We start from the raw sequence: 288,358 nt of genomic DNA, 5'->3' as shown, positions 1-288,358 counted from the left end.
AGGAACCACCAAAGCAGGGAGATTACTATGTTACAAGGCCTGTAGTTTTCCCCCCTATCTGACTCTTATAGTCTCCATTCCTTGACTATCAGAGTACATAAAATTCCAAAGTAAAAAATAGTGAACATTCAATTGCCAAAATATTGAAGATATTCCATTGTCACTGTCTGGTCCACATTGGGTAGACATCAATAGGAAATTACTATGAAGTAATAGACTAAAAACTAAGTAATATTTTATGACTTGATTATTTTTAATTCCTTAGTCATCTCGTGTCTGCTCAGGCAGTAGCATCCAGCCAGTCAGATAATGTTATCTCTGCTCCCTATACTGTACTGTCTTTAGTCATCCTATTTAGCTAGCTTGCCTAAGCATGCTGCAGCGCTGACAATTTGACTAGTTTTCAAATTAGATTTGCATGACACAGACATAATTTTCCTTTCACTGTCAGGCCCCTGGAAGTGACTAAGCATTTTCTTAGAATATTACCTAATCAGTTTTGTTACATGGGTTTGGTCAATCACAACATTGGCGCCTCAGAGGGGTTCTTGATCAATGTTTCTGATATTAGCTAGAAGCAATGTTGTGTGCTCCCCTCTGGGCTATTTCCTAGAGCTGGTTTACTGGTAAATATACAGTGCCTTCAGAAAGTATTAAAACCCATTGATGTTTTCCACATTTTGTTGTTGCAAAGTGGGATTAAAATGGGTAGAATTGTCATTTTTTTGTAAACGATCTACACAAAATACTCTGTCAAAATGTAACATTTGTATAAAAAAATATATATTTATTTATTTATTTATTACACACACACAGTTGAAGTCATAAGTTTACATACACTTAGCTTTGGAGTCATTGAAACTCGTTTTTCAACCACTCCACAAATTTCTTGTTAATTAACAAACTATAGTTTTGGCAAGTCGGTTAGGACATCTACTTTGTGCATGACACAAGTCATTGTTTACAGACAGATTTTTTCACTTATAATTCACTGTATCACAATTCCAGTGGGTCAGAAGTTTATGTACACTAAGTTGACTGTGCCTTTAAACAGCTTGGAAAATTCCATAAAATGATGTAATGGCTTTAGAAGCTTCTGATGTGTACCTGTGGATGTATTTCAAGACCTACCTTCAAACTCAGTGCCTCTTTGCCTGACACCATGGAAAAATACAAATTAAATCAGCCAAGACCTACATACGTGTGAGTGCATATATATATATATATATATATAAAGCATATATTTGTGCAAGCATATATATATATATAACACCATGTTTTCAGGACAAAAAGTGAATTGCTTTGCCACATGTTTTTGCAGTATTACTTTAGTGCCTTGATGCAAACAGAATGCATGTTTTTGAATATCTCTATTCTGTACAGGCTTCCTTCTTCACTTTGTCAATTAGATTAGTATTGTGGAGTAACTACAATGTTGTTGATCGATCCTCAGTTTTCTCCTATCACAGCCATTAAACTGTTTTAAAGTCACCATTGCCCTCATGGTGAAATCCGTGAGTGGTTTCCTTCCTCTCCGGCTACGGAGTTAGGAAGGACGCCTGTATCTTTATAGTGCCTGAGTGTATTGGTACACCATCCAAAGTGTAATTAATAACTTCATCATTCTCAAAGGGATATCCATGTCTGCTTTTTTTTTTTACCTATCTACCAATCGGTTCCCTTCTTTGTGATGAATTGTAAAACTTCCCTTGTCTTTGTTTGAAATTATTATTATTTTTTTACATAATTCCACTTTGATATTGGGGTATTGTGTTTATTCCAGTGATGACAAAAATATTTATTTATTCCATTTTAAATTCAGACTGCAACACAAACAAATTGGAGAAGGGGTGTGAATACTTTCTGAAACCACTGTATGTATGTATGTGTGTGTGTGTGTGTGTGTGTGTGTGTGAGAAGGGGAGTGCGTGACTAAGAATGAAAATGTATGCACTCACTACTGTAAGTCGCTCTGGATAAGAGTGTCTGCTAAATGACTAAAATGTAGATGTAAAAGAGCGGTGTCATGGAATGCTTGTGCTGTCCGCAAAGCCACTATTCAGTCCCAGACAGTTCCTAACTGAGCTGATGGATTGATTGTCTACACTACATTCTTGTTGATTCAGACATGCAGAGAGGTGAGTTCAGACAGCCCATGGATCAAGCTTACAGGAATTGCTGCTGGGTTGTGTATCTACCTTGTCAGCAAGCAATTATTATTGTCGGAACAGTCTAAATAGCTTGTGTCAGATAAGGATTGTCATCTGTTATGATCAAATTGTATTTGTCACATGCTTCGTTTACAGCAGGTGTAGACTAAGTGAAATGCTTACTTACGGGTCCTTTTCCAACAATGCAGAGTAGAAAATAACATGGTTATGTATATGAATATCAGTACCGAGTCGATTCTAGTGGTATGAGGTAATTGAAATAGCTATGTACTGGACAGGTAGGGGAATGTTGTGAAGCCAGATGCCAATGAATGTTACCCATCTGGGTCGAGTCCCCAATGGTCAAGCCAGTGTGCAGAAACCGTATCGGGATGCAGGGGACTACGTCCCAAATGGCACCCTATTCTCCTTTTAGTGCACTACTTTTGACCAGGGCCCAGAGGGTTGTGTTCAAAAGTAGTACACTCTCTAGGAAATGGGGTGCCATTTGGGAGACATGCAGGCTTTGGCACCAAGGGGAAATGGGACAGTCAGGTGTTACATAATTCTACGGTTATTCAATGTGGCCTGAAAAGATGGAGTGGTGGGGTGGCGTGGCCCCAGATGCTGTAGTGATGTGATCTGCCCCTCTGCTTTCCCTTGCTTATCCGATTGAGTGTGAGAGAGACAGGATTAGTGTGTGTGTGTGGACTTGACTGTACAAGCCAAGGGGAACTTGTTGTGCAGAAGCTACCGTCTAGGGATACAAAAGGCTAAGTTACACAACCAGAAGTGTCTCCACAAATCACTCGATAAACCTGCCATACAGTTGTATGCATTTTTTAAAAATGTGGTTGGCTCTGACCACCTGCATTTTAAATGTGTATTAAAGGAGGACAATAGAATGGAGCGAGCTTGAGATGGCTGAGGGACCCTGTAGAGTGAAGGAAGGGGGCATTGGGGTCAAACACAAGGCCCCCTGGACACATTTCTACCGAGGGCCCGTGCAATTATTTGTGTTGTCAATTCATTTTTTCCGCTTCCATATAGCCTGTGCTGCACTACAAGTCACAGCAATGCACTGCCAACGTGCTGTACACCAAACGGCAGTGCATTGCCACACACACACCCTTTCTCAGACCCAGCCACACCCACACACGAGCCAGCCAGTGTGCAGTATCATATCATCACTAATGGCACTGACTGAATCTTCTACAGAACCAAAAGTTTAAACTCGTAGGCATCGTGAATTCAATCTCAATTGCTCCGTTATCATGTGTCTCGTTTACCTTCCACAGCAGATGGAAAGTGTACAGACACATGTCATAGCTAGGCTAATAAATGTTGTAGTCTAGCTTCAGTTTTTAAAGCTTGACAATGAATAACCAAAAAACTAAACTTGCAATAAAACACCATGCAAAGGACAAACATGTCGGCCTATTACAGCAACATTTGAGCAGTATCCTAAGTTGGCTAATAAACTGCAATACATTTTGAGAACGCCATACAGCAATACTGCATTCAACCGCACTGGTGATCCATGCAGTGCAAAAAAATGAAAAACATTTTTTAAGTTTAAATGTTTAACAACCTATAGCTTCATTTTGTTGTTTATTAAATGCTTTTTGATTAGGGTGACAGCATATTATTCACATCTGAAAGCATAGCAGCAAAGGCTGAACAGATATTATTTATTATTTTTGTTTTAATATGTTAATGCTGTATTCAGCATCCCATGTACGTAGGTGGAATTATAAAGGGCCATCTTTTTTTCAAATAAAACCAGTTATAGGCATGGGTTTTTGTGTGTAAAAACTGTCTGGCCTGTGAATTCCTTGTTGTTTTTTCAATATGGCCCTTGTGCTGATTGAGTTTCACACCCCTGTAGTAAGGCAAGTGTTTCAAGGGTGAGTCCCTTTTTTCCTAGATAGTGATTAGGGTGCAATTTGGCACTCAGACCAGGTCTCCTACTAAAGCGAAGCAGATTAATAATGCATTTAATTACCAACACACCTCCTGCCTGGGTCCGTGGTGACGCTGTGCTCTGGTGCAGGAAAGCTTTTAGGGGAAAGGACTACCGTTTCCTGGAAAGTCTGAAGGACTGTGTGGATGGTCCGTCTTTCCTCATCTAGGTATTTTTGTGAAACACGTCAGGTCCTATTCAGTCAACTGGTAACTGGGTCTTCAAGATGTCTGCAAAACAAGCTTTATAGGCTAACATGCAGTGTAACTTTTCTTTTTGTTTTGCCCCATAGCCTAAACACTGTTTGGTTAAATAGCATACTGGCTGGTGCTGAGGTGGAGGCTGGTAGGAGGATGGGCTCATTGGAATGGAATACATGGAATGGTATCAAACAGATCATACATATGGAAACCACATGTTTGACTCCGCTCCATGAATTCCATTCCAGCCATTACAATGATCCTGTCCTCCTCTAGTTCTGCCCACCAGCCTCCACTGTAGTCCAGTTTGACCTGGTGGTGGTGTAACAATGCAGTGGATGAAAAGCACAACAAAACATCATGACAGTGACAGGTCACAAAGTGTTCTCTCCAGTGAGAGTATATTATTTGGATTAGGCCTAGATGTGGACAGTGGTCTGTCATTCTACATCCTTCCATTTCAGTTTACCGAGAACCCTATTGTCAGGACAAGTGGATCCTAAGCTAACGTTCCAGAATCACCTAGCCTATTCAAGAACAGCCAGTCATTGGACAGTGTTTAATGTGGCTTGATTCAACTCATGTCATCAATGCCTCCTCTCTCGCCCTGCCTCCTGTACATTGCATAGAGCAGACTGACTGAGCAGCTTAGCAGTGTTGATGGAGGGTATGTGACTCTGTGTGTGAACTGTCTGAGTGTTCTCAGGAAGAATCACTGGGCTGCTGCCTGGGCCTTTTGTCTGCCAGCTTCCTCAGTGTTCTCATCAGCTTTGTAATCAGGCAGATTCAGTGTTTGAATCTTAGCACAGTCTTTGCCAGTGTGGCCAAGACCGTGCTATCATTACCTTTTCCGGCGCCTCCTTTTAGAGGGAGGGGGTAAAACAAGCAAGGTGAAGAAAAATACTTCATATTATTGACCCAAGATGTGTCTGTTGAACTTTAATGCTGAAGCTGTCAAACATAATTAGTCTATGTTTACTATGTTTCACCATTTCCCTTCTCCTGCCTCACTTTCCAGAAAACTCCAGCTTGTCATGTTATCTCAAATGCAAAGTCCCACTCAACAGTGGTCTGTTCCTGTGAATGCCATACAGGTTTCTTTTCATGTTGCCTTGTTCCTCAGGCCACCAGTGAGAGAAACAGACCATGTCTCAGGACAAGAACAGCTACCCCGGGGTTATGGGGGAGAACAACCCCCTTCACAACAACGTCTACGGACCGCCCCAGCCCGGGTTCGGGATAGCCCCTCCCAACTACACCCCGGCTCCAGTGCAAGCTCCATACCCTGGCCAGCCTGCAGCCTATGGCCAGCCTGCAGCCTATGGCCAGCCTACACCATATGATCAACCTGCACCCTATGGTCAACCTGCACCCTATGGTCAGCCCGGGTTTCCCCAGGGAGGCCCCGGGTTTGGACAGGGACCCTACCCTCAGATGCCCTATCCCCAGGGCCCCTACCCCACAGTGCCCTACCAGCAACCTGCACAGCCAGGGTTCCCTGGTGACCCCAACAGTGAGTAGACAGTAGTGGACATGTAGCTGTGCTTGAGACATTTCACATGATTTATGTTTAGAAGAGCAGTCATATGGTGTCATGGAGAATCTAGGAAAAGGTTGATCTCTAGACACTCTTTCTGGTTCTTCTGGGTTTACCTCCATTCTATGCTTAAATGGCTATAAGATTGCAAAACTGTCCCAAGACCTGGGCTAACATTGCACATTATTTCTACACTTAAATGTTTTGTAACACTCATGCCCATGTCATACATCATTAATCCAAGTGGGCCAAACGCAATGTGCTCTGGTACAGTTAAATTAATTCTGTTACCAGTCTTCACTTCTGCTTATGTCAGTTTTCCATTTGAAAGGCAGTTTTGGAAATTATTAAGATCACTGTTTGGTTTTCCACTTAGATGGATGTATAATTACCCTGAGAATTTGCTGCCTGTATCTTTCACTGTCAATCAACCGAGTGTGCTGAAGAAGCACACATATCCTCCTCCTGAGGTTAAACTGTCTTACTGACTGACTGTCTCACTGACTGACTGTCTCACTGACTGACTGTCTCACTGACTGACTGTCTCACTGACTGACTGTCTCACTGACTGACTGTCTCACTGACTGACTGTCTCACTGACTGACTGATCAACAACTATATAGAACTAACCCTGTTAATGACCCGTGTCAAAACAACACATTCAATAGTCTCACAATCTACAAGCATTTGATTGCAAATAGACTCCTCACCCCTGTAGTGATTAAACCCATGGTTGCTATTTGGTCCTTATTGTTGTTATTGTCTGGGGTTTTCAGCTTCCGCGGGTGACGGTTACCATGGGGACGTGCCGCCGTCTTACTACGACAACGAGGAGTTTACCAACTCTGGCTTTGAGGACAAGAGCATCCGACAGGCGTTCATCAGAAAGGTGAGACATGAGAGGGGACGGGACCGCATGATTGAGAACAGAATAACATGCTGTCAGTTGAGTGAATGGAGATAGAAACCAAACCATTCTATCAGCTCCTAGTTATTCAGATATAAATGAGCTTTTAGCTAAATCTGGTGCAAAATGTAAATAAATAAATGGTGCAACGCATCACTTCTCACTTTTGAGATGTACTGTATGTTTTTGAGGTACATTGTACATGTCCAAATAAACTTCATGAATAAAACAATGATCTGCAATTATTTTCATGTTTTTGACTATTATTCAAAATTAAGAAATTCCCTCTCAAATCTAACCAGGAATGTTTCAACTTTAATTTCAATAGCCAATGTTGACTGACACTTTGTGATAGTTATTGAATATCTTTCTTGAGACAGTCCTATAACATCTGTCTGTCCAACCTTCTCCACCTCCTCCTAGGTGTTCCTGGTGCTGACCGTTCAGCTGATGGTCACCTTCTCCTTCGTGGCCGTCTTTACCTTTGTGGACGATGCCAAGTTGTTTGTGCGGCGTAACCCCTGGACGTACTACGTGTCCTACGCCATCTTCTTCGTGTCTCTCATCACCCTCAGCTGCTGTGGAGAGTTCCGTCGCAAACACCCCTGGAACCTGATGGCATTGGTACACCCCCAATCTGACTCTGGCTGCATGCTAAATGGCACCCTATTCCCTATGTAGTGTTCTATTTTAAAAGTAGTGCACTATGTAGGGAATAGGGTGCCAGTAGTGCACTACGTAGGGAATAGCGTGTCATTTGGGATGTAGACTCTTGTCTTTTAACCTCTAATAGATACATAGGGTTGATACATTAGACAATGCATCTGTTAATGTTTCAGGTCTTGGTTTGGGACCGTGTTGCTGGAATTGGGTAGATATTGATATTAGACTAGAGTTAAAAATATAAGATAGATATTGTCAAGATGGATATTGTTGTGTTTTATAAAACCGTGAAATCAACGAAGCGATGAAACACAGATTAGATTGATTAAAAGTGCACTATGCAAAAAGCACTCTGCCATTTCCTGGTTGCTAAAATTCTAAAATTTTGCCTAATTTCCGTTTCTATATGGAAAACAACAAGCAAATATAGTGTAGAGATTCATTTTCATAACCCAAAATATTGTATTTTCAGCGGTTTGAAGCTGGTGTACAAAACCGAAAACTAAACTTGAAAACTGGAATCATAGAAAGTGTACATAGAACAGATCTACCACTTCATAGACTTACTTTCAATGATAATTACACATCTATAACTCACATCTGGAAGTGAATTTTGTCTGGTCGCCCAAAAGGTTACATATTGTGGCTTTAAATACAATTGATGACCTGATTTGTCTCTATATATTAGTTATATAACATTATGAGAGGGATGTGTTGTGGTTGTAATACTGACGTTGTTATCTGCCCTCAGTCCATCCTGACCCTGAGTCTGTCCTACATGGTGGGGATGATCGCCAGCTTCTACGACACGGAGACTGTCATCATGGCTGTGGGCATCACCGCTGTGGTCTGCTTCACCGTGGTCCTCTTCTCACTACAGGTCAGTAGTACACACATGCACACAGGCATGAACGTGTATACACACACACACACACTCCATCCTGACTTCCACCTTGCTGTCAGTATCACACTTACGGTTTTGCAAACCATGATATTATGGAGTCTTTTTCTGCCTCCATGGCCTTAGTAATAGTGAAAATGAAACAATCACATACTGTCACTCTTACATACTGTCACTATTTCTATCACGTACTATTATTGTCACTATCACTTACAATTGCTATCACTATTACATACTGTCACTATTACTATCACATACTATGGCATAGCCTTGAGAATTGAGGAATGTTCGGGGGCTTTAACCTCAACTCCCTCTTGGGACAATAACAATCCTTGACAATCCCTAATTTCCCGGTTTTCTCCCCTAATCCAGAGCAAGTATGACTTCACTTCCTGCCGCGGCGTTCTGTTTGTGTGTTTGATCGTCCTGCTGCTCTTCTCCATCCTCTGCATCTTCATCCGCCACAGGATCCTCCACATCGTCTACGCCTCCCTGGGAGCCCTGCTCTTCACCTGCGTAAGTAGAGGAACTCACCTGAATTTTAATGATGTATTGCATTTATATGGCACTTTTCAGGGCTTCATGTTTTAAGGGGGGCTCTCGCCTCATCCACACCACTGTGTGACCTGTGAAAGTGTAATAAGTAAATGTGGCATGGTTGACTATCAGGACAAATTTTATAGGGTGTAAAGGGTGTGTTGTTTACTAGGGATGTCTGTCATTATAATCAATGTTATGGTGCATATGGGATGATTGCTAAATGACAGGGTTGTGACAGGGCTATACCAAGGATGTGTATATAAACCCTGTCTTCAACACAGCGCTGCCCTTCTTGTGTGTGTATATGTAAGTCATAGAGCTCAATGGGTATAGCTCAAACAGAATCCAAGCTCAGCGGGACAGGGATTGACTGAGTCCAACTGTTTGGCTATGTGACCGGATTATCACGCAGCTGCTGGTGGCCTCAGGTTTACCACCTCTGTCTGAGCCCAGTCTGCTCTCCCTGCAAACTGGGATAATTTCATATTTTTGTGTGGAAAAGTGAGAACAAAACTTTTTTTTAATTTTTTTTTTTAACATTGTTACATTTTGGAAACTCTAAAGGTGGAAAACGACCTTGCTGTTCCGATCAGTCAGTTATGGGCACTAGTCAGACTCACCAAAAGTGTTGTGCCCAAAGCTCTCATTCACCTTTAAACAAGGCAGTAAAAAGAGAGGGAAGCGTGTTAGTGAGGATGGGGGGAGGACAGCGTGTTAGTGAGGATGGGGGAGGGCGGCGTGTTAGTGAGGATGGGGGAGGGCGGGCGTGTTAGTGAGGATGGGGGAGGGCGGCGTGTTAGTGAGGATGGGGGAGGGCGGCGGGTTAGTGAGGATGGGGGGAGGGCGGCGTGTTAGTGAGGATGGGGGAGGGCGGCGTGTTAGTGAGGATGGGGGGAGGGCGGCGTGTTAGTGAGGATGGGGGGAGGGCGGCGTGTTAGTGAGGATGGGGGAGGGCGGCGTGTTAGTGAGGATGGGGGAGGGCGGCGTGTTAGTGAGGATGGGGGAGGGCGGCGTGTTAGTGAGGATGGGGGGAGGGCGGCGTGTTAGTGAGGATGGGGGGAGGGCGGCGTGTTAGTGAGGATGGGGGAGGGCGGCGTGTTAGTGAGGATGGGGGAGGGCGGCGTGTTAGTGAGGATGGGGGAGGGCGGCGTGTTAGTGAGGATGGGGGAGGGCGGCGTGTTAGTGAGGATGGGGGGAGGGCGTGTTAGTGAGGATGGGGGGAGGGCGGCGTGTTAGTGAGGATGGGGGAGGGCGGCGTGTTAGTGAGGATGGGGGGGGGCGGCGTGTTAGTGAGGATGGGGGAGGGCGGCGTGTTAGTGAGGATGGGGGAGGGCGGCGTGTTAGTGAGGATGGGGGAGGGGCGGCGTGTTAGTGAGGATGGGGGAGGGCGGCGTGTTAGTGAGGATGGGGGGAGGGCGGCGTGTTAGTGAGGATGGGGGGAGGGCGGCGTGTTAGTGAGGATGGGGGGAGGGCGGCGTGTTAGTGAGGATGGGGGGAGGGCGGCGTGTTAGTGAGGATGGGGGGAGGGCGGCGTGTTAGTGAGGATGGGGGGAGGGCGGCGTGTTAGTGAGGATGGGGGGAGGGCGGCGTGTTAGTGAGGATGGGGGGAGGGCGGCGTGTTAGTGAGGATGGGGGAGGGCGGCGTGTTAGTGAGGATGGGGGGAGGGCGGCGTGTTAGTGAGGATGGGGGGGCGGCGTGTTAGTGAGGATGGGGGAGGGCGGCGTGTTAGTGAGGATGGGGGGAGGGCGGCGTGTTCGTGAGGATGGGTGGCGGGGCAGGGTGGCATGTTTGTGAGTGGGGTCAGGGCAGGGTGTTAGTGAGGATGGGTGGAGGGGCAAGGCGGCGTGTTAGTGAGGATGGGTGGCGGGGCAGGGTGGCATGTTTGTGAGTGGGGTCAGGGCAGCGTGTTAGTGAGGATGGGTGGAGGGGCAAGGCGGCGTGTTAGTGAGGATGGGTGGCGGGGCAGGGTGGCATGTTTGTGAGTGGGGTCAGGGCAGCGTGTTCGTGAGGATGGGTGGCGGGGCAGGGCAGGGCAGCGTGTTAGTGAGGATGGGTGGAGGGGCAGGGCAGCGTGTTAGTGAGGATGGGGGAGGGCAGTGTGTTAGTGAGGATGGGGGGAGGGCGGCGTGTTAGTGAGGATGGGGGAGGGCGGCGTGTTAGTGAGGATGGGGGGAGGGCGGCGTGTTAGTGAGGATGGGGGGAGGGCGGCGTGTTAGTGAGGATGGGGGAGGGCGGCGTGTTAGTGAGGATGGGGGAGGGCGGCGTGTTAGTGAGGATGGGGGAGGGCGGCGTGTTAGTGAGGATGGGGGAGGGCGGCGTGTTAGTGAGGATGGGGGAGGGCGGCGTGTTAGTGAGGATGGGGGGAGGGCGGCGTGTTAGTGAGGATGGGTGGCGGGGCAGGGCAGGGCAGCGTGTTAGTGAGGATGGGTGGAGGGGCAGGGCAGCGTGTTCGTGAGTATGGGTGGCGGGGCAGGGCAGGGCAGCGTGTTAGTGAGGATGGGGGAGGGGCAGGGCAGCGTGTTAGTGAGGATGGGTGGAGGGGCAGGGCAGCGTGTTAGTGAGGATGGGTGGAGGGGGAGGGCGGCGTGTTCGTGAGTATGGGTGGCGGGGCAGGGCGGCGTGTTCGTGAGTATGGGTGGCGGGGCAGGGCAGGGCAGCGTGTTAGTGAGGATGGGGGAGGGGCAGGGCAGCGTGTTAGTGAGGATGGGTGGCGGGGCAGGGCAGGGCAGCGTGTTAGTGAGGATGGGGGGAGGGCAGCGTTTTAGTGAGGATGGGGGAGGGCAGCGTGTTAGTGAGGATGGGGGAGGGCAGCGTGTTAGTGAGGATGGGGGAGGGCAGCGTGTTAGTGAGGATGGGTGGAGGGGCAGGGCGGCGTGTTCGTAAGGATGGGTGGAGGGGCAGGGTGGCATGTTTGTGAGTGGGGGCAGGGCAGGGTGTTAGTGAGGATGGGTGGAGGGGCAGGGCGGCGTGTTCGTAAGGATGGGTGGAGGGGCAGGGTGGCATGTTTGTGAGTGGGGGCAGGGCAGGGTGTTAGTGAGGATGGGTGGAGGGGGAGGGCAGCGTGTTAGTGAGGATGGGGGAGGGCAGCGTGTTAGTGAGGATGGGGGAGGGCAGCGTGTTAGTGAGGATGGGGGGAGGGCAGCGTGTTAATGAGGATGGGGGAGGGCAGCGTGTTAGTGAGGATGGGGAGGGAAGCGTGTTAGTGAGGATGGGGGGAGGGCAGCGTGTTAGTGAGGATGGGGGGAGGGCAGCGTGTTAGTGAGGATGGGGGAGGGCAGCGTGTTAGTGAGGATGGGTGGAGGGGCAGGGCAGCGTGTTAGTGAGGATGGGTGGCGGGGCAGGGCAGGGCAGCGTGTTAGTGAGGAGGGGCAGGGCAGCATGTTAGGGAGTATGGGTGGAGGGGCAGGGCAGCGTGTTAGTGAGGATGGGTGGCGGGGCAGGGCAGGGCAGCATGTTAGTGAGGATGGGTGGAGGGGCAGGACAGGGCAGCGTGTTCGTGAGGATGGGTGGCGGGGCAGGGCAGCGTGTTAGTGAGGATGGGGGAGGGGCAGGGCAGCGTGTTAGTGAGGATGGGGGAGGGGGAGGGCGGCGTGTTAGTGAGGATGGGTGGAGGGGCAGGGCAGCGTGTTCGTGAGGATGGGTGGCGGTGCAGGGCAGGGCAGCGTGATGGTGAGTATGGGTGGAGGGGCAGGGCAGCGTGTTAGTGAGGATGGGGGGAGGGGGAGGGCGGCGTGTTAGTGAGGATGGGTGGAGGGGGAGGGCGACGTGTTAGTGAGGATGGGTGGAGGGGCAAGGCGGCGTGTTCGTGAGGATGGGTGGCGGGGCAGGGTGGCATGTTTGTGAGTGGGGTCAGGGCAGGGTGTTAGTGAGGATGGGTGGAGGGGCAAGGCGGCGTGTTAGTGAGGATGGGTGGCGGGGCAGGGTGGCATGTTTGTGAGTGGGGTCAGGGCAGCGTGTTCGTGAGGATGGGTGGCGGGGCAGGGCAGGGCAGCGTGTTAGTGAGGATGGGTGGAGGGGCAGGGCAGCGTGTTAGTGAGGATGGGGGGAGGGCAGTGTGTTAGTGAGGATGGGGGGAGGGCGGTGTGTTAGTGAGGATGGGGGGAGGGCGGCGTGTTAGTGAGGATGGGGGAGGGCGGCGTGTTAGTGAGGATGGGGGGAGGGCGGCGTGTTAGTGAGGATGGGGGGAGGGCGGCGTGTTAGTGAGGATGGGGTGAGGGCGGCGGGTTAGTGAGGAGTGGGGGAGGGCAGCGGGTTAGTGAGGATGGGGGAGGGCAGCGGGTTAGTGAGGATGGGGGGAGGGCAGCGGGTTAGTGAGGATGGGGGGAGGGCAGCGGGTTAGTGAGGATGGGGGAGGGCAGCGGGTTAGTGAGGATGGGGGGAGGGCAGCGGGTTAGTGAGGATGGGGGGAGGGCAGCGGGTTAGTGAGGATGGGGGGAGGGCAGCGGGTTAGTGAGGATGGGTGGAGGGGCAGGACAGGGCAGCGTGTTAGTGAGGATGGGGGAGGGGCAGGGCAGCGTGTTAGTGAGGATGGGGGGAGGGCAGCGGGTTAGTGAGGATGGGGGGAGGGCAGCGGGTTAGTGAGGATGGGGGGAGGGCAGCGGGTTAGTGAGGATGGGGGGAGGGCAGCGGGTTAGTGAGGATGGGTGGAGGGGCAGGACAGGGCAGCGTGTTAGTGAGGATGGGGGAGGGGCAGGGCAGCGTGTTAGTGAGGATGGGCGGGGCAGGGCAGGGCAGCGTGTTAGTGAGGATGGGGGAGGGGCAGGGCAGCGTGTTAGTGAGGATGGGGGGAGGGCAGCGTGTTAGTGAGGATGGGGGGAGGGCGGCGTGTTAGTGAGGATGGGGGGTGGGAGGCGTGTTAGTGAGGATGGAGGTGGGAGGCGTGTTAGTGAGGATGGGGGGTGGGAGGCGTGTTAGTGAGGATGGAGGTGGGAGGCGTGTTAGTGAGGATGGGGGTGGGAGGCGTGTTAGTGAGGATGGGGGGAGGGAGGCGTGTTAGTGAGGATGGGGGAGGGCGGCGTGTTAGTGAGGATGGGGGAGGGAGGCTTATTAGTGAGGATGGGGGGAGGGAGGCGTGTTAGTGAGGATGGGGGGAGGGAGGCGTGTTAGTGAGGATGGGGGAGGGAGGCGTGTTAGTGAGGATGGGGGAGGGAGGCGTGTTAGTGACGATGGGGGAGGGAGGCGTGTTAGTGAGGATGGGGGAGGGAGGCGTGTTAATGAGGATGGGGGAGGGCGGCGTGTTAGTGAGGATGGGGGGGGGGAGGGCGGCGTGTTAGTGAGGATGGGGGAGGGCGGCGTGTTAGTGAGGATGGGGGAGGGCGGCGTGTTAGTGAGGATGGGGGAGGCGGGCGTGTTAGTGAGGATGGGGGGAGGGCGGCGTGTTAGTGAGGATGGGGGGAGGGAGGCTTATTAGTGAGGATGGGGGGAGGGAGGCGTGTTAGTGAGGATGGGGGAGGGAGGCGTGTTAGTGAGGATGGGGGAGGGAGGCGTGTTAGTGAGGATGGGGGGAGGGAGGCGTGTTAGTGAGGATGGGGGGAGGGAGGCGTGTTAGTGACGATGGGGGAGGGAGGCGTGTTAGTGAGGATGGGGGAAGGAGGCGTGTTAATGAGGATGGGGGAGGGCGGCGTGTTAGTGAGGATGGGGGAGGGGGAGGGCGGCGTGTTAGTGAGGATGGGGGGAGGGCGGCGTGTTAGTGAGGATGGGGGAGGCGGGCGTGTTAGTGAGGATGGGGGGAGGGAGGCGTGTTAGTGAGGATGGGGGGAGGGAGGCGTGTTAGTGAGGATGGGGGAGGGCGGCGTGTTAGTGAGGATGGGGGAGGGCGGCGTGTTAGTGAGGATGGGGGAGGGCGGCGTGTTTGGGGGGAGGGCGGCGTGTTAGTGAGGATGGGGGGAGGGAGGCGTGTTAGTGAGGATGGGGGAGGGCGGCGTGTTAGTGAGGATGGGGGAGGGCAGCGTTTTAGTGAGGATGGGGAGGGCAGCGTGTTAGTGAGGATGGGGGGAGGGCAGCGTTTTAGTGAGGATGGGGGAGGGCAGCGTTTTAGTGAGGATGGGGAGGGCAGCGTTTTAGTGAGGATGGGGAGGGCAGCGTGTTAGTGAGGATGGGGGGAGGGCGGCGTGTTAGTGAGGATGGGGGAGGGCGGCGTGTTAGTGAGGATGGGGGAGGGCGGCGTGTTTGGGGGAGGGCGGCGTGTTAGTGAGGATGGGGGGAGGGAGGCGTGTTAGTGAGGATGGGGGAGGGCGGCGTGTTAGTGAGGATGGGGGAGGGCAGCGTTTTAGTGAGGATGGGGGAGGGCAGCGTGTTAGTGAGGATGGGGGGAGGGCAGCGTTTTAGTGAGGATGGGGGAGGGCAGCGTTTTAGTGAGGATGGGGGAGGGCAGCGTGTTAGTGAGGATGGGTGGAGGGGCAGGGCGGCGTGTTCGTAAGGATGGGTGGAGGGGCAGGGTGGCATGTTTGTGAGTGGGGGCAGGGCAGGGTGTTAGTGAGGATGGGTGGAGGGGCAGGGCGGCGTGTTCGTAAGGATGGGTGGAGGGGCAGGGTGGCATGTTTGTGAGTGGGGGCAGGGCAGGGTGTTAGTGAGGATGGGTGGAGGGGGAGGGCAGCGTGTTAGTGAGGATGGGGGAGGGCAGCGTGTTAGTGAGGATGGGGGGAGGGCAGCGTGTTAGTGAGGATGGGGGGAGGGCAGCGTGTTAGTGAGGATGGGGGGAGGGAAGCGTGTTAGTGAGGATGGGGGAGGGAAGCGTGTTAGTGAGGATGGGGGGAGGGCAGCGTGTTAGTGAGGATGGGGGAGGGAAGCGTGTTAGTGAGGATGGGGGGAGGGCAGTGTGTTAGTGAGGATGGGTGGAGGGGCAGGGCAGCGTGTTAGTGAGGATGGGTGGCGGGGCAGGGCAGGGCAGCGTGTTAGTGAGGAGGGGCAGGGCAGCATGTTAGGGAGGATGGGTGGAGGGGCAGGGCAGCGTGTTAGTGAGGATGGGTGGCGGGGCAGGGCAGGGCAGCATGTTAGTGAGGATGGGTGGAGGGGCAGGACAGGGCAGCGTGTTCGTGAGGATGGGTGGCGGGGCAGGGCAGCGTGTTAGTGAGGATGGGGGAGGGGCAGGGCAGGGCAGCGTGTTAGTGAGGATGGGGGAGGGGGAGGGCGGCGTGTTAGTGAGGATGGGTGGAGGGGCAGGGCAGCGTGTTCGTGAGGATGGGTGGCGGTGCAGGGCAGGGCAGCGTGATGGTGAGTATGGGTGGAGGGGCAGGGCAGCGTGTTAGTGAGGATGGGGGAGGGGGAGGGCGGTGTGTTAGTGAGGATGGGTGGAGGGGGAGTGCGACGTGTTAGTGAGGATGGGTGGAGGGGCAAGGCGGCGTGTTAGTGAGGATGGGTGGCGGGGCAGGGTGGCATGTTTGTGAGTGGGGTCAGGGCAGGGTGTTAGTGAGGATGGGTGGAGGGGCCGGGCAGCGTGTTCGTGAGGATGGGTGGCGGGGCAGGGCAGGGCAGCGTGATGGTGAGGATGGGTGGAGGGGCAGGGCAGCGTGTTAGTGAGGATGGGGGGAGGGCAGTGTGTTAGTGAGGATGGGGGAGGGCGGCGTGTTAGTGAGGATGGGGGGAGGGCAGCGTTTTAGTGAGGATGGGGGAGGGCAGCGTTTTAGTGAGGATGGGGGAGGGCAGCGTGTTAGTGAGGATGGGGGAGGGCAGCGTGTTAGTGAGGATGGGGGAGGGCAGCGTGTTAGTGAGGATGGGGGAGGGCAGCGTGTTAGTGAGGATGGGTGGAGGGGCAGGGCGGCGTGTTCGTAAGGATGGGTGGAGGGGCAGGGTGGCATGTTTGTGAGTGGGGGCAGGGCAGGGTGTTAGTGAGGATGGGTGGAGGGGCAGGGCGGCGTGTTCGTAAGGATGGGTGGAGGGGCAGGGTGGCATGTTTGTGAGTGGGGGCAGGGCAGGGTGTTAGTGAGGATGGGTGGAGGGGGAGGGCAGCGTGTTAGTCAGGATGGGGGAGGGCAGCGTGTTAGTGAGGATGGGGGAGGGCAGCGTGTTAGTGAGGATGGGGGGAGGGCAGCGTGTTAATGAGGATGGGGGGAGGGCAGCGTGTTAGTGAGGATGGGGGAGGGAAGCGTGTTAGTGAGGATGGGGGAGGGCAGCGTGTTAGTGAGGATGGGGGAGGGAAGCGTGTTAGTGAGGATGGGGGAGGGCAGCGTGTTAGTGAGGATGGGTGGAGGGGCAGGGCAGCGTGTTAGTGAGGATGGGTGGCGGGGCAGGGCAGGGCAGCGTGTTAGTGAGGAGGGGCAGGGCAGCATGTTAGGGAGTATGGGTGGAGGGGCAGGGCAGCGTGTTAGTGAGGATGGGTGGCGGGGCAGGGCAGGGCAGCATGTTAGTGAGGATGGGTGGAGGGGCAGGACAGGGCAGCGTGTTCGTGAGGATGGGTGGCGGGGCAGGGCAGCGTGTTAGTGAGGATGGGGGAGGGGCAGGGCAGCGTGTTAGTGAGGATGGGGGAGGGGGAGGGCGGCGTGTTAGTGAGGATGGGTGGAGGGGCAGGGCAGCGTGTTCGTGAGGATGGGTGGCGGTGCAGGGCAGGGCAGCGTGATGGTGAGTATGGGTGGAGGGGCAGGGCAGCGTGTTAGTGAGGATGGGGGGAGGGGGAGGGCGGCGTGTTAGTGAGGATGGGTGGAGGGGGAGGGCGACGTGTTCGTGAGGATGGGTGGAGGGGCAAGGCGGCGTGTTCGTGAGGATGGGTGGCGGGGCAGGGTGGCATGTTTGTGAGTGGGGTCAGGGCAGGGTGTTAGTGAGGATGGGTGGAGGGGCAAGGCGGCGTGTTAGTGAGGATGGGTGGCGGGGCAGGGTGGCATGTTTGTGAGTGGGGTCAGGGCAGCGTGTTCGTGAGGATGGGTGGCGGGGCAGGCTAGGGCAGCGTGTTAGTGAGGATGGGTGGAGGGGCAGGGCAGCGTGTTAGTGAGGATGGGGGAGGGCAGTGTGTTAGTGAGGATGGGGGGAGGGCGGCGTGTTAGTGAGGATGGGGGAGGGCGGCGTGTTAGTGAGGATGGGGGAGGGCGGCGTGTTAGTGAGGATGGGGGGGAGGGCGGCGTGTTAGTGAGGATGGGGGGAGGGCGGCGTGTTAGTGAGGATGGGGGAGGGCGGCGTGTTAGTGAGGATGGGGTGAGGGCGGCGGGTTAGTGAGGATGGGGGGAGGGAAGCGTGTTAGTGAGGATGGGGGGAGGGCAGCGTGTTAGTGAGGATGGGTGGAGGGGCAGGGCAGCGTGTTAGTGAGGATGGGTGGCGGGGCAGGGCAGGGCAGCGTGTTAGTGAGGAGGGGCAGGGCAGCATGTTAGGGAGTATGGGTGGAGGGGCAGGGCAGCGTGTTAGTGAGGATGGGTGGCGGGGCAGGGCAGGGCAGCATGTTAGTGAGGATGGGTGGAGGGGCAGGACAGGGCAGCGTGTTCGTGAGGATGGGTGGCGGGGCAGGGCAGCGTGTTAGTGAGGATGGGGGAGGGGCAGGGCAGGGCAGCGTGTTAGTGAGGATGGGGGAGGGGGAGGGCGGCGTGTTAGTGAGGATGGGTGGAGGGGCAGGGCAGCGTGTTCGTGAGGATGGGTGGCGGTGCAGGGCAGGGCAGCGTGATGGTGAGTATGGGTGGAGGGGCAGGGCAGCGTGTTAGTGAGGATGGGGGGAGGGGGAGGGCGGTGTGTTAGTGAGGATGGGTGGAGGGGGAGTGCGACGTGTTAGTGAGGATGGGTGGAGGGGCAAGGCGGCGTGTTAGTGAGGATGGGTGGCGGGGCAGGGTGGCATGTTTGTGAGTGGGGTCAGGGCAGGGTGTTAGTGAGGATGGGTGGAGGGGCCGGGCAGCGTGTTCGTGAGGATGGGTGGCGGGGCAGGGCAGGGCAGCGTGATGGTGAGGATGGGTGGAGGGGCAGGGCAGCGTGTTAGTGAGGATGGGGGGGAGGGCAGTGTGTTAGTGAGGATGGGGGAGGGCGGCGTGTTAGTGAGGATGGGGGGTGGGCAGCGTTTTAGTGAGGATGGGGGAGGGCAGCGTTTTAGTGAGGATGGGGGAGGGCAGCGTGTTAGTGAGGATGGGGGAGGGCAGCGTGTTAGTGAGGATGGGGAGGGCAGCGTGTTAGTGAGGATGGGGGAGGGCAGCGTGTTAGTGAGGATGGGTGGAGGGGCAGGGCGGCGTGTTCGTAAGGATGGGTGGAGGGGCAGGGTGGCATGTTTGTGAGTGGGGGCAGGGCAGGGTGTTAGTGAGGATGGGTGGAGGGGCAGGGCGGCGTGTTCGTAAGGATGGGTGGAGGGGCAGGGTGGCATGTTTGTGAGTGGGGGCAGGGCAGGGTGTTAGTGAGGATGGGTGGAGGGGGAGGGCAGCGTGTTAGTCAGGATGGGGGAGGGCAGCGTGTTAGTGAGGATGGGGGAGGGCAGCGTGTTAGTGAGGATGGGGGGAGGGCAGCGTGTTAATGAGGATGGGGGAGGGCAGCGTGTTAGTGAGGATGGGGGAGGGAAGCGTGTTAGTGAGGATGGGGGGAGGGCAGCGTGTTAGTGAGGATGGGGGAGGGAAGCGTGTTAGTGAGGATGGGGGGAGGGCAGCGTGTTAGTGAGGATGGGTGGAGGGGCAGGGCAGCGTGTTAGTGAGGATGGGTGGCGGGGCAGGGCAGGGCAGCGTGTTAGTGAGGAGGGGCAGGGCAGCATGTTAGGGAGTATGGGTGGAGGGGCAGGGCAGCGTGTTAGTGAGGATGGGTGGCGGGGCAGGGCAGGGCAGCATGTTAGTGAGGATGGGTGGAGGGGCAGGACAGGGCAGCGTGTTCGTGAGGATGGGTGGCGGGGCAGGGCAGCGTGTTAGTGAGGATGGGGGAGGGGCAGGGCAGCGTGTTAGTGAGGATGGGGGAGGGGGAGGGCGGCGTGTTAGTGAGGATGGGTGGAGGGGCAGGGCAGCGTGTTCGTGAGGATGGGTGGCGGTGCAGGGCAGGGCAGCGTGATGGTGAGTATGGGTGGAGGGGCAGGGCAGCGTGTTAGTGAGGATGGGGGGAGGGGGAGGGCGGCGTGTTAGTGAGGATGGGTGGAGGGGGAGGGCGACGTGTTCGTGAGGATGGGTGGAGGGGCAAGGCGGCGTGTTCGTGAGGATGGGTGGCGGGGCAGGGTGGCATGTTTGTGAGTGGGGTCAGGGCAGGGTGTTAGTGAGGATGGGTGGAGGGGCAAGGCGGCGTGTTAGTGAGGATGGGTGGCGGGGCAGGGTGGCATGTTTGTGAGTGGGGTCAGGGCAGCGTGTTCGTGAGGATGGGTGGCGGGGCAGGCTAGGGCAGCGTGTTAGTGAGGATGGGTGGAGGGGCAGGGCAGCGTGTTAGTGAGGATGGGGGGAGGGCAGTGTGTTAGTGAGGATGGGGGGAGGGCGGCGTGTTAGTGAGGATGGGGGAGGGCGGCGTGTTAGTGAGGATGGGGGAGGGCGGCGTGTTAGTGAGGATGGGGGGAGGGCGGCGTGTTAGTGAGGATGGGGGGAGGGCGGCGTGTTAGTGAGGATGGGGGGAGGGCGGCGTGTTAGTGAGGATGGGGTGAGGGCGGCGGGTTAGTGAGGATGGGGGGAGGGAAGCGTGTTAGTGAGGATGGGGGGAGGGCAGCGTGTTAGTGAGGATGGGTGGAGGGGCAGGGCAGCGTGTTAGTGAGGATGGGTGGCGGGGCAGGGCAGGGCAGCGTGTTAGTGAGGAGGGGCAGGGCAGCATGTTAGGGAGTATGGGTGGAAGGGCAGGGCAGCGTGTTAGTGAGGATGGGTGGCGGGGCAGGGCAGGGCAGCATGTTAGTGAGGATGGGTGGAGGGGCAGGACAGGGCAGCGTGTTCGTGAGGATGGGTGGCGGGGCAGGGCAGCGTGTTAGTGAGGATGGGGGAGGGGCAGGGCAGCGTGTTAGTGAGGATGGGGGAGGGGGAGGGCGGCGTGTTAGTGAGGATGGGTGGAGGGGCAGGGCAGCGTGTTCGTGAGGATGGGTGGCGGTGCAGGGCAGGGCAGCGTGATGGTGAGTATGGGTGGAGGGGCAGGGCAGCGTGTTAGTGAGGATGGGGGGGGGGAGGGCGGCGTGTTAGTGAGGATGGGTGGAGGGGGAGGGCGACGTGTTAGTGAGGATGGGTGGAGGGGCAAGGCGGCGTGTTCGTGAGGATGGGTGGCGGGGCAGGGTGGCATGTTTGTGAGTGGGGTCAGGGCAGGGTGTTAGTGAGGATGGGTGGAGGGGCAAGGCGGCGTGTTAGTGAGGATGGGTGGCGGGGCAGGGTGGCATGTTTGTGAGTGGGGTCAGGGCAGCGTGTTCGTGAGGATGGGTGGCGGGGCAGGCTAGGGCAGCGTGTTAGTGAGGATGGGTGGAGGGGCAGGGCAGCGTGTTAGTGAGGATGGGGGGAGGGCAGTGTATTAGTGAGGATGGGGGAGGGCGGCGTGTTAGTGAGGATGGGGGAGGGCGGCGTGTTAGTGAGGATGGGGGGAGGGCGGCGTGTTAGTGAGGATGGGGGAGGGCGGCGTGTTAGTGAGGATGGGGGAGGGCGGCGTGTTAGTGAGGATGGGGGAGGGCGGCGTGTTAGTGAGGATGGGGTGAGGGCGGCGGGTTAGTGAGGATGGGGGGAGGGCGGCGGGTTAGTGAGGATGGGGGGAGGGCAGCGGGTTAGTGAGGATGGGGGAGGGCAGCGGGTTAGTGAGGATGGGGGGAGGGCAGCGGGTTAGTGAGGATGGGGGAGGGCAGCGGGTTAGTGAGGATGGGGGGAGGGCAGCGGGTTAGTGAGGATGGGGGAGGGCAGCGGGTTAGTGAGGATGGGGGAGGGCAGCGGGTTAGTGAGGATGGGGGAGGGCAGCGGGTTAGTGAGGATGGGGGAGGGCAGCGGGTTAGTGAGGATGGGGGAGGGGCAGGGCAGCGTGTTAGTGAGGATGGGGGAGGGCAGCGGGTTAGTGAGGATGGGGGAGGGCAGCGGGTTAGTGAGGATGGGGGAGGGCAGCGGGTTAGTGAGGATGGGGGAGGGCAGCGGGTTAGTGAGGATGGGTGGAGGGGCAGGACAGGGCAGCGTGTTAGTGAGGATGGGGGAGGGGCAGGGCAGCGTGTTAGTGAGGATGGGCGGGGCAGGGCAGGGCAGCGTGTTAGTGAGGATGGGGGAGGGGCAGGGCAGCGTGTTAGTGAGGATGGGGGAGGGCAGCGTGTTAGTGAGGATGGGGGGAGGGCGGCGTGTTAGTGAGGATGGGGGGTGGGAGGCGTGTTAGTGAGGATGGAGGTGGGAGGCGTGTTAGTGAGGATGGGGGTGGGAGGCGTGTTAGTGAGGATGGAGGTGGGAGGCGTGTTAGTGAGGATGGGGGTGGGAGGCGTGTTAGTGAGGATGGGGGAGGGAGGCGTGTTAGTGAGGATGGGGGAGGGCGGCGTGTTAGTGAGGATGGGGGGAGGGAGGCTTATTAGTGAGGATGGGGGGAGGGAGGCGTGTTAGTGAGGATGGGGGGAGGGAGGCGTGTTAGTGAGGATGGGGGAGGGAGGCGTGTTAGTGAGGATGGGGGGAGGGAGGCGTGTTAGTGACGATGGGGGGAGGGAGGCGTGTTAGTGAGGATGGGGGGAGGGAGGCGTGTTAATGAGGATGGGGGGAGGGCGGCGTGTTAGTGAGGATGGGGGGAGGGGGAGGGCGGCGTGTTAGTGAGGATGGGGGGAGGGCGGCGTGTTAGTGAGGATGGGGGAGGGCGGCGTGTTAGTGAGGATGGGGGAGGCGGGCGTGTTAGTGAGGATGGGGGAGGGCGGCGTGTTAGTGAGGATGGGGGAGGGAGGCTTATTAGTGAGGATGGGGGGAGGGAGGCGTGTTAGTGAGGATGGGGGAGGGAGGCGTGTTAGTGAGGATGGGGGGAGGGAGGCGTGTTAGTGACGATGGGGGGAGGGAGGCGTGTTAGTGAGGATGGGGGGAGGGAGGCGTGTTAATGAGGATGGGGGAGGGCGGCGTGTTAGTGAGGATGGGGGGAGGGGGAGGGCGGCGTGTTAGTGAGGATGGGGGAGGGCGGCGTGTTAGTGACGATGGGGGAGGCGGGCGTGTTAGTGAGGATGGGGGAGGGAGGCGTGTTAGTGAGGATGGGGGAGGGAGGCGTGTTAGTGAGGATGGGGGAGGGCGGCGTGTTAGTGAGGATGGGGGAGGGCGGCGTGTTAGTGAGGATGGGGGGAGGGCGGCGTGTTTGGGGGAGGGCGGCGTGTTAGTGAGGATGGGGGAGGGAGGCGTGTTAGTGAGGATGGGGGAGGGCGGCGTGTTAGTGAGGATGGGGGAGGGCAGCGTTTTAGTGAGGATGGGGGAGGGCAGCGTGTTAGTGAGGATGGGGGAGGGCAGCGTTTTAGTGAGGATGGGGGAGGGCAGCGTTTTAGTGAGGATGGGGGAGGGCAGCGTTTTAGTGTGGATGGGGGAGGGCAGCGTGTTAGTGAGGATGGGGGGAGGGCGGCGTGTTAGTGAGGATGGGGGGAGGGCGGCGTGTTAGTGAGGATGGGGGGAGGGCGGCGTGTTTGGGGGGAGGGCGGCGTGTTAGTGAGGATGGGGGGAGGGAGGCGTGTTAGTGAGGATGGGGGGAGGGCGGCGTGTTAGTGAGGATGGGGGAGGGCAGCGTTTTAGTGAGGATGGGGGAGGGCAGCGTGTTAGTGAGGATGGGGGAGGGCAGCGTTTTAGTGAGGATGGGGAGGGCAGCGTTTTAGTGAGGATGGGGGAGGGCAGCGTTTTAGTGAGGATGGGGGAGGGCAGCGTGTTAGTGAGGATGGGGGAGGGCAGCGTGTTAGTGAGGATGGGTGGAGGGGCAGGGCGGCGTGTTCGTAAGGATGGGTGGAGGGGCTGGGTGGCATGTTTGTGTGTGGGGGCAGGGCAGGGTGTTAGTGAGGATGGGTGGAGGGGCAGGGCGGCGTGTTCGTAAGGATGGGTGGAGGGGCAGGGTGGCATGTTTGTGAGTGGGGGCAGGGCAGGGTGTTAGTGAGGATGGGTGGAGGGGGAGGGCAGCGTGTTAGTGAGGATGGGGGAGGGCAGCGTGTTAGTGAGGATGGGGGGAGGGCAGCGTGTTAGTGAGGATGGGGGGAGGGCAGCGTGTTAGTGAGGATGGGGGAGGGAAGCGTGTTAGTGAGGATGGGGGAGGGAAGCGTGTTAGTGAGGATGGGGGAGGGCAGCGTGTTAGTGAGGATGGGGGAGGGAAGCGTGTTAGTGAGGATGGGGGAGGGCAGTGTGTTAGTGAGGATGGGTGGAGGGGCAGGGCAGCGTGTTAGTGAGGATGGGTGGCGGGGCAGGGCAGGGCAGCGTGTTAGTGAGGAGGGGCAGGGCAGCATGTTAGGGAGGATGGGTGGAGGGGCAGGGCAGCGTGTTAGTGAGGATGGGTGGCGGGGCAGGGCAGGGCAGCATGTTAGTGAGGATGGGTGGAGGGGCAGGACAGGGCAGCGTGTTCGTGAGGATGGGTGGCGGGGCAGGGCAGCGTGTTAGTGAGGATGGGGGAGGGGCAGGGCAGGGCAGCGTGTTAGTGAGGATGGGGGAGGGGAGGGCGGCGTGTTAGTGAGGATGGGTGGAGGGGCAGGGCAGCGTGTTCGTGAGGATGGGTGGCGGTGCAGGGCAGGGCAGCGTGATGGTGAGTATGGGTGGAGGGGCAGGGCAGCGTGTTAGTGAGGATGGGGGGAGGGGGAGGGCGGTGTGTTAGTGAGGATGGGTGGAGGGGGAGTGCGACGTGTTAGTGAGGATGGGTGGAGGGGCAAGGCGGCGTGTTAGTGAGGATGGGTGGCGGGGCAGGGTGGCATGTTTGTGAGTGGGGTCAGGGCAGGGTGTTAGTGAGGATGGGTGGAGGGGCCGGGCAGCGTGTTCGTGAGGATGGGTGGCGGGGCAGGGCAGGGCAGCGTGATGGTGAGGATGGGTGGAGGGGCAGGGCAGCGTGTTAGTGAGGATGGGGGAGGGCAGTGTGTTAGTGAGGATGGGGGAGGGCGGCGTGTTAGTGAGGATGGGGGAGGGCGGCGTGTTAGTGAGGATGGGGGAGGGCGGCGTGTTAGTGAGGATGGGGGAGGGCGGCGTGTTAGTGAGGATGGGTGGAGGGGCAGGGCAGCGTGTTAGTGAGGATGGGGGAGGGCAGTGTGTTAGTGAGGATGGGGGGAGGGCGGCGTGTTAGTGAGGATGGGGGAGGGCGGCGTGTTAGTGAGGATGGGGGAGGGCGGCGTGTTAGTGAGGATGGGGGAGGGCGGCGTGTTAGTGAGGATGGGGGGAGGGCGGCGTGTTAGTGAGGATGGGGGAGGGGCAGGGCAGTGTGTTAGTGAGGATGGGGGAGGGCAGTGTGTTAGTGAGGATGGGGGAGGGCGGCGTGTTAGTGAGGATGGGTGGAGGGGCAGGGCAGCGTGTTAGTGAGGATGGGGGAGGGCAGCGTGTTAGTGAGGATGAGGGGGAGGGCGGCGTGTTAGTGAGGATGGGGGAGGGCGGCGTGTTAGTGAGGATGGGGGGGAGGGCGGCGTGTTAGTGAGGATGGGGGGGGCGGCGTGTTAGTGAGGATGGGGGGAGGGGGCGTGTTAATGAGGATGGGGGGAGGGGCGGCGTGTTAGTGAGGATGGGGGAGGGCGGCGTGTTAGTGAGGATGGGGGAGGGCGGCGTGTTAGTGAGGATGGGGTGAGGGCGGCAGGTTAGTGAGGATGGGGTGAGGGCGGCAGGTTAGTGAGGATGGGGGGAGGGCGGCAGGTTAGTGAGGATGGGGGGAGGGCGGCGTGTTAGTGAGGATGGGGTGAGGGCGGCAGGTTAGTGAGGATGGGGGAGGGCAGCGGGTTAGTGAGGATGGGGGAGGGAAGCGTGTTAGTGAGGATGTGGGAGGGAAGCGTGTTAGTGAGGATGGGGGGAGGGCAGCGGGTTAGTGAGGATGGGGGGAGGGCAGCGGGTTAGTGAGGATGGGGGGTGGGCAGCGGGTTAGTGAGGATGGGGGGAGTGCAGCGTGTTAGTGAGGATGGGGGAGGGAAGCGTGTTAGTGAGGATGGGGGGAGGGCAGCGTGTTAGTGAGGATGGGTGGAGGGGCAGGGCAGCGTGTTAGTGAGGATGGGTGGCGGGGCAGGGCAGGGCAGCGTGTTAGTGAGGAGGGGCATGGCAGCATGTTAGGGAGGATGGGTGGAGGGGCAGGGCAGCGTGTTAGTGAGGATGGGTGGCGGGGCAGGGCAGGGCAGCATGTTAGTGAGGATGGGTGGAGGGGCAGGACAGGGCAGCGTGTTCGTGAGGATGGGTGGCGGGCAGGGCAGCGTGTTAGTGAGGATGGGGGAGAAACAGGGCAGCGTGTTAGTGAGGATGGTGGAGGGGGAGGGCGGCGTGTTAGTGAGGATGGGTGGAGGGGCAGGGCAGCGTGTTCGTGAGGATGGGTGGCAGGGCAGGGCAGCGTGATGGTGAGTATGGGTGGAGGGGCAGGGCAGCGTGTTAGTGAGGATGGGGGGAGGGGGAGGGCGGCGTGTTAGTGAGGATGGGTGGAGGGGGAGGGCGACGTGTTTGTGAGGATGGGTGGAGGGGCAAGGCGGCGTGTTAGTGAGGATGGGTGGCGGGGCAGGGTGGCATGTTTGTGAGTGGGGTCAGGGCAGGGTGTTAGTGAGGATGGGTGGAGGGGCAGGGCAGCGTGTTCGTGAGGATGGGTGGCGGGGCAGGGCAGGGCAGCGTGTTAGTGAGGATGGGTGGAGGGGCAGGGCAGCGTGTTAGTGAGGATGGGGGAGGGCAGTGTGTTAGTGAGGATGGGGGAGGGCGGCGTGTTAGTGAGGATGGGGGGAGGGCGGCGTGTTAGTGAGGATGGGGGAGGGCGGCGTGTTAGTGAGGATGGGGGGAGGGCGGCGTGTTAGTGAGGATGGGGGAGGGCGGCGTGTTAGTGAGGATGGGGGAGGGGCAGGGCAGCGTGTTAGTGAGGATGGGGGGAGGGCAGTGTGTTAGTGAGGATGGGGGAGGGCGGCGTGTTAGTGAGGATGGGGGGAGGGCGGCGGGTTAGTGAGGATGGGGGAGGGCGGCGTGTTAGTGAGGATGGGGAGGGCGGCGTGTTAGTGAGGATGGGGAGGGGCAGGGCAGCGTGTTAGTGAGGATGGGGGGAGGGCAGTGTGTTAGTGAGGATGGGGGAGGGCGGCGTGTTAGTGAGGATGGGTGGAGGGGCAGGGCAGCGTGTTAGTGAGGATGGGGGGAGGGCAGTGTGTTAGTGAGGATGGGGGAGGGCGGCGTGTTAGTGAGGATGGGGGGAGGGCGGCGTGTTAGTGAGGATGGGGGTAGGGCGGCGTGTTAGTGAGGATGGGGGGAGGGCGGCGTGTTAGTGAGGATGGGTGGAGGGGCAGGGCAGCGTGTTAGTGAGGATGGGGGAGGGCAGTGTGTTAGTGAGGATGGGGGAGGGGCGGCGTGTTAGTGAGGATGGGGGAGGGCGGCGTGTTAGTGAGGATGGGGGGAGGGCGGCGTGTTAGTGAGGATGGGGGAGGGGCAGGGCAGCGTGTTAGTGAGGATGGGGGAGGGCAGTGTGTTAGTGAGGATGGGGGAGGGCGGCGTGTTAGTGAGGATGGGTGGAGGGGCAGGGCAGCGTGTTAGTGAGGATGGGGGAGGGCAGTGTGTTAGTGAGGATGGGGGAGGGCGGCGTGTTAGTGAGGATGGGGGAGGGCGGCGTGTTAGTGAGGATGGGGGAGGGCGGCGTGTTAGTGAGGATGGGGGAGGGCGGTGTGTTAGTGAGGATGGGGGAGGGCGGCGTGTTAGTGAGGATGGGGGGGAGGGCGGCGTGTTAATGAGGATGGGGGAGGGCGGCGTGTTAGTGAGGATGGGGGAGGGCGGCGTGTTAGTGAGGATGGGGGGAGGGCGGCGTGTTAGTGAGGATGGGGTGAGGGCGGCAGGTTAGTGAGGATGGGGGAGGGCAGCGGGTTAGTGAGGATGGGGGAGGGAAGCGTGTTAGTGAGGATGTGGGAGGGAAGCGTGTTAGTGAGGATGGGGGGAGGGCAGCGGGTTAGTGAGGATGGGGGAGGGCAGCGGGTTAGTGAGGATGGGGGTGGGCAGCGGGTTAGTGAGGATGGGGGAGTGCAGCGTGTTAGTGAGGATGGGGGAGGGAAGCGTGTTAGTGAGGATGGGGGAGGGCAGCGTGTTAGTGAGGATGGGTGGAGGGGCAGGGCAGCGTGTTAGTGAGGATGGGTGGCGGGGCAGGGCAGGGCAGCGTGTTAGTGAGGAGGGGCATGGCAGCATGTTAGGGAGGATGGGTGGAGGGGCAGGGCAGCGTGTTAGTGAGGATGGGTGGCGGGGCAGGGCAGGGCAGCATGTTAGTGAGGATGGGTGGAGGGGCAGGACAGGGCAGCGTGTTCGTGAGGATGGGTGGCGGGGCAGGGCAGCGTGTTAGTGAGGATGGGGGAGGGGCAGGGCAGCGTGTTAGTGAGGATGGTGGAGGGGGAGGGCGGCGTGTTAGTGAGGATGGGTGGAGGGGCAGGGCAGCGTGTTCGTGAGGATGGGTGGCAGGGCAGGGCAGCGTGATGGTGAGTATGGGTGGAGGGGCAGGGCAGCGTGTTAGTGAGGATGGGGGGAGGGGGAGGGCGGCGTTAGTGAGGATGGGTGGAGGGGGAGGGCGACGTGTTTGTGAGGATGGGTGGAGGGGCAAGGCGGCGTGTTAGTGAGGATGGGTGGCGGGGCAGGGTGGCATGTTTGTGAGTGGGGTCAGGGCAGGGTGTTAGTGAGGATGGGTGGAGGGGCAGGGCAGCGTGTTCGTGAGGATGGGTGGCGGGGCAGGGCAGGGCAGCGTGTTAGTGAGGATGGGTGGAGGGGCAGGGCAGCGTGTTAGTGAGGATGGGGGGAGGGCAGTGTGTTAGTGAGGATGGGGGAGGGCGGCGTGTTAGTGAGGATGGGGGGAGGGCGGCGTGTTAGTGAGGATGGGGGAGGGCGGCGTGTTAGTGAGGATGGGGGGAGGGCGGCGTGTTAGTGAGGATGGGGGAGGGCGGCGTGTTAGTGAGGATGGGGGAGGGCGGCGTGTTAGTGAGGATGGGGGAGGGCGGCGTGTTAGTGAGGATGGGGGGAGGGCGGCGTGTTAGTGAGGATGGGGGAGGGCGGCGTGTTAGTGAGGATGGGGGAGGGCGGCGTGTTAGTGAGGATGGGGGGAGGGCGGCGTGTTAGTGAGGATGGGGGAGGGCGGCGTGTTAGTGAGGATGGGGGAGGGCGGCGTGTTAGTGAGGATGGGGGGAGGGCGGCGTGTTAGTGAGGATGGGGGAGGGCGGCGTGTTAGTGAGGATGGGGGAGGGCAGCGTGTTAGTGAGGATGGGGGAGGGCAGCGTGTTAGTGAGGATGGGGGAGGGCAGCGTGTTAGTGAGGATGGGGGAGGGCAGCGTGTTAGTGAGGATGGGGGGAGGGCAGCGTGTTAGTGAGGATGGGGGAGGGCAGCGTGTTAGTGAGGATGGGGGAGGGCAGCGTGTTAGTGAGGATGGGGGAGGGCAGCGTGTTAGTGAGGATGGGGAGGGCAGCGTGTTAGTGAGGATGGGGGAGGGCAGCGTGTTAGTGAGGATGGGGGAGGGCAGCGTGTTAGTGAGGATGGGGGAGGGCAGCGTGTTAGTGAGGATGGGGGGAGGGCAGCGTGTTAGTGAGGATGGGGGAGGGCAGCGTGTTAGTGAGGATGGGGGAGGGCAGCGTGTTAGTGAGGATGGGGGGAGGGCAGCGTGTTAGTGAGGATGGGGGGAGGGCAGCGTGTTAGTGAGGATGGGGGAGGGCAGCGTGTTAGTGAGGATGGGGGAGGGCAGCGTGTTAGTGAGGATGGGGGAGGGCAGCGTGTTAGTGAGGATGGGGGAGGGCAGCGTGTTAGTGAGGATGGGGGAGGGCAGCGTGTTAGTGAGGATGGGGGAGGGCAGCGTGTTAGTGAGGATGGGGGGAGGGCAGCGTGTTAGTGAGGATGGGGGGAGGGCAGCGTGTTAGTGAGGATGGGGGAGGGCAGCGTGTTAGTGAGGATGGGGGGAGGGCAGCGTGTTAGTGAGGATGGGGGGAGGGCAGCGTGTTAGTGAGGATGGGGGAGGGCAGCGTGTTAGTGAGGATGGGGGAGGGCAGCGTGTTAGTGAGGATGGGGGAGGGCAGCGTGTTAGTGAGGATGGGGGAGGGCAGCGTGTTAGTGAGGATGGGGGAGGGCAGCGTGTTAGTGAGGATGGGGGAGGGCAGCGTGTTAGTGAGGATGGGGGAGGGCAGCGTGTTAGTGAGGATGGGGGGAGGGCAGCGTGTTAGTGAGGATGGGGGGAGGGCAGCGTGTTAGTGAGGATGGGGGAGGGCAGCGTGTTAGTGAGGATGGGGGGAGGGCAGCGTGTTAGTGAGGATGGGGGAGGGCAGCGTGTTAGTGAGGATGGGGGGAGGGCAGCGTTTTAGTGAGGATGGGGGAGGGCAGCGTGTTAGTGAGGATGGGGGGATGGCAGCGTGTTAGTGAGGATGGGGGGAGGGCAGCGTGTTAGTGAGGATGGGGGGAGGGCAGCGTGTTAGTGAGGATGGGGGAGGGCAGCGTGTTAGTGAGGATGGGGGGAGGGCAGCGTGTTAGTGAGGATGGGGGAGGGCAGCGTGTTAGTGAGGATGGGGGAGGGCAGCGTGTTAGTGAGGATGGGGGGAGGGCAGCGTGTTAGTGAGGATGGGGGAGGGCAGCGTGTTAGTGAGGATGGGGGAGGGCAGCGTGTTAGTGAGGATGGGGGGAGGGCAGCGTGTTAGTGAGGATGGGGGGAGGGCAGCGTGTTAGTGAGGATGGGGGAGGGCAGCGTGTTAGTGAGGATGGGGGGAGGGCAACGTGTTAGTGAGGATGGGGGGAGGGCAGCGTGTTAGTGAGGATGGGGGGAGGGCAGCGTGTTAGTGAGGATGGGGGAGGGCAGCGTGTTAGTGAGGATGGGGGGAGGGCAGCGTGTTAGTGAGGATGGGGGAGGGCAGCGTGTTAGTGAGGATGGGGGAGGGCAGCGTGTTAGTGAGGATGGGGGAGGGCAGCGTGTTAGTGAGGATGGGGGGAGGGCAGCGTGTTAGTGAGGATGGGGGGAGGGCAGCGTGTTAGTGAGGATGGGGGGAGGGCAGCGTGTTAGTGAGGATGGGGGGAGGGCAGCGTGTTAGTGATGATTGGGGGAAAAGTTGGTCCTGTGGCCTGAAGGAAACAATAGAGCGGTGACATAACACCTCGTAGAGATGGACAGATGCGAGGGATGAATTCCAATGGTTGGTTGTGGGATATGGTAGAGACATTAACGTGAGTGGGGATGAAGAAAGACCATTTAAGATGAGAACATTATTTATATTTTATTCAGAATAGTCTGATTTCAGGCTAATGCAGTATGGCATAACATCACTAGTAACTTTTGTGGTTGTAAGAATATGAAGCATTAAAAAACATCAGCATAATGGGCTGAATCCTAACCTGAAAGTCCTTGTGATGTACCTACTCAGATCTGTATGCACAGCGTTACAATTCTGCCGTACATGATTGGCTGATTGAATGTCTCTATTGCCATAATAATTCCTTTCTTCATGTTCTGTGTGGTTGTAGTTCTTGGCTGTGGACACCCAGCTCCTCCTGGGCAACAAGAAGCTGGCTCTGAGTCCAGAGGAGTACATCTTTGCTGCTCTCAACCTCTACACAGACATCATCAACATCTTCCTCTACATCTTGGCTATTGTGGGCCGTTCCCGTGAGTGATGGAGCGACGCCCTCTAGAGGAAAGGGAGAGGAAGGCAGCCAGAAGGATTGAATGATGCTCTTTTCCCCTCGCTATCTTTTTGCATGATCTGTTCCACTTTTTGAGGTTCCCTCCAATTTGTCTGTTTCACCTCCCCGCCATCATCCCACCCCCTTCAGGAGACGAATTGGGTGACAGAAAAAAGGGTTCTGTCACCTATTGCAGCAGGCCTGCCATAGAGTGCAGCAAAGAAGGGTACATTTTTGAAGTTATTTATTTGAAGTTCTATTAAAGTATGTTGTAAGTTATTCCTTTTTTTTTAACATTCTTTGTTTTGTTTTTATGCATTCTGCTTGTTCGGTCCTCCTTGGCAATCTGCTTCTACTTACAGAGATATGGTAGCTAACTAGTAAATCACTTCTGAACAATATTAGCTGAACAAATTCTATAGAACTCTCCTGTCCTCTGCGATTTTGGCGCTCTTCCTTGCCTTGTAAATTAAGCACTGTAGAGAGAGCGAGTGATATGCTATCTGATAGAGAAAGCCACACTGTGATGCAGGCCAGCGCTTTTTAAGGAAGAAACCTAGAAACAACACCTTTCCTGCTATATTCTCCCCCTCTGGTGTTCCCTTGTTTTCCTGCCAATGTAAACTCTGCATGGCACCTGAAACAGCTGAGATAAGCTGAATAGATTAATAAAAACCCTCCAGAGGGATACCTCTCCTCGCTTGCTTGTTACGTAGCTGTACATAGTTCTGTGTGAAATGTATATGACGATTAGTTCCCTAACCAGCTCTCTCTAGGCATGCCCGGGGAGTGTATGGCTGTGATGCTCATAGATAGATAGATATATATATATATATATCTATCTATCTATCACATACTTTCTCCCCATCCCTCCCTCCATCCTCACTACCACGCTGCCCTCCATCCCTCCATCCTCACTAACAAGCTTCCCTCTCCCCATCCCTCCCTTATATATATATATATATATATATATAAGGGAGGGATGGGGAGAGGGAAGCTTGTTAGTGAGGATGGAGGGAGGGCAGCGTGGTAGTGATTATATATATTAACTGATGCCATCACTAAGCATTGCTAACCAGTACATAGACCAAAACTCCAAGCTATTAAAGCGAGTGCGCACCTCTAACCCACTCCACAATATGTGAATGTCGTTTGTGTTGTTAACATGGATGTACAACACTAATAGACATGAATAATAATGTATGTACAGTACCAGTCAAAAGTTTGGACACGCCTCCCGAGTGGCGCAGTGGTCTAAGGCACTGCATCACAGTGCTAGCTGTGCCACTAGAGATTCTGGGTTCGAGTCCAGGCTCTGCCGCAGCCGGCCACGACCGGGAGACCCATGGGGTGGCGCACAATTGGCCCAGCGTCATCGCGCACTAGCGACTCCTGTGGCGGGCCGGGTGCAATGCATGCTGACATGGTCGCCAGGTGTACACGTTTCCTCCGACACATTGGTGCGGCTGGCTTCCAGGTTAAGTGGGTTTTGTGTCAAGTAGCAGTGCGTCTAGGTTGGGTTGTGTTTCGGAGGACGCACTGCTCTCGACCTTTGTCTCTCCTGTGTCCGTACGGGAGTTGCAGCGATGAGACGAGACTAACTACCAATTGGATAACACGAAAATGGGGTAATAAAAAAATAAAATTTAAAAAGTTTGGACACCTACTCATTCAAGGGTTTTTCTTTATTTTTACTATTTTCTACATTGATGAATAATAGTGAAGATATCAAAACTATGAAATAAGTGTTAAACAAATGAAATATATTTTAGGTTCTTCAAAGTAGCCACCCTTTAGCTTGATGACAGCTTTGCACGCTCTTGGCATTCTCTCAACCAGCTTCACCTGGAATGCTTTTCCAACAGTCTTGAAGGAGTTCCCACATATTCTGAGCACTTGTTGGCTACTTTTTCTTCACTCTGCAGTCCAACTCATCCCAAAACATCTCCTTTGGATTGAGGTTGGGTGATTTTGGACGCCAGGTCATCTGATGCAGCACTCATCACTTTGGTCAAATAGCCCTTACACAGCCTGGAGGTATGTTGGGTCATTGTTCTGTTGAAAAACAAATGATAATTCCACTAAGTGCAAACCAGATGGGATGGTGTATCACTGCAGAATGCTGTGCTAGCCATGCTAGTTACGTGTGCCTTCAATTCCAAATAAATCACAGACGGTGTCACCAGCAAAGCACCATCACACCACCACCTCCAGGCTTTATGGTGAGAACCACACATGCAGAGATCATCCGTTCACCTACTCTGCATCTTACAAAGACGCAGTTGGAACCAAAAATCTCACATTTGGATTCATCAGACCAAAGGACTGATTTCCCATGTCCAATGTCCGTTGCTTGTGTTTCTTGGCCCAACCAAGTCTCTTCTTCTTATTGGTGTCCTTTAGTAGTGGTTTCTTTGCAGCAATTTTACCATGAAGGCCTGATTCACGCAGTCTCCTTTGAACAGTTGATGTTGAGATGTGTCTGTTACATGAACTCTGTGAAGCAATTATTTAGGCTGTAATTTCTGAGGCTGGTAACTCTAATGAACATATCCTCTGCAGCAGAGGTAACTCTGGGTCTTCCTATCCTGTGTCGGTCCTCATGAGAGCCAGTTTCATCATAGCACTTGGTTTTTGCGACAGCACTTGAAGAAGCGTTCAAAGTTCTTGGAATTTTCCACATTGAATGACCTTCATGTATTAAAGATGGTCTGTTGTTTCTCTTTGCTTATTTGAGCTGCTGTTCTTGCCATAATATGGACTTGATATTTTACCAAATAGGGCTTTCTTCTGTATGCCACCCCTACCTTGTCACAACACAACTGATTGGCTCAAATGCACTAAGAAGGAAAGACATTCCACAAATGCACTTTTAACAAGGCAGACCTGTTAATTGAAATGCATTCCAGGTGAGTACCTCCATGAAGCTGGTTGAGAGAATACCAAGAGTGTGCAAAGCTGTCGTCAAGGTAAAGGGTGGGTACTTTGAAGAATCTCAAATATAAAATATATTTTGATATGTTAAACACTTGTTTTGGTTACTACATGATTCCCTATGTGTTATTTCATGTCTTCGCTATTATTTTACAATGTAGAAAATAGTATAAATAAATAGAAATCCTCGAATGAGTAGGAGTGTCCAAACATTTTTGACTGGTACTGTATGTGAAAATATTATTAATGGAATGATAATGTTTTTTCCCCCCCTTATGTTCTGAATGTTAGGAAGGTTGGTAATTGAGATGCTTTTGTATAAGCTAAATGTGGAATGTCCCATTGGCTTCCTTTGGATAAATGTTTTCCCTCTTCGCTTGTCCTTACTAATTCCTCATTTGTCTCTGTCTTCATGTATAGTAAATAGTATTGTTTTTTTTTTCCCCTTCTCTCCATTCTTTCTAATGTGAATTGTTTAGGTATTGGAATTTCGGAACACTTTTATACAGCGCTGTTAGAAAAATATCACTTTTTTTTTTTTACTGACATGGAGATTGAAGGATAAGTTATTAATGATTATATTTATTGAAGTTGCTATAGAAGGCAGGGCTGCTGTGAAGTTGAAAGTAAATGAGCAGGATACCACACTTTTCTGTTGTTCTGAATGATGCATGGGACGCAGAGGGGCATATTCTGTGAGGTTTCCAGCTTGAACATGGATTTGTGTATACACTGGAAGACTTGAAGGTAGAATAAGGAGAGTCTGGAAACACAATCACTTTGACTACTCGTCACTAGAGAACACCTTCTTAGTTTTAACACTCCACTACTGTTAATGCTGACCAATCTGTTGATATGTTCTCCATTGAAACTATACACTAAGTTACATCCACTAAAATTAATACCATTTTTTGAAAACCACATCAGTCTTCAATATCTAAGATTGAGTTATAATTTGACTCCTGTTGCACGATCCTTTCCTATTGTTGCATGTGCTGTGATTTCACACTGGGCAGGCACTAGCTGTTTATTTGAGTCATGTTGATGAAGAATAATCATAACAATAGAAGTGTTATTGTTGTGCTACTTACGGCCCTGTTTTGATTTAATGTTTCTGTTTATATAAGTAAATGTGTATATACACTGAGTGTACAAAACATTAGGAACACCTTCCTGTTATTGTGTTGCACCCCCCCCCCCCCCACACACACTTTTGCCCTCAGAACAGCCTCAATTCTACAAGGTATCGAAAGTGTTCCACAGGGATGCTGGCCCATGTTCTCTCCAATGTTTCCCACCGTTGTCAAGTTGGCTGGATGTGCACTGGGTGGTGGACCATTCTTGAATCACATGGGAAACTGTTGAGAGTGAAAAACCCAGCAGCGTTGTAGTTCTCGACACACTCAAACCGGTGTGCCTGGCAGCTACTACCATAACCCGTTCAAAAGAACTTAAATCGTTTGTCTTGCCCATACACCCTCTGAATAGCACACACAAACAAGCCATGTCTCAATTGTCTCAAGGTTTAAAAATCATTCTTAAACCTGTCTCCTCCCCTTTATCTACACTGATTGAAGTGGATTTAACCGGTGGCCTCCAATAAGGGATCATAGCTTTCATCCGGGCACTCGCTCATGAAAAGAGCAGGTGTTCCTAATGTTTTGTACACTGTATAATACAACTCCTTTAGTGGTTTGATGTGTATCGAGTAAATTGGAGCTTTGTAGTTATGTTTGCACTGTACATTTGCATTAAAATGAACTGGAATTGGATTCCTTTACACTACTCTTTGTTTTTCATTAGAAAAGCTATACACTTTTTTTCTGTTGTGTGTGTGGTTTGAACCACTCTGATTGATGCTAAAGCCATAAAGCACTTCTTGTATTAAAAGCTGTTTAGTGTGGAGGGGGCATGTGGTGGAAATATTACTTTGTGACGAGACAGCCTTCAAATGGTCGTCTTGCCTTTTGGTGTCATAAACAATCATGGGTTCCTGCCTGTGCTTGGTAAAGATAGGCTTTCAACAACAATTTGGTGTCAACAAACAGGATCAGTAATTCCACTTGTGTAGCATCCCAGTGAAGGTCTGTGAGGGGGGTATCGGTGCCGCATTCCCTAGTGGGAAAGCGTAAGGGATTTCTCTTCTGACCAAAGAGGATGTGGACCCGTCCAGACTTTTATTGAGAGCTGCCCTGGGGAAAATACATGATCCCCAAACCTCTGAGGGACATGTCTAATGAATTTCAGTAAGTCAATTTAAATTAATTTGTATTAAAAATATTTTGTTATAAAAAAAACAATATGGCAACTGTCTGTTGGCATTTATAAGAGCAGTGTCTACGTGGTCTGCAGCCATTACTAAAAGCACGTGGTGTTATATATGTATAGGAAGTAGCGGCAAGAGAATATATGGTGATACATATGGTGCATAGCAAGTAACAATAAGAGAATCGTTGAAAATGCAAATGGGGTAATACGGGAGATTACCATGTGTTAGGGAATAGTACTAAGTGGATGTTAAAGTTGTGTGGATAGGATGTGTTAAGCTGATTGATAGACATTTGGATAATAAGCTGATTGATTGAAATATGGATATTAAAGTAGCCACTCTTTGCCTTGATGACAGCTTTGAACACTTGGCATTCTCTCAACCAGCTTCATGAGGTAGTCACCTGGAATGCATTTCAATTAACAGTTGTGCCACCTTGTTAAAAGTTCATTTGTGGAAATTATTTCCTCAATGCTTTTGAGCCAATCAGCTGTGTTGTGACAAGGTAGGTGTGGTATACAGAAAGTAGCCCTATTTGGTAAAAGTACATATTGTGTCAAGAACAGCTCAAATAAGAAAAGAGAAACAACAGTCCATCATTACTTTCAAGACATGAAGGTCAGTAAATCCTCAAAATGTCAATAACTTTTACATTTTCATCCAGTGCAGTCGCAAAAACTATCAAGCGCTATGATGAAACTGGCTCTCATGAGGAAAAGAAAAACCAGAGTTACCTCTCCTGCAGAGGATAAGTTAGAGAGAGCCAGTTTCATCATAGCGCTTGATGGTTTTTGCGACTGCACTGGATGAAAATGTAAAAGTTCTTGACATTTTGAGGATTTACTGCATCTCAGATTGCAGCCCAAATAAATGCTTCACAGAGTGCAAGTAAAAGACCCATCTCAACATCAACTGTTCAGAGGAGACTGCGTGAATCAGGCCTTCATGGTCGAATTGCTGCAAAGAAACCACTACTAAAAGACACCAATAATAAGAAGACTTGAGAGAGAGAGACTTGAGAGACTTGCTTGGGGCAACAAACACAAGCAATGGACATTAGACCGGTGGAAATATTTCCTTTGGTCTGATGAGTCCAAATTTGAGATTTTTGGGTCCAACTGCCGTGTCTTTGTGAGACGCAGAGTAGGTGAACGGATGATCTCTGCATGTGTGGTTGTCACCATGAAGCTTGGAGACGGAGGTGTGATGATGTGGGGGTGCGGTCTGTGATTTATTTAGAATTCAAGGCACACTTAAACAGCATGGCTACCACAGAATTCTTCAGCGATATGCCATCCCATCTGGTTTGCGCTTAGTGGGACTATAATTTGTTTTTCAACAGGACAATGACCCAACACACCTCCAGGCAAGCTGTAAGGGATATTTATTTTTTACCCCCTTTTTTCTCCCCAATTTTGTGGTATCCAATTGTTAGAAGTTTGTTAGGAGTTACTATCTTGTCTCATCGCTACAACTCCCATATGGGCTCGGGAGAGACTAAGGTCAAAAGCCACACGTCATCCAATACACAACCCAAGCCGCACTGTTTCTTAACACAACGCGCATCCAACCCGAAAGCCAGCCGCACCAATGTGTTGGAGGAAACATAGTGCACCTGGCAACCTTGGTTAGCGTGCACTGCGCCCGGCCAGCCACAGGAGTCGCTGGTGCGCGATGAGACAAGGATATCCCTACTGGCCAAACCCTCCCTAACCCGGACGACGCTAGGCCAATTGTGCGTCACCCCACGGACCTCCCGGTCACTGCCGGTTACGACAGAGCCTGGGTGCGAACCCAGAGTCTCTGGTGGCACAGCTGGCGCTGCAGTACAGCCCCCTGACCCACTGCGCCACCCGGGAGGCCCGTGTGGGCCTATTTGACCAATAAGCAGAGTGATGGAGTGCTGCATCAGATGACCTGGCCTCCACAATCACCCGACTTCAACCCATTTGAGATGGTTTGGGATGAGTTGGACTGCAGAGTGGAGGAAAAGCAGCCAACAAGTGCTCAGCATATGTGGAAACTCCTTCAAGACTGTTGGAAAACCATTCCAGGTGAAGCTGGTTGAGAGAATGCCAAGAGTGTGCAAAGCTGTCATCAAGGCAAAGGGTGGCTACTTTGAAGAATCTAAAACATATTTGGATTTGTTTAACACTTTTTTGGTTACCACATGATTCCATATGTCTTAATAGTTTTGATGTCTTCACTATTATTCTACTAATGTAGAAAGTACAAATAAAGAAAAACTCTTGAATGAGTAGGTGTCCAAACTTTTGACTGGTACTGTATATACAGTGAACAAAAATATATATGCAACATGCAATAATTTCAAAGATTTTACTTAGTTACAGTTCATATAAGTAAATCAGTCAATTTAATTAAATAAATAAATTAGGCCCTAATCTATGGATTTCACGTGACTGGGCAGGGACGCAGGCATGGGTGGGCCTGGTAGGATATAGGCATGGGTGGGCCTGGGAGGGTACACGAAGGGGAGCCAGGCCCAGCCAATCAGAATGAGCTTTTCCCCACAAAAAGGATTTATTACAGACAAATGCTCAGTTTCATCAGCTGTCCGGGTGGCTGGTCACAGACAGGTGAAGAAGCCGGATGTGGAGGTCCTGAGCTGGCATGGTTACATGTGGTCTGCGGTTGTGGAAAAGGAAAATGCAATAAATATTTACTCTGAGCTGCACTTCAATAGGTTGGTGGTAGATGGAAGGCCGTGTTGCCCAGCAGAGTCATTTGTCATTTGAAGAGTGTCTCTGGTGGTGAACGTGAAATGTTCTAGTGTCATCGTTGTGTGGTGGACGGGATGCTCTGTCTGTCCCCTCCTAGCCAACGTTTACAGCGGCTGCTGCAAACTCAACGTCTAGGAGGTATCACTTCTGTAGCCGAATAAGAGTTCAAAATTCATACCATTCGCAACCAAAGCTCACGCTGAGGTTGGCTTTGTTCTGTAGTTATTATCTGAACCCTTCTGACATCGGACCGTCATCCTAATGTACCCGGAACAGGAGGTTATCTTTTCGTCAAGAGCTTTTATATAGTGGAGGGAGAAGGGTGTATTTCATAGTTTATAGCCCATGTCTCTTCACAGGGGCGGAACACTGATTGAGCCCTAAGCTTATGCAAACCCAAATCTCTCATTTAGAAGCTAAAATTACATTGAATCTTTTCACCAAAATTTTTATATTTAAACATTTGAATTGCACAACAATTCCATGTGAAACTGATAACTATAATGTGTAGACTTTCCCAGATACAGTTTAGGTCGTCCTGTTATCAGTCATAATGTCTCAGATGACAACCGAACTGACATCATATTCATTAAGTACCAACGCATATTTTTAACTGGTTCTATTACCGAAATATGGTTCCTTTCCCTCCACTTGTTTGATGTTCCCAGACTCTCTGTTTAACAAAGGCTTTTCAAGAGTCCCTCTGTAGAGTCAAGAGAGAGGGAAGGGAGAAAGGTATTTATGGGGGGGTCATAAACCTTACCCACAGGCCAATGTCATGACACTAGTTACCACAGCCCCAAAGTCATTAACCCCACTTATTTCTACAATTTTAACTTAACCACACTGCCTAACCTTAAATGAAAACCAAAAAGCACATTTTGGTGTATGTTAATTTTTTCAATACAGCAATTTTCACTTTATGGCTGTGCTATCTAATGGAAACCGCTCCTTGTTTTGGATAATTTACATGAAATGCTAAATGAGCCATTGGATGTTGCTGAGTCACTGCTTGCCACATTTGAACCGAGACACCACAAGGTAAAATGTTGTTCTCTAAGGAGATCAAATGGAGTCATCCGCAGTTATCTGTTCTTCCAGATATATGTTTTATGGCTAATGATGCAGCATGCATACATTGTTATCTCCCTTCAGGTTTTGGTCTGTTGTCTAATCAAATCCAAGTGGTGCATCCAGAACAGCTGGTGCTCTCGTGCAAGTGTTGCTTGCCTCGAAGTGAGCATAAAAGGCATTTAGCTCGTCTGTTAGGCTCGCATCACTGGGCAGCTTGCGTCTGGGTTTCCTTTTGGAGTCCATAATAGTTTTCAAGCCCTGTCACATCTGATAAGCGTCAGAGCCGGTGTAGCAGAGAGCCGGTGTAGCTGGTGTAAACCAGCCGGTGTTTGATGGTTTATCTGAGGGCATAGCGGGATTTCTTATAAGAGTCCAGATTAGTCTCCAGCTCCTTGAAAGTGGCAGCTCTAGCCTTTAGCTCAATGCGGGTGTTGCCTGTAATCCATGGCTTCTGGTTGGAATATATACGTACAGTCACTGTGGGGACAACATCATCGATACACTTATTGATGAAGCCGATGACTGATGTGGTGTATTCCTCAATGCCAATGTTGTGTCCATTTAATAAATCTTCTTAGGGATAGCCCCCCTTTTTTCAATTTTCGCCGAAATGACATCTTACTGCCTGTAGCTCAGGCCCTGAAGCAAGGATATGCATATTCTTGGTACCATTTCAAAGGAAACACTTTGAAGTTTGTGTAAATGTGAATTAAATGTAGGAGAATATAAAATAATTGAATAAAATACACACAAAAAAACAACCGGTTGTTTTCTATCACCATCTTTGAAATGCAAGAGAAAGGTCACAGTTCTTGCCATCACTCTGGTTGTAATTCCGATAGTGTCCACAAGATGGGCAAATCATGATGGAGAGGGACATTCGCATTCATATAACATTTTTCTGCAAGAATGTCGTCAAATCTGTATACTGTATTGGACTTTGATTTAGCTTTCCAAGTATTAGTAGCCATATTATAAGTTCAACATTTGCAAAACAACCAGTTTTCAGAACTTTATAACGGAGTATATTTATAATTTTTGTACAAAATGAAAAGGCATGCTGTCGCACAAGGTTAGTAGCTACATTTTACAACATATACATGGTTTCCGGATACTCCCGTAAAGCCCAGCTCATTGGCTATCTAGCTAGCTCTGTTTTACCCCAATTGGTGCTTGTAGGGGGTGCATACTGGCGGCAAAGAAGTCAGGCACAGGAGAGCAAAAGCTGATTTACAACGGCGCAATTTAAAAAACAAAACCACCGTAAACAGAACAATAAATAAATGGGTAAACAAAACCCGTTACACCAGCATAACATGCACAAGCACTACAATAAACAATTCCGGACAAGGACATGGGGGGAACAGAGGGTTAAATACACAACATGTAATGATGGATTGAAACCAGGTGTGTGGGAAGACAAAACAAATGGAAAATGAATGGTGGATCTGCGATGGCTAGAAGACCGGTGACGTTGACCTCTGAACGCCGCCCGAACAAGGAGAGGGACCGACTTTGGCAGAAGTCGTGACAGTGCTGTTTTGACAAAGATACAGTCATTCAAGTGTTGACCGCCCGCGTCATCGCCGTGCCATGAAGGCATTTCTCTTTGACCAAATTTGGTGTCCTATAGGATATACTACACCCTTAATGACATAGTGAAGTCTTGTTACCTTCTAGGATCTCTGAGGAATAAATACGAACGTAATTTGACTCGTTGAAACAACGTTTATTGTGAGATTTTAACAGATTCCTTTCTTTGCAAATTGAACAAGTGAAAATACAAATTCGATTGTGCATGCTATATGGACCTTGCTATTGAGCACATTCACGTGATGCTAAAATTGGTGATCACACCACATTTAACTCCCTGAGGACAGATTTAGCAAAACTGCAACCCCAGAGAATCATTGTGAACGCTGTTAGACATTTCAGCTCACAGCTCTGGGCTATGAACCCTTTCTGTTTTAGGGGAGCTCAGTAGAATAGAAATCATAGGGCTCTAGAATGTTATCAGACAACAATAATTACTTAGTTACCATGACAACCTATTGTTGTCAATTTACTGTCCATCTTCCACTGTAGGAGGCAGAAGGTTTAGGGATTTGGTTACAGAACATCATGCATTTTTGACTAAAACATGCATAACAACGAGTGTGAGTATTTTGCATGATACACTTTTTACACTAAAATGACACTGTAGTGCAACTTTCAATTATTGACATTGTGTTTTCTCACATGTAACCCTCTCCATTTAGCCTGTTAGCACCATGACTATCGGGATTTTTGGCACGTGGGACCATCAGTTCAATGCCACTGAGCAAGCACTCACAGATAAAATCAAGAACAACCCTTGCTATCCATTCACTACAGTGAAGGACGGTAAGAGATCTATCGTTGACATCTCTCATTTCTATTTAACTGTTCTTTTATTGCTATCTCAAATTATTTTGTTTCAGTTGATTTGTTTTCAAATGGTCCTTTGGTTGGTTTTCTGGCTGATGGTGATATGATTTGTTGCAGTGTTTGTTCTTGAATACCTGCATGAAAACATCTGGAAAGGTTCACTGCTACTGATCGCTTCCACCATTGGAACTGCCTGTTACATGAACATGGAGTTTGGGGTGTGTGAGTGCTCCCATGAGGAATAGGCACACAACCTGAAATTGCCCGACATGCTATTTCTCTTTTTTTAATACGGGTTGAAAAGGGAGAATTGTAAACACATCTCACATGTTTAGTTTTCCTTTAGTGAGCAGTTATAAATCTCATACCATTAACTGTTGTCCTAGTCCTTTCTTCAGTCGTTCTCCTTTCGACTGACCTTTACCATAACCTTTAAGCTTACCTCTTCCTGGTTCAGGACCATCACAAGTATACTGGGTTCCTGGTGTTCAGCATGTGTCTCTCTCTGTGGCTGGTCTGTTCCGGGGCCTTCCGCCGGCGCCTGGTGATCGATCACAAGAAGAAGGAGTACCGCTACTACATCCACACACACCTACGCCACAGGGGCCCCTTGCACCAGATCTACATACGCATGATAGCGCAGAAGAGTGGTGAGGTCCAAGTACTGTTACTCCTTTTCTGTCAGTGGGGAATTGTGATCATTCATATCAGTCATGGGCTATTGGTGCTCAGATAATCAAAACAAAAGTGAAGAGATAGATTGAATGGATGTCCAGTAAAAGGACTGATTTAAGTTTCAAGGCATTGTAGGCAAATGTTCATGACATCATTTCAGGACAGGTACTACTGATGTACAAGCTGATGCTGAATGGATACAAGATTGAAGAGAGGGAACTCAGTGGCTTCTCAGAGAAATATGAGGTATCATTGCTGAATAGAATTACTATTGCCACTATGTGACGAAGCGTCTCAGAATAGGATTGCTGATCTAGGATCTGTCCAAGAAAAACTGATCCTAGATATGGGCCCTGGCCTACTTCTCATCAACCAATCATATATTTTAGTAAACATCTGACCATAATGTAGTATGTTGTCTATATCACTGCCCATTCCTTCCCTTGCTCATCCACTTATATTACAGAATATTTGTATATTTATTTCACAGCTGTTGGAGTGCCAGGGCAGGAGGATAGCGACGAAACTCAACCTCAATTACTTTGACTACCAGGAAACTTCTAAACGCCACCTTGTCATCCACAGGCCCAAAATCATCCTGTCTGCTAACAATGATCGCAACAATCCACCTGTCTGAGGATGAGGAAGTTCCTCTGTGATCAATCATGTGGTGCTGTCAGTGTCCCTGCCATGTAGCCTTTACCCTATCCTTATTCCATAAACAGACCAAATTTAAATATTGTGTTTCTAACTGTAATCAAATGTCTCTGTGTCTTTTTCATGATAGTTTTCTGAAATATCTCTTGAAATCATTGATTTGGTCTTCATCCTGTAACACCAACACAGTTCTTGAGAATGTAAGAATGAAACACTAACAATGTTTTACTAGCCAGATCCCGCCTTCCTTCTAGAATGACCCAATGAAAATACAGAAATAGACATTCACATAAATTAACAGGGCCAGTATGTTTATCGCAGCGCGGCGGTCTAAGGCACTGCATCTCAGTGCTTGGGGCGTCACTACAGACACCCTGGTTCGAATCCAGGTTGAGATAGTGCTGCTGCCGAGGCAGCTGAGTCACCGCGACAGAGCAACACGTCATGTCAACATTTTACCAGTTGTAGGTAGGCTATTTAGATATGTCATTATGGAGACATTATTTTTCCATAAAACATATTAACGCTTTAGAACTTACATAACAGCAACAAAGCATTGGAAAACGACTTCATCTGCATTGTATGGGGTTTTAGGCTGGGTTCCTGTATAGCACTTTGTGACATCTGCTGATGTAAAAAAAGGGCTTTATAAATACATTTGATTGATTGAGATACATTCTAAATTGCATTCTAATGCCGACTTTTCTCACGGATAACCGTGTCAAGCTAAGGGTTTTACTCGTGCTCGGTTCTAGGGTTTAAAATTGAAGTTATGGAACTCCCTCACGTGCTTCTGTTATGGGGAAAAAGTCCACAATGAAAATGACATTAAATGTGGAGAATGATAAGGGACATTTGCATTTGTTGGCCATCAAGTAGGCTATTAATTGATATGGCATGGCATTGTATAGCCTACCATTTGCTACAATAAATATGATGAATTTACGAAATCAATGGAGTCATTGCAAATCAATTTGTGCCACTTGTGCAGCCCACCTGGAGCTGGTAAACGATTTTAATAAATTGCCTATAACTCATTTATTGTTGTAGCCTTGTGTTATTATGCCATTGTTAATGTCCATATTTGGTTAATTAAATTGGAAGTCATCAATTGTGATCATGGTCACAGCTCTATCGCAAATGTATCATTCTCCACATTTAATGCCCGTTTCATTGTGGACTTTTCCCTGAAATGAGATGTCTGTCTAACAGGGGCTATAGGCTACCTGCATCTAGCTCAGCAAACCATTGCAAAGTTGAATTGAAATTATAAACCCAGATATTAGTCAATAGCCTATGCCTATTGAAATAAAAAGACTCCCAATCATGGCCGGATGTGATTAAGCCTGGATTCGAACCAGTGTCACCTCTTGCACTGAGATGCAGTGCCTTAGACTGCTGCGCCACTCAGGGGCCCAGCAAAGACAACGCAAGAGTGACTTCGGGACAAGTCTCTGAATGTCCTTGAGTGGCCCAGCCAGAGCCTGGACTTGAACCCGATCGAAAATTCCTGGAGAGACCTGAAAATAGCTGTGGAGAGAGGCTCTCCATCCAACTTGACAGAACTTGAGAGGACCTGCAGAGAAGAATGGGAGAAACTCACCAAATACAGGTGTGCCAAGCTTTTAGCTTCATACCCAAGAAGACTTGAGGCTGTAATCGCTGCCAAAGGTGCTTCAACAAAGTGCTGAGTAAAGGGTCTGAATTGTTATGTAAATGTGATATTTCAGTTTTTTTTATTTTATAAAATGTCTAAAAACTTGTTTTTTCTTTGTCATTATGGGGTGTGGTTTTTTAAATTGATGAAGGAAAAAACGTTCATACATTTTTTAATAAGGCTGTAACTTAACAAAATGTGGAAAAAGTCAAGGGGTCTGAATACTTTCCGAATGCACTGTATATGGCCAATATACCACAGCTAAGGGCTATGTCTTAAGAACAACCCTTCGCTGTGGTATATTGGCCATATACCACACCTCCTCAGGCCTTATTGCTTAATCATAACTGTCAAAACAAATTAAATCAACATCCATTGATGGAAAATGATCTGGAGAGTTTAGTAAGTGTGATTTATCTTTTCCCTTGCGACATATTCTTAAACTTGCAATGATTATTTTAATTGTAAACCGAAGTTTGCTTCTTAGCCTAGGTTGATAAAAATGACTTCGATATTCCTTTTTAATTTGTTTATAGAAAAATTGTTAAATGGATAAATGTGGCAACTCCTCTCTTGCTGCGTAATAACAATTTTGTGGGAGGGTATTCAGAGGTCATTGGTATATATACGTTTTAGCTAGACCTGGCAACCGTGGTGTATACTTTAGATACATTTTACTCTAAACAGACACAAATGACCCTGCGTCCGTCGGTAGTCACAGGGCGGTAGCTTTTGCACAACACATTGAGTGCTAGCTAGCTAGCTAGGTAGATTGCTAACCTTAGCTGTATGACCTAGCTAGCATCCAACATCTGGTAGAAAACTATTTTCTCATTATTTGACATTATCGTTGACATGTCGGCCTTTTCAGAGGCAGCTTTGGAAAAGAAACTATCGGAGCTTAGCAATTCCCAACAAAGTGTCCAGACTCTGTCACTGTGGCTTATCCATCATAGAAAACACTCGAAGACCATCGTCAACGTTTGGTTCAACGAATTGAAAAAAGGTAATGTTAGCTAGCTAAACTATATTAATCAATAATAACATTTATCTCCAAGTTTTGTTCAGTTAGCTAGAAATGAACGTAAACCGTCTATTAAGTGTAGCTAACGTTAGATAACATTTTATGTTTGTTTACTTGCAAAGGTTACTGTAGTGTAGCTAGCCAGCTCTTTCACACCACATCTCAACTAACGTCAGCTACTAGTTAGCTAACGATATGCCATTACCTTTTCTCTAATTTAAATGACGTCTAGCTACTGTAGCTAGATACTTTTTTGCTAATAGTGTAGTTATTAAAGTGTAGTTATTAATGCTTACTAACTAGCTAGTTAGCTTAACTTTAGTTGTTTAGCTAGCTAGCTCGCTCCTCTCCTACAGTGCCAGGGTGGGGTAGTCGTCGTCACACGGTGGAGGCATGTCTACATTCAAGTGTAGAGGTTAACGATCACCCTGCTAAGCAAGGTCTTTGCTTGTATGGATAACTAGACTGATGCGAGGCCCCATTCAGGCCACTCAGCTGCCACCTAGCTACGTTAGCTCACAAGTCTAATATTTTGTAAAGTTGAAGTTTAGTTGGGCTGCCTAGCTAATTTGTATATCAAAGTTACGTCATTGGAGTGATTGCTCAGATAGTGAACGAGAAGGCAGTAGCTACTAGTTAGTCATTTGAGTCCTAAAACCAGGCAGTCTTGTTACAGCTAAAGAGCCCTTCGCATTGGGACCCTACTTCACTGTCAGACATTTCCTAGTATGTTAATTTTAAAAGCAGGGTAAGATAGCTAATCCACATGTGACCAAGGGTCAGCATTGCTGCCCATCATCGTTTACACATGTAGTTAGCTTGTGTGTGCTGCATGCACCTGCTCTTAATGCTCATAAAGTGCCAATCCACGAACTTCTCTGCATCACTGCACATGAACCATGGGCTATATCTGTGAAATAGGGTGACAGTGACATTAGTCTACCTATTTTACTCATCTAGGCCTACATTCCTTGCTTTGCCAATAAAAGTTCACAATAAAATGAAGACCTAGAAACACATATATGACCTTTGTATCTAAGGATTTCTCACACTACACTGCCACAATGTCTCAATGTGTGAATACCTTTGGGAAACTGTTATATCTTCCAAATTGACGTGTAGAAAGATGCAGGGTGGCTTTAATGTTTTTGTTGTTGATTGAGCTCAGGTCATTTTTAGTGTTTTGCCATGTGAAATTGGTGATCAGATCACAGATGTTGAATGTGCATAAAATGTACCAGGGAATAGGACAATCTGCATTGGCATATATCTTACCTAGTAAAATCAATATACCTGGTCAAATAAAGCTTTAAAAAACCCATCCGTTGTGTATGACATTAATTTACCGGTACCTGTCTATCTTATCTAGCCGACTGCATAGATATAAATATATGAGGTCTGAGCTTGTGTGCTAGCTAGTTGGTAGAAAGTGGTATTTTGATGCATGCTCTCGGTTTTCCTTTGGGTAAATTATATTTTCCTTTGGCCTAATGATATCCCAGTTGGCCCTCTGTATTTTGGGAGCTGCTGACTCTTCTCTGGACTGGGAATAGCATCGGATGTCATCTCATTTCTCTGCCTCGGAGGGTTCTCTGTAGCCGACTCGTGGACAGAGTTGTGGTCACATTTTCTAGGTTTCTTATTTCCTGTTGTCATCGTTGTGCTTGGTGTTTGATGCTCACTAACCACAAATCACAAAAAGGGCTATCTCTGGCTTCAAGTCCTTACGAACAGCTACGAAGTCTGATTTTGTGCTGTGTACAGTCAGTGATTGTCTAAACCTCCAATTCACAGTCCAGTGTCGGTACATCAAAGCTGTGAGCCATTGCAAAGGATACATCTTGGCCCTCTTTATAGATTCTTGCGCATTCATGGAGCTTGGATATAAATTAGAAGTGGTGTGCAGTTCCTAAAAGGTCCTCTTTTTCATAAGGGCTCCTTGTCACCATGGTGTGTGTGTGTACAGGGGGGGAGTCGTGTCACTTGGGGTTGATTTGCTCTCTTAATACATTAACCAGGGAGAAGCATGTGTTTCTTTGCTTAGCCTTGGAGAAAGAAAACCCCCTATCCGCCTAGAGACAGATCTTCCTCATACAATAGAGCTATATAACAACACCTGTTTGTCAACTGCATTATGTGTGGGCTATGTAAATTAGGCTATATTATGCAGCGTCATACTTTTCTGCTCTTATAGTCAGCCTGTGTTTACGTGTTAAGGCCTAAGTGGGCACTAAGTTAATGTTGTGTAGTGTAGTATGCCTGAGTGTTAAGAAAGGTATACTGAGGTGAAGCCTAGCAGATGCATTTGTTGACACTTGCCTGTGTTGCTAGGCTTTGTATAGTTTAACTCTGCTCTAAATCAGTTTCCCACAGTTGACTGATCTGTGTCTGCAGCCAAGGTATCCAGGAAGCTCACCTTCCTCTACCTCGCCAACGACGTCATCCAGAACAGCAAGAAGAAAGGACCTGAGTTCACCCAGGACTTTGCTCCTGTCATTGTTGATGCCTTCAAACATGTGTCCAGGTGAGGGGTGAGATGCACAATTAAATCTGTCTCCCACTGTTTTCCCTACAGTAGTAGTTGGGGCATGAGCCTGTTGATGGAAATTAGACGTGTGTATGTGTGCGTGCAGGGAAGGAGAGGACCCCTGTAAGAAACAGCTGGGCCGGGTTCTGTCCATCTGGCAGGAGAGGGCTGTGTATGAGAACAACCTGCTGGACCAGCTCTCACACGTCCTGTGTAAGTAGCCTCCTAACCAAGACACCTCTGGTTTGTCTCACCACGCTCAGTGGCTTCCTCGTCTGAAAACGGGGTGTTTTCTCCCCTGTCCCGTCCTCCATCTACTCTGATCTGAAAACATTGTATGCTTGACAGGAGGTATTGGCATTCCATAGTCATTACTTCACATACGTGAGCGTCAATAAAGGATGTGAAATAGTATCATGCCATCTTCTTTCCATCTCTCTGTTCCCATGATCTCTTACCCTGTATACATGTTCCACAGTGGGAGAGAAGAAGGCCAAGAAGAGGCCGTATGAGGAGATTCAACTGGACGACCAGGACTTGGCCTCCCAAAGCTCCCCCGCGGAGCCCCCACAGGTACAGGCCAACCCAACCCCTCACAGGGGGGTGTAATGGCTAGATTAATTTAACCAAACAGAGGTTATTTTTCATTGCATTTACCTCTTAGTATCCCACGTAACTTAATAGTTTTGATAGTCACATGGCTTTGTTAAGACAAGTTGCCTTGTTAGTTCTTTGTTTTAGATGTTTGACCTACTTTCTAACTGCAATGTGGGACTATTCTCCTTCATCCACCATCGCTGTCTTTTCTTCCTTCTCCTTTCCTCTCCATTTTCCTGACCTCCCATTCCTTCACACTTTGCTCCCCCTCTCTCCTCACTCTCCCCTTCTTCTCTCTTTTTATACCTCTCCTCTACCTGCCCCTCCCTTCCCCGTCAGACGGCAGAGTTAATCCGGGCCCTGCAGGAGCTTGAGAATGCAGCCTCTGGGGACTCAGCACTGCGACAGCGAATCTCCTCCTTGCCTGCTGAGGTGCAGGACACGTCACTGCTGCACAGGATCACAGGTAGGCCCTGGCACACACCTCTATCCCACACTCCCATTCGCTACAGTCAGCCATGCTCCAGAGAATGCTGTTGTTGGAAGGGGTGGCATATAGGGTGCAGTTGACCCAGCTGTGTGTATAGCCTAGTTTTTGGAAGTGAATGGACCGTGTTAATGCTGTCCTCTGGGGAAAATCAAAGACAGACACCATGCTACATATAAATACTACTTACAGTCAGTTAAACAAACCCCAAATGTTTTGTCACATACACTATATAGGTGCAGTGACATGTGTTGTTTTACATGTAAGGGCTCCTGAGTGGCGCAGCGGTCTAAGGCACTGCATCTCAGTGCTAGAGGTGTCACTACAGACCCCGGTTTGATCCCGGGCTGTATCACAAATGGCCGTGATCGGGAGTCCCATAGTGCGGCGCACAATTGGCCCAGCGTCGTCCGGGTTAGGGTATGGTTTGGCCGTGGTAGGCCGTCAATGTAAAATAAGAATTTATTCTTTACTAACTTGCCTAGTTAAATAAAGGTTAAATATATGTTGTTAAACATACTGGGCTTTATTTTAACAAACCTAACGCAATTGTAAATCTAAGTGCTGCCGGTAGCGCTATATGTTCAGGGTTGTGTCAGAAATATTTATGTTATTTTCACGTACAATTGGCGTTGGAGTGAAAGGGCTGGGTTTTGATGAATAAACACACGGTGTGAGTGTGTCGAGGCCTCACTGGCCAATCAGAATGTGCGCCATGGCGAAATATGTGGTTTGCTTCAAGTTGTGTATTTATGGTCTTTTATGTATTACCTTGGAATCAACTCCAATTCCAATGTTAGTCCGTTTTATAGTTTGTTAAATGGCTTACAGAAACGAAATAACAAAATGTAGACCAATCTTGGCTAAATAGTTAACATGAAGCCATTTGCAGTCCACATTGTTCTAAGTGGCTACAATAGCTGAGAGACTGATATAGGGGCTAGGCCTACTGTAAATTGCATTATGGCTGAGCATGGACATACTAAACATAGTAAAAAAAAACAAGGTTAAATGCATTATTGATTAGGCCTACAAAGAGAACAAGTAATTATAATCAAGTTCTAAACAAAACAACAGGCACTATAATTTCTCCCCGTGGGTATATAATATTAAAACAACGCAGACTATGGAGAGTTTAACACACATCCAAACCTTTTCACAGTGGCTGGACAAAGATCCACTATAAAGAGAAAGGGAGGATGTCCACTCACATTATACTGCTCCCAAATAGGCCTGTGTTTTATGAACATAATCGGAAACATCTTACAGGTCAGATCACATTTTCACATCCCCAGAAGTTGCATGTGGACCACGGACGTTGTTACCATAAAACCAGGAGAATCATTGTAATAAGACTGCTTGTTTTGTTTTTGATTGTAATAAAAGTTCAATCTTTTTCTTTTTCTTTACAACAACAATGAATGAATGTAAACTCTAATGATAAAAAAGACACGCATTACTGTTGAACCAGCCTTAGTTATAGTAGGCCTATGGGCAGGCTTGGGTTTTGAACATATTAAACAGAAAACAAGCAATTGTTGCAGGTTACAGATAACTTCTTAATACGAGGTTCACCGGTGTTCACCAAGGTTCTCTTTTCATGATGGTATGGACACGTAGGGTGGGCGGGGGGCACTTCCAAAACGGGACCTGCATGACTAAAATAATGTGGGCCTGCCTACAATGCATATATAGAAAGGGAATGTCAGATCACTGTTCTACGCCTCTCAAACATTATATTTGAGTATCCTATCAGCACTGCTTGAAAATAGAAACTTGGATCATGTTTTTAAGGACACACCTCAAATATTTCCACCCCTCCCATTTGAGTGTTAAGTGAGCTGATATAAAACAGGTAAATTGCCGTACCTGGCGTTAGGGATGGAAAATGCCAGTGCGGCAGTTTTTAAATGACGAAAATGCAAACTAACTTGCGTTTTAACACTAGCTCCACCTTAACGCCAGCCGAAAATAGAGCCCATTGTACATTAGTTGGCCATACAATTAACAAATCTCTCAATCACATGATAAGTCCCACCTCAGTCAACCACAACTGATGAAGGGCTGTTAGGTTGGGGATGTAATTTAACCAACAATGCTCATTGGACCCACACATGCACACAAGTATGTCTTACTATACTTGATTGGACCCATAACCCTAATTCCAACCTTAACCCTAACTCCTAAGCCTAAAATAGCCCTTTTACAAGTGAGGACCGGCAAAATGTGCCCACTTCTGAATTTTAGTTGGTTTGTTATTTTTGTGAGGACTTCTGGTACTCACAAGTATAGTAAAACGTGTGTGTATACACACACACACACACACACACACACACACACACACACACACACACACACACACACACACACACACACACACACACACACCAGTGCTTGATATCATTTGTCATCATTGAAGACACTCAAATGTTGGATGAGATGTGCCCCAATGAACCATTCAACCATTCTGTCCCCCTCCTCTGTGTGTTTCAGATAGAGAGCAGGGTGAGCGCCTGTCCAGGCTGGTGGAGGAGGCGTGCATGCTGCTGGCGGACTTCAGCGGCCGTTTGGCGGCGGAGATCGACGACCGGCGGCAGCTTACGCGGACGCTCACCCTGTTTCTACACAGCCAGAGGGACGGCCTGGCGCAGAACGAGCAGAAACTAGAAGTAAATAATCACCTTTCTTTTTTCACTACACACCCTTTTCTATCATTCTCCATCTTCATTGTGTCTGTCTGTCTCGCATGTTGTTTCATTCACTCTTTGTGTTTCTGTTTTTGTAGCATGTATTTTCCTCTTGTAGCCCTGTATCATTTCACCCTTTCCAATGGTATGTTTTGCATCTCACCAATGGAATTGAACAAAGAATGCTCAAAATAGTGCTTGGCAAAAAGCAACTCTTCTGTACAATATTAATATTCTGTGTCCTGCCAAAGAAAACATCCATGGGGCAAAATAGTTGTTCAGTTTAAACTCATTTGGCCTTTCCTAAACTTGACATAGACATGCTTAACTGGACCTTTCATGCAAATCCCACATTGTCAATGGGAGATTTGCACCATGGTTTGAGTTACATGTTTACCTCAAGATAGGATTCAAGTCATTATGCATCTCTCCACTTATCAGTGGTGTCTTCCTCCCCCATGGTTAGTTCAGGCCCTGAAGGCTTTAGCAAAGATGACATCTCACCCAATTGCTTGCAAAACGACAACACACTATTTCTGTTGGTTTCTAATACACTGTGGGGAACAATTTACTGTTTTGTAATTGCTGAATGCTTAACTGTCCAGCCTTTACCCACAGGAACTGAGCAAGATCACATCTCCTGGTCTCTGTATCTGCAGTGTATCTGCAATTCAACAAATCTCTCTTGTAATAAAGAAAAATAAATGAGAAATTAAAACTGAATCTGTGAGTGCTGTTATTTGATGCTACTTGTGTTTGTACTGGTGGGGGTTGCATTGCATTACTCCAGTCCAATTTGATTGACTTTACTTTTGAGTGTCATTATATTAAATACATATTTAGCATAAAAACAATCAAACTTCACCTGCTATGTTATTACATAAGACATACGTTTTTTTCGATAACTAAAACACATTTTTAAAACCCAGCTTTGGTAGTCATTCATGAACAGATACTTTACATTGCAAATAGTCAGTGAGGTCATGACTTCAACAAAATAACACAAAAACTACAGCAGAAAAATGTACTTGAATGCTATTAAACAGTAGCCTCAAATGTACAATATGAGTCAAATGTCTTATGCCTCTTAAACATTTGGAAACTCAACGCACACAACGCACACAGACAGGCCCATGCGACATTTGTCCATTTATTTGAAATTAAGTGCATTCACAGATGGCTAGAGTCTTATAAACTGAATCTAAAGTTCAAAATAATATTCTTACTCATACTGGGGTACTTAAAATGCCATTGAAGGTATTTTCAGCAAGTGTAAATTATATTCATAGTTTGATCTTTTTTTTACTGGTGTGCAAATATGATTTTGGTTTCTTCTCAATTTGAATAGTCAAGCCCCTGAACCAGGGGTGGGCAACTCTGGTCCTGGAGGGCTGCAGTATGGGAAGTATTTTGATCCCACTCAGCACTAACACACCAAATCATCCCTTGTAATAATAAAAGTAATCCATATTAATTTGGACCACAATGAGTTTAATCAGGTGTGTTAGCCTGGCTGGAGTAAAAAGCGGAACTCTGCAGCTCCCCAGGACTAGAGTTGTCCACCACCAGTTCTAAACACATGCCTTCTAGTGATGGGTCTTTTGGCTTTGACTATTTTCTGGCTCACCTTGTACTCTGGGTTCAGGGTGGTTTTACTCCCCCACATTGAGGCTATGGGTTAACGACATGACTGGGTCAATGCTAGCGAAGGGGAGTCTGACAATTGCTAAGGGGTTGTTTGTCAAACTGGGTCTTGGTTACAGGCCTTAGCATATCCTTGACTTGCCTATAAGGTTGCATTTCTCCCATACTATACTATTGATTTGGCTTTAATGCTTATTTTAATATTTAGAGTAGTCACACTGCCTTAAAAATAGGAGATAAGGAATAGCCTCTGTTTTTCTCTGTAGTAAATAAATGAATGAATCGAACACTACTATTTCTGTGACTTGAAATGTAATGAAAGGATTTCAAAGCTCACAACTTTAAAGATGGAATGATTATAGTAAAGGTCCATCAGAAATATTTACCTTGCCATCCCTCTGTGATCCTGATGTGAGAGGTTGATGTAGGATGATGATGATTTTTAGTAAAAAATAAACAAAATACTAACACACACACTAATAATATAAGACCACCTACCACTCACTTTTTCATTCAAAATGTTATATTTTAGCCACTTATAAAAGTAAATAGGGGTTCACAATGAAACGGAAATGATTGAATGTCAGTTTACTCTGATGTGTCCAAGTTTCTTTGTAAATCCTCCCTTTCCGAACTATTGTGCTACAAGGTTCACAATGAGCTACAAGGTGTACAGTGAACTCCAAAATGATGTCTAACAATTGAACAGCATATCCAACTCCAATTCTAATGTTGTACAAAAAAATGTCACATTATTCCTCACACCTATTCTTGTTGTTTCAGGAGTACAAGCGCAAGCTGGCGCGGGTGACCCAGGTACGGAAGGATCTGCGTTCTCATCTCAGCAACCTACCAGACCTCTCTGTGCTCCCCAGTGTGACCGGTGGACATTTGCACCTGCCCTCGTCTGGCGTCGAGCTTTATGACCCCACAGCCTGACAGCTCACCTGTGTTTCCCATCTCTGACCGACCATCCACCCTCTGATTGACACATCTCCCGCCCTATCATTTAACTTGTGGACATCACTTCACTTCGTGGACATCAGAGTCACTTAGTAACCTTTGACTGACGTATCTCCCAACCTATCATTGGCCATATGCATCTTGCCATTGTGCTACTGTTTGCCTGCTCTCTCATCCAATCTTTCCACATGTAGGCCTATTTATCAAATTTCTCTCTTACCCATCATCATGTAACCCTCCCTTTGTAACAGTATATCTCCCTCCTATTCGCCAAGGATCCCTCGTATTCTCTTCACAATAGATCACTCTTATTGGTACAGTATTCGGAAAGTATTCAGACCACTTGACATTCTAAAATTGATAAAATTGATTTTTTTACCCTCATCAATCTACACACAATAGCCCATAATGACAAAGCAAATACAGGTTTTTAGAAATGTTTGCAAATTTATTATAAATAAATAAATTGACAAATAAATTGAAATATGACATTTACATAAGTATTCAGACCCTTTACTCAGTACTTTGTTGAAGAACCTTTGGCGATTACAGCCTTGAGACTTTTTGGTATGATGCTACGAGCTTGGCACACCTGTATTTGGGGAGTTTCTCCCATTCTCTGCAGATCCTCTCAAGCTCTGTCAGGTTGGATGGGGAGCATTGCTGCACAGCTATTTTCAGGTCTCTCCAGAGATTTTACATTGGGTTCAAGTCCGGGCTCTGTCTGGGCCACTCAAGGACATTCAGAGACTTGTCCCAAAGCCACTCTTGCGTTGTCTTGGCTGTGTGCTTAGGGTCGTTGTTCTGTTGGAAGGTGAACCTTTGCCCCCAGTCTGAAGTCCTGAGTACACTGGAGCAAGTTTTCATCAAGGATCTCTCTCGTTCATCTTTCACCTTGATCCTGACATCCCCACAGCATGATGCTGCCACCACCATGCTTCACTGTTGGGATGGTGCCAGGTTTCCTCCAGACGTGACGGTTGGCATTCAGGCCAAAGAGTTCAATCTTGCTTTCATCAGACCAGAGAATCTGGTTTCTCATGGTCTGAGAGTCCTTTAGGTGCCTTTTGACAAACTCCAAGCAGGCTGTAACGTGCCTTTTACTGAGGGGTGGCTTCCATCTGGCCACTCTCCATAAAGGCCTGATTGGTGGAGCGCTGCAAAGATGGTTGTCCTTCTGGAAGGTTCTCCCATTTCCACAGAGGAACTTTGCAGCTCTGTCAGAGTGACCACAAGATTCATGGTCACCTCCCTGACCAAGGCCCTTCTCCCCTGATTGCTCAGTTTGGCCGGGTGGCCAGCTCTATGAAGAGTCTTGGTGATTCCAAACTCCTATTCAAGAATGATGGAGGCCACTGTGTTCTTGGGGACCTTGAATGCTTCATAAATGTTCGGTTCCCTTCCCCAGATCTATGCCTCGACACAATCATGTCTTGGAGCTCTATGGACAATTCCTTCGATCTCATGGCTTGGTTTTTGCTCTGACATGCACTGTGGGACCTAATATAGACAGTTATGTGCCTTTCCAAATTATGTCCAATCAATTGAATTTACCACAGGTGGACTCCAAGTTGTAGAATCATCTCAAAGATGATCAATGGAAACAGGATACACCTGAGCTCAATTTGGAGTCTCATAGCAAAGGGTCTGATTACTTATGCAAATACGTTTTATATATATTTATATATAGATACATTTGCAAAAATGTAGAGAAACCTGTTTTCGCTTTGTCATTGTGGGGTATTATGTGTAGATTGCTGAGGGAAAAAATGATTTAATCCATTTTAAAATAAGGCTGTAACGTAACAAAATGTGGGGAAAAAATCAATGGGTCTGAATACTTTCCGAATGTACTGTATCATTTGCGTCCACATCTAATGCTATTAAATGAAGGGTATGACCAATGTATTCCATACCTAATGCACTCTCTTTCTTCCCACCTGCTCTTCCTCTGAATACATATACTGGTTTGGTGATCCCCCTTGGCTTTCACTGACAGTGTTCCCATGCAGAGGATGGTGGTGGTAGGAGCTATAGGAAGACAGGCTCATTGTAATGGCTGGAATGTAATAATTGGAACCGAGTCAAACGTGGTTTTCATATGTTTGATGCTGTTCCATTTATTCCATTCCAGCCATTAAAATGAGCCCATCTTCCTTTAGCTCTTCCCACCAGCCTCCTCTGTTCCCATGATATTCCTCTTCTGTTTCCCCTATCCGTCTAACCCCAAACTCCTCAAAATGGCCGGAAAGATATTGTTGTGATATTATTTTTGTATTTATAGTGAATTTAGATAGCACCGGAAATGGTATATTGCGTAGTCCCAATGCATACATCCCCTCAGTTTGGTATCATTATAATCAGCTGCAGTATTTTGATAACGAACAATTATCATCTTTATGCGTTCTTTTATAACTGCTCTAAGTCGTATTCCCATTATGTGGACACAGCTCACTAGGTTTTAGATCTTGTTCTCGGGGCTTCACTAATAGCAGGGACTGTTACTGTTCAAGATCTATATAAATGGCCTTAAAATAATTAAGCCTGTTCAGAAAAGTTATTTTGTCCAGATTTAATTGTGAAATCAGGTTGAAAAGGAAATGTAAAAGTAACACGTTTGAATATGTTTGACTTTTTTTGAGAAAGCTCTTAGGGAAACAAAAACGTTCATTGTAAACATTGTTCTTAAAGCAGTAACCAATTTCTTTATTTGTTTTAGCACATAGACAAAGTTGCATGTAAATCCTAGGAACTAATTGTTTTTTATCTGTCAGTCTTGTATCGTCATTATGGACTGGCCAAGCCACACTCTTTAAAAAAATGGTTCGGGATACAACCAAAAAGGATACTATGCCTGCTTCCAATATGGCACCCCTTAATGTTCTATATAGAACTGAAATTGGTTCCCTATATGGAACCCATTTTGGTTCAGTGAAGAACCCCATATATATGGGGTGCCATATACAGTATGAAGCAAGAAATAGAACCCTTTTCGGTTCTATCCAGAACCTTTTTTTCTAAGAGTGCATGGTAGTCCTTCCAAAAAAAAGCCTGGGTCTCATTGCAGATGCATCTCTATAGAAGTAAGATGTCTCCGTAATAGTTGAAGCCTTTCCCATATTGGAACAAGCAAGTGGAGACATCAGTGTTGTATGCTCTTTTACCGTATTCCCTACTGCCCCCTGGTTATAACCTCTACTGAAGGTTCTTCAGCCGCCTGTGACAGCTATGCTCTTTGAAGAACTTGAAGGGGCACACTTTGCTAAACTACTCCGTATAACTTATGTCAATGATTTGTAAGTGTTCATTGAAACACAAATTGTTGTAATGTGTTGTTCTCAGAACCCAATAAACAGCCAAACATATGAGAATTTATCAAGATTTATTGTTATTTTGTCTGCATCAATCCAGCATTATTTATTTTTGGGGTGATTATTATTTGTAGTTTTAAAATGTGTATGTGGTGCACATTAACACAATATACTTATAGTGACAAATAATGCCCTCTAGAAATACTGTGCTTTTGACTCTGTACTGGTACTCCCTGTAAATAGCCATGGTATCTTTTGACTCTGTACTGGTACTCCCTGTATATAGCCATGGTATCTTTTGACTCTGTGCTGGTACTCCCTGTATATAGCCATGGTATCGTTTGACTCTGTACTGGTACTCCCTGTATATAGCCATGGTATCTTTTGACTCTGTACTGGTACTCCTTGTATATAGCCATGGTATCTTTTGACTATGTACTGGTACTCCCTGTATATAGCCATGGTATCTTTTGACTATGTACTGGTACTCCCTGTATATAGCCATGGTATCTTTTGACTCGGTACTGGTACTCCCTGTATATAGCCATGGTATCTTTTGACTTGGTACTGGTACTCCCTGTATATAGCCATGGTATCTTTTGACTGTACTGGTACTCCCTGTATATAGCCATGGTATCTTTTGACTATGTACTGGTACTCCCTGTATATAGCCATGGTATCTTTTGACTCGGTACTGGTACTCCCTGTATATAGCCATGGTATCTTTTGACTTGGTACTGGTACTCCCTGTATATAGCCATGGTATCTTTTGACTCTGTGCTGGTACTCCCTGTATATAGCCATGGTATCTTTTGACTCTGTACTGGTACTCCTTGTAGATAGCCATGGTATCTTTTCACTCTGTACTGGTACTCCCTGTATATAGCCATGGTATCTTTTGACTCGGTACTGGTACTCCCTGTATATAGCCATGGTATCTTTTGACTCTGTACTGGTTCTCCCTGTATATAGCCATGGTATCTTTTGACTCTGTACTGGTACTCCCTGTATATAGCCATGGTATCTTTTGACTATGTACTGGTACTCCCTGTATATAGCCATGGTATGTATCTTTTGACTATGTACTGGTACTCCCTGTATATAGCCATGGTATGTATCTTTTGACTCTGTACTGGTACTCCCTGTATATAGCCATGGTATCTTTTGACTCGGTACTGGTACTCCCTGTATATAACCATGGTATGTATCTTTTGACTCTGTACTGGTACTCCCTGTATATAACCATGGTATGTATCTTTTGACTCTGTACTGGTACTCCCTGTATATAGCTATGGTATCTTTTGACTCGGTACTGGTACTCACTGTATATAGCCATGGTATCTTTTCACTCTGTACTGGTACTCCCTGTATATAGCCATGGTATCTTTTGACTCGGTACTGGTACTCACTGTATATAGCCATGGTATCTTTTCACTATGTACTGGTACTCCCTGTATATAGCCATGGTATCTTTTGACTCGGTACTGGTACTCACTGTATATAGCCATGGTATCTTTTCACTATGTACTGGTACTCCCTGTATATAGCCAGGGTATCTTTTGACTCGGTACTGGTACTCCCTGTATATAGCCATGGTATCTTTTGACTCGGTACTGGTACTCACTGTATATAGCCATGGTATCTTTTCACTATGTACTGGTACTCCCTGTATATAGCCATGGTATCTTTTGACTCGGTACTGGTACTCACTGTATATAGCCATGGTATCTTTTCACTATGTACTGGTACTCCCTGTATATAGCCAGGGTATGTTTTCACTATGTACTGGAACTCCCTGTATATAGCCATGGTATCTTTTGACTCGGTACTGGTACTCACTGTATATAGCCATGGTATCTTTTCACTCTGTACTGGTACTCCCTGTATATAGCCATGGTATCTTTTGACTCTGTGCTGGTACTCCCTGTATATAGCCATGGTATCTTTTGACTCTGTACTGGTACTCCCTGTATATAGCCATGGTATCTTTTGACTCGGTACTGGTACTCCCTGTATATAGCCATGGTATCTTTTGACTCTGTACTGGTACTCCCTGTATATAGCCATGGTATCTTTTGACTCGGTACTGGTACTCACTGTATATAGCCATGGTATGTATCTTTTGACTATGTACTGGTACTCACTGTATATAGCCATGGTATCTTTTGACTCGGTACTGGTACTCCCTGTATATAGCCATGGTATCTTTTGACTCTGTACTGGTACTCCCTGTATATAGCCATGGTATGTATCTTTTGACTGTGTACTGGTACTCCCTGTATATAGCCATGGTATCTTTTGACTCAGTACTGGTACTCACTGTATATAGCCATGGTATCTTTTGACTCGGTACTGGTACTCCCTGTATATAGCCATGGTATCTTTTGACTCTGTACTGGTACTCCCTGTATATAGCCATGGTATCTTTTGACTCTGTACTGATAATCCCTGTATATAGCCATGGTATGTATCTTTTGACTCTGTACTGGTACTCCCTGTATATAGCCATGGTATGTATCTTTTGACTCTGTACTGGTACTCCCTGTATATAGCCATGGTATCTTTTGACTCTGTACTGATAATCCCTGTATATAGCCATGGTATGTATCTTTTGATTCTGTACTGGTACTCCCTGTATATAGCCATGGTATCTTTTGACTCGGTACTGGTACTCCCTGTATATAACCATGGTATGTATCTTTTGACTATGTACTGGTACGCCCTGTATATAGCCAGGGTATCTTTTGACTCGGTACTGGTACTCCCTGTATATAGCCATGGTATCTTTTGACTCGGTACTGGTACTCCCTGTATATAGCCATGGTATCTTTTGACTCTGTACTGGTACTCCCTGTATATAGCCATGTTATCTTTTGACTCTGTGCTGGTACTCCCTGTATATAGCCATGGTATCTTTTGACTCTGTACTGGTACTCCCTGTATATAGCCATGGTATGTATCTTTTGACTCGGTACTGGTACTCCCTGTATATAGCCATGGTATCTTTTGACTCGGTACTGGTACTCCCTGTATATAGCCATGGTATCTTTTGACTCTGTACTGGTACTCCCTGTATATAGCCATGGTATCTTTTGACTCTGTGCTGGTACTCCCTGTATATAGCCATGGTATCTTTTGACTCGGTACTGGTACTCCCTGTATATAACCATGGTATGTATCTTTTGACTATGTACTGGTAATCCCTGTATATAGCCATGGTATCTTTTGACTCGGTACTGGTACTCCCTGTATATAGCCATGGTATCTTTTGACTCGGTACTGGTACTCCCTGTATATAGCCATGGTATCTTTTGACTCTGTGCTGGTACTCCCTGTATATAGCCATGGTATCTTTTGACTCTGTACTGGTACTCCCTGTATATAGCCAGGGTATATTTTGACTCTGTACTGGTACTCCCTGTATATAGCCATGGTATCTTTTGACTCAGTACTGGTACTCCCTGTATATAGCCATGGTATCTTTTGACTATGTACTGGTACTCCCTGTATATATCCATGGTATCTTTTGACTCGGTACTGGTACTCCCTGTATATAGCCATGGTATCTTTTGACTCTGTACTGGTACTCCCTGTGTATAGCCATGGTATCTTTTGACTATGTACTGGTACTCCCTGTATATAGCCAGGGTATCTTTTCACTATGTACTGGAACTCCCTGTATATAGCCATGGTATCTTTTGACTCGGTACTGGTACTCACTGTATATAGCCATGGTATCTTTTCACTCTGTACTGGTACTCCCTGTATATAGCCATGGTATCTTTTGACTCGGTACTGGTACTCCCTGTATATAGCCATGGTATCTTTTGACTCTGTGCTGGTACTCCCTGTATATAGCCATGGTATCTTTTGACTCTGTACTGGTACTCCCTGTATATAGCCATGGTATCTTTTGACTCGGTACTGGTACTCCCTGTATATAGCCATGGTATCTTTTGACTCTGTACTGGTACTCCCTGTATATAGCCATGGTATCTTTTGACTCTGTACTGGTACTCCCTGTATATAGCCATGGTATCTTTTGACTCGGTACTGGTACTCCCTGTATATAGCCATGGTATCTTTTGACTCTGTACTGGTACTCCCTGTATATAGCCAGGGTATATTTTGACTCGGTACTGGTACTCCCTGTATATAGCCATGGTATCTTTTGACTCTGTACTGGTACTCCCTATATATAGCCATGGTATATTTTGACTCTGTACTGGTACTCCCTGTATATAGCCATGGTATCTTTTGACTCTGTACTGGTACTCCCTGTATATAGCCATGGTATCTTTTGACTCTTTACTGGTACTCCCTGTATATAGCCATGGTATCTTTTGACTCTTTACTGGTACTCCCTGTATATAGCCATGGTATCTTTTGACTTGGTACTGGTACTCCCTGTATATAGCCATGGTATCTTTTGACTCGGTACTGGTACTCACTGTATATAGCCATGGTATCTTTTGACTCGGTACTGGTACTCCCTGTATATAGCCATGGTATATTTTGACTCGGTACTGGTACTCACTGTATATAGCCATGGTATCTTTTGACTCTGTACTGGTACTCCCTGTATATAGCCAGGGTATATTTTGACTCTGTACTGGTACTCCCTGTATATAGCCATGGTATCTTTTGACTCAGTACTGGTACTCCCTGTATATAGCCATGGTATCTTTTGACTATGTACTGGTACTCCCTGTATATATCCATGGTATCTTTTGACTCGGTACTGGTACTCCCTGTATATAGCCATGGTATCTTTTGACTCTGTACTGGTACTCCCTGTGTATAGCCATGGTATCTTTTGACTATGTACTGGTACTCCCTGTATATAGACATGGTATCCTTTGACTCTTTACTGGTACTCCCTGTGTATAGCCATGGTATGTATCTTTTGACTATGTACTGGTACTCCGTGTATATAGCCATGGTAGCTTTTGACTCTGTACTGGTACTCCCTGTATATAGCCATGGTATCTTTTGACTCGGTACTGGTACTCACTGTATATAGCCATGGTATCTTTTCACTATGTACTGGTACTCCCTGTATATAGCCATGGTATCTTTTGACTCGGTACTGGTACTCCCTGTATATAGCCATGGTATCTTTTGACTCGGTACTGGTACTCACTGTATATAGCCATGGTATCTTTTCACTCTGTACTGGTACTCCCTGTATATAGCCATGGTATCTTTTGACTCGGTACTGGTACTCCCTGTATATAGCCATGGTATCTTTTGACTGTGCTGGTACTCCCTGTATATAGCCATGGTATCTTTTGACTCTGTACTGGTACTCCCTGTATATAGCCATGGTATCTTTTGACTCGGTACTGGTACTCCCTGTATATAGCCATGGTATCTTTTGACTCTGTACTGGTACTCCCTGTATATAGCCAGGGTATATTTTGACTCGGTACTGGTACTCCCTGTATATAGCCATGGTATCTTTTGACTCTGTACTGGTACTCCCTATATATAGCCATGGTATATTTTGACTCTGTACTGGTACTCCCTGTATATAGCCATGGTATCTTTTGACTCTGTACTGGTACTCACTGTATATAGCCATGGTATCTTTTGACTCAGTACTGGTACTCCCTGTATATAGCCATGGTATCTTTTACTCTGTACTGGTACTCCCTGTATATAGCCATGGTATCTTTTGACTCTTTACTGGTACTCCCTGTATATAGCCATGGTATCTTTTGACTCTTTACTGGTACTCCCTGTATATAGCCATGGTATCTTTTGACTTGGTACTGGTACTCCCTGTATATAGCCATGGTATCTTTTGACTCGGTACTGGTACTCACTGTATATAGCCATGGTATCTTTTGACTCGGTACTGGTACTCCCTGTATATAGCCATGGTATATTTTGACTCGGTACTGGTACTCACTGTATATAGCCATGGTATCTTTTGACTCTGTACTGGTACTCCCTGTATATAGCCAGGGTATATTTTGACTCTGTACTGGTACTCCCTGTATATAGCCATGGTATCTTTTGACTCAGTACTGGTACTCCCTGTGTATAGCCATGGTATCTTTTGACTATGTACTGGTACTCCCTGTATATAGCCATGGTATATTTTGACTCTGTACTGGTACTCCCTGTATATAGCCATGGTATCTTTTGACTCTGTACTGGTACTCACTGTATATAGCCATGGTATCTTTTGACTCAGTACTGGTACTCCCTGTATATAGCCATGGTATCTTTTACTCTGTACTGGTACTCCCTGTATATAGCCATGGTATCTTTTGACTCTTTACTGGTACTCCCTGTATATAGCCATGGTATCTTTTGACTCTTTACTGGTACTCCCTGTATATAGCCATGGTATCTTTTGACTTGGTACTGGTACTCCCTGTATATAGCCATGGTATCTTTTGACTCGGTACTGGTACTCACTGTATATAGCCATGGTATCTTTTGACTCGGTACTGGTACTCCCTGTATATAGCCATGGTATATTTTGACTCGGTACTGGTACTCACTGTATATAGCCATGGTATCTTTTGACTCTGTACTGGTACTCCCTGTATATAGCCAGGGTATATTTTGACTCTGTACTGGTACTCCCTGTATATAGCCATGGTATCTTTTGACTCAGTACTGGTACTCCCTGTGTATAGCCATGGTATCTTTTGACTATGTACTGGTACTCCCTGTATATAGCCATGGTATCCTTTGACTCTTTACTGGTACTCCCTGTATATAGCCATGGTATGTATCTTTTGACTATGTACTGGTACTCCATGTATATAGCCATGGTAGCTTTTGACTCTGTACTGGTACTCCCTGTATATAGCCATGGTATCTTTTGACTCGGTACTGGTACTCACTGTATATAGCCATGGTATCTTTTCACTATGTACTGGTACTCCCTGTATATAGCCAGGGTAGCTTTTGACTCTGTACTGGTACTCCCTGTATATAGCCATGGTATCTTTTGACTCGGTACTGGTACTCACTGTATATAGCCATGGTATCTTTTCACTATGTACTGGTACTCCCTGTATATAGCCAGGGTATCTTTTGACTCGGTACTGGTACTCCCTGTATATAGCCATGGTATCTTTTGACTCGGTACTGGTACTCACTGTATATAGCCATGGTATCTTTTCACTCTGTACTGGTACTCCCTGTATATAGCCATGGTATCTTTTGACTCGGTACTGGTACTCCCTGTATATAGCCATGGTATCTTTTGACTCTGTACTGGTACTCCCTGTATATAGCCATGGTATCTTTTGACTCTGTACTGGTACTCCCTGTATATAGCCATGGTATCTTTTGACTCTGTACTGGTACTCCCTATATATAGCCATGGTATATTTTGACTCTGTACTGGTACTCCCTGTATATAGCCATGGTATCTTTTGACTCTGTACTGGTACTCCCTGTATATAGCCATGGTATCTTTTGACTCTGTACTGGTACTCCCTGTATATAGCCATGGTATCTTTTGACTCGGTACTGGTACTTCCTGTATATAGCCATGGTATCTTTTGACTCGGTACTGGTACTCACTGTATATATCCATGGTATCTTTTGACTCGGTACTGGTACTCCCTGTATATAGCCATGGTATCTTTTGACTCTGTACTGGTACTCCCTGTGTATAGCCATGGTATCTTTTGACTATGTACTGGTACTCCCTGTATATAGCCATGGTATCCTTTGACTCTTTACTGGTACTCCCTGTATATAGCCATGGTATGTATCTTTTGACTATGTACTGGTACTCCCTGTATATAGCCATGGTAGCTTTTGACTCTGTACTGGTACTCCCTGTATATAGCCATGGTATCTTTTGACTCTGTACTGGTACTCCCTGTATATTGCCATGGTATCTTTTGACTTGGTACTGGTACTCCCTGTATATAGCCATGGTATCTTTTGACTCTGTACTGGTACTCCCTGTATATAGCCATGGTATCTTTTGACTCTGTACTGGTACTCCCTGTATATAGCCAGGGTATCTTTTGACTTGGTACTGGTACTCCCTGTATATAGCCATGGTATCTTTTGACTCTGTGCTGGTACTCCCTGTATATAGCCATGGTATCTTTTGACTCTGTACTGGTACTCCCTGTATATAGCCATGGTATATTTTGACTCGGTACTGGTACTCACTGTATATAGCCATGGTATCTTTTGACTCTGTACTGGTACTCCCTGTATATAGCCAGGGTATATTTTGACTCTGTACTGGTACTCCCTGTATATAGCCATGGTATCTTTTGACTCAGTACTGTTACTCCCTGTATATAGCCATGGTATCTTTTGACTATGTACTGGTACTCCCTGTATATAGCCATGGTATCTTTTGACTCTGTACAGGTACTCCCTGTGTATAGCCATGGTATCTTTTGACTATGTACTGGTACTCCCTGTATATAGCCATGGTATCCTTTGACTCTTTACTGGTACTCCCTGTATATAGCCATGGTATCTTTTGACTTGGTACTGGTACTCCCTGTATATAGCCATGGTATCTTTTGACTCTGTACTGGTACTCCCTGTATATAGCCAGGGTATCTTTTGACTTGGTACTGGTACTCCCTGTATATATCCATGGTATCTTTTGACTCGGTACTGGTACTCCCTGTATATAGCCATGGTATCTTTTGACTCTGTACTGGTACTCCCTGTGTATAGCCATGGTATCTTTTGACTATGTACTGGTACTCCCTGTATATAGCCATGGTATCCTTTGACTCTTTACTGGTACTCCCTGTATATAGCCATGGTATGTATCTTTTGACTATGTACTGGTACTCCCTGTATATAGCCATGGTAGCTTTTGACTCTGTACTGGTACTCCCTGTATATAGCCATGGTATCTTTTGACTCGGTACTGGTACTTCCTGTTTATAGCCATGGTATCTTTTGACTCGGTACAAGTACTCCCTGTATATAGCCATGGTATCTTTTGACTCGGTACTCGTACTCCCTGTATATAGCCATGGTATCTTTTGACTCTGTACTGGTACTCCCTGTATATTGCCATGGTATCTTTTGACTTGGTACTGGTACTCCCTGTATATAGCCATGGTATCTTTTGACTCTGTACTGGTACTCCCTGTATATAGCCATGGTATCTTTTGACTCTGTACTGGTACTCCCTGTATATAGCCAGGGTATCTTTTGACTTGGTACTGGTACTCCCTGTATATAGCCATGGTATCTTTTGACTCTGTGCTGGTACTCCCTGTATATAGCCATGGTATCTTTTGACTCTGTACTGGTACTCCCTGTATATAGCCATGGTATATTTTGACTCGGTACTGGTACTCACTGTATATAGCCATGGTATCTTTTGACTCTGTACTGGTACTCCCTGTATATAGCCAGGGTATATTTTGACTCTGTACTGGTACTCCCTGTATATAGCCATGGTATCTTTTGACTCAGTACTGTTACTCCCTGTATATAGCCATGGTATCTTTTGACTATGTACTGGTACTCCCTGTATATAGCCATGGTATCTTTTCACTCGGTACTGGTACTCCCTGTATATAGCCATGGTATCTTTTGACTCTGTACTGGTACTCCCTGTGTATAGCCATGGTATCTTTTGACTATGTACTGGTACTCCCTGTATATAGCCATGGTATCCTTTGACTCTTTACTGGTACTCCCTGTATATAGCCATGGTATCTTTTGACTTGGTACTGTTACTCCCTGTATATAGCCATGGTATCTTTTGACTCTGTACTGGTACTCCCTGTATATAGCCAGGGTATCTTTTGACTTGGTACTGGTACTCCCTGTATATAGCCATGGTATCTTTTGACTCTGTGCTGGTACTCCCTGTATATAGCCATGGTATCTTTTGACTCTGTACTGGTACTCCCTGTATATAGCCATGGTATATTTTGACTCGGTACTGGTACTCACTGTATATAGCCATGGTATCTTTTGACTCTGTACTGGTACTCCCTGTATATAGCCAGGGTATGTTTTGACTCTGTACTGGTACTCCCTGTATATAGCCATGGTATCTTTTGACTCAGTACTGTTACTCCCTGTATATAGCCATGGTATCTTTTGACTATGTACTGGTACTCCCTGTATATAGCCATGGTATCTTTTGACTATGTACTGGTACTCCCTGTATATAGCCATGGTATCCTTTGACTCTTTACTGGTACTCCCTGTATATAGCCATGGTATGTATCTTTTGACTATGTACTGGTACTCCCTGTATATAGCCATGGTAGCTTTTGACTCTGTACTGGTACTCCCTGTATATAGCCATGGTATCTTTTGACTTGGTACTGGTACTCCCTGTATATAGCCATGGTATCTTTTGACTCTGTACTGGTACTCCCTGTATATAGCCATGGTAGCTTTTGACTCTGTACTGGTACTCCCTGTATATAGCCATGGTATCTTTTGACTTGGTACTGGTACTCCCTGTATATAGCCATGGTATCTTTTGACTATGTACTGGTACTCCCTGTATATAGCCATGGTATCTTTTGACTTGGTACTGGTACTCCCTGTATATAGCCATGGTATCTTTTGACTCGGTACTAGTACTCCCTGTATATAGCCATGGTATCTTTTGACTCGGTACTAGTACTCCCTGTATATAGCCATGGTATCTTTCTCATTGTTATTCACCATGCATTTATTCCTCTTGTCACTATTTCTGTTTTATCACTATTTCTGTTTTATCTTTAACTCTATATTGTTGGAAAAGGATCTGTAAGCATTTTACAGTTTGTCTAGACCAGTTGTTTTACAAAGCATGTAACAAATACAATTTGATTTCAATGTCAAAGCAATATGACCACCAGTTCAACAGGTGGTGGTATAGCATTTGGAACAGAAACATGGGGAGGAAGTTGGTCAATCAGTAAAAACAGGAAGTATTTTTATCCTTGCCCAGGAGTAGCTTAGCGTTACCCGATTTAATCGACGGCTTGATTTTTTGGGTCGATAAGTTCTGGGTCGACTGAAATTTCGTTTGTTGAGCAGTAGCAAATGGACACAAGACACTTGTCCGATTCACGCATGTCTCAGTGGACTAATCCATTGCTGAGGCCACGCATCCCCATTACTCTACGACGTGCTACTGAAATTGTATATGGTTGCGCAACACTAATAATAAAAAATATTATTTTATATCAAATGCGCTTTCTCCTACGTTGGATAGTGGTCGTATCTGCGGTTCTGAAACATAATCTTCAGAGCGCCGTTGAACTGGCGTCTTTTCCTGGACCATGTTGCTATGTGCATAATAGCAAAGCTACCCAGCATATTGGTGTTGAGAACAATGCAGTGCAGGCAGCAGAGGAGAAAGAAGAGAAAATCCCTTACCCTAATTATCTAAGAAAATAGAGGAGAGAGGAAACCCCAACTTAATTAGGTCTGAGGGTTTGTTTAATAGCCTACTGATTATGTAAGCTTCAAGCCTCACTCAACTGCAACATGTCGGATAAAACTATTTCGGCTGTTTTTTATCTTTAATATTTTTTTCGTTACAACATACTCTGGTATTACTTAGAATTTATTCAGTGTTGTTTACACTGTTCCAAATGGTCAGAAATATTGTAATATTGAAATATTGTAATATATCAGCACCTGTTAGTCACACATAATAGGCTGCACACAGCTCTTGCTCCTATACCTCTTTTTCTTGATATTCTTATAATTATTATTATTATAATGGTGGTGTCAGGAAATTCCCTCATGCACAAAGTAGATGTCCTAACCGACTTGCCAAAACTATAGTTTTGTAACAAGAATTTGTGGAGTGGTTGAAAACGAGTTTTAATGACTCCAACCTGTAAACTTCTGACTTCAACTCTAGTTGTTCTGGAAATTGGCCCAATATTGCTCTCTAGAGGGATTTACATGGTTATCAAAACGTAGTGCCAGGGTAAGCCTACACTAAACACAGACCTTATTTTACGTGTTTCTAAAATCCCATAGGGGAAGAATGTATGGTGGAAAACAATTGGAACCATTTCCTTGTTTGATGGCTAGGTTATATGGGTATTATGACTCATACTTTAATACTCTATAGGCAGAGGGTAGCTTAATTTGCCTTATTCTCTGTAATAATGGTATGGGAATAATAATGCATTTTATTTGTAAAGTGGTTTCTTGCATCAAACAACATTTTCAGTCACCTCCTTGTCTGAAGGACAAGTGGATGAACAGGCTAATGTCAAGCCATTCATGTTTTTTTCAAAAGACTGGATTGTAGGCCTACATTGAACATCACACATTGGCTGCTACTGTAGGCTGAATGATATAACAGCCATTTCCATGTTTAAATGTTATTCAATGCATTTTCACCATTGTTTTTGATGGTAGGCCACTCTGGTAAGTCTACATAATGATCAAATAACCACAGTAACCTACATAGCCACTGTTAAAACTATAACTTAAAGTGGGTAGAGCATCAGTGTCCACAGTAAACGCACTGGAAGTTGCACAGAATGAAGTTGCTCCCGGGCAATGAAGTTGCTCCCCTAAAACCGAAGTTGCTCCCCTGCTGATTTTTTTTAGACTATCAGGTAGCAGGCTCTTACCAGCATATTTTTCTGCATAAAATCCTATTGTCCTCTCAACAGCAGAAATATTACAAACACTGAGAGCATTCGGAAGGTATTCAGACCACTTGACTTTTTCCACATTTTGTTACGTTACATCCTTATTCTAAAATTGATTAAATTGTTTCCCCCCTAATCAATCTATACACAACATCCCATAATGACAAAGCAAAATATATATATACTTAAATAGCACATTTACATAAGTATTTAGACCCTTTACTTAGTTATAGATGTTTCTGTGTCTATTTAGTCAGTTATAGTCTTGTCAATTGCCACTGAAAAATAGGTGTTTGATGAATATTTGAGTGATTATTTTTGTTGACGAAATTAACACTGATATGCAGAGGTGTGGACTCGAGTGTCACAGAGCATGTTCGACATTGCAGCCGACAGTGCAGGCGACTGCCAAATGACTGATCAAATCAAGTTATATTTGATTTTGATTGATCTACAAATCACCTTGCATCATAAATAACGACTCATTATTATCTGTTTATCAGTCAGTCAGTCAGTCAGTCACAATTTACCCATGGCACATCACGGTTTTGATGCTCTCGAACACGGTGACAAATTTGATGACTTCAGACTCAAGTTGATAGAAAATAAAATATCTTTAGACTTGACTTCGACTTGGAGCCTCAAGGCTCGGGACTCGATATTGACTTTAGACTGATGACTTGAAATTATCTGCCCATGTTTTGTAACATTTTGTAACTCATTTTGTGGCACAGAGTCCATGAATTATTCTCCACCCAGTCAGAGACAGTAGCCACAACATCTCCCTCTGATTGGACCAGCAAACTGTCAATCAACACAGGTCGGGTGAGTTAGCAAACAGATTGTTGATTTTCTGTACAGCTTTTAGATCGGGGCAGCGTAAACATCACATTGTAGGGAGATAGGATTGCCATAATAAATAAATATGCAGCTCCAAAAAACATGTGTGATCAAGAATATTAACTGTTCGCTTTGCAAGCTCACCAGCAATGGATCATCACGCAACAATTACTAGCACAGGTCTTTCCCATAGGGGATTTTAGAAACACTTCAAATAAGGGCCAATTTAAAACTTGCACAATAAAGTTCACAGAATTGTCAATTTGATGAAATGTAGGCAACTTATTCATTACTACATTTAGCTAACATTAGATAAGAATCCAGAGATTCTTAAGTTTTCCTTGATTCGGCAGTCTCCTTCAGATCATCATGGCATTTGTTGTTCTTTAATGCAATAAATTAGCATTTCATTTTTGGCGGGTAAATACAGGTGACTATATTGATCAAAATAACCTTGTCCTAGAGAGATTTACACTGGTATCAAAACGTCACTAAACTAAACGAAATACAGCCCTTATTTTAAGTGTTTCTAAAATCCCCTATGGGGAAAATGAATGGTGGAAAACGATTGGAACCATTTCCTTGTTTGACCGCTAGGTTTATGGGTATTAGGACTCATACTGTGGTACTCTACACACGTGCTGTGTTCAACCAGTTAGCAAGTCGGAAATGTCAGAGTACTGACTAGTCCATGAATGTGGCATTCGTCCCACCTCTGCTGATATGTGGTTGAATCATATTCTACCTGTTATTTCCATGATTAACTGAACCTGTGGCAGACACACATTCCTCTGCATTTTTTATGTTCAGTAGTGTGGTCAGGTGCCACAAAGAGGGACTTAGGAAAATTGCAATTGGGTCAGAACAGGGCAGCATGGCTGGCTCTTAGATGTACACAGAGAGCCAATATTAATAATATGCATGTCAAGATCTCCTGGATCAAAGTGGAGGAGAGATTGACTTCATCACTACTTGAATGCACCGAGATGTCTGTTTGAACTACTGATGCACAGCTCAGACACCCATGCATACCCCACAAGACATGCCACCAGAGGTCTCTTCACAGTCCCCAAGTCCGGAACAGACTATAGGAGGTGCACAGTAGGTTACTAGGGGGTAACTAGCCTCCCCTAAGAACAATGTCTAATAGCTGACACAAAAAAGCAATGTTGAGGAAAAAAATGATATGTGGAGAAAGGTCATGCTTTGGCAAATAAACTATAAACTGAAATAAATGGCTTCAGTTTACACTTTTTTGTGTTATTTCATGAGGGGGGGGGGGGCAGTTACCCCCTAGTACCTTACTACATAGAGCATGACTACGTGGAACAGAAATATACATTATGGAACAGCACGGACACATGCATATAAACACAAGATTATATACGCAATATACACAGATGTATACATTGGTTTTGTGTTGTAGATATGTGGTAGTAGAGTAGGGGTCTGAAGGCACACACATTAATTCCAATTTGTCACATATGCCGAATAGAACGGGTGTAGACCTTACCGTGAAATTCTCACAAGCCCTTTAACCAACAATGCAGTTCAAGAAAGAGTTAAGAAATTATTTACAAAATTACTAAAGTGAAAAAAACTAAAAACGTAACAAGAAAATGTAACTTAATGTGAAATATGTTGTGAATGTATTGTACTATTTTTGAAATTGTATAACTGACTTAATGTTGTCTTGGCAGCAGCTAATGGGGATTCATAATACCATAGACTTATGGACAGCACCAAGAAGGTTCCGAAATTATTCACACCATTGCACACCCTTTTTTTTAGGTATTGGGTTTGTAAGAGACTAAAGTGATTGTTTGTTTGGTTGAACTTTGATTCTTTGACATACAGTGGGGAGAACAAGTATTTGATATACTGCCGATTTTGCAGGTTTTCCTACTTACAAAGCATGTAGGTCTGTAATTTTTTATCATAGGTACACTTCAACTGTGAGAGACGGAATCTAAAACAAAAATCCAGAAAATCACATAGGATTTTTAAGTAATTAATTAGCATTTTATTGCATGACAAAAGTATTTGATACATCACAAAAGCAGAACTTAATATTTGGTACAGAAACCTTTGTTTGCAATTACAGAGATCATACGTTTCCTGTAGTTCTTGACCAGTTTTGCACACACTGCAGCAGGGATTTTGGCCCACTCCTCCATACAGACCTTCTCCAGATTTCGGGGCTGTCGCTGGGCAACATGGACTTTCAGCTCCCTCTAAAGATTTTCTATTGGGTTCAGGTCTGGAGACTGGCAAGGCCACTCTAGGACCTTGAGATGCTTCTTACGGAGCCACTCCTTAGTTGCCCTGGCTGTGTGTTTCGGGTCGTTGTCATGCTGGAAGACCCAACCACGACCCATCTTCAATGCTCTTACTGAGGGAAGGAGGTTGTTGGCCAAGATCTTGCGATACATGGCCCCATCCATCCTCCTCTCAATACGGTGCAGTCATCCTGTCCCCTTTGCAGAAAAGCATCCCCAAAGAATGATGTTTCCACCTCCATGCTTCACGTTTGGGATGATGTTCTTGGGGTTGTACTCATCCTTCTTCTTCCTCCAAACACAGCGAGTGGAGTTTAGACCAAAAAGCTCTATTTTCGTCTCATCAGACCACACAAGCTTCTCCCATTCCTCCTCTGGATCATCCAGATGGTCATTGGCAAACTTCAGACGGGCCTGGACATGCGCTGGCTTGAGCTTGCGTGCGCTGCAGGATTTTAATCCATGACGGCGTAGTGTGTTACTAATGGTTCTTTGAGACTGTGGTCCCAGCTCTCTTCAGGTCATTGACCAGGTCCTGCCATGTAGTTCTGGGCTGATCCCTCACCTTCCTCATGATCATTGATGCCCCACGAGGTGAGATCTTGCATGGAGCCCCAGACCGAGGAGGATTGACCGTCATCTTGAACTTCTTCCATTTTCTAATAATTGCGCCAACAGTTGTTGCCTTCTCACCAAGCTGCTTACCTATTGTCCTGTAGCCCATCCCAGCCTTGTGCAGGTTTTTTTTCCCCTGATGTCCTTACACAGCTCTCTGGTCTTGCATTGTGGAGAGTTTGGAGTCTGTTTGAATGAGTGTGTGGACAGGTGTATTTTATACAGGTAACGAGTTTAAATAGGTGCAGTTAATACAGGTAATGAGTGGAGAACAGGAGGGCTTCTTAAAGAAAAACTAACAGGTCTGTGAGAGCCGGAATTCTTACTGGTTGTTAGGTGATCAAATACTTATGTCATGCAATAAAATGCAAATTAATTACTTAAAAATCATACAATGTGATTTTCTTGATTTTTGTTTGAGATTCCGTCTCTCACAGTTGAAGTGTACCTATGATAAAAATTACCGACCTCTAAATGCTTTGTAAGTAGGAAACACTGACGATTTTGCAGGTTATCAAATACTTGCTCTCCCCACTGTACAGGATTTGATGTTCATTGACGTCAGTGCGCAATGTTGCCAACGTAGCACAGTTTCCGGTTCGAGCAGAAGTACGTGGCAGCCATCTTGTTTCCCGTTGCTACTGAAATAAAATAAATAATACGCTGAGCTGAACTTCACTGCGAACCCGTAAAACAAAGTGAGTAAAAATCAATTGATATACATGGTTAATGTCTATATGTGAAAGCATACTGTGTCGCTATGGAATTGGGGCTATAACTTTGTTAATTTCCAGTTGCTCGTCTTGTCCAATAGACGATTGTTTTGGAAGATGAACATAGGCGCCATTTCCCTCCCCGCTCTCTGAGCAGCTTATTGGTGGCCAGCTGAAAGTAACAGAGGCGTTTAAGAAACTACCGCACTGAGTCCGCCATTTTGGCTCTTGTCTAAACTCTGTCTCCTACGACTGGCGATTTTTGATAGATCCCGAATGGCGTCAGTTTCACAACGAACTGAACCCTTAGAAACCTTGATTGGTGGAATCTAGTCCGAGGTTTGATTGGTCTGAAGGACAGATCCAAACGTAGTCTTTATTGGTTAGAGAGCCTTTCCCCAACTTTGCAAAGCTTTGTAAACTTTCATTTGATTTATCGCTTCCTTTTGTTCAGTGGCGAATAAACAGTATCACTGGCCACTGTAGAGCGTATCATCGTCTTCCATGTCGCTCTTCCCTTGTCCAGGTTGCGCTTGTTATATGCTAGCTAACTGTTAGCTACCGGTCTCCCAGGTTTGACTAACATTAAATGATCATACCGTGTTACTGTCTTAAGTTAACTAGCTAAGCTAAACAGCTGCTGGCTTAGCCAGCAGATCCGACCCGCTTGTTTCAACTGTAAGCAAGCGGTCGGGTCTGCTGTCTATCACTGGTTAGGATAGTTTTTGCTCATTCCAAAAATGATTTAGTTGGTTAATAATAGGTAGCTAACGTTAAATATTTATCGTCAGTGTTGCATGTTGTTGGCTTGAACAAACCAAACTATTAGCTAACTATGTACAAGAAGACACATTTGGGCCATCTACCGTTACTTAGCTAACGTAGTTTGTCTGAATACAGGCAGGAGGCTGAAGGCATCAAAGAACTCACTAAAATCTCAAATTACAACATACATCTTTCTCACATTTTGCTAATGCCCATTAAACCGAGATATATGTATCATGTTCATTGTTTCCATTCCAGTGTGTTGACTGACAGTTATTGTGAATCACATTATGTGCGCACTGACTCTTCAAATACTTGAGGACTTGAAGTCTGTGCCTTGTCCCTTGAGCAGCATGATAAACAGCATTTTCTGCTATCTTGCCAATGTATAATTGCTTCAAAATATGTAATGGAAAGAAAATAATTCCATGCAATACCTGTTTCAATATGCAATTTGGAGAGTACTGTAGCAGCCTTATGTATTGTACAATCCAAAACTAACTATACTGAGCACAAATATAAATGCAACATGTAACTTTTAAGACGATTTTACTGAGTTACAGTTCATATAAGGAAATCAGTCAATTGAAATAAATTCATTAGGCCCTATTCTACAGATTTCACATAAGTAGGCAGGGGCGTAGCCATGGACGAGCCAGGCCCAGCCAGTCAGAATGAGTTTTTCTCCACAAACCGATTCTCCTCAGTTTCATCAGCTGTCTGGGTGGCTGGTCTCAGACAATCCCAGATGTGGAGGTCCTGGGCTGGCGTGGCTACACATAGTTTGCGGTTATGAGGTCGGTTGGACGTACTGCCTAATTCTCTAAAACGAGGTTGGAGATGGCTTATGGTAGAGAAATAAACATTAAATTATTATGCAATAGCTCTGGTGGACATTCCTGCAGTCAGCATGCCAATTGCTCGCTCCCTCAACTTGAGACATCTGTGGCATTGTGTTGTGACAAAACTGCACATTTTAGAGTGGCCTTTTATTGTCCCAGCACAAGGTGTGCCTGTGTAATGATCAGCTTCTTTATATGCCACACTTGTCAGGTGGCTGGATTATCTTGGCAAATGAGAAATGCTCACTAACAGGCATGTAAACAAATTTGAGCGGGATAAGCTGTGTGCTTATGTAATATTTCTGGGGATCTTTTATTTCAGCTTGTGAAACATGGGACCAACACTTTACTTACATTTACATTTAAGTCATTTGGCAGACGCTCTTATCCAGAGCGACTTACAAATTGGTGAATTCACCTTATGACATCCAGTGGAACAGCCACTTTACAATAGTGCATCTAAATCATTTAAGGGGGGGGGGGGTGAGAAGGATTACTTTATCCTATCCTACTTGTTGCTTTTTACATTTTTGTTCAGTGTCTAAGGAAATTCCCTGGTTGACTATTAAGGGTACAATATTTGTTGGGCTATTTTACATGAATAGTTCATGTTCTCACCATCCACCAACTAGCCTACATTTTCAATCTAGAGCAGGGGGTAGCCATGAAATGACTTGGACATCACAGCAAGCACAGCTCTATACAGGAAGGATCTGTTCTCTAAATGCAAACAGGAGCATACATTAAGGTGGTGCCTGAAACGGGTCTAAGAAAAGCATGCAGTGTTTTACTGACGGTACAGTTCTGCCGAACCCATTCATGGATGCTAACTACCTTTAGTGCCTATTGACGATAGTATCTTCTGGCCGGGGAGTTTTGTTAAGGCCCTGTACTCTTGTTCTGAACTTTAAAATGCATCACTTGCGGTGCGGTTTTGGAAACATAAGGAACGTACGTATCTTTTATATCAGCTATAAATAATTAGCAAAAATCAAACTTTAATTACTACACATCTTTTTTATAGGGTTAGTGTTCGCACACGGCCATATCTCCATGTTACAGTGCTTGTTTCAGGAAGACAGGCCTCCACCTGTGCTAATTAGTTATCTATGTGTGCTTTGAACACCTGTGTGTAAGCTAACTGGGGATTAAGTGTAGTTCTTCAACTGGAGGCACACAGATTATGGATCTGTTCAAAACTGCTAGCGTAGGTGTATCTTTTTTATATCAAAGATTATTTCTCTTTGTTATGAACAATAAGGGAGATATCAGCACATTTTTTTTCAATAACTGTTTTGCAAGCAAGGATTATTGACATTTCTAAACGTTGAAACACAGGGTTGTAATTGTACTTCACACGCAGCTAACCGCTAAAAACCCTACGGAGTAGAAGGGTTTTCGAGAGCTAAGTTCTGCCCTGCTTTTTCCTGCGTTGCTGCAGGTAGGCCCCCAACTATCACAGCAGCTGTTAGCTTCATAACTTTCAACTTGACCTTGATATGCAGTCTAAATGCACCATTACAATGTAATCAGAAAATGAACATGCATATTGTTAATTTATGCCCCATTTACTAAATTAGCAACATCTAGAATCAGTTTTTCCTTTTGAGCGCAGACAGGATTGAAGCCAGTGAGACTGTTTATCATCCAAATTTGGGATGGACAAACTTTGTGTAGCCCGTGTGTGTGCATGTTTTTGTGTAGGTAAGCCTAGTTTATGCAGGTGTGTGCATGCATGACTTAGCCCGGCAGCCCTGAGGGCTCTTTTCTGCTGTTTGTTTGTGAAAGTGATACCCCGGCTTGTGCGTGTTTGGCTCTAAACAGCGTCCGTAAGCAAGCATGTCCCAGGCACCAGCAGCACAAGTAATCGGAAGGTCTCTGCTGCAGAGTGACCTTGTCAGGTGTCCTCGTGTAGGAGGTTTGGGTGTAGAAGAGCCTGCCTGCACCGCCATAGATGGCTATCGCTGGAATGGAATAATCTATGTGCAGTCTAGCTGCTTTATAATCATTAACCAGCCTGCTACCAGCTCTACTCTGTTCCCAGCTCTACTCTGTTCCCCTGCTCTCACTGTACCAAAATAGAAAAGGGAACATTGAGTCTCTCTCAATTCCATTTCAATTTAAGGGGCTTTATAGGCATGGGAAACATGTTTACATTGCCAAAGCAAGTGAAATAGGTAATAACTTTATTTCACTTTTAACAGTAAACATTACTCACAAGTCCCAAAAGAATAAGTATGTCTATATACAGTGTTGTAATGATGTGCAAATAGTTACAAAAGGGAAAATAAACACAAATATAGGTTGTATTTACAGTGGTGTTTGTCACATCTTGCTGCTGAGATGGCACATTGTGGTCTGAAAGTTTATCAAAATTGGATTTGTTTTCAATTTTTTTGTGGGTCTGTATGTAATCTGAGGAAAATGTGTGTCTCAATTAGAGGTCGACCGATTTATGATTTTTCAATACTGATACCAATTATTGGAGGGCCAAAAAGCCGATACCGATTAATTGGCCGATTTACATATATTTTTTTTATGTATTTGTAATAATGACAATTACAACAATACTGAATTAACACTTATTTTAACTTAATATAATACATCAATAAAATCAATTTAGCTTCAAGTAAATAATGAAACATGTTCAATTTAGTTTAAATAATGCAAAAACAAAGTGTTGGAGAAGAACGTGAAAGTGCAATATGTGCTATGTAAGAAAGCTAACGTTTCAGTTCCTTGCTCAGAACATGAGAACATATGAAAGCTGGTGGTTCCTTTTAACATGAGTCTTCAATATTCCCAGGTAAGACGTTTTAGGTTGAAGTTATTATAGGACTATTTCCCTCTATACCATTTGTATTTCATTAAACTTTGACTATTGGACGTTCTTATAAGCACTTTAGTATTGCCAGTGTAACAGTATAGCTTCCGTCCCTCTCCTCGCACCTCCCTGGGCTCGAACCAGGAACACAACGACAACAGCCACCACATCGAAGAAGCGTTACCCATGCAGAGCAAGGGAAACAACCACCCCAAGGTTCAGAGCGAGCGAAGTTTGAAACGCTATTAGTGCGCGCTAACTAGCCAGCCATTTCACTTCGGTCACACCAGCCTCATCTCGGGAGTTCATAGGTTTGAAGTCATAAACAGCGCAATGCTTGACGCACAACGAAGAGCTGCTGGCAAAACGCACGAAAGTGCTGTTTGAATGAATTTTTACGCGCCTGCTTCTGCCTTCCACTGCTCAGTCAGATACTTAGATACTTGTATGCTCAGTCAGATATGCAACACAGGACACGTTAGATAACATCTAGTAATATCATCAACCATGTGTAGTTAACTAGTGATTACGATTGATTGATTTTTATAAGATAAGTTTAATGCTAGCTATCAACTTACCTTGGCTTACTGCATTTGCGTAACATGCAGTCTCCTTGTGGAGTGCAAAGAGAGGGAGGCAGGTTGTTATTGCGTTGGATTAGTTAACTGTAAGGTTGCAAGATTGGATCCAACGAGCTGACAAGGTGAAAATCTAAAATCTCTAGAATGTGTTCTTAACTGACTTGCCTAGTTAAATAAAGGTGTAAAAAAATATACAAAAAAATCGGTGTGCAGCTCCAGTTTCTTCCTCATTTTGTTGGCAGTGTGCTCATAGTCTGCCTTTGGCAGCATTTCTCAATAGCAAGGCAATGCTCACTGAGTCAGTACATAGTTTAAGCTTTCCTTAATTTTGGGTCAGTCGCAGTGGTCAGGTGTTTTGCCACTGTGTACTCTGTTTAGGGCCAAATTGCATTCTAATTTGCTCTTTTTTTCTTAATGCTTTCCAATGTGTCAAGTAATTATCTTTGTTTTCTCGTGATTTGTTCGGGTCTAATTGTGTTGCTGTCCTGGGGCTCTGTGGCTCTGTTTGTGAACAGAGCCCCAGGACCAGCTTGCTTAGGGACCTCTTCTCCAGGTTAATTTCTCTTTAGGTACTGGCTTTGTTATGGGAGGTTTGGTAATCACTTTCTTTTAGGTGGTTGTAGAATTTAATGGCTCTTTTCTGGATTTTGATCATTAGCAAGTATCGGCCTAATTCTGCTCTGTATGCATTATTTGGTGTTTTAGGATATTTTTGCAGAATTCTGCATGCAGAGTCTCAATTTGGTGTTTGTCCCATTTTGTGAAGTCTTTATTGGTGGATGGACCCCAGACCTCACAACCATAATGGGCAATGGGTTCTAGAACTCTTTCAAGTATTTTTTTAGACAGATCCTAATTAGTATGTTGAATTTTATGTTCCTTTTGATGGCACAGAAGGCACTTGCATTGTCTCAGATCGTTCACAGCTTTATGGATGTTAGCTGTGGTGCTGATGTTTAGGCCGAGGTATGTGTAGTTTTTTGTGTGCTCTAGTGCAATGGTGTCAAGATGGAATTTGTATTCGTGGTCCTGGCAACTGGACCTTTTTGGAACAGCATTATTTTTTGTCTTACTGAGATTTACTGTCAGGGCCCAGGTCTGACAGAATATTTGCAGAAGATCTAGGTACTGCTGTAGGCCCTCCTTTGCTGGGGACAGAAGCACCGGATCATCAGCAAATAGTAGACATTTGACTTCAGATTCGAGCAGGGTGAGGCCGGATTCTGCAGACTGTTCTATTACCCTCACCAATTCGTTGATGGACACTACCGTTCAAAAGTTTAGGGTCACTTAGAATGTCCTTGTTTTTCAAAGAAAGCCCAACAAAAAATGTGTCCATTTAAAATAACATCAAATTGATCATAAATACAGTGTAGACATAGTTAATGTTGTAAAGGACTATTGTAGCTGGAAATGGCTGATTTTTAATGGAATATCGACATAAGCGTATGTGTTCAAATGGCACACTGTGTTAGCTAATCAAAGGTTATCATTTTCAAAGGCTAATTGATCATTAGAAAACCCTTATGCAATTCTGTTAGCACAGCTGAAACTGTTGTGCTAATTTAAGAAGCAATAAAACTGTCCGACTTTAGACTATTTGAGTATCTGGAGCTATCAGCATGTGGGTTTGATTACAGGCTCAAAATGGCCAGAAACCAGAATAGAAAGAGGAGTGGGAGGCCCCGGTGCAGAACTGAGTTTCCATCTTGTCCAGCTGTGTATGTAACATTTCACGTAAACCCTGTTTCTTTTCTGCATCAAAGTAGTGGTCCTTGTACCTAGCATCGAGCGTGGTGGTGACACAGTAGAGAGGCTCAGAGAGAATTCCACATTCTTGGGCATGCAATACAGCTTTCCTCCATATGAAATCCTCATTGACACACTGTGCTGTCAGACTCAGCATGCTCATGGGGCTGACATCGCTGGTCCAAATGTCAGATGTGAAGCTAATAGCAGCGACGCCCATAGTAAGTAGCTCATGTACGTGTTTCAACAATACTGTGCAACTCCGGTAGGGCAACATCTGAAAAATAGCTCCGACTTGGAAGTGTGTGCCGGTGCTCGACCAGTCAGCGAAAGCCAACATCCACGACAGAGAGCGGTTGATTGTCAAGGGCAATGAATTCCATTATCTTGGCGTTAATGGAATTAGCCTTTGAGTTGCCTCGCTGAAATTCTTACTCTTTCAAATGACGGCTCGATTTGAACTTGTTTAGTTGTTGAAGTGTGCACTTAGTATTTTTCTGCTTTTGTACTGTGCATTGCTGTATTTTTCGTGGCGTCATTACGTCATCTACCTACATCTGTCAGCTTTGACATCGGTTTTGCACATATTTTTAGCTAATATCGGCCAATAGGTTTTTCAATTTCTTTTTTAGATTTTTGCATTTTTTTCATCAAACAATTTGTCATTGTTGTTAATTTTCTTTATTTCACCTTTATTTAACTGGGCAAGTCAGTTAAAAACAAATTCTCATTTACAATGACGGCCTCCTGCGGGGACGGGGTTCTGGGATTAAAAAAATAAATACAATATAAATATAGGACAAAACACACATCACAACAAGAGACACACCACTACATAAAGAGAGACCTTAGACAACAATATAACAAGGCAGCAACACATAACAACAAAACATGGTAGCAGCACAAAAACATGGTACCAACATTATTGGACAAGTTAACAGCACAAAGGTCAAGAAAGTAGAGACAACAATACATCAGACAAAGCAGCCACAACTGTGTTGTCTGCTTTACATTTTTAGATTTGACAGGGAAGCTGAGAGGTCAAATAATAAATACTGTTTAGGTTTTTTACTGTGAAGTTTACACCATCACTATTACAGTGAAACGTTTTGTCCAGGAAGTTGTCTTGAAAGGTTAAAATTTGTTGTTTCCTCATTGTGTTTTGGTAGATTTCCACACTACTTTCCTTCCATCTTTTCGCAAGATGTCACCAACAGAGATGCTCGCCTCGCTTCGACTCTTTAGGGAACTATGCAGTATTTTTATTTATTTTATGTATTATTTCTTACATTGTTAGCCCAGAAAAGCTTAAGTATTATTACATACAGCCGGGAAGAACTATTGGATATAAGAGCGGCGTCAACTTACCAACTTTACTGAACCGGATCCATTGTTCGGACCACCATCCAGGACATTGGATCCAATCCCAGAGGCCGACCCAAAACAACCTCGCCGCAGGAGAGGTAGACGCAGTGGCTGTGCACACCACTCACCGCTTCAGAGTATATTACTCGCCAGTGTCCAGTCTCTAGACAACAAGGTGGATGAAATTAGGGCACGAGTTGCCTTCCAGAGAGACATCAGAGATTGTAACATTCTCTGTTTCACGTAAACATGGCTCTCTCGGGATATGTTGTCTGAGTCGGTACAACCACCACAAGAAGAAGGGCAGGGATGTATGCTTCATGATTAATGACTCAAGGTGTAAACACAACAACATACAGGAACTCAAGTCCTGTTCACCTGACCTAGATCTCCCAACAGAATTTACTTTGATTATAGTCACAGCCGTGTATACTACCCCCCCCCCCCCCTTCCTGGAAAATCCAACCTACTCCATTTTGCTCCTATCGTCCTACAAGCAGAAACTCAAATAGGATGTACCCGTGACTAGATCCATTCAACGCTGGTCTGACCAATAGGAATCCACGCGTTGAGGTTTTTTTGATCACGTGGACTGGGAAATGTTCTGGGAAGCCTCAGAGAATAACATTGTTTTATACGCTGACTCGATGAGCGAGTTTATAAGGAAGTGTGTTGGAGATGTTTTACCCGCTGTGACTATTAAAACCTACTCTAACTAGAAACCGTGGATAGATGTCGGCATCAGCACCAAACTGAAAGCGCGAACCACCACATTCAACCATGGAAAGATGTCTGGGAATATTGCCTAAAGTAAGTGTAGTTACTCTCTCCGCAGGGCAATCAAATAAGCAAAATGTCGGTATAGGGACATTATGGTAGGTTCTACAGGCAATTATGGTATGGACTATAAAAAGAACACCAGCCACGTCACGGACACCGATGTCTTGCTTCCAGACAAGCTAAACACCTTCACCTGCTTTGAGGATAAACAGTGCCACCGACAAGGCCCGCTACCAAGGATTGCGGCCCCCCTCCTCCGTGGCCGATGTGAATAAGACATTTAGACGTGTTAACAACACTGTCATCTCAGATTTTCAAAATATGCTTTTCAACCATAGCTACACAAGCATTTGTGTAAGAGTATTGATAGCTAGCATAGCATTAAGCCTAGCATTCCGCAGGCAACATTTTCACAAAAACAAGAAAAGCATTCAAATAAAATAATTTACCTTTGAAGAACTTCGGATGTTTTCAATGAGGAGACTCTCAGTTAGATAGCAAATGTTCAGTTTTTCCAAAAATATTATTTGTGTAGGAGAAATCGCTCCGTTTTGTTCATCACGTTTGGCTAAGAAAACCCCCCGAAAATTCAATCATTACAACGCTGAACTTTTTTCCAAATTAACTCCATAATATCAACAGAAACATGGCAAATGTTGTTTAGAATCAATCCTCAAGGTGTTTTTCACATATCTATTCGATGATAAATCATTCGTGGCAGTTGACTTTCTCCTCTGAAGCAAATGGTAAAATGCACGCAGCTGGAGATTACGCAATAATTTCGATGGAGGACACCAAGCGGGCACCTGGTAAATGTAGTCTCTTATGGTCAATCTTCCAATGATATGCCTACAAATACATCACAATGCTGCAGACACCTTGGGGAAACGACAGAAAGTGTAGGCTCATTCCTGGCGCATTCACAGCCATATAAGGAGACATTGGAACACAGCGCCCTCAAAATCTGGGCCATTTCCTGTTTGAAATTTCATCTTGGTTTCGCCTGTAGCATCAGTTCTGTGGCACTCACAGATAATATCTTTGCAGTTTTGGAAACGTCTCTAGTGTTTTCTTTCCAAAGCTGTCAATTATATGCATAGTCGAGCATCTTTTCGTGACAAAATATCTTGTTTAAAACGGGAATGTTTTTTTTAATCCCAAAATTAAAAGAGCGCCCCCTATATCGAAGAAGTTAACTGACTTGCCTTTAGTTAATTTTTATTTAACTAGGCGTAAAAAAAACAAAAACGGCAAATCGGCACCCAAAAATACCGATTTCCGATTGTTATTAAAACTTGAAATTGGCCCTAATTAATCGGTTGACCTCTAATTTATATGTACATAGTCCTATTCCATCCCTTTACATTTGTGTGTATAAGATAGTTTTTGTGGAACTGTTTGATTACTTGTTAGATATTACTGCACTGTCAGAACTAGAAGCACAAGCATTTTGCTACACTCGCATTAACATCTGCTAACCATATGTATGTGACCAATAACATTTTATTTGATCTATAGCATTTCTTAATATTATTCAGTTCCTTTGGCTTTGATGCCTCGTGATTGAGCATAGTTGAGTGTGATTTTAAAGTGATCTTATAGGGTTGTCAGTGGACTGACTCAATGCTCTAAGAGACTCTGGGTTGAGGTCAGTGATAAAGTAGTCTACAGTACTACTGCCAAGAGATCAGCTATAGGTGTACCTACCATAGGAGTCCCCTCCGAAGCCTACCATTGACAATGTACATACCCAGATTCCGACAGAACTGCAGGAGTTGTGACCTGTTTATGTTGGTTATGTTGTCGTAGTTTTGTATAGGGGTGCATATGGGGGAGGGAATGCTGTTACCTCCAGGTAGGTGTTTGTCCCCCTGTGTGCTGATGGTGTCGGGTTCTTGTCCAGTTCTGGCATGAAGGTCACCACAGACTAGTACATGTCCCTGGGCCTGGAAATTGTTGATCTCCCCCTATGGGGATTCTACTGGTGGTATGTAGGTAGCACACAGACATTTTTGTCTGTTGAAATTATTTCCTTATTTAGTTCGAGCCAAATGTAAAATGTTCCTGTTTTGACAAATTTTAATAGAATGGGTTAGGTGTGTTCTATACCAAATTAGCATACCCCCTGAGTCCCTTCCCCGTTTCACACCTGGTAGTTTAATGGATGGGACTACCAGCTCTCTGTAACCTAGAGGGCAACCAGTGGGTCTGTCTCCTTTATACCATGTTTCTTGTAGGATGACAATGTCTGTATTTCCAATTGCTTTGATGAAGTTTGGATTCCTGCTCTTTTGGCAAAAGGCAGATGGCCTCAGACCTTGTATATTCCAGGATTAGATAAGAAAGACTTTGTTTTCCATAGTGTCTAGTGTTGTTTTATTGTCTGTCCCTCCTCTCACTCTCTGTCCATATTCTCTTTTGCTCTCTGTCCATCCTCTTTGTCCCCCCTCACTCGCTCTCTGTCATCCTCTCTCTGTCCCTCCTCTTTCTCACTCTCTATCCCTCCTCACTCTCTGTCCCTCCTCGCTCTCTGTCCCTCTCTCATCCTGTAACAGCTCTCTCCTTTCTGTCCTTCTCCATCCTTTTGGCTCTCCCTCCCCCCGGTTTGTTCAGTGACGGAGCAGGTTTGTGTTCTATCTCTCTCTGGCTTGTTGTTTCTCGGTACAGTGGGGGATTTGCAGCAGTAATATGCAGGATAAGCCTCAGGTCATTCCACCATCATCTATGCAGACTGCCAGCTAAAAGCAACTCTCAGTAAATTGCTTTGTCCCCTCCTCTCACCTAAATCTCTCACTTCAGTACACTTCATTGCCAGGACATTACGTTTCCTTAATCTGTTGCTAGACAGATCTTTAGACATGCAGTTCTCCAAACACCGTTATGGATCCCAAATGGCACCCTATTCCTGTAGTGCCTTACTTTTGACAAGAGCAACCCATGCATGCGTGTGCTCATCCTAATGTAAACGTTAGTGCGTAGAACAGCATGGCTGAATGTCCGTTTAACCCATGGCGAGATAACAGCAGGGCATTTATATGACATTGCTGAAATGGTTTTATGATGACATTTTAATTGTAGAACGAGAACTGTCTGGGGGCATAGTTTTAGGGCCAAGACAACAATAGTTGTTTATTGACATTGTCCTATGTCTTGTCCACCCACAAACATGAACTCAATTTGTTGAGGTGCCTTTTTTGGCCTGATTTGATCAGCTACCTTTGTAGAATTGGAAATGTACTTAAAATGATTTTTGAAGACCCTTTTTTTTTGGTCTTGGAAAAAAAAGTTTTACTTAATACCTTTTGTTCATTAGTAGGTTAGGTATTTCATTTTTCTATTTCTAAATCTGGATCTTACTATCAGATAAACTAATTAATTCTCATGTATTTAGTTGTGTTATTATTCTAGTACATTTTTAGTGAATTAAATATGTACTTCAATGAAGGTGTTTTATTAGCACTAACACAGACTACAATATTTAGTAGATTGTCTGGATGTTATCTTTCTACCTACTGTGACAGAGGAAGGATGTGTGACAGAGGAAGGACAAGCGTGTGCTTGTGGACTTGCACGCATGCCTGTGAACACGTAGATCACAGCGCGTCTGCTCAATATGCCTTTGCTCTTTAAATCATGTGGCTGCAACATGCGGCATCCATTCTGACACTCCCCTCAGCCAATCAGGGGCATCAGGGTTGCTTGCATCACTGGCCATTCAACCAGTCATGGCCGCAGGGAGGCGGGATTCGGGGAGACATTTAGTTTGACATTGTAAATAAGCAGGGAACAGTTGTCAGAGAGCAGCCAGTGGTTCCTTTCTTCTCCGTACAGCCATGAGAAACGCAAGATCAGCCGGAGGACACGGAATGCAGAGGCAAGCTACCTCCACCACTTCCTCAATCAGTCCCTGACTCGCTTTGTTAGAACTTTCGTTGTCTTTTGTCTGGTTCTTCTTTCTCTCTCTTCCTCTTTTCTTTCCCTGACCCCTATCCTGTAGCTCAAGGTAACTTAAAACAGGAAGTTGGCTGTCGGTGAAAGGGGGTTGGGTGTAGGAAGGAGGGGGTAGGGCGGGGGAAGTGTCAGAGCCGACGAGCGGGTGGCTCGGCCAATAGTGCAGAAGGGCTCTCTACTTTCATTCGGGAAAGGCTGAGAGCGGGGAAGAAGCCTGGCCAGGGTCTGAGTATCATGTAGCAGGCTAGATTGATTACTTTTGAATGTTAAAAGGAAAGGAGGCAAGGAGGAGATTTGTCTGGGAGTCGGGAGTGCTGCTGTACCGCTGCCACTTTGATCTCTTTCGGCTATCTTTTTTTCCTTTTTGTCCTTCACTGTGCTGAGGCAGGGGTCAACTGAAAGACAAACGTGTGGGTCGCTGGCTGGAGAAAGAGATGGAACAAGTGATAAGGAGAGGGTGAGAGAGCGGGAGGGAGATGCTCGGGAGGGGGGGGGTGGTCAGAGGAGAAACAGGAGAGAGGGGTGTGTTTAGGAAAGGGTGGTGGGAGGGGGGCTGGAGGAGAATGAGTTGAGGGGGGAGGGGTAGAAGAAAGTGGGGGTGGTGAACGCTCTTCTCTGTCTGTTGGGCAGGCTGTAAGGTTTTTAAAGGCGGAGGATGGGCGGACTGTGTTTTGTCTGTTCCTGGGACCGGCGCCTGAGGAAGTGAAGTGCTACAGAGATTTTCTGTGTTAGCCAGCCCCCCCTCCTCTTGCCTCTCAACGAGACTTCTACAGTAGAGAGTACAGCCTCTCTCTCCCTTTCCTGCTCTCCTTCAGCCAACTACACAGAATGATGGGCACAGGGTAAGTGTGACCAACCACACACACACACACTAGACCTGTCTGTGTTGTAGATCGCTGCTGGATTCCTCTACTCATGTGTGCTTTCTCTTCTCTTTCTCTCGCTCTTTCGCTTTCTCTCGCTCTTTCTCTTTCGCTCTGTTTCTTCTCTGTCTCTCTGCAGAGATGGGATGCGCTCTCTGCCCTCACTACTCCTCTTCTCTGTCGTCCTCTACTTTTCTCCTTGGGAGAAATCTGAATGTGTGTGTGTCATTTAAAAAAAACTATTTTTGCAACTAACATCAGTCACCCTCATGTCCTTCAATTGTCACTCCAGGACAGGATCTGTGTTCTTGACATCTTTAGTTTGCATTTTGCAGAATGTCTCTCCTTGAGTCATGTTAATGTTTTTCTATGAAAACTACAATGTAGGCTGTTAATATTGATGACAAGTTATATTGAATTAGACTGGTTGTTCTGTTGACCAGCACTGGCTGGTGTTTGTTTGCGACCCTGCTTCTGCTGTGTTTTGACTTTGGACTTTTAAGCAGGACGTTAGCAGCTGTTAGTTTGTCTCTCTGGGCTGTGTTGGTTATTGACTCTCTGTAGCGCTGTGGTTGGACTGCCCAGCGCTGTGCTCGCAGACAGACATACTTCAAAGTCATTCAGGATGGTCACGATTGTACTGCTGTGACTGCGGTCCATGGCCCGTCCCAAAGCCTGGTCCTTGGAGTGTTGTTTACACTCGCCTGACAGTGATGCAGAGGGCAAGATGGCGCTGAGCTCGCTACAGCGTGTTTAGGGGACGAATTTGAGACCTTGTAGTTGGGTTGTGTCGGGTCCGCTGCAATGACAAATGGCAATTGACAGCTTTAGGGACAGACCACAGGTTTTTGATGTGTGATCTCTTTAGATGCAATCTATATATCATCTCTAGCTCTGTTCTGCCTCCCCTTCTCCCTAATTGAAAGTGCCACCTTTCTCTCTCTCTCTCTGACAGAAAGTTCCGTTGGGGAGAGGGATGACTAAAAATAACTCCAGTGACCACACAGCTATTGTGTGCCTTATTCCTTTGCCCTTGCAGGCAGCCTTGTTGAGTGTGTACGTCACGGTGTGTGTTGTCAACACATGAGCCAAACTACCAGATAAAGTTTGGTGGTGTTCTGTTATTGAGGCTGATATGCAGCTAGCGGCTGGGCCTAGTGTTGGATGAAGCTGTCACAGGAATGTGCGACTGGCTCCTGCAGTCTTTCAGTCAGCATAGAGAGGGAGACCGGCAGAGAGAGAGGATGAAAGGACAGTGAGGGACGAGGGACAGAGGAATAAGGGACTTTGCTAACAGAGATGTCTTTGTGCTCAAAGGAAGACCCCCCTCGGGAAGAAGTGAAGAAAATAGAAACCATTGTGTCGCACGTGCAAGTGCTGCAGTGAAAGTTGAAAAACCTGTCCTCTCTTTCCCCTCTCACCCTCTTCCCTCTCTCCCGCTCTCTCTTTCCCTCCCTCCCGCTCTCTCTCTTCCCTCCCTCTCTCTCTCTTCCCTCCCGCTCTCTCTCTTCCCTCCCCCCGCTCTCTCTCTTCCCTCCTCCCTCTCTGGTTTCTCTCTCTCCTCTGTTGAATGACCTTGGGAGATCAGAGCTGAGCGAGTGGTTCCTATAGCTGGTTTGAAGCAGAACCAAGGGCAACGTTAACAGGGCCAGATGGACAGACAGTTCTGACACGGGCCAGGGCAAGCACAAATTTCAAGTACAAAATCGACCATCGACGGATCAAACATATGTATGCAATTCTAGCTGTGTATTCTGGGTTAATCTGTAATTCACTGACTGGCTGAGAACGAGAACCATCTCCTTGTTTTTGTTGTGCTTGAGTAGATTGTTTACCCAGCACATTGCAAAACTGCCAATTTCTGTTCCCTATTTTTTTTTTTTGGGGGGGGGGGGGGGATTTTCATACTGTTTCTGTACCATACCAGGTATACGGTATTACTGAATGTGCATACAAGGAGCGCTATTTCTAAAAACTAAAATAAAACCCTTTTGATTATTTTTTTATAAAAATGTTGATGCACAAAACAATTTAGACACCAGGGAAGTTGATCCAGGAGGGAATTAAATATCTGCTGTGACCAAGAAGCTTGGTCTTGATATCTAGCCACTTAGCTAACAAGTTAGCAAACCAAATGCATAGCTGGAGTCCTGAGCTGGATATAATAATTTGACACATGTTAGATTTCTTATAGTTCTGCTTAACTTATAGTTCTAAGCGGTGGCATAATAGCACACAACCCTGCAAGCCCCTGGGAGGTACAATTTTGTCGTTATATGGTATAAACAGTATATTACTCCCAGCCTATTGGGTTTTTACTTCTGCCCCGAATGAATATATCTAGTTGTTTTAGGTTTGGTATGCCGCTGCCGCTATGCCCATAATAGGTCCCTTAGGATTCAACAATGATTGTTTTTTTCTTTTCAGTTTCTCTTCACTCAGTTACAAATTTTCCCATTGCTTTATTTAGAGATGTTCATGTTCACGCTTGTCCTACACTGGTTTCTCCCCATACTGATTTTAATTTGAGTAGAACTGGATAGAGCAGCGATACTGAGCTTCCAATGTCAATTCATAACGGGAAAATAAAAAAAGCATGACATTTTGTGTTTTTTTCAGGATTTAAATTCTGACAAAGTACCTGTTTTGGATCAATTACACCCTAAAAAACACAGAATTTGACTTTGGCTTGTCACGATACCACCATTTTACAAACGATACCAGGCCAAGTATCACGATGCCAAGTTGAATCGCGATATCACGGTGGGGAGAAAAACTGTGACCTAGCGTCCTGTTTGACCCGTCCCCCGTATACTTGTTCTCTAAAAATCTGTCTAGTTAGGTAACGTGATTGACAAACGTTGTCTTATCAAACCAATAAGTATTGACCTGAGATTAGTTTAAAATGGCCAGTAACATGGTTTGTAAAATTATATAAAATGCGCTCAAATAGAAAATAAAAAAAGGCATATCCGGTAATATGGTCATTTTTTAACCGTTTAGGCTAGAGACAAGACTTCCGGTAATATGGGTCATTTTTTAACCGTTTAGGCTAGAGAAAATACTTTTTCTTTCCATTTTTCTCCCTCTGACGTTCTTAGGTTGCATGACAGTGAACTTGCAAATTCTACTCAGACTGGTCTGTGCTTGATGGAATTATACAATGTATCAACATTGCTTTCTTTGTGCGCTGCTCCAATGTAATAAATGTACAAATCTAACAACAGTGGACTCATGAGGGTCTGCATCCCGCTCGCCATCACAGCTAAACTATTTATTAAGAAAACCGATGAAGGAATATATGTGAAGAGCAGACAGAGAGAAGCTTTTGATTGAGGGCAGGTAGAGGGGGGGCAGGTAGCTTAGTGGTTAAGAGCACTGGGCCAGTAACCGAAAGGTCGCTGGTTCGAATCCCCGAGCTGACTTGATGAAAAATCTGTCAATGTGCCCTTGAGCAAGGCACTTAACCCCAATTGCTGTTTAAAAAAAAGGATTACATCTGCCACACATGATATGCGCATCAAATCAAATTTATTTATATAGCCCTTCGTACATCAGCTGATATCTCAAAGTGCTGTACAGAAACCCAGCCTAAAACCCCAAACAGCAAGCAATGCAGGTGTAGAAGCACGGTGGCTAGGAAAAACTCCCTAGAAAGGCCGAAACCTAGAGAGGAACCAGGCTATGCGGGGTGGCCAGTCCTCTTCTGGCTGTGCCGGGTGGAGATTATAAGAGAACATGGCCAAGATGTTCAAATGTTCATAAATGACCAGCATGGTCCAATAATAATAAGACCGAACAGTTGAAACTGGAGCAGCAGCACGGCTAGGTGGACTGGGGACAGCAAGGAGTCATCATGCCAGGTAGTCCTGAGGCATGGTCCTAGGGCTCAGGTCCTTTCGAGAGAGAGAGAGAGAGAGAGAGAGAAAGAAAGAGAGAAAGGGAATTAGAGAGAGCACACTTAAATTCACACAGGACACCGGATAGGACAGGAGAAGTACTCCAGATATAACAAACTGACCCTAACCCCCCGACACATAAACTACTGCAGCATAAATACTGGAGGCTGAGACAGGAGGGGTCAGGAGACACTGTGGCCCCATCCGAGGACACCCCCGGACAGGGCCAAACAGGAAGGATATATGTGAAAGTGAAGTGGATATTATTGAACCTGCGCATACAAGAGACCTGAATTTATAAACAAAACTGACTTAATAAACAGGCACCAGCAGGTTCTTTAGATCTATAGGGCAAAAAAAGTCAATGTATCATATGAAACGATACTACAGTATTCTAAAATGTTGCTATCATAATTGGCATGATGTTCTGGCACCGTGATATTATCGTGGTACCTGCATATAATTTCTCTCCCAAAAGGCTGATTTCGTGATTGGGCCTGTTTTTCTGCTAAATAGAATCCTACAGGGCTTGCTTTTAGCGACTTTCCTTGAGTTGACCTTTTTGCATTGTTGCAAATTTCAAAGCAGTCATGCTTCTACAAACTGACCCCCGCTAAGGACATTGCATGCAGCTTGTGCAATATGTACACTCTTACTTTTTTGCACTGTAGGCCTATCATACATAATTTACTGATAGCCTAGCTAGCTTATATAGCCTAGCCATAGCCTTTGGTTGAATAACTGCAGTCATCCAGAGTATTCTGGTTTTCATCAACGTTTCAAAGTTAGTTAGTGCAGACTCTCGTAGGGGAGTCTCACAAGTCTGGATTAATGAGTTAGCCAGAACTTCTTCCGCCAACATCTTGTAACCAGTCATGGTACCATGGCTAGAGGCTTAACTCCTTAGGCTATTCTTTAACCTGCTTCAGTCCAGGTCATCTCAGAGGGCAGTTGTTCCTCTGACTGCCTCCAGGTTTTCTCCTCCTCCCCCCCGGCCCATTAACTGTCATACTCTCTGCTCTCCTCAGTCCGCACTACTGTGACCTCCATTCAGATCCACCAGCCAGGTCATTAAGGAAGCTATTAACTTCCTGCTCAGAATTAGTGTTTCACTCACTCATTTTCTCTCAATCAGCCATGCTTTTACTAGAGCAGTGAACACCTCTCTTGAGAGTGTATTTCCGTTAGCTAGCTAGCTACTTTCAGTACAGGACTCCAATCTGAAAACTCACCCTCTTTTTTGTGCCTTTGGCTTCCACCTTGGGGATTCTGAAAGGACAGTACAGTTTCAAGCAATATGGTAGTACTTAGCGACTAGTGCTTTTTGAGGCCGGTTTGGTTTAGATTACTACAAAATGTTGATTATATTTTTAACATTCAATGCGCTATGCATTATGTGGGTTGAATGATGTAACACAGAATAAAACAATTAATAAAAGTCCCATGATGGTAGTGACTACCCATTACTACTTATTAACCATCAATTATTCACATTACTTTAATAAAATATTTCAGTTGGGTATATTACTTAATTTGTTTTTGATGATTTCATTATTTAATTCCAAGACATCTATCTCTATATAGATTCTGCTTATGCTGTCTGACAATCACTATTAGTTCTTCAAAGTAAATAAGTCTTCTTGGGTATGACGCTACAAGCTTGGCGCACCTGTATTTGGAGAGTTTCTCCCATTCTTCTCTCCAGAGCCTCTCAAGCTCTGTCAGGTTGGATGGGGAGCGTTGCTGCACAGCTATTTTCATGTCTCTCCAGAGATGATCAATCGGGTTCAAGTCCGGGCTCTGGCTGATTCCACTCAAGGACATTCAGAGACTTGTCCCGAAGCCACTCGTGCATTGTCTTGGCTGTGTGCTTAGGGTCATTGTCCTGTTGGAAGGTGAACCTTGGCCCAAGTCTGAGGTCCTGAGCACTCTGGAGCAGGTTTTCATCAAGGTTCTCTCTCTACTTTGCTCCGTTCATCTTTCCCCTGATCCTGCCTGACGAGTCTCCCAGTCCCTGCCGCTGAAAAATATCCACACAGCATGATGCTGCCACCACCATGCTTCACTGTAGGGATGGTGCCAGGTTTCCTCCAGACGTGACGCTTGGCATTGAGGCCAAAGAGTTCAATTTTGCTTTGAGTTTTTAGGTGCCGTTTGGCAAACTCCAAGCAGGCTGTCGTGCCTTTTTTTTACTGAGTGGCAGCTTCCGTCTGGCCACTCTACCATAAAAGGCCTGATTGGTGGAGTGCTGCAGAGTTGGTTGTCCTTCTGGAAGTTTCTCCCATCTCCACAGAAGAACTCTGGAGCTCTGTCAGTGACCATCGGGTCCTTGGTCATGACTTGGTTTTTGATCTGACATGCACTGTCAACTGTGGGACCTTCTGTATACAGGTTGTGTGCCTTTCCAAATCATGTCCAATCAATTGAATTTACCACAGGTGGACTCCAATCAAGTTGTAGAAGCATCTCAAGGATGATCAATGAAACAGGATGCACCTGAGCTCAATTTCAACTCTCATAGCCAAGAGTCTGAATCCTTATGTAAATACATTTATAAAAAAAAAAAAAAGAGTACACATTTCCAAACATTTCTGAAAACCTGTTTTTGCTTTGTCATTATTGTGTGTAGATTGAGGTGCAAAAATTATTTGATACATTTTAGATTAAGGCTGTGATGTAACAAAATGTGGAAAAAGTCAAGGGGACTGAATACTTTCCGAAGGCACTGTATGTAGCAGGCGTACAATGGATTATAGTCTTTTTCTGCGCTCAACTATGTTGAAAATTTGCCTATTGGAAACTACATCGCACAGTTTTCTCTAGAGAAATTGTACAATGTGCGCATTGAGCACATTAAAAAAACATATGGAATGGAATTCAATTGAACCGATGTCAGTCAAATTATATCACCTCAAGTCAAGAGATTTGAGAGGACGAGATGGAAAGTTTCCATCATTTTCCTTGCACCTATCCAGTTCTTTCCGATGTAGTGCTAGTTCAGTCCACAAGTGCCCAGGTAAGGGAATGTCATTGACAGTTTGGACCTGAGCCCTGAAGCTGTTGTGAGCGTGTCGGGGGCCGACCTGCCAGGGGCGAGCAGCAGAGAGGCTGGGGCTGGCAGGAAACAATGCTGCTGATTCAGCAGATCCTGCTGCTTACTCCTGCTGAAAACCATTGACTTGAGAGAGGCGTTGGGATGGTCTGCCAACGAAGCACAGGCACATAGTGCAGGTCAGGAGAAACCCAACACTGCCACCTCACTCACACTCACTCACTCACTCACTCACTCACTCACTCACTCACTCACTCACTCACTCACTCACTCACACCACTGAAGGGCAACGGAACCGCAGAGAAGAAAACAGCACAGGGGAGCACCCCTCTAAAATGTTTAGTTTTGGCACACAATGCCACAAATTTCTCAAGTTTTGAGGGACCATGTAATTGGCATGCTGACTGTAGGAATGTCCAACAGAGCTGTTGCCAGAGAATTGAATGTTTAGCCAACTCCAACATCATTTTAGAGAATTAAGCTGTAAGTCCTCACAGTCCTCACAACACCAGACTACATGTAACCACGACAGATCATGACCTCCACATCCGGCTTCTTCACCTGCGGGATCGTCTAAGACCAGTTATCTAGAAAGCTGATGAAACTGTTTCCACAACTAACTGTGGGTTTCTACAACTTCCACAATTAACTTCTTGCGTCGAGCAATCCCGGATCCGGGATCCTATTTATAACCTCAAGCTCATTAGCATAACGCAACGTTAACTATTCATGAAAATCGCAAATGAAATGAAATAAATATATTTGCTCTCAAGCTTAGACTTTTGTTAACAACACTGTCATCTCAGATTTTCAAAATATGCTTTTCAACCATAGCTAAACAAGCAATTTGTGTAAGAGTATTGATAGCAAGCATAGCTATAAGCCTAGAATTCAGCCAGCAACATTTTCACAAAAACAAGAAAATCATTAAAATAAAATCATTTACCTTTGAAGAACTTCGGATGTTTTCAATGAGGAGACTCTCAGTTAGATAGCAAATGTTCAGTTTTTCAAAAAAACATTATTTGTGTAGGACAAATCGCTCCCGTTTTCTTCACGTTTTGGCTATGAAAAAAACCTGTATCCAGTTATAGCCTCAAGCTCATTAGCATAACGTAACGTTAACTATTTATGAAAATCGCAAATGAAATGAATGTGCTAGCTCTCAAGCTTAGCCTTTTCTTAACAACACTGTCATCATATGCTTTTGAACCATAGCAAAACAAGCATTTGTGTAAGAGTATTGATAGCTAGCGTAGCATTTAGCGTAGCATTTAGCCGGCAACATTTGCACAAAAACCCGAAAAGGATTCAAATAAAATCATTTACCTTTGAAGAACTTCGGATGTTTTCAATGAGGAGACTCTCAGTTACATAGCAAATGTTCAGTTTTTCCTGAAAGATTCTTTGTGTAGGAGAAATCGCTCCGTTTTGTACATCACGTTTGGGTACCAAAAAAGAAAAACGAAAATTCAGTCATCAAAACGGCGAACTGTTTTCCAAATTAACTCCATAATATCAACTGCAACACGGCCAACGCTGTTTAGAATCAATCCTCAATGTGTTTTTCACATATCTCTTCATTGATATATCGTTTGTGGTAGTCTCCTTTCTCTGGTGAATCGCTTGGAAAAAGACGTGCAGTTGAAGATGGCGCACCAATTTCAATGGAGGACACCGGGCGGACACCTGGCAAATGTAGTCTCTTATGGTCAATCTTCCAATGATATGCCTACAAATACGTCACAATGCTGCAGACACCTTGGGGAAACGATAGATCGGGCAGGCTCATTCCTTGCGCATTCACAGCCATATAAGGAGACAATGAAAAACAGAGCCTCAAAAATCCTGCTCATTTCCTGTTTGAAGTTTCATCTTGGTTTCGCCTGTAGCATCATTTCTGGGGCACTCACAGACAATATCTTTGCAGTTTTGGAAACGTCAGAGTGTCCTCTTTCCAAAGATGTCAATTATATGCATAGTCGAGCATCTTTTTGTGACAAAATATTGCGCTTAAAACGGGCACGTTTTTTTTATCCAATAATGAAATAGCGCACCCATAGATGTAATAGGTTAAGAATCTCTGCACAAACTTTCAAACTGTCTGAGGAAGCTCATCTGCATGCTTTTAGCCAGGGTCTTGATCTGATTGCAGTTTGGCTTTGTAACCGACTTCAGTGTGCAAATAGTCACCTTTGATGGCCACTGACCTGCTGGAGAAATGTGCTCTTCATAGATGAATCCTGGTTTGAACTCTACCGGGCAGATGGCAGACAGCGTGTGTGGTGTCGTGGGTGAGCGTTTTGCTGATGTCAACGTTGTGAACAGAGTGCCCCATGGTGGGGTTTTGTTATCGGCAGGCATAAGCTCCGGACAACAAACACAATTGCATTTTATCGATGGCAATTTTAATGCACAGAGATACCATGACGAGATATTGAGGCCATTGTTGTGCCATTCATTCGACACCATCACCTCATGTTTCAGCACGATAATGCACGGCCCCATATCGCAAGGGTCTGTACAAAATTTCTGGAAGCTGAAAATTGATGTCTCAATTCTTCCATGACATCTACGACCGCGTTTTCCAGTTCCCTCCAATTTCCAATAACTTTGCACAGTGCACAGTCATTAAAGAGGAGTGGGACAACATTCCACAGGCTACAATCAACAGCCTGAATAACTCTATGCGAAAGAGTCACACTGCAGGAGGCAAATAGTGATTACCAGATATTGACTGGTTTTCTGATCCATGCAACTGCCTTTTTTAAGGTATCTGTGACCAACAGATGTATATCTGTATTCCCAATCATGTGAAATCCATAGATGAAGGCCCAATGAATGTATTTTAATTGACTGACTTCTTTATATGAACTGTAACTCACAAAAGTCTTTGAAATTGTTGCATGTTTCCCTCTTTCACTCCCCCCTCACCCCATTTCATGGGATTTTTGGTCTGCGGCGTTTATATTGAATGTCGTAGGGTCACTCAGAGAGCCGGATCATGTAGTCACATCTGAGAGAGCAAAGTCCCACTCCTGAGGTAGGTAGTTCAGTCAGCTGAGGTTGGGTGGGGTGGTTAGGCTTTACTTATTTATCTCCTAGTTAATTAAAGTGTGTGCTTTTTTTTTAACCCCCCCCCACACACACACACAGTGGAAATTGCACCGTTGCTGTGGTAATTTGCCTGATAGTAAATTGTAATGGTGTTAAGTGAATCATCTAATCATCATTTCTTATCTGGATACCAGTTGGAGAAAGTGTAGGTACACACACACACACACACACACACACACACACACACACACACACACACACACACACACACACACACACACACACAGATGTCTTCCTCTCCTGCTGTATCCATCACAAAACTCTGGGCCGCCTTGGAACTGTAAAAAGAGACAAACAAAACAGTGTTCCTGGAAGGAGACGTGTCCTTATACTGTTATTTATTAAGGCTAAGTGTTTCTTTGCTTTGTCACTCAGACCAGAACAGGTTTCAGGTACAAGTAAAGAAACAGTCAACTAGACAAGGACATAGAGGGCATTCGGTTTGTCATCGTAGGCTTAGCCTGACTCCACCATAAGATTAGAAATACCATCACCGTTACTTTCATCTGTGCCCTCTGGAGTGCTGTGATTGTTTTGTAGGTGAAGAGGAAGCTGGTTAGGGATTTGCAACAGGACTTTAATCAACCTTGAAATTAAACTGGACACTCGGCAGCCCAACTCATCACAGCCACTTTTAGAGGTCAGTTGCTGTCTAAGCCCGCCACAGCATCGGCCCTGGTTGATTTATCAACCCCTCCACCCCTGACTCCATTCTGATTGATTCATCGAGGCCCCTGACTCCATTCTGATTGATTCATCGAGGCCCCTGACTCCATTCTGATTGATTCATCGAGGCCCCTGACTCCATTCTGATTGATTCATCGAGGCCCCTGACTCCATTCTGATTGATTCCATTTGAAAATAATGGAACGGAATGCTCTTTTTTCTCTCTTTTTTTAATGCTGTCTGTGTGTTGAGCTGCTGGAGGACGTGAGCTCAGCTGTGGCCAATGGCTGAGAGACTGGACTCGTCTTTATGTGGTCATGCTTTTCTCTCCCTCTCCCCCTCTCATCATCATGTCTGACCCACATAGCTGGTTGGCATAGCTGTCGCACTGCTACAGCCTGCCCTACCCTGTCTCTTACCTCCCCCTGTTCCAGCCTCTGGCACTTTGTCTCATCATGTACAGTTGACCAGCATTAATCCAACGGACACACACACCACACCCGGCTATTAGTGTTTCCCTTTACCCTCGTCGCCTGCCCATTCTTCCCGGGGAAGAAGAGAAAGGGAGGGAGATAGCTGTGTAGACTCTCCAGCACTGCAGGCTCAGACAAGCAGGCCAATATTCACAGCGGAATTCCTGGCATGCCATAGTAACCTGGCGTGTCCCCTTGGAGCCAGACTCCGGCCTCACGTTACACAATGACGTGTGTGTGTGTGTTTTTTGGTGTTTGAGTGCGGTGGGGAGTTGTTATTCGAGGGATTGGAATAGAGCTCTATTTAGGATACTCTGAGCTCCTGGAGTGACACACACACACACACATCGGGCACTCAGGCCTGTCGTCATACTTGGGGTCACTAATACCCCACACATGACAGACTGGTCTCTGTTCCACTCCATTGGTGTAAACTTCCATGACCATAGAGTGGAGTTTAGTCTGCTGTAATACCCCACACAGTGACATGACAGACCAGGAGCTGTAGGTGACTAATGTGATTGAGCCATTCAGATTCATGCAGCGATCTGTCATTAGGCACGTCAACACACAGGATTAATGGGCTGCTACAGAAATAGAATCGACCCGCTATATTTATAATTCTATGTACTCTAACTGTAAGTTAACCTACAGAGTTCCTAGAGCTCTGGCCAGTGCAGCCTTTGGGTGCAATTGTCAGTCAACTTGTCGGTTTAGTTGGTTCCTGGGGTAGATGTTGTGTTTTTGTCTGATCCTCTCGCTTCTCCCCTGTACAGTGAGCATGTCTGCAGATTCGTTTGGCGCCGGGGGCAGCGATGCCCAGCAGAGCCTACAGTCCTTCTGGCCCCGCGTCATGGAAGAGATCAGGAACCTCACGGTGGTATGTCACGGCCTCCCTCTGATTGAATGCACACTCGTGCGCACACACACACATACAAAGGCACACACATCACACCTCACAAGTGGTTTCCACATGACCTGCCCCTAACACCCCTTGGCTCTGTTTCAGAAGGATTTCCGCGTGCAGGAGTTGCCTCTCGCCCGAATCAAGAAAATCATGAAGCTGGACGAAGATGTGAAGGTATGAGGCAGGTCCCCGCCTTCTGCGATTGCTCTATGAAGTCTTCATCAACACCCCCACTCAGATAACAATATATAGTATTTTGGAGCTGAGGTGTGGCTACACGGCTGGCTGAAATGAACACCGCATCCAATAGCTCATTGTGTAGGAAACATTTTGACTTGGCATGTTATTTGGAATCTTACCTCCTCCCATGTTGAGTCCCACGTCACATTGTATGTTGAAATATACACACTGATCTCATTAGACCATCATCAGCTTATCACCCAACAGGGCTATTCCTGCTCTGCTCTGAGAGGACAGGCATGGGGAGTGTGTGTCCGTATCCGTGTCCAAGTAGGGCTCCTCCCGAGAGAGATAAGCAGTAGCAGCTTAAGTGTGAGGAGGAAGGTCAGCAGATCACTAACATACTGGACATCTAGCAGGAACCCTTCTGATAGCTATGACCCAGAGTGTGACAGAGAGGGGTGTGATGCTAGCCATGACCCAGAGTGTAACAGAGAGGGATATGATGCTCGCCATGACCCAGAGTGTGACGTGATGCTAGCCATGACCCAGAGTGTGGCAGAGAGGGGCGTGATGCTAGCCATGACCCAGAGTGTGACAGAGAGGGGTGTGATGCTAGCCATGACCCAGAGTGTGACAGAGGGGTGTGATGCTAGCCATGACCCAGAGTGTGACGTGATGCTAGCCATGACCCAGAGTGTGACGTGATGCTAGCCATGACCCAGAGTGTGACGTGATGCTAGCCATGACCCAGAGTGTGACAGAGAGGGGCGTGATGCTAACCATGACCCAGAGTGTGGCAGAGAGGGTTGTGGTGCTAGCCATGACCCAGAGTGTGACAGAGAGGGGCATGGTGCTAGCCATGACCCAGAGTGTGACAGAGAGGGGCGTGATGCTAACCATGACCCAGAGTGTGGCAGAGAGGGTCGTGGTGCTAGCCATGACCCAGAGTGTGACAGAGAGGGGCGTGATGCTAGCCATGACCCAGAGTGTGACAGAGAGGGGCGTGATGCTAACCATGACCCAGAGTGTGGCAGAGAGGGTCGTGGTGCTAGCCATGACCCAGAGTGTGACAGAGAGGGGCGTGGTGCTAACCATGACCCAGAGTGTGACAGAGAGGGGCGTGATGCTAGCCATGACCCAGAGTGTGACAGAGAGGGGCGTGATGCTAGCCATGACCCAGAGTGTGACAGAGAGGGGCGTGATGCTAGCCATGACCCAGAGTGTGACAGAGAGGGGCGTGATGCTAGCCATGACCCAGAGTGTGACAGAGAGGGGCGTGATGCTAGCCATGACCCAGAGTGTGACAGAGAGGGGCGTGATGCTAGCCATGACCCAGAGTGTGACAGAGAGGGGCGTGATGCTAGCCATGACCCAGAGTGTGACAGAGAGGGGCGTGATGCTAACCATGACCCAGAGTGTGACAGAGAGGGGCGTGATGCTAGCCATGACCCAGAGTGTGACAGAGAGGGGCGTGATGCTAGCCATGACCCAGAGTGTGACAGAGAGGGGCGTGATGCTAGCCATGACCCAGCAGCTCCTGCAGCCTGCTTCACCGACCACCTCCTGCCCAGGCCAACTTCTAAATGTCACTCTGTGGAAAGGTTTTCTAAAGGTTAGGTCTCCCCCTTTAGCAGCAAGGGATACGGGCGGTCTATCTATACTATATTAGTTTTTAACATGTCATCTCAATGTCTCCATAGATGATCAGTGCAGAGGCCCCGGTGCTGTTTGCCAAGGCAGCTCAGATCTTCATCACAGAGCTCACACTGAGGGCTTGGATCCACACTGAAGACAACAAGAGACGCACCCTACAGGTCAGTCACACCCTCCCTAGTCTGTATAGAGGTCACACACACACATTCACACAGACAACACATGCAGACTGCTGGCCCAAGTTTACGTGTAAAGACCTCACACATGTAGTCTGCTGCCCAAGTTCACATGTAAAGACCTCACACATGTAGTCTGCTGGCCCAAGTTCACATGTATAGACCTCACGCATGTAGTCTACTGGCCCAAGTTCACGTGTAAAGACCTCACACGTGCAGTGTGCTGGTCCAAGTTCACGTGTAAAGACCTCACACGTGCAGTGTGCTGGCCCAAGTTCACGTGTAAAGACCTCACACGTGCAGTGTGCTGGCCCAAGTTCACGTGTAAATACTTCACGTAGTGTACTGGTCCCAGTGTGTGTGTGTGTGTGTGTATAGAGGCCCCACACGGCCATCCCCTGAGGACCTGCTCTGTTAAATTCCTTCTCTCTCTGTGTCGACTGTGAAAGCAGGGCTCGGCTCCCGTGACCCACTTTTACTTCGAATGCCATTTTGCCTGCTCTCTGATCCCAGAGCCAGGGGAATTACATGGATCCTGGTGTGATGAAAGGGATGGCGAGAGTGGGAAAGAGGGAGAGCCAAAGTGAGAGAATGAGTGAGGGAATGGGAAAGAGAGAAGGAGGAGAGACACAAAGTGAAAGATTGTGAAAGAGTGTGTGAGAGAGAGACGTTGAAGAGAGTTGATCAGAGTGGTTTGGAAAGCCAGGGCCAGTCACACCTGGGTGTTAAGGGTCGACCAGACAGTCAGCCACACACTGAAACTTTAAACAGAATACCCCACTTCTTTCATCTCCATCTATACACATACCTGTATGTGTGGGATACTGCTTTGCACAATATCTTGGCAAATTCTGTCCTTCAACATGGCTTCATAACAGTGGGGCTGAATTACAAAGTCAAATCTCACTCCTATAAATTCAGAGTGAAAATGTCATTCAGTTGAGCTTTGTTAACCTTGAAATAGAATGCCAATTTGGCATGTTAATTACATTTCTACACCACAGATGGTGATGCGTGTCTGGCGTATGCTCCTCGTCTGTGTGTGTTGTTAATAAGACAGCTCTGCTTTCAATCACACTCGATCTCTCTCTCTCACACACACTCCGGCTCTCGCCAGAGTTCCATTGTGCTGACAGCACGCCGATTAGGGTCACCATGGTGACACTCATCAATATAACAACTGTGGATGTGACCCGGTGTTACCAGATATTAATCACAGCACTATAAATAGACTGATGGTGGGGACTTAATATCCAATGGAAAATCACACACACACACACACACACACATACACACACACATACACACATACACACATACACACATACACACACACACACACACACACACACACACACACACACACACACACACACACACACACACACACACACACACACACACACACACACACACACACTAGAAGGGGGAGCCCAGTAGGACAGTGATGCTAAGAATATGTTACAACTCCCGATTGTTGTTCATCTGGTGTTTCTTACAGTGGGCCTATTCCTGCTGTTTTTTTACATGGTGAATGTTCAGGCTGGGAATTGCCAGGGACCTCACAATACGATATTGTTACAATACTTCGATGCTTCTCACTAGTTAAAAAGAAGATGTAGGGTGAAAATACAGGAAGTTTTGGCGCAGGTACAGCCGACTAGTGCTAGCTAACGCTACCGAGGCAAAAACAATATTTTCTAAAATTATAATAATAAAAAATATTATATATTATACTTTTTACTGATCAATACTTGGAGTCAAAGTATCGATATATTGTCCAAAATAATATTGCGATATGTAACAAGTGTGTGTGTGATTGAAGTAGGCTTTTACAGTTCCACTGTGAGAGAGCTCCTTTTAGTATTGTTTACAAAGCTGCAGAATGTTCGGGTATGACCTAGAAGATTATATAAACGGTCTTTTCTTCAATCGTTTTCAAAAAGGCTATATTTGGAGAGAGCAGCAGAAGTAGAAAGCCGGTTTTATATTTAGTCTAGTTTCTGCACATACTGAATGAGGAGCCTAATGTTCACCCTCAACTCTTATCCTGTGTTTCAGAGGAACGACATTGCCATGGCGATAACAAAGTTCGACCAGTTTGACTTCCTCATCGACATCGTGCCCCGGGATGAGCTCAAGCCCCCTAAACGACAGGTAGTGTGTGAGAGTCCATCTGCATTTCATTTCAGGACCCCGGCAGGGTGTAGTACCACTCCTGGCAGCCTGGAGGCGCTGTAAACATCCTTGACTGGAAGCTGGTGTTCGGTCAGCGAGGGCTTTCAGTCGGATGTTTGCAGCGTCTGGCTGACCCTTACCTCCAACATCCCTCAACAGTACCACCAATACCCCATAGCTTGTAATCACTATCAACATAATCACCACTGTGTTAACTGATGCCCTCTGCCACATTACAGTTTGATAGTGGTACAGGTTTTAGAATAGGCAGTGCCTCCCAAGCATTTGTAAGTTGTGACCTACCTAAAATGATGGTATTCTATCAGTACATCCATAAATCAATATAGTTGACCTGATCTGTGACCAGGGGTGTAAACATCCTACACTCTCAGCTGTGTCATCCTCGAGCTGGGAGAGGGGTGTTTACACTTCTGGTGACGGGCAAATCGGCTACCCCAGGGAAGATCAACCAACCAGTAGCTTTTAGGGAACTGTTACCCTGTACTTGTGATGAGGCCTTGCCGTGGCATGGCTCTAACTGATTTTGGGCTGTATATTATGATAACTAGGCACAAGGAGGGTACAGACTTGTTAATGGTTGATCATGTCCAATGTGTCACTAAATTAGCTTTCCTTTCACACTTTGATTTAGAACATTCTCAATAATGTATCAAGGCCTTGTTTTTTTATGAATAGAAATTATCCCTTTCAGTCTGAAGTGTTCTTGTGAAAAATGTTGTTGATCATCACAGTGATAATGGATTTACTAATGCATTTATTTTCTGTTTCTATTATTTTTTATTTCTTATTGTTGAGAAGCTGCTAGTAAGTGTTTAGTTGGACGATGTATACCATGTATATCCCATACATAAGACTAATAAAACGTGAAAGTAATGGATCCTCTGGTCGTGTCCCAAATGTCACCCTGTACCCTATAAAGTGCACTTGTTTTGACCAGCGCCTGTAGGGCAGGCCCATAGGGCCCTGTTCAGAAGCAGTGCACTACCTCGGTATTATGGGGCCATTTGGGACAGAACCTCCATTCAGAATCACATTACTCATCCATCCAGAGCTTATTAGTTATTTATCGGGCCTCTCGCTTATTGTATTACGCTGGCAAAATAATTAATGGAGATGTAATGGACTGATATGCTTCTCTTTCTGCCCTTCACTCTGTTATCCTCCTCTCTCTCGCTCTCTCTGTCTTCCATTCTCACCCTCTCTTCCTGTGTGTGTGTGTGTGTGTACAGGAGGAGGTGCGTCAGTCAGTGGCCCCAGCAGAGCCGGTTCAGTACTACTTCACCCTGGCTCAGCAGCCAGGTCAGGTCCAAGTGCAGGGTCAGCAGCAGGGTCAGCAGCAGGGCCAGCAGGCCACGGGACAACAGACTACCACCATCCAGCCCGGACAGATCATTATCGCACAGCCACAGCAAGGACAGGTACGCTGGAGAATAGACACACACACACTCATACGCGCTGCACACACAACGCACCACACAGACTGCAAATAACCAGTAAGGTACCGACATACAGCATAGGCAAAGGCATATTATAAACTGGGTGGTGACAGCCCTGAATGCTGATTGGCTGACAACCATGGTGTATCAGACCGTATACCACGGGCATGACAAAACATGTATTTTTACTGCTCTAATTATGTTGGTAACCAGTTTATAATAGCAATAAAGGTACGGGCTGTATCCAGGCACTCCACGTTGTCATGCTTAATATACCACACCCCCTTGGGCCTTGTTGCTTAAGTATAACACACCACACAGCCTGGCAGAACACAAGCTCTCCTAACATACCCAGTCAACAACCCTGTGAAGTCCAGTGTGAATGGGGGAATAACGGCATTAACAGTGGATTTTATTGATATTATCGTTGGCAAGCACAGCCGATCCCCACTTTGGCTTCAACTCTTTCCCACCAGCAGGGATGATTGACCCGTACACCCAACACACACACACTCCCAGCTATACAAGCAGTGGTCCAGAGCCATTTGATCTGCACACTTCAGTCACTCCCCTCTCCACTGGAGGTCTGTAACACATTAAACAGTAACACACTAGGGCTGCGTCTGGTCAAAAGTAGTGCACTATGTAGGGAATAGAGTGCAGCCCTGGTCAAAAGTAGTGCACTATGCAGGGAGTAGGGTGCCATTTGAGACGTAGTCCTAGTGTGTTACTGTTTAATGTGTTACGGACCTACAGTGGAGAGGGGAGTGACTGAAGTGTGCAGATCAAATGGCTCTGGGCCACTGCTTGTATAGCTGGGAGTCCCTGTGAGACTGCTCTCCACCCCTCCACTGTACTTCTCTCTGAAGAGGAGGAACCCCCACCCCCTCATCCCTAGTTTGTCGTCTTCTCTGGTCCCCACCACCCCTAGTCTGTCTTCTTTGTCTTTTCTCTTTTTGTTCTCTCTCGCTCTTTTTTTTAATGTATTTTATTTTTCTCCCCCCATGCTGCCTTAAGTTCATTGAGTTGTCGCAGTTCCACAGTCAGACCAGAACTGTTGCTACTGTTGATATCTGCTAATGTTAATGTTACTGCTACTACTGTTGCTGCTGCAGTCCACTTAGTCACAGAGCAGGGAAGGTCACCAAATGACTGGCACCTTAGAAGAGATGACTAGTCCAGGGTGCATCACTATTGGATAACAGTCAAGAGGCCAGAGGGTTGGAGGGAGCAGAAGAACGGGTGGATAAAGTGTCATTTTTAAAAGCGAGAGTTATCTGGAGATTGAGGGCGAGGGAGGAGGGTGAAGAGAGATCTTAAATCGTGTGTGTCGCCAGACTTGACTGCAAAGAGCTTTGTCACTAGTCGTCACTGTCGTATCAGTTCTGTCAAATGCCCTCTCAGGTCACAAAGTCCCTAATGGACTGATCTGTTAGGAAACCAAACCTCCATTTCCTACTGTCGGATACATCTTTATGTTAATATAACTACCATTTCCTACTGTAGGCTACGTCTTTATGTTAATATAACTACCATTTCCTACTGTAGGCTACGTCTTTATGTTAATATAACTACCATTTCCTACTGTAGGCTACGTCTTTATGTTAATATAACTACCATTTCCTACTGTAGGCTACGTCTTTATATTAATATAACTACCATTTCCGACTGTAGGCTACGTCTTTATATTCATTAACTTCACTATACCTGGATTTCACAGCTGCTATTCCTTCATTAATTCTGCACATCACTTCTGTTCTATGCAGCATTTCATTGTGCTCACATGCTCATTGTTGTGTGTGTGATCTGACGACACCTGTCTACTGTATGTGTGTGTGTTCCTGTGCGCTCTGCATGTGCTCGTAGTCATCTTTGTAAAGCTTCCTCTCTCTCTCCTCCCTCCTCCCTCCCCTCTTCAGGTGCTGCAGGGGGCCACAATGCAACAGTTACAGCAGGTGCAGGTAGCCCAGTCACAGGGCACACCCATCACGGTAAACACCGCTCCTCAGCCGCCCCGTCCCCATCTGAAACCCCCTCCCAGTCCAGTACACCTCAGTGTAGGGTGAAGTTGCCCCTGGACGCTGATCGATTTTGCATTTCTCCCGCTAAATGGTTAGCATTGGGGGACGGAACGCTGATCCTAGATCTGATCCTAGTGGAAATTTCACCCCGGAGGGCACCCCTCCACATTGAATCAGGAAGATTAGGAGGAAGCTTGTGTTTGGCTGCATCACTAGTTCACTGAGTTTACCCCCCCCCACCCCGAGAGCCCTGCTGTCTCTCAGCAGCAGCCGGCTCATTAAAACTGCCGTTAGAATTTTTTTATTGTTGCATACTAGGGACGTTCATCAGATCCGATCAGCCAATCCTGAAGAGACTGGGTTGCCTGACACGACCATATCATCGTCTGTCAGCTTGTAAGATGAGGGGGGGTTTTCAACCCTGCCTTGTCATCGCTCTCTGTGGTCCCACTCTAACTGTAATCTACTTATTAGGCCCAGGTTTTCCAGCCCAATGTCAATCATTACATGGTCACAGTCTCCACACTCTCACCAGTTGTTTAAGAATTAACATTCTCCCTCTCCCACCCCCACCACCAGAGTGCTCCAATGACCATGCAGGTTGGGGACCAACAGGTCCAGATAGTACAGGCCTCATCCCAGGGCCAGACCCAGACGGTGCAGTCAGGACAGACCATGCAGGTCATGCAGCAGATCCTCACCAACTCTGCCGAGATCCAGCAGATACCAGTAAGAGAGAGGGAGGGGGAGGGGAGATTCTCACCTTGAGTGACCTAACTGGAAAGTTGAATCATTTCAAATTTTCTAATTTAATAAATACAACACATTTTCTTAAGTTGGCGATCAATCTCCAAACACACTGTAGAGAGCTGGTTGAACCTTCCTCTCCCCCATTTTGACACTAACTAAATAGCTCAACGATCATAATGACGTTTGTGTTGTGTTTCTATGACCTCCCCTGCCTAAAGTGGGTGTTTGTCTCCCCCGTGTGGTGGTTGTGTGCAGGTGCAGCTGAACACTGGTCAGTTGCAGTACATCCGGCTGGCACAGCCCGTCGCTGGCACACAGGTGGTTCAGGGACAGATCCAGACGCTGGGTAACACTCAGCAGGTACAGGTACTGAACAAGAACCTTTTCAATGTATAGTATTGCATCATATGTGTGTGACACTTAATCTCAATAATGTAGTCTCTGGTCTGGTATCACTATACTAGTTTATACAATAACATTAACGCTGTTACGGTAGTAACTATACGATTGTGTATTTCTATATTGTTTCATGAATTGACTTCTATATTGTCCATTGCCTTCAGTTGCATTTGAACAGAGGTGTAGGTTTTCATAGTGGCTGTGAGAACGACTGACTCCTCTCTCTCTGGTTTGTTCTCAGATTACACAAACGGAGCAAGGCCAGCAACAATTCAACCAGTTTACCGACGGACAGGTAAGACAAACATCTCCCACTCCTGTCACACACATGCACAGACCCTCCTCTCTCTCACCCTTTCCCTCTGTGTCCTTACAGCAGTTGTATCAGATTCAGCAGGTGACGATGCCGGCGGGTCAGGACCTGAGCCAGCCAATGTTCATCCAGTCCACCAACCAGACGGCCGACGGACAGGTCACCACACAGGTCAGCGGAGACTGAGGCTCCGGAAGCATCCGCCTGACCACCAGACCACCGAACCATTGATCCCACCACCTGTTACCATCAATAAGGGCAACTGGCTCAAACAGCCAAGGGACCTCCTAGGATGTGTCCCAAATGGCACCCTATTACCTACACACTATATAGGGAATAGGGTGCAATTTGGGATGTGCCCTCACGCTCATTCAATACATATGACATGATAATTACAAGGGACTCTCTGACAACAACAGTTCTTTATTCAGTACACTGGGTCAGATACCAAAGGGACTGCCCGACAACTCTCCCTCATTCCCATGTCATATCATCTCTCTCTGCCTCTGTTAGTTCCTCCTGGCACCCACACTCACCTGATACGTTCCCCAGAAAGGCCTCACCTAATGCCCATTCACGACAGCCACACACAGGGTATCCAAATGCTGAAACCTCCAGGACCCAACTTTCCTCCTTTTTAGTGACCAACTCTCTTGTTCTTCCTCCGTGTCTGTCAACCCTTGCTGTATAATCTGTATGTCTTCTGTCTCTCTGTGAAGTACACCATATAGGGGTGTCTTATGTTCTGTCTGCATCCCAAATGGCACTGTTCCCTATATAATGTACTCTTTTTGACCACGGTCTATATGGCCCTGATCAAAAGTAGTTCACTTTATAGGGAATAGTGCAATTTGGGATGAATCCTATGGAAAGCTTGGTCCTTGTTTCGTCTACAAGAGAACATGAATCATGCCATTTTGTTGTAATGTCTTAATGTATAGACTTTAAAAGAAAAAACTATAAAGCCATACTCTAAGCTAGCGCACAATAATTAATTGTAAATTGTATGAAAGACTCACACCAGCCGTGATGGATCAATTCATAGTTTGTTGTTAGTTCCTCTTTGTTTTGTTCACATTGATGAGACATGCCATTCAATGAAAGGGCTTCTAACTGTATGATGGAGTTTGTATTTAGTATGTATGACCCTTGTGCGTGTGTGTCCGTCCATTATGGTGCAGTATCTCTCCCATGGCTCAGTGGCCCTCTTCCATCTCTCTTTCCTCTTCATGAATCACCACACTGATCACTATCATTCTTGGAGCAGGGAGTGGTTAGGCCTTTCTCTGCCTTATATGCAGTCTCTCCCCTATCCAGAGTGGTTTTTGGTTCTCCTTCCTTGCTCGTAGAGAAAGCCTAATGTAAAAAAAAAAGACTTTACTGGAGCAAGGACCCCTTTTTATAGTCTTTTCTTAATACCGGTTGTAACTTGTCAAGGTTTCTTTTGAAATGACCATCCCTCCCTTTTCCTTCCCTTTCTTATTTAGTAATGACCATTATCATAGCTGTTCTTCTTATTGTTGTTTTTGCATGTAGTTTAAACTGCCAGCATGATATGCAATGGATAGGTACACATTTTATTTTTGTTCTTTTTTTTGTAAGCAAACTTTGGGTTTGTGAGGAAAAAATAATAACTAAATAAAAAAACAATACATGCAATCTTTTCAACAGAAAAGTTAACAGTTTTTCACCCAAAAGTTTTTGTTGCAAATGTGCATTTGTGTTTGAGGTGATTGAAATCTATTCATAGCCTATTGGTAACTACCACATAGTACAACATAAACCACGTTTCCATCCACAGGTTTTAATGCGAGCAATACCATAGAAACAAAAATCAAGACCGCTGTGATGGAAACGGCGTTTCGGTACAATTTTACAAATGCAGACAGAATGTAGTAGTTTAACATGATGGGATCATTTTGTGTCGGTAAAAATCGTTATGCGACAAATGGCGGTGGAAACGCCTTTATGCACAAATATTGATATAACTATCATAACGAAGTAAACTTGGAATGTTGGGTGGTCTCCCACTAAGACCCAGGAAACTGGTTTATTAGGCAACAGATGAAATAATTACGCCTTATGTCTACCAGATGGAGCATGCGTTCCGGCGGAAGTCATTCATTGTCAATTGAGCAGGCCGCAACACTACATTGGGGATGCCGCACTAGGCCGCGGTGAGTTCGGTGTACCGTGTGCATTACATTTTTAATGCTTTCTGTTCGGTGGTACAAACGAAAGTACACACAGACTCAAACTACCTAGTTGCAAAGCACATGTATGTCAAATACCTAAAATGCGAGCAAAACATACGGAAAAACAAAACATGTATTTTGTTGGTATCTGGCGTTATGCACTTCACAGGGTGGTGAAAGTGCACAGTGATGAGTTTGATGCGCCTTTCCAATACATTTCGAGGGTCATTTTCTGGTGACATGATGATCGATGGTTGATTGCCGTTGGAAAAATACACATATTCTTGCTCTGTAGAGTCTAAAATGCAATGGAAACTCTTTGAACATTCGATTTTTATTTTGTACATGAAAACTAAAGTGAAAAAGTACATTGGGGCGGCAGGGTGGTTGGAGCGGTGGACTTGTAACCGGAAAGTTGCAAGTTCAAACCCCCGAGCTGACAAGGTGCTAATCTGTCGTTCTGCCCCTGAACGGTCAGTTAACCCACTGTTTCTAGGCCGTTATTGAAAATAGGAATTTGTTCTTAACTGACTTGCCTAGTTAAATAAAGGTAAAATAAAAATAAATTGTTTGCCCTACGTCATCACGCACTAATTTTGTTTCTGCAACAAATCCGTTTGGTAAAAAAAAAAATAGAGTCCGTTTGGTGTAAACGCCACCAGTGGAAAAATGCGCATATTTTCTAAATGCGGATTTTTTAATATTTGCATGAAAATCAGTCTTTACTTTGATGGTAACCTAGCTATAGTTATCCGTTAGTGAAGCAATTTATCAGTCGGTATAGGTTAGATTCGATGGTGATAAATTATGTACAAGTTGTTTGAGTGGGAATTTCTTGACAAATATCACTTCAAGATATGGGTCTATGCCCTCTACAACTGTCTGAATAAAAACGATCACTCTATGGCCTCCAACATCGACTGACAAACTATCCTGAAACCCACAATGGAAATGGAAATTAAAGCGCCAACGAAACACCCGGAGGCGGGAGCTTGAAGCAGATGCCAAAAATCCGGCATGTGATGGTACGAGATTGAGAGATCAACCCAGAAGAGTGCGATGGAGAAGAGTCGTAGATGGCCTATGCGCCCTGGTGACGTACCTAAGAACGTAAGCACCATGGCCACAAGGGGGCGACTGGGTTAATTTATCCATAAAATGTCCACCCCAAGAGGACCACACTTCCAACAGCAGAGCACTTCCAACGTGCTGTTCGTTGTGAAAGGGAAAGCGGGTAACAATGGAATCACGAGGTAGTTGGCTGGAGACGGCTCAGCACTTTGGAGATCAGACATCATTCCTTATCCGATCTAAATCTTAAAAGGAAAATAGGTAATTAGGCTGGGACAGAAATATAGCGAGAGTGATGCCTCACCTACCTCGAGGAATTGGTCACATAAACCGCAATTTGTCAACAACAATGTTTAAATATCTCATATTTCCCAATAAGAATGATTTATTATTACTTGGGCAATGTCTATAATGTATGAGTAGGGCCAGGAGTTATTCCTGTCTGCAAGACTGACCTTGAAATAACTCCTCGTTCTACTTATTGCTAACCTCCCCATCTGGCCCAGTGAGTCTAACATCTACCGAATGAGAAGATTAGCCCTACCTTTAGCTTTGAGTGCTGTCCACATTTAAAATCCGTCTGTCTGATAATAGTGCTAGGTCTTTGGTTGGGTCAGTCAGGGTTTAAGTGCTGGAAACCGTTTGCGTTATGTAACAGGTAAACAGTGATGCTATTCTGGTCCATAAGCCTACTGGTAGATTGGGACCCATTCCCATTCTAATCGACTTAAATCACTGAACAATAACTGCATTAATGAATAGACTCATGCTCGCCCCCGTCTCATAAGGGGCAATGAGGATTGGGAGAAATTTATGTAGTTTAAGTGGAGCGTGAATAGGATTGTCCAACAGCCCCCACCGCTTAGATCAAGGTAACTTTGGAGAGGTGAATTATGACCGACTGCTCTGGCTCCACGTTGGGGTAGGTCCCAGGTGACACTATTCCGTATATAGTGCGCTACTTTTGACCAGAGCCCTTTGGGAATAGGGAGCCATTTGGGACGCACATTGTGACCTTGTGGTGCGGCCACCACACCAGCTTGTCCCAACAAGTTAACCACATCAGACCTTATTAAGACGAGTTGACTTTGAGTTAGATGGATTCTGGTCTATCTTGACCATGTGTTTGATGATCTTTATCTTTGAGGTGTGGGAGATTTTGTCATTCTGTGGTTATTCAGGCATCACAGTTACAAGGCAGAAGGTCAGGGGTCCATCCATGATTAACTAACCAGTGTGATTCATTCTGCATGTAGCAGACATTGTGTCTAGTATGGACACAATGTACATACATGATGTACAGTGCCTTGCGAAAGTATTCGGCCCCCTTGAACTTTGCGACCTTTTGCCACATTTCAGGCTTCAAACATAAACATATAAAACTGTATTTTTTTGTGAAGAATCAACAACAAGTGGGACACAATCATGAAGTGGAATGACATTTATTGGATATTTCAAACTTTTTTAACAAATCAAAAACTGAAAAATTGGGCGTGCAAAATTATTCAGCCCCTTTACTTTCAGTGCATCAAACTCTCTCCAGAAGTTCAGTGAGGATCTCTGAATGATCCAATGTTGACCTAAATGACTAATGATGATAAATACAATCCACCTGTGTGTAATCAAGTCTCCGTATAAATGCACCTGTACTGTGATAGTCTCAGAGGTCCGTTAAAAGCGCAGAGAGCATCATGAAGAACAAGGAACACACCAGGCAGGTCCGAGATACTGTTGTGAAGAAGTTTAAAGTCGGATTTGGATACAAAATTATTTCCCAAGCTTTAAACATCCCAAGGAGCACTGTGCAAGCGATAATATTGAAATGGAAGGAGTATCAGACCACTGCAAATCTACTAAGACCTGGCCGTCCCTCTAAACTTTCAGCTCTTACAAGGAGAAGACTGATCAGAGATGCAGCCAAGAGGCCCATGATCACTCTGGATGAACTGCAGAGATCTACAGCTGAGGTGGGAGACTCTGTCCATAGGACAACAATCAGTCGTATATTGCACAAATCTGGCCTTTATGGAAGAGTGGCAAGAAGAAAGCCATTTCTTAAAGATATCCATAAAAAGTGTTGTTTAAAGTTTGCCACAAGCCACCTGGGAGACACACCAAACATGTGGAAGAAGGTGCTCTGGTCAGATGAAACCAAAATTGAACTTTCTGGCAACAATGCAAAACGCTATCTTTGGCGTAAAAGCAACACAGCTCATCACCATGAACACACCATCCCCACTGTCAAACATGGTGGTGGCAGCATCATGGTTTGGTTCTGCTTTTCTTCAGCAGGGACAGGGAAGATGGTTAAAATTGATGGGAAGATGGATGGAGCCAAATACAGGACCATTCTGGAAGAAAACCTGATGGAGTCTGCAAAAGACCTGAGACTGGGACGGAGATTTGTCTTCCAACAAGACAATGATCCAAAACATAAAGCAAAATCTACAATGGAATGGTTCAAAAATAAACATATCCAGGTGTTAGAATGGCCAAGTCAAAGTCCAGACCTGAATCCAATCGAGAATCTGTGGAAAGAACTGAAAACTGCTGTTCACAAATGCTCTCCATCCAACCTCACTGAGCTCGAGCTGTTTTGCAAGGAGGAATGGGAAAAAATTTCAGTCTCTCAATGTGCAAAACTGATAGAGACATACCCCAAGCGACTTACAGCTGTAATTCGCAGCAAAAGGTGGCGCTACAAAGTATTAACTTAAGGGGGCTGAATAATTTTGCACGCCCAATTTTTCAGTTTTGATTTGTTAAAAAAGTTTGAAATATCCAATAAATGTCGTTCCACTTCATGATTGTGTTCCACTTGTTGTTGATTCTTCACAAAAAAATAGTTTTATATCTTTATGTTTGAAGCCTGAAATGTGGCAAAAGGTCGCAAAGTTCAAGGGGGCCGAATAATTTCGCAAGGCACTGTACATCAATTGAATAATGTGATAACAGGGAGATTGTATTTAAGTGCTTTAACCGCTAGCAGTGTTTTATGAAGACTACATGGCCTGTTTCCACCTGGACAAAGCTGCAGGGCTCTGCTCAAATCAGGAGCAAAAAGACACGATGCAAGTAACTATCTCTTTACAATAAAGAAAAAGAAAATGTTGCTAATCTAGTCTTAATAACAAAGGAAGTAAAATAAGGTTGTTGGGAGTCCAGAGGCAGATTTTGAGCTGTGACGGTCACACACACACACACACACACACACACACACACACACACACACACACACACACACACACACACACACACTGCTAGCTCATGTGTTGTTTGGCCTGACAGGGACATCTGGGGACCGGGGCAGATATGCTAGGGGAGCGGAGGGCTGCCTGGGGACCGGGGCAGATATGCTAGGGGAGTGGAGGGCTGCCTGGGGACCGGGGCAGATATGGTAGGGGAGTGGAGGGCTGCCTGGGGACCGGGGCAGATATGCTAGGGGAGCGGAGGGCTGCCTGGGGACCGGGGCAGATATGCTAGGGGAGTGGAGGGCTGCCTGGGGACCGGGGCAGATATGCTAGGGGAGTGGAGGGCTGCCTGGGGACCGGGGCAGATATGCTAGGGGAGTGGAGGGCTGCCTGAGGACCGGGGCAGATATGCTAGGGGAGTGGAGGGCTGCCTGGGGACCGGGGCAGATATGCTAGGGGAGTGGAGGGCTGCCTGGGGACCGGGGCAGATATGCTAGGGGAGCGGAGGGCTGCCTGAGGACCGGGGCAGATATGCTAGGGGAGTGGAGGGCTGCCTGGGGACCGGGGCAGATATGCTAGGGGAGTGGAGGGCTGCCTGGGGACCGGGGCAAGGGGCAGCAGCAGCAAGGTTCAAAAGCTATTTCCCCGGGTAATGAATGTGCTGGTCGTTGCTGAGGCCTCCACCCATTTGACTGTGTTCTCGAGATTCAGACAGGCTGACCGTTAAATTAGTTTGTTCTTTAAACTATTTGAAAGCATTTTCTGTTAATGTTTCAATAGTGTAGTACAACAGTGTTTTCTGTTAATGTTACAATAGCGTGTCTGGCATTTAGTGTGTCTACATGAATCTTAGTGGGTTTAAAAGAAATGTCTTCCCCAGTTCAGCCATAGTCTAAATGATAGCAGCATCTCTCCAAAGACTACTACCAAGCCTATCATAACATGAAGCAACAAACAACAACACACTGTATCAACAAATGGATCTGTGTTTTCCCCCTCATTTTTTTCTCTGATGTTTTCCATTAAGTGAAATCTGGGGAAAAGAGGAAACACATGCAGATTAACGGAAGGAGAAAAAAATAAAGATTAAATAAAGCCAAACAATGTGGTCTGGGAAAGCCATTAAGTGGTGTAACGCGTATGTAAAGCTCCAAGTTGTTCAGCGGATATAAAAGGTTGTTGGGGTCCGTCGGAGCGAGAGCGAGCAGCAGAGTTCTGCACTACGTGCTGCTGATGTGGGGGGATTTTTAAGTTCCCATGAAATCCCAGTACGGCTGTCTACTCCTAGAGCTCAGCTCGGCTCTGTGGGGCGTGAGTGAATGCCGGTTCGAGAGCAGAGCAGTATGCAATGGAGGAGAGCGGGGTGTGAGAGCACAACCGTGCCAGCCCGACGTCTGTCCTCTTCAACACCTTACATGGAGCGGCAGGTAGCCTAGTGGTTAGAGCGTTGGACTAGTAACCGAAAGGTTGCTAGGTCGAATCCCCGAGCTGACAAGGTAAAAATGTGTCATTCTGCACCTGAACAAGGTAGTTAACCCACTGTTCCTAGGCTGTCATTGTAAGAACAAAATCTTATTTAACTGACTTGCCTAGTTATATAAAGGTTAAAAACCTTTTTTTATTACATGGTGTCACCTGTCCCCTTTGACCCGTTACATTACACGGTGTCACCTGTCCCCTTTGACCCCTTACATTACATGGTGTCACCTGTCCCCTTTGACCCCTTACATTACAAGGTGTCACCTGTCCCCTTTGACCCCTTACATTACATGGTGTCACCTGTCCCCTTTGACCCCTTACATTACATGGTGTCACCTGTCCTCTTTGACACTATACCTTACATTGTGTCTCCTGTCCCCTTTGACACATTACATGGTGTCACTTGTCCCCTTTGAAACCTTACCTTACATGGTGTCACCTGTCCCCTTTGACACATTACATGGTGTCACCTGTTCCCCTTTGATACATTACATGGTGTCACCTGTCCCCTTTGACACATTACATGGTGTCACCTGTCCCCTTTGACACATTACATGGTGTCACCTGTCCCCTTTGACCCCTTACATTACATGGTGTCACCTGTCCCCTTTGACACATTACATGGTGTGACCTGTCCCCTTTGACCCCTTACATTACATGGTGTCACCTGTCCCCTTTGACCCCTTACATTACAAGGTGTCACCTGTCCCCTTTGACAACTTACATTATATAGTCACCTGTCCCCTTTGACACCTTACCTTACATGGTGTCACCTGTCCCCTTTGACACCTTAACTTACATGGTGTCACCTGTCCCCTTTGACACATTACATGGTGTCACATGTCCCCTTTGACAACTTACTTTACATGGTGTCACCTGTCCCCTTTGACAACTTACATTATATAGTCACCTGTTCCCTTTGACACATTACATGGTGTCACCTGTCCCCTTTGACACCTTACATTACATGGTGGCACCTGTCCCCTTTGATACATTACATGGTGTCACCAGTCCCCTTTGACACATTACATGGTGGGACCTGTCCCCTTTGACACATTACATGTTGTCACCTGTCCCCTTTGACCCCTTACATTACATGGTGACACCTGTCCCCTTTTGACACCTTACCTTACATGGTGTGACCTGTCCCCTTTGATACCTTACATAGTGTCACCTGTCCCCTTTGACAGCTTACCTTACATGGTTCACCTGTCTCATTTGACACCTTACCTTACATGGTGTCACCTGTCCCCTTTGACACTTTACCTTACATGGTGTCACCTGTCCCCTTTGATACCTTACATGGTGTCACCAGTCCCCTTTGACACCTTACATGGTGGGACCTGTCCCCTTTGACACATTACATGTTGTCACCTGTCCCCTTTGACCCCTTACATTACATGGTGACACCTGTCCCCTTTGACACCTTACATTATATAGTCACCTGTCCCCTTTTGACACCTTACCTTACATGGTGTGACCTGTCCCCTTTGATACCTTACATAGTGTCACCTGTCCCCTTTGACAGCTTACCTTACATGGTTCACCTGTCTCATTTGACACCTTACCTTACATGGTGTCACCTGTCCCCTTTGACACTTTACCTTACATGGTGTCACCTGTCCCCTTTGATACCTTACATGGTGTCATCTGTCCACTTTGACACCTTACCTTACATGGTGACACCTGTCCCCTTTGAAACCTTACCTTACATGGTGTCACCTGTCCCCTTTGAAACCTTACCTTACATGGTGTCACCTGTCCCCTTTGACACCTTACATTACATGGTTACCTGTCCCATTTGACACCTTACCTTAAATGGTGTCACCTGTCCACTTTGACACCTTACCTTACATGTTGACACTGTCCCCTTTCACACCTTACATTACATGGTGTAACCCAAAGTTATTCCAACCTGCTCAAGACAAGAGGACAATGAGTGTTTATGATTGTGTGGGCCTGTGTAATACCCCAGTGGATAGGTGTGTGTGTGTGTGTGTGTGTGTGTGTGTGTGTGTGTGTGTGTGTGTGTGTGTGTGTGTGTGTGTGAGGCGGCTTCTCAAGTGTACAGTATTGGAGTGTGAGAAAGAGTCTGTGTGTTTGCATGCACATCTGTGTGTTAGTGAATGGCTAATGACACATTTGTGCTGTGACCTTGCTCAGCTGTTGTTTTGTCAGAAGCCCATGCAGCCAGACCCGGTCCTTTCCAATTCTGTCCTGTCTGCATGTTAATTAAGAGAGCTGGGTGAAGATGGTGCTGGGTAGTGGACTGATTAGTGTAGGGGATGGTGGAGGGCTGATGGAGTGGGGTAGTGGAGGGGTTGGCAGAGGGAGCTGGAGGGTTGGTGGAGGGTCCGTGGGATGCTTTTCCGCGGTTAAACTTTGATGTTAATCCCCTGGTGCAGGCCCAGATCAGCCCTGTCTATCGTCGCTTCGCTCGACTCAACTTCAGGAGTCACCGCCTAACCCCCTGGAGAATCACAGAAAGGCTGCTGAGAGGGAGAGGGGGGATGGTGGGAGGAATGTTTTGATGATGCCTTCTCCACTATGACTAAGGTGTTGACTGTTATAGAGCCTCCTCCAGAGAGCCTATGCATGCTCAGGGAACATATGCATGTCTGATTTTATAGAGGCTAAGCTTTTGGTCAAAGCGAACTTAACCAGGTCATTATTTACCTCGGCACAGGATGGGTGGTGTATAGTGTGAAACAAACCAATGACAACGTCCGAGGATGATGTATATCTTGCTAGATTTGAGTTGACCTTAATTGCCTGGAAATAAGTGTCCAAGCAACGCACATACTGCATAGCTAGGCTACCTCCCAAATTACAACCTATTGCCTATACGTTTGTAAAGCCCTCTGTATGCATTCTGAAGCAATGTAAAGAGTTAATGCTGAGCGATGTAAAGTATGTAAGCATAGGGTCCTGGGAATACACTAGAGATTTGTAGCTCCAGCACAGCAGTGGAACCACCATGCATCCCCCTGCTCATTCCTCAACCATGTTTCATAAACTAATGAAAATAATCAAATAGACCAGGAGTGTGTATATTGTGCACCATTAGGCTACATACCAAAATGGTGACAATGATGAATGCTTGTTTTGTAGGTTGCTGAAGCTATACATTCCTTGTTTTCCAGTGTCACAGAAGGTCCAAAGTTACAGTGCCTTGCGAAAGGATTCGGCCCCCTTGAACTTTGCGACCTTTTGCCACATTTCAGGCTTCAAACATAAAGATATAAAACTGTATTTTTTTGTGACGAATCAACAACAAGTGGGACACAATCATGAAGTGGAACGACATTTATTGGATATTTCAAACTTTTTTAACAAATCAAAAACTGAAAAATTGGGCGTGCAAAATTATTCAGCCCCCTTAAGTTAATACTTTGTAGCGCTACCTTTTGCTGCGATTACAGCTGTAATTCGCTTGGGGTATGTCTCTATCAGTTTTGCACATCGAGAGACTGAAATTTTTTCCCATTCCTCCTTGCAAAACAGCTCGATCTCAGTGAGGTTGGATGGAGAGCATTTGTGAACAGCAGTTTTCAGTTCTTTCCACAGATTCTCGATTGGATTCAGGTCTGGACTTTGACTTGGCCATTCTAACACCTGGATTTGTTTATTTTTGAACCATTCCATTGTAGATTTTGCTTTATGTTTTGGATCATTGTCTTGTTGGAAGACAAATCTCCATCCCAGTCTCAGGTCTTTTGCAGACTCCATCAGGTTTTCTTCCAGAATGGTCCTGTATTTGGCTCCATCCATCTTCCCATCAATTTTAACCATCTTCCCTGTCCCTGCTGAAGAAAAGCAGGCCCAAACCATGATGCTGCCACCACCATGTTTGACAGTGGGAATGGTGTGTTGTGGTTGAGCTGTGTTGCTTTTACGCCAAACATAACATTTTGCATTGTTGCCAAAAAGTTCAATTTTGGTTTCATCTGACCAGAGCACCTTCTTCCACATGTTTGGTGTGTCTCCCAGGTGGCTTGTGACAAACTTTAAACTACACTTTTTATGGATATCTTTAAGAAATGGCTTTCTTCTTGCAACTCTTCCATAAAGGCCAGATTTGTGCAATATACGACTGATTGTTGTCCTATGGACAGAGTCTCCCACCTCAGCTGTAGATCTCTGCAGTTCATCCAGAGTGATCATGGGCCTCTTGGCTGCATCTCTGATCAGTCTTCTCCTTGTATGAGCTGAAAGTTTAGAGGGACGGCCAGGTCTTGGTAGATTTGCAGTGGTCTGATACTCCTTCCATTTCAATATTATCGCTTGCACAGTGCTCCTTGGGATTTTTAAAGCTTGGGAAATCTTTTTGTATCCAAATCCAGCTTTAAACTTCTTCACAACAGTATCTCGGACCTGCCTGGTGTGTTCCTTGTTCTTCATGATGCTCTCTGCGCTTTTAACGGACCTCTGAGACTATCACAGTGCAGGTGCATTTATACGGAGACTTGATTACACACAGGTGGATTGTATTTATCACCATTAGTCATTTAGGTCAACATTGGATCATTCAGAGATCCTCACTGAACTTCTGGAGAGAGTTTGCTGCACTGAAAGTAAAGGGGCTGAATAATTTTGCACGCCCAGTTTTTGATTTGTTAAAAAAGTTTGAAATATCCAATAAATGTCGTTCCACTTCATGATTGTGTCCCACTTGTTGTTGATTCTTCACAAAAAAAATAGTTTTATATCTTTATGTTTGAAGCCTGAAATGTGGCAAAGGCCGCAAAGTTCAAGGGGGCCGAATACTTTTGCAAGGCACTGTATATGTTCAAGCACGTCTTCTAGAAATTTAATTTCGTTCATGTGAGTTTTTCTGTTCAAATATGGTATTTTACACTTTAGACCACTGATATATTAATTTATGTGCTTTGGTTTACAGGTTGTCCTGTAAATCACTTTTCTCCATCTCTTTGAGTGTACTGCCACTGCAGCAGAGATGGGTTGTATTCACAAGGCACCAAACGGAAGAACACTGACTGAAACAGGGCAGGTCTACCTGAACTTGTCCAATAACAAAAGGTTTTTCGTTGCAAAAAGTTTAAATATGGCGCACTAATGAATACAACCCACGGTTGGCTTGCCATCTGTTGATGTCATTAGTGTGATCCGTGATGATGTGGCAAAACAGGACAGGAACCTTACAAAAGCATTCTGGAGAGGTCCCGTCTAAACAGGTGACCGCTGTCACCGCTCTGCAGGGCACTGTGTGTCATAGCCACAATGTGTGTCATGCCCAGAACCACATAACCCCGGGTGCTCCTTGTCAGGACTGTAGAAATAGAATCCCTGGACCATAGAACTAGGATTCCCAATCTATTCCTATTGTCACAATGTGTCATAACCAGAATTCCTCTTCTATTCCTATGTTTTTTCTGTGATCTATTGTCATGCTATGTCATAATAGTATTCTAATTCCATGGTCAGGCCACTGTCTGTCCCTCTTATCTTGTGTCCCCTGCCCAGTACCCCTGGATACAGCTCTGATTGTAAACATATGGTCCGTGCTAGCAGGGATCCTTGGGACGTCCCTACCCCCCCATTGAAGTTGACATTTAAAATGGTTAGGTAAGGATTTGGTAAAGGTTATGGTAGGGATGTCACAAGGATCCCAGATAGCACTGACCATATACACACAGGCTACATTACATTTTCATTGAGTCTCCCTCTGTAGGCCTACAGTGCCCTTGCCTCATGACAGGAGAAAGTTGAAACAATTGATTTGGTCACCACTGATAACTGAAAGGCATGACAAATGTGTGACAACCAAGTCTATCAATGTGGTGCCCAATAATTAAACATTTATTATAGCTCCAAATACTAACATACCATAACTGTGATGTTTGCATCTGTATTTCTAAAATGAAAAGTTGTCAGCCTCATCAAAAATATGAACACTTAGCTCAGAGATATTAGACCTGTCTCATGCTACTGAGCAAACATTACACACAACCGAATATCACCGTGCGCATTCTCGCTCCCTCTCTCAGCGTCCATCCCATACAATCCGTGTGTTCAAGACAGCCAGATGCTTTTGGTTTGTGCGTGCGAAGTCTTCGGAAGCGCAACGGCCCGGGGTCCCTCTAATTTATCTCTGGACCATCTGATTCTGCTGCGTGTGACCCGAGAGTCCTCTCTGAAATAATATAAGTTTAGAGTAAAGTTGACTCTTGAGTTTAGATATCTCACGGACGGTCTTCACCGCTCCTCACCACGAGCGCGCTGGACCAGCGAGACTCCTCAGGAAAGTCGGCTGGAGTGAGTGTCAGTTCAGTGGGCATGTTGTGCAGCAGCGAACCTCATATTTAATATAATATTAATGTAAATAATTGTATAAAAGAGCAGGGCGATAATGTTCAATCGATAGTTATTTAACCAACTTAATTGTAGTCCTTTAATAAATACACTTGTCTGCTTTAAGCTTTCAATTGCGGGCTTTAAGTGTTTTCCATATAGGCTAATTTCGAGCAAGATGCGCATGTGGGGACGACTATACTAATTAGCAATAGGGTAGGTTATAAAGTTACCGTTCCCACGGCCAACATATATTGTAATCATCACTCGATTGCACCTCGTTTTCCAAGATTTAACGGTCCTTGGAATTATCGCGTAATACCTTTGACAACTTTGCATTTGAGTTTCTCAAAGGTTACGGTTTTACATACCGCACTTGTCAAAATGCCATGCGAATTTTATTTTATGGCTGTGACTTGATTTTTTGATAAATTAAATTCAGAGTCCAGACCCAGACTTTTAGAGGGAAGAAATTGACTCGCTGTAATTAGTCTTTAGTCCAAGCAATTATCCGATGCAGACAACCTGATTATGGCTTCGAATTCAGTTGGCTAAATCACCAATGTAGATATGGACTCACTGTTAAATAGGTGATTGAAACTGAAGTCCGTTACATTTATTACTTATATAGATATACTTTAACCATGTTAAGCACCCCATCAAATAACGGTGGCATTAGAATGTTGGTTCTCCCCGCACCTAACGACGATAGACGGGTTGAGTTTGTGGCTCTTACCGCCGTTCATACGGAGAGGAGTGAACCATCGACCCCGGAGCGCGTGCACCCTTCTCACCGCACCGGGCTCCTCGGTACCCCGCTGCCCGGGCGTCTTGGACCCCGGGCGACCACCTCGGCCTCCAGCAAGCGCTACAGAAAGTTTCAGAACTTCTTGTACAACGTACTGGAAAGGCCACGAGGATGGGCATTCATCTACCATGCGTTCATGTAAGTACCCTAATTGTATTTCAATACAATGTTGTAGGGCTTAGTCATCTCATTTGCGCATGCGGATTTACACTTTCAATAGCTGAATTTGTATATTTACTTTGCCATATTTTTTTACATGACTTATATCTGCATTGAAACAATTGTATATTGTCATGACTTCCTGAATAATGCACGTGCCACGTTTTCCTTTGAGTCATTCTTAATTCATCAGGTGGAGTTGCTTTGTTGGCAATTAGCTCACACGTTCGCAATACATCACAACATGGGACCTCACACTCAATTTCCGCCGTCTTAACTTAATAAAATCCCCGATAGAACGGCTTTATAATTGAATTTCACCAAAACTGGCGTTGTTAATTGGAAATAATTTATAGGCCTACTGCTTGTCTACTTTAAAATCCTTGATACCTGTAGAGGCATTTGTTTTGTATGTCAACACATCTCAGATCAAAAACTACCACTTTTTTGCTGATTGTTAGTTGACTAATTTGTTTGACTATGTTGTTTAATGGTCGATTATGGCCAGTGTGCAATGGAATCCTTTGAAAAAAAACTACAACATCCCGTCCAGGAGTAGTCATATTGGAGGTCCTACCCTCTTTTAGAACCCGAGAGTGGAAGATTTACTCTGTTGTTTAACATGTAGGCTTAGCATTCACGAATAGTCCCATTAGTCAGAATGTTGCATTTATTTATTTATTTTTAAAACTTATTTTACCTGTTGTCCGCTAATTTTTGTCCTTATATTAACCCGACTTTCAGTACACTGGTCTGTGTATTTGCGGTTTTATATATTCAACAATGAAGCAAATTTGCACATGACAAACAATGGCTGAGTTTAACCCAACCACAGACCGAACATTGTCCCACATAATCCGATGGCAAATTTCAAACACTTTCAGTTGATTGCAGGAAACGTGCTGTTACATTCGATTCGGCTGCTGTTGACATATTGTGCATAACGTGCAATGCGTTAGATTGAACATACAAACGACTGAACCTACCTGCTCCTCAAAGTCGGGAAACAACCCTTTCCTGTGGATATTTCATCAAAAGGACCAACAGCGCGGACAACCGGTTAAGTGTCTCTTGTATCTTTTTTTAGGGTGTCTTTTTTCCCAGACTGAATAGCCATGGGGTAACCATGGTAACAGTGAGGTTTAGGTAATGTAGATCCAATTGTGTAAAGAGAACATTTCCTTTGAACAAGTTTAGTTTATGGCAGCCTTTTAGTGACAGTAAATAAATGCTTAAACGGAATGGAATCACCAAAATGCGAATCAGTCCAACAAGAAATGCTTGTTTTAATTTTCCTTTGCTCAATGTTTTGAAATGTTTTTCCACAGTGTGCGCTAATGAACACGACTGTGTTTGTATCCAGAGCCAGACCTAAACTCGGGTCTTATCAGAACTACACAGGGCCCGGCACAACACTCCTCTTGGCAACTCATACATAATCTGGGGCTTTTTACTCCACCATATTCAAAGCTCCATTGAGACGCACCACAGCTCTGCTGTGACATCCTCTGACCAGAAAGATTTAAGTTGACCACTCAGCTTTCCTTTCATACCTCTTTGATGATGGTGTGTAAAGGTTTGGAGTTTGGTGTGATGGGGGCAGAACAACTCACAGAAAACACTTTTTAATTATTTTACAACTGGTAACAAGGACGGGACGCTAGTCACGGTACAACTACTCCAGTCCTCCAGTACCCCTAATGGTACACACTTTTGTTGTAGCCCTGGACAAGCACACGTTTTGGGCTTACTGGAGTTGGGCTGTTGGGGTTAGTGGAATTGGGAATCACTGTGCTACAAGACAGTGTCAGGAGTCGGTGAGGACAGAGAACCCCCTCCCCCTTAAAACCCTCTCCTCGTCCTCCATTCAGACAGCCAGCCACTCCTCGTCCTCCAGTCAGACAGCCAGCCACTCCTCGTCCTCCAGTCAGACAGCCAGCCACTCCTCGTCCTCCAGTCAGACAGCCAGCCACTCCTCGTCCTCCAGTCAGACAGCCAGCCACTCCTCGTCCTCCAGTCAGACAGCCAGCCACTCCTCGTCCTCCAGTCAGACAGCCAGCCACTCCTCGTCCTCCAGTCAGACAGCCAGCCACTCCTCGTCCTCCAGTCAGACAGCCAGCCACTCCTCGTCCTCCAGTCAGACAGCCAGCCACTCCTCGTCCTCCAGTCAGACAGCCAGCCACTCCTCGTCCTCCAGTCAGACAGCCAGCCACTCCTCGTCCTCCAGTCAGACAGCCAGCCACTCCTCGTCCTCCAGTCAGACAGCCAGCCACTCCTCGTCCTCCAGTCAGACAGCCAGCCACTCCTCGTCCTCCAGTCAGACAGCCAGCCACACTTGCCCCGTCACCCCTAGTGTTTTACCCTGGGGTTGTTTAGACAAGCCCAGCTGTCTCTGCCAGTGTCACCCTGTGTTTACACCAGAGGGGAAACCCAAGGAGGGCCACAGATACGTATTCTAATGCACTCCTCTTACCTTATGCTACTGTACACACAGACACGTAGGCCTACATACACAGCAATACACCTTAGTGGAGGCACTCCTCTTGCTTTCCCTCACTCTCTTGTGGTCTTTCTTTTGCCATCTCTCGTATGTATGTATGCATGTATGCATGTATGTATGCCCACACATTGCTTGCTGTGTGAACCATCACAACCCTGGCTCTCCCCATTTAAAGATCATTCCTCGCGGGTACTCAGTCAGTACTGGTGCTATTCCTCTGATATTAGTGGAGCCGATCTCAGAGCTGAGCGAGAGGAAGTTCCTTGTTTCAGATGCCAGGCCCTCCGAGAGTCTCATGGACTGTTCTTACAGACGGGACAGAGGGGGTTGTCTGCTACTCTCTTGCTCACCCCCCTTCCCAGCGCTGCACTGTCCACAGGTCCTGAATCACAGCTGAGACTGAAGGCATCCCACTGCCTGCTCATCTCCTGTCATTCTAACACACACACTAATCCACTAGCCAAGTCTGACTTGCTCTACTCATCAACAGTACTCTGTATGGCGCGAGTCCCTACAATTGCCTACATGTTCATCTGTGTGTGTGTGTATGCACTTTGGGTTTGAGTAAGTCTGTTTTCATATGAATTGTATTAGCTGTATCTGCCTAACTGAGCACATCTCCCCCTCAATGTTATTATACCCTGAGGTATACATTTGTGTGATTAATTACAATAGTCACATAGCATGAGAATAACTACAGTATGGCTGTACAGGAATTATGCTGTGCCAGGGAGCCACCAACCAGCAGCATTCAACACTGCATCCCACTGCTCGTCTCTGAAGCTAAGCGGGGTCGGTCCATGGATGGGAGACCAGATGCTGCTGGAAGTGGTGTTGGAGGGCCAGTGAGAGGAACTCTTTCCTCTGGTCTATAGGACAGTGATTGGGAACAGGGTCCTGTATTTTGGCTGGGATGTTAATCGGTCCTGACTCTCCGTGGTCACTGGATATCCCATGGTAGTTATAGTGAGAGTAGGGGTGTTAACCTCAGTGTCCTGTCTAAATTACCAAACTGGCCCCTCATACCATCATGGACACTCAATCTCCCCAGCTTCCAATTGGCTCATTCAAACCCCCCCACCCCCCGTAACTATTCCCCAGGTCGTTGCAGTAAATGAGAATGTGTTCTCAGTCAATTTACCTGGTAAGAGGGCTAAATAAATACAACAAAAAACAATCAGAATTGAATTGAGCCACACAGTGCTGCTGTGTACATTGAGTGCTAATATCCGTATATAGTTTAATTAGGCCTTATCTGTGAAGGTGGGAAAGCAGCTGGTGCAGATGTCATTTCTAGAGAGGGTCCCTTTGTGCAGGGTTACATGTATAGGAAAGGAAGTGAAGTAGCCCTCGACTATGTCAGTTTCCTCATGTGCCCTCTTCAGGCCCCCCTTCTCTCAAACGCTAGCATTTGGGGGAGGGCAAATTGATCATAGATCTGTGCATATGGGCAACTTCTACCCAAAAGCTCTTCCTTGGACACCCCCCTTCAGTCTCTCTCACCCCCCTTCAGCTGCTGCAGCTGAACCAGAGATGCAGAGACAGCACCGTTCACAGGGTTCCTCTGGTTTCACCACCTGGGCGCACACATTTGCTTTCTCTCTCTTGAGATTCCAGACTGGTGACGTTTTGACGAGAGCTGGCAGGACTCTGGGTGAGAACTGAAGAGGAGGCTGAACTGAAAGCTATGTGTCCTGTGAGAACCTGGGAGAATATCAAGGGGTCGTTAAGACCGACAATGATTCTGCATCCAAAATTGTACCCTATTCCCTATATAGGACCCTACTTTTGGGCACTGGTGAAAATATAGGTATTATAGTGCACTATATAGGGATTATAGGGTGCTATTTGGGATGTCTGCTGCTCTTCCTGACAACCTGGTCCTAGGAATTCCTGTGCTCACCATCCTGAACTGTTGCTAAGACACAGTGAATTCATACGCCTGACGAGCTTCCGTTTAAATGTCTTGGAGACCATTAAGTACCACATTTTAAAACGGGAGGTTCACTTACTTAAAAGCCTGAAACCTCTGTCACCCTTCAGCCAACTTCCTACACCTAGGACATCAGGCCTGGGCTGTCTGGGTTTGTAAAAAGAAAGTGTGATGTGTGTTAGGAGAATAGGGACCTTGGTAAACTGTGTGGTGTCAACCTGTCAGATGCCTGGCATTCAGCTGGATTAGATTCATCCAGCAATCTTCTATCTGACCTATGACTCCTCACCCATTCCCACCCGCCACCCATGCCACATATAGACGATCACATGACCACCTCCTCTCCCTACAGGGGTCCCTCCTGGATCAGGGGACTTTGTTCGCATCCCAAATGGCACCCTATTCCCTATATAGTGCACTACTTTTGACCAGAGCCCATAGGGTGGACCTATAGGGCTCTAGTCCAAAAAATAGTGCACTAAATGGGGAATAGGGTGATATTTTAGGACGCTACTACAGCCTAAAAGCCTGCGACTGTCAGACTGGACTGTATGTACCATTCGGTGCCAGGCCAAAGCCCAGAACGGAGCTGTTAGGCAACAATGTCTTAACCTTTTTAGCTAGGTGTGGGGTGGGGAAGTCACTCATAGATCCTTGAGCGCAATGTTCCTGTCCAGTGTGGGATGGGACAGGAAAAGGAAGCATAAGAGAGAACTGACCAGAGGGAGTGATTGATTCTATGGAGGGAGGGTGAAAATACACCATCTATTATTGATTTCTTTGTGTTATAGGAACAGAAGGGAGAGTAGAGATGGCCTAGGAGCAACAGAACAGAAGGGGGAATATAGATGGCCTAAGAGCACCAGAACATAAGTGGGAGTATAGATGGCCTAGGAACAACAGAACAGAAGGGGGAGTATAGATAACCTAGGAGCAACAGAACAGAAGGGGGAGTATAGATGGCCTAGGAACAACAGAACAGAAGTGGGAGTATAGATGGCCTAGGAGCAACAGAACAGAAGTGGGAGTATAGATGGCCTAGGAGCAACAGAACAGAAGGGGGAGTATAGATGGCCTAGGAGCAACAGAACAGAAGGGGGAGTATAGATGGCCTAGGAGCAACAGAACAGAAGGGGGAGTATAGATGGCCTAGGAGCAACAGAACAGAAGGGGAGTATAGATGGCCTAGGAGCAACAGAACAGAAGGGGAGTATAGATGGCCTAGGAGCAACAGAACAGAAGGGGGAGTATAGATGGCCTAGGAGCAACAGAACAGAAGGGGAGTATAGATGGCCTAGGAGCAACAGAACAGAAGGGGGAGTATAGATGGCCTAGGAGCAACAGAACAGAAGGGGGAGTATAGATGGCCTAGGAGCAACAGAACAGAAGGGGAGTATAGATGGCCTAGGAGCAACAGAACATAGATGGCCTAGGAGCAACAGAACAGGGGGAGTATAGATGGCCTAGGAGCAACAGAACAGAAGGGGGAGTATAGATGGCCTAGGAGCAACAGAACAGAAGGGGAGTATAGATGGCCTAGGAGCAACAGAACAGAAGGGGAGTATAGATGGCCTAGGAGCAACAGAACAGAAGGGGGAGTATAGATGGCCTAGGAGCAACAGAACAGAAGGGGAGTATAGATGGCCTAGGAGCAACAGAACAGAAGGGGGAGTATAGATGACCTAGGAGCAACAGAACAGAAGGGGGAGTATAGATGGCCTAGGAGCAACAGAACAGAAGGGGGAGTATAGATGGCCTAGGAGCAACAGAACAGAAGGGGGAGTATAGATGGCCTAGGAGCAACAGAAAAGAAGGGGGAGTATAGATGGCCTAGGAGCAACAGAACAGAAGGGGGAGTATAGATGGCCTAAGAGCACCAGAACATAAGTGGGAGTATAGATGGCCTAGGAGCAACAGAACAGAAGTGGGAGTATAGATGGCCTAGGAGCAACAGAACAGAAGTGGGAGTATAGATGGCCTAGGAGCAACAGAACAGAAGGGAGTATAGATGGCCTAGGAGCAACAGAACAGAAGGGGGAGTATAGATGGCCTAGGAGCAACAGAACAGAAGGGGGAGTATAGATGGCCTAGGAGCAACAGAACAGAGATGGCCTAGGGCAACAGAATAGATGGTATAGGAGCAACAGAACAGAAGGGGGAGTATAGATGGCCTAGGAGCAACAGAACAGAAGGGGGAGTATAGATGGCCTAGGAACAACAGAACAGAAGTGGGAGTATAGATGGCCTAGGAGCAACAGAACAGAAGTGGGAGTATAGATGGCCTAGGAGCAACAGAACAGAAGTGGGAGTATAGATGGCCTAGGAGCAACAGAACAGAAGGGGGAGTATAGATGGCCTAGGAGCAACAGAACAGAAGGGGGAGTATAGATGGCCTAGGAGCAACAGAACAGAAGGGGGAGTATAGATGGCCTAGGAGCAACAGAACAGAAGTGGGAGTATAGATGGCCTAGGAGCAACAGAACAGAAGTGGGAGTATAGATGGCCTAGGAACAACAGAACAGAAGGGGGAGTATAGATGGCCTAGGAACAACAGAACAGAAGGGGGAATATAGATGGCCTAAGAGCTTCAGAAATGGGTTGACGATTGTATGTGTCTAGCTCTAATAGGTTTGAGAGTCCAGGGCCTGTATTCACAAAGCCTCTCAAAGTAGGAGGGTTGATCTAGGATCAGTTTAGCCTTTTAAGATCATAATGAATAAGATTATTTGGACCTGAGCCTAGATCAGTACTCCTACTCTGAGACGCTTTGTGGATACAGGCCCAGGTCTCCCCTGTCCATATAATTGTATTCAAGGATCAGTTTTGCTTTACAGATCCTAATGATCAGCCATCCTTCTCTTTGAGTCTTTATGAATACAGGCCCAGAGATGGTGAGTGGAGGCTAATTGAGATGCTACCGTGGGTCAGAGACAGACAACAGGTTTTACAAGGTAACCAATAACATGAGCCAGCTGAGGGCAAGGCAAACTGACGGCCATTCTCGCCTTAGTCTCTCACATACGTGAATTGAGTAAGGAATGAAAGCATGTTTTGAACTGATCTGAGAAACTGGGGAGGCCAGAAAGTTCAGGACAGTAGAGGTGGTTAGAGAAGGCTGGGTTGAAATACCTAAAACTAGCAGAGTTCTTAGAATGTAAATGGTGTGAGGACAACAAAGCCAAGTCTCCCTCACCATCCCCTACATCTCTCTCCTCTCTTCTCAATTCAAGGGCTTTATTGGCATGGTAAACGTGTTCACATTGCCAAAGCAAGTGAAATAGATAATTAACAAATTAACCGTAAGCATTACACTAACTAAAGTTTCAAAAGAATAAAGTCATTTCAAATGTCATATAATGCATATATACAGTGTTGTAATAATGTGCAAATGGTTACAAAAGGGAAAATCAATAAACATAAATATAGGTTGTATTTACAATGGTGTTTGTTCACTGGTTGCCCTTTTCTTGTGGCAACCGGTCACAAATATTGATGCTGTAATTGCACACTGTGGTATTTCACCCAGTAGATATGGGAGTTTATCAAAATTGGATTTGTTTTCAAATTCTTTGTAGTTCTGTGTAATGAGGGAAATATGTGTCTCTATGGTCATACATTTGGTAGGAGGTTAGGAAGTGCAGCTCAGTTTCCACCTCATTGTGTGAGCAGTGTGCACATAGCCTGCCTTCTCTTGAGAGCCAGGTCTGCCTTCAGTGGCCTTTCTCAATAGCAAGGCTTTGCTCACTGTCGGTCTGTACATAGTTAAAGCTTTCCTTAATTTTGGGCCAGTCACAGTGGTCAGGTATTCTGCCACTAACTTCTCTCTCTCGCTCTGTAAACCCCTCTCACCCCTCTCTATCCCCCCCTCTCTAAACCCCTCTCGCTCTCTCCCTTATCTAACCCCATCTCCCCCTCTCACTTTCTCTCCCCATCTGTAAACCCCCCTCTCTCCACATCCCCTCCATCTCTCTGTTGCTCTCCCTCTCTAAACCTCTGTCTTCATTAGGCCTCATTATGCCCTGCTGTGAAGGGCTGGGACAGGGAGTGTATTCCTAATAGCACCTTATTCTCTATAGTGCACTGCTTTTAACCAGAGCCCTATGGGGACATAGGGAATAGAGTGCCATGTGGAACTCGACCTGGGAGACTGACGCTATTCTAGCAGCTCTGCACACTACCCCTTTGATAAAGGAGCACAGTTTGTTATTTTTACATACCACTCATGTGAAGGAAACAATAATTATGTAATTGAGTGGCAATGAGATTGGGGTGAGCGTAACTGGATTGGATCAGGTCTGGTTTGTGTTCCTCTGATCTGAATCGAGGGGGTGTTATTCTACTGGACTGGGAAGGGTTCTGTGAGCTTAACTTCTGAGCTTTTGAGGTGTCTCTGTCGGTCTCTCATTCTCTCTCATCCCGCTCTCTCTATCGAAGTATGTCACTTCCTCTCTCCTCTACCCCGCTTCCCCCTTGTCCCCCTCTCCCTGCCTGTCTGTCCAGCCGTGGGTCTCTGTCATGTGCTTGACGTCTCTTTCGATGGCCTGTCAGATATCTGCAGCAACTGTCAAAGCCCCTTTTCGGAGCGGCCAGCACAACCAGCTAGTACAGAGGTGTGACTGGAAGCGAGGGGACAGATGCAGAGAGAGAATAATATTTTGAGAGGGAAGTGAGACTTGGATGGAAACAGAGAAAGACGGGTAAATATTTGTGACGGGACGACGCTAGAGAGGGATTGATGTAGAGGATGACATTGGAATGAAAATAGAGTGAAGGGAGGCCTCCCGAGTGGGCACAGTGGTCTAAGGCACTGCATCGCAGTGCTAGAGGTGTCACTATAGACCCAGGTTCGATCACTGGCAGGATCACAACTGGCCGCGATCAGGAGTCCCATAGGGCGGAGCACAATTGGCCCAGCGCCCTCCGGGTTAGGGGAGGGTTTTGCCATGAGGGCTTTACTTGGCCCATCGTGCTCTAGCGACTTTTTGTGGCCGGGCACGTGCAGGCTGACCTTGGTAGTCAGGTGAACGTTTTTTCCTACAACACATTGGTGCGGCTGGCTTCCGGGTTAAGCGGGCGGATGTTAAGAAGCGCGGTTTGGCAGGTCATGTTCGGAGGATGCAGGACTCGATCTTTGCCTCCCATGTCCGTTGGAGTTACAGCGATGAGACGAGATGGCAATTGGGGATAAAAAGCAGGTAAAATCAAGGAACATTTTCAATAGAGTGAAGGAAAATGAGGCATTTCAGGGAGAATGTGTGATTATGGGAGCGAGAAGGAGAGTTAGAAATGGTTGTGGATGGAGAGGTAGACATAAACAGAGCAAGATAAAGATAGAGGTAGCTGTGCTTAGTTCTTAGTACTTATTTTCCCTTTCAGGGCAGAATTGGTCCCCATGGGTACAAGATGTCTGTCCTAGGGAAGACCTGTAGGGTTTGATTTCCCCCCCAATGATGACAGATCCATCTATGCCTCACCACAGAGCCCAGGGCTCACTTTCACCCAGGGCAGGCCATGTGTGTGTCGAATCATGTAAGCCTGTATGTCTGGTCGTGCGTGCGTGTGTATGTGAGAGGGGGTGTTTACCTCCTCTCTTCTAGGTCATTGGTCAAGGCTGCAGCTTTATTTAGCCTGACTGAATAACAATCATGTTCTTCTTTATCATACTGATATTTCTGCTTTAAAAATGTGTATCAGCTCCTCAAACGACCCCATCTGAGACTCAATGTTAACCACATCTGTTTGTCTGGGAAACTCTTATCTGTGAAAATGGTAAAGTGCATTCGGAAACTATTCAGACCCTTTGACGTTTTCCACATGTTACGTTACGGCCTTATTCTAAAATTGATTCAATAAGAACTCATCAATCTGCACACACTACTCCATAATGACAAAACAAGAACAGGTTTTTAGAATGTATAAAAAACAGATACCTTATTTACAGAAGTGTTCAGACCCTTGGCTATGAGACTTGAAATTGAGCTCTAGTGCATCCTGTTTCCATTGATCGTCCTTGAAATTTTTTCTAGAATTTGATTGGACATGACTTGGGAAATGCACAAACCTGTCTATATAAGGTCCCACAGTTGACCGTGCAAGCCATGAGGTCAAAGGAACTGTCCGTAGTGATCTGTGTAAGGGTACCAAAAAATGTCTGCATTGAAGGTCTCCAAGAACACCGTGGACTCCATCATTCTTAAATGGAAGAAGTTTTTAACCACCAAGACTCTTTCTATAACTGACTCGGCCCTGCTTATGCCTCCGAGGTATATGTAACAGAGGCATATTTAAAAAACTCAACTTCAAATCTGTGTGGTTCGCTCACCTCTTTGTTAAAAAAAAACTCAGTTTGAGATGTGGTATCCACTCGGCTCGCTTCCTCTCAGATCAAAGGTTGGTCCATCTGCTTCGTTCCCAAAGTGTGGTTTCCCTAAGATCCCAAGTTTGAGGGATCCCTTGTGCATGATTTATTTACCTAGATCGTCAGGAACGGTCACCGAGGTGAAGATTCACATCCCATCCTCGTTGCCAAATGTTGTGGACATTTCCTGTATTACCAAATCATGAGAGAGCAAACCACACAAGTCAGAGTTATCATAAATCCATCTTTAATTATGTGAGCTTCACCATAGCCCTGTGACTCTCAGATCAATTCAGTGTCCATAAATGAATTCTCTGAGAGTGTCAACATAATGGCAACTGAGATCCTTTATAGCAAAGGCACACCCATCTAAACTCACATGACAAATAACAGATCTTAGGAACATTACACAAATAACCTTTTACCAGAAAAAAGAGTATCCTATAGCCAGACAGCATTAGCTATAAATTATCCTTCAGTTTTCCCTCTTAGACAAAGTTCTTATCTCATTCTTGGTACCATTTATGACCAAAACATTACCTCATCCAATGGCATATATCAATTGTAAATTTCTAGATACTCCCATAAAAAAATACAACCCCTCCTGGAAAAGCTTACAGAGAGGAATGACTGGCACACAGATATTGTGGAGCCACCTAACTGGTTCCACATTAATCACACCATCTCTTCACATGGTTTTGGAATAGTTAGACACATTCACAGATAAGACTAAGCCGACCTCTCCTCTCTCTGGGCCCAAGTAACTTTTCTCACATAAGCAAACTATAACAATTAATAAAACATCTTATTTATCATTCTTACCTAAATAATTCTGATTCTGCTACCACACTGGCCGCCCGGCCAAACTGAGCAATCGTGGGAGAATGGCCTTTTTCTGGAAGATGACCAAGAGTCAGATGGTGACTCTGACAGAGCTCCAGACTTCTGCTGTGGAGATTGGAGAACCTTCCAGAAGGACAACCATCTCTGCAGCACTCCACCAATCAGGCCTTTATGGTAGAGTGGCCAGATGGAAGCCACACCTCAGTAAAAGGCACATGACAGCCCGCTTGGAGTGGATGCAAAGAGAGTGCAAAGCTGTCATCAATGCATAGGGTGGCTACTTTAAAGAATCTCAAGTATAAAATATTTTGATATGTTTAACACTTTTTTTTTTGGTTACGACATGATTCCGTATGTGTTATTTCATAGTTTTGATGTCTTCACAATTATTCTACAATGTAGAAAATAGTAAAAATAAAGCGAAACACTTTAATGTGTGTATTTATACATACATGCATACTACTTTTCAAAAGTTTGGGGACACTTAGACATTTCCTTGTTTTTGAAAGAAAAACACCGGTCTCAACAGTGAAGAGGTGACTCCGGGATGTTGGCCTTCAGGCGGAGTTGCAAAGAAAAAGCCATATTTCAGACTGGCCAATAAAAAGAAAAGATCAAGATGGGCAAAAGAACAGACACTGGGCAGAGAAACTCTGCCTGGAAGGTCAGCATTCTGGAGTCACCTCTTCACTGTTGACGTTGAGACTGGTGTTTTGCGGGCACTGTTTAATGAAGCTGCCAGTTGAGGACTTGTGAGTCTGTTTCTCAAACTAGACACACTCATGTACTTGTCCTCTTGCTCAGTTGTGCACCAGGGCCTCCCACTCCTTCTATTCTGGTTAGAGCCGGTTTGCACTGTTCTGTGAAGGGAGTTGTACACAGCGTTGTACGAACTCTTCAATTTCTCGCATGGAATAGCCTTCATTTCTCAGAACAAGAACAGACGGACGAGTTTCAGAAGAAAGTTATTTGTTTCTGGACATGTAATCAAACCCACAAATGCTGATGCTCCAGATACTCAACGAGTCTAAAGAAGGACAGTTTTATTGCTTCTTTAATCAGAACAATAGTTTTCAGCTCTGCTAACATAATTGCAAAAGGGTTTTCTAATGATCAATTAGCCTTTTTTTAAAGATTAACTTGGATTAGCTAACAGCGTGCCATTGGAACACAGGAGTGATGGTTGCTGATAATGGGCCTCTGTACGCCTATATAGATATTCCATAAAAAATCTGCAGTTTCGCGCAACAAAAGTAATTTACAACATTAACGATGTCTACACTGTATTTCTGATCAATTTTATATTTTAATGGCCAAAAATGTGCTTTTCTTTAAAAAACAAGGACATTTCTAAGTGACCCCAAACTTTGGAACAGTATGTAAACTCAGCAAAAAAAGAAACGTCCCTTTTTCAGGACCCTGTCTTTGAAAGATAATTTGTAAAAATACAAAACTTCACAGATCTTCATTGTAAAGGGTTTAAACACTGTTTCCCATGCACCTGTGGAACGGTCATCAAGACACTAACAGCTTACAGACGGTAGGCAATTAAGGTCTCAGTTATGAAAAGACACTTAGGACACTAAAGAGGCCTTTCTACTGTCTCTGGAAAAACACCAAAAGAAAGATGCCCAGGGTCCCTGCTCATCTGTGTGAACGTGCCTTAGGCCTGCTGCAATCAGGCATGAGGACTGCAGATGTGGCCAAGGCAATAAATTGCAATATCCGTACTGTGAGACACCTAAGACAGCACTACAGGACGGGCAGCTGATCGTCCTCGCAGTGGCAGACCATGTGTAACAACACCTGCACAGGATCGGTACATCCGAACATCACACCTGCGGGACAGGTACAGGATGGGAACAACTGCCCGAGTTACACCAGGAACACACAATCCCATCAGTGCTCAGACTGTCCGCAATGGGCTGAGAGAGGCTGGACTGAGGGATTGTAGGCCTGTTGTAAGGCAGGTCCTCACCAGACAGCACCGGCAACAACGTTGCCTATCGGCACAAACCCACCGTCTCTGGACCAGACAGGACTGGCAAAACTTGCTCTTCACTGACGAGTCGCGGTTTTGTCTCACCAGGGGTGATGGTCGGATTCGCGTTTTATCGTCGAAGGATCGAGCGTTCCACCGAGGCTTGAACTCTGGAGCAGGCTCATCCTGACTTGACCCTCCAGCATGACAATGCCATGAAGCACAGAACGAGCAGTATGGCTGATTTCCTGCAAGACAGGAATGTCAGTGTTCTGCCGTGGCCAGTGACGAGCCCGGATCTCAATCCCATTGAGCACGTCTGGGACCTGTTGGATCGGAGCCCCCCCCCCCCAGAAATGTCCAGGAACTTGCAGGTGTCTTGGTGGAAGAGTGGGGTAACATCTCACAGCAAGAACAGGCAAATCTGGTGCAGTCCATGAGGAGGAGATGCACTGCATTACTTAATGCAGCTGGTGGCCACACCAGATACTGTTACTTTTGATTTGGATTTCAATTGACTGATTTACTCATTTGAACTAACTCAGTAAAATGTTAGCTTGTGGCATGCATTTATTTTTGTTCAGTATAATTCAAATACTGAGCTGTATTATGCACAAATTGAAATATACATTTATTATTTTATACTAAATACAATTGCTCAAAGATTTTGTTTAACTTTTTATGGCTGGGGGGCAGTATTGAGTAGCTTGGATGAATAAGGTGCCTAAAGTAAACGGCCTGCTCCTCAGTCTCAGTTTCTAATATATGCACTTTATTATTAGTATTGGATAGAAAACACAAGTTTCTAAAACTGTTTTTATGATGTCTGTGAGTATAACTGAACTCATATGGCAGGCAAAATCCTGAGTTGAAATCAAAACAGGAAGTCTGAAATCTGAGCTTTGTATGTATTCACCAGAGTCCCCAATGAAATCCCCTTGAGATATGAATGACGTTGCACTGCCTAGGGGTTCCACTATATGTCAACCATCAATAGAAATTATAATGAGACTTCTATGATGTTGTGGGAGTGAATGATAACAGAATCAGTCAGGTGTCTGGCAGTCAGCCATTTTCTGATCATGTTTTTTCCTCGTGGTAGTCACTTGTGTTCCATTGCTCACGAAGGCAAGAAGGAGTACTCCGGTTGGAACTTTATTGAAGCTATATGTTAACATCCTAATGAATGATTCTGTACTTAGTTTGAAATGTTTCTACGACCGGTAATATCACTTTTTGAAGTTTTTGTCCGATATAACACTGACCAGAATTAGCGTTTGGATATGTATACCAAACGTGCTAACAAAAGAAGGTATTTGGACATAAATAACAGACATTTTCGAACAAAACAAACATTTATTGTCGACCTTTATTGTGGATTCCTGGAGTGCTTTCTGATGTAGATCATCAAAGGTAAGGGAATATTTATCATGTAATTTCTTGTTTATGTTGACGCCATCTTTGCGGCTGTGGTATTTTTACCTCTGAGCGCTGTCTCAGATTATTGCATGGGTTTCTTTTTCCGTAAAGTTTTAAAAAAATCTGACATAGCAGTTGCATTAAGGAGAGGTATATCTATAATTCCATGTGTATAACTTGTATAATCATCTACATTTATGATGAGTATTTATGTTGAATGATGGGGCTATGCAAAATCACTGGATGTTTTTGGAACTAGTGAATCTAATACGCCAATGTAAACTCAGATATTCTGATAAATATGAACTTTATCAAACAACATGCATGTATTGTGTAACATGAAGTCCTATGAGTGTCATCTGAAAATTATTGAAGGTTAGTGATAAAATTAATCTCTTGGTGCTTTTTCTCTCTCTCTTTGGCTGGTAAAATTGGCTGTGTATTTTAGTGAGTTGTTGGTGACATAACATAATCGTTTGTGGTGCTTTCCCCGTAAATCCTATTTGAAATCGGACACTGTGGTGGGATTAACAACAATACTACCTTAAACGATATAAAATACATGTATGTTTGAGGAATTTTAATTATGAGATTTCTGTTCTTTTGAATATGGTGCCCTGTACTTTCACTGGTTGTTATATCGCTCCTGGTAACGGGATCTCAGCCATAAGAAGTTTTTAAGACGTAAAATATTTTTATCTCAAAGGTAGGGGTCAAAAAGATTAACACCTGTTTTTCAATACCTTTCAGTACCTCCCCTTACTAAGATAATGGAACTTAGCCTTTTTTCTAAAACGTTTTATGAGTTAGAGAACACATTGGGAGGGATTTTAGACCATTCCTTCACACAGAATCCTTCCAGATCCTTAAAATGAGTTTATGGACTGCCCTCTTCAATTCAAACCACAGGTTTGGAGACTGAGATGGCCATTGCAAAATGTTGATGTTGTGGCCAATTTCTGTTGATTTGTGCTTGGGCTTATTGTCTTGCTGGAAGATCCACTTGTGACCAAGTTTCAACCTCCTGGCAGAGGCAACCGCGTTTTTGGTTAAAATGTCCTGGTAGTGGGTAAAGTTCATGATGCCGTTGACCTTAACAAGGGCCTCATGACCAGTGGAAGCAAAGTAGCCCTGTAACATCAAAGGTGCACCACCATATTGTACAGTAGGTATAAGGTCCTTTTCTGCATGTGCTTCTGTTTTCAATGCCAAACCCACCACTGGTGTGCATGGCCAAAGCTCTATTTTCATGACATCTGACCAAAACACTAGTTCCAATCCAAGTGCCAATGCCGTTTAGCAAACTCCAGACGTTTTACATTTGTTGGACGACATGAAAGTAGAGTTCTTTGACCTGACCCTTAATGTACAATGATCCATTTTATGACCATCTTATTAAAACAATTCCATACGTTTGCTTAGATTGCAATATCTACTAAGGGCTTAGACCTACAGGGGTTAATTAAGCGTTATACAGTGGACAGTCAAACCTGGCAGGTCCTGGGGATGGGACAGATGAGTGGAGGGGGGCGGTGGCGTCGAAGAAAAGATCTACGCACAATGGCAGTCCTACCGGGAAACGCAGTGTCCTGTTGAGGGCGGTTTTGTCCCAAATGGCACCCTATTCCCTACATACTGCACAACTATGGGCCCTGGTCAAAAGTACTGCACTATATAGGGAATAGGGTGCCATTTGGGACAGAGGGTATTCTGACGCGTCACCCAGTTAAAAGGTTGAGGCAGCGCTGTGCCTGTGAGTGTTAAATCCTGTTTATAGACAAAGAGCTAGAGTGTGTTCTCTGGTTTGTGGATACTGTCATCTTCCGTAACCGGTGGTACTGTGAGAGAAAGCGAGCTGGCATGCTGTAACCATCAACACATCTCTCTCCAACACCTCATACTATTACACCAGCACTATTTCGCAACACATTATAGGCCCCTTAATTCCATCTATTTCACATTGTGCCCCCACCCAAATAAAAATGGTCTGTGTGCAAGCGTCTGTTACTAAAAATACTGACCTGCTGAAAAAGTGTTTGCGCTTGCAAAGTGCTTTCAATGGTTCTGACCTGTTCATTTTGGAAACACTGAAATCACTCTAAACGGTTTGCTCCAGTTTTGAGGTTATGAACGTAACTCATGACCCACACCACTATGACTGATCAGTCAGTCAGTTGACCCCAGCACCACCAGTGTTTCACGAAGAGCAGTGAGAATGCCCTGCAGGCAGCTCTGCTATGGTAACTAGCATAAAATCTGTTTTTAAACCTAATCTTATCCACACTGCTAACCTAAATGCCTAAAGGCGTCAGCATGTTTCAGTTCGGCCTGCGCCTAGCCGAACCAAACGAGTGTGCTCGCATACTCCCTTAAAACACCTTCACTTGTGATTAACATAAATTCACTGAAAACCCCAGTCAGATCACCTGTGATATAAGTCAGTATTAAACATCCATCCATGTCGGGAGATTGCATAGAAACCAGTTACTAGGGGCAACAGTGAGTGCTCTTACCTTCAAGTTTGCACGCACTGTACAGTCAATAATACAATAGAAAAAAAATCTGTTTATTCCATGTGTGACTCTGTTGTTTGTGTCACACTGCTTTGCTTTACATTGGCCAGGTTGCAGTCGTAAATGAGAACTTGTTCTCAACTAGCCTACCTGGTTAAATAAAGGTGGAAAAAAAAGTAGTTTTCGGTAAGCATCTGCCTCTGATTTCCAAAGGTTCCAAGTTCAAATCCAGCGATAGAAAGTTGTTTTTGAGAATTTGGTTTTAAGCCTAACCCAAACTTAAACCTTACCCTAACCATTTGGAGTTTGTGGTTTTAATGTTTATACCTTTTTTTTAATGTTAGGGTTAAGTTAATATCCCTAAACTTAACCTTAAACACTTCGACATTTTATGTTTCCAACAACTTTGAAATTGGACATTTGAGAAACCTGGATGAACGTCTAATTCTGATGTGAGACTGAGAGCTAGTTGGAAAACCCACAGTTCTCTTTGTCTCACTACATCACACACCTAAACTATAGTCTACTGCAGCCTATCAAAAATAATTTCCTTTTAGGAATGATCACTTTTTAAATAATCAAATCCTCCTGCTGCAGGATTATTTTAGACCTGTGATGAAACTGGTCAAATTTAAGATCCTACATCTAACTCATTTAGTTGCTCTTATAGAAGGTAAACAGTTTTCTAGTCCTGATGGTGACCGGTCACCTATACTGCGCACACACGCTCTCCACTTGCTTTTGTCTCCCTGTTGCCCCCACGTCAACCACCACTGCACTCATTGACATAGTGCTAGCTAGACTAATCTACCCTAATATAGTGACACACACACACACACACACACACACACTCCACAGATCCAAGGAAGCCCTTGTTCTTGTTCCCGGGAAGTCCCAGGTCCAAGGACCCTGTAGCTCGCTCTCTCTCTGGCTGTACCCGGCCAGCAGCGTGGTGGAAGGCCTGGCTGCTTAAGTGTTACTACCATTTTAATTTATAACTGCAGCTTCTATAAACATGTGGGGAAACCTCACCATGGAGACTGGACTAAAACAAATGCATAATATAGGCCTGTATTTATAAGGCCTGGTCGGCCTGCCTGCACTAAGCAGGGGCCTTTTCTCTCTCTGTGTGGTGTGTGTGTGTGTGTTACGCGTGTGTGTGCACGCATTGCATGCCGTTTTTATGTCTTCGTGCGAGTGTTTTTATGTGAATATGCATGTGTGTATTATACAGTGTACAATATGACCAATAATTAAATGTAATGTCTGTTTTAATGACACGGGTGACTGCCACACATTATATTCTGCCTCCCTGTGAACTGTTATTCAGTGTTACTCCATTTCTTTCTGTTTCGTATTATTGCTCAACTAATTTTCTCAACCCAACCCTTCCTCTATTTCTTCTCTTTCAGTTTCTCTATCACTTCCCTTCCTTCTACATTTTCTCAATGCCACATTTCACCTTTATCACTCATCCCTCTTTCCTTCTCCTCTCCTCCTCTATGCTATTCACCTTCCACTTTTTCTCCTCCCTCTTTCCCCTTTCTCCCTCCTTTTCCATCCCCTGTCTTCGTCTCCGTTCTGCCCTCCCCATCTTCCCTCGCTTTCTCCACCTGATTTCCTGACTCTGCAGGTTTGTCCTTGTTAATTAACAGGCTCTATGATGAGGGCAGGCAGGAGGTAAACACTGCCTAAAGGTCAGCCTCAGCCTGACTGGGCCAAATCCCAAATGGCACCCTATATTGTGCTGCAGTACTTTGGCCCATAGGGCTCTGGTCAGAAGTGGCACACTATATAGGGTCAGCCTTTAACTACTGCAAAATCAGCAGCTTCTGTTCCTGCTTCATCACTAAAATTATTATTCTCCCTTGTGAAATTAACAGAATTGTATTAATATTTTTTACAGTCATTATGTTTCAAGATATCATTTTCCCATGGTTCCCATTTTTCCTTTGGTTTATTTTGAAATCATCCGATTTAAGGATTTCGACCAGTGGAGAATTGATAGGTGGTGTTACAAGTAGTTCAAGGTAGAGTTTGCGCATACAGCACATTTGACGGGTGCAGAGGAGATGAAATATTTATATTTGAGAAAGGAATGCACATTAGATGTCTTAAGCTCACTATGTTGTTTTGTGTAGAGGGCTGCTCAGTGCTCTGGTGGCCTCTTGGCCCTGAGATTAAAGCCATGTCAGCAGGTGTCTGATGAGACCTTACAGATACTTCATCTTTTTCTCTCTCACTCTGGGAATCAACCTCTCACTCTGGCAGCAATCATCTCTTCTCTGACTTTCTCTCTTTTTTTTCTCTCACATGCGTTTCCTTTCCTCACAGCTGCATACTCTCTATTCCCTCTACTGCTCAATCGATCATTTCGGCCCCGCTTGTCAAATTCCCACATTGTTTCCTCAGTAATGTCCGAGTGAGGGTCCTATGGCCTTTAGTGGAGCTCAGATTAGATGACCATGGGGGGTAGTGTGGAACACCACGTAGGCCTACACCGCAGCCGTGTGATGGAGGACAGCAAGTCGGCAAACCTCTCCCTCAGGACTAAGGCTCAATCACTGTGAACATTGACCTTCAACGCTGCACGGGAACAGTGTGAGAGAGGGGAAAAAGAAGGGGGTGTGGGGGGGGGGGGGGGGAAGAGAATGAGAGACAGTGGGGAGAAAGGGAAACTGAGGGAGAGGGACAATGAGAGAGCGAGCGAAAGCAAGACTGAGAAGGGAGGGGTGGACAAGAGATGGAGGGATGTCAGAAAGGGATGAATAATTCAGAAGTATTATCCCTCTCCCATTCCCTCCATGGCCTGTCACTTAATTCAGAAGTATTATCCCTCCCCATTCCCTCCATGGCCTGTCACTTAATTCAGAAGTATTATCCCTCTCCCATTCCCTCCATGGCCTGTCACTTAATTCAGAAGTATTATCCCTCTCCCATTCCCTCCATGGCCTGTCACTTAATTCAGAAGTATTATCCCTCTCCCATTCCCTCCATGGCCTGTCACTTAATTCAGAAGTATTATCCCTCTCCCATTCCCTCCATGGCCTGTCACTTAATTCAGAAGTATTATCCCTCTCCCATTCCCTCCATGGCCTGTCACTTAATTTGTTGTAATGATGCAGAAAGAGGCATGAAGAGAGGGAGAGAGACAGGCAGACAGCGAGTGACTGAGAGGCCTACAAGTGGCCCACTCTGAATCTGGCAAGGGTTCAATCCCTGTTGAGAGGGAGGGAGGGGGAGAGGAAAGTGAGTAGAGCACGGTCGGTAGAGGTTGCACTTTCCAGGACATATAAGCAATAGTTTTCAGTAAATGTTTAGGTACTGTATGTTCAATCTCCCTGCTCGTCTTTCCATTGGGTTAGCATACATTGGCAGATTGATGTCATTGACTTCAGGTATGCTGTAGTTTACCCAAAAATGCAATATACAGTACAAGTCATGTATACAGTCTTGTTGTCCTTTTGCTTACTACTTGTGGACAAAATTACGCTCTTTCAAAATGTGTTGTTTCACATCCACTGGGGAGTCTATTTTAAGAGATTCCAAACCCAGCATTCTTCAGTGGACCAGATAGTGGGTTTGCAGGGCAGAAGTTCTGCTACTGGAAGTCCAACTCCTATAGAAGCTAGTGGACCAGGGGTTCAGTCAGTGTGGCCAACCAATGGAAAAAGAGTCAGTTTCCGTCCCAAATGGCATCATATTCCCTATTCAGTGCACTACGTTTGACCAGAGCCCTATCAAAAGCAGTGCACTATATAAGGAATAGGGTGCCATTTGAGACGCACCCTCCAAGTCTTCATGTTGGTTGTACTGGCTGTAGTGGAGTCTAAGGACGATGATGTAACTCTAACACGTGGCTCTGGATTGTGTCTCCATACACACAGGCTGAGGCAGGCTGGTGCCGCATCACCAAAACTCTCAGCTATACACTGTAGTCTTTCATGTCACCCTCAGGCTTAATGTTTGAAGTCATCGGATAAAGACATTAGCTAAGTCGTCTCTGTGATAAGGGAGATATCTGCGGTTTCTACTGTAGGGTCGTCTGCCTGTCGGGGAGATAGCAGGGGTTTCTACTGTAGGGTCGTCTGCCTGTCGGGGAGATAGCAGGGGTTTCTACTGTAGGGGTCGTCTGCCTGTCTGAGAGATGGCAGGGGTTTCTACTGTAGGGTTGTCTGCCTGATGGGGAGATGGGGTTGGAGCCTTGCAGTTAGCTCAGCTGTCAATACCAGGATTCACACGTCTCTGTCATGCAGGGTTATCATCAAAGACCAGGCTGAAAAACCCACCACCGGGTCGTAGGGTCGCTGCCATGGCAACCTAAACTGACAACACGTTTACAGTAATGCTTCTTTTTGCCGTTGAGCTGTTAGGTGTTGAAGGCTCTGCAGGCTAGTTCAGCTGTGTGTAGTCATTAACAATGAGTAACAGAACTGAATACATTTACACCTGGTTGTGCTGTCACTGGTTGTGCACATGCAAGCACTAACACATGACACTGTGAATGGTCAGTGAATAACCACGTCCCACCAGTGATGTCAGAAGGCGTGAGGCCGAAGTTACAGTATGTCACTGAAAGTGTAGTGATAGACCAAAAAATATCAATTACTTCTTGTTGTTGTGCGTGTGATGTTTGTGTATTGTTATCTTCCACTGGGCCTATGTTAAACTATTCACAGCCATTTCTATTACTCAGATAAGAAGAGAAGAGACCCTTGGAATATTGTTGCAGATAAAAGAACACGATAGACATGCAGATTCAGTTGCCTAAACCTCTGCTATGAGAAAGTAGTAGATGGTTTAAACGGGTCAGTCAAGTCAATTTACTTGTCAATGGTCCTCTGAAGCTCAGTTTGTTGAGCATGGCGCTTGCAACGCCAGGATAGTGGGTTCGATTCCTGGACCACCAGTATGTAAAATGTCTGCTAAATGGCATATTTTTTTATGTACAGTACCAGTCAAAAGTTTGGACACAGCTACTCATTCAAGGTTTTTTTGATATTAACTATTTTTCACATTGTAGAATAATAATGAAGACATTAAAACTATGAAATAACACACATGGAATCCTGTAGTAACCAAAAAAAGTGTTAAACAAATCAAAATATATTTTAGATAATTCAAAGTAGCCACCCTTTGCCTTGGTGACAGCTTTGCACACTCTTGGCATTCTCTCAACCAGTGTCACCTGGAATGCTTTTCTAACAGTCTTGAAGGAGTTCCCACAAATGCTGGGCACTTGTTGCCTGCTTTTCCTTCACTCGGTGGTCCAACTCATCCCAAACCATCTCAATTGGTTTAAGTTGGTGTGATTGTGAAGGACAGGTCATCTGATACAGCACTCCATCACTCTCTTGGTCAAATAGCCCTTACACAGCCTGGAGGTGTGTTGGGTCATTGTCTTGTTGAAAAACAAATTATAGTCCCACTAAGCGCAAACCAGATGGGATGGGTTATCGCTGCAGAATGCTGTTTCTTTGCAGCAATTCGACCATGAAGGCCTGATTCCCGCAGTCTCCTCTGAACAGTTCATGTTGATGTCTGTTACTTGAACTCTGTGAAGCATTTATTTGGAGTGCAATTTCTGAGACTGGTAACTCTAATGAACTTATCCTCTGCAGCAGAGGTAACTCTGCCAGTTTCATCATAGAGCTTGAAGAAACCTTCAATGTTCTTGACATTTTCTACATTGACTGACCTTCATGTCTTAAAGTAATGGACTGTTGTTTCTCTTTGCTTATTTGAGCTGTTCTTTGCCATAATATGGACATAGCCCTATTTGGTAAAATACCATCTTCTGTATACCACCCATACATTGTCACAACCCAACGTATTGGCTCAAACGCATTAAGAAGGAAAGAAATTCCACAACTGAATTTTTATCAAGGCAAACCTGTTAATTGAAATGCATTCCAGGTGACTGACAACCTCATGAAGCTGGTTGAGAGAATGCCAAGATTGTGCAAAGCTGTCATCAAGGAAAAGGGTGGCTACTTTGAAGAATCTCAAATATATTTTGATTTAACACTTTGCTTACCACATGATTCCATATGTGTTATTTCAGTGTTATTTCATAGTGTTATTCATAGTGTTATGTGTTATTTCATTGTGATGTCTTCACTATTGTTCTACAATGTAGAAAATAGTGAAAATAAAATCTCTTGAATGAGTAGGTGTGTCCAAACTTTTGACTGGTACTGTATATTTATTTAATTAAATTACTTATTACAATGGACTTGTAATAAATATACAACTGCGTGTAACTTTGTATTCCCAAACTGTCAAAATGGATTGCGGGCCAGTCCATAGCATCAATTCCTTCCTCTTGCAGGAACTGCTGACACTCCAGCCACATGAGGTCTTGCATTAGGAGGAACCCAGGGCCAACTGCACCAGCATATGGTCTCACAAGGGGTCTGAGGATCTCTTCTCGGTACCTAATGGCAGTCAGGCTACATCTGGCGAGCAAATGGAGGGCTGTGCAGCCCCCCAAAGAAATGCCACCCCACACCATGACTGACCCACCGCCAAACTGGTCATTCTGGAGGATGTTGCAGGCAGCAGAACGTTCTCCACGGCATCTCCAGACTCTGTCAAGTGCTCAGTGTGAACCTGCTTTCATCTGTGAAGAGCACAGAGCGCCAGTGGCGAATTTGCCAATCTTGGTGTTTTCTGGCAAATGCCAAACGTCCTGCACGGTGTTGGGCTGTAAGCACAACCCCCACCTGTGGACGTCGGGCCCTCTACCACGGATGGAGTCTGTTTCTGACCGTTTGAGCAGACCCATGCACATTTGTGGCCTGCTGGAGGTCATTTTGCAGGGCTCTGGCAGTGCTCCTCCTTGCACAAAGGTGGAGGTAGCGGTCCTGCTGCTGGGTTGTTGCCCTCCTACGGCGGCCTCCACGTCTCCTGATGTACTGGCCTGTCTCCTGGTAGCGCCTCCATGCTCAGGACACTACGCTGACAGACACAGCAAACCTTCTTGCCACAGCTCGCATTAATGTTCCATCCTGGATGAGCTGCACTACCTGAGCCACTTGTGTGGGTTGTAGACTCCGTCTCATGCTACCACTAGAGTGAAAGCACCGCCAGCATTCAAAAGTGACCAAAACATCAGCCAGGAAGCATAGGAACTGAGAAGTGGTCTGTGGTCACCACCTGCAGAACCACTCCTTTATTGGTGGTGTCTTGCTAATTGCCTATAATTTCAACCTGTTGTCTATTCCATTTGCACAACAGCATGTGAAATTTATTGTCAATCAGTGTTTCCTAAGTGGACAGTTTGATTTCACAGAAGTGTGATTTGACTTGGAGTTACATTGTGTTTGTGTTCCCTTTTATTTTTTTTTGAGCTATATTTATTTATTTATTTATTTATTTATTTTACATGAATGAATAGGTGTCCAAACTTGTCACTGGTTCAGTAGATATTTTTTTTTACAGTGCATGCATGTGTATCATTTTTAATCAATCTGTTTTAAAGATCTCAGCATTTCAGATGCCATAAGCACTGGTACGTACGAACCATAGACCTTAATCACAGAAGGCTGCTGACGGGAAGAACGGCTCATAATAATGGCTGGGACGGAGCTTCAAACACCTGGAAACCATGTGTTTATTTAATACCATTCATCTGATTCCACTTCAGTCTAATGACTGATGTTCATATGTATGTTATTTTCTAGCAAGGGACTCGCTGTTTGAAATGCATCATCTTCAGGGGGACAATGGTACCATAACAGTTGTTGGAGGTCCCGCCAGGCAAGCTCTTGAAAGAAGGCAGTATGTGTACACAGTACAACACACTAATTCTATTGAAGTGTGCGTGTGTGCCATACCACAATATGGTATTTATTTGTGTGTGTGTGTTCTGGACTGCTGCGTCATTAACCAACTTGGATCTGATTACCTGTATTGGAAAGTTTATAGATGACGTTTACAGTTATTAATTGTTGCAGTACTATGTCTACTCCTGTCTGAAGTATTGAAGTAGGTAGTTGTATTTGGGCGGTACTGTTGATATAGTAAACCATGGATACCAGATCTAAACAGACTAATCATAGCTAATATACATGATACAGTATGTAGGCTGTGTTAGGTCAATGAGAATATAGGGTTGTATTAATTAGTGCACACTGTAGTAGCAAAACGTTTAGCAAAAAAAGTGACAGGTAGCTTCGAGGTTAGATCGTAGGGCCAGTAACCAAAAGGTTGCTATTTTGAATACCGGAGCAGACTAGGTGAAAATCTGTCGCTGTGCCCTTGAGCAAGGCACTTAACCCTAATTGTTCCAGGGGCGCGGCACAATGGTGACCCTGGCCATAACCCCACTCCCTTTGGGTGTCTCAGGAATTTGGAATATGGGAAAGATGTATAATGTTTTCAAAGTAGCAAAAATAAAACCGCTATTACAATTCTCTAAAAGGTTTATTTTAATGTTCATTGGAGTGTCACCTATGCTGTTATAATATTTATATTCAAGAATAAAGCCAATAATTAATTTGTGGTTCATATGAATGCACCCTAGTAAAATGTAATTCAGTATAACACTATATAACACAGTATAATGAAACTATTTTAATTTGAATACCACATTTGGTGTGTCATAGGTACAACTCAACTTGTTGAAGGTTTTTTACAAAGACTTCCTGCATTACACTGTCCAAGATTTTAGCATTTAAAAAATCTTTCACTTTATCCTTTGAGTTGTTTTTGTCTCTGAGTCAGCAAAACAAAGTTATTGTACTTTAACCTCTAGCGTCGAGCTCATTAGCATAACGCAACGTTAACTATTCATGAAAATCGCAAATGAAATGAAGGAAATATATTCACTCACAAGCTTAGCCTTTCGTTAACAACAGTCATCTCAGATTTTCAAAATATGCTTTTCAACCATCGCTACACAAGCATTTGTGTAAGAGGTATTGATAGCTAGCATAGCATTAAGCCTAGCCTTCAGCAGGCAACATTTTCACAAAAACAAGAAAAGCATTCAAATAAAATCATTTACCTTTAAAGAACTTTGGATGTTTTCAATGAGGAGACTCTGTTAGATAGCAAATGTTCATTTTTTCCAAAAAGATTATTTGTGTATGAGAAATCGCTCTGTTTTGTTCATCACGTTTGGCTAAGAAAAACCCCCGAAAATTCAGTCATTACAACGCCAAACTTTTTTCCAAATTAACTCCATAATATCGACAGAAACATGGCAAACGTTGTTTAGAATCAATCCTCAAGGTGTTTTTCACATATCTATTAGATGATAAATCAATCGTGGCAGTTGCCTTTCTCCTCTGAACCAAATGGAAAAGTGCACGCAGCTGGAGATTGCGCAATAATTTCGACTGAGGACACCAAGCGGACACCTGGTAAATGTAGTCTCTTATGGTCAATCTTCCAATGATATGCCTACAAATACGTCACAATGCTGCAGACACCTTGGGGAAACGACAGAAAGTGTAGGCTCATTCCTGGCGCATTCACAGCCATATAAGGAGACATTGGAACACAGCGCCTTCAGAATCTGGGCCATTTCCTGTTTGAAATTTCAACTTGGTTTCGCCTGTAGCATCAGTTCTGTGGCACTCACAGATAATATCCTTGCAGTTTTGGAAGCGTCAGCGTTTTCTTTCCAAAGCTGTCAATTATATGCATAGTCGAGCATCTTTTCATGACAAAATATCTTGTTTAAAATGGGAACTTTTTTTATCCAAAAATTAAAAGAGCGCCCCCTATATCGAAGTTAATATAAAATACTGGTGTTATACTGTATGACTATTTTGTTACCCTGAACGACACATCACTATGATCCAAAAATATTGATTAAATAGGATTCCTTCAGCAATAACAATGATCCTTTGAACTATTATTAGTAGCAGCAATAGTATTTTTCTTTGAGGAATTCTTTAAAGTTATAAAACGGTGTAAAAACAGTGGCATGGAGGAAGCAAGTGGTTGCTCCAATGTTTTGAGATTGAGGCTTAACCTCTTAACTCCCTCTCTCGGAGCCGGGAGAATTGTCATCAACTGACTCAAATTAGCATAACGCAACGGACAAAAAATATTACTAGAAAATATTCATGAAATCACAAGTGAAATATATTGAAACACAGCTTAGCCTTCTGTTAATCACCCTGTCATCTCAGATTTTGAAATTATGCTTTACAGCCAAAGCAAGACAAGCATTTGTGTAAGTTTATCGATAGCCTAGCATAGCATTATGCCTAGCTAGCAGCAGGCAGCTTGGTCACGAAAATCAGAAAAGCAATCAAATTAAATTATTTACCTTTGAGCTTTGGATGTTTTCACTCACGAGACTCCCAGTTAGACAGCAAATGTTCATTTTGTACCATAAAGATTATTTTTTTATAGCCGAAATACCTCAGTTTGTACTTCACGTCTAGTTGAGAAATCCACCGGAAACCAGGTTGTCGGTCACGACAACGCCAAACAATATTCCAAATTAGATCCATAATATCAACAGAAACATGGCAAACGTTTTTTATAATCAATCCTCAAGGTGTTTTTCAAATAACTATTCGATAATATATCAACCGGGACAGTTGGCTTCTTAGTAGGAAAGAGAGAAACGATGGTCCCATTTGTCTATTATGCACAAATCACTCAGAGCCTCCAGCTGACCACTGACGCAATGTTGTCGTTCAGGCTCATTTTTCAAAATAAAAGCCTGAAACTATGTATTGTAACACTAGACACATTAGGGAAGCCATAGAAAAAAGAATCTGGTTGATATCCCATTCACTGCTCAATAGGGACGCATAGGAACGCAGAGCTTTCTAAATAAGAGTCACTTCCTGATTGAATTTTTCTCAGGCTTTCGCCTGCAATATCAGTTCTGTTATACTCACAGACAATATTTTTACAATTTTGGAAACTTTAGAGTTTTCTATCCTAAGCTGTCAATTATATGCATATTCTAGCATCTTGTCCTGACAAAATAGCCCGTTTACTTTGGGAAGGATATTTTTCCAAAAATGAAAATAGTGCCCCCTGGTTTCAAGATGTTAAGGGATTGCTCTAGTTCTGGAGTCAAGGACTCCGATGGTTGCTCCAGCTCTGGAGGTGCAGGTTCATGTTGTGTTTGTATAAGTTGTTCAGGGGGCTGCTCAAAAGAGTTTCCTTCAGTGGATACTGGAGTTAAGTTCATCACCATCTTCATTTGTTTCGATTGTTTTTTTCAATGTCGGCTGTCAGAATTTTCAATCACAATTATAATAACTAACAATCAATAACTTTGACCAATCCCCGAGGTTTGTAAGACCGTGGGTTTAATAATAATTAGGCAAAGACTCAGCTTATGCAAAATGTTAGTACTGTTTATTCTCAAGAATGTTTGCATTTTTGATTTTAGAATGGTCTTTATAACACACACAAACAAGTTCAAATCTTAAACTACGCCTTGCTCAGAGAGTAGTACAACTTGTCTGTCGATAGCTCCTCTTATCATTTGTTTCACACTTGCACCCTGCTTACATACTAAAAAGGAACAAAAGGTCCTTGTTCTAATTCTGACTAAAACTACACACATCATCAGATTATAGTTTTATGATTCTAATAAATTTCATACAATTATATGGTTTCAGGGTGAAATGTTTTAATCATTACCATTAAGCATATAATTCCCTTATCAATCCACCCTTAATGACTAAATAATACTCACTGATACATCCACTGTCATATGGAATCAAATATGTTACACAAAATCAAACAAAACCAAGACATGTATTTACATCAGATACTCCTCATCGACTGCTCTAGGCCTATATCCAATTATAACTCTTCTTTTTAGGATTTTTATTAGTCTTCATTAACCTCTGCGCACAGAACCCGTTAGCTGGATTAAATTCAACAACATACGGTGTTCGCTACATAAATAGTCCTATTAAACATTCATGAAAATAAAAGTGTCTCACATGGTTCGAAAGCCTAGAATCTTGCTAATCCAACTGTGTTGTCAGATTTAAAAAAGGATTTACTGCGAAAGAATACGATGCGATTATCTGAGGACAGAGCCCCATTAAAAAAAACTATTTCAACCAGCACAGGCGTAACAAAATCACAAATTGCAATAAAATAGTTTACCTTTGACGATCTTCCTATGTTTGCAATCCCAATGATCATTGTTACACAATGAATGGTCTTGTGTTTGATAAAATCCATTTTTATAGCCTCACACGAAAAATGTTGTCAACCGCTTGTCGTGAATTCCATCTCATTCAATTGTCTACGACACATTCGATGTAAATACACAAACTAAATGTGACTTTATCCAGTCATGTTTGGTTTCATTGCAATCAACTGGTTGTTTGTAACACAACCAAACTTGATGGGTCATTTCGCGGGACGTATTGACTGAAAGAAACCGTTTTGAAGACAAGTAATGACGACATTGTGCACCAATGATATGACCGCTGTTTCATTGATTGACCGTATTTTAACCCAATGACCACTGATCGTCTTGAAATCTAGCTGGATAGATAGCCAATGAGCTGAGGTAAACGGCAATATGCAATGGTTATGTGTTGGAAGACCAACCCATGTTGTAAACTCCGGCGTAAAGAGTCATTCGCCATTGAAGATTCATACTGGAAGGATCCACGCATGTTACGCACAGCACTATTTTGTTAAAGCTCATCTTCAGCTGTTTATATATCAATCAGCATGGCGACTAAGTCAGGGAAAGTTAAATCTAAGTCTAGATATACAGATGTACACACAATTTTAGAAGAAATTGATCGGGAAAGTGAGACAGAGATTGTTGGAGGACGATTCATTTAGCGAGCATAGCTTTGATTCCCAAATGGAGGAATATGTTTTGAACGGAGAGGACATCAACTTGGACTGGTAAGTTCTTCTCATGCTAATGCCGTTGTTTGAAATTAATAATATCAAATATTATTTGTGATTTAAAAAAAAAAATTTTTTAGTAGCAATATATAAATATTTTATGAAATGTGTAAAGTACACGTTGGCTATACATTGTGGGTGGGGGTATGTGTATGACCCATAGCTTATGTTTGTGTGTGTGTGTATATATACATATTGTGGATTAGAGGGAGCATTGCCGAGATGCGTGTGTCTGCCGCTCCACCTCATCCCACCCCCACATGAAATAGCCTATTTGAGGCTGTTGAGGGGAGGGCAGGCCCACAACAATGACCAAAGTGAATTGGAGACAGTAGATCTAGCTGGTCTGTCATAATATAAAATAGACAGCAGATCTAGCTGGTCTGTCATATAAATGAGACGGTAGATCCAGCAGGTCGATAATAATATATTCAACCTTATGTTCCCTGTACTCTCTCTCTCTCGATAGATAGATAGATATCTATCTGTTTATTATACCTGTTTATTATACCTGTTGATACAGGGCTCATATGTGAAACTATTCTAACTGAACATTTTCTTTCACAGTGAATCCGAATGGGAGCCCCCAGTGCCAAGGTGTTCAAGGTGTCCATCCCCCACTGAAGCTGGTCCATCCAGCCGGACACCTGTTGTCTCAGCGTTACTGGGGCATGGACCGCAAAAAATGTCCCCATTCCAACTGCAATAAGGGCTACAACAAGAGCATGGGAGGTGTGGACCTGTCAGATGTGCTGATAGGCTATTACAATGTTCTCCATAAGACGGTGAAATGGTACAAGACCTATCATTTCATCGACATTGCTGTGGTGAATGCATTCAGCCTACACAAGGAAATGGCTAAGAGCTGTGGAAAGTCCCCCATCTCACAGCTAGCCTTCATGGAACTGCTCATCAAGGAGCTTGCTGGTTACAGCACCACTGCACCACGTTCTGCCCCCTCTACCTCTGTCCCGTCTGCTCCTGCCACAAGTGGTGTTTATCTGCCCAAATGTATTTCTGCAGGCATGGCTGTGCCTCAGGGCCAAAAGGGCACAGCATGGAGGCGTCGCTGTGTTCTTTGCAAAATGAAGTCCCCCATCACCTGCACCACATGCTTGGTGACCCTCTGCTTTACAGCAGAAAGAGACTGCTATGACACCTGGCATCAGCAGCACAATATTGTGTAGAGGACTGAGGGTCTTCCAAATATTGAAAGTGTTATTTTGTAAATGTGTATATTTTTTTGTCATGTTTTTTCTCCATTTTTTGGGTGGGTGTGTTAGAATACCATTTTGGTGTTTTGGATATAGTTATTCCATTCAAAATGTATAACGTCACCAATTTGGCCACTTGAGTACATTTGGTCTACTTGTGTGGGACACCTGGGTGACTTCATGATAAATGTCATGTCCCACACTCATTTTGGAAGTTATCCTTCTGAAACAGCACAAGTACTGTTGCCCTCTTATGTTTTTCACTGAAATTGTCCCCATCGCCCTATCTGTTTGTTTTATCTTGTTCATTTTAAAGATGATGATACAACAATAAAAAAAGTATGGTTTTTTCATTGTATTATCTAAACCAGATCTATTGTGGTATATTCTCCTACATTCAATTCACATTTACACAAACGTCAGAGTTTTCTTTCAAATGCTACCAAGAATATGCATATCCTTGCTTCTGGGCCAGAGCTACAGCCAGTTAGATTTGGGTATGTCTTCAAACAGAAATTGAAAAAAGTAGGGGGTTTGCTCTGAGGTTAAAGGAACAGTCTGTCTAAACATTGAAGATAGTCTCATAACATTGGCTCCTCGTGGTTAAAAGAAACGGAGCCATCTCCTAGGCCTGGAGGCCTGTATTTGTCATCCCACTGGTGTGAGCTCGTAATTGGTCCATGTCTCACCATCTGTTGCGTCATCGATCTCCCTAGAGTTCTAGTGATTAAACCTCTCGCACATGGGACCAAACAGCATCCACACCACACCAACACACTCATACAGGTGAAAGCAGCCCACAGTACAGTACTTCCACCCCAGAGTTCTCTGCAAACTCATGAGCTAATGTGGTCAAACCAGCCAGGGCCTTGTTCACTGATCCGTCTGGGGCTGTGTTATTAAAAAATAAACATACAGCAATTGAACCCCAGTCATTTTCCCTCCCTTTTCTGCCAATAATATATGGAGTCGGTCTATTTTACCAGGTCACGAGGGAGGTGGAGGATGATTGGTCAGAATTGCCCTTTACTGCATCCCCGGTTTCATTCATGAATCTCTAATTATAATAGATGTAATCCAATCCCCATTTTTATTTATTGTCAACGACCAAATGAATGTAGTGGTAAAGCCTTCACCTAATTTAATTCATAGCTTTGTCTGGCCAACCCAATCCCTGTAAAGTTATTTGCTTTCCAAGGGAATTGTTTAATGTTTACCTTCTTGATCTTCTTTGACTCCTTATTCTGTAAGTCACTCATCAGTGTATTATATAGTTTATTTTTTACTTCTTATCAATGACAACGGCGTCATATAATTAATGCCGGCAGGTGGTGTATCTGGATGTATCAGAAAGGTTATCAAGACTATGTTGCACCTCAGTCCCTACTCTTCCCAAAAACCGCCAACCCTCTCCTGCCCTTAGTCGGTCTGCTACGTACTACCCCATATGCGGCAGGGTAGCCTAGTGGTTAGAGCATTGGACTAGTAACCTGAAGGTTGCAAGTTCAAATCCCTGAGCTGACAAGGTACAAATCCATCGTTCTGCCCCTGAACAGGCAGGTAACCCACTGTTCCTAGGCCGTCATTGAAAATAAGAGTTTGTTCTTTAACTGACTTGCCTAGTTTAAATAAAGGTAAAATAAAAAAAAATACTCAAACCTCTAGGGCACACACAGTGATGAGCGGTTGGGATAGGGAATCTTCGTTAAGGAGGTGACCCCCGGACCCTGTATGTGTAAATACCCTTTTGCAGTGGGTAATGTGGACCCAAGTGACTCTCTCAGCTGTTCTAATGGCAAAGGTGGTTTAACAGAACCTGGTGTGGGCCTTCCCAACGGGGCTGCCTCCAGTCTTTTCTCCTCGGTGACTGGATCCACACCCAGTCTCCTGGTTGGATTGAGTGAATCATCTTCTCCTGTAATTCACCTGTTGGACATATGGGTTTGGTTAACAAACTGTCTTGTGTTCTGCTAGTATATCTTCAACTTCTATGTCTACCTGTTCTGGTCCCGAACTCTGGCATTCTATTTGTTCTACCTGATTAGCTAAAATGTCATCCATTATTTAAAGAAATAGATCCTAGTAAACCAATTCTAGGGATAATATCTTGACCTAATATTTTAGCTACCATAATCGTGTCCACCAAGTAAGTTGGGAACGCTTCTACCCATTTACTATACTTATCTATTATTGTTAAACACCCCTTCTTCCCCTTACTTTGGAATAGTTCAATGAAGCCCATTTCCAAATGTTGGACTAGATATTCTACCAATTAAAAAAAAGTAGTTATCCCCTAGGCCACTAAGTCTTTCCTAACCTGCAGTGTTTCCTAACCTGCTCTACTATCCTTCCTCCCTGTTGGCACATGGCTCCGCCCATGTGTCAATTTGCTGCATATCTAAACAATGATTTAGGTAAGATTAGTAAATTATCCTAAAGTCTGACATTATCTTGTAGGATCGCTCCTTTCATTTTCCACATGTCCTCCTGGGGCGTTCGTTCTTGGCTATCCTGTAACAATTCTCTGTCGTGTGTTATCATTAAGATTTATTTGTGCTGCTTTTTATGGGTTTTAATGCATGTGTGCTGTCTGTGTAAATAGTAACCTTTCTCTCCTTTCTTATTTCGCAGGCTCTAGTCAATGCTACTATTTTGGCCTGTTGTGCACAATAATTTCTGGGCAATGGTTCAGTGTCTAACACCTTAGTTCCTGAAACCGTTCCCCTTTTAGTTAGGGTAACGACTACCTTCAACAAAATCATCATATCTCTTCCTAGCGAATTTGCTAACGATACACTTAAAATAAAAACTAAAATACCTGCCTCCTCTCCTATCTTTTCACATTTTTAAAACCAATGAAGCTGACAGTCTCTCCATGAATGAATATCCTAAAGCTAAGCGATCCAAAATCTCTTCCCTTTTTATTCTTATTTTGTCTTTTCTGTGTGTCACAGTATTATTTCTGTCCCCCATTTCTCGGGAGAGCCTTACTCTGCCATCTAATCCTGTTTATAATTTAACTATGCTGGTCTCCACTCAGTAACTGTTATCTACCCATTCTGTGTCACTTCTATCTTCTCTCCTCTTGCTACTCCCGAACCATCAAGGTCTCAGCAGTGCGGGGAAGGGCTTCTCCGTCTGCTTTTCTATCTGTCTGTCGCTCTTTCTCATAACAGTCAGTATCAAATATGGTTTGTGTTTTCAAAATATTGACTAAATGTCTCACTGTCTCCCTGTCTGCACTCATGGATTTTTAGAAAAATCAACATGTCTATGGTAGTAATCTCTAAGATTATTACCTAGTTGATAAAGTTTATCTCGATACTCTCAATGATCCTGAATCACCACAGATGTCATATATCCCTGTCCTGCTGGCTCAGAATATGTCCTAAATACTTAACATAAGTCTACCATTATTACACTTATTCTTGCTAACTTTATAACCTTATTCAACAACAAAATATAATAATACTATTATCAATTTTACAGCCTTGTGTAAATTTCTTACACTGCATACAGCAACAGCTGACTACCTAAGGGAAAACACAACTTTCTAAACATTACTTAACTTCTTTGGGGTAGGGGTCAGTATTGGGTAGCTTGGATGAAAAACGTGCCCAAATTAAGCTGCATGATATTCAGCCGTAAAAGCTAGAAAATACATTTGGATAGAAAACACTCTGAAGTTTCTAAAACTGTTTGAATGATGTCTGTAAGTATAACAGAACTCATATGGCAGGCAAAAACCAGAGGAAAAATCCAACCAGGAAGTGGGAAATATGAGTTTTGTAGTTTTTCAACTCAGCCCCCATTGAAGATACAGGGTGATATTAGTTATGTTTCACTTCCCAAGGCTTCCACTAGATGTCAACAGTATTTAGAACCTGTTTTGAAGATTCTACTCTAAAGGAGGGCTCTTTGAGTGTGTGGTCTGGCAGAGTGCCACAGCCTTGGTCTGGTGAGCTCACGTGAAAGGTAGCTACTTTCCACTTCATTTGTACAGACAAAGGAATTGTCCGGTTGGAACATTAATGAAGTTTTATGTTAACCTCTCTAGGGTAGGGGGCAGCATTTGGAATTTTGGATGAAAAGCATGCCCAAATTAAACAGCCTGCTACTCGTGCCCAGAAGATGTGATATGCATATAACTGGTAGATTGGGATGGCAAACACTCTAAAGTTTCCAAAACTGTTAAAATAGTGTCTGTGAGTATAACAGAACTGATTTAGCAGCCGAACACCTGAGAGAAATCCATTCAGGAAGTAGTTTTTTATTTTTGGTTTTGTAGTTTTCTATTCAATGCCATGGATACCGTTGACGGAAGACTCCATTTGCAGTTCCTATGCCTTCCACTAGATGTCAACAGTCTTTAGAAATCGTTTCAGGCTTGTATTCTTATAAATGAGGGAGTAAGACCAGTCTGAAGGAGTGGACCCTAACGTGATGCAGAGTTTTTTCAGGGGCAAGTGCATTTCTTGTTTACCTTTTATATTGACGACGTTATTGTCCGTTTGAAATATTATAGATAATTTAGGCTAAAAAACAACCTGAGGATTGAATATAAACATAGTTTGACATGTTTCTATGAACTTTACTGATACAATTTGGATTTTTTTGTCTGATTGTTTTGACAAAGTTTGAGCCTGTAGATTACTGAAGAAAATGCGCTAACAAACGGAGGTTTTTGGATATAAAGAGACTTCATCAAACAAAAGGAACATTTATTGAGTGAATGTCTTCTGATTGCCACCATTTTAAGATCATCAAAGGTAAGGGATTAATTTTAACACTATTTCTGAGTTTTGTAACGCTTCTGCTGGTTACTGTTTGTAATAATTTGTCAACTGGGTTCCGCTAGCGGAACGGGGTTCCTGTCCCAGACAGGTTAACTTCTTGCGTCAAGCAAATCCCGTACTCGGGAGCATAATCATAGCCTCAAGCTCATTACCATAACGCAACGTTAACTATTCATGAAAATCGCAAATGAAATGAAAGAAATATATTCACTCACAAGCTTAGCCTTTTGTTAACAACACTGTCATCTCAGATTTTCAAAATATGCTTTTCAACCATAGCTACACAAGCATTTGTGTAAGACTATTTATAGCTAGCATAGCATTAAGCCTAGCATTCAGCAGGTAACATTTTCACAAAAACAAGAAATGCATTCAAATAAAATCATTTCGATTTGAAGAACTTCGGATGTTTTCAATGAGGAGACTCTCAGTTACATAGCAAATGTTCATTTTTTCCAAAAAGATTATTTGTGTAGGAGAAATCACTCCGTTTTGTTCATCACGTTTGGCTAAGAAAACCCCCCGAAAATTCAGTCATTACAACGCCAAACTTTTTTCCAAATTAACTCCATAATATCAACAGAAACATGGCAAACGGTGTTTAGAATCATCCTCAAGGTGTTTTTCACATATCTATTCGATGATAAAGCATTCGTGGCAGTTGGGTTTCTCCTCCGTAGCAAACGGAAAAATACACGCAGCTGGAGATTCCTCAATAATTGCGACGGAGGACACCAAGCGAGCACCTGGTTGATGTAGTGTAAAATGTTCAATCTTCCAATGATATGCCTAAAAATACGTCACAATGCTGCAGACACCTTGGGGAAATGACAGAAAGTGTAAGCTCATTCCTGGCCCATTCACAGCCATATAAGGAGACATAGGAACACAGCGCCTTCTGGGGGACTTCCTGTTTGAAAGTTCATCTTGGTTTTGCCTGTTGCATCAGTTCTGTGGCACTCACAGACTATCTTTGCAGTTTTGGAAACGTCAGTGTTTTCTTTCCAAAGCTGTCAATTATATGCATAGTCGAGCATCTTTTCGTGACAAAATATCTTGTTTAAAAAGGGAGAGTTTTTCTATCCAAAAATTAAGAGTGCCCCCTATATCCAAGAAGTTAAAACCTGTTATGGCAAGATGGGGAACTCCACCCCCCCCCCCCATTCAGCTGAAAAGGTGGCGCAGGGAATTCAAAAATATTCTTTAGAAATATTTAACTTTCACACATTAACAAGTCCAATACCTCAAATGAAAGATAAACGTCTTGTTCATCTACCCATCATGTTCGATTTTTAAAATGTTTTACAGCGAAAACACAACATATATTTATGTTTGACCACCACCAAATCAAAGGGAAAACGCAGCCATTTTTTTCCAGCCAAAGATAGTCACAAAAGCAGGATTAGAGATAAGATGAATCACGAACCTTTTGAAAATCTTCATCAGATGACACTCATGACATGTTATACAATACATTTATGTTTTGTTTGATAATATGCATAATTATATCCACAAATCTCGGTTTACATTGACACCATGTTCAGAACTGCCTCCAAAATATCAGGAGGAATTATAGAAAGCTACGCCAGATAACAGAAATACCCATCATAAACTTTGACTAAAGATACATGTTCTACATATAATTAAAGATACACTGGTTCTTAATGCAACCACTGTGTCAGATTTTTTTTAAACGTTACGGAAAAAGCCTGCCATGCAATAATCTGAGACAGTGCTCAGACGTAAAAGTATTTCTCCGCCATGTTGGAGTCAACAGAAATACGAAATTACATCATAAATATTCCCTTACCTTTGATGATATTTCATCAGAATGTAGTGCAAGGAGTCCTAGTTCCACAATAAATCGTTGTTTTGTTCTATAATGTCCAATACTAGTGTCCAATTTAGCTGCATTTGCTACCACTTTCAGCTCACGTGGCCAAAAACTAACTGACTGGTCTAGGACAACTCGTATGAAAACTTCAAATAGATATATTCCAGGTCGAATAAACTGGCCAAACTAAGTAGAGAATCAATCTTCAGGATGTTATTTTCATATATATCCAATAACGTTCCAACCGGATCATACGTTTTCAGCTGGAGCCAAATGGAACGGCGGTGGCACCCACAGAGAGATGCGCCACAGGAAAATGGCATTCTGTCGGGACAGTGACTATTTCCCCTCCCATTCGGTCAAAGTTCACACCAAAAGCTCCATTCCACTTTCTACTGAATGAGGACATCTAGTGGAAGGCGTAGGAAGTGCTACCACATCCATATCTTGTTGGGAAAGGAGGGGGCGATGACGTCAAAAGTTGACCCACATTCAGAATTTCACTTCTTGTTTGGAAGATTGCCTGCTGCCCTATGAGTTCTGTTATACTCACAGACATAATTCAAACAGTTTTAGAAACTTCAGAGTGTTTTCTATCCAATAGTAATAATAATATGCATATATAAGCAATCTAGGACAGAGTAGGATGCAGTTCACTATGGGCACGCAATTCATCCAAAGTGAAAATACTGCTACCTATCCTCAAGTTAATTAATTAAAAACCTTTTGAAGCTAGGGGGCACTATATTTATGTTAGGAAAAATAATGTTCCCAAATTAAACAGCCTATTTCTCAGGACCAGATGCTAGAATATGCATATAATAGATTAGGATATAAAACACTCGAAAGTTTCAAAAACTGTCAAAATTTTGTCTGTGAGTTAAACAGAACTGATATTGCAGGCTAAAACCTGAGGAAAATCCAATCAGGAAGTGCCCCTGTTTTTGAAACCTCTGTTATGCATCCCTATTGCCCATTTTAAAGGGGTATCAACCAGATTCCTTTTTCTATGTCTTCCCTAAGGTGTCAACAGCCTTTAGACATAGTTTCAGGCTTTTATTTTGAAGAATGAGCGTGAACGACCACATTACGTAAGTGGATAGGTGGTGGCTCTCAGAGTGAGTTGTGCGCAAAAGAGAAAGGCGGCCATTGTTACTCCCGGTCCTAGTAAAAAGCCAACTGTCCCGGTTCATATATTATCAAATAGATATTTGAAAAACACCATGAGGATTGATTATAAAAAACATTACACATTTTTCTGTGGACATTATAGATATAATTTGGAATTTTTGTCTGCGTTGTCATGACCGCTCTTTCCGGTGGATTCCTGGGCATAATGCACCAAACTAACGGAGGTATTTGGATATAAAAAATATCTTTATGGAACAAAAGGAACATTTGTTGTCTAACTGGGAGTCTCGTGAGTGAAAACATCCGAAGATCATCAAAGGTAAACGATTAATTTGATTGCTTTTCTGATTTTCGTGACCAAGTTACCTGATGCTAAGTGTACTTGTTTTGTCGAGCAATCGATAAATTTACACAAACGCTTGTATTGCTTTTGCTGTAAAGCATAATTTCAAAATCTAAGACGACAGGTGGATTAACAAAAGGCTAAGCTGTGTTTTGCAATATTGCACTTCTGATTTCATGAATATTAACATTTTCTAGTAATATTATTTGACTGTGGAGCTGTCCTATTCAGCGTTGCTGATGACAATTATACCGGATCTGGGATGGGTGGTTCAGAGAGGTTAAGCCAAAATAGTGGGAGTTTCAAAAGAGCCTTATGACAGTTTTTATAAACCCACCTTCACCCCCTTTTTAACCCATAATTCTCCATGGGAGTATTGTATAAAAAATACTACTAATGGTCGAAAGATAAAACAAAGTTTCAAATAACATAATCAGATCAAAATCACTACTCTGAAACCCTCCACAAAGAAAAATGATTGTACCCTTATGGCCATAGGAAGAGAGACTTAAGGAAGTCTACCCCTAGTCAAAGGCTATGCCCTTCTCATTGGTTCAAATTACAAATAGGTCAAAGAACTAGAAACTCCATCATAATGATCAATTACACAAATTACCTTAAAATCAGTATCGCAAATGACCTTAAATTCATTATCCAAATGGCCCTCCCATGAAGCTGATCAGACCACAAAGGAAAGCCATGATAGAGGTCAAAAGTCATACCACCCCTTCAAAGAAATGTTTCTTACTATATTAGACAAATTAAAGAAAAAACGTCAAACATTTTCTACATGTTGTATCCCAGGTTCCCAGAACATTCCGTTATCAAAAGTATTCATGTGTTTAATTAACTCAGAAAATACAACTTCTAAAATAACGTGTGTGTGTGTGTGTGTGTGTGTGTGTGTGTGTGTGTGTGTGTGTGTGTGTGTGTGTGTGTGTGTACCCCTTTAAGATATTGTGACTCTAGGAAAAATGGATATCTCCTCAAACCCAAAGGCAACCCCTAGGTTAAATACAAACAAAACATTTCCAGGCCTTTTCAATTTGGTAGAAATATGCCTCTATCTCACTCGCTCCCTCCAAGATTACAGCCCAGAAAACGAGACAATGAAGCACTCCTTTTCCCTGAAAAAACCCCACAACCACCCGGTCAGCATTTCATTATACTACACCGATTTAGAAACCCAAACGTTGACTACATCCAAAACCAAATAATAATGATAATTCCATTGTACTCCCTCCAATCATTAGTTTTAAACTTCCTCAATGGTTATATGTACTTAATTGAACATGCGTTACCCTTGGATACAATACTGTACTTCAAATGCATGAAATTCCCCTAATTAACATATTACTTGACTGATTTTGCCCAAGCTTGCTTTACAACATTAAAACCCATTCAGTCTGTCTGCAACCAGTCTCTCAAGTGCTTGATAGGAAGCCCCATAGCCATCATCACTGTTACATTCTCAAAAAGCTTGAGCTCCTGAATTGGAAAAATCTAATGCAATACACTGACACATGTCTTGTATTAAAAATTCTAATTGTCCAGGCTCCCTCTCCACTCAGTACTTTTGTTGAACAGAAAACCCAAACCTTATAGCAGCAGATCCACATGGTCCGCCATGAGAGATGACTGTATAGTTCCCTTAAGGAAAAGCACCTTCAGTCAATCTGCTTTTGTTCTATGTAATGGAAACAGATTATAATATTAGAATACATTAACTTCCTGCTCAAATTCACTGGTATTACCTAAACAGTAAAACCAAAAAACAATAATCAGAAACTGTCACGAATCGTGAAAGTTAACTATTCAGACCTGAATCCCTTACAGCCAAATATAGCCCAGTGAGCACAACTAACTCACGTATTCTTACCAGTAGGCGAAAATACAACCCCTACTCAAACACTGTTCTGCCTTACCTCTATCGTAAGATTAAAACACATTTTACAACTTTCTCTTCTCTTTCGGCTTCACACGTATGAAATGTCCAAAACTTTAAAAGTAACATGTAAATCACCAAATGTATAAAATACATCAGTCAATCCATAAGAATAAAAACATTTCGGTGGACACAACTCTATTGCCATTAAATATCTGCATTAGATTTAGGTAACTGTCTCTTCTGTGATTGTTATTTAAATACAACTCCTATTCTCATCTCAATACCTTATTCCAGCAGACCATTTAGGGAACAGACAACGTATTACATCGAAATCGCCTCGCTATTATTTTGAATGAATTAGTCTTTCAATTTAACCTAAACAAGTTATTAAATCATTCAGTTTATATCTTAAACAAACACTAACGACCATATCTTTCCAGGCAAAACATACCAATAGTTGAATTACAATCAGAAACCCAGATTTTAGTCAATTGGTGCATAGGCTGGGAAACAAACCCGGGTCTCCCGCGTGGTAGGCTAGAATTATACCACTGGACCACCAAAACTATTGAAATGATGGAGACTCCTCGCAAATAACCCTATTTATTAATGTCTATAGTCATAAAATCAGGCACATATTACCCAAGACAATTCCCAGAATATAGCCCTAATTTAAAGGTCCAAGCATTTCTCCTGCGATGATTCTCCTTACTCTCTCTATCTCTCGTTGTCTCTGCCTCTCTCTTTCTCTCTGTATGTCCCCTTATCTTCTCTTTTCCTTTCCTCTCTTGACTCGTATCTCCTACTCAGAATTTAGGAATAATTACTATTGTGACTTTGGTAAGTTATTACGTCTCACACGCACATAATTTTTCCCCTGCTGATGTCCTTCTCGAAACACTCTCACCCTTTCTCTACACTTGCCTTCTTACCTCCTTTTCCGGGCTTCAGACAGCCAGGTATCTAACCCTCGACCTGCTGTTTCCGTTGACTATTTACACATGTCTTATGTATCTACTTTATCATTCATTCTAATTTTTCTACATCTAGACGTCTCTCAAATTTGTACTTCTTTCTCCATTTTGGGCATTAGATTTACCTCTCATCCCCGGTTAATTCCGGGACCTCCTTTGAGGATTTACCACCCATGTTATTCAATTACCTTTCCTTGTTATTCTGCTTCTTCTCATGATCTATGTGTATGTGCTTTCTACCGTTATTATCCTTAACCTATGTTGATAAATACCTTCCGTTAATCTTTCCTAGAATTTTTGAATATTTATTTGTATGAATCCTGATATTATTTAGATCTCACACGTATACAACTATAAGTTCTACTTATTCTTTGTTGTTCCTTATGACTTTTGACTGATCAATATCTGTCTCACACGCAAATAATTATCCTCTTATTCTATGTGTGCTTTTAAAACTCTGATCTCTTCTCACAATCTGTGTCTCACAATTGATGTGTGTGTCCCTATGTGTGTGCTTTTTCCTTTCTTGAAACTTTATCTATAGAGGTGTCTTTCGATCGGACATCAGGTCTCACACGTATACAACTTATAAGCTATGTCCCAGGGTTTGTAAAGTCCTCGTTAACAGACTATTTTTCTGTTGTTCCTTGTGACCTTTGACTCGTTAATATCTCGTATCTCATCCCGCTATATAGGTTTCCCTTCTTTATTTGATAATCAGACCTAGATGTGCGCCTCCGGAAGATCTGACAATCCCCTTCTATTTAAACGTATTTAGACAGGCGACCTATATTAATATAATCATGTCTCTGACCTTCTCTCTTATAATTCGATTATTATATTTCGCCTTCCAATTTACGTTTTTCTGCCTACGTCTTTTGACCCTATTATACATTTTAGGTCTCACCATTAGCTATTTTTATTCGGCAGTTGCCCAGGGTCATTACGGACCCTGCTTCTTTGTTAAATTTACAACTAAGTCCTGTCTCCCATTTGCATAGAATACTTGGTTCCCTTTTAAATCATTTTTCTCCACACAAAATTCTAAAGACAGGTCACCAGATATATGCTCCTTGGGATATTTTAGCATCTAACACCCTAAATACATTAAAATCCTTTACTCATCTCTGGTTAATTCTGGCATTCTCTTAAAATCCTTTACCTCATTTAATGCAATCATACAGATATGATCCAATATACAGTATATCCATGAATAAAAAGCACCTACCTTATTTTTTTGCAGTTGAGGTTTCAATGTTGATTGGTTTTTGTCACAGTTTTCTGTCGCGTACCAGTTTGCCACTGGCCTTAAATGGAACCTCAATTTCCAGAGGTCAGGTCTTTAAACTCTCTGGGATCGTTTGGAATGCTAGTGTCCCACCTCGCCAACAGCCAGAAATCTGTTGTATTTTACACCATTTTAAAGATACACTTCTCGTTAATCCAACTACAGTGTCCGATTTCAAAAAGGCTTTTTGGCGAAAGCAGAACATATCATTATGTTAAGTCAGCAACTAGTCACAAAAAGCATTTAGCCATTTTCCAACCAAAGAGAGGTGTTGCAGAAATGTAGATAAAATGAATCACTAACCTTTGACGATCTTCATCAGATGACACTCCCAGGACTTCATGTTACCCAATACATGTATGTTTTGTTTGATCAAGTTCATATTTATATCCAAAAATCTCAGTTTACATTGGCGCCATGTTCAGAAATGCCTCCAAAACATCCAGAGAAATTGCAGAGAGCCACATCAAATAACATAAATACTCATCATGAACTTTGATGAAAGATGCATGTTTTACATGAAATTAAAGATAAACTTGTTCTTAATGCAACCGCTGTGTCAGATTTCAAAAAAGCTTTACGGCAGAAGCACAATATTCAATAATCTGAGAACAGCATTCAGCCACAAAAGCAAGCCATACAGTTACCCGCCAAATTGTGGAGTCAACAAAAGTCATAAATAGCATTATAAATCTTCATTTACTTTTGCTGATCTGCGTCGGAATGCACTCCCAGGACTCCCACTTCCACAAGAAATGTTTGTTTTGTTCGATTACATCCATATTTATGTCCAAATACCTCCGTTTTGTTTGTGCGTTGAGTTCACTATTCCAAAGGCACAATGCGCGAGCGCAAAATCCAGACAAAATCAAGAGTTCCATTACAGTTTGTAGAAACATGTCAAACGATGTTTACAATCAATCCTTTGGGTCTTTTTATAATACATCTTCAATAATATTCCGACCGGACAATAGTGTATTCATTACAGAGGAAAACGAAGTAACGGCGTGACCGCGCAGTAAACAACTGATTGGCCTCAGCCTAGTCCACTTGTTGAAACCGCGCTTATTCGACACCCTTCCATAATAGAAGCCTCAAACAACTTTCTAAAGACTGTTGACATCTGCTGGAAGCCTTGGGAAGTGCAATCTGACCCCATAGACACAGCATATTGGATAGGCAATCACGTAAATGACTACAAACCTCAGATTTTCCACTTCCTGGTTGGATTTGTCTCAGGTTTTCGCCTGCCATATGAGTTCTGTTATACTCAGACATCATTCAAACAGTTTTAGAAACTTCAGAGTGTTTTCTATCCGATACTACTAATAATATGCGTATATTAGCATCTGGGACAGAGTAGCAGGCAGTTTACTCTGAGGCACCTTATTCATACAAGCTACTCAATAATGCCCCGCTGTCACCAAGAAGTTAACTTACGGATCTCTGATCCGTCCGTGCACGGTTTTCGGCACTCCCAGAAAACCGGTATTGAAATCCGGCTTCGAAGGACCAAGCTGTCAGGAGAATTTTCAATCACAATGATAATAACTAACAATCAATAGCTATAACCAATCCCCGAGGTTTGTAAGACCATGGGTTTAATAATAATTAGGCATAGGCTCAGCTTATGCAAAAGGTTAGTAAAGTTTGTTAACTTCTTGCGTCGAGCAATCCCGGATCCGGGATTTAGCATAACGCTCATTAGCATAACGCAACGTTAACTATTCATGAAAATCGCAAATGAAATGAAATAAATATATTTGCTCTCAAGCTTAGACATTTGTTAACAACACTGTCATCTCAGATTTTCAAAATATGCTTTTCAACCATAGCTAAACAAGCATTTGTGTAAGCGTATTGATAGCTAGCATAGCATTTAGCGTAGCATTTAGCGGGCAACATTTTCACAAAAACCAGAAAAGCATTCAAATAAAATCATTTACCTTTGAAGAACTTCGGATGTTTTCAATGAGGAGACTCTCAGTTACATAGCAAATGTTCAATTTTTCCTGAAAGATTCTTTGTGTAGGAGAAATCGCTCTGTTTTGTACATCACGTTTGGGTACCAAAAAAAAAACGATAATTCAGTCATCAAAACGGCGAACTTTTTTCCAAATTAACTCATAATATCGACTGAAACACGACAAACGCTGTTTAGAATCAATCCTCAAGGTGTTTTTCACATATCTCTTCATTGATATATCGTTCGTGGAAGTCTACTTTCTCCTTTGAATTCCATGGAAAAATACTTGCAGCTGAAGATGACGCACCGATTTCGACAGAGGGCACCGGGCGGACACCTGGCAAATGTAGTCTCTTATGGTCAATCTTCCAATGATATGCCTACAAATACGTCACAATGCTGCAGACTCCTTGGGGAAACGGCAGAAATTGTGGGCTCATTCCTGTCGCATTCACAGCCATATAAGGAGAAATTGGAAAACAGAGCTTCAAAAATTTTGCTCATTTCCTGTTTCAAGTTTGATCTTGGTTTCGCCTGTAGCATCAGTTCTGTGGCACTCACAGATAATATCTTTGCAGTTTTGGAAACTTCAGAGTGTTTTCTTTCCAAAGCTGTCAATTATGTGCATAGTCAAGCATCTTTTTGTGACAAAATATTGCTTTTAAAACGGGCACTTTTTTATCCAATAATGAAATAGCGCCCCTATAGATTCAAGAGGTTAACGAGAATGTTCTAAAATCAAAAATGCAAACAGTGTTCATAACATACACAAACAAGATGAAATCTTAAGCTACGCCTTGCTCAGACAGTCAATGTTTTTCCACTACACATATACATTGTTTCTTTAATCTGCAACATGTTTCATAATTTTCCGCAAGCCTTACAGTTTCTCCCCTCCACGGGTGGAGACAGCGGCGCCTACATTTTTCTACATTTTTCCCTCTTTTTTTCTCCCCAATATCATATTGTGTCATTGTATGGATGGGTGGGTGGATGATCAGGATTGACATCCTCCTTCTCTAAAAAACAAAAAAGTAGCAGTTATGAGACCGGCACAGTATAGGATTCACATCTATTAAATGAGTGCCAAATTCAAATATATTACTCTAAAAATCAAACTTTCATGAAATCACACATGTAAGATACCAAGTTAAAGCTACACATGTTGTGAATCCAGCCAACATATCAGATTTCAAAAAGGCTTTTATCTGAGGATAGCACCCCCGTAACCAAAGAGAGAGAAGCATACTTCAACCCTGCAGGCGCGACACAAAACACAGAAATAAAAATATATATCATGCCTTACCTTTGATGAGCTTCTTATGTTGGCACTCCAATATGTCGATATATTTCCAAAATGTCCATTTATTTGGTGCGTTTGATCCAGAAAAACACCGGTTCCAACTTGCGCAATGTGACTACAAAATATCTCAAGTTACCTGTAACTACTTTTGTAATACAACTTTAGGTATTTTGTAAAGTAAATAATCAATAAAATTTAAGACTGGATAAAGAAAGAAAAAAGAAACTGACGCTACCTCTCTGGTCATGTGCCTCTAACCAACAGTGCACTTCAAGTGACCCTCGTTTTGAACAGGGCTACTTCTTCATTACACAAAGGAAAAACCTCATCCAATTTCTAAACACTGTTGACATCCATTGGAAGCGATAGGAATTACAAGAAGGTCCCTTAGAATTCTGGATTCCCAATGAAAACCCATTGAAAAGAGAATGACCTCAAAAAAACAAAAATCTGAATGATTTGTCCTCGGGGTTTCGCCTGCTAAATAAGTTCTGTTCTACTCACAGACATGATTCAAACAGTTTTAGAAACTTCAGTGTTTTCTATCCACATCTACTAATAATATGCATATCTTATCTTCTGGGGGTGAGTAGTAGGCAGGTGAATTTGGGCATGCATTTCATCCAGACGTGAAAATACTGCCCCCTGTCACCAAGATGTTAATAGTAAATGTTAAATCAACTCCCTCTCCCTTTCTCTCTCAAACATGTTTTACTATTTCATTGTTAATATTAATAATAATCACTTTACTATAATTTGAGCCTGCGGTAACATTTTACATTGCATTATTACCCAATTATTACATGATAGTTAATGTTGTAATTATGCATTGTGCAACTGCTGTGAATGGGAGTTTGTGGTTGTGTGGGGGGAAAGGGTTGTGTGGGTGTATGTGTGTATCCCACAACTGTTGCGAAGGAGTAAAGATGTTAGGGACAATAGAGGATGATCCACAGCTATATATAATACAAATCGAGGTGATGGCGATGGAAATGCATTTGGCAGTTGATCTACTTCAATTCGATAAATGGCACTGTGTGCTCTTTTCGAAGGATGGATCCCAGTCTGTTCAGGGTTATGGGATGCGGGGGTCAGAGGTGGTTTGCAGGGCATTGGGATGACGGCCCAGCTCGGGATGAGGGCTTTTAGCGGGTGGAATGGTGGAGACCAATTGGAGGTTTACTTATTAGCATTGCAAATATCATGGTACAGCTACATAGATACTCAATCATCATGTTACTTTTTAATGGTATGTTTACAAACATATATTTTGATAAATAGAATTGAAAGTTGTGTTTCATTATGCTAAGTGGTGAAATAAGTATAGCCAGTTACAATTGTAATGGCCAAGCAGATAATAAGAAAAGACGATCAGTATTTACCTGGCTAAAAGAGAAGGAATATAATATCTATTGTTTACGGGGAACCCATTCAACAATTTTAGATGAAGTTTTGTGGAAAACGAACTGCGGGGCGAAATATATTTCTCCCATGGGCAAAGAAATTCAAAAGGGGTGATGGTTTTAATTAACAGTCATTTTGATCCAAATGTGCAAATTGTCCAAACAGATTATCAAGGTAGATGGATTATTTTTAATGTTATTGGACAATAAACAGATATGGCTTATCAACCTATACAGTCCGAATAATGATGATCCAAGCTTGTTTGAAAATATATATAAGAATTTACCAACTCTACACGAGAGTTGGTGGGAGATTTTAATATGGTCTTAAATACCTCTATGAACCGGAAAGGAAATCACACTACAAACCATCATCCTCAAGCACTTAAGGAAATCATGAATGTCATGGATATATTGGAATTAGTGGATATATGGAGACTTAAATACCCTGACCTAGTGAGATATACATGGCAGAGACTTAATCAAGCTAGTCATCTTGACTACTTTCTTATGCCATTCTCTTTGGCACCAACAGTTAGTGTTGATAGGGGACAGAATGCGGTCGGATCATCACATAATTGACATATATATTACTCTTACAGAATTTCCATGTGGGCGAGGATATTGGAAATTGAATCAAAGCCTACTAGATGATAAATTGTTTAGATCTAGGACAGAAAAATGTATAACTGACTTTTTCAGACATAACATGGGTACAGCAGATCCCCTATTGTATGGGGCTCTTAAGTGTGCCTTTAGAGGTCATGCAATTCAGTACTCATCAATAAAACAAAAGCAATTTAGATCAAAAGAGTCCATATTAACAAAGGAATTTGAAGGACTAACAGTACAGTTAGATAGCAATAAAAACAGTACCATAGAGGCACAGAATAAGTTAGAGGAAAAACTAAAAGAAATGGAGGAACTTATTCAAGAAAGATCCAGTGTAATAGATTGTAAAAATAAAGCAAACTGGATGGAATATGGGGAAAAATGCACCAAATTATTTTTCAATCTTCAGCATAGAAATGCTACTAAACAAAATGTATTAAAACTTGTTGCAAATGATGGAGTCACGCACGATTCACCAAATGATATTTTGAAAGAGGAAGTAAAGTACTTTAAGAATATGTTTTCATTTCAGGCTCCTCCATCTCCACTAACTGAAACTAATTGTATGGATTTACTTCCTAATAATATTGTAAAATGAACATCTGTACAGAAAGAGTCATGTGAAGGCCAAATTACAGAGGAGGAACTGCTTAATGCAATTGGGGCCTTTAAGGATGGGAAAACTCCAGGGCTGGATGGCATACCAGTGGAAGTATACAAAACTTTTTTTGATATACTCAAAGGACAATGTTAGCATGTTTTAACCACTCCTATATAAATGGTAGATTATCAGACACGCAACAAGAAGGTCTGATATAATTATTACTGAAACAGGACCCAAGTGGTATATATAAAGATCCAGTCCATTTAAAAAATTGGAGACCTCTTACACTTCAGTGTTGTGATGCAAAATGCTTGGCGCATAGAATTAAAAAATTGTTTCATCCTAATCCGACAGTTTTTTTTACATGGACGATGCATTGGAGATAATATAAGACAAGTACTGGAAACAATAGAATACTATGAAATATTGGGGAGACCAGGCCTGGTTTTCATAGCTGATTTTGAAAAGGCTTTTGATAAAGTACGACTGCAGTTTATATAAATGCCTAGAATATTTCAATTTTGGGGAATCTCTTAGAAAATGGGTTAAAGTTATGTATAGTAACCCTCAGTGTAAAATAGTAAATAATGGCTACATCTCAAAGTTTTAAACTCTCTAGAGGAGTAAGACAAGGTTGTCCACTATCGGCATATCTATTCATTATTGCCATCGAAATGTTAGCTGTTAAGATTAGATCAAACAATAATATTAAGGGATTAGAAATCCGTGGCTTAAAAACTAAGGAGTCATTGTACTCTGATTCATGTTTTCTTTTAACCACAATTAGTCTTTCCACGGCCTTATAGAGGATCTTGATACTTTTGCTATTCTCTCTGGATTAAAACCAAATTATGGATCACTAAAAAAATGCAAATTTTACATTACCATGTAGTTTACCAATAAAATTGTCTGACGAAAATGTGGACATACTCGGTATATAAATCCCAAAAGAAAGACATGATCTCACTCCAATAAATCTTAATAGAAAGTTAGCAAAATAGATAAGATCTTGCTACCATAGAAAGGAAAATACCTGTTTATTTGTGGAAAAATCACCCTGATTAACTCTTTAGTCATATCACAGTTTACCTATTTGCATATGGTTTTGCCTACACCTAGTGACCTGCTTTTTAAATGATAAAATATTCAATTTTATTTGGAACGGCAAGCCAGAAAATTAAAAGAGCCTATTTATATAACGAATATGAATTCGGAGGGCTGAAATTATTAAATATTAAAGCATTAGACCTCTCACTAAAGGCATCAGTCATACAAAAGTTATACTTAAATCCAAACTGGTTCTCTTGTAAATTGGTACGAATGTCTCATCCTATGTTCAAGAAGGGCTTTTTCCCCCTTTATTCAGATTACACCGGCCCACTTTCGATTGTTTGAAAAGGAAATCATCTCCAAAAGATCTTTATTTTTTAAACCAGCCTTAGAAAGTTGGTTGCAATTTCAGTTTAATCCACCTGAAAAGACAGAACAAATAATACAACAAATATTGTGGTTAAATTCAAATCTACTTATTGATTAAAAAAAACAGTATTTTTTTGAATAAATGTTTAAAAAAGGTATAATATTTGTGAATGGTATCATAAATAGGACTGTCAGACATGCAGCTAACACAGACATATGGAAATGTCTGCTCTACTCTAATTAGAACCAATTAATTGCATCATTACCACAAAAATGGAAGAGGCAAGTAGAAGGGGACAAAGTAAGGTACTTGTATGTCGGCCCTGTATTAAAGAACATAAATGGTTAAAGAAAAGTGTGATAAATAAAAACATATACCAATTTCATTTAAGGACCAAAAAACGGACAGCTGTGCCATATAAATTGCAAAATAGTTGGCAAGAGATTTTCGATGTACCCATTCCATGGCACATGGTTTATGAATAGATACGCAAAACAACGCCGGATGCAAAACTTAGAATTTTTCTATTTAACTTACTATACAAAATTCTTGCAACTAATAGAATGTTATATATATGGGGGATACAATCTTCCCAGCTCTACAGCTTCTGCTGTGAGGAGGCAGAGTCATTAGAACATTTATTTCGGTGTTGTCCTTATGTATCTCGTTTTTGGTCACAGGTCCAGGAATGGCTGAAGAATTGCAACATTTGCCTAGAACTAATGCTGCAGACAGCAATACTGGGTGATTTGAAAAGCCATAGTCAATCAATCAATAATATAACAATTATTTTAGCAAATTTTTTTATTTTCGTTTGTGAAGCATCACAGCACAGTTGAAAAATATATGGCAAATAGAAATCCAAAATGGATGATGTTGAGAGATAGATGGGAGAGGTTGAATGGAGCTGAAGGGTGGGACTAATAGCAAGATAAAAAATGTAGAACATACGGGGTCTGTAAAATGTATATATGTTCAGAACTTTTGTGAAATAGCACAGTTACAAATAGAAATCAAACTGGATGGACATCAGAAATAGAGGAAGGACTAAAAACAAACCAAAAATAACTATTGTAAAATAGACTGTGAATGTAAAATGTGTATAAGATGTATAAATTTAAGGTAAAAGCCGAAGTGTTTATTAGTTTACTCCAATTGGGGGATCGGCGGAAGGGTTTGCGGGGAATAATAATAAAGGTATATTCTTTTAAAAAGTATGAATGTCTATATAGGTACAGTGCCTTGCGAAAGGATTCGGCCCCCTTGAACTTTGCGACCTTTTGCCACATTTCAGGCTTCAAACATAAAGATATAAAACTGTATTTTTTTGTGAAGAATCAACAACAAGTGGGACACAATCATGAAGTGGAACGACATTTATTGGATATTTCAAACTTTTTTAACAAATCAAAAACTGAAAAATTGGACGTGCAAAATTATTCAGCCCCCTTAAGTTAATACTTTGTAGCGCCACCTTTTGCTGCGATTACAGCTGTAAGTCGCTTGGGGTATGTCTATCAGTTTTGCACATCGAGAGACTGAATTCTTTTCCCATTCCTCCTTGCAAAACAGCTCGAGCTCAGTGAGGTTGGATGGAGAGCATTGTGAACAGCAGTTTTCAGTTCTCTCCACAGATTCTCGATTGGATTCAGGTCTGGACTTTGACTTGGCCATTCTAACACCTGGATATGTTTATTTTTGAACCATTCCATTGTAGATTTTGCTTTATGTTTTGGATCATTGTCTTGTTGGAAGACAAATCTCCGTCCCAGTCTCAGGTTTTTTGCAGACTCCATCAGGTTTTCTTCCAGAATGGTGCTGTATTTGGCTCCATCCATCTTCCCATCAATTTTAACCATCTTCCCTGTCCCTGCTGAAGAAAAGCAGGTCCAAACCATGATGCTGCCACCACCATGTTTGACAGTGGGGATGGTGTGTTCAGGGTGATGAGCTGTGTTGCTTTTACGCCAAACATAACGTTTTGCATTGTTGCCAAAAAGTTCAATTTTGGTTTCATCTGACCAGAGCACCTTCTTCCACATGTTTGGTGTGTCTCCCAGGTGGCTTGTGGCAAACTTTAAACAACACTTTTTATGGATATCTTTAAGAAATGGCTTTCTTCTTGCCACTCTTCCATAAAGGCCAGATTTGTGCAATATATGACTGATTGTTGTTCTATGGACAGAGTCTCCCACCTCAGCTGTAGATCTCTGCAGTTCATCCAGAGTGATCATGGGCCTCTTGGCTGCATCTCTGATCAGTCTTCTCCTTGTATGAGCTGAAAGTTTAGAGGGACGGCCAGGTCTTGGTAGATTTGCAGTGGTCTGATACTCCTTCCATTTCAATATTATCGCTTGCACAGTGCTCCTTCGGATTTTTAAAGCTTGGGAAATCTTTTTGTATCCAAATCCAGCTTTAAACTTCTTCACAACAGTATCTCGGACCTGCCTGGTGTGTTCCTTGTTCTTCATGATGCTCTCTGCGCTTTTAACGGACCTCTGAGACTATCACAGTGCAGGTGCATTTATACGGAGACTTGATTACACACAGGTGGATTGTATTTATCATCATTAGTCATTTAGGTCAACATTGGATCATTCAGAGATCCTCACTGAACTTCTGGAGAGAGTTTGCTGCACTGAAAGTAAAGGGGCTGAATAATTTTGCACGCCCAATTTTTCAGTTTTTGATTTGTTAAAAAAGTTTGAAATATCCAATAAATGTCGTTCCACTTCATGATTTTGTCCCACTTGTTGTTGATTCTTCACAAAAAAATACAGTTTTATATCTTTATGTTTGAAGCCTGAAATGTGGCAAAAGGTCGCAAAGTTCAAGGGGGCCGAATACTTTCGCAAGGCACTGTATGTGTATGCTCAATTTTATTTTTATTTTTTATTTCACCTTTATTTAACCAGGTAGGCTAGTTGAGAACAAGTTCTCATTTGCAACTGCGACTTGGCCAAGATAAAGCATAGCAGTGTGAACAGACAACACAGTTACACATGGAGTAAACAATTAACAAGTCAATAACACAGTAGAAAAAAAGGGGAGTCTATATACAATGTGTGCAAAAGGCATGAGGAGGTAGGCGAATAATTACAATATTGCAGATTAACACTGGAGTGATAAATGATCAGATGATCATGTACAGGTAGAGATATTGGTGTGCAAAAGAGCAGAAAAGTAAATAAATATAAACTGTGGGGATGAGGTAGGTGAAAATGGGTGGGCTATTTACCAATCGATTATGTACAGCTGCAGCGATCGGTTAGCTGCTCAGATAGCTGATGTTTGATGTTGGTGAGGGAGATAAAAGTCTCCAACTTCAGCGATTTTTGCAATTCGTTCCAGTCACAGGCAGCAGAGTACTGGAACGAAAGGCGGCCGAATGAGGTGTTGGCTTTAGGGATGATCAGTGAGACACTTGCTGGAGCGCGTGCTACGGATGGGTGTTAGCCATCGTGACCAGTGAACTGAGATAAGGCGGAGCTTTACCTAGCATGGCCTTGTAGATGACCTGGAGCCAGTGGGTCTTGCGACGAATATGTAGCGAGGGCCAGCCGACTAGAGCATACAAGTCGCAGTGGTGGGTAGTATAAGGTGCTTTAGTGACAAAACGGATGGCACTGTGATAAACTGCATCCAGTTTGCTGAGAAGAGTGTTGGAAGCAATTTTGTAGATGACATCGCCGAAGGCGAGGATCGGTAGGCAGCGTGAGTGAAGGAGGCTTTGTTACGGAATAGAAAGCCGACTCTTGATTTTCAATAACTCCCTTAATTTAATAGTTTGCAACACAAATATTTCTGGTTCAAAATAAGGGTAAGAATTGATTGATTTTAATATTATAATTATACATTTTCATATTTTTATGTTAAATGACTGGCCTTCGGACACCAAATTTACACTTCTCGTCTTTGACCCATATAAAAAAAGCACACATTACCATTACACACTTGTAGTAATAATAATACACACCAAATAATATGATTTATACAATCAAGATGTGAATGGAAGAATAACATTTGAAAGATGGCTGATAGTGGAAACTGTCTGTCAAAATGCAGGGTTTCCCTGGTCCCGCAAACACACACTTCTCTCTTTTCTTGGGCGCCTCGTTTTTCCACACAGTGACTAATGAGTAGGCAGTTTTCTCCCAAGGTTACCAAAGTCTATAAAGTGCACCGTTGGCTTCTTTCCCCCATGAAAAAGCACTTATTTTTTGTTTTATTCCCTCTTCCCTGAAGTTTCTGGTCACCAGCGACATGCATGGGTTGGGGATTAGTGGTGAAGAGTGTGAGCTGTTCTGTTACCTGAGAAGAGGGAGCGAGAGAGGCAGGCCTGTACTGTGCTGTTACCGGGGGAGATGCAGGCCTGTACTGTGCTGTTACCAAGAGAGGGGGAGTGAGAGAGAGGCAGGCCTGTACAGAGCTGTCTTCCTGAGGAAAAGTAAATTTGCCTACAGTCGCTATTTAAAGACACTGAGGCACTATTTATAACCTATTCTACTGTTACCACCTTTCTCTTTCCGCTTGCTGACACTCTCTTGTGCTCGCCAGTGATGCCACACACCCCTTCACTGCCATAACCCCCACTCCCGGACAAAGCAGGGCAGCCCCACACTCGCCAGTGTTGCCGTAACCCCTACTACTGGACAAAGGAGGGCAGACCCCCTATTGAAGTCAGTATTCGATGCCCATCCATGTCTAAGGATGTTGGGAGATGACGTGGAAACCGGCCACTATGGGCAACAGTGAGCGACGTTACCTTCAAGTAGGTTTCGGTTTTTCTAGGGTGTTGTGGATGGGCTTAAGCATCTGCCTCTGATTCCAAAGGTTGCAAGTTCGAATCCAGTGATAGAAAGTTGTTTATACTTTTAAAAATGTAAGTATGTCCCAAACCTTAACCCTTACGAAAAAATGTGGAGTTAATTCCTTAACTTAACGTTAAACACTGAAATTTGACATTTGTGAAACATGGATGAACAAATTCTGATGTGAGAGCTGGTTGATTATCACATATGACCATCAAGCATATTCTGGATATCAGATCAACACTTACTAACCTCGATTTCGACTTCAAATTTGACGTCAACTTAGCTGTTCCTTTGTTCATACTGGACCCCATTCCTGGGCTACCAAAATGCTGCAGGTATAGATGTGGGAGATGTGCCGGCATCCTGGTGAGATTGAGGCGAATATAATATCGACCGGCACTACCCCTCCATTCTATTAAAAAAGATCCATTCACTCGAGAATAAGATGGATGAGCTTTGTTCCGTGGTCTTCTATCAGAGAGACTTGAAAAGCCAAAGTATTATATGCCTTGCAGAGACGTGGCAGGGTGACTCTATGCAGGTGCTGCAGTAGTAAGACGTTTCTCCATGCAACGGCACGATCGGGCGAAGGCAGCTTCGGGGAAAGTCCGAAGGGGGAGGGTTGTCTCTTCATCAACAACTGGTGTGCTTCTTCCAGTGTGAAGGAAATCTTGAGCTTTTGCTCACCTAATATAGAACACCTTGTGGTAAACTGCAGACACTAATCTACCAAGAGAGTTCTCATCCATAATCATCACGACTGTATTCATCCCTCCACAAGCCAACACCCCTTTGGAACTCAATGAACTGTATGGGGACATTAGAAAAAAGCTATAAACCGCTCACCCAGAGGCAGCGTTTCTGATGGTCGGAGACTTTAACCCCGGATGACTTAACCGCGCTCTACCTTACTTTTACCAACACGTCTCCTGCACCACTTTTATTCTACCCACAGAAATGCATATAAGGCCCTCCCTCTTCCTCCCTTTGGTAAGTCTGACCAAGACTATATTCTTCTGCTTCCTGTTTACAAACAAAAGCTCAAACAGGAAGTACCAGCTCAATACGGACGTGATCTGATGAAGCAGATGCTAAGCTATAAGACTGTTTTGCTAGTACAGACTGGAATATGTTCTGGGATTCATCTGATAGCATTAAGAAGTTTACCACATCAGCCACAAGCTTCATAAATAAGTGCATAAATGACTTTGTCCCCACAGTGACTATACTAACATATCTAAACCAAAAAAGAAAAGAATATCCAAACCAAAAACCACAGATTAGTGGTTGGCAATGTCCTTGCTGGGCTAAATGCTAGAGCTATCACTTACAAGCAACGGGACATTGATATGGACACATACAAGAAAGCCTGCTACGACCTCCGAGACAACATGCAAACGGACAATATAGGAGGAAGGTGGAATTATATTTCCGGCTACGACGCTCTTGGTATGTGGCAGGGCTTGCAGACGATAATGGGTTAAAAAGGGAAACCCACCCATAAGATGCCAAGTGACGCAAAACTCCCAAACAAGCTAAATGCCTTTTATGCTCGCTTTGAGGAATACCACATTGAGTCTTGCGTAAAAGCCCCTGTTGTTCCAGATGAATGTGTGATCTCTCTCTATTTGTGGCCGATGTGAGAAACTTTTGTAACAGGTTAACACTCGCAAGGCTGCCGGGCCAGATGGAATACCAGGGTGTGTTCTCAAAGCAAGCGCATACCATGGCCCGTTCTCCCGGTCTGTAATCCCAACATGTTTCAAGCTGACCACCATTGTCCCTGTTCCCAAGAACTTCAAGGTAACCAGCTGAAATGACCATTTCCCTGTAGCACTCACATCTGTAATTGTGATGTACTTTAAAAGGCTGGTTGGTCATGACCCACATCAACACCCTGGACACACTCCAATTCACATACTGCCCCAACAGATCCACAGATGACACAATCGCAATTGCACTTAGCAATGCACTCTCCCACCTGTACAAGACGGGAAATAACTGAGAATGCTCTTCATAAACTACAGCTCAGCGTCATAGTGCCCTCCAAGCTCATCACCAAGCTGGGGGCCATGGGACTGAACACCTCCCTCTAATTGGATCCTGGACTTCGGACTTCCTGATGGGACAGCCCCAGGTGGTGAGGGTAGGCAACAAAACTTCTGCCACACTGACTCTCAACACAGGGGTCCCTCATCCCCTCCTGTACTCCCTGTTCACCCACGACTACGTGGCCACGCATGACTCCCAACACCATCAATTTTCACTGACGGTGATGAGACAGCCTACAAGGAGAAGGTCAGTGACTTGGCAGTGAGGTGCCATGACAACAGCCTCTCCCTCAACGTAAGACCAAGGAGCTGATTGTGGACTACAGGAGAAAGAGGGGCAAGCACACCCCCATCCACATCGACAGGGCTGTAGTGGAGCGAGGCGAGAGCTTCAAGTTCCTTGGCATCCACATCACTAAGGAATTAACATGGTCCACACACACCCGCACAGTCATGAGGAGTGCACGACAGCACCTCTTCCCACTCAAGAGGTTGAAAAGATTTGGCATGGGCCCTCGGATCCTCAAGTTCTACAGTTGCACCATCGGGAACATCTTGACTGGCTGCATCACTGCTTGGTATGGCAAATGCACCACCCTTGACCACAAAACGCTACAGTTGGTGGTGCGGACAGCCGACTACCTCACTGGGGCTGAACTCCCTGCCATCCAGGACCTCTGTCAGGCGGTGTCAGAGGATGGCCCAAAAAATGGCCCAAGCCATAGACTGTTCACTCGTCTACCATCTAGCAAATGGTACCAGAGCTTCGGCTTGGAAAAACAGGCTCCAAGACCACTTCTACCTCCAAGCCATAAGACTGCTAAATAATGAATTAATGGTTACCTGGACTATCTGCACTGATCCTAACTCTATGCACACTCACGAGACTATATACACTGAGTGTAAGAAAACATTAAGAACACCTTCTTAATATTGAGTTTTGCCCTCAGAACAGCCTCAATTTGTTTGGGCATGGACTCTACAAAGCATTCCACATGTTGACTCCAATGCTTCCCACAGTTTTGTCAAGTTGGCTCAATGTTCTTTGGGTGGTGGACCATTCTTGATACACACGGGAAGCTGTTGAGCATGAAAAACCCAGCAATGTTGCAGGTCTTGACACACTCTAAACAGTGCGCCTGGCACCTACCATACCCCGTTCAAATGCACATTAATATTTTAACTTGCCCATTCACCCTCTGAATAGCACACATACACAATCCATGTCTCAATTGTCTCAAGGCTTAAAATTCCTTCTTTAACCAGTCTCCTCCCCTTGATCGACACTGCTTGAAGTGGATTTAACAAGTGACATCACTAAGGGATCATAGACTGACCAGGTGAATCTAAGTGAAAGCTATTTCATGGAAAGAGCAGGTTCTCCTAATGTTTTGTACACTCAGTGTATATACACTAATATACACACCCACACACTACATTGACACTCTCAGACAAAACACACATGCATACTGACGCAACATACACACGCACCACACTTTTACACGCAATATGATGTTGCTACTCAAAAAAAAATGCACTCTTCTTTTTACTCTTATCTATCCTGATGCCTAGTCACTCCCCCTTGCCTTCATGGACATGCAGTGCTTTCAGAAAGTATTCAGACCCTTTTCCACATTTTGTTACGTTACATCCCTATTCTAAAAAATAATGACAAAGCAAAAACAGGTTTTTAGAAATGTTTGCTAATTTATCATCAACAACAACAACAATGATTACAGAAGTATTCAGCCCCTTTACTCAGTGCTTTGTTGAAGCACCTTTGGCAGCGATTTCAGCATCGTTTTTTTTCATGCTCTGCCAGGTTGGATGGGGAGCGTTGCTGCACAGCTATTTTCAGGTTTCTCCAGAGATGTTCGATCAGGGTTAAAGTCCAGGCTCTGGCTGGGCCACTGAAGGAAATTCAGAGACTTGCCCCGAAACCACTCCTGCGTTGTCTTGGCTGTGTGCTTAGTGTCATTGTCCTGTTGGAAGGTGAACCTTCGCCCCAGTCTGTGGTCCTGAGAGCTCTGGAGCAGATTTTCAACAAAGATCTCTACTTGGCTCCATTCATCTTTCCCTCAATCCTGATTAGTCTCCCAATCCCTGCTGCTGAAAAACATCCCCACTTCACCGTAGGGATGGTGCCAGGTTTTCTCCAGATGTGACAGTTGGCATTCAGGCCAAAGAGTTCAATCTTGGTTTCATCAGACCAGAAAATCTTGTTTCTCATAGTCTGAGGGTTTTTAGGTGCCTTTTGGCAAACTCCAAGCAGGCTGTCATGTGCCTTTTACTGAGGAGTGGCTTCCGTCTGGCCACTCTACCAAAAAGCCCTGATTTGGTGGAGTGCTACAGAAATGGTTGTCTTTCTGGGAGGTTCTCCCATCCCCACAGAGGAACTCTGGAGCTCTGTCAGAGTGACCATCGGGTTCTTGGTCACCTCCCTGACCAAGGCCCTTCTCCCCCTGATAGCTCAGTTTGTCCGGGCAGCCAGCTCTAGGAAGTGTCTTGGTGGTTCCAAACTTCCATTTAAGAATGATGGAGGCCACTGTGTTCTTGGACATTCAATGCTGCAGAAATGTTCTGGTACCCTTCCCCAGATCTGTGCCTTAACTCAATGCTGTCACGGAGCTCTACAGACAATTGCTTTGACTTCATGGATTGGTTTTTCCTCATGGACTGTGGGACCTTTTATATAGACAGGTGTGTGCCTTTCAGAATCATGTCCAATCAATTGAATTTACCAAAGGTGGACTGCATTAAAGTTGTAGAAACATCTGAAGGATGATAAATGGAAACAGGATGCACCTGAGCTCAATTTCGAATCTCATAGCAAATGGTCTGAATACATATGTAAATAAGGTATTTACATTTTAAACTGTTAATACATACGTACAGTTGAAGTTGGAAGTTTACTCCAGAGACCGCCTTTCTACTGCTCCAGAGTCCAATGGCGGTGAGCTTTACACCGCTCTAGCCGACGCTTGTCATTGCGTATTGTGATCTTGTGCAGCTGCTCGACCATGGAAACCAATTTCATGAAGCTCCCGATTTAGGTATTGTGCTGAAGTTGCTTCCAGAGGCAGTTAGGAACTCTGTAGTGAGTGTTAAAACCAAGGACAGACTATTTTTGTGCGCTACGCACTTCAGCACTCTGCTGTCCCGTTCTGTGAGCTTGTGTGACCGATCACTTCGCTGAGCTGTTGCTCCTAGACGTTTCCATTTCACAATAACAGAACTTACAGTTAACCTGGGCAGCTCGAGCAGGGAAGAAATTTCACTAACTGACTTGTTGGAAGTTGGCATCCTATGGCGGTGCCACGTTGAAAGCCACTGAGCTCTTCAGTAAGGCCATTCTGCTGCTAATGTTTGTCTATATAGATTGCATGGCTATGTGCTCAATTTTATACACCTGTCAGCAACGGGTGTGGCTAAAATAGCAGAATCCACTAATTTGAAGGGGTGTCCACATACTTTTGTAAATGTTGTATACATTTTAAAAATTATACGGGATTGGAAATTATGCTGACAATTACACTGATAGAAGCTACACTATCTGCAATATTAAAGCTAATCTAACCACAAAAGTATTTAATTGAGCTTATTTGTGTGTTCTGTTTGACCTGCTACTTGTCTGTGTCCATCTCTTTGTGAATGAAGTGTTTTGATGTGTGATTATGTGTATGATATTTGTGTGTTTGATCACCTGCTGTGCGTAGTGCAGTCTGTGGATCAATACCTGGAAGCCTTCACTCAGAGCTGGCGCCACATGCTTGCCTACACGCATGCACACACACCTTCCATTTCTTCCGCTTTTCCTCCTCTTAACTTTCTCATTTAGTGACATTTGAGAAGTTTGCTTTAACTCGTTTCTCTCCTGCTGTACCCTTTTTCTTTCTCTCCCTTCTCCAGAGAGCCAACTACTGTAGGTACCTGTTCCATCTTCTCCCCTCTACCCCTCTCTCTCTTTCCTTGTTCCTCCACTCCCCTCTATCCATCTCTCTCCTTCCCCGTTCCTCCACTCCCTGCTCTCCCCTGTAGTGTGTAACTGATAGCAGCTTTCTCATCCTGTGCTGATTTGAATCAGAGGTGCAGACTCCCACAGGTGTACTGTAGCTGTAGGATCCCACCGGAGCTGCCTGAATGACTGACAGTGATATGCGTACTGTATATTCTGCTCAACTCTACTGGCACCCACAACACTACAGTAGTGCAGTACTTCTGTGGTGCTGCTTTTTGTTCCACCTCAGTTATAACACACCTGGTTAAACGGATATGCCTGTACAGAGCTTCCCACCCCAGCTCCAACATGCCTGGTTAAACTGATATGCCTGTACAGAGCTTCCTACCCCAGCTACAACACATCTGGTTAAACTGATCTGCCTGTACAGAGCTTCCCACCCCAGCTACAACACACCTGGTTAAACTGATATGCATGTACAGAGCTTCCTACCCCAGCTACAACACACCTGGTTAAACTGATATGCCTGCACAGAGCTTCCCACCCCAGCTACAACACACCTGGTTAAACTGATATGCCTGTACAGAGCTTCCTACCCCAGCTACAACACACCTGGTTAAACTGATATGCCTGTACAGAGCTTCCTACCCCAGCTACAACACACCTGGTTAAACTGATATGCCTGCACAGAGCTTCCCACCCCAGCTACAACACACCTGGTTAAACTGATATGCCTGTACAGAGCTTCCTACCCCAGCTACAACACACCTGGTTAAACTGATATGCCTGTACAGAGCTTCCTACCCCAGCTACAACACACCTGGTTAAACTGATATGCCTGCACAGAGCTTCCCACCCCAGCTACAACACACCTGGTTAAACTGATATGCCTGTACAGAGCTTCCTACCCCAGCTACAACACACCTGGTTAAACTGATATGCCTGCACAGAGCTTCCCACCCCAGCTACAACACACCTGGTTAAACTGATATGCCTGCACAGAGCTTCCCACCCCAGCTACAACACACCTGGTTAAACTGATATGCCTGTACAGAGCTTCCTACCCCAGCTACAACACACCTGGTTAAACTGATCTGCCTGTACAGAGCTTCCCACCCCAGCTACAACACACCTGGTTAAACTGATATGCCTGTACAGAGCTTCCTACCCCAGCTACAACACACCTGGTTAAACTGATATGCCTGTACAGAGCTTCCTACCCCAGCTACAACACATCTGGTTAAACTGATCTGCCTGCACAGAGCTTCCCACCCCAGCTACAACACACCTGGTTAAACTGATATGCCTGTACAGAGCTTCCCACCCCAGCTACAACACACCTGGTTAAACTGATATGCCTGTACAGAGCTTCCCACCCCAGCTACAACACACCTGGTTAAACTGATCTGCCTGCACAGAGCTTCCCACCCCAGCTACAACACACCTGGTTAAACTGATATGCCTGTACAGAGCTTCCCACCCCAGCTACAACACACCTGGTTAAACTGATATGCCTGTACAGAGCTTCCTACCCCAGCTACAACACATCTGGTTAAACTGATCTGCCTGCACAGAGCTTCCCACCCCAGCTACAACACACCTGGTTAAACTGATATGCCTGTACAGAGCTTCCCACCCCAGCTACAACACACCTGGTTAAACTGATCTGCCTGCACAGAGCTTCCCACCCCAGCTACAACACACCTGGTTAAACTGATATGCCTGTACAGAGCTTCCCACCCCAGCTACAACACACCTGGTTAAACTGATATGCCTGTACAGAGCTTCCTACCCCAGCTACAACACATCTGGTTAAACTGATCTGCCTGCACAGAGCTTCCCACCCCAGCTACAACACACCTGGTTAAACTGATATGCCTGTACAGAGCTTCCTACCCCAGCTACAACACATCTGGTTAAACTGATATGCCTGTACAGAGCTTCCTACCCCAGCTACAACACATCTGGTTAAACTGATCTGCCTGCACAGAGCTTCCCACCCCAGCTACAACACACCTGGTTAAACTGATCTGCCTGCACAGAGCCTCCCACCCCAGCTACAACATGCCTGGTTAAACTGATCTGCCTGCACAGAGCTTCCCACCCCAGCTACAACACACCTGGTTAAACTGATCTGCCTGCACAGAGCTTCCCACCCCAGCTCCAACATGCCTGGTTAAACTGATCTGCCTGCACAGAGCTTCCCACCCCAGCTACAACACACCTGGTTAAACTGATCTGCCTGCACAGAGCTTCCCACCCCAGCTCCAACATGCCTGGTTAAACTGATCTGCCTGCACAGAGCTTCCCACCCCAGCTACAACACACCTGGTTAAACTGATCTGCCTGCACAGAGCTTCCCACCCCAGCTCCAACATGCCTGGTTAAACTGATCTGCCTGCACAGAGCCTCCCACCCCAGCTACAACACACCTGGTTAAACTGATCTGCCTGCACAGAGCTTCCCACCCCAGCTACAACACACCTGGTTAAACTGATCTGCCTGCACAGAGCTTCCCACCCCAGCTCCAACATGCCTGGTTAAACTGATCTGCCTGTACAGAGCCTCCCACCCCAGCTACAACACACCTGGTTAAACTGATCTGCCTGCACAGAGCTGCCGACCCATGTAGGTCCAACATGACTGGTTAAACTGATCTGCCTGCAGAGAACAGCCCACCCCAGCTCCAACACGGATGGTTAAACTGATCTGCCTCTAATAGTTTAGATGCAAAACAAAAGTAATTTTAGGAACTTATTCAGGAAAGATCTGGTTTCATTTTTTTTTAAACGGTGTAAATTGGACGGAGACTGTCAATGCCTGAAAGCCTTCATTCAGAGCCCCGTCGATCAGAGCTGGTGCCACACACCTTCAACATAGAACCTACAGAAAATAGTTAGATGATGGAGAAATAATTTAATATTTTGAATGAAAAAGCAAAATGTATAAAAAAATGTTTTCCTTTCAAGTTCCTCCAACTTTAAGGTTAAACTTTCGGCAACACAACATTTTTGTGAAGGATAAATTGCACAGGACAAACTACGGTTAAAATGAACTCCTTTCAGACTCGGGAAAACCCCTGGCCTTGACAGCATTCCAATAGAGATCTACCTGGCGGGAGGAAGCCTAGTGGTTAGAGTGTTGGACTTGTAACTGAGCAGTTGCAAGATCAAATCCCCGAACTGACGAGGCAAAAATCTGTCCTTCTGCCCCTGAACAAGGCAGTTAACCCACTGTTCCTAGGCCGTCATTGAAAATAAGAATTTGCTCTTAACTGACTTGCCTAGTTAAATAAAGGTAAAAATAGATATATTTTATGAATTACTGAAAGATCCACTACTAGAATGTTTTTTAAATTATTCATATATAAATGGTAAACTGTCTCACACACAAAATGTCACCCTTGCAATATTGAACGCAAAAATGAATTGACGATAACATTAAACAATTATTAGAAATAATTGAAAACCTATGAGAATGCAGGGAAACCTGGCAATCTTTATAGCAGGTAAAGTAAAGCTATAATTAAAAAAAATGTATTATTTCAATTTTGGTGAATCTCTCATAAAATGGTTAAAAGTCATGTACAATACTCCTTTATGTAAAATTATCAATGGTTTTTTCTCTGAATTGTCAAGAGGTGTAAAACAAGGTTGCCCTCTATCACCATACTTGTTTGTTATAAATTGTTAGCTATAAAAATCCGATCCAATCATAAAATTAAAGGGTTAGAAATTAATGAGTTAGAGACGATGGTTCAAGTTTTCTCTTGAGTCCACAATGTTCAATCCTGAAGGGTCTTATTGAGGACCTGGATAATTTCTCCAGTTTATCTGGATTACAATCCAACTATGATAATGGTACTATATTACGGATTGGGTCTCTAACAGACACTTTAAATTGCTATGTGGTCTCCCGACTTAAATGTGCAGTTGATGTGCTTGGCGTACACATTCCAAAAAAGTTGAATGATCTTGCAACAATCAATTTCTATAGAGAACTTACTCTTGAAACTCTCATTAATACTGTAGTGATATCGCAGTTTACATATTTTATTTGGAATGGCAAACCAGACAACGTTAAACTGGTATATTTATATAATGAATGAGTTTGAAGTGCTAAAACTATTCAATATCAAGGCATTACACCACTGTATTAAAGTTTATTATACCAAAACTGTTTCTAAATCCAAACTGGTTCCGGTAGGTTACTTAGAGAGGCACATCTGACATTTAAAAGGGGTATCTTGCTGTTTATACAGATTGAAACCATCCATTTCTGGTAGCTTGACAATAGAACCATGTTTAAAGTATCCTGCTTTTTAAATGGAACCATGCACTGTTGGCTACAATTCCAGTTTTACTCTCCAGAAGAGGCAGAACATATCGTACAGTAAATAATATTGCTAAGCTCCAATGTACTGATAGTGGATAAACCAATGTTCTTGAATGTATAAGGAAGGTATCATGTTTATGAATGACTTTGTCAACAGCAGTAAAATTCTCACACAAGCAACTAATCAAGGTGCATGGAGATGTATGCTCAATACAAAATTATAACCAACTCATCGCAGCTCTGCCACAAAAATGGAATGGGCAATTACTAAAAAGGAATTAGTTTGTCCGCCACCAATTAAAAATCATAAATGTCTTAAAATGATCAATATAAATAGTAAAATGTATGTTTCACTTATGGTCAAGAGGGTTGACAACTATGCCACATAAAATTCAAGATAGTCGGTAACAGATTTGATGTCCCAATACCATGGCATCGGGGTTATGAACTGATATACAAAACAACAATTGATGCATCAGTCTATTCTTTAAATTTAAGCTATTATATAAAATTCTCTCTACAAAAAGAATGCTCAGTATTTGGGGTATTGAACAGTCAGCCCTGCACAGACTCTGCCACGAGGAAACAGAATCAATAGAGCATTTATTTTGGTACTGTTGGTGGCTTGTTTTTGGAGTCAGGTCCAGGAATGGTTATGTCATATCAGGGTGCGGTTGGACCTGCAAACCGTATTGTTGGGGGATTTGAAGGACAACAGTCAGTCGATAGGAAATATAATTGTGCTCTTGGATAAAATGTGTATTTTTGGGGCAATTTCTGCATTAATGTTGCAGATTGGGAGGTTTGAGTCCCTAGTGAGACATAATGGTAGAATGGAGGGATGTATTGCAAGAGGAAATGGTAGAATGATGAAAGATGGGTTGGTCTGTGGCTGTTTGAAGGTTGGAATTAATGAGTGTATGAATAAATACATACCCACATGCACAGTATAAATGTTTGAGGTCCTCCAATCAGGGGTGAGGATCACTGGATGAAAATGGTCAATATCAGAGAATATCTTTACATTTCCGTTAGATATAAGGACTTGACATGCTCCAGATACGCATGTCCTTAATTTCATATATGGAGCTAGGATATTCTCTGTAATGGGACAGTTTCTACATGCATCCAATCCGGACTTCAGAAAATATCTGGGGTGAGATACATTCAATACACACACCTGATCTAAGTTGCTGTTTCCAAAGCACATCTCTGCTATTTCTGTTTTTTTTTAAATGCAGCATAGAAAATCCAGAGCTCCAATCACGTTTTCTGTAAAGATGCAAACCGGTCAATCGTTGCTAAAAATGTATTTTATTTGTTTAACAGAAAATAAAAGTTGCACACCCTCAATACTCTTGCCTGCTCTGTTTGTTATGGACGATGAATGCAGATTGGGTCGTCAGTGGTGAGTATTGTTGGTCTGTGATCCAATCCAAACTGTCAATGCATAAATCATGAATCAAAATTGTTGATATTGCAAGAAAATATTGTCATTTCACGTAACCCTACCACAAGGTAGCTACTTGCTTCATTCATGACGAGAAAACAAACTGGAACAAGGTAGCTAACCTTAGCTAGACAAGTTGCTACTTTGATAGATAGCTAAGTTATCAGTAGCTAGCTAGCTTATATGAACCAATAATACAAAATATGCCTAAACATTTTAAAATATTAACTGTCACCTTGATGGTGGTAATTTGTTTTCGTTATTTGTCAGCTAGCAAGGCTCCCAGTTAGCTTTCACCCCCCCCCCCCCCCCCTTTCAAGCGTAGCTAGCTAGCTAGCCCTACTTAATGCTGCTGGCCAAATTATATTTTTTTCATAAATAAAACCTCTCAAATGACCTACTTACTTTAGCATGAACTACTTTTGAGATATTTTCTGACAACCATCTCACTTCCTTGTTTCTCCAGTTGTCAGTTCGACCACACACCCATTTACACACTAATTTGTGATACCGAAACAAAAAAATGACTAAAATAAAATGATTCTTGTTGCTAGGCTACCAGTTGGTGCTTTTAGCTTGCGGTTTGCGTGGACCTTTATCCAGAGGGAAAACAAAGGGAAAGCGGATACCTAGTCAACAATTATAGCTAGTGTTTGAAAAAATAATAAGGATTTAATATTCGTCAAATTTATTGAGCATGTCCTCCACTCAAATAAGCTTAAAAAATGTTCCTTATTTAGCATATCAAGATCTTGATATGGACCTCAGTCAAGAGCATATGCCTTGTATGTGCTGAGAAAACATACCATGTAGGCCTACTATTTGTTATCATATACAGAAAATAAGATGTCCACATAGGCCTATCTCAGGATATCTAATAAGTCAATACCCGGCCTTATGTGTATGATATCCGGAGGCAATCCATAAATGCTTTCTTTGTGCATGAAAGAAAAATATATATTTCATATTTGTCAATTGAGCATGTGTTGAACTCAGAAATGCATCAGAAATCATCCTTATTGACAGCATATCAAATCAAACTTTATTTGTCACATGTCCCGAATACAATGTGTAAACCTTAACGCGAAATGCTTACTTACAAGCCTTTAACCAACAGTGCAGTTCAAGAAAGAGTTAAGAAAATATTTACCATATAAACTGAAGGTAAAAAATAATCAAAAGTAACACAATAAGGAGGTATATACAGGGAGTACCGGTACTGAGTCAATGTGCGGGGGTACAGGTTAGTCGAGGTCATTTGTACATGTCCTGTAGGTAGGTATGGGTGGAGGGACTATACATAGATCAAAAAACGTATCAAGATCCGGATATGGACCTCAGCCAAGAGAAACATATCTGAAATCAATATAGCTTCATATCTTGAATATGCTGAGAACCCAGATATGTGATGTATACAGTCGGTATTTGTCAACATGAAGAGAGAAAATAGGATGTCCCATATCTCAGGATATTGAATGAGTCCATATCCAAACATAGGAAATGTCCATGTGTGATATTCAGAGTAATCCCAACATCATATACACTACTGTTCAAAAGTTTGGAGTCACTTAGAAATGTCCTTGTTTTCCATGAAACACACATGAAATTAGTTGCAAAATGAATAGGAAATATAGTCAAGACGTTGACAAGGTTATAAATAATTATTTTTAATTGAAATAATAATTGTCCTTCAAACTTTGCTTTCATACATATTTTCCATTTGCAGAAATTACAGCCTTGCAGACCTTTGGCATTCCAGTCGTCAGTTTGTAGAGGTAATCTGAAGAGATTTCACCCCATGGTTCCTGAAGCACCTCACACAAGTTGGATTGGCTTGAAGGGCACTTCTTACGTACCATACGGTCAAGCTGCTCCCACAACAGCTCAATAGGGTTTACATCCAGTGACTGTGCTGGCCACTCCATTAAAGACAGAATACCAACTGACTGCTTCCCTGAATAGTTCTTGCATGGTTTGGAGCTGTGCTTTGGGTCATTGTCCTGTTGTAGGAGGAAATTGGCTCCAATTAAGCGCTGTGCACAGGGTATGGCATTGCAAAACGGAGTGATAGCCTTCCTTCAAGATCCATTTTACCCTGTACAAATCTCCCACTTTACCACAACCAAAGCACCCCCAGACCATCACATTGCTTCCACCATGCTTGACAAATGGTGTAAAGCACTCCTCCAGTATCTTTTTATTTTTTCTGTGTTTCACGAATGTTCTTCTTTGTGATCCGAACACCTCAAACTTATTTGTCTGTCCATAACTTTTTTTCCAATCTTCCTCTGTCCAGTGTCTGTGTTAATCTTTTATTTTTATTGGCCTGTCTGAGATATGGCTTTTCTTTGCAACTCTGCCTAGAAGGCCAGCATCCCAGAGTCGCCTCTTCACTGTTGACATTGAGACTGGTGTTTTACAGGTACTATTTAATGAAGCTGCCAGTTGAGGACTTGTAGGCGTCTGTTTCTCAAACGAGACACTCTAATGTACTTGTCCTCTTGCACAGTTGTGCACCGGGGCCTCCCACTCTTTCTATTCTGGTTAGAGCCAGTTTCCACTGTTCTGTGAAAGGAGTAGTACACCGCGTTGTACGAGGTCTTCAGTTTATTGGTAATTTCTCGCATGGAATAGCCTTCATTTTTCAGAACAAGAATAGACTGACGAGTTTTGGAAGAAAGTTATTTGTTTCTGTCCATTTTGAGCCTGTAATCGAACTCACAAATACTGATGCTCCAGACACTCAACTAGTCTAAAGAAGGCCAGTTGTATTGCTTCTTTAATCAGAACAACAGTTTTCAGCTGTGCTAACATAATTGCAAAAGGGTTTTCTAATGATCAATTAGCCTTTTTAAAATGATTAACTTGGATTAGCTAACACAACGTGCCATTGGAACACAGACGTGATGGTTGCTGACAATGGGCCTCTGTACACCTATGTAGATATTCCATAACAAATCAGCCGTTTCCAGCTACTATAGTCATTTACAACATTAACTGTGTCTACACTGTATTTCTGATTTATTTTATTTTATTTTAATGGACCAAAAATGTGCTTTTCTTTCAAAAACAAGTACATTTCTAAATGACCCCAGACTTTTTTGAACGGTAGTGTGTGTCTAAAGGACACATGGATTCAGAATGTCAGGATTTGGTGAATATCCACAAACTCCAAATATACATTGGACATGGTCTGTATTCTCTAGAATATCAAAAACCAGTCATGTAAAGAGATCGCCTGATATGGACCCCAGTTGGTGGGGATGTGATTATTGTATGTTTTACATTTAGTTTTGATTTTGGTTTCACGCTGTGAGCGGTATGTGTGCTGGTCCTGGTGGTTGTGGGTGCGCTCACAACCATGCCTGACCGGGCATCGGGCTGGGCTTTCCCGCCCTTGAAAAGTCTCTTTGGGGCAGGGGCTTCACTATGCCGGCATCTGAGGTCGGGTGGGGACAAGCGGTTGTTTTAATTGAATAAATAAATAAACACTGATGGCATGGTGACAGATGGTTAAAAAAAATCCATTGTGCCTGTTTTTTTCATTCCTATACTATAAAGACCTCAGGATTCAAGTAAAGTGCCTTTTTATTGCACTTGCAGTATGCATTTTCAGGAAAACATTTATAGTAGGTCAAGGCACTTACAAACAAGAAGCCCAACCTAACTTCCATTAAAAGCCTACTTCCCTGAAAAGTAATGTAGCTCAGAATGCTTCACCAAAAATGTCACTCTATTCCCTATATAGTGCACTACTTTTGATCAGAGCCTTATGGGACCCGGTCAACAGTAGTGCACTATAAAGGGAATAAGGTGCAATTTGGGACGTAGACTCCTATGTTTCCTACTGTTGCTCAAAATGAAAGAGGAATATTCTGGCTGTTTATTTGGACCAGGCTGTGTTTTTGTGTAGCTGGACAGAGAGGTACTGTCTGTTTACAACTAGCTTGAATTTCAAAGAAACTTCAAATATACACAAGACACAACACTGTTGGATTTGAAGACATGTTTCCTTGCAGAGAGCCAAAGGCTGCTGGAGAAGTCTCCTGTTTTTTTTCTTCTGTCTGTAGTAAGAAACAGTGGTCAAACCAACCTAGAGTTGAGGTGTAGCTGAAAGGCAAGATTCCCATTGTTTTGTTTTCAGATCATATGGTAAATCGATATGAATACTGTGCGTGTGTGTGTCTGTCTCTGTGTGTCTGTCTGTGTGTGTGTGTGTGTGTGTCTCTGTGTGTGTGTGTGTGTGTGTGTGTGTGTGTGTGTGTGTGTGTGTGTGTGTATGCATGCAAGCAACTGGCTAATGTATATTCGACCAGGTATTTATCCCATAGTGTATCTGTAGGCTTGTCATCCCATTTAGGATGGTTTGGTTTGTGTCCTGTTCTCACTCAGGCTACAAATATCCCCTCTCCCAGACTGGCTAGATTGGTTGGCTGGGTTTGCTTTTGTAGTGGGGTGTCAGATGGAGAAAAAAAATCCTGCGGTTCAGGATGTCTCCTCACCCCCAGGTTCGTTGGCAGAGGGTCACAGCAGGCCATACAGGGTGACCCATCCGATGACCAGTCCTACAGTAGGTCTTTACGGGTGGAAGTGAGAAGGCAGGGACCCCCAGAGCAAGCCCAAATTGTATCTGTTCAGAAAGTACAACAGCTGGGATAGGAGAGAGAGAGCGCCTCTCTGTGTGTGCGCGTCTCTGTGTGCGCGCACGCCTCTCTGTGTGTGTGTGTGTGCGCGCATGCCTCTCTGTGTGTGCGCGTCTCTCTCTGTGTGCGTGTCTCTCTTTGTGTGCGTGCGCCTCTCTGTGTGTGCGTGTCTCTCTGTGTGTGCGTGTCTCTCTGTGTGTGCGTGTCTCTCTGTGTGTGCGCGCCTCTCTGTGTGTGTGCGCGCGCCTCGTGTGTGCGCGCGCCTCTCTGTGAGGGTGCGCGCGCCTCTGTGTGTGCGCGCGCCTCTCTGTGTGTGTGCGCGCGCCTCTCTGTGTGTGTGCGCGCGCCTCTCTGTGTGTGTGCGCGCGCCTCTCTGTGTGTGTGCGCGCGCCTCTCTGTGTGTGTGCGCGCGCCTCTCTGTGTGTTTGTGCGCGCGCCTCTCTGTGTGTGTGCGCGCGCCTCTCTGTGTGTGTGTGCGCGCGCCTCTCTGTGTGTTTGTGCGCGCGCCTGTGTGTGTGTGTGTGCGCGCGCCTCTGTGTGTGTGTGTGGTTGCGCCTCTGTGTGTGTGTGCATGCCTCTCTGTGTGTGCGCGTCTCTCTGTGTGTGCGCGTCTCTCTCTGTGTGCGCGTCTCTTTGTGTGCGCGCATCTCTCTTTGTGCGTGCGCCTCTGTGTGTGCGTGTCTCTCTGTGAGTGTGCGCCTCTCTGTGAGTGTGCGCGCGCCTCTCTGTGTGTGTGCGCGCGCCTCTCTGTGCGAGACGCACGGGCGCGCACAGAGCGAGAGAGTGAGAGAAACACACACACAGAGACAATAGGTTTTGATAAGGAGATGAGGAGAGCGGATGTAAGGAGTATGCAATTGAGATCTTCCCAGAGAAGGCCAGAAGGTGGTATTGCTTCTGACCAAATGCTTTTACCTGTCATGACCAGTCTGGTAATACTTTTTCACTGATCTGGCCTGTTTTGGCTTATGTCAGTTTCCAATTCCCTGCATCAATCATCAATCAATCAATCCATAAGGGCCAAAGCAAAAATGGCATTAAGTGCTTACTGGTACGGTTTTAACAAAGTTTCTTCTCATATAGTCATCAATACAGTAGCATTTCTCTCAATTTTAATTGTGACTCTCATTACCTTGCGAGACAGTGTTTTTGACATAGTTTGGTCTGATATCAGTTTGTTTATATGGAAACCGAAAACCACTCAGGAGGAGCCATACAGCAGATTATACTCCATTCCACCTCCTCAGAAACAAGAGACTGCTGATTTGGTGGTTTTTCTACTGATGCGCCTCCTTAATTGACATTTCTCTGAAGGGAGCTGGAGAGGGGCAGGGGGTGTTGTGGCTAAAACTGTTCCCTCAGCTGAAATGTTGAAATGCGACCTCCCGCACATGGACAATGCATGGGCTATATATCATATGCTTTTGCCGTTATCAATTTTCTGACCTCCAGGATTTTGAGGCAACGAACAACTAAGCAGATTTTGGTGGATTTTTGCCCCAATGTTTCCAGTTAATTGCTGATGTTCAAAGGGGGTGTTGTCTTTCAGACCTGAGCCAGGTTTCCTGATAGTGATGTAACTCGGGCTAAAGCGTGTTTTTAAGGATTCATCCTAAAAATAATGTCCTAAAAGATGTCACACCCGTTTCCCAAAACAGCACGCAGTGCTCTCGTTACAAAGGGGAAACTCGACTGTGTTGCAGGAGCTTTCCCGTGGTGAAATGATTCAAGAATTTAGGCTGAAGAGCTAAATTAGTAATGGCTGGTCAATCTTTTTTCTTTTTTTGTACACAATACAGTGATCCCTTAGAGAGTAGAATACATTTTCTGTATCCTATTATGTATTTGTATGTTTACCATGTGTTATGTATTATTTGTGTTTTCTCCTGCTATTTTGTATGTAATGTTTGATATTTTTTTCAGTTTGTGTAAACGGTGAGCATGAATGAATAAAGCCAAAGTCAGTCGCTTGTTCCCTCGTCCGCTATAGAACATGAACGTGACCTAAAAATAGGACAAAGGTTTTTGTTAATGTTCAACAAGTCATTGTAGCTTAATGGCAGGCAGGAATTGCACTTCAAGTAAGCCTATAGATATTCTACAATTAAAGTAATTAAACATGAAGTAGCAAGTGAAGCGACATATGCCATAATGTCTGTTATTGGTTAGGCTACAGGGAAATACGTGAGCTTTTAGATATAGGCCTAATACACTGCTCAAAAAAATAAAGGGAACACTAAAATAACACATCCTTCATCTGAATGAATGAAATATTCTTATTAAATACTTTTTTCTTTACATAGTTGAATGTGCTGACAACAAAATCACACAAATGATCAAAGGAAATCAAATGTATCAACCCATGGAGGTCTGGATTTGGAGTCAGGCTCAGTAGTGTGTGTGGCCTCCACGTGCCTGTATGACCTCCTTACAACGCCTGGGCATGCTCCTGATGAGGTGGCGGATGGTCTCCTGAGGGATCTCCTCCCAGACCTGGACTAAAGCATCCGCCAACTCCTGGACAGTCTGTGGTGCAACGTGGCGTTGGTGGATGGAGTGAGACATGATGTCCCAGATGTGCTCAATTGGATTCAGGTCTGGGGAACGGGCGAGCCAGTCCATGGCATCAATGCCTTCCTCTTGCAGAAACTGCTGCCACACTCCAGCCACATGAGGGTCTAGCATTGTCTTGCATTAGGAGGAACCCAGGGCCAACCGCACCAGCATATGGTCTCACAAGGGATCTGAGGATCTCATCTCGGTACCTAATGGCAGTCAGGCTACCTCTGGCGAGCACATGGAGGGCTGTGCGGCCCCCCAAAGAAATGCCACCCCACACCATGACTGACCCACCGCCAAACCGGTCATGCTGGAGGATGTTGCAGGCAGCAGAACGTTCTCCACGGCGTCTCCAGACTCTGTCACATCTGTCACGTGCTCACTGCTTTCATCTGTGAAGAGCACAGGGCACCAGTGGCGAATTTGCCAATCTTGCTGTTCTCTGGCAAATGCCAAACGTTCTGCACGGTGTTGGGCTGTAAGCACAACCCCCACCTGTGGACGTTGGGCCCTCATACCACCCTCATGGAGTCTGTTTCTGACCGTTTGAGCAGACACATGCACATTTGTGGCCTGCTGGAAGTCATTTTGCAGGGCTCTGGCAGTGCTCCTCCTGCTCCTCCTTGCACAAAGGCGGAGGTAGCGGTCCTGCTGCTGGATTGTTGCCCTCCTACGGCCTCCTCCACGTCTCCTGATGTACTGGCCTGTCTCCTGGTAGCGCCTCCATGCTCTGGACACTACGCTGATAGACACAGCAAACCTTCTTGCCACAGCTCGCATTGATGTGCCATCCTGGATGAGCTGCACTACCTGAGCCACTTGTGTGGGTTGTAGACTCCGTCTTATGCTACCACTAGAGTGAAAGCACCGCCAGCATTCAAAAGTGACCAAAACATCAGCCAGGAAGCATAGGAACTGAGAAGTGGTCTGTGGTCACCCCCTGCAGAACCACTCCTTTATTGGGGGTGTTTTGCTAATTGCCAATAATTTCCACCTGAAATGTATTGTCAATCAGTGTTGCTTCCTAAGTGGACCGTTTGATTTCACAGAAGTGTGATTGACTTGGAGTTACATTGTGTTGTTTAAGTGTTCCCTTTATTTTTTTGAGCAGTTTATATACGAATATTGAAGCGCCGCATAATAGCTTAATACTAGGTAGGTCTATCGATTACACATACATGAATGCGATGTCAATATTTAACCAAATTATATAATAGCTAGATTGTTGTAACATTGTAAAGTTATGTTATTTATATTGAACTTTGATGTTCATCTGTCTCTGACCGCAGAAATCATCTTCATTGTATGTTTAGCTGAGTTTTTCTGCGAGTAAAGTGATGCTGGAGGTCAAACTGTAGTCTAACTACGCACTTAGCTGTTCTACGAGTGGTCTGAGGTGATTTCAAATGCAACATTAATAAAGACTGTTTTGGGAAAGGGTTTGGAAATTTAAAGCTGCAATATGTAACTTTGTTGACAACCTGACAATATTCACATAGAAATGTGTGTTAGATCAATCGTTCTATTGAAAGCAAGTCTAGGAAGCAATCGATCTGTTCTCTGTTCGCGATTTCTATGCTTCCCCTTAAGTTATATATATATATATATATATATTTTTTTTTTAATCTTTTCAGTTTGTACACAAGCTTCAAACACCAGAGAAAATACAATATTTTTGGTTATGGAGAATATATTTCACTGCGGTTTAGATGGTACAATGATATTATACTCGCTTGTTTTGTCACAAACTGAAATTAGGCAAACTATTAGAATATTAGCAATCAGTAAATGACGGTGCGATTTCTGCGTAGTGCGTCTTTCAAAAGGCTCTTTAAGAGGGTTCTAAAGATGAACTTAGTCTCAAGATACTTTTGGGAAAGCGGGCCCTGGTGTCCAGTTCTCAGACCTGTTTAATTTAACTATTATAATATGACCCCTGCAGACTGGTGTCATATTCATTATGGCACACCATAGCAAAACATTTTGCAGCAGAAAATGTAAGTTCAGCTAGTTCCTCCCTTTTTAAATACCCTTTCTACCTTTTTTAGGAGGTCTTAAAGATTAAGCAAATGTATGCTTTCCATTTTGATTTGTGGGTTAATTCATGACAATTGAAGGAAGCGGTGGCCAGAGAGTAATATGAGGTAGTAATGTTTATTGGATGCGTTTTATGCCCAAGTGGCACAGTAGTGGCTGCCGTGCGCATGGGCCAGGCCAGCACGGGTGGCTGCTAGCTCGACATGGGCCAGGCCAGCACGGGTGGCTGCTAGCTCGACATGGGCCAGGCCAGCACGGGTGGCTGCTAGCTCGAAATGGGCCAGGCCAGCACGGGTGGCTGCTAGCTCGACATGGGCCAGGCCAGCACGGGTGGCTGCTAGCTCGATATGGGCCAGGCCAGCACGGGTGGCTGCTAGCTCGACATGGGCCAGGCCAGCACGGGTGGCTGCTAGCTCGACATGGGCCAGGCCAGCACGGGTGGCTGCTAGCTCGACATGGGCCAGGCCAGCACGGGTGGCTAGAACGAATTAACCCAGGGGTGGATGTGGACAGTCCTGTAGAACAAATTAACCCCAGGGGTGGACTTGAACAATCCTCAAACAATATAACCCGGGGGTGGACGTTGACAATCCTCTATTAAAACAATATAACCCGCTGTTGGACGTGGACAATCCTCTATTAAAACAACATGACATGGGGGTGGATGTAGACAATCCTCTATATTAAAAAATGTTTGACCCAGACGTGGACAATCATCTAAAACAATTTAACCTAGGGGTGGATGTGGACAATCATCTAAAACATTTTAACCCAGGGGTGGACGTGGACAATCATCTAGAACAAATTAACCGAAGGGTGGACGTGGACAATCCTCAAACAATATAACCCAGGGGTGGACGTTGACAATCCTTTATTAAAACAATATAACCCGTGTGGTGGACGTGGACAATCCTGTAGAACAAATTAACCCCAGGGGTGGACTTGGACAATCCTCAAACAATATAACCCAGGGGTGGACGTTGACAATCCTTTATTAAAACAATATAACCCGTGTGGTGGACGTGGACAATCCTGTAGAACAAATTAACCCCAGGGGTGGACTTGGACAATCCTCAAACAATATAACCCGGGGGTGGACTTGGACAATCCTCAAACAATATAACCCGGGGGTGGACTTGGACAATCCTCAAACAATATAACCCGGGGGTGGACTTGGACAATCCTCAAACAATATAACCCGGGGTGGACTTGGACAATCCTCAAACAATATAACCCGGGGTGGACTTGGACAATCCTCAAACAATATAACCCGGGGTGGACTTGGACAATCCTCAAACAATATAACCCGGGGGTGGACTTGGACAATCCTCAAACAATATAACCCGGGGGTGGACTTGGACAATCCTCAAACAATATAACCCGGGGGTGGACTTGGACAATCCTCAAACAATATAACCCGGGGGTGGACTTGGACAATCCTCAAACAATATAACCCGGGGGTGGACTTGGACAATCCTCAAACAATATAACCCGGGGGTGGACTTGGACAATCCTCAAACAATATAACCCGGGGTGGACTTGGACAATCCTCAAACAATATAACCCGGGGTGGACTTGGACAATCCTCAAACAATATAACCCGGGGTGGACTTGGACAATCCTCAAACAATATAACCCGGGGTGGACTTGGACAATCCTCAAACAATATAACCCGGGGGTGGACTTGGACAATCCTCAAACAATATAACCCGGGGGTGGACTTGGACAATCCTCAAACAATATAACCCGGGGGTGGACTTGGACAATCCTCAAACAATATAACCCGGGGGTGGACTTGGACAATCCTCAAACAATATAACCCGGGGGTGGACTTGGACAATCCTTTATTAAAACAATATAACCCGTGTGGTGGACGTGGACAATCCTGTATAACAAATTAACCCCAGGGGTGGACTTGGACAATCCTCAAACAATATAACCCGGGGGTGGACTTGGACAATCCTCAAACAATATAACCCGGGGGTGGACTTGGACAATCCTCAAACAATATAACCCGGGGGTGGACGTTGACAATCCTTTATTAAAACAATATAACCCGTGTGGTGGACGTGGACAATCCTGTATAACAAATTAACCCCAGGGGTGGACTTGGACAATCCTCAAACAATATAACCTGGGGGTGGACTTGGACAATCCTCAAACAACATAACCCGGGGGTGGACGTTGACAATCCTTTATTAAAACAATATAACCCGTGTGGTGGACGTGGACAATCCTGTATAACAAATTAACCCCAGGGGTGGACTTGGACAATCCTCAAACAATATAACCTGGGGGTGGACTTGGACAATCCTCAAACAATATAACCCGGGGGTGGACGTTGACAATCCTTTATTAAAACAATATAACCCGTGTGATGGACGTGGACAATCCTGTATAACAAATTAACCCCAGGGGTGGACTTGGACAATCCTCAAACAATATAACCCGGGGGTGGACGTGGACAGTCCTCTATTAAAACAATTTAACCCGCTGTTGGACGTGGACAATCCTCTATTAAAACAATATAACCCGCTGTTGGACGTGGACAATCCTCTATTAAAACAATATAACCCGGGGGTGGACATGGACAATCCTATTAAAACAATATAACCCGGGGGTGGACATGGACAATGGACAATCCTATTAAAACAATATAACCCGGGGGTGGACGTGGACAATCCTCTATTAAAACAATATAACCCGGGAGTGGACGTGGACAATCCTATTAAAACAATATAACCCGGGGGTGGACGTGGACAATCCTATTAAAATAATATAACCCGGGGGTGGACGTGGACAATCCTATTAAAACAATATAACCCGGGGGTGGACGTGGACACTCCTCTAGAACAAATTAACCCAGGGGTGGATGTGGACACTCCTCTAATAAAACAATTTAACCCGGGGGTTGACGTGGACAATCCTCTATTAAAACAATATAACCCGGGGGTTGACGTGGACAATCCTCTATTAAAACAATTTAACCTAAGATCAGTTTAGCCTTTTAGATCACACTGAGTAAGATTACGAGGACGGGGGAAGTTGCAGATCCTAGATCAGCACTCCTGAGATGCATGATACATACGGCTTCTGGTGTATTCTCTCCCTGGTTGACATATTCCTCCCAAGTGCTGTCTGAACTGTCTGGAGGATCTGTCAGATCTGTACGACATATGTGTCTTGTGTTCCTGTTGTCCCAATGGGTGGGTTCCAGTCCTGTTGTAGCTACTACAGTGTGTCTGACTCTGACATTGGGTTGTTGTCAGATCCTCTGGGATACTATCCCTGGTCACCCACACCAATCAGTCATCCTCTTCCTTCCTTCATTTACAATGATCATCTGTGGTTGTGTGTGTGAGAGTCTGGAAGGAAATGATTCTCCCCCTATGTCCTTTCACCCCTGTTTACTGTAAAGAGAAGGGAATGAGGATGGATGGACTGTAGTAGATTCTTGTAGTGTGTGTTAGAGAGATGGAGATAGTGGATAAGAGCAGGGAGTTCTCTGTCCACTCTGTGTGTTATTACTCTTGCTCTTTATTGTTAAATTTTTACATTTTTTGTTTGGTCAAGTTTCAGGGTTATTTGCCACGTGTGAATACAGTGGACATGTTACTCACCAGAGCTGAACAACATTATAAAGTCACTTTGTCATTCATTATAGTGTTACCATCACCCTTGTTGTCCAACAGACCAAATATAATCACAATTACGGCTTTGCCACACATTCCGTTAAACACTGACCAGTGTGATTGTCATTCCTTCAGTGATGACCCATCCATATCCACTGTGTGATTTATTGATTTATTTAACCTTTATTTAACCAGGAAGGGCTCATTGAGATTTAAAGTCTCTTTTTCAAGAGCGCCCTGGCCAAGATAGGGAGCACCAAGTCATTACAAAAATGACATACAAACAACATGAAAAACTACAAGTAATCTAGTAAAAACCATAGAATTCACAAGAGTATAAGAAAATCAAAAACAGCCAATTAAAAACATTGACAGGTCAGGGAATCGGTCTCAAGATCATTCATCAGTGATCATTCATCAAGTTCTTCCAGTCTAAAAGTATTTTGTAAGGCGTTCCAAGACGATGGCGCAGAGTACATAAAAGCCCTTTTACCAAATTCAGTTTGGACATTTGGAACAGTTAGCAGGATAAAGTCCAGTGAACGAAGAGAGTACCCACCACATTTCTGAACAATAAAGATGGCCAAATAAAAAGGTAGTAAACCCAAAATGGCTTTGTAAATAAAAGTATACCAGTGCCTGAGCCTACGAGTGAGGAGAGAAGGCCAGCCAACCCCTAGTGCAGTGGTGCGTAAGGGTTTTGCAGTTTAAAATAAATCTCAAAGTGTTGTTGTTGTCGTAATAGAGGGTTTTAGTGGTCATGGCCTTCGTTAGCTCTCCCCAGAGATAAGAGAGAATGTGTGTGAAAGAAAGAGGGAGGGGGGAGTGTGTATGTGTGATGGAGAATGTGTGTGATTGTGAGCAGGAGACTGTTTGGGGTTGTGAGAAGTGTTCTCATACTGTGAGGCCAAGCCTCTACACCAGCAGCATACTGTGAGACCTAGCCTTTACCCCAGCAGCATACTGTGAGGCCTAGCCTCTACCCCAGCAGCATACTGTGAGACCTAGCCTCTACCCCAGCAGCATACTGTGAGACCTAGCCTCTACCCCAGCAGCATACTGTGAGACCTAGCCTATACCCCAGCAGCATACTGTGAGACCTAGCCTCTACCCCAGCAGCATACTGTGAGACCTAGCCTCTACCCCAGCAGCATACTGTGAGACCTAGCCTTTACCCCAGCAGCATATTGTGAGGCCTAGCCTCTACCCCAGCAGCATACTGTGAGACCTAGCCTCTACCCCAACAGCATACTGTGAGACCTAGCCTTTACCCCAGCAGCATATTGTGAGGCCTAGCCTCTACCCCAGCAGCATACTGTGAGGCCTAGCCTCTACCCCAGCAGCATACTGTGAGGCCTAGCCTCTACCCCAGCAGGATACTGTGAGGCCTAGCCTCTACCCCAGCAGCATACTGTGAGACCTAGCCTCTACCCCAGCAGCATACTGTGAGACCTAGCCTCTACCCCAGCAGCATACTGTGAGACCAAGCCTCTACCCCAGCAGCATACTGTGAGACCTAGCCTATACCCCAGCAGCATACTGTGAGGCCTAGCCTCTACCCCAGCAGCATACTGTGAGACCAAGCCTCTACCTAGCAGCATACTATGAGGCCTGGCCTCTACCCCAGCAGCATACTGTGAGACCTGGCCTCTACCCAGCAGCATACAGTGAGAACTAGCCTCTACCTCAGCAGCATACTGTGAGGCCTGGCCTCTACCTCAGCAGCATACTGTGAGGCCTGGCCTCTACCCGAGCAGCATACTGTGAGACCTAGCCTCTACCCCCAGCAGCTGCCACCTGGCTAAACCTCCACTGGGATCACCTGGAATGGAGTCGGGGCAACGGCACTGCTCCAACTGTCAAAGAACCTTGTGCGTTCCGAAAGTACTGGTATTGTAATCAAATTGTATTAGTCACATGCACCGGATATAACAGGTGTAGTAGAACTTACAGTCAAATGCTTATTATGAGCCCCTAACTAATAATGCAGTTTTTAAAAAACCTGATAAGAAATAAAAGTAACAAGCAATTCAAGAGCAGCAGTAAAATAACAATGGGACTATATACAGGGGGGTACTGGTACAGAGTCAATGTGCTGGGGCACCGTTTAGTTGAGGTAATATGTACATGTAGGTATTAAAGTGACAAAGCATAGATAACAACAGAGAGTAGTAGCGGTGTAATTGTCTGGGTAGCTATTTGATTAGGTGTTCAGGAGTCAGGATGCTCTCGATGGTGCAGCTGTAGAACCTTTTGAGGATCTGAGGACCGATGCCAAATATTTTCAGTCTCCTGAGGGGGAATAGGTTTAGTCGTGCCCTCTTCACGACGGTCTTGGTGTGCTTGGACCCTGTTCGATTGTTGGTGATGTGGACACCAAGGAATTTGAAGCTCTCAACCTGCTCCATTGCAGCCCCGTCCATGAGAATTGGGCGTGCTCGGTCCTCTTTTTCCTGTAATCCACAATCATCTCCTTTGTCTTGATCACGTTGAGGGAGAGGTTGTTGTCCTGGCACCACACGGCCAGGTTTCTGACCTCCTCCTTATAGGCTGTCTCATCGTTGTCAGTGATCAGTCCTACCACTGTTGTCATCGGTAAACATAATGATGGTGTTGGTGTCATACCTGGCCATGCAGTCATGAGTGAACAGGGAGTACAGGAGAGGACTGAGCACACACCCCTGAGGGGCCCCTGTGTTGAGGATCAGAGTGGCGGATGTGTTGTTACCTACCCTTAGCACCTGAGGGCGGCCCGTCAGGAAGTCAAGGATCCAGTTGCAGAGGGAGGTGTTTAGTCCCAGGGTCCTTAGCTTAGTGATGAGCTTTGAGGGCACTAGGGTGTTGAACGCTGAGCTGTTGTCAATGAATAGCATTCTCATATAGGTGTTCATTTTGTCCAGGTGGGAAAGGGCAGTGTGGAGTGCAATAGAGATTGTATCATCGATGGATCTGTTGGGGTGGTATGAAAATTGGAGTGGGTTTAGGCTTTCTGTGATAATGGTGTTGTGAGAATCTGTGTCCACTCAGCATGCCAGACATGCTGTGCAGAGTACAACACCATAATTGTAATGATCAAATATATCTACTGTGGACACAATGCAAGGCTGGATGAATGTGTGACATTGTCCCACAGAAGTGACCAGTGTTCATTGTTCTGCACACTCAAGTTAATAATCTATACTAGAGTAAAATGAAAAAGAAAACCGATTCTATCTTATAGCCATGGTCTGTTTCTCCCTCTCTCACCATATACACACTTGTCTGCCTAATGTCTATTTTTGTGTCTGTCTAAGCATTTGGCTATGTTTAGAGTGCATGTTGACCTGTCTGTGTGTGTGTTACAGTTTCCTGCTGGTGTTCAGCTGTCTGGTTCTGTCTGTGTTCTCCACCATACCAGACCATCAAAAGATAGCCAACGAAGGCCTCTTCATCCTGGTAAGCCGTCAGCCCCCATCTCCTCTCCTTCACCATACACCCAGCTCCACGGGCCAGATGTACCAAGCCTCTCAGAGTAGGAGGGCTGATTTGGGATCAGTTTATTTAGATTTTTTTACACTAAAAGTACAATTTGCCCCTGCCAAGTGCCAACCCACCTTAACACGATTCTAAATCAGTAATGTGTTAGCCTGAGTACCTGTCTGGTTTTGCTTTCAACATCACTATATCATTGCCTTGTTTGGCAAGACAACAACAGGTTGGAGAAAGCGGAGGCAGACTGGAACCTACAGTTGCTAAGTTGATATACTGTTAGTGTAAACACTGGTTATCCCACTGAATCTTCCTCTCCCTTTATCTGACTAGCCCAGGCATTGCTCCTAAGTGGTAGGGTGGTTTAGGGGCAGCTATATAAACCATATACTGTAACATCATTTTTCACACCTCGGTTCAAATACTATTTGAAATCTTTCAAATACTTTGAATGTTTACTCTAGCCTGCCTGGAGTGCCATATGGGTGGGGTTTGTAGTTTTGGGACTGCTCTTTTGGTTCCATTGTGCCAGGCAAGTTCAATTAAGCTAGCTAAAGTATTTGAAATGATTCCGAATAGTATTCGAACCCAGGTCTGCCATTTTCTGGACCGTATGTGTACTGCATTTGTCTGAGTGTGATTACAACATCATACTGGGGAAGAGCTACAGAGTGTCTGATTCTGCTTCCCGTCACACCTGCCGTTGAGTGTGTGTGTGTTCCAAGGAAGAATGGCAGTGTAAGAAACGGTGATGTAAGCAGGCGGGAGGACTATTGTATTGTTGAGTATACAGGAAATCCCAGACATGAACCAGTAATCTAAACAGCCATAATCACTACTTCCTCTTTCATCTTTAGGAGGATGGCTTTCTGCGTTTACTCTCTGCCTTTATCACCTGTTTAATTTCCCTCCCTTCCTCTCACTTTTTCTTTTACTCTCTGCCTCTCCTTTTACTCTCTCTCCCTCCACCCCTTCTATCTCCCTTTCTCTCTGTCTCCCAATCTTTCTTGCTCTGTTACTCTCTCCTGTTTGCCCTCCTCTCTAACTGTTAATTAATGGCCAAACTTGTATTTTATGATTCTACATTATGACCATTCACTCTTTGAATCAGTCTTATAGCCATTATTGATCTTTGCTTACATGAACAGTACTGTTATGGAAGATTGAGCCAATTTACCCGCTTAATGCAAATGAAATATTGGAAATGGAACAGAGATAGACAAACATCAATTAATTACTATATACAGTTGAAGTCGGAAGTTTACATACACCTTAGCCAAATACATTTAAACTCAGTTTTTCATGCTTCCTAACATTTAATCCAAGTAAAAATCCCCTGTTTTAGGTCAGTTATGATCACCACTTTACTTTAAGAATGTGAAATGTCAGAATAATAGGTGAGAGAATGATTTATTTCATCTTTTATTTCTTTCATCACATTCCCAGTGGGTCAGAAGTTTACATACACTCAGTATTTGGTAGCATTGCCTTTAAATTGTTTAACTTAACTGCCCCATTCCTCCTGACAGAGCTGGTGTAACTGAGTCAAGTTTGTAGGCCTCCATGCTCACACAAACTTTTTCAGTTCTGCCCACAAATTTTAGTCAATGACCTTGACTTTGTTGTACTTATTAAGCCATTTTGGCACAACTTTGGAAGTATGCTTGGAGGAAAACAGAGGAGACTTGCAAGCCAAAGAACACCATCCCAACCGTGGAGCACGGGGGTGGCAGCATCATGTTGTGGGGGTGCTTTGCTGCAGGAGGGACTGGTGCACTTCACAAAATAGATGGCATCATGAGATAGGAAAATTATGTGAATATATTGAAGCAACATCTCAAGACATCAGTCAGGAAGTTAAAGCTTGGTCGCAAATGGGTCTTTCAGATGGACAATGACCGCAAGCATACTTCCAAAGTTGTGGCAAAATGGCTTAAGGACAACAAAGTCAAGGTATTGCAGTGGCCATCACAAAGCCCTGACCTCAATCCTATAGACAATTTGTGGGCAGAACTTTAAACGTGTGTGCGAGCAACGATGCCTACAAATCTGACTGTTACACCAGCTCTGTCAGGAGGAATGGGCCAAAATTCACCCAACTTATTGTGGGAAGCTTGTGGAAGGCTACCCGAAATGTTTGACCCAAGTAAAACAATTTAAAGGCAATGCCACCAAATACTGACTGAGTGTATGTAAACTTCAGACCCACTGGGAATGTGATGAAAGCTGAAATAAATAATTCTCTCTTCTATTATTCTGACATTTCACATTCTTAAAATAACGTGGTGATCCTAACTGACCTAAAACAGGGAATTTGTACTTGAATAAAATGTCAGGAATTGTGAAACTGAGTTAAAATGTATTTGACTAAGGTGTATGTAAACTTCTGACTTCAACTGTATATTTGGATTTGTTTAACACTTTTTTGGTTACTACATGATTGTTACTTTATAGTTAATGTCTTCCCTATTATTCTATTCTAGTAAAAATTAAGAAAAACCCTTGAATGAGTAGGTGTGTCCAAACTTTTGACTCATACTATATATAGTACTATATTTGGCAACACTGACAGTGACTAAGGAGAATGGGAGTGGAAACAGACAAAATCATTCTCTTTCATTTGTCCTGCTCCTCCTCTAACTCTTTGTCCATTGTCACAGATGATCATTTTGTAAACAGATGGTGAGCTTCTTTAACTGACCTTGCTGTGACCCTATGCTGTTCAGTTGGTTTCCTCATTATGACCCATGACTGACCCTCTCCCTCTGTCTTTCCCTAGATGAGGTTGTAATGATCATGGTGTTGTCTGTCTCCCCCTACAGGAGTTTGTGATGATCGTGGTGTTTGGTCTGGAATACGCTGTGAGGGTTTGGGCGTCTGGCTGCTGCTGTCGCTACAGAGGATGGCAGGGTAGACTACGCTTCGCCAGGAAACCCTTCTGTGTCATAGGCAAGACGCTGTCTCTGTCTCTCTCTGTCTCTCTCTGTCTGTCTGTCTGTCTGTCTGTCTGTCTGTCTGTCTGTCTGTCTGTCTGTGTGTGTGTGTGTGTGTGTGTGTGTGTGTGTGTGTGTCTATTCAACTACAAGATCATGTGTAAGTATACAGTCGTGGCCAAAAGTTTTGAGAATGACACAAATATACATTTTCAGTTTGCTGCTTCAGTGTGTTTAGATATTTTTGTCAGATGTTACTATGGAATACTGAAGTATAATTACAAGCATTTCATAAGTGTCAAAGGCTTTTATTGACAATTACATGAAATTGATGCAAAGAGTCAATATTTGCGGTATTAACCCTTCTTTTTCAAGACCTCTGCAATCCGCCCTGGCATGCTGTCAATTAACTTCTGGGCCACATCCTGACTGATGGCAGCCCATTCTTGCATAATGAATGCTTGGTTTATAGTGTTTATAGTGTGGGGTTTTGTTTGTCCACCCACCTTGAGGATTAACCACAATTTCTCAATGGGATAAAGGTCTGGGGAGTTTCCTGGCCATGGACCCAAAATATTGTTGTGTTGTTCCCCGAGCCATTTCGTTATCACTTTTGCCTTATGGCAAGGTGCTCCATCATGCTGGAAAAGGCATTGTTCGTCACCAAACGGTTCCTGGATGGTTGGGAGAAGTTGCTCTCGGAGGATGTGTTGGTACCATTCTTTATTCATGGCTGTGTTCTTAGGCAAAATTGTGAGTGAGCCCACTCCCTTGGCTGAGAAGCAACCCCACACATGAATGGTCTCAGGATGCTTTACTGTTGGCATGACACAGGACTGATGGTAGCGCTCGCCTTGTCTTCTCCGGACAAGCTTTTTTCTGGACGTTCCAAACAATCGGAAACGGGATTCATCAGAAAAATGACTTTACCCCAGTCCTCAGCAGTCCAATCCCTGTACCTTTTGCAGAATATCAGTCTGTCCCTGATGTTTTTCCTGGAGAGAAGTGGCTTCTTTGCTGCCTTTCTTGACACCAGGCCATCCTCCAAAAGTCTTCGCCTCACCGTGCGTGCAGATGCACTCACACCTGCCTGCTGCCATTCCTGAGCAAGCGCTATAATGGTGGTGCCCTGATCCCGCAGCTGAATCAACTTTAGGAGACGGTCCTGGCGCTTGCTGGACTTTCTTGGGCGCCCTGAAGCCTTCACAACAATTGAACCGCTCTCCTTGAAATTCTTGATGATCCGATAAATGGTTGATTTAGGTGCAATCTTACTGGCAGCAATATCCTTTCCTGTGAAGCCCTTTTTGTGCAAAGCAATGACGACAGCACGTGCTTCCTTGCAAGTAAGCATGGTTGACAGAAGAAGAACAATGATTCCAAGCACCACACTCCTTTTGAAGCTTCTAGTCTGTTATTCGAACTCAATCAGCATGACAGAGTGATCTCCAGCCTTGTCCTCGTCAACACTCACACCTGTGTTAAAGAGAGAATTAATGACATGTCAGCTGGTCCTTTTGTGGCAGGGCTGAAATGCAGTGGAAATGTTTTTTTTTTGTGATTCAGTTCATTCACATGGCAAAGAGGGACTTTGCAATTAATTGCAATTCATCTGATCACTCTCCATAACATTCTGGAGTATATGCAAATTGTCATCATACAAACTGAGGAAGCAGACTTCATGAAAATGAATTTGTGTCGTTCTCAAAACATTTGGTTCACGACTGTACTTACGATACATGTACGGAGTAGCATTTAAATACATACATACATACATACATACATACATACATACATACATACATACATGGTTTTCAAAGAGCAGTAGCTAATGGATAGTTATTGATCTATTGATTTGTGTCTGAGCTTACTGGGACTGTGTGTGTGTACTGGATGTGCATTGTGCATCTCTCTTTCTCTTACCCCCTTTCTCTCCTCTTTCTCCTTTCACCTTGTCTCTCCTTTCACCTCCTCTCTTCTCTCCTTTCACCTCCTCTCTTTCTTCCCCCTCTTTCTCCATAGACTTCATAGTGTTTGTGGCATCGTTGGCGGTGATCGCAGCGGGTACCCAGGGGAACATATTTGCCACCTCTGCCCTGCGCAGCATGCGGTTCCTCCAGATCCTCCGGATGGTACGCATGGACAGACGAGGAGGCACCTGGAAACTACTGGGCTCTGTGGTCTACGCCCACAGCAAGGTGGATACACACACACACACACACACACACACAGTGGATGATGAAACGACGAGTATTAGTGAAATGTGGTCAAAGCAAAATGACAGTGGGTGTCATGCCAACCACAACACACATACTGAAAGGTTAGGGTCGCGGACCTCAGAAACGATATCCACCTTAGACTGGTAGTTAGGATGACCACTCTGAAAAGTTACAGCCAAATACACTGCACACACACTCAGGGGTGTTAGGTGATGGTGATTATTGTGTTGTCAGGTGATGGTGATTATTGTGTTGTCAGGTGATGGTGATTATTGTGTTGTCAAGTGATGGTGATAATTGTGTTGTCAGGTGATGGTGGTTTATTGTATTGACAGGTGGTGGTGGTGGTTTATGGTGTTGTCAGGTGGTGGTGGTTTATAGTGTTGTCAGGTGGGGGTGGTTTATAGTGTTGTCAGGTGGTGGTGGTTTATAGTGTTGTCAGGTGGTGGTGATTGTGTTGTCAGGTGGTGGTGGTGGTTTATGGTGGTGATGATTATAGTGTTGTCAAGTGATGGTGGCGATGATTATAGTGCTGTCAGGTGATGGTGGCGATGATTGTGGTGGAGGTAATTGTGTTGTCAGGTGGTGGAGGTGATTGCGTTGTCAGCTATAGGTCGTGGGGATTGCGTTGTCAGGTGATTGTGGTGGGGATTGCGTTGTCAGGTGATTGTGGTGGGGATTATAGTGTTGTCAGGTGATGGTGGGGATTATAGTGTTGTCAGGTGATGATTACAGTGTTGTCAGGTGATGGTGGTGATGATTGTGTTGTCAGGTGGTGGAGATGATTGCGTTGTCAGCTATAGGTCGTGGGGATTGCGTTGTCAGCTATAGGTCGTGGGGATTGCGTTGTCAGGTGATTGTGGTGGAGATTGTGTTGTCAGGAGGTAGTGGTGATTGTGTTGTCAGGTGATGGTGGCGATGATTGTGTTGTCAGGTGGAGGTGATTGCGTTGTCAGCTATAGGTCGTGGGGATTGCGTTGTCAGGTGATTGTGGTGGGGATTGCGTTGTAAGGTGATTGTGGTGGAGATTGTGTTGTCAGGAGGTAGTGGTGATTGTGTTGTCAGGTGGTAGTGGTGATTGTGTTGTCAGGTGGTGATTGTGTTATCAGGTGGTGGTTTATAGTGTTGTCAGGTGATGGTGGTGATGATTGTAGTGTTGTCAGATGATGATGGTGATGGTGGCGATGATTGTGTTGTCAGGTGGTGGAGGTGATTGCGTTGTCAGCTATAGGTTGTGGGGATTGCATTGTCAGGTGATTGTGGTGGAGATTGTGTTGTCAGGAGGTAGTGGTGATTGTGTTGTCAGGTGGTGATTGTGTTATCAGGTGGTGGTTTATAGTGTTGTCAGGTGATGGTGGTGATGATTGTAGTGTTGTCAGATGATGATGGTGGTGGTGGTGGTGATGATGATTGTAGTGTTGTCAGGTGGTGGAGGTGATTGTAGTGTTGTCAGGTGGTGAAGGTGATTGTTGTGTCAGGTGATGGTGAAGATTGTGTTGTCAGGTGGTGGTGGTGATTGTGTTGTCAGGTGGTAGTGGTGATTGTGTTGTCAGTTGGTAGTGGTGATTGTGTTATCAGGTGGTGGTTTATAGTGTTGTCAGGTGATGGTGGTGATGGTGGTGATGGTTGTAGTGGTGTCAGATGATGGTGGTGATGATTGTAGTGTTGTCAGGTGGTGGAGGTGATTGTGTTGTCAGGTGATGATGATTATAGTGTTGTCTGGTGGTGGTGGTGGTGATTGTGTTGCCAGGTGGTGATTGTGTTGCCAGGTGGTGATTTTGTTGCCAGGTGGTGGTGGTGAATGTGTTGCCAAGTGGTGGTGGTGATTGTGTTGCCAAGTGGTGGTGGTGATTGTGTTGCCAAGTGGTGGCGGTGATGATTATAGTGTTGTCAGGTGATGGAGGTGATTGTGTTGTCAGGTGGTGGAGGTGATTGTGTTGTCAGGTGGTGGAGGTGATTGTGTTGTCAGGTGGTGGAGGTGATTGTGTTGTCAGGTGGTGGAGGTGATTGTGTTGTCAGGTGGTGGAGGTGATTGTGTTGTCAGGTGGTGGAGGTGATTGTGTTGTCAGGTGGTGGAGGTGATTGTGTTGTCAGGTGGTGGAGGTGATTGTGTTGTCAGGTGGTGGAGGTGATTGTGTTGTCAGGTGGTGGAGGTCATTGTGTTGTCAGGTGGTGGAGGTGGTTGTGTTGTCAGGTGGTGGAGGTGATTGTGTTGTCAGGTGGTGGAGGTGATTGTGTTGTCAGGTGGTGGAGGTGATTGTGTTGTCAGGTGGTAGTGGTGATTGTGTTGTCAGGTGGTAGTGGTGATTGTGTTTTCAGGTGGTGCTTGTGGTTTCAGGTGGTGATTGTGTAGTCAGGAGATGGTGGTGATGATTATAGTGTTGTCAGGTGATGGTGATGATTATAGTTTTGACAGGTGGTGGTGATTGTGTTGTCAAGTGGTGGTGGTGATTTATAGTGTTGTTAGGTGATGGTGGTGGTGGTGATTGTGTTGTCAGGTGGTGATTGTGTTGTCAGGTGGTGATTGTGGTTTCAGGTGGTGATTGTGTAGTCAGGTGGTGGTGGTGGTGATTGTAGTGTTGTCAGGTGGTGGTGATTGTAGTGTTGTCAGGTGGTGGTGATTGTAGTGTTGTCAGGTGGTGGTGATTGTAGTGTTGTCAGGTGGTGGTGATTGTAGTGTTGTCCGGTGGTGGTGATTGTAGTGTTGTCAGATGGTGGTGGTGATGATTGACTATAGTGTTGTCAGGTGGTGGTGATTGTAGTGTTGTCAGATGATGGTGGTGATGATTATAGTGTTGTCAGGTGATGGTGATTATTGTGCTGACAGTTGATGTTGGTGTTATGGTGTTGTCAGGTGATGGAGGTGATGATTATAGTGTTGTCAGTTGATGGCGGTGATTATAGTGTTGTCAGGTGATGGCGATGTTGATTATAGTGCTGTCAGGTGATGGTGGTGTTGATTATAGTGTTGTCAGGTGATGGTGGTGATTGTGTACTCAGGTGATGGTGGTGATTGTGTACTCAGGTGGTGGAGGTGATTGTGTTGTCAGGTGGTGGAGGTGATTGTGTTGTCAGGGGGTGGAGGTGATTGTGTTGTCAGGTGGTGGAGGTGATTTTGTTGTCAGGTGGTGGAGGTGATTGTGTTGTCAGGTGGTGGAGGTGATTGTGTTGTCAGGTGGTGGAGGTGATTGTGTTGTCAGGTGGTGGAGGTGATTGTGTTGTCAGGTGGTGATTATGTTGTTAGGTGATGGTGGTGATGATTGTAGTGTTGTCAGGTGATGATTATAGTGTTGTCAGGTGATGGTGATGATTATAGTTTTGACAGGTGGTGGTGATTGTGTTGTCAAGTGATGGTGGTGATTTATAGTGTTGTTAGGTGATGGTGGTGGTGGTGATTGTGTTGTCAGGTGGTGATTGTGGTTTCAGGTGGTGATTGTGTAGTCAGGTGGTGGTGGTGGTGATTGTAGTGTTGTCAGGTGGTGGTGATTGTAGTGTTGTCAGGTGGTGGTGATTGTAGTGTTGTCAGGTGGTGGTGATTGTAGTGTTGTCCGGTGGTGGTGATTGTAGTGTTGTCAGATGATGGTGGTGATGATTGACTATAGTGTTGTCAGGTGGTGGTGATTGTAGTGTTGTCAGATGATGGTGGTGATGATTATAGTGTTGTCAGGTGATGGTGATTATTGTGCTGACAGGTGATGTTGGTGTTATGGTGTTGTCAGGTGATGGAGGTGATGATTATAGTGTTGTCAGTTGATGGCGGTGATTATAGTGTTGTCAGGTGATGGCGGTGTTGATTATAGTGCTGTCAGGTGATGGTGGTGTTGATTATAGTGTTGTCAGGTGATGGTGGTGATTGTGTACTCAGGTGATGGTGGTGATTGTGTACTCAGGTGGTGGAGGTGATTGTGTTGTCAGTTGGTGGAGGTGATTGTGTTGTCAGGTGGTGGAGGTGATTGTGTTGTCAGGTGGTGGAGGTGATTGTGTTGTCAGGTGGTGGAGGTGATTGTGTTGTCAGGTGGTGGAGGTGATTGTGTTGTCAGGTGGTGGAGGTGATTGTGTTGTCAGGTGGTGATTATGTTGTTAGGTGATGGTGGTGATGATTGTAGTGTTGTCAGGTGATGATTATAGTGTTGTCAGGTGATGGTGATGATTATAGTGTTGTCATGTGATGGTGATGATTATAGTTTTGACAGGTGGTGTTGATTGTGTTGACAGGTGATGGTGATTGTGTTAAGTGGTGGTGGTGATTTTTAGTGTTGTCAGGTGGTGGTGGTTGTAGTGTTGTCAGGTGTTGGTGATAGTGTTGTCAGTTGTTGGTGATAGTTTTGTCAGGTGATGGGAATTGTGTTGTCAGGTGGTGGTGGTGATTTATAGTGTTGTCTGGTGGTGATTATAGTGTTGTCAGGTGGTGGTGATTCATAGTGTTGTCAGGTGATGGTGATTTATAGTGTTGTCAGGTGATGGTGATTTATAGTGTTGTCAGGTGATGGTGGTGGCTTATAGTGTTGTCAGGTGATTGCGGTGATGATTATAGTGTTGTCAGATGATGGCAGTGATGATTATAGTGTTGTCAGGTGATGGTGGTGTTGATTATAATGTTGTCAGGTAGTCGAGGTGATTGTGTTGTCAGGTGGTAGTGTTGATTGTGTTGTCAGGTGGTAATGTTGATTGTGTTTTCAGGTGGTGCTTGTGGTTTCAGGTGGTGATTGTGTAGTCAGGTGATGGTGGTGATGATTATAGTGTTGTCAGGTGATGGTGATGATTATAGTTTTGACAGGTGGTGGTGATTGTGTTGTCAAGTGGTGGTGGTGATTTATAGTGTTGTTAGGTGATGGTGGTGATTGTGTTGTCAGGTGGTGATTGTGGTTTCAGGTGGTGATTGTGTAGTCAGGTGGTGGTGGTGATTGTAGTGTTGTCCGGTGGTGGTGATTATAGTTTTGTCAGATGATGGTGGTGATGATTATAGCATTGTCAGGTGGTGGTGATTGTAGTGTTGTGAGATGATGGTGGTGATGATTATAGTGTTGTCAGGTGATGGTGATTATTGTGCTGACAGGTAAAGGTGGTGTTGATTATGGTGTTGTCAGGTGATGGAGGTGATGATTATAGTGTTGTCAGGTGATGGCTGTGTTGATTATAGTGCTGTCAGGTGATGGTGGTGTTGATTATAGTGTTGTCAGGTGATGGTGGTGATTGTGTACTGAGGTGGTGGAGGTGATTGTGTTGTCAGGTGGTGGAGGTGATTGTGTTGTTAGGTGGTGGAGGTGATTGTGTTGTCAGGTGGTGGAGGTGATTGTGTTGTCAGGTGGTGGAGGTGATTGTGTTGTCAGGTGGTGGAGGTGATTGTGTTGTCAGGTGGTAGTGTTGATTGTGGTGTCAGGTGGTAATGTTGATTGTGCTGTCAGGTGGTAGTGTTGATTGTGTTGTCAGGTGGTAGTGGTGATTGTGTTGTCAGGTGGTGATTGTGTTGTCAGGTGGTGATTGTGTTGTCAGGTGTTGATTGTGGTGATGATTGTAGTGTTGTCAGGTGATGATGGTGATTATTATAGTTTTTGACAGGTGGTGGTGATTGTGTTGACAGGTGGTGATTGTGGTGATGATTGTAGTGTTGTCAGGTGATGATGGTGATGATTATAGTGTTGTCAGGTGGTGGTGGTGGCGGTGATTTATAGTGTTAGGTGATGGTGGTGATTGTAGTTTTGTCAGGTGGTGGTGTTGATGATTGTCGTGTTGTCAGGTATTGGTGGAGGTGGTTGTAGTGTTATCAGGTATCGGTGAAGGTGATTGTACTGTTAGGTATTGGTGGAGGTGATTGTAGTGTTGTCAGGTGATGGTGGTGATTGTCGTGTTGTCAGGTGATGGTGGGGATTGTGTTGTCAGGTGATGGTGGGGATTATCGTGTTGTCAGGTGATGGTGGGGATTATAGTGTTGGCAGGTGATGGTGGGGATTATAGTGTTGGCAGGTGATGGTGGGGATTATAGTGTTGGCAGGTGATGGTGGTGATTGTGTTGTCAGGTGGTGGTGATTGTGTTGTCAGGTGGTGGTGATTGTGTTGTCAGTTGATGGTGGTGATTATGTTGACAGGTGGTGGTGGTGATTGTGTTGACAGGTGATGGTGGTTATTGTGTTGTCAGGTGATGGTGGTTATTGTGTTGTTATGTTATTATAGTGTTGTCAAGTGGTGGAGGTGATTGTGTTGTCAGGTGATGGTGGGGATTGTGTTGTAAGGTGATGGTGGTTATTGTGTTGTTATGTTATTATAGTGTTGTCAGGTGGTGATTGTGTTGTCAGGTGATGGTGGGGATTGTGTTGTCAGGTGATGGTGGTGATTGTGTTGTTATGTTATTATAGTGTTGTCAGGTGGTGGTGGTGGTGATTGTGTTGTCAGTTGATGGTGGTGATTATGTTGACAGATGGTGGTGATTGTGTTGTCAGGTGATGATGATGATGATTATAGTGTTGTCAGGTGATGATGATTAGAGTGTTGTCAGATGGTCGTGATGATTGTGTTGTCAGGTGATTGGCGGAGGTGATTGTATTGTCAGGTGATTGGTGGAGGTGATTGTATTGTCAGGTGGTGGAGGTGATTGTGTTGTCAGGTGATTGGCGGAGGTGATTGTGTTGTCAAGTGGTGGAGGTGATTGTGTTGTCAGGTGATTGGTGGAGGTGATTGTGTCGTCAGGTGATGGTGGGGATTATAGTGTTGGCAGGTGATGGTGGGGATTATTGTGTTGGCAGGTGATTGGTGGAGGTGATTGTGTTGTCAGGTGATTGGTGGAGGTCATTGATGTCAGGTGATTGGTGGTGGTGATTGTGTTGACAGGTGATGATGGTGGTTGTGTGGTCAGGTGATAATGATTATAATGTTTTCAGGTGATTGTGGTGATTGTGGTGTCAGGTGTTGGTGGGGATTGTGTTGTCAGGTGATGGTGGGGATTATAGTGTTGGCAGGTGGTGGTGGGGATTATAGTGTTAGCAGGTGGTGGTGGGGATTATAGTGTTGGCAGGTGGTGGTGGGGATTATAGTGTTGTCAGTTGATGGTGGGGATTATAGTGTTGGCAGGTGATGGTGGGGATTGTGTTGTCAGGTGGTGGGGATTATGTTGACAGGTGGTGGTGATTGTGTTGACAGGTGGTGGTGATTGTGTTGACAGGTGGTGGCGGTGATGATTATAGTGTTGTCAGGTGGTGGAGGTGATTGTGTTGTCAGGTGATGGTGGGGATTGTGTTGTTATGTTATTATAGTGTTGTCAGGTGGTAGTGGTGATTGTGTTGTCAGGTGGTGGAGGTGATTGTTGTCAGGTGATTGGTGGAGGTGATTGTGTCATCAGGTGATGATGGGGATTATAGTGTTGGCAGGTGATGGTGGGGATTATAGTGTTGGCAGGTGATGGTGGGGATTATAGAGTTGGCAGGTGATGGTGGGGATTATTGTGTTGTCAGGTGATTGGTGGAGGTCATTGTGATGTCAGGTGATTGGTGGTGGTGATTGTGTTGACAGGTGATGGTGGTGGTGATTATAGTTTTGTCATCTGATGGTGATGATTATAGTGTTTTCAGGTGATGGTGGAGAGATTGTGTTGTCATGTGATTGTGTTGTCAGGTATTGGTGGTGGGGATTGCGTTGTCAGGTGATGATGATTATAGTGTTGTCAGGTGATGATGATTATAGTGTTGTCAGGTGATGATGATTATAGTGTTGTCAGGTGATGATGATGATTATAGTGTTGTCAGGTGATGATGATGATTATAGTGTTGTCAGGTGATGATGATTCTTATAGTGTTGTCAGGTGATGATGATGATTATTGTGTTGTCAGGTGATTGGTGGAGGTCATTGTGATGTCAGGTGATTGGTGGTGGTGATTGTGTTGACAGGTGATGGTGGTGGTGATTATAGTTGTGTCAGCTGATGGTGATGATTATAGTGTTTTCAGGTGATGTTGGAGAGATTGTGTTGTCATGTGATTGTGTTGTCAGGTATTGGTGGTGGGGATTGCGTTGTCAGGTGATGATGTTGATTATAGTGTTGTCAGGTGATGATGATGATGATTATAGTGTTGTCAGGTGGTGATGATTATGGTGTTGTCAGGTGATTGTGATTATGATGTTGTCAGGTTATGGTGTCGATTGTGTTGTCAGGTGATGATGGTAATTGTGTGGTCAGGTGATAATGATTATAATGTTGTCAGGTGATAATGATTATAGTGTTTTCAGGTGATTTTGGCGTCAGGTGTTGGTGGGGATTGTGTTGTCAGGTGTTGGTGGGGATTGTGTTGTCAGGTGTTGGTGGGGATTGTGTTGTCAGGTGATGGTGGGATTGTGTTGTCAGGTGATGGTGGGATTGTGTTGTCAGGTGATGTTGGGGATTATAGTGTTGTCAGGTGGTGGTGGGGATTATAGTGTTGTCAGGTGGTGGTGGGGATCATAGTGTTGTCAGGTGGTGGTGGGGATTATAGTGTTGGCAGGTGATGGTGGGGATTGTGTTGTCAGGTGGTGGGGATTATGTTGACAGGTGGTGGTGATTGTGTTGACAGGTGGTGGTGATTGTGTTGACAGGTGGTGGCGGTGATGATTATAGTGTTGTCAGGTGGTGGAGGTGATTGTGTTGTCAGGTGATGGTGGGGATTGTGTTGTCAGGTGATGGTGGTGATTGTGTTGTTATGTTATTATAGTGTTGTCAGGTGGTAGTGGTGATTGTGTTGTCAGGTGGTGGAGGTGATTGTTGTCAGGTGATTGGTGGAGGTGATTGTGTCATCAGGTGATGGTGGGGATTATAGTGTTGGCAGGTGATGGTGGGGATTATAGTGTTGTCAGGTGGTGGAGGTGATTGTTTTGTCAGGTAATGATGATGATTATAGTGTTGTCAGGTGATGATGATGATTATAGTGTTGTCAGGTGGTGGTGATGATTATAGTGTTGTCAGATGATGGTCGTGATGATTGTGTTGTCAGGTGGTGGAGGTGATTGTGTTGTCAGGTGATTGGTGGAGGTGATTGTGTTGTCAGGTATTGGTGGAGGTCATTGTGATGTCAGGTGATTGGTGGTGGTGATTGTGTTGACAGGTGATGGTGGTGGTGATTATAGTTTTGTCATCTGATGGTGATGATTATAGTGTTTTCAGGTGATGGTGGAGAGATTGTGTTGTCATGTGATTGTGTTGTCAGGTATTGGTGGTGGGGATTGCGTTGTCAGGTGATGATGATTATAGTGTTGTCAGGTGATGATGATTATAGTGTTGTCAGGTGATGATGATGATTATAGTGTTGTCAGGTGATGATGATGATTATAGTGTTGTCAGGTGATGATGATTCTTATAGTGTTGTCAGGTGATGATGATGATTATTGTGTTGTCAGGTGATTGGTGGAGGTCATTGTGATGTCAGGTGATTGGTGGTGGTGATTGTGTTGACAGGTGATGGTGGTGGTGATTATAGTTGTGTCAGCTGATGGTGATGATTATAGTGTTTTCAGGTGATGTTGGAGAGATTGTGTTGTCATGTGATTGTGTTGTCAGGTATTGGTGGTGGGGATTGCGTTGTCAGGTGATGATGTTGATTATAGTGTTGTCAGGTGATGATGATGATGATTATAGTGTTGTCAGGTAATGATGATGATTAGAGTGTTGTCAGGTGGTGATGATTATGGTGTTGTCAGGTGATTGTGATTATGATGTTGTCAGGTTATGGTGTCGATTGTGTTGTCAGGTGATGATGGTAATTGTGTGGTCAGGTGATAATGATTATAATGTTGTCAGGTGATAATGATTATAGTGTTTTCAGGTGATTTTGGCGTCAGGTGTTGGTGGGGATTGTGTTGTCAGGTGTTGGTGGGGATTTTGTTGTCAGGTGTTGGTGGGGATTGTGTTGTCAGGTGATGGTGGGATTGTGTTGTCAGGTGATGGTGGGATTGTGTTGTCAGGTGATGTTGGGGATTATAGTGTTGTCAGGTGGTGGTGGGGATTATAGTGTTGTCAGGTGGTGGTGGGGATTATAGTGTTGTCAGGTGGTGGTGGGGATTATAGTGTTAGCAGGTGGTAGTGGGGATTATAGTGTTAGCAGGTGGTGGTGGGAATTATGTTGACAGGTGGTGGTGGTGGTGATGATTATAGTGTTGTCAGGTGGTGGAGGTGATTGTGTCGTCTGGTGATGGTGAGGATTATAGTGTTGGCAGGTGATGGTGGGGATTATAGTGTTGGCAGGTGATGGTGGGGATTATTGTGTTGTCAGGTGATTGGTGGGGATTATTGTGTTGTCAGGTGATTGGTGGAGGTGATTGTGTTGTCAGGTGATTGGTGGAGGTCACTGTGATGTCAGGTGATTGGTGGTGGTGATTGTGTTGACAGGTGATGGTGGTGGTGATTATAGTTTTGTCATCTGATGGTGATGATTAGAGTGTTTTCAGGTGATGGTGGAGAGATTGTGTTGTCAGGTGATTGTGTTGTCAGGTATTGGTGGTGGGGATTGTGTTGTAAGGTGATGATGATGATTATAGTGTTGTCAGGTGATGATGATGATTATAGTGTTGTCAGGTGATGATTATGCTTATAGTGTTGTCAGGTGATGATGATGATTATACTGTTGTCAGGTGGTGATGATTATGGTGTTGTCAGGTGATTGTGATTATGATGTTGTCAGGTTATGGTGTCGATTGTGTTGTCAGGTGATAATGATTATAGTGTTTTCAGGTGATTGTGGTGTCAGGTGTTGGTGGGGATTGTGTTGTCAGGTGGTGGTGATTGTGGTGTCAGGTGATTGTGTTGTCAGTTGATTGTGTTGTCAGGTGATGGTGGGGATTATAGTGTTGGCAGGTGGTGGTGGGGATTATAGTGTTGGCAGGTGGTGGTGGGGATTATAGTGTTGTCAAGTGATGGTGGGGATTATAGTGTTGGCAGGTGATGGTGGGGATTATAGTGTTGGCAGGTGATGGTGGGGATTATAGTGTTGGCAGGTGATGGTGGGGATTATAGTGTTGGCAGGTGATGGTGGGGTTTATAGTGTTGGCTGTTGATGGTGGGGATTATTGTGTTTTCAGGTGATGGTGTCGATTGTTTTGTCAGGTGATAATGATTATAATGTTGTCAGGTGATAATGATTATAGTGTTTTCAGGTGATTGTGGGGATTGTGGTGTCAGGTGATGGTGGGGATTGTGTTGTCAGGTGATGGTGGGGATTGTGTTGTCAGGTGATGGTGGGGATTGTGTTGTCAGGTGGTGGTGATTGTGGTGTCAGTTGATGGTGGTGGTGATTATAGTTTTGTCAGGTGATTGTGTTGTCAGTTGATTGTGTTGTCAGGTGATGGTGGGGATTATAGTGTTGTCAAGTGATGGTGGGGATTATAGTGTTGGCAGGTGATGGTGGGGATTATAGTGTTGGTAGGTGTTGGTGGGGATTATAGTGTTGGCAGGTGATGGTTTGGATTATAGTGTTGGCAGGTGATGGTGGTGATTACAGTGTTGGCAGGTGATGGTGGGGATTATAGTGTTGGCAGGTGATGGTGGGGATTATAGTGTTGGCAGGTGATCGTGGGGATTATAGTGTTGGCAGGTGATGGTGGGGATTATTGTGTTGTCAGGTGATTGGTGGAGGTGATTGTGTTGTCAGGTGATTGGTGGAGGTCATTGTGATGTCAGGTGATTGGTGGTGGTGATTGTGTTGACAGGTGATGGTGGTGGTGATTATAGTTTTGTCAGCTGATGGTGATGATTATAGTGTTTTCAGGTGATTGTGTTGTCAGGTATTGGTGGTGGGGATTGCGTTGTCAGGTGATGATGATGATTATAGTGTTGTCAGGTGATGATGCTGATGATGATTATAGTGTTGCCAGGTGATGATGATGATTATAGTGTTGTCAGGTGATTGTGATTATGATGTTGTCAGGTGATGGTGTCGATTGTTTTGTCAGGTGATAATGATTATAATGTTGTCAGGTGATAATGATTATAGTGTTTTCAGGTGATTGTGGTGTCAGGTGTTGGTGGGGATTGTGTTGTCAGGTGATGGTGGGGATTGTGTTGTCAGGTGGTGGTGATTGTGTTGTCAGGTGATGGTGGGGATTATAGTTTTGGCAGGTGGTAGTGGGGATTATAGTGTTAGCAGGTGGTGGTGGGAATTATGTTGACAGGTGGTGGTGGTGGTGATGATTATAGTGTTGTCAGGTGGTGGAGGTGATTGTGTCGTCTGGTGATGGTGAGGATTATAGTGTTGGCAGGTGATGGTGGGGATTATAGTGTTGGCAGGTGATGGTGGGGATTATAGTGTTGTCAGGTGATGATGATGATTATAGTGTTGCCAGGTGATGATGATGATTATAGTGTTGTCAGGTGATTGTGATTATGATGTTGTCAGGTGATGGTGTCGATTGTTTTGTCAGGTGATAATGATTATAATGTTGTCAGGTGATAATGATTATAGTGTTTTCAGGTGATTGTGGTGTCAGGTGTTGGTGGGGATTGTGTTGTCAGGTGATGGTGGGGATTGTGTTGTCAGGTGGTGGTGATTGTGTTGTCAGGTGATGGTGGGGATTATAGTTTTGGCAGGTGGTAGTGGGGATTATAGTGTTAGCAGGTGGTGGTGGGAATTATGTTGACAGGTGGTGGTGGTGGTGATGATTATAGTGTTGTCAGGTGGTGGAGGTGATTGTGTTGTCTGGTGATGGTGAGGATTATAGTGTTGGCAGGTGATGGTGGGGATTATAGTGTTGGCAGGTGATGGTGGGGATTATTGTGTTGTCAGGTGATTGGTGGAGGTGATTGTGTTGTCAGGTGATTGGTTGAGGTGATTGTGTCGTCTGGTGATGGTGAGGATTATAGTGTTGGCAGGTGATGGTGGGGATTATAGTGTTGGCAGGTGATGGTGGGGATTATTGTGTTGTCAGGTGATGGTGGGGATTATAGTGTTGGCAGGTGATGGTCGTGATGATTGTGTTGTCAGGTGATTGGTGGAGGTGATTGTGTTGTCAGGTGATTGGTGGAGGTGATTGTGTTGTCAGGTGATTGGTGGAGGTCACTGTGATGTCAGGTGATTGGTGGTGGTGATTGTGTTGACAGGTGATGGTGGTGGTGATTATAGTATTGTCAGCTGATGGTGATGATTATAGTGTTTTCAGGTGATGGTGGAGAGATTGTGTTGTCAGGTGATTGTGTTGTCAGGTATTGGTGGTGGGGATTGTGTTGTCAGGTGATGATGATGATTATATTGTTGTCAGGTGATGATGATGATTATATTGTTGTCAGGTGATGATGATGATTATAGTGTTGTCAGGTGATGATGATGATTATACTGTTGTCAGGTGGTGATGATTATGGTGTTGTCAGGTGATTGGTGGCGGTCACTGTGATGTCAGGTGATTGGTGGTGGTGATTGTGTTGACAGGTGATGGTGGTGGTGATTATAGTATTGTCAGCTGATGGTGATGATTATAGTGTTTTCAGGTGATGGTGGAGAGATTGTGTTGTCAGGTGATTGTGTTGTCAGGTATTGGTGGTGGGGATTGCGTTGTCAGGTGATGATGATGATTATAGTGTTGTCAGGTGGTGATGATGATGATTATAGTGTTGTCAGGTGATGATGATGATGATTATAGTGTTGTCAGGTGATGATGATGATTATACTGTTGTCAGGTGGTGATGATTATGGTGTTGTCAGGTGATTGTGATTATGATGTTGTCAGGTTATGGTGTCGATTGTGTTGTCAGGTGATAATGATTATAGTGTTTTCAGGTGATTGTGGTGTCAGGTGTTGGTGGGGATTGTGTTGTCAGGTGGTGGTGATTGTGGTGTCAGGTGATTGTGTTGTCAGTTGATTGTGTTGTCAGGTGATGGTGGGGATTATAGTGTTGGCAGGTGGTGGTGGGGATTATAGTGTTGGCAGGTGGTGGTGGGGATTATAGTGTTGGCAGGTGGTGGTGGGGATTATAGTGTTGTCAAGTGATGGTGGGGATTATAGTGTTGTCAAGTGATGGTGGGGATTATAGTGTTGTCAAGTGATGGTGGGGATTATAGTGTTGTCAAGTGATGGTGGGGATTATAGTGTTGGCAGGTGATGGTGGGGTTTATAGTGTTGGCTGTTGATGGTGGGGATTATTGTGTTGTCAGGTGATGGTGTCGATTGTTTTGTCAGGTGATAATGATTATAATGTTGTCAGGTGATAATGATTATAGTGTTTTCAGGTGATTGTGGGGATTGTGGTGTCAGGTGTTGGTGGGGATTGTGTTGTCAGGTGATGGTGGGGATTGTGTTGTCAGGTGATGGTGGGGATTGTGTTGTCAGGTGGTGGTGATTGTGATGATTATAGTTTTGTCAGGTGATTGTGTTGTCAGTTGATTGTGTTGTCAGGTGATGTTGGGGATTATAGTGTTGTCAAGTGATGGTGGGGATTATAGTGTTGGCAGGTGATGGTGGGGATTATAGTGTTGGTAGGTGTTGGTGGGGATTATAGTGTTGGCAGGTGATGGTTTGGATTATAGTGTTGGCAGGTGATGGTGGTGATTACAGTGTTGGCAGGTGATGGTGGGGATTATAGTGTTGGCAGGTGATCGTGGGGATTATAGTGTTGGCAGGTGATGGTGGGGATTATTGTGTTGTCAGGTGATTGGTGGAGGTGATTGTGTTGTCAGGTGATTGGTGGAGGTCATTGTGATGTCAGGTGATTGGTGGTGGTGATTGTGTTGACAGGTGATGGTGGTGGTGATTATAGTTTTGTCAGCTGATGGTGATGATTATAGTGTTTTCAGGTGATTGTGTTGTCAGGTATTGGTGGTGGGGATTGCGTTGTCAGGTGATGATGATGATTATAGTGTTGTCAGGTGATGATGCTGATGATGATTATAGTGTTGCCAGGTGATGATGATGATTATAGTGTTGTCAGGTGATTGTGATTATGATGTTGTCAGGTGATGGTGTCGATTGTTTTGTCAGGTGATAATGATTATAATGTTGTCAGGTGATAATGATTATAGTGTTTTCAGGTGATTGTGGTGTCAGGTGTTGGTGGGGATTGTGTTGTCAGGTGATGGTGGGGATTGTGGTGTCAGGTGATTGTGTTGTCAGTTGATTGTGTTGTCAGGTGAATGTGGGGATTATAGTGTTGGCAGGTGGTGGTGGGGATTATAGTGTTGGCAGGTGGTGGTGGAGATTATAGTGTTAGCAGGTGGTGGTGGGGATTATAGTGTTGGCAGGTGGTGGTGGGGATTATAGTGTTGTCAAGTGATGGTGGGGATTATAGTGTTGTCAAGTGATGGTGGGGATTATAGTGTTGTCAAGTGATGGTGGGGATTATAGTGTTGGCAGGTGATGGTGGGGATTATAGTGTTGGCAGGTGATGGTGGGGTTTATAGTGTTGGCTGTTGATGGTGGGGATTATTGTGTTGTCAGGTGATGGTGTCGATTTGTTTTGTCAGGTGATAATGATTATAATGTTGTCAGGTGATAATGATTATAGTGTTTTCAGGTGATTGTGGGGATTGTGGTGTCAGGTGTTGGTGGGGATTGTGTTGTCAGGTGATGGTGGGGATTGTGTTGTCAGGTGATGGTGGGGATTGTGTTGTCAGGTGGTGGTGATTGTGGTGTCAGTTGATGGTGGTGGTGATTATAGTTTTGTCAGGTGATTGTGTTGTCAGGTGATGGTGGGGATTATAGTGTTGTCAGGTGATTGTGATTATGATGTTGTCAGGTGATGGTGTCGATTGTTTTGTCAGGTGATAATGATTATAGTGTTTTCAGGTGATTGTGGTGTCAGGTGTTGGTGGGGATTGTGTTGTCAGGTGATGGTGGGGATTGTGTTGTCAGGTGGTGGTGATTGTGTTGTCAGTTGATTGTGTTGTCAGGTGATGGTGGGGATTATAGTGTTGGCAGGTGGTAGTGGGGATTATAGTGTTGGCAGGTGGTGGTGGGGATTATAGTGTTGGCAGGTGATGGTGGGGATTATAGTGTTGGCAGGTGGTGGTGGGGGATTATAGTGTTGGCAGGTGATGGTGGGGATTATAGTGTTGGCAGGTGATGGTGGGGATTGTGTTGTCAGGTTGTGGGGATTGTGTTGTCAGGTGATGATGATGATTATGTTGACAGGTGGTGGTGATTGTGTTGACAGGTGGTGGTGGTGATTGTGTTGACAGGTGGTGGTGGTGATTGTGTTGACAGGTTGTGGTGGTGATGATTATAGTGTTGTCAGGTGATGGTGGGGATTGTGTTGTCAGGTGAGGGTGGTGATTGTGTTGTTATGATATTATAGTGTTGTCAGGTGGTGGTGGTGATTGTGTTGTCAGGTGATGGTGATGATTATCGTGTTTTCAGGTGATGGTGGAGAGATTGTGTTGTCAGGTGATTGTGTTGTCAGGTATTTTTTGGTGGGGATTGTGTTGTCAGGTGATGATAATGATTATAGTGTTGTCACTTGATGATGATGATTATAGTGTTGTCAGGTGGTGATGATTATGGTGTTGTCAGGTGATTGTGATTATGATGTTGTCAGGTGATGGTGGGGATTATAGTGTTGTCAAGTGATGGTGGGGATTATAGTGTTGGCAGGTGATGGTGGGGATTATAGTGTTGGCAGGTGATGGTGGGGATTATAGTGTTGGCAGGTGATGGTGGGGTTTATAGTGTTGGCTGTTGATGGTGGGGATTATTGTGTTGTCAGGTGATGGTGTCGATTTGTTTTGTCAGGTGATAATGATTATAATGTTGTCAGGTGATAATGATTATAGTGTTTTCAGGTGATTGTGGGGATTGTGGTGTCAGGTGTTGGTGGGGATTGTGTTGTCAGGTGATGGTGGGGATTGTGTTGTCAGGTGATGGTGGGGATTGTGTTGTCAGGTGGTGGTGATTGTGGTGTCAGTTGATGGTGGTGGTGATTATAGTTTTGTCAGGTGATTGTGTTGTCAGGTGATGGTGGGGATTATAGTGTTGTCAAGTGATGGTGGGGATTATAGTGTTGGCAGGTGATGGTGGGGATTATAGTGTTGGTAGGTGTTGGTGGGGATTATAGTGTTGGCAGGTGATGGTTTGGATTATAGTGTTGGCAGGTGATGGTGTTGATTACAGTGTTGGCAGGTGATGGTGGGGATTATAGTGTTGGCAGGTGATGGTGGGGATTATAGTGTTGGCAGGTGATCGTGGGGATTATAGTGTTGGCTGGTGATGGTGGGGATTATTGTGTTGTCAGGTGATTGGTGGAGGTGATTGTGTTGTCAGGTGATTGGTGGAGGTCATTGTGATGTCAGGTGATGGTGGTGGTGATTATAGTTTTGTCAGCTGATGGTGATGATTATAGTGTTTTCAGGTGATTGTGTTGTCAGGTATTGGTGGTGGGGATTGCGTTGTCAGGTGATGATGATTATAGTGTTGTCAGGTGATGATGCTGATGATGATTATAGTGTTGCCAGGTGATGATGATGATTATAGTGTTGTCAGGTGATTGTGATTATGATGTTGTCAGGTGATGGTGTCGATTGTTTTGTCAGGTGATAATGATTATAATGTTGTCAGGTGATAATGATTATAGTGTTTTCAGGTGATTGTGGTGTCAGGTGTTGGTGGGGATTGTGTTGTCAGGTGATGGTGGGGATTGTGTTGTCAGGTGGTGGTGATTGTGTTGTCAGTTGATTGTGTTGTCAGGTGATGGTGGGGATTATAGTGTTGGCAGGTGGTAGTGGGGATTATAGTGTTGGCAGGTGGTGGTGGGGATTATAGTGTTGGCAGGTGATGGTGGGGATTATAGTGTTGGCAGGTGGTGGTGGGGGATTATAGTGTTGGCAGGTGATGGTGGGGATTATAGTGTTGGCAGGTGATGGTGGGGATTGTGTTGTCAGGTTGTGGGGATTGTGTTGTCAGGTGATGATGATGATTATGTTGACAGGTGGTGGTGATTGTGTTGACAGGTGGTGGTGGTGATTGTGTTGACAGGTGGTGGTGGTGATTGTGTTGACAGGTTGTGGTGGTGATGATTATAGTGTTGTCAGGTGATGGTGGGGATTGTGTTGTCAGGTGAGGGTGGTGATTGTGTTGTTATGATATTATAGTGTTGTCAGGTGGTGGTGGTGATTGTGTTGTCAGGTGATGGTGATGATTATCGTGTTTTCAGGTGATGGTGGAGAGATTGTGTTGTCAGGTGATTGTGTTGTCAGGTATTTTTTGGTGGGGATTGTGTTGTCAGGTGATGATAATGATTATAGTGTTGTCACTTGATGATGATGATTATAGTGTTGTCAGGTGGTGATGATTATGGTGTTGTCAGGTGATTGTGATTATGATGTTGTCAGGTGATGGTGTCGATTGTGTTGTCAGGTGATAATGATTATAATGTTGTCAGGTGATAATGATTATAGTGTTGTCAGGTGGTGGGGATTGTGTTGTCAGGTGGTGGTGTTGATTATGTTGACAGGTGGTGGTGATTGTGTTGACAGGTGGTGGTGATTGTGTTGACAGGTGGTGGTGATTGTGTTGACAGGTGGTGGTGGTGATTGTGTTGACAGGTTGTGGTGGTGATGATTATAGTGTTGTCAGGTAGTGGTGGTGATTGTGTTGTCAGTTGATGGTGGTGATTATGTTGACAGATGGTGGTGATTGTGTTGTCAGGTGATGATGATGATTATAGTGTTGTCAGGTGGTGGTGATGATTATAGTGTTGTCAGATGATGGTCGTGATGATTGTGTTGTCAGGTGGTGGAGGTGATTGTGTTGTCAGGTGATTGGCGGAGGTGATTGTGTTGTCAGGTGGTGGTGGGGATTATAGTGTTGGCAGGTGGTGGTGGGGATTATAGTGTTGGAGGGTGGTGGTGGGGATTATAGTGTTGGAGGGTGGTGGTGGGGATTATAGTGTTGGAGGGTGGTGGTGGGGATTATAGTGTTGGCAGGTGGTGGTCGGGATTATAGTGTTGGAGGGTGGTGGTGGGGATTATAGTGTTGTCAGTTGATGGTGGGGATTATAGTGTTGGCAGGTGATTATGATGATTATAGTGTTGGCAGGTGATGGTGGGGATTGTGTTGTCAGGTGGTGGGGATTGTGTTGTCAGGTGGTGGTGATTGTGTTGTCAGTTGATGGTGGTGATTATGTTGTCAGGTGATGGTGGGGATTGTGTTTTTATGTTATTATAGTGTTGTCTGGTGGTGGTGGTGGTGGTGACTGTGTTGTCAGGTGGTGGTGGTGGTGATTGTGTTGTCAGGTGGTGGTGGTGATTGTGTTGTCAGGTGATGGTGGGGATTATAGTGTTGTCAGATGATGGTCGTGATGATTGTGTTGTCAGGTGATTGGTGGAGGTGATTGTGTTGTCAGGTGATTGGTGGAGGTGATTGTGTTGTCAGGTGATTGGTGGAGGTAATTGTGATGTCAGGTGATTGGTGATGGTGATTGTGTTGACAGGTGATGGTGGTGGTGATTATAGTTTTGTTAGCTGATGGTAATGATTATGGTGTTTTCAGGTGATGGTGGAGAGATTGTGTTGTCAGGTGTTTGTGTTGTCAGGTGTTGGTGGTGGGGATTGCGTTGTCAGGTGATGATGATGATTATAGTGTGTTCAGGTGATGATGATGATTATAGTGTTGGTCAGGTGATGATGATGATTATAGTGTTGTCAGGTGATTATGATGATTATAGTGTTGTCAGGTGATGATGATGATTATAGTGTTGTCAGGTGGTGATGATTATGGTGTTGTCAGGTGATTGTGATTATGATGTTGTCAGGTGATGGTGTCGATTGTGTGGTCAGGTGATAATGATTATAATGTTGTCAGGTGATAATGATTAGTGTTTTCAGGTGATTGTGGTGTCAGGTGTTGGTGGGGATTGTGTTGTCAGGTGTTGGTGGGGATTCTGTTGTCAGGTGATGGTGGGGATTGTGTTGTCGGGTGTTTATTGTGTTGTGATTGTGGTGTCAGGTGATTGTGTTGTCAGGTGATTGTGGGGATTATAGTGTTGTCAGGTGGTGGTGGGGATTATAGTGTTGGCAGGTGGTGGTGGGGATTATAGTGTTGGCAGGTGGTGGTGGGGATTATAGTGTTGGCAGGTGGTGGTGGGGATTATAGTGTTGGCAGGTGGTGGTGGGGATTATAGTGTTGGCAGGTGATGGTGGGGATTATAGTGTTGGCAGGTGGTGGTGGGGATTATAGTGTTGTCAGGTGATGGTGGGGATTATAGTGTTGTCAGGTCATGGTGGGGATTGTGTTGTCAGGTGGTGGGGATTGTGTTGTCAGTTGATGGTGGGGATTGTGTTGTCAGTTGATGGTGGTGATTGTGTTGACAGGTGGTGGTGGTGATGATTATAGTGTTGTCAGGTGGTGGAGGTGATTGTGTTGTCAGGTGATGGTGGGGATTGTGTTGACAGATGGTGGTGATTGTGTTGCCAGGTGATGATGATGATGATTATAGTGTTGTCAGGTGGTGTTGGTGATTGTGTTGTCAGGTGGTGGTGTTGGTGATTGTGTTGTCAGGTGGTGGTGGTGGTGATTGTGTTGTCAGTTGATGGTGGTGATTGTGTTGTCAGGTGATGATGATGATGATGATGATGATTATAGTGTTGTCAGGTGGTGGTGATGATTATAGTGTTGTCAGATGATGGTCGTGATGATTGTGTTGTCAGGTGGTGGAGGTGATTGTGTTGTCAGGTGATTGGCGGAGGTGATTGTGTTGTCAGGTGATTGGCGGAGGTGATTGTGTTGTCAGGTGATGGTGGGGATTATAGTGTTGGCAGGTGATGGTGGGGATTATAGTGTTGGCAGGTGATGGTGGGGATTGTGTTGTCAGGTGATTGGTGGAGGTGATTGTGTCGTCAGGTGATGGTGGGGATTATAGTGTTGGCAGGTGATGGTGGGGATTATAGTGTTGGCAGGTGATGGTGGGGATTATAGTGTTGGCAGGTGATGGTGGGGATTATAGTGTTGGCAGGTGATGGTGGGGATTATAGTGTTGGCAAGTGATGGTGGGGATTGTTGTGTTGTCAGGTGATTGGTGGAGGTGATTGTGTTGTCAGGTGATTGTTGGAGGTGATTGTGTTGTCAGGTGATTGGTGGAGGTGATTGTGATGTCAGGTGATTGGTGGTGGTGATTGGTGGTGGTGATTGTGTTGACAGGTCATGGTGGTGGTGATTATAGTTTTGTCAGCTGATGGTGATGATTATAGTGTTTTCAGGTGATGGTGGAGAGATTGTGTTGTCAGATGATTGCGTTGTCAGGTGATGATGATGATTATAGTGTTGTCAGGTGATGATGATGATTATAGTGTTGTCAGGTGATGATGATGATTATAGTGTTGTCAGGTGGTGATGATTATGGTGTTGTCAGGTGATTGTGATGATTATAGTGTTGTCAGGTGATGATGATGATGATGATGATGATGATTAGAGTGTTGTCAGGTGGTGATGATTATGGTGTTGTCAGGTGATTGTGATTATGATGTTGTCAGGTGATGGTGTCGATTGTGTTGTCAGGTGATGATGGTGGTTGTGTGGTCAGGTGATAATGATTATAATGTTGTCAGGTGATAATGATTATAGTGTTTTCAGTTGATTGTGTTGTCAGGTGATTGTGGGGATTGTGTTGTTTGCTCTTTAGTATTTGGCATATATTGATTGATGTTAATTGATTATGTTTTTGATGATGTTTTGATGACTACCTGCCCCTCCCCCCTCCTTTCTCGGTCTCAGGAGCTCATTACAGCGTGGTACATTGGTTTCCTGGTCCTGATATTTGCCTCCTTCCTGGTTTACCTGGCAGAGAAGGATGTCAACACAGAGTTCAACACCTACGCAGACTCCCTCTGGTGGGGAACGGTCAGTACCACACACAAACACTCACTCACACAGGAAAGATTGCATTGCATTGGATAGCAGCCGTCTTCTGGGCTCCTGACCAGTTCTGCTATTGTTGGAAAAGGACCCATACGCATTTCACAGTTAGCCTACACCTGTTGTTTACGAAGCATGTGACAAATAACATTTCATTTGACACACACCCACTGACTTGGGTATGAATTGCCCTTTTTCCAGATCTAGGATGAAACTGACCAATAGACAATGTCTCTCTAGTAACATGCTGTTTTACTAGTTTTGCTCTGTATAGTATTTACCACTGGAAGACTTATTCTGTGTGTGTGTGTCTTCCAGATTACTCTCACCACCATCGGCTATGGTGACAAAACACCCCGCACCTGGTTGGGCCGACTCCTAGCTGCCGGCTTCGCGCTCCTGGGTGTGTCCTTCTTCGCCCTTCCTGCTGTGAGTCTCTCTCATTGGTGTACATCACTGTCAGTTCCCCTCCCAGCCAATCGGCGCTAATTCCTTTGGCCCTCCCTCTGATCCGCTCCTTCTGAACCCTCTCAGGGTATCCTGGGCTCAGGCTTTGCTCTGAAGGTGCAGGAGCAGCACAGACAGAAGCACTTTGAGAAGAGGAGGACTCCTGCTGCCAACCTTATACAGGTGACCACAGATAGCTCAGGTGTCATCCACTCAATCAACAGACTAGGTCATAAGGGGTGACAGGTAGCATAGTAGTTGGACCAGTAACCGGAAGGTTGCGCGATCGAATCCCTGAGCTGACAAGGTCAATATTTGTCTTTCGGCCCCTGAACAAGGCAGTTAACCCACTGTTCCTAGGCTGTCATTGTAAATAAGAGTTTGTTCTTAACTGACTTGCCTTGTTAAATTAAGGTTAAATAAAATAATAAAACTGAACCCACTAACAAATTGCTGTATGATTGGATCATTTTTCTTTAGTGGCTTCACGTGTTCCTGTGTGTGTGTGTGTGTGTGTGTGTGTGTGTGTGTGTGTGTGTGTGTGTGTGTGTGTGTTCCAGGCTGCTTGGCGTCTGTACTCTACTGATGCTCAGCACTCCTACCTGACAGCCACTTGGTACTTCTATGACAGCATGCTTCCATCCTTCAGGTAGGTACTCCCTTCTCCTCCTCTCCTCCAATAATGCCGTTGTTGTGTGTTGGTGCTGGTCGACCCATGAATTTAACCATCCCCACTGTACATGAAATTAAAAGGACAAAATGTTTGTACAGGTAGATTTGACTTAGGTGTGACTTGGAGTAACAAGCGTGTCTCACCTATCCTAAAACAATGTGGTTTTGAAAGCCAGCTGACACTGCTAACCGGTTGAACATTGAGAGAGCATTGTAGGGAGGTGACGAGAGGCTGTACAGATGATTTATAGGATCTAGGAAGAGAACCTAAATGTAACTTGCACCTACATATAATTAACATGACACACACATGAACATACACACATGAACGTACACAAATATACAAAAATGATCAATATCCCAGCAATTGAGTTGCTTTTACCAGTGGTGACCGTGGGCATTCTATCTTCCTGATCGAAAACGGTGGGGTGCACTTTCATTCATTTTCATTCTCCCTTTTTAAGTTATTACTGGTTTCTTCAGGCCTCAAATGTGACTACCACCATTGTTTATCTTTATTATTTCTTAAGATTTTATTCTCTTATTTTATTGATGTATTTACATATTAATTTGACTCATTTAGTTTGTTTAAAAAGAGGGGGACTTTTATGACTTACATATACCTTTTTTTGCCTCTTAGCTCTGTGTCCAGTGACAAGCAAAGTGTGTTGATGGTGCCATCAATATTTGTCATACTTCATTTTGATAAATTACATATGAATTATCCCCACCTTTTTTATGTTTTGACCCTTAATTTGACATCCTTTATGTTTTTTTTTTTTTTTTGTTTCTTGCTTTCTTTGTTTTTTTTGTGCACATGGGGTCAGAGAACTGACACTACTGTTCAGTCACCTTCAGCGACGGTGTAGCGCCAAGAATGTCCTTCACAACTCCCACAACACCCTGCTGTCCGGGCTACGGCCCTACAGCTCCCCCTACCTGTCAGGGGACAGGTACGCACCACCACACACACACACATACACACAGATAAACGACAGACCAATATATAGATGCACACCGACATATACACACGCAAGAAAAGATCACCGTGACACATGCACTAATTTGTATCAAACAATCTCTCACCAGAGGATGCCGCAGGTTTTACTCCTTATTCCCATAGCAGCGAGCTGGTTTAGAAAGAAATGCTGGCTGTTCCCTGGTCTGTGGTTCCTGTACTGTTGTGTATCTAACCACCTGTCACAAATACTGATTCTAAACCTGTGTGTAATTAACAGCACCGCTTGCTCCATCTCTGTCTGCCTCTCATTCACTTTCCTCGTCTGATTCATCTTCATGTCAACTCCATCACCCTCATCCATTCATCCCCTCTTTCTCTCCTTTTTGTCCCGCTCTCTCTCTCTCCTGTCATCCGCTTCCTTTCCATGTCATCCCTCCATCAACCCTGTTCTCAGGAAGGCAGAAGTCCCTAGCAGGTTTGTTCTTCTGAACATATGTGTCTCTGCATTCTCTCTCTGACAAATCCAGCTAGGAAGTGGTCCTCCATGGTAATGGGGAAAAACAATGGGACACAACTCAGCATGTCAGATTCATACAATAACATGCCATGTTTTCCAAGGTATATGTTTGGTCTTGTAGCCCCTCAGTATGAACCAGGTGTATGCTGTATTTGCCATACAGTTGCTTGAATAGTACTGCATGTACTGAAATACATTAATGGCAGTGTGTCTCCCAAATCAAGAAGACAATGGTTAGGTGTGGAGCTAATTATTTTCGACCTTTTAGAACGGGGGCTGCAGTCTTATTATGGATATACTCTGCAGACTCTCCTGCTGCCTACAGTACACCCCCAACTCAACACCTCCCTCCTCCATGGGTGTGTGTCAATAAATTGGCCAACCTTCAAAGTGTAAGGAGACTAGGAAAGGAAGCCATTTAAGACTGTTGTGTTGCAGTACTGGGCTACCCCTCCACTTCACCCTCTCCTTTTCACCTCCCTCAGCCCCTCACCTTTTATGATCTCACTGCCTGCGTACCCTGCCTCTGCTCTCCCTTTTCCTCCTCCTCTTTCTCTCCTATCTTCCAATTCTCCTTTCCTCCTCTCTCCTCTCCCCTTCTAGCCCCCACCCCCTCTTCTTCTTCTCCACTCTTCCTCTTCCCTTCCTCCTCTACTCTTCCTCTCCTCCTATTCTCTTCATCCTCCTTCTGCCTTGTGTGTTTCCTCAGTCAACTCATTTCTAAAAAGCGGTCTCTTCTGTATTCACGCTGGCCGTAAGCAGCAGAGGTATCCACGGTGACAAGCCTGTGCATGGGGCACGCCACCACCCCCACCCATCCTTCCTTACTCACACATTCACACTACCCCCTTCCCACTCTGCCTGAGGGTCCCACAGCCTTCTGGTCCAGTGCAGTGGGTGTGCCTCTGTACATTTTCTCCTTCGAATAAGGAGTTGGTCCCCTTGAAATATCCCACTTTCAATAAGGAGTTGGTCCCCTTGAAATATCCCACTTTCAATAAGGATTTGGTCCCCTCGAAATATCCCACTTTCAATAAGGAGTTGGTTTTAGTCTCTTCATTTAGCATAGTGTGAAGACACTTGTCATTGAGGATGGTCATCAGGCTAAAAATGGTAAATTGCACATTTGATAGTCACATTTTGGAATTGATCTTTGAGAATGGGAAACACTGCTCTGGTGATGAAATCTTTGCCTGGGCCTTTACTGTGTGAGAAGAATGACAGGGTGTTAAAAGGATAACTCTGTTGTAAACCACTTTCTTTCAGTGAACTGGATGACACAATAAACCATGCATTCTTTATTAGAAAACAAAGGAATTTGTTTCATGGTTTATGTGGATCTAATGTCAGCATTGGCCTCCTCACACACTTACAGATTTTACAGCATATTTCATAATTTTTACAGAAGGTTCTGACAAATAAAAAATATTTTTTTTAATGAAAAGGTCAAATAATTAGCAAGTCACACATGCTGTTTTCTTAATAGTGTTGCATGACCGTTACTTGTTAATTGCACACATTGTTCATGCATGCATTCTTTGATCACTTCTGCTCTGTAGTGAATTATGGAGAAAGGGTTCAAATGATCCTGCATGCAATGCAACCATATGCTTGTTGCATGCAGAAACATTTCCCTCCCCTGATAATTTTTTCCCTTTTGTCTGCTAAAATGTTTCTCTTCAAATCCTTTGCTCAGTATGCCGTGCATGTTTTTGGAGGGTTCAGCTGTGTTTTTAACCCTAGCACATCCCTTTTTAATTTCCTTTCCAAGGGAATGCAAAGGGCTAACAGTAATTCAACATCTTACTCTGTCCACATTCCCCTTCTAAGTCATCCTGAGCATTTCAGCTACGGCGTATGAAATACCGTTTCCCCTAATGCTTTTCCAGCTACTTAAATATTACATTTAAATGGCAGGCCAGCGCACAAACAAGGGTTATATCAGCGTAAACAGCATGTCTCTAATCGTTCTCTGGTGTGTGACGTTTGAAATGCTTTGTGACTTTGTAACATGTAAGTGGTCACCGAGTGTACGTCACAATTTGCTCCCTATTCCCTATATATACCTATACCCCCCCCCCCCCCCCCCCAGTCAGCCAGTCAGTAAATCAGCCAGACAGTCAGTCATGCCTGTGTGACATCTCCGTCTGAATGTCTGTCTCTCTGTTCTCTCTGTGCTTTGTTGGTCATTGAGTATTTTGTGTGTGACTGTTTTAATGGGAGTCAGTAGCTGCACACTATCTAGTGTACTGCTGTCTGTGCCTGCTAACTACCTGGGACTGCTTCTCTGCAGATTGGCTAAACTCAGTGTCTAAAACAACTGGATCGTCCACTGGACACTATGAACCTATAGTCAATGAGGAAAATCATACAACAGAACTCTAAGGTTGTCCTAAGTGGCAGATAAACATGTGGACACAAGTTAATTTCCTTTGTTGTTCCAGCAGCAGCAAAATGGGATTCCGGGACAGGATGCGGCTGAACAACTCCCGGTCGTCCCAGGCGAGCCGGAACAAGGCGTCCCCGCTGCCTCCCGGGACGAGTGTCCGCCAGTCGCCCAGCACGGACAATGTCCCAGAAGCCACCAGTCCCGGAAAGGTGCAGAAGAGCTGGAGCTTCAACGACCGCACGCGGTTCCGCACCTCCCTACGACTCAAACCCAGACCTCCTGCAGACGGTGGGAACTGGGACTTGACTCACTCACACAAACACACACTCTACATTTACATACACTTAAACAGTACATACTCACATACTGTCTCTCTCATGTATGTTATTGTACTCACTCACTCCCTCCCTCTCACCCTTAACTATATTGTTGCTGTCCTGTCTCCAGTGGAAGGAGTAGGGGAGGACAGTGTTGAAGACAAACCATATTGTGATGTTGCCATGGAGGAGGTGATCCCAGCAGTGAAGACCTTGATACGGGCTGTTAGGTGAGTCCTACAACTCCTCTCACAGCACCCCTACCTGTACCCACAGGGTACCTACTGGTCCACATCATGATGGAACCAGGTCACCTGTCTCCTCTGGTCCTATTGTCGCAATAGGCCCGAGTATTATATTTGGGCCTACAGTACTTCATGTTATGGTGGATGGAGTAAGATGAATGGTTGGCTTTTCCAGTGGACTCTGGCCATATGCAGTTTCAGCTGACGGTAGAGAAATGTCCTCTTTAGTGTGGAAACTGATCCTTCCTGCCGCAGGCCAGCTGCTTGGCTCTGACCTTGTTTCAGTCAGTCAGTCAGGGCCTGGAGGGCAGCTGACAGAGCCGTGATCATGGAGAGTATTGCAGAGCTCCATGTTAATGATACACTGTGTGTTTTAGCGATCACTCCCTGGCCCCCAAAAATAGACAAACATGACATCACTATACTAGTACATAGACCACCTTTCTATGCCCACAAGGGAACTTCCAATATTAGGAAAAACTAGCTACGATATAAGGAATGGAGAAATAATGGTGTGAAGGAACGAGAAAAATGCCTACCTGGCAAACCTGTGCACTAATTAACGGCTCCATGTGTTCAGGGGGGAAAAACACGACCCCTTGAGGTTTCTCTGTGCTTAACCATGTAAATATCCTGGAGGGATACCTTCATCGCTCTACACACGGACGCACGCACATGCAAAACTTATTCCACTGAGGGAGGCAGAAAAACACTACAATTGCCAGCAAACAACTGTCAGTGAGGCAGGTATGTTGGTCTGTGGATTGTATTGAACCACTACTGGCAGATCCCAAGGGTCAGCCATACAGACACACAGCATCTTTCATGTTGCATCAGACTGTGTGTGTTTCCATGTGTACACTATGCTATAGGTATGAGGGGTTATGTGAGTGCATGTGTTTAAATGAAAGGGTTAGTGGATTGGGTCTGGATTCATTTGAGTGTAGGCCCTATTAGCTACCATACTGAAATGTGAATATTCTTTGTCGACACTACATCACTGTAGAAACACTGGAATCTTATGTAATACTCCACACGTAAGATTGATGTCTTTTAAGAAACCGGTAGATATTAGCATCGGCTGTATTGCTGAGGCTTCACTATAGGAAGGCTAATGTAGTTAATCAGCCTGCCTACTTGCCAGTGTAAATGTGTGATGTTTGGGATATGCAGGGAAGGTGAGAGAGGAGGAGGAGAGAGATCTGCATACTTGTTGTAAGTACTCTACTCAAACTAATCAAGTTGTGCTAAAGCCACTAGTAGTCAACTTCTGTATTTCTGCACAGTTGTGAACATTTTATATTTTTGAAACTGTTTTATCCAGAGTTTGTAAAGTCAACCATTTGCCTATTGTTTGATCCTCCGTGTTAAGGGTTTTAAAGAAGTGATAGTTCCATTCCTCTGCTTTTAAAGTTAGAAGCTGTTGATTGAGCTCATGTAAGCAGGAGTTCCTCTTTTGGTGTTAAAGACAGCAGGTAGCCTAGCGGTTTGAGCATTGGCCCAGTAACTGAAATGTCGCTGGTTTGAACACCCGAAGAAGACTCTTGAGCCAACAAGCTGAAAAATCTGTCTATGTGCCCTTGAGCAAGGCACTTAAAACTCATTTGCTCCAATGGCGCTGTACTTACTATGGCTGACCCTATAAAACAACACAATTCACTGCACCTATCCTCCATCATAACCCACTTCACTGCTGTTGTCATGAGTCATTCATATAAAACCAAACCAAAAATGACCGAATGCTGACTTGAATATGTTTGTTCCAGAGCTCAATAACTTTTTGGTACCGATTCCCTACCAGAGCCCCTGAGTCTGTAACTAATGATTTAGTGCACCCAGCTATGCCCCTATACCAGGTAGCTGCAGTGGGAATACTTCAGGCAGCCAATGTATTAATACGATCATACCACTCGATGAAGAGAGAGACTCAGCGCTTTGAAGAACCCCTTAGAGGATGGAAATAAAATTGTATTTTTCTTTTTTCTTGTTCATTCCTTTCTACTTTTCCTTACTCTTTCTTTTACCCACACCTGAGACCCACCCGAACAGAAAAAATATGCATCTACCTGCAAAATAAAAAAAATACATCTTGCAAAAATATTTGTGAAAAACTCCGTAGTCATCAAGAGGAAAAGGAAGGAGGAAGGGTGCGCTGACGGCGTCTGTGGTACCAGCTGTCGACCACCACCCCTCTTTTTCTACTTTCTCTCCCTCCCGCAGAGCAGAAGTCATCAAGAGGAAAAGGAAGGAGGAAGGGTGCGCTGACGGCGTCTGTGGTACCAGCTGTCGACCACCACCCCTCTTTTTCTACTTTCTCTCCCTCCTGCAGAGCAGAAGAAAGAAGAGGGAAAGGAAGGAGGAAGGGTGCGCGGACGGCGTCTGTGGTACCAGCTGTCGACCACCACCCCTCTTTTTCTACTTTCTCTCCCTCCTGCAGAGCAGAAGAAAGAAGAGGGAAAGGAAGGAGGAAGGGTGCGCGGACGGCGTCTGTGGTACCAGCTGTCGACCACCACCCCTCTTTTTCTACTTTCTCTCCCTCCCGCAGAGCAGAAGTCATCAAGAGGAAAAGGAAGGAGGAAGGGTGCGCTGACGGCGTCTGTGGTACCAGCTGTCGACCACCACCCCTCTTTTCTACTTTCTCTCCCTCCTGCAGAGCAGAAGAAAGAAGAGGGAAAGGGGGATAAAGAGGAAACGTGTGTGTTTGCCATCAACACACTAGCGTTGCAGCACAGCGTTGCAGCACATAGGACTAAACTGCCATTGCACATGCCAGTTGTTCAGTTGCCAACAGTGGTTAACACGTTTCCACATTACCTTGTGTTCCATATCCCTGCTGTGATTGTGTGTGTCTGTTTCACCAAACACCACCACTACAAATGTAATGTCCTCCCCCTGACAGAACACACTGATATTAAAGAGGTCTTAGCCCATCTGTGTGTGAGAGATAGTGTTTCCTCATAAAACAGCCCCCCTCCCCACCTGCCTCGCCCTCCCTCCCCTCTGTGCCCACTCCGACTCATGGAGCAATCCATCACGGCTTTGTTTGACAGGTTAAGTGCGTATGTTTGGCTACGCTAACATTTGGTGTTTCCTGCATTCTGCCGAGCCAGCACCTCAGTGTTCGGGTGTCTGACTACTCTCCTATAGTGTGACAAGCAGCCAGAACTCTGCCCAGTATATGTTCAACACTCTACAGCCCCAACACACTCTTTACTTCTCTCTAGGAAAGGCCAACGATTGGTAGAGGGTAGATGTGAATATAATTAGCTCTGTACATTGGGAGTCAGAGCATCAGTCTCTGTAACTGTGGGGTCACACACACACACACACACACACACACACACACACACACACACACACACACACACACACACACACACACACACACACACACACACACACAGCTGTCTCGCTGAGAGGAGGTAGACGAGACACACTCAGGGGTCCACCTCGTGTGTGTGAGAGAGAGGTTGACTAAGCAGAGGGCCAGGGTGTGCAGAAAACTGAGTGTGTCCCTCTCTCCTTACACAGTGCACCGGAATAAGGGTGTCTATTAAAGATATGCACAGTGCCTTGGGAACGTATTCAGACCCCTTGACTTTTTCCAAATTGTATTAGGTTACAGCCTTATTTCTAAAATGGATTACATTTGTTTTAAAATTCTCAGCAATCTACATATAATACCCCATAATGACAAAGTGAAAACAGGTTTTTAGACATTTTTGCAAATGTATTAAAAATAAAAAACAGAAAACTTATTTACATAAGTATTCAGACCCTTTGCTATGAGACTTGAAATTGAGCTCAGGTGCATCCTGTTTCCATTGATTTGATCATCCTTAAGATGTTTCTACAACTTAATTGGAGTCCCACTGTGGTAAATTCAATTGATTTGGACATGATTTGGAAAGGCACACACCTGTCGATATAAGGTCCCACAGTTGACAGTGCACATCAGAGCAAAAACCAAGCCATTAGGTCAAAGGAATTGTCCGTAGAGCTCCGAGACAGGATTGTGTTGAGGCTCAGATCTGGGGAAAAGAACCAAAACATTTCTGAAGCATTGAAGGTCCATCATTCTTAAATGGAAGAAGTTTGGAACCATCAAGACCGGCTCGACTGAGCAATCAGGGGAGAAGGGCCGTGGCCAGGGAGGTGGCCAAGAACGCAATGGTCACTCTTACAGCGTTCCAGAGTTCCTCTGTGGAGATGGGAGAACCTTCCATAAGGACAACCATCTCTGCAGCACTCCATCAATCAGGCCTTTTATGGTGGAGTGGCCTGACGGATGCCACTCCTCAGTAAAAGGCACATGACAGCCCGCTTGGAGTTTGCCAAAATGCACCTAAAGACTCTCAGGCCATGAGAAACAAGATTCTCTGGTCTGATGAAACCAAGATTGAACTCTTTGGCCTGAATGCCAAGTATCATGTCTGGAGGAAACCTGGCAGCATCCCTACGGTGAAGCATGGTGGTGGCAGCATCATGCTGTGGGGATGTTTTCCAGCGGCAGAGACTGAGAGACTAGTCAGGTTCGAGGCAAAGATGAATGGAGCAATGTACAGAGAGATCCTTGATGAAAACCTGCTCCAGAGTGCTCAAGACCTCAGATTGGGGTGAAGGTTCACCTTCCAACAGGACAACGACCCTAAGCACACAGTCAAGACAACACAGGAGTGGCTTCGGGACAAGTCTCTGAATTTCCTTGAGTGGACCAGCCAGAGCCCAGACCCAATCGAACATCTCTGGAGAGACCTGAAAATAGCTGTGCAGCAATGCTCCCCATCCAACCTGACTGAGCTTGAGAGGATCTGCAGAGAAGAATGGGAGAAACTCCCCAAATACAAATATTCCAAGCTTTTAGCATCATGCCCAAGAAGACTCGATGCTGTTAACTGCTGCCAAAGGTCTGAATACTTACAGAAATGTGATATTTCAGTCTTGTATTTTTTAAAATAAATTAGCAAACATTTCTAAAAAATAGTTTTTGCTTCGTCATTGAGGTATTGTGTGTAGATTGATAAGAAAAATATATATTTGATCAATTTTAGGATAAGGCTGTAACGTAACAAAATGTGAAGAAAGTGAAGGGGTCTGAATACTTTCCGAAGTCACTGTATACAGTCAGTGTTCTATACATGGCTCTACATATGTCATTGGTAATACAGAACCAATGCCATTGTCAAAGTCCACAACAAAGGGGAATCCCTGCCGTCCTCCAGTGGATTCCTTTAATGAGGCCTTTAAGGTCACTTTGGCTGCAAATCCCACTTAATCACACCTACGTAGTGGCATTGATGACGTGCATGACTTGTTTCATGGTTTAACACTTTTGCAGTATTCACTGGTTTTATTCTGCAGTGTGAAGCACCCACAGGCAACACATTCTAGTAGATATCTACTTATGTGTGTGTGTGTAGGATTCTGAAGTTCCTGGTGGCCAAGCGGAAGTTTAAGGAGACTCTGCGTCCATACGACGTGAAGGACGTCATAGAGCAGTACTCTGCTGGACACCTGGACATGCTGGGAAGGATCAAGAGTCTACAAACCAGGTACACACACACACACACACACACACCCTACAACAGTTGGAGACACAGTGGATTTGTTCCACACACACTCTATCAACAGTAGTAACCATAACACCACTAAATGAACCATTTTGATAATGATTGTTGTGTGTTGTCCTGGTCCTCCCCAGAGTGGATCACATAGTAGGTCGTGGATCGTCCTACCAGCCAGATAATAAGAAGGTGAGGAGTGAGAAGGGAGAGAAGACCCCTCCAGAACTAGACCTTATGGACGAGCTCAGTATGATGGGACGTGTCATCAAGGTGGAGAAACAGGTACAGAGCTCCAGTACAGTAGGTTGATCATCATGTTAACGCACGGCCACGGCCACCACTTTGAGACAGGAAAAACCCTGATCAGCAATGCGTGGCTCCTCTGATTAGGCTAATATTCCATGTACACTGAGCAAAAATAGAAACGCAACATTTAAAGTGCTGGTCCCATGTTTCATGAGCTGAAATAAAAGATTCCAGAAATGTTCCATACGCACAAAAAGTTATTTCACTCAAATTCTTTTGCCACACATTTGTTTACATCCCTGTTCATGAGCATTCCAAATCAAATCAAAGTTTAATTGTCACGTGCGCTGAATACAACAGGTGTAGGTAGACCTTACAGTGAAATGCTTACTTACAGGTTCTAACCGGAGACACCTGAAACCCCACCTCTTCAAGGAATACCTAGGATAGGATAAGTAATCCTTCTCACCCCCCCCCTTAATGACTTAGATGCACTATTGTAAAGTGGCTGTTCCACTGGATGTCAGAAGGTGAATTCACCAATTTGTAAGTCGCTCTGGATAAGAGCGTCTGCTAAATGACTTAAATGTAAATGTAAATGTAACCAAAAGTGCAAAAAAGGTATTAGGTGAACAATAGGTAGGTAAAGAAATAAAACAACAGTAAAAAGACAGGCGGGGGGGGCGGGAACAAAATGCAAATAGTCCGGGTAGCCATTTGACTACCTGTTCAGGAGTCTTATGGCTTGGGGGTAAAAACTGTTGAGAAGCCTTTTTGTCCTAGACTTGGCACTCCGGTACCGCTTGCCATGCGGTAGTAGAAAGAACAGTCTATGACTGGGGTGGCTGGGGTCTTTGACAATTTTTAGGGCCTTCCTCTGACACCGCCTGGTGTAGAGGTCCTGGATGGCAGGCAGCTTAGCCCCAGTGATGTACTGGGCCGTTCGCACTACCCTCTGTAGTGCCTTGAGGTCAGAGGCCGAGCAATTGCCGTACCAGGCAGTGATGCAACCAGTCAGGATGCTCTCCATGTTGCAACTGTAGAACCTTTTGAGGATCTCAGGACCCATGCCAAATTTTTGTTAGTTTCCTGAGGGGGAATAGGCATTATCGTCCCCTCTTCGCGACTGTCTTGGTGTGTTTGGACCATTCTAGTTTGTTGTTGATGTGGACACCAAGGAACTTGAAGCTCTCAACCTGCTCCACTACAGCCCTGTCGATGAGAATGGGGGCATGCTCGGTCCTCCTTTTCCTGTAGTCCACAATCTCCTTAACCTATTCCTCAACGTAACCAAGACTGTTATTCTGGCATCACCCGGCCAGGTCTCTGACTTCCTCCCTATAGGCTGTCTCGTCTTTGTCGGTGATCAGGCCTACCACTGTTGTGTCGTCTGCAAACTTAATGATGGTGTTGCATGCCTGGCCATGCAGTCGTGGGTGAACAGGGAGTACAGGTGTGGACTGAGCACGCACCCCTGGGGAGCTCCAGTGTTGAGGATTAGCATGGCAGATGTGTTGCTACCTACCCCCACCACCTGGGGGTGGCCCATAAGGAAGTCCAATATCCAGTTGCAGAGGGAGGTGTTTAGTCCCAGGATCCTGAGCTTAGTGATGAGCTTTGAGCGTACTATGGTGTTGAACGCTGAGCTGTAGTCAATGAATATCATTTTCACATAAGCGTTCATTTTGTCCAGGTGGGAAAGTGCAGTGTGGAGTGCAATTGAGATTGCATCATCTGTGGATCTGTTTGGGCGGTATGCAAATTGGAGTGGGTCTAGTGTTTCTGGGATAATGGTGTTGATGTGAGCCATTACCAACCTTTCAAAGCACTTCATGGCTACGGACGTGAGTGCTATGGGTCTATAGTCATTTAGGCAGGTTACCTTTGTGTTCTTGGGCACAGGGACTATGGTGGTCTGCTTGAAACATGTTGGTATTACAGATGTAATCAGGGACATGTTAAAAATGACAGTGAAGACACCTGCCAGTTGGTCAGCACATGCCCGGAGCACACGTCCTGGTAATACGTCTGGCCCCGCAGCCTTGTATGTTGACCTGTTTAAAGGTCTTACTCACGTTGGCTACGGAGAGCATGATCACACAGTCGTCCGGAACAGCTGATGCAAGCGAGCATAGAAGTGATTTAGCTCGTCTGGTAGGCTCATGTCACTGGGCAGCTCACAGCTGTGCTTCCCTTTGTAGTCTGTAATAGTTTGCAAACCCTGCCACATCCGACGAGCGTCAGAGCCGGTGTAGTATGATTCGATCTTAGCCCTGTATTGACACTTTGCCTGTTTGATGGTTCGTCGCAGGGCATAGCGGGATTTCTTGTAAGCTTCCGGGTTAGAGTCCCGCACCTTGAAAGAGGCAGCTCTACCCTTTAGCTCAGTGTGAATGTTGCCTGTAATCCATAGCTTCGGGTTGGGGTATGTTACTGTGGGGATTACGTCCTCGATGCACTTATTGATAAAGCCAGTGACTGATGTGGTGTATTCCTCAATGCCATCGGAAGAATCCCAGAACATGTTCCTGTCTGTGATAGCAAAATAGTCCTGTAGTTTAGCATCTGCTTCATCTGACCACTTTTTTTATAGACCGAGTCACTGGTGCTTCCTGTTTTAATTTTTGCTTGTAAGTAGGAATCAGGATGATCGAGTCGTGGTCGGATGAGGGAGAGCATTGTCCGCGTCTCTGTGTGTGGGGTAAAGGTGATCTAGAATTGTTTTCCTTCTGGCTGCACATTTAACATGTTGATAGAAATTAGGTAGAGCTGATTTAAGTTTCCCTGAATTAAAGTCTCCGGCCACTAGGAGCGCCGCCTCTGGGTGAGTGGTTTCCTGTTTGTTTATTTCCTTATACAGCTCACTGAGTGTGGTCTTAGTGCCAGCATATGTCTGTGGTGGTAAATAAACAGCCACGAAAAGTATAGCTGAAAGCTCCCTAGGCAAGTAGTGTGGCCTGCAATTTATCACCATACTCTACTTCAGACGAGCAAAATCTAGAGAATTCCTTAGATTTCATGCACCAGCTGTTTACAAATATGCACAGACCCCCCCCCCCCCCTCGTCTTACCAGAATGTGCTGTTCTATCTTGCAAGTGCAGCGTGTATCCCGCTAGCTGAATATCCATCTCGTCATTCAGCCACGATTCCGTGAAACATAGGATATTACAGTTTTTGATGTCCCGTTGGTAGGATATTCGTGATCATACCTCGTCTAGTTAATTGTCCAATGATTGCACATTGGTGAGTAGTATTGACGGTAACGGCAGCTTGCTCACTCGCGTTTTTCGGGTCCTGACCAGGCATCCAGCTCTTTGTCCTCTGTACCTGCGTCGCTTCCTCTTGCAAATAACGGGGATGTCGGCCCTGTGGGGTGTTTGGAGGATGTCTTGTGCGTCTTGTATGTTGAAGAAAAAATCTTTGTCTAATCCGAGGTGAGTGATCACTGTCCTGATATACAGAAGCTCTTTGTCTAATCTGAGGTGAGTGATCGCTGTCCTGATATCCAGAAGCTCTGTGTCTAATCCGAGGTGAGTGATCGCTGTCCTGATATCCAGAAGCTCTTTGTCTAATCTGAGGTGAGTGATCGCTGTCCTGATATCCAGAAGCTCTTTGTCTAATCTGAGGTGAGTGATCGCTGTCCTGATATCCAGAAGCTCTTTGTCTAATCCGAGGTGAGTGATCACTGTCCTGATACCCAGAAGCTCTTTGTCTAATCTGAGGTGAGTGATCGCTGTCCTGATATCCAGAAGCTCTTTTTTGTGCCGTAAGATACAGTTGCAGAATCATTTTGTACAAAATAAGTGACATTTTATCCTTTGTCAAGATATTCAATCCACCTGAAAGGTGTGGCATAGCAAGACGCTGATTAAACAGCATGATCATTACACAGGTGTGCTGGGGACAATAAAAGGCCACTCTAAAATGTCCCGTTTTGTCACACAACACAATGCCACAGATGTCTCAAGTTTTGAGAGTATGCAATTAGCATGTTGACTGCAGGAATCTCCACCAGAGCTGTTGCTAGAGAATTGAATGTTCATTTCTCGACCATAAGCCACCTCCAACATCGTTTTAAAGAATTTAGCAGAACGTCCAACCGGCCTCAGAACCGCAGACCACGCAGCCCAGGACCTCCACGTCCGGGTTTTTCACTTACAGGATCGTCAGGGGAGGGGGGTGCTGAGGAGTATTTCTGTTTGGAATAAAGCCCTTTTGTGGGGAAAAACGCATTCTGATTGGCTTGGCCTGGCTCACAAGTGGGTGCTGTTCCAGGCCCACCCATGGCTGCGCCCCTGTCCAGTCATGTGAAATCCATAGATCAGAACCTAATTTATTTATTTAATTGACCGATTTCCTTATATGAGCTGTAACTCAGCAAAATCTTTGAAATTGTTGCATGTTGCGTTTATATTTTTGTTCAGTATAATATAGGGGTGAGTGCATGATTTCTCAATTTATGCTTGTATTTGTCTAATGATATTGGGTTAGTAGTACTACTAACTGCCATTTAACTTTGCAATTTATAATGAAATACCCAGTAAAAAATACTACCATAATCATTGCTCATTAATAATGTCATAAATAGATTTTAGTGCACAAAATAATTAGTGTGTGTTAATCTCTGTACAGGTGCAGTCGATAGAGAACAAGCTGGACCTCCTCCTTAACTTCTACACACAGTGTCTGAAGAAAGGCTCCTCCAACTTCACCTTGTCCTCCCTGTTAGAACCAGATCTGATGTCAGACTACCACAGCCCCACAGACCATCGTGACCTTTTCCCCTCCGCCAACACACTCAACATCTCCCACTCAGAGTCCAGCAACATAAAGTGACTGGTATTGTACTCACTGACTGAGGCTGGGGCGGAGTCTGGGAATGAACTGGGTCCACCGCTAGACCCTCACCATAATGGCCCTGAGATGTCATGTCACAATACTGGACTGTAGCAGCACCCCTGGAGCAACCCACTATGCCCATAGCTGCTCTTCCCACTAATCACCAAACCAATTTGATTCCTAACTTTGGAGGTCTGACTCCTTTAGGAATTCACAGTCCACACCTTAGGACCCACACTTTTTACCATTGACTGACCCTCATCTTTAATAATTTCTCCCTCCACATACACTACATGGCCAAAAGTATGTGGTCAACCCTTCAAATTAGTGGATTCGGCTATTTCAGCCACACCCATTGCTGACAGGTGTATAAAATCGAGCACAAAGCCATGCAATCTCCATAGACAAACATTGGCAGTAGAATGACTTGGCACCATCATAGGATGCCGTGGCACCATCATAGGATGCCACCAAGTCAGTTTGTCATATTTCTGCCATGCTAGAGGTGCCCTGGTCAACTGTAAGTGCTGTTATTGTGAAGTGGAAACGTCTAGGAGCAACAACGGCTCAGCCCCGAGGTGGTAGGCCACACAAGCCCACAGAACAGGACTGCCAAGTGCTAAAGCGTGTAGCATGTAAAAATCGTCTGTCCTCGGTTGCAACACTCACTACCAAGTTCCAAACTGCCTCTGGAAGCATTACCAGCACAAGGACTGTTCGTCGGGAGCTTAATGAAATGGGTTTCCGTGGCCGAGCAGCTGCATACAAGCCTAAGATCACAATGCGAGATGCCAAGCGTCGGCTGGAGTAGTGTAAAGCTCGCCACCATTGAAGCAGTGGAAATGCGTTCTCTGGAGTGATGAATCACACTGTGCATTCTGGCGATGACAGGAGATCGCTACCTGCCCGAATGCATAATGACCTGGGGCTGTTTTTCATGGTTCAGGTTAGGCCCCTTAGTTCCAGTGAAGGGGCATCTTAACGCTACAGCATACAATGACATTCTAGAGGATTCTGTGCTTTCAACTTTGTGGCAACAATTTGCCAAAAAAAGGCCCTTTCCTGTTTCAGCATGACAATGCCCCCGTGCACAAAGCGAGGTCCATACAGAAATGGTTTGTCGAGATCGGTGTGGAAGAACTTGACTGGCCTGCACAGATCCCAGACTTCAACCCCATCGAACACCTTTTGGGATGAATTGGAATGCCGACTGCGAGCCAAGCCTAATCGCCCAACATCAGTGCCCAACCTCACTAATGCTCTTGTGGCTGAATGAACGCAGTCCCTGCAGCAATGTTCCATCATATAGTGGAAATCCTTCCCAGAAGGGTGGAGGCTGTTATAGCAGCAAAGGGGGGACCAACTCCATATTAATGCCCATGATTTTGGAATTAGATGTTTGACTAGAGGGTGATCACATACATTTGGCTATGTGGTGTATTTTAAATCATCTGCTCCGTTTTAGAGCCCCCACTAGTGGAGTCTTCATACTATCCTTTCTCTGTTTACAAACCAGCACCCATCAACCCTAACTACTCCTCACATGAAGCCCTTCACTCACACCCTCCCTCCACACCCTCCTCCCTTAATCCTCTCCCTTCATCTTCATCTGGCCATAGCCCTACCCAACCCTAACCCAGCTTCAAGTGAACCAGTGGAGTCCCTACTGAATATGCATACACTGGCCACCAGAGGGTACCATCTGAGCAGAGTCCTGGCCCGAAGAAGAGAGAGAACAACACTACTACTTGACCACCTAACATTACTAACTGACCAGTTTCACTCACCAACCACATCATATATACTGTATCTATCTATGTCTTTTCCTAAATATCAACCCAAGTTTGGGTTTTGTACATTTTTTTACACGGTTTGGTGTTCTGTTATCTAATCAGTTTTTTTCCTCTACTGGTTTCCTAATTTGTAATCAATAGATTTCCAGATGAACCAATGAACTGCTGCAGCTCTCCAACAGTCAGAATAGCTTTGATTTGTTTGATTAGTTCTCTAATCTGTTGCTATAGGAGACGGACTGTCTCTAAGCTTCTGATGAATGTACTGTGTGCGCCCTGTTCTGTCCCCTCCTCCTCTCATCCTCACCACACCTTCCACAGCTCAACTCAACTCAACTCTCTTTCTGAGGCACTGCAAAGACGTCATGTCCCCATCTACTCCACTGTGGGGATACCCAGACTGGAAAAAAGGCCCAAAAATGGACGACTCGTCATGAATAGAAAGATGAAAACCACAGCCATTTCAGCAAAACATCAGCTCTCTGTCCTTGCCCTCCAGTCCAGGTTGTTTCATGATACTCGTTCTACAGTATGCTGTCCTGATAAGAGAGGGACTAGGTTACGACAAGAGAAGAACTTAGGCCTCGTGTGTGACACTTGTTCCATCCCTCTTTGAAGTACATCCATGCCACTCCGATAGTCTCCCGACTCATGATTCTCTTTACAAAAAGCCCTCTTTGCAAAGAAAGAGAAAGTGACTCCTTGAAACAGCCAATATGGTTTTGCATAATAGTGAGAGAAAGACTGGAAGGAGGCAGGCTCTGTTTTCCAGTTTTGGAATGGGGAATCTCTCTCTCTAGCATTGTTTCATGGCATTCGGAAGAGATTTTACACGTCTTCACAAAGGGTCAGGTTAAAGGGGTTATTGTATGTTTTCTACCTGTTGATCTCTTTAAAAACCTCTGTCTTGCCGCCAACCCCTCAGACATGCGTGTTCCTCAGACCAGACCAAAGGGTAAGAAAACACTGACCCCAAGTCAGACTATAGAGGGTGATGTCCCTTCTCTCTGTATCAGTACTCCTTCATTCTTACCCGTCTTTGTCACGTAGTATCTCACGCCTGTGTTTCATGTCAGCTGGTTTAGGCCAGCCAATCAGCTCATGTCTATGATGAGATGTTTTCCAAACCAACCAACTATCACACATTCTTTGGCTGCTTTCCAACATCAACACTAGCATACTACTTAAAGTGCATGCACCAACCATAATAGCTTCAAAGCAGTGTGCTAGTGTGGATGTTGGACCAGAGCCTTACTTTCTCTCATTGTCGATAGAGAAATCTTGTCTCGTTGATTCGCCCAACACACGCACCTTCTCATGATGCACGTCGAGTGAACAGACGGAGTACTGTTGGTGTGATGCAGCCAGTCGTGTGAATGGTACAGTCAGGTGGTGGCTGATAAGATAATGCCTGGGAGGCATTCATCCATGTCAGAAGCATGATCTCTGGTAGTGTAGCCTCTCCTATCTATGCATGTGTCTTAGCCAATAGCTTTATAAATACTTCTTTACTGCATCTAACCGTGGCAGGATTCAATGCAGACGTCCTCCTTGCATTATCGACAAGAGAGAGTCCACTTTAGCCGTATGGTGTATGGTTGTTTATGGTTCGCTGACAGACCCTAAACAATGGTTTGCTCATAGAGGTAATGTTATGTAAAGATTTCCTAATGGACAGAACTGGAGAACACTCACCCCAAAGTTATATTCTTGTACCCACTGTAGTGGACACTATGGCACCTGAAGAGACTCCTGTAATAACTGTAATCAGAGTACTTGTAAGTTGTCCTTTCTGTTTGTTCATACACTCCACCACGTCTCCTCTGACAGCTAAAATTACATGGACCATTTCTATGATTGTATTTTTGTGGGGGTTTTTATTGTTTAAAGTGAATGTTAGTTTTGAGTCCGTTATGAATGTGTCCCATTTTGATTTTTGATATTGTTTCCTATAAAGTTGAATAAATGTAGCATTTTTGTCAAGTCAAATTGACGATGCATGACTGTTCTCAGACACTCCCATACTTCATACAAACACACAGTCCCAGAGCTCAACGATTGATTTAACTGCTGTTAGCCATAATTGCATCCGACCCTAACAATGGAGGACATTTTATTTTTCTCCACAGTTCTCTGTTTTCGGCCAGTACATGCAAGTCTCTGACACCATGAGAGGCTTGGACAAATGAATTAGGTTCAATCAAGCCAACAGTTAGTTGATTCAGGTGCATAAATGTACCATTCAAAGCGTCTGGAGATTCTGAAGCATTTTACGCTTGGGACATCTGGTGTTTTTGTTGCTGCTTTTGTCAAATCGACGACAAGTGACTGTTCTGAGTTAGACAATGGCAAGACCACATTCAGTAGGGCCTAGAGATTCAGTCTGGCATCATTTCATTACGTATGTATTGTTGGATGGTAAATAGCTTTTTGTTATTGTCCTTAAATAGAAGCCATGCCAAATTATGTCCAATCAGTTAATTGTTCATTCAGTGGTAGACAGTACACACTTATCCATATTAGAATGATGTGTCGCTTTACATGCTATAGTCTTTTTAGAGTTAAATATCTTGATCTGGGCCTCCCGAGTGGCGCAGCGGTCTAAGAGACTGCATCACAGTACTAGAGGCGTTACTACAGACCCGGGTTCATTCCCGTGCTGTGCCGGTCTTGGCCGGGAGTCCCATAGGACGGCGCACAATTGGCCCAGTGTCGTCCGGGTGAGGGGAGAGTTTGGCTGGTGGGGCTTTACTTAGCTCATCGCGCTCTAGAGACTCCTTGTGGTGGGCCGGGTGCCTGCGGGCTGACCCCAGTCGCCAGTTGAAAGTTTCCTCTGACACATTGGTGTGGCTGGTTTCAGAGTTAAGATGGTGGGTGTTAAGGAGCGCGGTTAGGCGGATCATGTTTCGGGAAGACACATGATTCCACCTTTGCCTCTCCCGAGCCCGTTGGGGAGTTGCAGTGATGAGACATGATCTACTTTCAATGGTGTTGAGTGGGTACAGTACAGAACGATACGCCTTACATAACACAATATAACTTTGAGAAGGAAATCACAGAAAATGTATATTTGCAATCTCAGTCCCTTACTATGCAACGACATACACTGAGTCAACAGCTTGAACAAGCCCTTAAATGTTTTTCCACAACTGATTGGAATGAACGTATCAATTGCAAGTGTATAGTTTTAAAACTGAATCATTGCTCCTCTATTCAAATTCTGTCACATTTTAAGCTGGGACTGGAGGCATGACCTTTAGCATCCCACAGTGACAGTACAGTACTGTCACCCTGCCTTCCCTTTATACACATTAGCTTCTATAGGAACTGAGATAAGCACAGCTCTGATTTTCTAATCAACACGAAGGCTGAGCATGTAGGCTATTCCCTATATCAAGGGTAGTCGACTTTTTACCCGCGAGGTCCGGAGCCTGTTGATTTTCTGTTCTACCTGATAATTAACACACCTGTTGTCCGAGGTCTAAATCAATCCCACGTCTGTATATAGTACAGGTAATTATATGAAAAATAGTACACTTGCCTTATACACATTAGCTTCTATAGGAACTGAGATAAGCACAGCTCTGATTTTCTAATCAACACGAAGGCTGAGCATGATCTAATCTTCTGCATGTTGTCTTACTGTCCCTTTCAAGATTCCATCACATCACTTCCTCTGTCTGCGTCCCAAAATGGCACCATATTCCCTATCTAGCGCACTGCTGTTGACGAGAGCCTGAAGGGCCTTTGGTCTAAAGTACTACACTATATAGGGAATAGGGTGTCTTTTGAGATGGGCCCTCTGACTTGCTGCCATTCCAACATTCCATCCATCCATCCTCCCTCACTTCTTTTAATCCCTATAATGTATTGGATCTATTGTTATAACGAGAACTAGTACAAAGTCAAAGCAATAAACTCGTATTAACAAAAGGTCCGAGGTCCGGAGCCTGTTGATTTTCTGTTCTACCTGATAATTAACACACCTGTTGTCCGAGGTCTAAATCAATCCCACGTCTGTATATAGTACAGGTAATTATATGAAAAATAGTACACTTGCCTGCCAAATTATACCAGTACGCTAAATTACAGGGTGATGATACATTATTTTTTAATTAACAAAAGGTTTATAGTGGTATTGACATGGTTAATCCAGTCAAACGATAAAGCAGCATATCTTCTCAGTCCAGCCCAGCTCTCACTTGATTCCGTTTTGTTTAAGGTCTCTTCATCACTTTGTCCGTCCTATTAACCATACCCCCACAATCTTGGAAGACATATAATAACCTAAAGGTAATGACACAAATGGATGTTTTTGCACTTTGAGCCCAGACCAGACTGTCTCTAGTTACAGTGAAGAGCTACAATACATAGTAGTTTAGCTACAAGTGTTATTCTCATATTGTTTTCATTATCTGGTTGATTTGAGGTCATTTCCTGATTCCTGCTTGTTACCTATTGGGGATAGTGTGGCAGGAAAGGGTGCATGTGCGATGGTGTAATTGCTGTGGAATGCAGGGAGTTGGAATGCTAAAGGCATTGTGACTTCAGCTGTGGCAAACCACAACGTAAGGCTTGTCGATGGAACGCTCTCTCGCTCTCCATTTCTCTCTGTCTCCCTCACTCTGTTTCCCAATGCTTTTCTCTCTCTGTCTCTCTGTTTCTCTCGCGCTCTCTCACTGACCACGTTTACATGCGCACAGTATTCTGGATAGTACCTCATACTTATCACGCTTAAGGTCTAATTTGGGATAAACTGTTTACATGCACCTTGATATTCCGCTCACGAGTTTCACTGTTGACATGAATAAACATAATATTCCTCATTTAAGTTCATATGGGTTAAATTTAATTGTAACTGAAATATGGACACCGACTGTAGGACTGTAACTTCACATGTAGGATAATATAATGTTAACTCCTGCAGAATTAGGCATTTTTTCTCGGAACAGGTGCGGAGAAATGGTATTTCTTTCTTTCAGCATCTCTTATGAAAATGCATGTGTTATCTTTGACATGCAAGCAGACAGTATTTCAACCACATAAAATATGCCCCCAAGATTTTGGGCTCCAGAGTGGCGCAGCAGTCTAAGGTGTCACTACAGAGCTGGTTCAATTCCAGGCTGTATCACAACCGTCCATAATTGGGAGTCCCATAGGGCAGAGCACAATTGGCCCAGCGTCGTCCAGGTTAGTGCTTGGCCGTGGTAGGCCGTCCATTGTAAATAAGAATTGGTTCTTAACTGACTTGCCTAGTTAAATAAACTGGGAAGCTTATCATAATCATTTTCTCAGGTATTAATTTCCTCAAAACCAGTCAAACTGATGACATTTGGACATTTTGCACAGGACCTATCTTTACACTGTTTTGAAGTTATTGCGTTTTTCACCCAGGTCCCTGAACGAAACAGACAACTTTACTTGTGTTAACTAGATTGCTAGTGCATTAATTCTATCAATGTAAGACATTATTCTGGTGAGTTCTACTTTATTTAGTTATAAAGGAGAGAAGCTGCATAACATATAGTGGCTTACCAAATGTCAGAAATGATAATATGGACTACCAAATGTCAGAAATGATAATATGGACTACCAAATGTCAGAAATGATAATATGGACTACCAAATGTCAGAAATGAAAATATGGACTACCAAATGTCAGAAATGATAATATGGACTACCAAATGTCAGAAATGATAATATGGACTACCAAATGTCAGAAATTATAAGCAAACCGTTGTCTAAATTAGGGGTGAAAGTAACCAGTAGGCTATATGGTCCAGTATGGAGTAACAGCAACATAAATTATGGTGGATGGAACTGCACAGGTAGCCTACTTTTTGAAGTGATTTGTTTGACAATCAGATGAAAACATCATCACACAACACCCATGATATGCTAAACTGAGCCTGCGCAGACTGGTAAAACAACAGCAGCCTGAATGGGATAAGATGTTTACATGCCACAGTAACCCGTCTAAAATCAGAATATCTCATAACCGGGATTACAAGCCTTTTCAGGTAATTGTGAATGGGATATGATGTTTATGTGTCAACTCAAAATCAGAATACTTGAGTATCCCAAATAATAATGGCATATTGGTGTGCATGTAAAGGTGGTCACTGACTGCACAATATGATATTGTATGAACATTGAGTGTCCACTAGAGAGCAGTCTTTCCCAACCCTGTGAGACACTGAACGACATTGCATTGGCAGATTGAGGCAATGGGAGACTCAGTCAGTGGCCCTGTTCACGATACCAAATTCGAAATGTTTTAACGTTTGGAAATGTACACCACAACCATTGTGCAACGTTTTTGTGCACATTTTTGAATACATTCAACAAATATTCACCTGGGATGCAGAGTAATCCCCCCAAAATGAGTGAGTATATCTGTCATATTTGCAACGGGGTGGGGGGGAACTAGCCGAGGGGTAATAACACCCTCACAGGTGTCAAAGCTAGGAATTCCTTCCGCAGGCTTTTCCTAGTGTCAGCAAGTTGTCCAAAGCAAGTGTCTGGGGCTTAAACATCTTTCTCTGAGCCCTCAGCACTATCCCGGAGTGTTCTGATATGAGGGTAAGAGGCATGATTGGTGACATGGTGTTTTATTTACCAGATGGTCAACCACACTACTTTGTGGTGGCCCCAGGGTATGCATGTCAGGGTAGTTAAGCAGGTATGGACATAGATGAGGTAACATGTTTAGTTAATAATGGTCCCACTGGGCACAGACCTCAAACAATGTTGATTCAACCAATGTGTGCCCAGTGGGGTGCTGTGTTCTACTTTGATGCCTAGGTTGAGCTAGACTGATGAGTCCATGGATATTTTGTGGAAGAGAGCCTTGAGGTAAACGAATGACCACAGCTACAATTCCCCCAATCTGGAAGTCAAGCTTTATGAATGGGATTAGGTGTGTAGGCCTGGTTCTGTTTAGACAGATGAGTGCTATTGTCTGCAAGTACCGGCCAAGAGGGAAGCTTAAGAAGGCAGCTATTGATTGCGTCTCTCATCCTAAATGACATTACTTGCTACGGTACAGTGTTGATACTCTGTGTTCCCATTTCCCATTGGATTATGCCTCACTTGGCTCCAGTTTTTAACAACACTGTTTTTAACAACAGTTAACAACAACACCGCTCCTGCAGGATTTTTAGGCACTCTCTAAATGGCACAGACAGTTCTAGAGAAGTGTTCCTCGATCCTGGTCTTGGGGACACATGATGTGCACTAATACACCAGATTGAACTAATGAATTTATCATCAAGCCTTGGGTAAATTGAACTAGGGCTGGAACCAAAGCCTGCACACCCAGATGGTCTCCACAACCAGAATAAATTAAATTGTTGTAGATGGTGAAAAACCTGGGGTTGGGCTATTTCATTGGCTCATCATTAGGGACCTTTTTACTTGAAGAAACCTTTCCTTATGATGTCATCATTACTCTGTATTGATATTACATTCTGAAACCTTTCCTTATGATGTCATCAATACTGTGTTGATATTACATTCTGAAACCTTGCCTTATGATGTCATCAATACTGTGTTGATATTACATTCTGAAACCTTGCCTTACGATGTCATAACCTTTTTAGCACCTTTTGTGTTGATCCAGAAAAATTAAAACCAGACGTGTTTTATGTTGTAAGTGTGCTATGCAATTGTGTGCATGTGGTGTTTGTGCTCACAATTCCTCAGTGCATTTTTTTTTTTACTTTGGCGTGTGATGATTAAAACCCACCAATGCCACCACTATTAGGGAACATCAGGAGGGACGTTATGTCTTGGCTCGCTCCCCTCTTTTGGTTTTCTCTCCTTGAAATAAGAGTATCTGAAGAATCCCGGGAATTCTAGACAGAGGGACCATGCAGGAACACGCCTGAGTAGGAATCAAGAATAGCATTGGGGAGAGGTGGGACAGTCGGAGCTGCACAGGTAAGGCTGAACATTTGGACTCCCTTTATTGTGTGTTAACAATGGGACGGAACAAAAGTCTGCACACCTTCCACTGGTCTACTGAGTCTAAGACATGAGACATGAGGTATCCTCATTGCTGAACTGACCAGACCTCAATGCCACTTAATTTTCTACCCATTTATACTTCCCCTTAACCTAATGCTTTCAAAGGCTAAACAAGTTCAAACGTATCGATGGGAAGAATAGCAGGTGCTGTTACTGAGTATTGATGGCCTCAGCAGGGATCAATGGTATTGACAGGGAGGGCCTTTTAAAGGGAGTTTCAGGGGTGAGATGAATGGTGGGCCAGGGAGATTCAGGAGTAGAGATGACTGGTGGGCCAGGGAGATTCAGGAGTAGAGATGACTGGTGGGCCAGGGAGTTTCAGGAGTAGAGATGACTGGTGGGCCAGGGGGTTTCAGGAGTAGAGATGACTGGTGGGCCAGGGAGTTTCAGGAGTAGAGATGACTGGTGGGCCAGGGAGTTTCAGGAGTAGAGATGACTGGTGGGCCAGGGAGTTTCAGGAGTAGAGATGACTGGTGGGCCAGGGAGTTTCAGGAGTAGAGATGACTGGTGGGCCAGGGAGTTTCAGGAGTAGAGATGACTGGTGGGCCAGGGAGTTTCAGGAGTAGAGATGACTGGTGGGCCAGGGAGTTTCAGGAGTAGAGATGACTGGTGGGCCAGGGAGTTTCAGGAGTAGAGATGACTGGTGGGCCAGGGGGTTTCAGGAGTAGAGATGACTGGTGGGCCAGGGGGTTTCAGGAGTAGAGATGACTGGTGGGCCAGGGAGTTTCAGGAGTAGAGATGACTGGTGGGCCAGGGAGTTTCAGGAGTAGAGATGACTGGTGGGCCAGGGAGTTTCAGGAGTAGAGATGAGCCACCACATTCCACTGTTGTTGCCTTAATGCAAATGTAGTTAGACATATCCTCTCTACATTGGGAATTTGAAGATGAGGGAGGCCTACAGTATTTGGGGTGATTAAGGTGATGATTATGGTTGAGCCGGGGTGCCGACATGAAGCCAGGGTAAAGGGTTGGGCTATGGCTGACCCGAATGTTTAACCCTAACATTGTCCTTAATCCTAATCCCTAAACCCTTTCCATAGCCTTATAATCAACCGTAACCCTAATCTTGGTTTATCATACTACTATCATACTTTTCTCTTTGGAAGTATAGGGTCCTGTAGCTCGGCTCCTCCTGCATCTTCATTTGACCCAAGGTGCAGGATCCCGCCTACAGGTAGCTCTGATTTAACCATTGCCAAGTGGAAAGCCACTTTGCGCTAGTGGAGTGATTGGTTAGATGTGTCTATATACTTTTTGGGCTATGTATTGAAATATGTGGACATTGTGTATGATTGAATGTATGGCACAGCGTGCCCGTGTCACTTGTTTTGCCCTGCAGCTACTTGCCTACCAATAGAGGACCACAATGGAAACAAGTCAGACTTCTTGTTTGTATAATCCTCAGCAATTTTGGTACATGTATTGGTTGCCTGGTGTGGCCTCTTTATGTATTTCAAATCAAACTCTAGTCCACACCACAGTTTAATCTCTGTCAAATGTGTGGAGAAGGAGGATGGACATCCTGTTGCAAGGCCCAGTAGGCTGTGGTTCTCATCTAAACAGGTAGGAAGTTGGGACTGTGACAGAAGAGTCATGAATTTTATTCTAAACCATGAATCTGCTTTTTTGAAGACTGGTATTCAAGATTCAGCCATTTGTTCGCAAAATGTTTTGAGGATTTGATATTTAATATATTTTAAATGTATTTCAAAGAGTGATTATAGACTGAATTTTAAAACATCTCATTTTCAACTTGTGCTAAAGCCTCTAGTTCCTATTGAACTTCATTATGCGAAGACTACTGAACACAGTCTTACAGGCCTTTTAGCCTCTCAGTGACTTGTTAAACCCAGGTTATACAGCCCCATCTCTTCTCAGTCACTCATTAAACCCCTTTTATCAAGAACACCTCACACTACTTCTCAGGAACATTCTGTTTGGAGCTAGTCCCCATGGCAACCTGACATGGAACATGGCAGTGGATGTTCCACAATCAAACATGTTCAGCCCCAGCCTGCCAGAGTTCCTGACTGTGACACTGCTGGCCAGGAAAACAAGGAATGTAGTCTACAGAGCACAACTCCAGCTGCCACCTCTTGAACCCAACTGGGGGGGGGGGGGGCAGGCAGAACACAACTCATGGACTGAACCAAGGGGTCTAAGATGGGGGTAATAAAACATCCTCAAATGTCCCACTGCTTAGGAACACAAACACTAAAGAATAGTAAAGTGGTGCGTCATCAAAGTGGTAGGCATGTTGTGTAAATCAAATGATACAAACCCCCCCAAAATCTATTTTAATTCCAGGTTGTAAGACAACAAATAGGAAAAATGCCAAGGAGTTGAATACTTTTCCAAGCCACTGTATTGGTAAAAGGTGCCTTAGCACAAATACTGTAGCAATGTTTACACAGTGTATTTTACTTACAATATTCATCCCGTGCCCACACACTATTAATTCTGAAAAGTGAAAGTATACTTGTGAGGATGGTCGCCCTAGTAGTAGTTGTAGGTTTTTATACAGTACCCAAGACCAATCCATGAGTTCATTTGACCATTGGAAAAGAGCTACTGTGTAATTACTGCAATGTGGGTTTGATTGAATTAAGCCCTAAGTTATTACCCAATTTTTCCTGAGATGTAATGTAAAAGTCCTCAGTCAGCAGCATCAGGCATCATAAGTCCTCAGTCAGCAGCATCAGGCGTCATAAGTCCTCAGTCAGCAGCATCAGGCATCATAAGTCCTCAGTCAGCAGCATCAGGCATCATAAGTCCTCAGTCAGCAGCATCAGGCGTCATAAGTCCTCAGTCAGCAGCATCAGGCATCATAAAGTTATCAGTCAGCAGCATCAGGCATCAAAAGTCCTGTCAGCAGCCTCAAACATCATCAAGTCCTCAGTCAGCAGCCTCAAACATCATCAAGTCCTCAGTCAGCAGCCTCAAACATCAAGTGCTCAGTCAGCAGTGTCAGGCATCATCAAGTCCTCAGTCAGCAGCCTCAAACATCATCAAGTCCTCAGTCAGCAGCCTCAAACATCATCAAGTCCTCAGTCAGCAGCCTCAAACATCATCAAGTCCTCAGTCAGCAGCCTCAAACATCATCAAGTCCTCAGTCAGCAGTGTCAGGCATCATCAAGTCCTCAGTCAGCAGCCTCAGACATATTAGAAACACTAAAATGATGATGAAAGTGCAAAGCTGGCCTCCTGAGTGGCCCAGCGGTCTAAGGAGCTGCATTGCAGTAGTCATCTGGGTTATAGGGGAGGGTTTGGCCGGGGGGCTTTCCTCCTTCGACGTATTGAATCGGCTAGCTGTCAGAGGTGTTGAGAAGCAGCGAGGCTTGGTGGGTCATGTTTTGGAGGACGCATGACTCAACCTTCGCCTCTCCAGAGCCCGTTGGGGAGTTGCAGCGATGAGACACGATCGCAACTACCAATTTGGATATCACAAAATTGGGGAGGAAAAAGGGGGCAAAATCAAAAAAAAGAAAGTGAAAAGCTTGACTTTCTGATTTTTACTCATATTTAACTTACTTAGCCTGAGAATTTGAGACATTTTACATACATCACACAGTGGTGCAAGGTAAGTAACAGCCTGTGAGTTATTCAGCCTTCATGACAACATATCTGAGAAAGATTTACAAGATTGAGACATGAGGATGCTCTCAGGAGTCTAATGGAGTGGCGCTGGATGTTTTGGGCTCCAGTGAGGGGAGGGAGGATGAGTCGATGACAGGTATTGAGTGATGGTGTGACAGACCATCAAGGCTGGGTCAGTCCCTATGGGGGTGGAGGAGTGTATGGAGGGAGGAGAGGTCTGGTGTGAGCCACCTGAGACCCACTCTCTCAACACTCATCCAAAGATGAAGGGATGACATCCTTAGGGGACAGGGTGGGTGAGGAGGGTGAAGGAGGAGGAAGGAGGGGGAGGAGACTGTCTTCTTCCTTCCCTGTAGACACACTGAATCACCAGAACATACATGTATCTGGTCACTCCTCTTCTGTCATCATAAGAGTTCATTTTTGTCCCTTTCCTTCTTAAAGTTAAAACATCCCTTCTCTACCCAAAAGGGACCAACCGTCTGTCTTGGAGACTCAGTGTTGTGAATTGAATTCAATTTGATTCATGTAGCTCTTTCCTACATTCAAAGCACTGTACATTACATTGGTGTCTGCAGAAAAAGTAGACCGTGTAGTTTGTATTCACTTTGGTTATTGTGGCTGAGCTAAGTTATTGTGCAATTGCAATATTGCCAAACCCCAAGGCAGTAAGTGCTCTCCCGCTCACAGCGTCAACAAACCATTACCACACACACACATACAGCATCAACCAGTGGTGTAAAGTACTTAAGTAAAAATACTTTAGTAGATTTGTTTTCCTTTACTTTACTATTTATATTTCTGACTACTTTTATTCCACTACATTCCTAAGAAAATAATGTACTTTCTACTCCATACCCAAAAGTACTCGTTACATTTTGAATGCTTAGCAGGACAGGAAAATGGTCTAATTCCCACTCTTAAAGAGAAATTCCTGTTCATCCCTATTGCATCTTATCTGGCGGACTCACTAAACACAAATGCTTATTTGTAAATGATGTCTGAGCGTTGGAGTGTGCCCCAAACAAAAAAATTGTGCCGTTTGCTTATAAGGAATTTGAAATTATTTTTACTTTCACTTTTGATACTTATATTTTAGCAATTACATTTACTTTTGCTACTTAAGTATATTGACATGTCAAACCAAATAATGATTTACTTTTATTCAAGTAGGATTTTACTGGGTGACTTGGGTAGTTTTTCCACCACTGGCATCAACAAAGCGTATTACAACAAAAGGAAGGAGCTGCCTGCCATAGAGACTAAGTGTAATCAGAGACTTGAAGACTGAGTGCTGTGATCAAAGATGAAGGGAATATCAAACGAGCAGCAGGTCTCTACACGCCAGACAATATATTTTCTGGTACTATAAGTCTGTATTGTACTGCTCTCACAAAACATAGGACAGGAAAATACTTTTAAACACACACACAATTAACAAATTCATCTCTAGCACCTATCCATTAACAGTACTATAAGGGAATTTCATAGTGAAAAGATGGTCAGCCTTTATATTTAGTTTGGTCACATTCTACCTTCAACAACTGATGGTTGACAGGTCTTCCAGTCACACTGGTTGAAACGTTTGGACGTCAAAATGTAGGGATGCTGCTGTTATTGAAGTCTTGTTTGGTACGTAAGAACTATGTTCAGTGTTGCATGAGTTACTATATGCCGACAAAGAAATCTGCTTGAATGGGTCTGATTGGTATGGGAGGGAGAGGTTGGTGTAGCAGGGCAGGTGGTGATTGTGTGTGTGTGTGTGTGTGTGTGTGTGTGTGTACCTGGTTTGTAGACTCTTGATCCTTCCCAGCATGTCTAGGTGTCCAGCAGAGTACTGCTCTATGACGTCCTTTACGTCGTATGGACGTATCCCTTTTGTTGTGGACTTTGACAATGGCATTGGTTCTGTATTACCAATGACATATGTAGAGCCATGTATAGAACACTGACTGTATACAGTGACTTCGGAAAGTATTCAGACCGCTTCACTTTCTTTACATTTTGTTACGTTACAGCCTTATCCTAAAATTGATCAAATATATATTTTTCTTATCAATCTACACACAATACCTCAATGACGAAGCAAAAACTATTTTTTAGAAATGTTTTCTAATTTATTTAAAAAAATACAAGACTAAAATATCACATTTCCATAAGTATTCAGAGTCCTCCCATTCCCTGTTCTGAGTGATGGGAGAAAGGAGAGTATGAGTCTGCTTGCACTTATATTGCCAATAGAGTCAGACAGACCCAAACATACATTGAGGGAGTGTGTGGGGCCTGTCTGCCATTGCAGTGTTGGGACAATAAACTGTCATCTTTGTTGTTATACAGTAATTACTATCTCATTCACAAGTCATATTTTTAAAGTCCCTTTAAACATATGTCAAGATAGTGTCACATTGAATCCTATAGACAGATACAGCTGATCTAGGGACATTTTCTCTTTGGCAAAGCAGAGGCTGATTCACACACTAGTTTGCTACCTCCTCTGTCAGCAAGAAACCAATCTGTGGTTCCTCAATCAATGGAAATAATATGTCAGACATATGAGACGTGAGAGAGGCAAAGGTGACAGGATTGTTCTGAGAGTTTGTTGAATGTTCTGTGATCTTGTCAGGGTTAGTAGGCTTAAATGAAAGAAATCAGTAAAAGTACTGGTTTTAAACTATTAAGTTGTTCCTCCGTCTTCTGACATATAAGATGAAAGAGAGGAGAGCCGTGAAGTAAATATCTAACACGTCCTATACAGCACACCTGACACCATCACTATCTCCGACACCCTCACTATCTGCCCTTCACATGGAGACACAGCGATAGAGGTGTTTTGTCTATGGCTCTACATCAGCCTGCTATCAAAGCAAGGTGTGATTTAATGGATAAGAAGGAGGCAGACTGAGAGATAAAAAGAGAGCGAGTTCATGTTCCTGGCATTATATATTATACACCAGAGGAATGGAGTGCACTATATAGAGAATATGGTGCCATTTGGGACATATAGTCTGTGCTCAAGGACTCCGAATAACCGCACAAACCGGGCTCCAGAGTGGCACAGCGGCTAAGGCACTACATCTCAGTGCTAGAGGCGTCACTACAGACCCTGGTTCGATTCCAGGCTACATCACAACTGGCCGTAATTGGGAGTCCCATAGGGTGGTGCACAATTGGCCCTGCGTCATCCGGGTTAGGGTTTGGCCGGAGTAGGCCATCATTGTAAATAAGAATTTGTTATTAACTGACTTGCCTAGTTAAATGAAGGTTAATAAAAATTAATTAATAACACTGTACGATGTGTGATGTAAATTGAGTATATAGTATGCTTATTGGTCATAGTATGGATATAGTTAGTATTCCAAAATGTCCCAGACGTCGTACTACATTTGCCAAATTAGGAAGTATACAAGCAGTGGACACTATTTCCGTGCTTTTAGGGCCCATAATGCAATTCTTCCCGAAAACGAGCGTGGCTTCACATTGTTTTCAGATTTCAAGAAAATTGAGGAAAATATGCAGAGAGGATACAAATTCATTGCTTTAACTAATTATGAAAAATGTTACGAAAATGCTGAGCAATGTAGTAAAGTAATGACTTTTCAAATAAGTTACCTTACACATTATGTTGGCTGACAATCCTTACGAACCACATCATTACAGCAGTATGTACCGGTATGCTAGCTAGGTATTTTAGCTAAAATGTTAGATTAAATGGCACTGATATGGCTGTCGTGCTTCTAGCTCTTAGGAAACTTTGCAATATTTTGTTTTTTTAATGTGTTATTTGTTACATTATTAGCCCAGGAAATGTTTTGTGTTATTACATTCAGCCGGGAACAACTTTTGGATATCAGAGCGGCGGTAACTCACCAGCATTATGCCCAGGAATATGACTTTCCAGAATCGGCTCCTTTGTTCGTACTCCCCACGGCAATTGAACTTTTCCAAAACACTGCCGGCAGAAAAGAGGTACTCCGAGTGGACTTTTAGTCCAACTCAGGATGCGTGCACACCACTTCCGAGTATATTACTCGCTAATGTTCAGTCTCTGGATAATAAAGTTGACTAGCTCAGGGAGAGGATTTCCTTCCAGAGAGACATCATGGATTGTAACATACTCTGTTTCATGGAAACATGGCTCTCTCAGGATATACTGTCTTTGTCCATACAGCCAGTTGAGTTCTCAGTTCATTGCGCAGACAGGAATAAATGTCTCTTCAGGAAGAAGGGCGGGGGTGTATGTTTCATGATTAACTACTCATGGTGTGATTGTGATAACATACAGGAAGTCAAGTTATTTTGTTCACCTGACCTAGAATACCTCACAATTAAATGCCGACCGTATTACCTCCCAAGAGAATTATCTTTGGTTATTGCCACAGCCATGTATATTCCTCCTCAAGCCGATACCACGGCGGCCCTCAAAGAACTTCACTGGACTTTATGCAACCTGGAAACCACATATTCTGAGGCTGCATTTATTGTAACTGGGGATTTTAACAAAGCAAATTTGAGAAAAACGTTACTGAAGTTCCATCAACACATTGACTGTCATACACACGCTGCTAAAACACTTGACCACTGCTACTCCAACTTCTGGGATGCCCACAAAACCCTTCCCCGCCAACCCTTCGGCAAATCTAATCACTACTCCATTTTGCTCCTCCCTTTCTATAGGCAGAAACTCAAACAGCAAGTACCTGCACTAAAGACTATTCAACGCTGGTCTGACATATCAGAATCCATGCTTCCAGATTGTTTCGATCACACAGACTGGGATATGCTCCAGGTAGCTTCCAAGAACAACATATCAGTGTATTCGTCTATCAGGAAGTGCATAGGAGATGTTGTACCCTCTGGGACTATTAAAACCTACCCTAACCAGAAACCATGGATAGATGGCAGCATCACATTTAACCATGGCAAGGTGACTGGGAATATGGTCGAATTCAAATAGTGTAGTTATTCCCTCCATGAGGCAACAAACAGGCAAAACGCCGGTATAATTTCAAAGTGGAGTTGCAATTCAACGGCTCAGACATGAGATGTATGTGACAGGGTCTACAGACAATCACGGACTACAAAGGGAAACCAGCCATGTCCGGACAAGCTAAACACCTTCTTCGCCTACTTTGAGGAGAACACAGTGCTACCAACGCGGCCCGCTACCAAGGACTGTGGGATCTCCTTCGCTGTGGCTGACGTGAGTAAGACATTTAAGCGTGTTAACCATTGCAAGGCTGCCAGCCAAGACGGCATCCCTAGCCGTGTCCTCAGAGCATGCGCAAACCATCTGGCTGGAGTGTTTACGGACATATTCAATCCCTCCCTATCCCAGGCTGTTGTCCCCACATGCTCAAGATGTCCACCATTGTTCGGGTACCCATTAAAGCAAAGGTAACTGAACAAAATTACTATCGTCCCATAATACTCACTTCTGTCATCATGAAGTATCATATCACCATTACCTTACCTGACACCCTAGACCAACTTCAATTTGTTTACCGCCCCAATAGATCCACAGACGATGCAATCACCATCACATTGCACACTGCCCTATCCCATCTGGATAAGAGGAAAACCTATGTTAGAATTCTGTTCATTGACTATAGCTCAGCATTCAACACCACAGTACTGTCACAAGTGTCTTTGGCTATGCCGGATTAAGTGATATGACATGCTATTCTATAAAATAATTACTCCGTAATTAATATTACCTGATTGAGCTAATCATGTAAATGTAATTAACCTGAGTCGGGCACCACAAAATAATATTTGTAGAGCTGTTATCTTCCGAATAAACTCTTAAAGACCTAGTAATATTTTACATCAATAGCAGTCAATATTAATCGTCACCTTAATTCAGTCTCATCTGAAAGTTGTAAATTCTTGGTTATCTTCACGAACCCTGGCTAACAAGTTGAATCAGCAATACAAAATTGAGTTTAATGATTTATTTACTAAATACCTAACTAATCACACAGAATTACACATACACATATTTAAATCATAACTTGATTACAAATTACGTCATAAAGGAAAACGTCCGGGAAGACTGAGGAACAAAGGAAGAAGCTGTGCTATCGTAAATACAGTATCTTATGCATTCTAAATTACCGCCCATTTGGAAAAGGAAAATGCAATAAATATTTACTCTGAGCTGCATTTCGGTAGGTTGATGGTAGATGGAAGGCCGTGTTGCCCAACCGAGTCCTTTGTCCTTTGAAGAATGTCTCTGCTGGTAAATTGAATACGTTGTAGTAATGTCGTTGTGTGGTAGACGGGATACTCTGTCTGTTCCTTCCTAACCCTCGTTTGCAGCGGCTGTTGCTAACTCAACGGCTAGGAGGTATCACTTCTCTAGTGAATAAGAGTTCAAAGTTCATACCATTCACAACCAAAGCTCATGCTGATGTTGGCTTCGTTCTGTAGTTATTATCTGACCATTCTGACATTGGACCGTTGTCCTCACGTCCTCGGAACAGGAGGTTATATTGTCATCAAGGCCTCACATAGGAAGGGAGAAGAGGGCGTGTTTGAAAAGTTTTATAGCCCTTGTCCCTTCACAGGGGCGGGCCACTGATTGAGCAGAGCACTATCTTATGAAAACCCAAATCTCACATTTTAGAAGCTAAAATCACATTTCATCCCATCACGAATAATTTCATATTCAAACATTTAAATTGAACAACAATTCCATGTGAATCCGATAACCCTGATGTGTAGACTTTACACCGTAGAGTTTGTCATCTTATCATCGATGAGAATGTCTCAGATGACAACCGAACTGACATCATATTCATTAAGTACCACTGCATACGTTTAATTGGTCGAATTACCAGAATATAGTTCATTTCCCCACACCTTCTGATGTTCCCAGAATCTCTATGTTAACCAAAGGGTTTGCAAATGTAACATCAGTAGGGTAGAGAGAGGAAAAAGGGGGGGAGGAGGTATTTATGACTGTAATAAACCTAACCCCAGACCAACATCATGACAGTACCCTCCAAACTCATCATTAAGCTGAAAGCCCTGGGTCTGAACCCTGCCCTTTGCAACTGGGTCTTGGACTTACTGATGGGCCGACCCCAGGTGGTGAAGGTAAGAAACAACAACTCCACTCATGATATATGGATCATTTACTAGTCCCCTGATGACTGACACATTGAACAGGTTGAAAATGTGACACTTGACATAGATGACTTGCACCAGGCATTGCGTTTTCCTTGATGGCCAAAAAGCTCAATTTTAGTCTCATCTGACCAGAGTTCCATCTTCCACGTTTGGGGAGTCTCCCACATGCCTTTTGGCGAACACTAAACGTGTTTGCTTATTTTTTTCTCTAAGCAATGGCTTTTTTTGGCCACAGCTCTGTGTAGTGTACAACTTATAGGGTCCTATGGACAGATACTCCAATCTCCGCTATAGAGCTTTGCAGCTCCTTCAGGGTTATATTTGGTCTCCTGGTTGCCTCTCTGATTAATGCCCTCCTTCCCTGGTCTGTGAGTTTTGGTGGGTAGCCCTCTCTTGGCAGGTTTGTTGTAGTGACATATTCTTTCCATTTTTTAATAATGGATTTAATGGTGCTCCGTGGGATGTTCAAAGTTTCGGATATTTTTTTATAACCCAACCCTGATCTGTACTTCTCTACAACTTTGTCCCTGACCTGTTTGGAGAGCTCCTTGGTCTTCATGGTGCCCCTTGCTTAGTGGTGTTGCAGACTCTGTGGCCTTTCAGAACAGGTGTGTATATATACTGAGATCATGTGACACTTAGATTGCACACAGGTGGACATTTAACTAATTATGTGACTTCTGGAGGTAACTGGTTGAACCTGATCTTGAGGGGCTTCATAGCAAAGGGGGTGAATACATATGCAAGCACCACTTTCTTTTATTTTGAATTTTTTGAAACAAGTGATTTTTTTTCTCACCAATTTGGACTATTTTGTTTATGTCCATTACATGAAATCCAAATAAAAATACATTTAAATTACAGGTTGTAATGCAACAAAATATGAAAAACACCAAGGGGAATGAATACTTTTGCAAGGCACTGTATCTAGCAGTGTACTGTTTTAGAAAAGTGGGTTGGGACATTCCTTGTGTGTTGAAATTGCAGTTTCAACATGTTTTATTTTATCAGTTTACCTTTCTTTGAATTCAGTTTGTGGCACTGCCTCTAACTTGTGTTGGCAGTCTATCGGGGATAGCCCTCTCCCCCTGCTGTGTGGTATTGATTAAGTCTTTAACGATACTTATTGGTAACACTTGGCAACTACGGAAACATCTGTGTGTCAGGAGATCTCTTGCTCTCTGATCCTTTGTCACCTCCAATATATACCGTCTTCACTGACAGACCTCTGCTCCACCCATCTCAAGCTGGGGACAGATTTTGGACTAGTGATGTTTTGGGGTGACGAAGCTACCTAGGAACTACTATAGAGAAGAGATGAAAAGTAAACCATTTAGATAGTGTCAGGACCCAGTTACGAACCCGGGTCTCTGGTGAGAAAAACAGTCACTTCGCAAACTGAGCCACGAATAGTCAGCAGAACCCAGAAGATGAGGCAGACACAGCAGTACTTGAGACAGTGTTTTAATAAAGTAAAAGGAAAGTTCTTCAGGCAAAATATAAATCCACAACGTCAACAGTAATTCCAAGAGAACAAAGGTAATCCTCCAAGTCAAAAAGGTAAATCCACAAAGTGGTAGGTATAGCAGACAAAAGCCTCAAAAGATAATCAAAAATAAATAAATAAGAACAAAAACAGAGTACCCAGAAGAGAGTCCAACTGGAGCAACAAATGTTCACAGCATCACTGGGTTTAAATACAATCAAGGGAAAACGAGGCACAGGTGCAAATAATAACTGGGAACAAGGGAAAACACAAGGGTCAAAAAGCACAATGGGGGCATCTAGTGGCCAAAACTGGAACAACCCTGGCCAAATCCTGACAGATAGTGGACATATTGTAAAGGTGTGTTCATGTTGCCTGGCTACCCAGACTCCTTGGCTGACCAAACGCTACACCATGCCATTGGACATTAGTTTAGCGAACGACAGAGCAGCGGAATAATTTTGTAACAGTAATGCTACTGTTTTTACTGCAGCTGTGCTAACCACGGTACAGGTGAGTCTTTTCAAACCACCCTTTGTCAAGTTTTTCTAGTGACCACTAGGGGGTAGCGAGGTGGTCACTGTGCCAAAGGGAAACAAGTGGATGACCCTGTGGTGATGTCACAAATTAAAAAAGCTTAATCACGGGGACAAAATAGAAAGAAAGAGCTAAATGGCAGTTGCTTTTGAAAATAACTGTTTTAGTTATATTCAAGAGAGAGAGAAAATAAGGATTAGACTAGGAGTCAGAAGGATAGGGCAGAGAGAGAGAGTGTGAAGGAGGGGGAGGGAGGAGTGGTTTGTTCATACTTAGTGGCTGTACAGTATATATAACTCAGTTGTTTAGCCTGACAGTGCAGTGAATGAGAAGAGAGTGAGGGAGAAAGGGAGACAGACTTTCTCTCTGTGTATGAATTACAGATAAAGCAGCAGAAAATCATATCATCTTTTACAGGACTGGGTTTTTCTATTGGATTACAAACAAGAGACATTTTCACAGAACACACATACAAGGTAAACTGGATTACCTCTTTCCCTCTCTCTGAGCCAGATCAGACAGGTGCAGGATTCACATCATTATCTAAAAAAATGTAACAAACATTTTGGAAGTAGGTTTGATGGTAAACAACTAAATAAATAAAGCTAGTTAGATTTCCTTGGCTATGCTAGTTTTGATATAATGTGATTGTAATTAGCATTTACTGTGACTAGTTTCAGTTATGTTCAGGCTTCCTAATTAGATTCTTAGGAATGTTTGTTTTCAGAATTTGATTAGTTGTCTAGTTAAATAAAGGGTTAATAAAAAAAGATTTAAAAAAAACTATGATTTAACCCACATATAATACTACAAAATTAGACTTGATATGTGGAAAATGTCTGAAAGTGTAGTGTACATCTTATGTATTCTAGATATTAAGATTATTGTTCATTTTGTCTTTGGACTGTGTCTCCTGTTTTAAACCAAGGGAGGTTTGTGTGACACCTGTAAACTAAATGGTTGCTTTGTTTAGTGTATCCTTGAGTTGAGAATAAAAGTAAACAAAACTCAAGGACTCCATGACACACTCTTAGAACTCTCTAGAAATACCTCACTCTATTGAAATGCTTTTAGACTGATACTGACTGTGAGTGATTGAGTTATCTAGTGGGTTGTGAAGCAATGTTTCAAAGTTCAGCTGATCCTATTTTTCTGTATGTGAAGAGGTGAGAGAGAAAAGAGAGTTGGTGTGTGTGTCTATGCATGTGCGTGTGGGTGTGTTTGCTTTCGTGCATGTGTTTGTTTGTCTGGCTGTCTCAGCACAGGTGAATGATACTGCCCAGGTGAGATGAAACCAGGGTGTGTTGTGCTTGTTCAGTGTTCTACCCTCATGACTCCATACACCATACAATATGAGGCAGACAGGCAGCCGGCAATGGACTCTGGAAGTTGTTGAGCAGCTGGTTCTAGGGCACTGCATCCCTCTGCGTTGCAGTCGTGATGGGTTATAATAACTATGGAATGTCTATAAGTTGGTTGTGCGATGAGGCTTTTCTGTTTTACTGTGCTGGAGAGATCAACAGCAAGGCTACAGCTGATAACAGTACTGTGTTATTCTGTATGTCTGAGGCGCTACCATGGAACCAAAGCAAGGCTGACTACAGTACTGTGTTATTCTGTTTGTCTGAGGCGCTACCATGTAACCAAAGCAAGGCTGACTACAGTACTGTGTTATTCTGTTTGTCTGAGGCGCTACCATGTAACCAAAGCAAGGCTGACTACAGTACTGTGTTATTCTGTTTGTCTGAGGCGTTACCATGTAACCAAAGCAAGGCTGACTACAGTACTGTGTTATTCTGTATGTCTGAGGCGTTACCATGGAACCAAAGCAAGGCTGACTACAGTACTGTGTTATTCTGTTTGTCTGAGGCGCTACCATGTAACCAAAGCAAGGCTGACTACAGTACTGTGTTATTCTATTTTTCTGAGGCGTTACCATGTAACCAAAGCAAGGCTGACTACATTACTGTGTCATTCTGTATGTCTGAGGCGTTACCATGTAACCAAAGCAAGGCTGACTACAGTACTGTGTTATTCTGTTTGTCTGAGGCGTTACCATGTAACCAAAGCAAGGCTGACTACAGTACTGTGTCATTCTGTATGTCTGAGGCGTTACCATGTAACCAAAGCAAGGCTGACTACAGTACTGTGTTATTCTGTATGTCTGAGGCGCTACCATGTAACCAAAGCAAGGCTGACTACAGTACTGTGTTATTCTGTATGTCTGAGGCGTTACCATGTAACCAAAGCAAGGCTGACTACAGTACTGTGTTATTCTGTATGTCTGAGGCGCTACCATGTAACCAAAGCAAGGCTGACTACAGTACTGTGTTATTCTGTATGTCTGAGGCGTTACCATGTAACCAAAGCAAGGCTGACTACAGTACTGTGTTATTCTGTTTGTCTGAGGCGTTACCATGTAACCAAAGCAAGGCTGACTACAGTACTGTGTTATTCTGTTTGTCTGAGGCGTTACCATGTAACCAAAGCAAGGCTGACTACAGTACTGTGTTATTCTGTTTGTCTGAGGAGTTACCATGTAACCAAAGCAAGGCTGACTACAGTACTGTGTTATTCTGTATGTCTGAGGCACTACGGTGGAACGAAACTGGACCCAGCAGGCCATATCATATTCATAGGGATTAGATTTTTTTAATTGAACCTTTATTTAACCTGGGAAGTCAGTCAAGAACAAATTCTTATTTTGGTTAACTGCCTTGTTCAGGGGCAGAGCGACAGATTTTTACCTTGTCAACTCAGGGATTTGATCTAGCAACCTTTTGGTTACTGGTCCAACGCTCTAACCACTAGGCTACCAGCCACCCCACATACTCTAGATAAAACTGTCGTCTACAAAGGAAAGTTTGTAAGCTCTCAGAGGACATACATGTACTTGGCTTGATCAATGATGGCCAGTATTTGCTATATTTGCACCATAGAGAAAGTTTTCCTCTAAACTATTTGTGGTTTTTGCCTTTTGCCTATCATTGACACAGAGTTGGCAGGGGTGTAGTTAAATAAAAATATTTAAAAATAATTTTTGGGGTATCTGTACTATACTTTACTATTTATATTTTGACATTTTGTACTTTATATTTGTAACATTTACTACATTCTTAAAGAAAATAATATACTTTTTACTCCATACATTTTCCCTGACACCCAAAAGCAGTTGTTACATTTTGAATGCTTAACAGGACAGAAAGTTGTCAAATTCACACACTTATCAAGAGAACATCCCTGGTCATCCCTACTGCCTCTCATCTGGCGGGCTCACTAAAGACACATGTTTGTAAATGATGTCTGAGTGTTGCAGTGCCCCTGGCTATCTGTAAATTTAAATAAAAAAAACAAGGAAATTGTGCAGTCTGGTTTGCTTAATATAAGGAATTAAAAATTAGTCATACTTTTTGATACTCAAGTATAATTTAGCAATTACATTTAGTTTTGATACTTAAGTATATTTAAAACCAAATACTTTAAAACTTTTACTCAAGTAGTATTTTACTGGGTGACTTTCACTACTTGAGTCATTCCGAAGCATATTATATGTACAGTATATTGTAAGTCCTGTTTGTGACATGACACCATTTGCCCTTAATAAGGTAATTCTGGTCACATGTCCATTTACAGTACATAGACTTGACCTGTGATGTGGTGATGGTGTGGATGGTGTTTAGTCATGGTGTTGATGGTGGGGTTAATGGTAGTTGGTGATGGTGTTTAGTCATGGTGTTGATGGTGGGGTTAATGGTAGTTGGTGATGGTGTTTTGTCATGGTGTTGATGGTGGGGTTAATGGTAGTTGGTCATGGTATTGATGGTGGGATTAATGGTAGTTGCTGATGGTGTTTGGTCATGGTGTTACTGGTAGTTGGTGATGGTGTTTGGTCATGGTGTTACTGGTAGTTGGTGATGGTGTTTGGTCATGGTGTTAATGGTAGTTGGTGATGGTGTTTGGTCATGATGTTGATGGTGGGGTAAATGGTAGTTGGTGATGGTGTTACTGGTAGTTGGTGATGGTGTTTGGCCATGATGTTGATGGTGGGGTTAATGGTAGTTGGTGATGGTGTTTGGTCATGATGCTGATGATGGGGTTAATGGTAGTTGGTCATGGTGTTACTGGTAGTTGGTGATGGTGTTTGACGGTGGTGTTAATGGTAGTTGGTCATGGTGTTGATGGTGGGGTAAATGGTAGTTGGTCATGGTGTTACTGGTAATTGGTGATGGTGTTTGGTCATGATGTTGATGGTGGGGTAAATGGTAGTTGGTGATGGTGTTTGGTCATGATGTTGATGGTGGGGTTAATGGTAGTTGGTGATGGTGTTTGGTCATGATGTTGATGGTGGGGTTAATGGTAGTTGGTCATGGTGTTACTGGTAGTTGGTGATGGTGTTTGACGGTGGTGTTAATGGTAGTTGGTCATGGTGTTGATGGTGGGGTACATGGTAGTTGGTCATGGTGTTAATGGTAGTTGGTCATGGTGTTTGATGGTGGTGTTAATGGTAGTGGTCATGGTGTTACTGGTAGTTGGTGATGGTGTTTGACGGTGGTGTTAATGGTAGTTGGTGATGGTGTTTGGTCATGGTGTTGATGGTGGTGTTGATGATACAATCACACACAATAAGATGTGGCTGGGGGCCATTGTTTGTCCGTCCCATGGCTGTGCAGAGAGTGAGTTCACACACCTGCCAAAAAGGTGTGGTCAACTCCATGTCGGAGTTGGCATTGACTAAAATACAATAAAATAGAATACAGTATAAACATATGAAATGAGTAAAACAGTATATTCATAAACATTATTAAAGTGACCAGGGATTCTATGTCTATGTACAGTGCCTTTGGAAAGTATTCAGACTCCTTGACTTTTTCCACATTTTGCACATAGAGCCTTATTCTAAAATTGATCAATTAAATACAAATCCTCAGCAAGCTACACACAATACTCCATAATGACAAAGCAAAAACATTTTTTTTTAAACATTTTTGCAAATGTATTAAAAATACAAAACAGAAATACCTTATTTTAAAAGTAAATGGAATTGATAACATGTACTTAAGTATCACAAGTAAAAGTATAAACCATTTCAAATTGCTTATATTAAGCAAACCAGAAGGCCTGATTATTATATATAGTTTTATTGATGGATAGCCAGGGACACACTGCAACACTCAGACATAATTTACAAATTAAGCATTTGTGTTTAGTGAGTTTGCCAGATGAGAGGAAGTAGGGATGACCAGTGATGTTCTCTTGATAAGTGTGTGAATTGGACCATTTTCCTGTCAAAAGGTAAAGAGTACTTTTGGGTGTTAAGGAAGTAAAAGTTGGCTAAAATATAAATAGTAAAGTACAGATACCACCAAAAACTACTTAAGTAGTATTTTTTACTTAAGTACTTTACACCACTGCTCATTAGTTACACAAGTGAAGGCAGTTGTGCCTGGATTCATGTTGGCTCTAATATCCCTAGCGATTTGATGTTTATCATCTGTTGTTGTCTGCTTGATGTACAGCAGGGTCTCATTAGATTTAACAGAGAAATCATTCAGGTAATGAGATCCCAGAAAGATCCCAGAAGTGTTCCATACGCACAAAAAGCACTAATTTATTTACATCTCTGTCGGTGAGCATTTCTCCTTTGCCAAGATAATCCATCCACCTCACAAGTGTGGCATATGAAGAAGCTGATTAAACATCATGATCATTACACAGGTACACCTTGTGCTGCGGACAACAAAAGGCCACACTAAAATGTGCAGTTATGACACAAAACACAATGCCACAAATATCTGAAGTTTTAAGGGAGTGTGTAATTGGCATGCTGACTGCAGGAATGTCTACCAGAGCTGTTGTCAAAGAATTGAATGTTCATTTCTCTACCATAAGCCGCCTCCAATGTCATTTTAAAGAATTTGGTAGTATGTCCAACTGGACTAAAAACCACATCTGGCTTCTTCACCTGCGGGATCGTCTGAGACCAGCCACCCGGATAGCTGATGAAACTGACAAGTATTTCTGTCTGTAATAAAGTCCTATTGTGCGAAAAAACAAATTCTGAAAAAACAAATTCTCCCAAGTGGGTGGGCCTATGCCCGCCAAGGCCCACCCATGGCTGCACTCCTGCCCAGTCATGTGAAATCCATAGATTAGGGCCTAATTAATGTATTTCAATTGACTGATTTCCTATGAACTGTAACTCAGTAAAATCATTGTGGCATTTATATTTTTGTTCAGTATATATAAACTAGTGACCAGCAGTGTTTGTCATTATACCCTGATGAAGACAGGTCGGCTGTCCAAACGCTAGTTATTCAATTATTGCATCTGAGCTCCTAGAGTGGACGGGTCTCCTTTTCTCTTTCTAACATTATCTGTATAGCAGCATCTGCCATAACTATACAGTTGAAGTCGGAAGTTTACATACACTTAGGTTGGAGTCATTAAAACTAATTTTTCAACCTCTCCACAAATTTCTTGTTAACAAACTATAGTTTTGGCAAGTCGGTTAGGACATCTACTTTGTGCATGACACAAGTAATTTTTTCAACAATTGTTTACAGACAGATTATTTCACTTATTATTCACTGTGTCACAATTCCAGTGGATCAGAAGTGTACATACATTGAGCTGACTGTGCCTTTAAACATCTTGGAAAATTCCAGAAAATTATGTTATGGCTTTGGAAGCTTCTGACAGGCTAATTGACATAATTTGAGTCAATTGGAAGTGTACCTGTGGATGTATTTCAAGGCCTACCTTCAAACTCAGTGCCTCTTTGCTTGACATCATGGGAAAATCAAAAGAAATCAGCCAAGACCTTAGAAAGAAAATTGTGGACCTCCACAAGTCTGGTTCATCCTTGGGCGCAATTTCCAAACGCCTGAAGGTACCACGTTCATCTGTACAAACAATAGTACGCAAGTATAAACACCATGGGATCATGCAGCCGTCACATTGCTCAGGAAGGAGACGCGTTCTGTCTCCTAGAGATTAAGGTATTTTGGTGCGAAAAGTGCAAGTCAATCGCAGAACAACAGGAAAAAGACGGTACAAAAGTGTCTATATCCACGGTAAAACGAGTCCTATATTGACATAACCTGAAAGGCCGCTCAGTAAGAAAGAAGCCACTGCTCCAAAACTGCCATAAAAAAATCCAGACTACGGTTTGCAACTGCACATGGGGACAAAGATCGTACTTTTTGGAGAAATGTCCTCTGGTCTGTTAAAACAAAAATAGAACTGTTTGGCCATAATGACCATCGTTATGTTTGGATAAAAAAGGGGGCGGCTTGCAAGCCGAAGAACACCATCGCAAACATAAATCACGGGGGTGGCAACATCATGTTGTGGGGATTGTTTTGCTGCAGGAGGGACTGGTGCACTTCACAAAATAGATGGCATCATGATGAGGGAAAATTATGTGAATATATTGAAGCAACATCTCAAGACATCAGTCAGGAAGTTAAAGCTTGGTCGCAAATTGGTCTTCCAAATGGACAATGACCCTAAGTATACTTCCAAAGTTGTGGCAAAATGTCCTAAGGACAACAAAGTCAAAGTATTAGAGTGGCCATCACAAAGCCCTGACCTCAATCCTATAGAAAATCTGTGGGCAGAACTGAAAAAGTTTGTGCGAGCAAGGAGGCATACAAACCTGACTCCGTTACACCAGCTCTGTCAGGAGGAATGGGCCAAAATTCACCCAACTTATTGTGGGAAGCTTGTGGAAGGCTACGTTTGACCCAAGTTAAACAATTTACAGGCAATGTTACCAAATACTAATTGAGTGTATGGGAACGTTTGACCCCATGGAAATGTGATGAAATAAATAAAAGCTGAAATAAATCATTCTCTCCACTATTATTCTGACATTTCACATTCTTAAAATAAAGTGGTGATCCTAATTGACCTAAGACATGGAATTTTTACTTGGATTGAATGTCAGGAATTGTGAAAAATTGAGTTTAAATGTATTTGGCTAAGGTGTATGTAAACTTCCGACTTCAACTGTATATATAGTACATGTGTAGAACAGGAAAGAGAGGCATGGTCTGTAGGACAGGATAGAGAGGCGTGGTTTGTAGGACATGATAGAGGCTTGTTTGTAGGACAGGATAGAAAGAGGCCTGGTCTGTAGGACAGGATAGAGAGGCGTGGTTTGTAGGACATGATAGAGGCTTGTTTGTAGGACAGGATAGAAAGAGGCCTGGTCTGTAGGACAGGATAGAAAGAGGCCTGGTCTGTAGGACAGGATAGAGAGGGAGGCCTGGTTTGTAGGACAGGATAGAGAGGGAGGCCTGGTTTGTAGGACATGATAGAGAGAGGCTTGTTTGTAGGACAGGATAGAAAGAAGCCTGGTCTGTAGGACAGGATAGTAAGAGGCCTGGTCTGTAGGACAGGATAGTAAGAGGCCTGGTCTGTAGGACAGGATAGAGAGGGAGGCCTGGTTTGTAGGACAGGATAAAGACAGGTGTGGTCTGTAGGACAGGATAGAGAGAAAGGCGTGGTTTGTAGGACAGGATAGAGAGAGGCGTGGTTTGTAGGACAGGATAGAAAGAGGCCTGGTCTGTAGGACAGGATAGAAAGAGGCCTGGTCTGTAGGACAGGATAGAGAGGGAGGCCTGGTTTGTAAGACAGGATAGAGACAGGTGTGGTCTGTAGGACAGGATAGAGAGAAAGGCGTGGTTTGTAGGACAGGATAGAGAGGCGTGGTCTGTGTAGGACAGGATAGAGAGAGAAAGAGGCATGCTCTTTGGGACATTTCCTGAAGATTGACAAATTAGCTCTGACAGACAGCAGGAAGTTTGTTTCCATGATGACGTGATAGCTTTATATTCTCATGTTGATGATAATAATGTCACAACCCCCCTTTTTGACTGAGCGGTGGTGGAATGTCCCTTTTTTAATAAACAGTGAAGTATTGCATTGAGTGCTATTTTAGTGTGGTCGCATCGAACAACGTATTATGCAAAGAGACCCCAGAGAGCCATATTTATAGCAGGCTTACAGGCTTTGTCCCAAATGTAACCCTATTATCTACATAGTGCACTACTTTTGACCAGGGCTGCACCCTATTCCCTATAAAGTGTACTACTTTTGACCAGAGTTCTATGGTCCCTGGTCAAAAGTAGTGCACTTTATAGGGAAAAGGGTGTAATTTGGGACATTGACACAATCTAATGTCTCAGACCTGAAACCATTGAAATACAGTAACAGTAACAATCTTTGCAGCTTTACCTTTCTCTTAATCATAGTGAAGTATAGATTTGCACTGTTCAAATTGAAATACAGTAGAACATTCTGTGAATGCTATAGAGTTCTTTGAAGAGTAGCGTAAGGATTTGTGGAGAGGTCCCTTAAAATCTTGACCTAACCTGTTAGATGTAAACGCCCCATTTTAATCTGTTTTGGAGTATGCAGCATTCCTAGTTATTGTTGACGGCCCTCTCATTACCTTTGGGTATGTCTATTTAGACGGAAATCTACATTTTGTCATCATCATCCAAGGTATGTCAAAGCTACATAATATACAAACTGATCTGTTCCATACTTGTTGATTTATAAACGCTTGTTACATGAAAAGGTGCTATGTTACTATTCTTACTCGTTATGTTGAAATAATCTAAACACAAATGACAGGCCTTATTTAAAAAGTTCTGAAACAAGAGGTATTCTGTTGTCTTGAGACCTCTCATAGGAAGCGGTTTAAAGAAATAGGGGACTTTAATCATCTGTTGTTACACTAGGTTCGCCCTTTAAATCAAATCAAATTTATGTTTGTATGTTATTACAGTTAGTTGATCCTTTCGATACACTGTATGACCCTGTTGAAGGTTGTGAGTGGATTGTTTCATAAAGCAACCAGATGAACGTAGGTGTTATCACGGGTTGATATTTCAGTCAGAGCCCACTGTCAAGGGAAACCTTGCAGAGTTGGCATGCAGCTCAGGCCTCCTCCTCCTCCTTCTCCAGCTTCTCCTCCTTCTCCAGCTTCTCCTCCTTCCATCTTCCTAAGAACTCTCTCCAGCTGTTAAATGACCCACTGAATGTGACTTTTGGGCTTGCTGTTAGATTTGAATATATTATCCTACTGTTAGACCTACATATCTCACTTGTTGATCTCTAAGCAGGAATAGGCCTGACATCTTATTCAAATCAAATCAAATTTATTTATATAGCCCTTCGTACATCAGCTGATATCTCAAAGTGCTGTACAGAAACCCAGCCTCAAACCTCAAACAGCAAGCAATGCAGGTGTAGAAGCACGGTGGCTAGGAAAAACTCCCTAGAAAGGCTTAAACCTAGGAAGAAACCTAGAGAGGAATCAGGCTATGAGGGGTGGCCAGTCCTCTTCTGGCTGTGCCGGTTGGAGATTTTAACAGAACATGGCCAAGATGTTCAAATGTTCATAAATTACCAATCATGGTCAAATAATAATAATCACAGGCAGAACAGTTGAAACTGGAGCAGCAGCACGGCCAGGTGGACTGGGGACAGCAAGGAGTCATCATGCCAGGTAGTCCTGAGGCATGGTCCTAGGGCTCAGGTCCTCCGAGATTGGTCTCTCTAATTCTCTTACTTAAATTCACACAGGACACTGGATAAGACAGGAGAAGTACTCCAGATATAACAAACTGACCCTATCCCCCGACACATAAACTACTGCAGCATAAATACTGGAGGCTGAGACGGGAGGGGTCAGGAGACACTGTGGCCCCATCCGATGACACCCCCGGACAGGGCCAAACAGGAAGGATATAACCCCACCCACTTTGCCAAAGCACAGCCCCCACACCACTAGAGGGATATCTTCAACCACCAGCTTACCATCCTGAGACAAGGCCGAGTATAGCCCACAAAGATTTCCGCCATGGCACAACCCAAGGGGGGGGCGCCAACCCAGACAGGAAGATCACATCAGTGACTCAACCCACTCAAGTGACGCACCCTTCCTAGGAACGGCATGAAAGAGCACCAGTAAGCCAGTGACTCAGCCCCTGTAATAGAAAGAATCTATTAGGATTTTGACAAATGCCTGACCTGACACTCTATCAGTGTCTACATAACTTATGACCTGCTCACAGCATCCTAACAGATGTTCTTCTTTGTCCCTTCTGTCAGGGTAGAAATGAAGCTTCTTGCGGCCATAGCAGTGGTGCTCCTCCTGGTGGTGGGGGAGAGTATGGCGGCCAGAGGCACATCCAGGAGGACCAAGAGGGAGCTGATGAGCCCGCTGCACATGGGGGGAATCAGGGACCCGTTTGGGTCGTACTGCGAGCGGAGAGGGGGCTGCTGCCCGGGCCGGGACGACCAGTGTACGGTGCCCTACCTGGACACCATCTGTTACTGTGACCTGTTCTGTAACCGAACCATCTCAGACTGCTGCCCTGACTTCTGGGGCCACTGTCTGGGCATCTCACCCCCTTTCATTGGTAAGTGAGAGGGTGTGTGTGGGGAGGAGAGTGTGTGGCGGCGGGGGGGTCGTATGGTGTGTGCGTGTGTATGGGCCTGCCACTTAGGATTCAAACAGAAAGGCCCAGTACAGTGGAGACCTGTAGAGTAGCCAAAGTATACAGGTCCCACACTGAGTGTATGGGACTACTGAATGAATGGCAACTACCAACTGCTTATCCTACGCACAGGCAAAGTTATGTTTCAACTGTCACAGTACATTAGGTAGGAGGTCCCATTGGCCTGTGAAACCTTAGCACACTGTGGTAAAATAAATTATTATTTGTCACATGCTTCACAAACAACAGGTGTAGTCTAACAGGGAAGTGCTTACGGACGCTTCCCAAAAATGCAGAAAGAAAAAAAGAGAAATCTTATTTTTCTATTAACTCTAAGAATAAATACACAATAAGTAACGACTTGGCTATATACATAGAGGACCAGTACCTAGTCGATGTACGAGGTAATTTAGGTAGATGTGTACATATCGGTAGGGATAAAGTGACTAGTTAACAGGATAGACAATAGACAGTAGCAGCAGTGTATGTGATGAGTCAAAAGAGATTAGTGGGTTCACTTTCTCTGCTTTCACTGTATAAACATGCTTCACATACCCTATAACTCTGCTAGTCGTTGTGGAGGTGTAAAATGTTCTGCTGGCAGCAGGGCCCAACCTGAGAAGAGACCAGGAACAGTAGTCTTCTTATTAGTCTGAGACAGATGGAGGTCGGGGGGCAGGAGAAAGAATGCACACTATGCAGAGAGAGGGAGAGATGGGCGA

General features: G+C 44.6%; 5 protein-coding genes across 18 annotated transcripts in view; all 5 read left to right on the top strand.

Annotated features, from left to right (window-relative positions):
• Positions 1-32,350, top strand: part of LOC135549629 (protein lifeguard 1-like) — a 36,712-nt gene extending 4,362 nt beyond the window's left edge. The window contains exons 2-7 of the mRNA XM_064979776.1: positions 5,437-5,826; positions 6,627-6,739; positions 7,181-7,381; positions 8,172-8,300; positions 8,694-8,837; positions 31,255-32,350. Coding sequence (XP_064835848.1) covers positions 5,460-5,826; positions 6,627-6,739; positions 7,181-7,381; positions 8,172-8,300; positions 8,694-8,837; positions 31,255-31,404 — 1,104 coding nt within the window. The 5' untranslated portion in view covers positions 5,437-5,459 and the 3' untranslated portion in view covers positions 31,405-32,350. The remainder of the gene's footprint in view (positions 1-5,436; positions 5,827-6,626; positions 6,740-7,180; positions 7,382-8,171; positions 8,301-8,693; positions 8,838-31,254) is intronic.
• Positions 32,351-46,423: 14,073 nt separating this feature from the next.
• Positions 46,424-59,130, top strand: LOC135549628 (regulation of nuclear pre-mRNA domain-containing protein 1A-like). 4 transcript variants are annotated; one of them, XM_064979773.1, is made up of 7 exons: positions 46,424-46,832; positions 49,245-49,374; positions 49,484-49,590; positions 49,856-49,950; positions 50,314-50,440; positions 52,955-53,130; positions 55,576-59,130. In XM_064979773.1, exons 1-7 carry the CDS (start codon positions 46,682-46,684, stop codon positions 55,729-55,731), a joined length of 942 nt encoding a protein of 313 aa, XP_064835845.1. In that variant the 5' UTR covers positions 46,424-46,681; the 3' UTR covers positions 55,732-59,130. The 4 variants fall into 4 exon arrangements, with proteins under 4 accessions (XP_064835845.1, XP_064835846.1, XP_064835847.1 ...); XM_064979774.1 differs by lacking the exon at positions 55,576-59,130 and adding an exon at positions 53,754-53,883; XM_064979775.1 differs by lacking the exon at positions 55,576-59,130 and adding an exon at positions 53,767-53,877.
• A 16,854-nt stretch (positions 59,131-75,984) lies between these two features.
• LOC135549627 (nuclear transcription factor Y subunit gamma-like) lies at positions 75,985-112,729 on the top strand. Of its 9 annotated transcripts, none has more exons than XM_064979763.1 (12): positions 88,791-88,886; positions 89,594-89,805; positions 101,810-101,913; positions 102,043-102,114; positions 103,824-103,937; positions 106,014-106,109; positions 107,381-107,569; positions 109,507-109,578; positions 110,188-110,337; positions 110,614-110,724; positions 110,999-111,052; positions 111,134-112,729. In XM_064979763.1, exons 3-12 carry the CDS (start codon positions 101,815-101,817, stop codon positions 111,254-111,256), a joined length of 1,080 nt encoding a protein of 359 aa, XP_064835835.1. In that variant the 5' UTR covers positions 88,791-88,886; positions 89,594-89,805; positions 101,810-101,814; the 3' UTR covers positions 111,257-112,729. The 9 variants fall into 9 exon arrangements, with proteins under 9 accessions (XP_064835834.1, XP_064835838.1, XP_064835833.1 ...); XM_064979764.1 differs by lacking the exon at positions 88,791-88,886 and adding an exon at positions 89,140-89,420; XM_064979762.1 differs by lacking the exons at positions 88,791-88,886; positions 89,594-89,805 and adding an exon at positions 75,985-76,091 and having other exon boundaries at positions 102,046-102,114.
• Positions 112,730-125,962: 13,233 nt separating this feature from the next.
• Positions 125,963-253,549, top strand: LOC135549042 (potassium voltage-gated channel subfamily KQT member 4-like). Its single transcript, XM_064979111.1, has 14 exons — positions 125,963-126,264; positions 210,299-210,389; positions 213,245-213,371; positions 215,378-215,553; positions 237,214-237,339; positions 237,673-237,783; positions 237,889-237,984; positions 238,362-238,450; positions 239,301-239,426; positions 242,399-242,628; positions 242,788-242,887; positions 248,323-248,454; positions 248,604-248,748; positions 253,346-253,549. Exons 1-14 carry the CDS (start codon positions 125,963-125,965, stop codon positions 253,547-253,549), a joined length of 2,055 nt encoding a protein of 684 aa, XP_064835183.1.
• A 22,868-nt stretch (positions 253,550-276,417) lies between these two features.
• The window catches only part of LOC135549626 (tubulointerstitial nephritis antigen-like), a 71,388-nt gene continuing 59,447 nt past the window's right edge, over positions 276,418-288,358 (top strand). The window contains exons 1-3 of one of the 3 annotated variants that reach the window (XM_064979758.1): positions 276,418-276,599; positions 286,795-287,103; positions 287,248-287,558. In XM_064979758.1, the coding sequence (XP_064835830.1) occupies positions 287,090-287,103; positions 287,248-287,558 (325 nt within the window). In that variant the 5' untranslated portion in view covers positions 276,418-276,599; positions 286,795-287,089. The remainder of the gene's footprint in view (positions 276,600-286,794; positions 287,104-287,247; positions 287,559-288,358) is intronic. The other 2 variants (XM_064979760.1, XM_064979759.1) reach the window with 2 other exon arrangements.

The sequence above is a fragment of the Oncorhynchus masou genome, chromosome 12, assembly GCF_036934945.1.
Source record: "Oncorhynchus masou masou isolate Uvic2021 chromosome 12, UVic_Omas_1.1, whole genome shotgun sequence".
Classification (NCBI taxonomy): domain Eukaryota; kingdom Metazoa; phylum Chordata; class Actinopteri; order Salmoniformes; family Salmonidae; genus Oncorhynchus; species Oncorhynchus masou.
Note: the sequence above shows the minus strand (reverse complement) of the source record. Positions and strands in the feature narration are given on the sequence as shown.

Bases quoted from the DNA above. Each gene is read 5' to 3' on its own strand.
- LOC135549627 (XM_064979761.1), top strand. The intron at 110,338-110,613 runs GTAAGAGAGAGG...GGTTGTGTGCAG, and splicing joins CCGAGATCCAGCAGATACCA to GTGCAGCTGAACACTGGTCA. The intron at 110,725-110,998 runs GTACTGAACAAG...GTTTGTTCTCAG, and splicing joins GTAACACTCAGCAGGTACAG to ATTACACAAACGGAGCAAGG.
- LOC135549628 (XM_064979772.1), top strand. From the start codon at position 46,682: ATGTCGGCCTTTTCAGAGGCAGCTTTGGAAAAGAAACTATCGGAGCTT. The intron at 49,951-50,313 runs GTACAGGCCAAC...CTTCCCCGTCAG, and splicing joins CCCCCGCGGAGCCCCCACAG to ACGGCAGAGTTAATCCGGGC. The intron at 50,441-52,954 runs GTAGGCCCTGGC...TGTGTGTTTCAG, and splicing joins ACTGCTGCACAGGATCACAG to ATAGAGAGCAGGGTGAGCGC.
- LOC135549042 (XM_064979111.1), top strand. From the start codon at position 125,963: ATGTTAAGCACCCCATCAAATAACGGTGGCATTAGAATGTTGGTTCTC. The intron at 126,265-210,298 runs GTAAGTACCCTA...TGTGTGTTACAG, and splicing joins TTCATCTACCATGCGTTCAT to TTTCCTGCTGGTGTTCAGCT. The intron at 237,340-237,672 runs GTCAGTACCACA...TGTGTCTTCCAG, and splicing joins ACTCCCTCTGGTGGGGAACG to ATTACTCTCACCACCATCGG.